This window comes from Aquarana catesbeiana, linkage group LG01 (assembly GCF_042186555.1).
Source record: "Aquarana catesbeiana isolate 2022-GZ linkage group LG01, ASM4218655v1, whole genome shotgun sequence".
Lineage (NCBI taxonomy): Eukaryota > Metazoa > Chordata > Amphibia > Anura > Ranidae > Aquarana > Aquarana catesbeiana.
The window spans coordinates 478,591,277-478,832,066 of record NC_133324.1 but is presented as its reverse complement, the minus strand read 5'-3'; the positions used below and the strand labels follow the sequence as shown (position 1 = coordinate 478,832,066).

Genomic DNA, 240,790 nt, shown 5'->3' with positions numbered 1-240,790 from the left:
AGATGGTATTTCTGGGGGCGGAACTAGACACCATCCAGAACAGAGTACAGCTCCCTCAGGAGAAAATCATGCCCCTAATCCAGAAAATTCAGAGGCTAATCTCAGCTACACACCTACCAGCCAGAGTATGTATGAGTATCCTGGGATCCATGTCTGCAACCCTGCCCATGATTCAGTGGTCCCAATGGCACACGAGAATCTTACAGAATTCCTTTCTGAGGCAGTGGAATGGAGTATCAATGCTTCAGACGATCTACATACACAGGTATGTGAAATAATCGATGTGGTGGTGGACACGATCCAGCAACCTCAAGAGGTACAAACCTATAGTTCCTCTACAGCCAGAGGTGGTCACTTCAGACGCCAGCCAGAAGGGATGGGGAGCTCATTACCAAAATCTAGCAGCCCAGGGGCAGTGGAAGTTTCAAGCTCATGGTATAGTATCAAATATACTGGAACTCAGAGCAGCCTTTCAGGCACTTCTGGCCTTCTCTCCATACCTGGCGGGGAAAAACGTTGTAATGCAAATGGACAGAGTCGCCGTAGCATATATTCAGAGGCAAGGAGGTACGAGGAGTCGCACATTAATGGAAGAAGTTCGTCCTATCATGGATTGGGCACAAGTCCATCTAATAGACCTGAGAGCGGTGTATGTCCCAGCAGCCCAGAACATGCTGGCCGATTATTTGAGCAGGAAACTTCTCTCAAACAACGAGTGGTCATTGAGCCATCAGGCCTTTTCCCTCCTGTCAAGAACTTGGGGAATACCGGAGATCGACCTAGCAGCTACTCCTGCGAACACCAAATGTCGCAGATTTCTGTCAAGAGCGGCTTTCCCGTCGGCCGAGGGGATGGATTGTCTGACCCATCCATGGAATTTCAAGCTGGGCTACATTTTTCCGCCAGTACCCTTAATCGCGAGGTTCCTATCCAGGCTTCGGAGATCGTTAGCCACAGTAATAGCAGTAATTCCTCTTTGGCCAAGGAGACCTTGGTTCACTACCCTACTACAGCTCAGGCTGCAACAACCACTGTCTCTCCCGGTAACATCAGACCTCCTATCTCAGGGTCAATTTCTACACCCAGCTCCAGAGAAATTACACTTGACAGCATGGAAATTGAAAGGACTCGGCTATTAGAGCAGTAGCTTTTACAGGCAAGAAAAAGCACCACCAACAAAACGTACTCACAAGTCTGGAATAGGTTTTGTTCACTAGCTCAACAAAAAAATTGGAACCCAGTATCACCTGAGCCACCGCAAGTTCTGGAATTCCTTCAGCTGGGTATTAACAAAGGATTAAGCTCAAGTACCCTTAAAGTCCAGATTTCTGCCCTATCGGCTAAAACAGGCATTAGATGGGCCCTACACCCTCTGGTGATCCAGTTCATGAAGGCTTGCCTAAAATCAGGCCTCCAAGAAAACCCACTTTTCCGGCATGGGATCTCTCTACAGTACTTGACGCATTATCAAAACCTCCTTTTTTTCCGGTTGAATCAATTTAACTTTGGAACCTGACTTTGAAGTTAACCTTCCTTATCGCCATTACATCTGCGAGAAGAGTTTCGGGAATTAAAAGCACTACTGATAACAGAACCGTACCTAGTTCTCTATCCCGATAGAGTGGTATTGAGGCCCTCGGAGCATTTCACTCCCAAATTAGCATCCTCTTTTCATTATAATCAGGATATCACCCTTCCATTCTTTACTAACGACCAAGGTGAGCCTCATGCATTGGATATCAAAACGGTCATTACCAACTATCTAGAAACCACAGCTTCCTTCAGAAAGACGGATACTCTTCTCATAATTCCACACGGGCCTAGGAAGGGTCATCCAGCAACTTCTCGAACGATCGCATCCTGGCTGGTTATCACCATCAAAAAGGCATACTCTACTCAGCAACTTATTATCCCGGAAGGTATCAAGGCACACTCAACCAGGGCAGTGGCAACTTCATGGGCAGCATACTGCAGAGTTTCACCAGAAACAATATGTAAAGCAGCGACCTGGTCATCTAGACATACATTTACTTCTCACTACAAAATTGACTTTGCTCAACTAACAACAGCAGACTTTGGCAGATCCATTATTAAAGCCAACTCCACAGCTCTTTAGAATAATAAAACCTTAATTTTTTGCACCCTCCCGACTGGCAAGTTATTTCCCAGTGTGTGCTGCCATGAAGGCGTCAGGAAAACGGAAAATTGTATACTCACCTTTCCGTAATTTTCCTTTCCTGACGCATCTTCATGGCAGCACACAGGTTCCCACCCTGTTCTTAGATGATATATACAGAGAATGGTGGGGGTCATCTCTCTTCAACTTTTATAGCTAGACCAATCCTGTCAGGTTGTGGAGGCGGGGTCACAACCCAGTGTGTGCTGCCATGAAGATGCGTCAGGAAAGGAAAATTACGGAAAGGTGAGTATACAATTTTCCGTTTTCTGCTACAGGTATCCCCTGACAGGTGCATAGTATGTCTTGATGACTTTTTAGGATCTGTCCACCTGGGGATATGCCATATTTTGGCTGACATGTTCCTGGAGATCGCTTTAGGCTTCTTGGTGCTGTAGCAACTACCAGCTGGAGAGCACAAACGCAAGTCAGAACATATCACCAGCACACCACGGATCTTCAAAATTGTGTCCAAAATTGTATTAAGGAGATCACATCACAGCAGTAAACCACACGCCTGATAAAGGGGCCCTGCCTGATCTTGAAAGATCACAATTAAAGACGCAGGATCCCAAAAGGTCACAATTTACTGCTGTGATTATTTTTTGGACGCAATCTTGAACATCCAAGCTGTGCTGGTGATATGATGTTCTGACCTGTTCTAGAGGTTGTCCCAACTTCTTTTTGATTAAATCAGGTTGTAGGTCTTTTTTCCACCTTACATGAATTTATTATGTTATCACCTGTTTTTGATTACCTTCTTGATGGTTCAGGTTTGCTGTTACATTCAGTGAAGTCATTCCCTCTAGGGTCAACCTTTCTCCCTCTGGTTGTGTTGGAAATTTTCACCATCTGGTGGGGACATTGGCTTTATCTGGGGACCTACAGGCATTTCTTCCACATCCCTTTTCCCGGGCCTATTAGCAGTTGTTGCTCACCCCTCAATTGGACTGTTTTGACATGCTCCAGAGTCTAAATTCCTGTGTGCCACAATGGACAAGAAAATGATTTTTGTACTTAAGTCCTTTTATTGAAGTCCAATAGGAGACATCTGTCCTACCCCATTGCATTTATCTTCATGCTCTTTGTACTGCTTTCTACACACAGCAGGCAGCAATACACAATCAGTATCTGAATTATTCCTCAATAGACAAGAAAGAAATTGAATTTTTATGTTTAAAATACTTTTCCTCTTATGTTTTGTACAATATCTTGATAGGTGAATATTTGCCGATTGTCCAGTCCGGCTCTGCCAGTTGTGTTCCATCTTGGTATGTTTATTACTAATTTAGAATGTTATATACTAAAATGTAAAACAATAGCCCTTTAAATGTGGGGCCCATATTGTGCCCAATGGTCTTTTTTGCTTAAAGAATATGTTGGTGACATCACATTTTTTGCTCTCAGTCTGGATCCGGAATTCTTTAAAGTTTCTCATGCTTTTCCTCTTGCTATGTCATCTAACAGTACAAGTTTACAGAGATTATTGTAAGCCAACAGTATCTGGACTTCTGTGTCTGTCAATGGACTTCAATAAAATGTACATTTAAAAATCAGTTTGTGCCCCCTTCACCCTGCTTTGCCAGCCCCCCTCCCCCACAGTTCAGGATGGATGGCGGGAGTTGTCCAAGTTAACTGGCAGGTGATTGGTTGCTAGGACACAGGGTGGTGTGTCAACCGATCATTAGGTTAATATGAAAGGTTAACTCTGGCAGCTCCCGCACTCTGTCCTGAGCTGTGCTGCCTTCCACATTTTCCTGTGTACACGTCTAGGTAGGACACTGCTTGTGCTTGTCTGGGAGGTTATGTGAAAGGGGGCAGAGGACACTGTTATGGAGGGAAGGAAGGGCGGGGACAGAGGACTCTGCTATGGAGGGAAGAGGGGGGGCGCGGAGGACATTGCTGAAAGGAGGTAGGTAGAGGACACTACTGTGTGTGGGGTGGAGGGGGTGATGAGCAGTAGAGGACTCTGCTATAGGGTAGCAAAGGGCACTACTGGGGGGGGGACACTGTTATGGGCAGGGCTGGTGCCAGCATAACGCTGCTTAGGCATAAACCTTAGGGCACCAGGATGGGAGTGGGGGTGAAATCTGAATCCCCAGCTACTTGCTGGGAATGCTGATTTCTAAAATACCTGTCTTCCAACGTTCCCCTGCATTTTCCTCCTGCTGAAAGCCAGCTTCTCCCCCCTCTCCCTCCCACCAGCATTCAGCCTCTGCAGGAGGGAAATCCAGGGGATTGGTACCAGTAAATGGCTCCCCCACTGCCCCACCTGTCCTTATTCCTCTTTTCTGCTGCCTGGCTCCCCTTTCACCAAAGCCAACAGGGCTCCTAAAAAAAAAAAAAAAAAAAAGTGCAAAAAATTGTAAAAAAGAATACAAAATAATATTGTAAAATATTGTAAAAATTAATAAAAATACTGACACCAGCCACGGCTCTACTGACCGACCCTGTCCACTTTCAAGGCAGGCGAAGTACTGAATATATGCCGAGGCACCTAATTTTACCACAAAAAAAAAAAAAAAACGGGAAAACTTAATGACTCTAGTATAAGCCTAGGGTGGGAAATGCAGCAGCTACTGGGTAAACAAATGTCCATCTGCTGTCTCACTGTACCCATTTGCAGCTGTACCTTTGATTACTAAAACAGCGGGTGTCTCCCGCTGTGTCATGCAGTCTTTTCGGCAGCCGTCCATTGTAACAAAGCCCCGCCTCCTCCTCGTCCGTAATAGATGGAACACTGATACAGTTTCCCAGCATTGTATCAGTGTTCTGTCTATCACTCGAGTATAAGCCGAGGGGGGGTTTCAGCCTAAAAAATGTGCTGAAAAATTTGGCTTATACTCGAGTATATACGGTATATATTTTTACAGTGACATTTGTTTTATTATATTTTTACTTACTATTTAGTTAGACCTTGCTAGTTAAATTCCTTAAGAAAAAAAGAAGGGCACTGAAACTCAGTGATCTTTGATCTCTTTCATGTTGTTCAGGTAGATCTCCACCTCTCCATGGTTTTCTACCCCTGCTCTAGGCAAAACCTGTTTTTGGCTATTGAGTAGGGAAGGGGTTAGACCCTTTGTCAAGTTTTTATTGTGGCCTGTGTTCTCACTGGGGAGATTCACCTTTCTGCTTGTACTTGTGACTATTGTTTTCTAGAATTAAAGTAAGACGAAATCCAAAATTTTAGTGTTTTCTCTAGAACAAGAGGTGAGGGAAATCTCTCTGTTCTGGGGACAAATTTCAAAAAGGGGATGGTCTTTTGCTTTAGCAGATTTCCTCTAATTTCCTGTGGTTTATCTGGCACAGGTAGTGAAGGGAACAAAAAGTAAACTGCCAGGGGTTTTAACCCTTCCCTACTTTAATTCAAAACTAAAAGGCTTGGACTAAATATACAATTTCACAACTATATTTTCCAAATGTGATGTGATGTCATATGTAAATGCAAATTAATCAGTGCACATTTCCTGCACAGAACACTCAAGAAACATATTGTAGATAGGCCTTCGGCAATTTATAAACGGTTATAGATGAAGATTAGAAAAATGTACAAGAAAATAATTCATGGACATTTATTGTAGGCATGGAATGATGCATGCTATAGAACATATGCAAACTTGGAAAGAACAGAATTCAAAATCCACAGCACATGAATTGCACAGTAATGTAGACAAATTGTTTTAGTTTAAGCTCTCTAATCGTTTCTTTAGTAATAATCCTTTGTCTTTCAGATCAGGCCTGCTATCTTGTTCCATTGTAGATAAAGAAATAATTAACAAGTGTCTGCTTTCTACTGTAAGACTTTCCCACTGTTTTGAATCTGGAAAACAAAATTAAGAGTATTTACTAAATAAAAAAAGAAAACTAAGCCAAGTTAGCAAGAGAAGTTGTACATATAAATATTATTTTAAATGGATTGGACAGATGTGGCTTAAATAGCACAATGCTTTTACTACACTTGATCTTAGCCAAGTAGGGTAAGAACCATGGGATTCAAATACACACATCTTAGTCTAAAACATGAAAATGATTAGATATGGATAACATGCAGTGTTTTACTTATCAAGCTAAATTTGTAAAAAGCACAGCTTTTTAACTGGCTTCATAAAACTCGGGCATTTACAGGTACTTTGGGCACTCCAACATTTTAATTTCAATGTTTTTTGATGAAGTCAAGTCCTGACCTACCCCCTCCCACACCTTACTGGCTTTTGAGGTTACTGATCTGAATTATAGGCCAATATGGTGAAACATGACATACTGCATGTTTATATGCATTTGTATTAGAGTGCTTTCCATTTTAGGGTTATGATGACTAAAATGCAAACCCCAAGTATCATGAGAGAGGGATTGGCTACCATAGTGTAACACTACAGCGAGCAGCTCCTGCACTACCATAGAAACATAGATCTTTTAAATTGACTCAGAAAGCTTCAACACAAGTCTATGTCTCCAGGAGGCCAGCCTTTAGGACCAGGAAGAGAATAGCGACCTTAGGTTGGGGATCTCTGAAAGTATGAAAACGACATACTGACGGATCTGGCATAATTACAACTCAATATTTGGGCTTGGCCATCACCTCATTCTGTAGCCTCCCTGGCGGTTTTCCTGAGTGTGGCTCGGGGTTAAAATTCAGTCCCATTAGCGGTAACCCCGAGCCAAACTTGGGATTGCATTGCAGGATCCTGGGGCGGCGTTACTTACCTTGTCCCTGGGATCCTGCGATGTCCCCCGCAGTGTCCGAGGGCTCCGTCCTCCTCCGAAGCCTCTCCGTGCCAGGCTCCGTTCCCTGTGAGCGGCGCGACGCACGGGGGCGGAGCCTGGCGGCAAATTAAAAAAAAAGTAAAAATAATAACACATACAGTACTGTAATCTTACAGATTACAGTACTGTATGAAATGATTTCACATCCCTTTTGTCCCCAGTGCTTTGTCCTATGCCCTGCATGCAGTTTTACATGATATACACTGTTCTTTCTGCCTGGAAACTGGAGATTGTCCATAGCAACCAAAAAGTGTCCCTTTACGTCAAAAGTGGCTTTAGACCAGCTAGAAAACAGCGATAGTAAATTAGAACACTTGCAGAATTGAGCGATAGTGAATTGTGGGGAATTTTATTTTATTACTATTTTTTTTTTTTTTATTATTTATTTTTATTTATTATATTATAATTTATGTTTTTGTGTTTCAAACTTTATCATACCCGGGATATCTACTAGACTCTGGTTTGGACAGATTTAAGTGTGTTATTGTTAAGATTTACAGACCTACAATATAAAACGCCAAATTTCCATGGAAAATAACTGTACCGCTTTCAGCACCTAAAATCCGAAATAATCATACCGCCAGGGAGGTTAAAACATTCCTGTCTTTTATTTAGTAATTTTTTAGCAAAGTATATTTTTACACTTCTAAACTACAGCTAAGGTCTGCTTTAAATACTTTTTAAGGGTTTGTGCACACCAACTAAATACTGCAGTCCCAACACAAAGACAATGCAAATGCAAGTCTGGTTTTCAAAGGTGCCAGTTCACATTGATGTGCACTGGAAGAGAATGAAAAATGCTGCATTTTAGCACAGCACAGATTGTTGCTGCACATTACAACTCTGTTACATTGTTTTTCTGACAAGAATTACAAGTACACCTCACTCATACAAATGACTCACCTTCGAGTTTCTTTATTAGTAGTTCCAATATAGAGAGAGCTTCTGTTCTTATTGATGAATAACTCTTATTTTCTAACAAAAGTAAAAGAAAAACATTGATGCTTGATAAAACATTATAATTATCTACATACATTTTACGATATAAAATATGAAACAAAACGCAGGGAACAAATCAAGCACTATTTACATCAAATGGACCAGATAACCCCGATGTAATCACAGGAGGACAGAAAAAAATACTAAGGAAAAATATATTACTAGCCTCAAACTCCAGCTGCTATATGCATGCTGATTTATTAAAAACATAGGAACCAGTGTGCGCCATTCCCCCTCCTTAGCGGTGTAACAGGTTAGTATTGAGGGGACCATGGAGGGAGAGTGGGGGAAGAAAAAAAAAAATAGAGATGCGAATGGTTCTGCTATTAGTGTATATAGAATATGTTTTTTGTTCAGACTAGGGGCCTTCTTTAACCACCTCAAGACAAGACAGTTTCACCCCCTTCCTGCCCAGGCCATTTTTTCAGCTTTCAGTGCTGTCACACTTTGAATGACAATTACTCAGCCATGCAACACAGTACCTAATGTAATTTTTATACTTTTTTTTTTTATAATGGCTTGAAACAGATGAAGCTATTTTTTGGTGGTATTTAATGCAGTTGTAAACCCTGCTTGGTAATTTTTACCTACAGCTAAGCCTATATAATAAGGCGTACCTGTAGGTAAAATGAATATCTTATAAATGTGCACCATTTAGGAGATATTCGCCCTGTATGCAGCCAGTGACATCACCAGTGCATGCACGCTGAAGTTCTGGCAGGGTATGCTGAACCTTTAAAGCTTTGTGCTGGAACCGAGAGCTACTACTCAGGAGTGACAACAGCGCAGCTCTGGCCAATCACAGCGCCGGAATCTTGCCAACCCGGAAGAAAGACAGGGGGAACAGGTCAGCCCTCTGAGCTGTGACTTTACAGCGCTGGAGGGTTTCGTTCCAAGAAGAGTATCTCATAATGTGCTAGTATGCAATACATACTAGTCCATTATGCCATTGATCATCAGGTTTTTTTTGAACATCCACAGTTTACAACCACTTTAATCTCCACTGATTGGTTTTACTATATAATCAAAAAGATACCAAAAACTTTGAAAATAAACCTCAACATTTTTCTTAGTTTCGGTTATAAAATTTAGCAAATAATCTTTCTTCATAGATTTGGCCAAAACGTATTGTTACATTTCTTTGGTAAACATAACCCGAATCCGTGTATATTTGATCTGTGTGAAAGTGATAGAGTCTACAAACTATGGTATTTTGATACCATGATATTTGAAAATTGATCAGTCCTGCTGTACTGACGGCCTATCTAATTTCTAAAGGCCCTAAAATGCCAGGACAGTACAAATATCCCCCAAATTACTCTTAGAAAGTAGACAGTCCAATGTATTTAAAGTGATTGTAAAAGCAGAAGGTTTTTTATCTTAACACATTCCATGCGTTAAGATAAAAAGCCTTCTGTGTGGAGCAGCCCCCCTAATAATTACCTGAGCCCCATCTCTATCCAGCGATGTCTAAGAGAGTGCTTCGGCCATCTGGGACTCTCCCTCCTGATTGGCTGAGACAGAGCAGCAACACCATTGGCTCCTGCTGCTGTCAAAGTCAGTTAGCCAATGAGGAGATAGAGGGAGTGGGGCAGAACCGCGGCCCTGTATCTGAATGGATACAGGGAACTGCGGCTCGGGTCCCCCCAGAGCAAGCTGCTTACTGTGGGGGCACTCAACCGGAGGAAGGGGCTAGGAGCACCGAAGAGGGACCTGAGAAGAGGAGGATGTGGGCTGCCCTGTGCAAAACCATTTCACAGAGCAGATACGTAGGTTTGTTATTTTTATAGAAAAAACAAGACTTTAGTATCACTTTAAGAGGAATGGTGAGTTTCTATGTAAGTTGTAATTATTTGGAAAATGCAGAAAGAAAACGAAGATTAAAATTTTTACACAAAGTTGTCAAATTAATAAGATATTTCTCACACACAGCATGTGCATACTTATAATTACCACCGAAAAAAACATTCTGCGATACCACGTGAGAGACTTTAATATTTGGACTGATTATGTTCTGGACATTGTATCTTGTGTATCACACAATTCAACTAATTGTATCAAAACCAATGTACTGTAATGGCTGCCTCTACACAAGTGGTCAGGGAATATAAGCCTAGTGTAGCATCACCTATAGCAGTTTCAGTTCCTATATGCCAATCAAGCCTAGCTTACTGGTAGATGGCTGCCCCAGGAACGTCATTGTTCACTGGCCAGGAAATACAGGGGGGGAAAATGCCACAATATCTTCTTTAGTTGAAGACAGCAAACCTGACTTTAGCATCTGAACAGGAGGCAGAGTGATGTTAGAAGCCGTATACCCTTAATTCAATAAAAGTAAACATCCACTTATATGCAACATTGGAAAATCCACATACAGCGATGAAAAAGCATCATCATATCCAAGACACCTCCACACTGAAAGATCCAGGATCCACACTGAAGTGTCTTCCGGATTCCCTTAGCTGATATCTCAGGACTTTATTACATAAGGCTGGTTAATAGTTTTTGGACTTTGACTTTTTACTTTTTTTACTTTACCTGACCCCCCTTATCCCACCTGTTTATCACACTTTTGTTTCACATTTAGCGCTTCAGTTTATTTGTTCTTTTTTGGATTTAGAATCTGCTTATATCATTTTTCAAATGTGGTTTCCTTATAACACTGAATGTATTCAGAGACTACTGGTTTCTTAACAATTGAATTATTCAGGATGTATTATACTTTCCCACACTATGATTTGAAATAGTGCCCTGAAACCAAAATGGATGTAAAAATAGAATGCAGTGGTATGTCTGCCAACGTGGGTCACTAACAGAAACAATGTAAATAATATCTGCAGACTACTGACAAATTTAGGCAAACAAACATTTAGAAACAGAAGTAAAATGTCACTTCCAAGTTTAAAACCAAACAACTGTTCAGCCAGGGTAAGTCACTGCAGTAGAAAAGGTTCTAATCTGTTAAGATGGACAAAGCTTTATGGCGACCACAATCTGGCACGTCTTGTGACAATGAGATCTGCCTATTATTGAGGTGTACTCCATGCACAATATACAGTTAGGTCCATATATAGATTTGGACACAGGCACAATTTTTGTTTTTTTTCCAGGTATTTACCAAAATATATTCAAGCTATAGTTATACAATGGATATGGGCTGAAAGGGCACACTCTCAGGTTTAATTTCAGGGTATGTGAATCCAAATCGGAAGAAGGGTTTAGGAATTACAGCTCTTAAGAATAGCCACCCACCCTTTTTTAAGGGACCAAAATTAATTGGACAATTGAATCAAAAGCTGTTTCATGGCCAGGTGTGGGCTACTCCATTATTTCTTCATCAATTAAGCAGGTAAAAGGTCTGGAGTTGATTCTCAGTGCGGTATTTGCATTTAGACTCTATTGCTGTGAACCTACATCATTTGTTCAAAGGAGCTGTCCATTAGGCTTGGCTACTGAATCGAATCAGTAAATCAACACGCTACAGAGTTTGAATGAATCGAATCATGAAAGTGAATCTGATTCAATTCATTGTCAAAGATCCTCCTCTTTCAGGATGAGTAGAGAGGGAGCTGAAAAAACAGTAGCCTCAGCTCATGATTTCTAAAATTAGCTATAACATGATTAAGTGTGAGCCACCAAGACTTCAAGTTTCTGAATAAATCACAGCAGGCAGCAGCTAGTCAAGTCCAGTCTGTGAATGACTCACTCAGAAAAAGCACACAAGAATCAACATTATTGTGTAACATAAGTTGTGTGAGCCAGCAGCATGACATCTGAATCTGTGAGTGACTCATCAGAGCACATTAGATTCATGAGCTGCTGTGAGAAGTCTCTGAACGAGGCTCAGTTCATATTGGTACGATCATGCATGAAACCCTGCAGTTCGCACATCGCACCTGACTCACTGGCAGTTCACACTGCCGTATGTAATTGCGAATACAGTGCCAATACAAAGTTAATGACACCCCCAGATCGGTTTGCATATCGCAGTGCTAACTGTCTATTCGGACAGGTATCGGATCGCATGGGTGTGTGAACATCCATGCGATCTGATTCTGGTGCGGACTAAAAAAAAGGTCCTGCACGACTTTGGTCTGAATGTGATGCGAATTCAGCCATACAAATCTGTATGGCTCAATTTGCATTGCACAGACATGTAATTTAGCTTGGAGGAGATGAGTCTTTAGTCGATTCAGTGATTCGAATCATTTCACTGAACTGATCCAAATGATTAGAATCACTAAAATGAATCAATCTGCCCAAGTCTACTGTCCATGCAAGTGAAATAGGGCATTGTAAGGCTTCAAAAACGAAAGAAACCCACCAGAGAGAGCAGCAACATTACGAGTGGCCAAATCAACAGTTTGGTACATTCGGAGGAAAAAAAGAACGCACTGGTGAGCTCAGCAACATAAAAAGGCCTGGACATCCACAGAAGACAACAGTGGTGGATGATCGCAGGATTCTCTTTATGGTAAAGAAAAACCCCATTCACAACATCCAGACAAGTGAGGGACAATCTCCAGGAGGTGGGCGTATCATTGTCAAAGTCTACAATCAATAGAAGACTTCACGAGAGAAAATACAGAGGGTTCACCACAAGGTGCAAACCTTTCATAAGCCTGAAGAATAGAAAAGCCAGATTAGACTTTGCCAAAAAACATCTAAAAAAAGCCAGACCAGTTCTGGAAAAGCATTCTTTGGACGGATGAAACCAAGATTAATCTGTACCAGAATGACGGGAAGAAAAAGTGTGGAGAAGGCTTAGAACAGCTCATGATCCAAAGCACACAATGGCATCTGTAAAACATGGTGGAGTGATGGCATGGGCATGCATGGCTTCCAGTGGCACTGGGTCATTGGTGTTCATTGATGATGTGGCAGAAGACAGAAGCAGCCCAATGAATTCTGCAGTGTTTAGAGATATACTGTCAGCCCAGATTCAGCCAAATGCAGTAAAGTTGATTAAACGGCGCTTCACAGTACAGATGGACAATGATCCAAAACACACTGCAAAAGCAACCCAGGAGCTTTTGAAGGAAAAGAAGTGGAATATTCTGCAATGGCCGAGTCAATCACCTGATCTCAACCCAATTGAGCATGCATTTTACTTGTTGAAGGCAAAACTAGAGGCAGAAAGACCCACAAACAAAGAACTGAAGATAGTTGCAGTTAGAGCCTGGCAAAGCATCAGAAAGGAGAAAACCCAGTATTTATTTATTTATTTCAGGTACTTATATAGCGCCATCAATTTACGTAGCGCTTTACATATACATTGTACATTCACATCAGTCCCTACCCTCAAGGAGCTTACAATCTAAGATCCCTAACTCACATTCATACATACTAGGGACAATTTAGACAGGATCCAATTAACCTACCAGCATGTCTTTGGAGTGTGGGATGAAACCGGAGTACCCGGAGGAAACCCACGCAGGCACACGGAGAACATGCAAACTCCAGGCAGGTAGTGTCATGGTTGGGATTCGAACCAGCGACCCTTCTTACTGCTAGGTGAGCGTGCTACCCACTACACCACTGTGCCGCCCAGTAATGTCTATGGGTTTCAGACTTCAGGCAGTCATTGCCAGTAAAGGATTTTCAACAAAATATACAAAAATGAACATTTTATTTATGATCATATTCATTTGACCAATTACATTTGAGCCCCTGAAAATGGGGACTGTGTATAAAAATGGTTGCAGTTCTTAAAATTTGTACTTGATATTTGTGTTCAACCTTTTGAATTAAAGCTGAAAGTCTGCACTTCAAATTCATTTTTATTGTTTCATTTTAATTTTTTTCTGGTGGCATACCGAGCCAAAAGTATGAAAATCGTGCCTCTGTCCAAATATAGGAGGACTGTTATAATTGTAGATACAGCAACCTTCAACTCATGAGATACATGTGGTACCTTTTTCCTAAAAAGGTATCAACTGAACATTGGTCACTGGAAAGGTTTTAGAATATGGAAACCTTTTGATAACCCTGTGTGAATTCAGAGAATGTCACTATCGTTTGACTTAAGATTGGGCAACAGCCACTAAGCGGTGATTTCTCAACCTTAAGGGGAACGATAATATTCACAGCAAAGTAAGAAAACAGCCAAATGGACAACATGAAGTGCTGAGAAGGACAAGAGACAACTGCACACAGAATAAAGATGCAATGAGAGGTAACTGGCTATACCTAGTGAATGCGCTATCGCTGGACAGGCTTCTGAGAGGATTTCTGTAAGGGCCACAATGTCTGAGTGCTCCTTTTCTAAAATCAATAACCTATTAAAGGAAGAAAAAAGCATGCAACGTTTTCATCAGTTCAATACATGTCACATGCTAAGTAATTAACGTAAATTAACGTAAAATTTTTCCTCATATGTTATTCATCATAGACAAATCTTTGAATAACTACTATGCTATTCTTGTAAGTGTAGGTTTGAAATATTTAAAGAAGCAAATTGTGGCAACAGCTGCTAACAGCTTCTTATTAAACCACAACACATCTGGTAGAACAGCTACTTCAAGGGGAAGTAGAGTGGTAGAGACCCCAGTAACATCCCCAAACCTTCTTTTGCATGCCAGCATTGCTTTCAACAGCAGGAAATGACGCAGTGGCTAACAGGCATAGAGAATAAAAATGAGGTAGGTTTTAATCCTTCCAGGTTTCTACTGCTGTATACGTATTTAGGAAGGCGGCACAATGCTCCCAGTCCTAATTTGAAAGCTAGGACTGCACCATAATGCAGGTGACAGGGGAACCAGATTGTTTACAGCCATGTGTGAGCACATGATCATGGGTGGGGGGAATTTTCCTACAGTAGTAAAACAGCCAGAGAGGAATTGCCTACTTCCCCCCCATTTAAAACCTTTGGGTGTAGTTCTATTTATGTAACTGTATATAAATAAATGTATTTATGTAAACTGTGTGAGCCACAGCACAGAGAACAAGACAGTTATAATATATTCCCCTAAAATTTACTGGGTGTGTTATTCATGCTGCAGTCAAACTTACCCCTGAAAGTAGGCAGTCATAGACTGAAGCACAACATGCTGGACCTTCCATGTGCTCAGTTTTAGTCTTTCACACATTAGCTTGCACACTTCGAACCGATAGCAGCCTATTAAAATGAAAAACAGGCAACACATAGTTCACTTACTTTTATACTTTTTGCCATTTATGAACTAAATTGTTTGTTGGCTGTTTCTATCCCTCAAAAGATTTTCAGTGTCAGATGTTCCCATGAGAGTCTGTGCCCCCTGAAGACAATACTAGGGTGTTACACTGTGGTAGGTGAAATTACCATTTATCCTATAGTTCGAATCAGGCAAGGCAGCAACGTACTATCAGTAATCCATAGGACAGAGTTGAGATCTCTAGCCACTACAGTCTCTGAAACACATCTACAAAAACCTTACGTTTTGCATGAAGTTTGATTTTATATTTCGGTCTTCGTACAAGCTGTAATATGATGTCTTCCTTTAATTAGACACCAAATTGCTTTGATTCCCAAATGTGCAAAGCTGCTGGTATACAGAAAAGGGCCTTACACTGAGTAGCAGGGTTCCTGGGCCAAGCCTTGCCTAGAGTTGAGAAGGCACACAATAGGAACTCTGTCTGCAACTCTTTTGCTTTCTCATCCGGATCGTCTTCCTCTTTTGGTGACTGCGCTCCCACAGTTTCTAGTGAAGTCTATATCAAACAGATAAGAAGAAGTTCACATTTTATCCAACATGAACATTGGTCTTCATACAGATAACAGTGTATTAAACCAAGACTGTTATGTTCACCTCTGTGTGTTTGATTCACAGGTCTTGCCAATAAGACCCATTACTATTAGTAGTACAAAACCGCTAACATAAGTAGAGATAAACACAATATTTACGTTTTAGCTATACTTTTTCACAGCAGCCAAAATCTGATTTAGAAGACAGTTTATAAATTTGCCACTGTAAGGTGTGCCAAAATCCTCCCTGTTTTGGCAAATGTCTTATTTATACTTTTTGTATCATGATTGGCACAAGATGTTATCTCCTGATGATGTAAACAAAGAAGAAGTATAGGATCACATGAGGCAATACACTGCAAGGACTAAGGCTGGTCCAACGTGCTGAACCGGCTGAGACTCGAACCATTAATGGACAGGCTGAATGTACCAAGTTGATCAATCTTGGGTCCAACCAGCTTGCCGGATTCTCTTGCGATTATCACTAACGGCTGCTATTGGACAGCAGCTAGCAATAATCACTGGGAGAAGACAATTGCCCTGCAGAAGGGATTCCCGCATTAACACGGTCTGAATTTCTTTCCTGCAACCACGAGAAACTTGCTGCTTGTATGGCCAGCCTAACAGTGTCAGGAGTTCTTAACACAATGCTAGATAATGTAAACAATATGAAATAAAGATAGATATTCACTGTACTTGGCAGCGATGGGTTAACATTGACTGAAATATCGCCATCCAGATAAAATAACTGGAAGCTTTAGAAGTCCAAAATCCAAGCCAATACAGCTGGTGTCCACATTTCTTTTTTTTAACTTTTTTTTTCTTGTTCCCAAACAACAACTAGACCGCAATAATTAATCTTAAAGTGAAATTAAAGGCAAGTATTTTTTCTTTTAAAAATAACACACATGTACATGCCATAACACTATGTGATTGGGTTATCTACTATTATTTATCCACCAGTCACTCTCTGTTCATTTCAGCCGCATACTTCATACAAAGTCCCAAACTGCCCTTCCCTCTTTTCAACATAACAGGGATGGAGGCATTCTATGGCAGATGCCCAAGCCTCATATAAAGTCCCAAACTCCCCCCCCCCCTCCTTTTATAAACAAACATGTTATACTTACCTGCTCTGTGCAGTGGTTTTGCACAGAGCAGTCCTGATCCTACTCTTTTCGTGTCCGCCGCCAGCCGTCCTGGCCCCTCCCTCCTGCTCCCATAGCAAACAGCTTGCTGTGGGGGCATGCAAGCAGGCTCACTCCCGAGCCACTGATCTGCATGTCCATTCAGACACAGAGCCACAGCTTGCCCCCCACCTCTTCTCATTGGCTCACTGGCTGTGATTGACAGCAGCAGAAGTCATGAGTAGGGAGAGTCCTCAGGGAGAGGACACTCTCGTGCACATTGCTGGATCATGATGGGGCTCAGGTAAGTATTAGGGGGGGAGCTGCACACACAAGTTTTTTTTACCTTCATGCATAGCATGCACAAAGTTTAAAAACACCTTTGGCCTTTAGAACCACTTTAACCCACATTTTGATATCAAATATTTAATCCATTCGAACAAAACACTGCACTGTGAATAACTCATACATGTTTTTTTCTCTGTTGGTTGAACTGGATGGACTTGTCTTTTATTCAACCAGATTAACTATGTGTAGGTATACAAGTAAATATACCTGTTTTATCAAGGGAAAGAGGATATCTGTCAGTTCCTGGAAGCGATCCTCCTTAGTAGATTCAAGTACATCAGCAGCACACTTGAGAGCAACTATCTTGTACTTGACATTTTCTTTCCGACATTCTTTTAGTACAGCCTGAATTATATCATCTATGGTGGGCTGTTCATGAGCACCTTCCTTCAACTGTTTGCTGTGGAGGGCAAGAGAGACAACAAACAGCCCATTTTAAATTTAGCAAAGCAAAACAAATGACAACAATCGTGTATCAAATATTACACACATTTATTTAGCATTTTCTTATGGGCCGCAATGGCAGCCTGCACATTACATTCATGACAAATTTACTTTATATTCATTTATGCTGCTTCCAGAGAAAGACTTTGCAGCAGGCAATATAACATAGCAGCAAGTTTTTTTTTTTTTTAGTAAACAGTGCTTACCTACAACTGGAAACCACAGTTCCAATAGCTTTTAGAAGTTCTTCCTGTAAAATAGAACACATTAAAAGTGTGACGTATTCTAAAAATACAGACACAGAAAAACGCTTAAAATATTAAAACAGCTTGGCTAAAAATCATGTATATAATAACACTTGGACATACTGTGTAAAATTATAACTAAATGTTAACACAAAATTTGTTTATTCTGCCTTCCCCGGAGAGAGATCTGCTAATCTGTCAAAGCTGTCCTCAAAGGTTAAACATTAAGGATGCGCCTTAATAATATTTTATTGTATGGTCTCAAAAAAGATAAATATACAGATTATGCACTTTTATAATTATATGCAAATTACTATAATTTTTTTATTCCAATACAAAGGAGATTATATATATAGGAGTAGGAAGACTTTGCACTGTTTCTTCGGCTTCTTCTACTGAGAAAGATGGATAGTTTTGCCACCAGTAGGATCCTTGATGATGGTGGTAACTCAGATATAAAAAATTTCCTGCAGCCGCCACTCTGATAAAAGTGATCCAGCGGCTGAGTAGAAGCGTCAGAAGGGGTTGACTCCTCACGCCACTTTCCAGTGGGGAAAGGAATAACAAGTGATAAACAAAATTAAAAGGGGCAGTGTAAAAATAAAGAAAAATGTAATAAACTAAAGCAAAAAAAAAAAAATCTTTAAAAGTGCCCCATCCTCCCATACAGTGGTGAACGCATAGGAAGGTCACTCCTACATATGTAAATGGTGTTTGCACCACACATGTAAGGTACTGCCACGAACGTCAGAGCGAGAGCAATAATTCTAGCACTAGACCTCCTCTGTTAACTGGTAACCTGTCAAAATTTTTAAAGCAAAAAAAAAAAAAAAAGGAATATTTTTAAAGCATCGCCTACGGATAATTTTAAGTACCGTAGTTTGGCGCCATTCCACGATCCTGCACAATTTTAAAGCACGACAGGTTAGGTATCTATTTACTCGGCGTAAATTCAAATTGAATTATATATTGTGTTTTTTTTTAATTCATTAAAGCACATTTTTTCCTGTGAAAACACTATGCGACATAAAAAAAATTCCAATTCCTCCATTTTATTCTCCAGGGCCCCTGCAAAAATTATATATATATATATATATATATATATATATATATATATATATATATATATATATATATATATCCATCTATCTAAAGCAGCAGTGAGCACGTCTTCAGCAATAACCCCTTCCATGGTAGAAGCTAGCAGACAGTGGGGATTTTAAAGGAGCCCAGTGATCAAACTGATAAGTTCACTCCCACTGCTCAGCCTACTTATGTCTTCAGAGACATTGCAATACATAAAAAACAAACCATTAGAAAGATGGATTCAGACCTTGCCAGCCCACGTCCTTCCTGGCAGACCCTGCAGAAGCGTGTCGAGAACCATTCCCAAGTGTGGAGGAACCAAGGAACCAGTTTGTTGTTTGGCTATGGAAGCCATGGCAGCAGCACCCTGTGCTTTCATCTTCCAAGATGGAGACTGCAAAGCTTTCTGAGTAATGTCAATAAGCTCCTTCATGTACAAACGAATACCACCACTGATACTTCCTGTAGGCATCACAAAACAAAAAAGTTAGCCAACCGTTAGTATGCTAGATGGATAATGTCAAAGAAGTGGTGACATTGCAGACTTTTTCCAAGCAAGTCCTATGTTATGTTAAGACGTTATGAAAATATTTTATTATGCTGATATGAACTACATAAGTGGAAGCTGTAGCTTTAAAGAACTATTCTATTTTTTATAATTTTACATTTACTTTGTATGCCCATTGAACATTGTAAATGCTGTGACCTTAAATTACATTTTGTTCGATAGGTAACTTCTCTTCCCCCGCTAAACATGCAAACATTGATTTATTTTTCAGCAAAACAATGCTGCTATGTTTATTTCCAAGAGCCTTTCTATAGGGAAAGGGATCTTGCGAAATATAGTTTTGAGTTTCCAATGTCTGCCTCTGCAAAAATTTTAAAAGCTGATGATGTCACAATAGATATTAACAAGGCCAAGGATAAATCCAAGGAAAAAACCAAGCTTACTTACCGACCAGCCCACAGACAGCCGAATCGACCTAACAGTATGCGTTAAACACAGGGGTTTATTTTGCACGCATTTGCAAATGCATGCGTAAGCTAGAGCCTCACCAAGGCACCCTGCGTGCAGACTAAACCCCTGTTTTTAACGCATACTGTTAGACAGGTTGATACGGTTGTCTATGGGCTGGTTGGTAAGTAAGCTTGTTTTTTTCCTTGGATTTATTCCTGGCCTTGTTTATATCTTATGTGCCCTCCAATGCTGCTTACTACAAAGGCCAGCTATAGCTGGGGGCAGTGGTCACTTTTTTGTATCACTGTGTGTTGGTCAGGCAACGCACTGACACTTTCGCAGCCATTGAGCTATATGCTAGATGCTGAGTGTGCTCCTGTACCTTTAAGAAGGGGTGGGGCTCCCCTTCAGTCCATCTGCCCTCCACCTAGCCATCAGAATGCATGTGCCTCCACTGTAGGGTCACTCATTAGGTAGTGATAAGAACTACAGATACCAGGGTGCCTTGGCGAAGTTCTGTAGCTTGCGCATGCATTTGCATATGCGTGCAGACTAAACCCCTGTTTTTAACGCACACTGTTAGACAGGTTGATTCGGCTGTCTGTGGGCTGTTCAGTAAGTAAGCTTGGTTTTTTCCTTGGATTTATCCTTGGCCTTGTTTATATCTTTTGTGCCCTACAATGTTGCTTACTGCAAAGGCCAGCTATAGGTGGGGCCAGTGGTCACCTTTTTTGTGATGATGTCACAGGGAGCAAAAAAACGGTTTCTCACTACAAGAACAAAGTAAAAGAAAAAAAATAATTCTGGGATGTGCTCTAGTGGGAGAGGGGAGGTTTGAGGGAACATTTGTTTAATACCTGGACATACACTTTAAAAACAGTGAAACATTAACCGAATGTATGTCAGTATATTATTATATCCACCAAATTATTGTGTTGCGTTATGTTTTAAAGGATATTATAAGGGCAAAGATGCCCATGGCACACAAGCATAAAATGGTATTCCTCCCTCTTCTTAGGGAAGCATTTAATTCACCCTTCATGCCATACAAATAGCAAAAGGAAACCTAACATTGCATGAAATGAGCTGTGGCCTTTTTACAGGAAGCACCCAACTGTGACCAATTCGTGAAGCATTGCTTGCTTCAGCCAGCATTTTGAGTGATATTGATCTACCTGCTCTATTAAGGCATAAACACAGACACTTGCATTCTGTGTCTGTGCTGTGAAAAAGTATTTGCCTCCTTCCTGATTTTTTTGCATATTTCTTACACTTAAATGATTCAGATCATTAAACAAATTTTAATATTACACAAAAATAACCAGAGTAAATCCAAGATGCAGTTTTTAAATTATTTCATTTATTAAGGGAAAAAAGCTGTTCAAACCTGCCTGGCCCTATGTGAAAAAGCAGTTGCCCCCTCCCATGCTGAATCATGAATGAACTGTGATTAACCAAAATTTTTTTGAAAACCGAGTTAAATTTCACTTGCCACACCCAGGCCTGATTACTGCCAGACCTGTCGAATCAAGAAATCATATAAATAGAAACTGTCTGTCAAAGTGAAGCATGCTAGCAGGTCACAAAAAGCCACACATCATGCCACAATCCAAAAAAAATTCAAGAACAGATTAGAAACAAAGTAATGTACATGTATCAGTCTAGGAAGGGTTTCAAAGCCATTTCTAAGGCTTTAGAACTCCAGTGAACCACGGGAAGAGCCATTATCCACAAATGGAGATAACTTGAAACAGTGGTGAACCTTCCCAGGAAAGGCCGGCCTGCAAAAATTACTCCAAGAGCAGGACGACGACTCATGCAGGAGGTCAAAAGAACCCAGAACATGTAAAGAACTGCAGGCCTCACTTGCCTCAGGTAAGATCAGTTTTCATTCAACAATAAGAAAGAGACTGGGCACAAATAGCATCCATGGGAAAGTTCCAAGTCCAAAGCCACTGCTGACCAAAAAGAATACAAAGGCTCATCTCACATTTACCAAAAAACATGGAGTGATGAGACAAAAATTTGACTTTTTGGAAGGTGTGCGTCCCGTTACGTCTGTCATAAAACCAATACAGCATTTCATAACAAGATCACACCAACAGTCAGACACGGTGGTGGTAGCGTGATGGTCTGGGGCTGCTTTGCAGCTTCAGGACCTGAACGACTTGTCATAATTGATGGAACCATGAATTCTGAGCTCTACCGGAAAATCCTAAAGGAGAATGTCTGGCCATCAGTTTGTGACCTCAAGCTCAAGTGCACTTGGGTTATGCAGCAGGACAATGATCTGAAACACAACAGCAAGTCCACCTTCAAATGGTTCAAACAAAGCAAAATGTAGGTTTTGGAGTGGCCTAGTCAAAACCTGGACTTAAATCCAATTGAGATGCTGTATCATGACCTTACACAGGCCATTCATGCTGGAAAGCCCTCGAATGTGGCTGAATTAAAACAATTCTGCAAAGAAGAGAGGGCCAAAATTGCTTCACTACAATGTGAAAGACTCATTGCCAGTTATCGCAAATGCTTGATTGCAGTTGTTGCCACCGAGGGTGGCACAACCAGTTATTAGGTTTAGGGGGCAATTACTTTTTCATATAAAGTCAGGCAGGTTTGGGCAGCTTTTTTGCCTTAATAAATGAAACCATCATTTAAAAACTGCATTTTGTATTTACTCGGGTTATCTTTGTGTAATGATACAATTTGTTTGATGATCTGAGTAATTTAAGTGTGACAAATATGCAAGAAAATAAAAAATCTGAAAGGGGGCAAATACTTTCACACAACTGTATAGTTCACCGTTTTGGAAATGGTAAACTTACCTGGCACATTCTCTTGCCACACTTCTTTCCAAAGATTTGCATCATCTTTGTCTCCCTTTTCTTCATCAGACGCCTCATGCATAGCAAGAAATGCCAGTGGTAACACAAAACCTGAGTGGTTCTTCAGCACATCAGGACTGTAGCGACTGATAGCATGAATGGTTAAAGTGCATCCACTTCTGTATACTGGTTCTGTGGAAACAAAGCAGAAGAGAATGTGATAAGATGTGTGAATACTACAATGCCACAGGCAAGTTTTGAAATTATTTGCAGCAGTTTTATTTCTATTTTTTTCAAGCAGTGTGTCTACTGCTAAAAAAAAAAAAAAGTCAACTTGATGGCTGTAAAACCTAGTGTTTTTTTGTTTTGTTTTTAACAATCCTTTGTTAGGCGACCAAACAGCAAGGAATCTACAAAAAGGGTGTAATTGGAAATGGCTATTTGAAATAAACAACAAGAAGAGGTTCTCAGGTCACCGGATTACAGACAAAAGACAGTGGAATAGATTGCTGCACTACCAAACCACATGGATAGAAATTTAAAGTATTAAGAAGCCAACTTCTAACTTCAAGAATTTTACAGCTCTATTTGCGAAAATGCCATCCACAATTCTGCCCCCAGCTACATCATTAACCTGGTCTCAAAATATCCAAATTGCTCTCTTCGTCTCTCGTAAGACCTCTTGCTCTCTAGCTCCCATGCCCCCTCTTCCAATACTCACCTCCAGGACTTCACCCAAGCTTCTCCCATACTTTGAAACTCCCTACCCCAATCTGTTTGACTATCTCCTAATCTATCCATCTTAACAGGTTGCAGACCAGCCGCCGCAGTTTTACTGCGGCAGGTTGGCTCCGCTGCGCGAAATCACGTTATTGTACGTGATCTCACGAGGCCCAGGTAGCAGGCGCGCTCTGAGTCTGACCGCGGGTCCCACCGGACTCGATGTCTGCGGGGATACCCGCGATCGTCTCACGGAGAGGAAGAACAGGGAAATGCTGATGTAAACAAGAATTTGCCCTGTAATCGGGAGTGGTGATCAGTGTCGTGTCACACATAGCCCCCCCCCCCCCAGTGTTAGAAAAACTCCCTAGAACACACTTAACCCCTGCAGCGCCCCTCCTGGTTAACCCCTTCACTGCCAGTCACATTTACACAGTAATCAGTGCATTTTTAATCGCATTGATCACTGTATAAATGTGAATGCTCCCAAAATAGCGCCAAAAGTGTTCGATGTGTCCGCCATAATGTCGCAGTCATGATAAAAAAAAAATCGCTGATTGCCGCCATTACCGGTAAAAAAAAAAAAAAAAAATAATAAAAATGCCATAAATCTATCCCCTATTTTGTAGACGCTATAACTCTTGCGCAAACCAAACGCTTATTGCGATTTTTTTTAACAAAAATATGTAGAAGAATACGTATCGGCCTAAACTGAGTAAAAAAAATGTTTTTTTATATATATATTTTTGGGGGATATTTATTATAGCAAAAAGTAAAAAAATTGTCGCTCTTTTTTTGTTTATAGCACAAAAAATTAAAACCGCAGAGGTGATCAAAAACCACCAAAAGAAAGCTCTATTTGTGGGAAAAAAAAGGACATTAATTCTGTTAGGGTACAATGTTGCACGACCGCGCAATTGTCAGTTAAAACGACGCAGTGCCGAATCGCAAAAAACACTCTGGTCAGGAAGGAGGTAAATTCTTCCGGGGCTAAAGCGGTTAAAGAAGCCGATCCTGCTTCTAACTAATACACTGTGTTTTTACTTTCTCCATCAGCTCATCACCATAGTGATTACCTTCTGTATCAATTGACCCTCCCTCTTAGATTTCAACCTCTAACGAGCAGGGCCCTCCGATTCCTCTCATACCAAAATTGTATTGTAACATCTGCCTTCATTTTGTAAAGTGCTGCTCAAACTACTGGCGCTATATAAATCCTGTATAATACTTTACAATCTTGACTGGGGTGTAACATTAAAGTAATAGTAAAGGTTAAAGAGAAACTTCAGTTTAACCACTTTAACAAAGGGCACTTTCACCTATTGCGCGATCATCCAATGTTGTACCCAAACAAAATTTTTACCTTTTTTTGAGACAGAGCTTTCTTTTGGCGGTATTTAATCACCACTTGTTTCTTTTTTGCTAAACAAATTAAAAAAGACCGAAATACTGCAAAAACTATAGCTGCTGACTTTTAATATACAGATATTACCAGTCCAGGGATCCAGCGCTGTCACCAAAAAAACAAAAACAAACCTCCAAAACAGGCGGGGGGGGGGGCAATCAGTGGAACATTCTTTTGCAAATGAAGTTCAACTTTGTTTTTTCAATTAAAATATAAATAAGATATTATACCTACCTGCGCTATGAAAAGATATTGCACAGAGTGGTCCCCTACCTTCTCTTTTTCAGTGCCCTGTCGGCAATGTGTGTTCCTCTCTTCCTCTGGGTTTCTCCTCAGCAGACCGGGTGCTAAGGGGGCTCCTGTACAGGCATGCTCCAGAGCCACCGACGTTACTGGTAAGCCATGCCCCCCCCCCCTTCTCACGGGAGTTTGACTGACAGCAGCAGCAGGAGTCATAAGTACAGTGTGACCAGGAAGATCGATGACTCAAGTCAGGCAAGTATTTAGGGATGGGGTTGGGTAGATTATAGAGTGGGAAGTTTTTTTTTTTTTTTTTTTAACCTTAATCCAGATATTGCATTAAGGGTAAAAAAACTGAGTTGAGAACCACTTTAATTTGTATTATTACAGTCACAGAACATGAGCATGATTAAAGAAGTATGTCCAGAGCGGTCTTAATTGCTTTATGGCTAGAGGTCATTAATACCTGATGCCTAGACCCAACTTAACACCATCAATATAGATCAGTTAATTTGATATGGATACTATGACTAACTTGCCCACTTAAATAATTTTTACATGTAAGGCTTTTACCTTGTACACTAATACCCTCTTGAGAATTTTTCTATTCTAGACTTAAAGGATAACTAAAGGTTCTTTTTAAAAAAACAAAACAAACAAACATGTCATGTTAACCCTCCTTCTGGGGTCCCTCAGCGGCACTCTTGGCTCCTCCTCTTCGAGTGCCCCGGAGAAGCGCTCTCCCTCAGGGCACTTGTGTCCTGCTGCTTCCACTGACACAGACAGCAGGACTCAGCTCTGCCCCCTGGCTCCCGCGTCATTGGATTTAATTGACAGCAGCGGGAGCCAATGGCTGTGCTGCTATCAATCAGGACCCGAGACACCAGCTGGAGCGGGTTTGCTCGTCCCCTGCGCAGGAACGATCGGGCTCAGGTAAGTAAAAGGGGGGCTCTGGGAGGCTGGTGCACTACAAGAGGTTTTTCACCTCAATGCATAGTATGCATTGAGGTGAAAAACTACAAGGGTTTACAACCCCTTTAAGAATGAAAGGGAAAAACATGTTTCATTTTACTTTTTTTTAAGATAGTACTTTTCTTTTTAAACTGTATTTCTTTCTGTGTGCTCAGCAAGTGCACAAAATGAAATAGCTTGACAGTTAGAGCCAGGAGATGCTTGTTTACTATCAAATTTTATCTGACCAACATGCAACAGCTATCATTGTGATCACATGACCAGGTAACATGCTAAAGGTTCCCAGTGGGTAATGGGGAATAGAGCTGTAAGTGACATCCTCATCTGGAAGCTAACCAGTAGCAGCTCTGCTGTAGTCATCAAATGTGAAACATCAATTACCATTCCCTTACCATGGGGAACCAATGCCTGGGAATGTCTCTCTACAGACTGAGGATGCTTAGCAGTTAAACATTTAACATATACGATGTACTGTATTTACCTACAGAATTGCCTGTCTGTACAAGAATAGTATGTTTCACCTACTTTTCTACACTTTTGCTCACCTTCTTTTTCCATGTACCAGGCACTTAACTTCTGGAGTAATTTTTCTGTGCTGGTATCCCGAGTAGTCTGTAAAAAGAGTTAAAATACAACATAAGTTTGAACTGGGATGCCATATAAAATGTTCCCTTTGCGTTGGATAGGATATTATAACCCTGAGCTTAATTAATGTGTTTGTTGGGGAGATTTTCCCTCACTTCCTGTCCTGCATACACCTCCTCTACTATTGTAGAGGAGGTGTATGCAGGGAAGAAACTGTTGGGTTTCTTCCCTTAGGTCTCTGTTATAACTGTCAGCAGAAATTGAATTTAGAGGAAATTCTATAAATTTGGATATGCAGCAAACATTCATGACAGAGGCCCCAACAGATGTATCAAGACAATTAAACTTTAAGTAGAAATACTGAAATATAAAAAAAACTTACCCGAACTAAATGCCCCAGGGCAAAGGCATAAGATTTCTGTACAACGCTGTTTCGATCACTTAGTCCACTTAATAAAGCACTCATAAGTTTGCCTGGTAAAAACAGTTTTAGTAAGCACCAGTATAACTGGAGAATTATCAAACAGATAAGCTAGCAAGTAGCACTCTGAAGTTACTGTGAAATATCAGCTTACCAGAATAAGGCATTAAGTCCTGGGGACATTGTGTTGTTAAAGAAACAACAACACTGGCACATCCACCCTTTAGCATAAAGAAAAAACAGGTTACACACTGGGGATTAAAGTTTTAATAATGAATCTCTAAAGCTCAAAAACACAATTATTCATAGAAAGCCACTGTAAAAAGGTAACTATGCTCTTTCACCCATGCCTGATAGTTTAACTATACGGCCATATTTTTTCTCCAGCGGCACAAATCCTAACGGATTGCTTGTTTATTATATGACTGATAGGTTACATTTGGTCAATAGCAAGGTTAAGAGATTTCTGGCAGAAATTTTACAGCAGGCTAACAGATACACTTCAGTTTGCTAGCAAACTATAAAAGTATTTGTTGGTCTAACAGAGTTGGCTTTTTCGCTTACCCTCACATAGTAAATAACCTTCATATACAAGGTTTGAATCTTTGTTGGCTATAACTTTGTTATAGCTATAGCCAGCGCAAATCTGCATGTTTTAATACCTGGTTACACATTATTTGTCAATACTTTCATATGCACATTTTAATTAATTGAAATTAATAGAAAAACAGAACACATTCCTGTAGCTTACCTTTGTACCTAGACCAAGTCCACTTTTAATCAATTCGCACAGCCTTGGGACAAGTTCAGCCAGGACTGGAACATCCAGGTGCTGAATACACTACAGAAACAAACAACTCCTGAGATAGTAGCCTTTACTTCTTCACAATTGTGAGACCATCATTACATGTGCTTTAGTGGCAGCAGTTTGCTATTACAATGGAAAACTGGGTAACAATACACACCAGTATCAAAAATTCTTAATGAATGTTTGCCAAATGAAAATGACTGCCAACGAAAATTTGACTGGAATACCAGATTCTAAAAAGTTATAACCTATTAAAGGCACAAAAAGGCAATGTACTTATTAGGGGTGCCAATAAAGAGCATTATAATTAAGTCAACCAAGCAAACCAGTAGTTCTAATCTGATTAGTGCAGTAAAGCAGACCATTCTTCCATTTTATATTTATGTCACTATATTGAAAAGCAGGCATAACAACTCCCTCCGTAAAATCTATCCCACTTACATACACACAATATTTAGTAGTAATATGAAAATTGTCTTCACCAAGTACCACAGTCACCTAAAATCTAACAGAAAAAAATGATCTTACCATATTTATAGTTTCCATCATTGGGGAAGATTTGGCAGCATTGAGTCTTGCACTATCCATAGCAGCCTCAAAAAAAAAAAAGCATGCAACATGTCACTATTGAGAGTTTTAGCTGTCTATTATTTTGATTATTCAGTGGAAGGCTGAAGTGGAATGTTGGAGCAAAGTTCAGCTGGTAAATAGGATTTATAGCTAATAAAAGGCTGTTGCCAGAAATGCATCTTTCAGTAAACAAGTTTTTGGGAACGCAAAAGCAACTTGAAGCAAGTCAAATGCACCTGTCAGTGAATTCTAAATCAACATAAAGAGGCTTGAATTTATGTCAAAAGCACACTGTATTTGCAGCCCAAAGCAACCACATCACTTCACCAACTGTCTAGCAACCTAATGCCCTACACTTTTTTCTGCAAAAACATGTGCATTTATTATTTTTTCCTGCAGGAGCCTGGAAAGCATTGCACCCCTGATCAGTGTATCAGGGGTGCAATGTCAGGCTTCGGCAGATAAGCAGAACTAGTGAATGAACTACAAAGGCTCATCAGGGCACTCGGAGGTAATTCGGAGGTACAAGCCGCCTGCCACTGCATGGCCAAGATTTCTTTTGAATTGTGACAGCGGGTGCAGGGAGAAGAACCCCCCCCCCCTGTCCCCCGCTGGGGGGGTTGTGAGAGATCAGGGGAAGAGGTAGCAGAAGCTGGAACAATGTTACATGTTCCACCCTAAATACGGGTGAAACATAGAACATATTCCAAAAGGTGAACTTCTCCTCTAACAACAGATTTATTAGTTTGTGATTTTTTTGAATGGCCTTACTAATAAAAACCTGAAAACATTTTTATCGTACTTACCTTCTCCTGATCTGTAGCTCTGAGACTCAAATAATTCAGCACTTGAGGTTCCAAAACACTTAGGGATTCTAACAAAGCAGGGATCAGCTTTGGGGTATGGGGCTTCAGCAATTCTCCTGCACTTTTACTTATTTTCACAAGTGTGTTAATGCTACAGAGAAGGGAAAAACAAAGAGAATAATATGGTGAAATATGTGGCTTGATTATCACTTTATCCTAGACCCCTCTTTGCCTATAACCCCTGGAATTTTAGATCCTTTTCCTCCCAACACCTCACTTGATTCACATAACCTTTTCCTCCCTATACCCCACATTTGCCTTTTCCAACGTATAGCCTCCTTGAGCCTTAAAGTGTTTAGGGCTCTCTATTTATTCTGGAGACGCTCCCATTCTGCATACCTTGAAGTTTTTGCAAGTTACCCCAACAAATCAAGTATATTGTTTTGGGACAGGATTTAACTTGGAAGCATATATGGATCCATATTTCTATTTTTTAGATTTTAATCTGGAAGAAATGGTAATTTTTTTGTTTTAATGCATTTTCCTGTGATTTTTTCCTGACGTAACTCTTATGCCCAGTACACACGATCGGACATTCCGACAACTAAATCCATGGATTTTTTCCAACGGATGTTGGCTCAAACTTGTCTTGCATACACACGGTCACACAAATCTTGTCGGAAATTCTGACATCAAGAACGCGGTGACGTACAACATGTACGACGAGCCGAGAAAAAATGAAGTTCAATAGCCAGTGCGGCTCTTCTGCTTGATTCGGAGCATGCGTGGAACTTTGTGCGTCGGAATTGTGTATACACAATCGGAATTTATGACAAATGATTTTGTTGTTGGAAAATTTGAGATCCAGATCTCAAATTTTGTGTGATGGAAAATGTCAGATGGAAAATGTCCGATGGAGTCGACACACGGTCGGAATTTCCGACAACAAGCTCACATCGAACATTTTCCGTTGGAAAATCCGTCCGTGTGTACGGGGCATTAGTGTACTTCATGCATCTCCCATTTAGCTTAAAATACATTTCAAATATTTTTTTTTGAGGTTTAGGAAAACACTCACAAAGGCAAGACATTAAGATAATGAAAATCACATCAGCAGATACCAGGGATACGAAGATCGTATTGGCCATCACAGATAAAGCAAGAGTATAAGACAAATTAAGTAACTAAGACAAATAAGAACTTCTCAGTGGGTGTGTCTACAAGCCAATAAAATGTTGCACTGTAACCCGACTTGAGTAAGGAGCCTACAAAACAATGTGAGACGTATGACGTCATGGGTTTGCCATATCAATTATATAATACTTTTGTGAAGGAGGGGCGTGAGGGGGAGGTGTAGGGGTAATCTCATGTGGGGAGGGGGGTTGAAAGGGCCTGGTGAGTGGTGTTCAGATCCCCTTAAGTTAAAGGGTAGTGAGTAATGTGTGGTTTTTACAAGGGTGTAGTGACTCAGGGTCTGAATGTAAGAGGTGGGGAGGTGAAATGTGTTGGACTGGGAAAAAGGGAGGTTGGGGAGATCTTTCCACTTTCCAAATCCAATCCCTTTTCCATTTTTCCCCTTGTTTCCATGAGTCAAGCTCTCATTGGCTAATATAATTTTGGTTGTTTAGTAACCTATAAAATTATGCCGAGCCTGTAAAGTTCAGCTATTTAGCCTAAAATATAATCAAATCTTCTGATCATACTATAACCTTCAAAAATATTTGAATCTTAATCTAGAAAAGCATTTCCACCTTTCAATGCTACACACAAAGGAATACAAAAAAGAAAAATACAATAACTTTGCTTTTTTTTAGTATAACAATAAAAAGTCAAGATAAAACAAATAGCACAACTAGCGCATTTTCACAGGTTTGCAATCACTAAACTTTCTGAATGACTTTTCTTTCAAGCAATAAAAGCAGAAGTCACCCCGCAGACCGAGTGATTAAGTTAAGGAGAAGTAACATATAATAAATATAGCAGGATTAATGTGGGTCAAGGCTGCGGATAACACCCTCTGTGTTTCTACCCCTGTACAACTTTGACACAGAAAGAATAATATAACAACATGGTACAATAGAAACAAATTTGTTGGGGAGTGATTGAGATGATTTCTGTCCCAATATAAAATCAACGTGTTTATAGAGCTGCTAGATTTTGTTTTTCTTTTTTTGTAATGGTGGGTTGCTCTGCATTTAGACCTGCTTACCTGAGTGCACGGACTTCAGTCACTGTGCTCATGATCCCTTTGTCCAGAAGGCAAGGCAGAAGTACAGCAATTGTTTTCTGCCCAGCTATTCCCTTGCTGGATTCACACATCCTTATACACACCTAACAAAGAAACACACAGACAGACATTAACTGAATTGCTTATATCACATTTAGACTAAATCTGTATATTCATATTGAACCCTAATTAAAAAAAAATGACTGAGAGTTTGCCAATGTGTTATAGTAGATATTTACTGAGATGACCCAAAATTCTCCTAAGCCATGTGCTGAGATGATTATCTATAAAAAAAATTATTTCCAGAATTGGGAACATGTGATGTTCCTGCTGCCTCCCACAATTCTGCGTCTGATACCCAAGTGGCCAATCGTCGGGCCAGAGCATGTTGGGAAGGTACTGCTTTCTTAGATTCTAGTATGAGTGAAGAACGGGTACCTGTTTTTTCATGACCTACAGAAAAGTCCCGATTCGAACAGGTAAGCTTAAAATCTTTAGAACAAACAATAAGGTACATATCGCTTGAAACATGACTACCCATATTCACCAAAACCAGATGGATTTTAAGTAGAACTAAAGGCGAAACTTTTTTAATTTTAGATAGAGCAAGAGAAGGTTTTAATGCTTGCAGGGCTTTTATTTTATTTTTGTCATCCGTGTCCCATTGGGGAGATTTCCCTTTGCTTCCTGCCCCAAAGCCAAAACGGCAAGTAAAAAGAAATCCCTCCCGCCCGCACTATAGCCGAAAGAAGGCTACAGTGCGGGCCTTGTACATCCTCCCAAGAATTTGGCGCCTGTGTGCTCTGTGATCAGTGAGTCAATTACCACGTGATCAGCTGTCAGCCAATGCAACTGATCACGTGATGTTAACAGAAGATCGTAATCGGCTTTGTTTTTTTCCTCAGACTGACAGCGCGAGTAGAAAAAAATAAAAAGCCAATTAGCGGCTTCTGTCAGAAGGACATTGGTCCCAATCACGGAGAGCCACTCATGCTATGCAGTGCTCACCAGTGCCACCTGCCAATGCATACAAGTGCTGCTTATCAGTGCCACCTATCAATGCCCACCAGTGCTGCCAATCAGTGCCCCTTACCAGTGCCACCTATCAGTGTCCATAAACTGTGAAACTTTTTTTCAAAATTTTTTGGGCTTAGCAAAAAAAAAAAAAAAAAAAAACCCAGCAGTGAACCCCTTTGAAAAAGTCAGAAGTGACGAAACGCATCCGGTCATGGCTACACAGCAACACTGAGACAGTGACTCCATGTGTGTGAAGGAAGCTATGAGGAGATCGCAACACTGAGTCACCTGGCACGTTTGGAATTTTAACAAGGCGATTTGAATCTTTTATGATGCAAGTGCATTACTTTTAATAAACCTTACGATGTTTTTACACTATTGAAGGCTCAGTCTCAACTTCTATCCCCACATGTGGAGCGTGTCTTTTTTGATCTGGATGGAGACTGACGTGTTTAAGCGGCTCTTCAATAACATTTAACAAAGCGATATTTGCCAGACACGAGAGTGAATCTGGTGAGTTTTATTCTTAAGGAGTGAAAGTGGCACACATCACTTTGGTGAAGGATTTTGGTGGATAAACAAGATTTTGTTTCACATTTTTTCATCATGTTAAGTTGAACTGTATTACCATATTGATTTGCATATGTTTGGATATGCTATATGGACACTTATTATGTATGGGCCTTATATGTGGATTTTATCACAATGTTAATATGTAGGAGATTTGTAGATTAAATAGTGTGATCCTGTGGAATTGTCTCTTTCACATTGACAGTTGTTTCACCTCATTTGTATGCAGAGTGATTAAATACCACCAAAAGAAAGCTCAATTTGTGTGAAAAAAAAATGATAATTTCATTTGGGTACAGTGTAGCATGACCGTGCAACCGTCATTCAAAGTGTGAGAGCACTGAAAGCTGAAAATTGGCCTGGGCAGGAAGGGGGTTCAAGTGCCAAGTAAGCAAGTGGTTAAACTGAGAACATTTAAAAGCATTTAAAGCAGGGGTCTCAAACTGGTGGCCCTCCAGCTGTTGCAAAACTACAAGTCCCATGAGGCATTGCAAGGCTGACAGTTACAAGCATGACTCCCACAGGCAGAGGCATGATGGGACTTGTAGTTTCGCAACAGCTGGAGGGCCACCAGTTTGAGACCCCTGATTTAAAGTTTTGGGTAGCGTTTTCAGCCATTTCATTTCATTTTCAGCCAATTCATTTTAAAGCTTGACATGTTGGGTACTTATTTAACCCCATCTTTTATAATTTACCGGAAACATTGGGTATTACATTGTGTTTGTGTGCAGTAAAATTCAATACAAAATTGCAACCGCCATCATTTTATTCTCCAGGGCCTTGTTCAGAAAATATATAAATATTTTGTGGGTTTCAAGCAGGGCAAAAGAAGAAATGGCCGCACTCTGTACTCGATCAAAATTCTTTTATTCAGAACATCCCAAAGTGTTGACAGAAAGCTGGTAGATGCATTTCACACATCCAAGTGCACTTAATCATTACACAGAAAGAGCAGCATAGATTTCCTTATAAAGCCCCACCTAGTTGCATAGCAGGTGACACTAATCATTGAATTGCATGCTTCCTGTCATATGATACACGTAGAAACCAAGGAAACAGAAAAACCTACAGCAACGCACACACGTAAATATGTATTGCATCACATATAGATTAATGTAAAGTAGAACAATCGTATTCAGTGGAAGATATTTCTAAAAATGCGTACATATATTAGTAAATAGAGATAAACATACTCAAGAACATACACCATAAAACCATTGTAATCACCATATTGGATTAAAACAAATCTGTGTAACCCATCATATACCATCTCTTAACAGAAGTATGCACACGCGCATCACAAACACACATATATATATATATACATACATACATATATATATATACACACACATACATACATACATACATACATACATACATGTATATATATATATACACATACATACATATATATATATATATATACACATACATACATTATATATATATATATATATACACATACATACATTATATATATATATATATATATATATATATATATATATATATATATATATATATATATATATGTGTAAACGCATAGACACCCACACATAGAACATCTCCCTCCATTATAAAAACATTAAACAACATATATCACTATATATGGTACAGTACTCTAGGGAGATAATTCAAGGAATATTTCTCCATAGCCCCCAAAAGGAACAAAGGAGAAAGGGTGGGCAATAGAGGGCCAAGTATAGAGAGAAAAACAGAAAGACAGAAAAGACAAAACAGGTTGAGCAGCAAGAGATATGAAACTGTATTAAAATTATCAATGAATATATATCGATCAATATAAAGTCAGTAAAAAAAGACATATCAACCCATAACTCTTTAAGTTCATATAACACCAAATATGGCAAGACACATCAAAAGAACTGTGCGGAGGGAAAGACCAGGGCAGTAAACATAAGGGCAAATTTTCAGCCCCCCTCCATCAACTCAATGTATATATATGTCTATATCTGAAGAATATGCAAATGCACACTCCTCTGTGTATGTAGTACATGTCTTAGATGGACCCCGAAAGTGAAAATAATAAGATAAAATAACAAAAAAAAAATGATTTTTTGAATATATATATATATATATATATATATATATATATAGTAATACTGAACAATGAAGGATGAATAGATCATTATGTGGTTATTTTTGAATGTTGATGTTAATACTTTGTCGGAGAGAGTGTATTCATCATGTTTAGTCATAATAATAGGTCACATCCCACTCAAAATTTAACCCATGTGGGATGTGGGTCTGGAGCTGGAATATCCAGAATACCTCTCTACGACAAAGTAATAGAAATATATCACCCCCTCTGAGTGGAGCCCTGACCTTCTCAATGATTTGCATATGTATGGCTCTAATATTGCCATTATGGCATAAATTAAAGTTTTTAGCCACATTTGTTGATGGATTTTTTTTGTTACACTATACAGGTGCTCATAAAAACGATCACGTAGACGTCTAGTTGTTCTACCAACATAATGAATGTGGCATAAATTGCAAGTCAACAATAGACAACATAGCTAGTATTACAATTATAAAAATTTGATATTTTATATTCCTTATGTGTCATTGATGAGACGAACTGGTCACCACCAGTGATATGGCCACAACAGGGACATCCCGTTGCACCGCACCTAAAGTTTCCCTTAAAATGCAGCCATGTGGCCGACTTAATAGTTTTCTTATTGAAGAAACTAGGGGACAAGGTGCGACTCAGGGAAGGGGCTCTGCGGGAACTATATTGATCCCCCCCCCCCCCCCCCCCGCAGAATATTGGCGCAAGTTTCCTCCGCATATAGAACAGGAAGAGGTTTAGGGAGTATACCTTTAATTGTGTGTCTGGGCTAACAGAAGAGAATTACCTGAAACAGATTTTCTATACAGGGACGTGCTGACTCATGTTCAGTCCCTTCAGGAGTACAACTAGAAAATGTATTTCATCATTATGAACTTCACCAGTAAAGGTGAGATTACTGTTATTACAGTTAAGGTACTCCAAAAAGGGAATGAACATGGATGTACCATCTTCCATGATGAACAAGAGGTCATCTATAAATCTCAGGTATAACCTAATAGAAGACCTAAAGGGGTTCTCTCCTCCAAAGATACGGGACCGCTCCCACCAACCCATGTACAGGCTGGCTAAGGAGGGCGAAAATTTAGCCCCCCATCGCTGCCCCGCACCTCTGTAGGTAGAACACAGATTTGTTTTAATACAACATGGTGATTACAATGGTTTTATGGTGTATGTTCTTGAGTATGTTTATCTCTATTTACTAATATATGTACAGATTTTTAGAAATATCTTTCCACTATATGCGATTGTTCTACTTTACATTAATCAATATGCGATACATATTTATATGTGATTTATATGTGTGTGCATTGCTACAGGTTGCTGTTTCCTTGGTTTTTACATGTATCATATAACAGGAAGCATGCAATTCAATGATTAGTGTCACCTGCTATGCAACTAGGTGGGGCTTTATAAGGAAATCTATGCTGCTCTGTGTAATGTAATGACCAGCTTTCTGTCAACACTTTGGGATGTTCTGAATAAAAAAATTTGGATTGAGTAGAGTGCGGCCATTTCTTCTTTTCATTATATGCAGAGGCGAGCCGAGGCAGGCACCTGTCCAGATCATCAGGCTTTCAAAACCTCACCTGGAGCAGCGGGTCTTCTTGTTTGGATATCTTTTAAGCAGAGCAGAACACAAGGTGCTGTAACGGCTACCTTATTGAAGAAACACCTTGAATAATGGTTTGACAAGGGAGATCAAGGCCAGAAGTTTTTCAAAAAGAAAGGAAAAGGCCAAAACCTGTCCTTTTCTGTGCACACTAGACAGCAGAAAAAATGTCAGAACTGCTGGCTGAAAAGAAGCAGCATTAATAAAAAAAAAAAAAAAAAAAAAAAAAAAAAAAGCTCTTATGGATCATACTGTACATGCTTTTAGGCGTGTTTACATTTATAGGCATTTTTCCCCAATATACTAGAAAATGTACACTTAAAGCTTGATGTGCCTAAACAGAGCATTCAGGTGTGTTTTTTCTGGCGGAAAGCTCCCCTCCAAAACACACTTGTGATGGGTTTCTTTTTCAGCCTGCAAACAGCCAAATGTGCATGGAAACATAGGCTAACAGAGTTACAGTGGGGACAGAAAGTATTCAGACCCCCTTACATTTTTCACTCTTTGTTGTATTGCAGCCATTTGCTAAAATCATTTAAGTTAATTTTTTTCCCTCACAGTGCATGTCAGAGCAAATGAGAATCATGAGGTCAAAAGGAACTGCCTGAAGAGCTCAGAGACAGAATTGTGGTAAGGCACAGATCTGGCCAAGGTTACAAAAAAATTTCTGCTGCACTTAAGGTTCCTAAGAGCACAGTGGCCTCCTTAATCCTTAAATGGAAGATGTTTGGGACGACCAGAACCCTTCCTAGAGCTGGCCGTCCTGCCAAACTGAGCTATTGGGGGAGAAGAGCCTTGGTGAGAGAGGTAAAGAAGGTCCCAAAGATCACTGTGGCTGAGCTCCAGAGATGCAGTCGGGAGATGGGAGGAGGTTGTAGAAAGTCAACCATCACTGCAGCCCTCCAGTTGGGGCTTTATGGCAGAGTGGCCCGACGGAAGCCTCTCCTCAGTGCAAGACACATGAAAGCCTGCATGGAGTTTGCTAAAAACACCTGAAGGACTCCAAGATGGTGAGAAATAAGATTCTTTGGTCTGATGAGACCAAGATAGAACTTTTTGGCCTTGTTTCTAAGCGGTATGTGTGGAGAAAACCAGGCACTGCTCGTCACCTGTCCAATACAGTCCCAACAGTGAAGCATGGTGGTGGCAGCATCATGCTGTGAGGGTGTTTTTCAGCTACAGGGACAGGACAACTGGTTGCAATCGAGGGAAAGATGAATGCGGCCAAGTACAGGGATATCCTGGACGAAAATCTTCTCCAGAGTGCTCAGGATCTCAGACTGGGCCGAAGGTTTACCTTCCAACAAGACAATGACCCTAAGCACACAGCTAAAATAACGAAGGAGTGGCTTCACAACAACTCAGTGACTGTTCTTGAATGGCCCAGCCAGAGCCCTGACTTAAACCCAATTGAGCATCTCTGGAGAGACCTAAAAATGGCTGTCCACCAACGTTTACCATCCAACCTGACAGAACTGGAGAGGATCTGCAAGGAGTAATGGCAGAGGATCCCCAAATCCTGGTGTGAAAAACTTGTTGCATCTTTCCCAAAAAGACTCATGGCTGTATTAGATCAAAAGGGTGCTTCGACTAAATACTGAGCAAAGGGTCTGAATACTTAGGACCATGTGATGTTTCAGTTTTTCATTTTTAATATATCTGCAAAAATGTCAACAATTCTGTGTTTTTCTGTCAATATGGGGTACTGTGTGTACATTAATGGGGAAAAAAATGAACTTAAATGATTTTAGCAAATGGCTGCAAAATAACAGAGTGAAAAATTTAAGGGGGTCTGAATACTTTCTGTCCCCTGTGTACTTCTACAAGCTAAAGTAAAAAATGCCAAACACCCGTATAAGCAGCATTTTTTATGCCCAGTGTGCATGAGTGCTTAAGACCAAGTCCTGATTGTAGGAAGACCAGAATATTAGGCATAGATTATTTTCTAGGATTGAAGTGCCTGTGTTCACACCAGGCACAGAAGGATTTCCTCATACGATAGTACTGTAGATCTTTCCTTGCTTTCAGCAAAAAATGACAGATCCAGAGACCTATTACATGTAGCCTGTAAGTTATTCACTTGGTAGGTTTCTGCAAAATAGCTGGTGATCCAGCCAGTTTCCTATGACTCCTGTTTTAACTTGACCCTGGCAAGCATGGAAGCAGATCCATGCTGGCATGGTCAGTTTGTGTCCCTGAGATCCCTGCTAGGATATACCGGATGCTTTGTAGACATACAGCGTGTCTGCATCTCTTGCAGTCAGCTTTGTGCCATGCCCATAGCCCCGCTAATAAGAGATACTGGATGTCATGCATTGCCCTGTATCTCCCATTACTCACAGCTGCCCACATCCCCTCCAACCCCACAGTGTTTAGTCACAGAGGCTAAGCAGGAGTTTCCCTGTCCAAAGTTCAGTGCACACAGGTGGAGAACATGCTTCTCCTCTGTTTATGACTGACCTGCTTACACAAACCACCCCCCACTCCCCAATGGGCAACCAGGATGCATACAGCCACAAACAGATAAGTTCTCCGTTTCTCTAATGCACAGTAAGACGCTATGATTGTTGTCCAGCCTGATGTCATCACGCAATGACACCGTCCACCACACCCCCATGCCCTGAGCTGGCGCGAGTCTTCTCTGGAGGTACCACATGACTTACTACCAGCGGCAGATAAGAATAAGGCGGCATGACTGCAGCATTCATCCACCATTCATCGAGTAATACCAAGTGACTGTTACAGTTTAAGTTTACAGTTTAAGCGGCACTTGGGAGTGGCTGATGTTGAGGAGCGGGCAGCAACCCACCTAGACACTGAAGTGAGGAAGTCTGTGTGTGAGCGGAGGTAGTGAGATCATTTAACCTGGTGGCTTGCCTGCTTCATGCTCTATACCTGTTGATTGGCTCCTTACTCCCACTACTACATGTGTTTGCGCTTTTCAACCTGCTGCTCTAATCTAGTGCTTGGCTGCTTACTGCTTTACGGTCTCACTTGCATAGTACAATGTTCTGCCGCCCTATCGGCAATCCTCTATGAGCTTGCCAATGTGAACAGCTGTGGAGATCTCATAAGCCAACTTGCAAATTACAGCCCACCATTTACTTGTCTGCATAACCACCGGACATTCAATCTAAAGTTACCATTGCATATTTTGGTGAACTATCATTATTCCATCAGTTCTGGAACACTGCATCTCGGTGCACTCTTTAATTTGTCATAACCATCCAATGCTTAAGGGGTGCTTTCAAAATTTGAATAAGACCAGATTACCACTTGACTTATTGTAACTTATTGGAGAACATTTTCATCTACACAGTATAGCATTTTATGATGCCAGTTGGCAATTTGATATCTCCTTCGGCTCAGTGAACTGTTTTATCCACTCCTTAGAACACGGAGTGCCTGAGTCATGAATTGATTCAGTACAGGCTTGTTGTGTTTTCATAGGAGGGTCCTTATTTATTTGGAGGGGCTATCCTCAGCAGGGTGTTTTTCATTAGGGTTCCTGTGTTTTTTGACGTTGGCTTATTTTAACTTTACAGGTGGGTGGGGGGTTATAATGTTTTTTGTAGTCAACATTTTAACATTAATACAGTTTATAAGAATTTTCATATCTGTAAGCCCCTTGTGTCCAATCAGGCAGCTACTTTTTATCTGTAATAAGAATCACAGTTTTTTTTTCTCTGGCTTTATTTTGTAGAGTAACTGAAATACAACATGCACTAGAGGCTAAAGTAGATTAGCACTTGGATCTGATGCCTTAACAATTCCCTGACCTCAGTTCGGGCTAGAGTATCCTTGGTCCTGTGGTCACAAACAGAAGTAGCTTCTTGTTGAATCTGGAGGCCAGGATTATCCACATCTGGGGTCACCCAACTCTAACATGCCAGGTTGAAGATGTCAGGCTTACTCTTTGCAGTCCAGGCGGTGATGGCTGAGGTAATCTGCCTTTTTTTTTTCTACTTCTGGGATGTGGGCAGCAGAGATCGTTAAACAGTGTTTCTCTGTCCACAAGAAGATCTGGCTTGCTTCCTTCAAGGCTATATGACTTCCTGGTACCCCCCCCCATTACACCCTGATGGGGTGTCCTTGCAGACAGTGGTTACAGTGTTGCAGAGCCATTCTTATTGCTCTGAACTTCAGGATGTTGATGGGAAGCATGGCTTTCACCAATGACCACGTTCCCTGTACTGTGAGGGGCTGAAACACTCTTCCCCAGCTTGACTGTTATTACTTCCAGTGAGAGTTAAGGCTTGGCTGGTAATCCACCAAGCTAGTGAATTCCTTGCTTAGCTGGACAAGAGCATGGGTAGATTGAGAGAAGGAGCTTGCTTGTTCCAAGCAACAAGATTTTGTGTCAGAGAGGCTTCAAGTGAAATTGTGTGAATGGGAGCAGCCTTGAAAGAGGCTACCATGGGACCCAGAACTCTCATGCAGAATCTCACAGAGGGACATCTCTAACCTAAAGTCCCATGAGCTCTAAGAGAAAGGAGTTTCTTTTCTCTGGAAGGAAGACCCTTGCTTGGTATGCATCTAGGAGAGGTTGAAAAGAAGGTTTGAGAGTATTTTTGGAAGCTGAGCTGTGATTTTGAAGCACCCAACTGAAAGCCTGAAAGATTTGAATTATTCTGTTGATGTTTTTCAGACAGCTGGGAGAGATGAGTCCTTCAGAAGAAGGTTGCCTAGATAACCTGTGATCTGGATGCCCTAAGTTCTTAGGAGGGCACACCTTTGTGAACACTTAGGGAGCAGCTAATAGCAAAATGGCAGTCCAACAAACTGGAAGTCTCCTACTGCAAAGCGTAGAACCTGCTGATGAGGTGGATAAATAGGAATATGCAGATAGACACCTTGGATGTCCATGGATGCCAAGTATTTCCCTTGTCTAAGAGTGGCAATATGAACCTTGCAGATTTCATGCAAATTTTTGGAATCTGAAGGTATCTACTGAGGAATTTTAGGCCCAGGATAGGAAGAATACACCCATTGGGCTTTGGAACCATGAACCGGTTTGAATAGAATCCTTTAAACTGGTCCCGCAGCGGTACTGCCTACAACTACCTGGGACAAGAGATGGTTCAGGGCATTCTGCAAATTAGGCAGACTTTGGCTGATTTGAGAGAAGAAAGTGGTGAGGGGGTAGAGTTTTGAACTCTATTCAGTACCCCTTTAAAACCAATATTGAACCCACAGGTCTGGGACCTCTGTGACAGAGGCTGAGGCAAACGGAAACAAACATCCCTCTACTTGGTAAGAGGGCTTTAAGAAAGACCTACTGGGCTTTGTAGCCCAAGTCTTACGTCAAAAGAAAGTGACTGAAGTTGAAAACTGGATGGGGCATGAAGGTTGAAGAGGTAGAAGCTCAAGAGGAGTGGCGTTTTGGAATTCTCCACTGTTGAAGAACCACCTTCCCTCCTGTGAGATCCTTAATGAATTTGTCAAGTGCCTCACTAAAAACAACCTCCTTCAAAGGGCATACCGTGAGGCATCTTTTATAGGCAGCTTCAGCTGACCAGGCTTTGAGCCACAAGATTTTTGGCATGTGAATAGAAATTAGAATCATTCTGTACATTTGTGTCATTACTTGTGGGCCAGTACACTGTTTTTCAAGCTTTAGGGAGGCCTGACTGTGGCCAGTGCAAGTAGAAAATGTTTCGGCATCAGTGGCACTACTATAAAAACACTGCCCCATCATTAGTTTTAGCAGGAGGAATAGTGCTCCATTAACTATGTTAGTGGGAGGAATAGTTCCCTATCATTGGTCTTAGCAGGAGGAATAGTGCCCCATTAAGGGTGTCAGTGGGAGGAATGGAGCTTCATCATTGGTGTCAGTGGGAGGAAAGGCGCTTCATCATTGGTGTCATTGGGAGGAATAGTGTCCCAGGGGCAGATAGAGGCAAGCAAAAGGCCGCAGGTTGGAGGTCACTGTTCTAGGGTATCCACACAAAAGAACAGGGCAAAAGGTAATTGCACTTTGGTGCTCAGAATTCTGGGATGTGTAGTTTTCAGCGTTGTAACGAAAACTACACATTCCAGAATTCGGAGCACCAAAAAGTGTGCATACAGAGTGACATCACAACCTCTGGCTCCACCCAGGGCTGGAACGCATGTGCACTTTAGTAGCACTGTTACTGCAACATCTATGTGGGTGTTTTTAACGATTTTCTTAAATCTAAAATGCCAGATTTCACACTATTGGAGCGTGGTGGCTTTTTTTTTCCTTTTCCTTTATATGCTTGGCATACTTGGAGCTGTATTGGAAAGGGGAGTTGTGGAACTTGTCCCGCAAAGTCCCTCGTAGTCTGCCTCCTTCGGTGCCTGGGCTGGTGACATCACTTCCCTCGGCGCAGGAAGGGAGATTGCCTCTCCACCCTCCCTCTTGTCAATCATCTGGGACACGTGACCAGTGACGGCTCGCGCATGCACAGTGGGTGCCTGTGTCCTGTATGATTAAGATATGCAGATTTAAATGTGTGCGATAAATTAAAAAATTGCTCTGGTAGAAAAGCTGGTTAATAAAAATAAAAAAAAGACATTCAGTGAATAACGACGTAGCCGAGAGAGCTACCCCGTGGGCAGTGAACAGTAGAGCAACCACTCAGCACAGGACCTGAAAGATCATGGAGATCACTGTAGCAGTGCTGACTAAACTACAGTGGGGATCGAAAGTTTGGGCACCCCAGGTAAAAATGTGTATTAATGTGCATAACGAAGCCAAGGAAAGATGGAAAAATCTCCAAATGGCATCAAATTACAGATTAGACATTCTTATAATATGTCAAAAAAATTTGATTTTATTTCCATCATTTACACTTACAAAATTGCAGAAAACAAAAAAATGGCGTTTGCAAAAGTTTGGGCACTCTGCAGAGTTAAATATCTTGTACTGCCCCCTTTGGCAAGTATCACAGCTTGTAAACAGCCAAGAGTCTTTCAATTCTTGTTTGAGGTATCTTTGCCCATTCTTCCTTACAAAAGTCTTCCAGTTCTTTGAGATTTCTGGGCTGTCTGTCACGCACTGCTCTTTTAAGGTCTATCCATAGATTTTCAATAATGTTGAGGTCAGGAGATTGTGAAGGCCATGGCAAAACCTTCAGTTTACGCCTCTTGATGTAATCCCCCGTGGATTTTGAGGTGTGTTTAGGATCATTATCCATTTGTAGAAGCCATCCTCTCTTTAACTTCAGCTTTTTCACAGATGGCATCAAGTTACCATCCAAAATTTGCTGAAATTTTATTGAATACATTTTTCCTTCTACTCGTGAAATGTTCCCTGTGCCACTGGCTGCAATACAACCCCAAAGCATGATTGATCCACACCCATGCTTAACAGTTGGACAAAGGTTCTTTTCATTAAATTCTGTGCCCTTTCTTCTCCAAACGTACCTTTGCTCATGTCGGCCAAAAAGTTCTATTTTAACCTCATCAGTCCACAGAACTTGTTTCCAAAATGCCTCAGGCTTGTCTATATGTTCATTTGCAAAGTTCAAACGCTGATTTTTGTGGTGAGGACGTAGAAGAGGTTTTCTTATGATGACTCTTCCATGAAGACGATATTTGTACAAGTATCTCTTTATAGTGGAATAGTGTGTCACAACTCCAGTGTCTGCCAGATCTTTCTGGAGGGATCGTGCAGTCAAACGTGGGTTTTGAATTGCTTTTCTCACAATCCTGCGAGCTGTTCTGTCTGATATTTTTCTTGGTCTTCCAGATCTTGCTTCAACTTCCACTGTTCTTGATGACTGCCATTTCTTAATTACATTCCGAACAGAGGATATTGACATCTTAAAATGCTTTGCTATCTTCTTATAGCCTTCTCCAGCTTTGTGACCGTCAACTATTTTCAGTTTCAGTTTTCTAGACAACTGCTTAGAAGAAACCATGGTGCTGATTGTTGGAGCAAGGTCAGATGAGTCTGGCCATTTAAAACCTTTGAGATTGACATCACCTGGTCTTCCCAGACGATGATTGAGAACAATCCATGACACTGGCAGGTCTCAGCTTTGCAAAGGGGGCAGTGCATGCTATAAATTCTGCAGGGTGCCCAAACTTTTGCAGACGCCATTTTTTTGTTTTCTGTAATTTTGAAAGTGTAAATGATGGAAATAAAATCTAACTTTTTTTGACATATTATAAGAATGTCTAATCTGTAATTTGATGCCATTTGGAGATTTTTCCATCTTTCCTTGGCTTCGTTATGCACATTAATACACATTTTTACCTGGGGAGCCCAAACTTTCGATCCCCACTGTAAATGCAGCATGATTTTTTTCCATGCACTGTGGTGCATAACAGCCCATTAACATTAAAATTGGCTGAATAACGTAGCATGCTGAAAAGTGCCTAGATGCAAGAAAACATGCGAGTTTCAGTGCACTGCATTCTGGCTTGAATGAGCTGCACTGCAATGTGCAGCACTTTCTTCAGCCTGAGTAAGTGTTTCATGCTTTATGCTTAATTTTCTAATTTCAAGTGTTATGTTGGTGTTAGTGTTGGTTATTTCAACTATTATGAGAGATTAGATAGATTTTTAAAATCAAAGCTGAAGATCATGTGTATAGGCTTGATCTACACAGTGCACATCTAAAATAACACCTCTTTTTTGCCTTTTTTTTTTTTCCTTCTTCGAGAAAGCATGCCCAAATGTAAAATAGAAATGCAATAGATAGCTTATGTATAAGCACAAAAAGGTATTATCTTCACCTTGCTCAGAGTTTTCAAAGCCAACTCTGCTGCTTTCCGGACAGACTCCTGTAAAGGGAAGGAGAAATAAGAAAACTGGTTTATATCATATTTATACCAAACCTTATTACACTACAAATTCAACAGTCCTAAAATGCATCTTAAATAATTTCCCTGTAGTGCCCAGCGCCTACTAAATACATAACGACATGCGTGTGAACATACCAATACACAGCCACGTACCTACCCTGTAAATCTAATTCCTCACTCTGTATTTGCAGAATGGTGCAAATTACAGCCTGGGGCAGAACAGACTCAGATAAATCTCAATGAAACCTTGAGAGAATGAACCTATGTACACTTCAGAAAAACATATGCTTTTAATAATAAAGATTACAGCTGGGGGAGTGGCTGAGCAGCAGATGTAGCTGGTCGCATCTGTCTCCTCCGCCAAGAATCTGTGCAATGATCCTGTTATCACCCGCTATCGTTCTTTCATGGACCCCAGCTTACCAGTGTTGGTTTCTCTGTGCTCGTGAGCTGCTTGCCCGTTACTCCACTCCCGCTGCTGACATGTCAAAATGACTCAAAGAAAACTTAGCCCTCGTGGAGGATCTTGGCCAAGATGGCACCTGGTCACAACGTTCTTCCAAGGAGAAATACAAAGAGGCGGCCCAGAAGTTTTTTAACCAGACTCCCAAAGAGCATCTGCCCTCTTCATGTAACCTGGGTGATACTTTAGGGGGTCCATCCGAGGCTAATGACACCATCCCTCTGGAGGATGCAGTCAGATCGCCCCCAGAGTGGAACACAGTACTCCTTGGGACACTTTTTCTGTGCCACACGCATCCTCCCTAAATGCAGAGGAGCCGAAGACCACTCTGCATGATATACTATCTGCTGTTACCTCCTGCAATATGTCCATCTCTGCCCTCACTTATGAGCTCAAGGGAGTTAAGGCAGAAATTGCATTTGTGCTGCAAGATATGCAAAAGCTGCAGGAATGCACTTCAGCCCTGGAAGGCAGAGTGAGCACCATGGAGGATGATATAGCTCCCATGCAGAGGGATCTCAAATACAACTGTCATCTTACAGCCTAGCATGCTGCCCACCTGGAAGAATTAGAAAGTAGAATGCGCCGCAATAATACGTGTGCCCTGGGTATTCCAGAGCAGGCCGAAGGCAAAAATCCTGTCACTTATTGAACAATGACTCATTTCTACCTTCGGCAAGCACACCTTCTCATACCTGTTTGCAGTTGAGAGGGCACATAGGGTCCCAACACGCCCTCTGCCACCGGGCCCATTCCCGTTCAAACTAATGAAATACAAGGACGCCATACTCTCCAAGGCTAGAACCATGAGTGGTGCTATGGCTATTGACAACTCCAAAGTATCTCTGCCGGAACTGCAAAAACAGCGCATAGACAGCGCAACTGAAAAAAGTTCATAGATGTGAAGAAGAGGCTTTGAGATCTTAATCTGTAATATGCCATGCTGTATCCTGCCCACCTTCGGGTGGTTGTGTTGGGAGAGGTCCATTTCTTTGATCGTCCTACTTCTGCGGGAAAACGGCTGGATCGGGAGGATAGAGCACTTCGAGCCGCTATGTCGCAACGGTCTGCATCTACTTAAATATGATCACCTCACAAAAGGTCTTCTTCTTTTGCCATTACCTGGTCCCAGATATGTTCTCGTATCCTTTCCACCTTCTTCTCAGTCAAGGCGGATACTGGAGAACATTGGATCTATTTGCACCCTGGTTTATACCACATACACGACTGAAGTTAAACCCAATCACCATCTTTTTTTTTTGGAGTGTCCACTGCCCCCCCTGGCTGTGAGCCCTGTTGGCTCTATGCATTATTTTTCTTGTGTTTGCAGTTACTCTTTTGACCTACCACAGTTCTAATTCTCTGTTTTTCTGATGATGACTGCTCATAAATATGGAATACGGTGCTACCCTGGAAAAGGTTTTACATTGTATACTGGTCTATTATGTTAGTTGTGACACTGGAGACATGCCTGGGCAACTGGCATGATTCCAATATCTGTGAATGTGTTCCCCTATGTCCTCAGTCTTGAAAATTATGTCCTGGAACGTCCGAGGACTCAATAGCCCTGTGAAGAGACTGGCAGTCCTTAGAACTAATAAATCCCTAGATACTGGTATTATATGCTTTCAGGAGGCCCACCTCTCCCGACTCCATACTAGCCAATTATTTGGTACCAATTCCACATATTCCAGGGCTGCAAACATCCTGGTATGTCAGAATGTTCGAATTTCCTGCTAACACAAGATCATAGGTCCAGGTGGGCGATATGTATTTCTGTTAGGGTTGTCCCGATACCACTTTTTTAAGACCGAGTACAAGTACCGATACTTTTTTTCAAGTACTCGCCGATACCGATACTTTTTTTTTTTTTTTTTTTATGTCATGCGACAGTTTTCAAAGCACAATACAGATTAGGTGGCACTGACATGCAGCACTGATAGGATTAGGTGGCACTGATGAGCACTGACAGATGGCACTGGCACTGACAGATGGCACTGGCAGGTGGCTGGCACTGATAGATGGCTGGCACTGTTAGATGGCATTGATATGTGGGTGGCATTGATAGGTGGAGCTGGCACTGATGAGAGGCACTTATGGACATTGGGCACTGATAGGTGGCATTCATGAGCACTGACGAGCAGGCACTGAAATTCTATGAAGAAAGGCTGCCTGCGACGGCCCATCTTGGTATTCCTTGCACTCGGCCACATAAAACCAGCAGCAGCCATCTTGTTACACCCAGCCTGAACTATATGGGCTGAGTGTAACAAGATGGCCGCTGCTGGCTTACTGCGGCCAAGTGCAGGGTGTACCAAGATGGGCGTCGGGATGTCCAACTGCCGACGTCAACACTGGGGGGTCAATTACCTGCCCCTGTCCTCGCCTCTTCGGTAAGAGGGGGACATATACCTTTTGCTCGTTTACTGGAGGTGCTCGGACTGATAGATGTATGGAGGCTTAGACAACCAGACATAAAAAAGTTCTTATGTTACTCAGCCACATATGGGGGATTGTCTAGGATAGACCTGGGTCTAGGTAATGACGCATTACTTCCACCGGTTATAGCCTCCAACTATGAAAGTAGGCATATATCAGATCACTCCCCATTTTGGGTGAATATTTCGCTGTCCAGTGCCTCTAAACATATTGGGTGGAAATTTAACCCTTTCTGGCGCTCCTTATACCCAGAACCAGACCCCATGCGTAGTTTACTAAAACCTTTTTTTTCATGATAACAAACACTGTTCAGTAAAGTGTCTGGGATACTGCTAAGGCCTATATGAGGGGTCAGTTTATCAAACTAATAACCCATATCAAATCCGATACCAAAGCCTGGGAATCAATGGTATGTAGGGAGGTTGAGGATAGATATATCACCAACCCTACTAGGGTTTGGTTGGAGGCACAATCCATATCCAGTCAACTAGCACTGCAGCTGGCTGAGAACAAATGTTTCTTTCTACAGCAAATTCACTTAGAGGAGGGGGAGGCTACTGGGCACATACACAGAGGTCATTCTCTCTTGTCTCGGCCAACTGCGATGATCAGGGTGCCCTCCAGACCCAGAACTCTGACATTATTAAGATCTTTAGGTCATTCTATGCTGATCTATATACTTCTAAAGTACAGCCTTCTGACATGGAAATTGGGGGATTTCTAGATGGAGGTGTGCTGCCTCGCTTCTCGGCGTCAGATGCTGTTGCTAATTGCCCCATTAACGGAAAAGGAACTCACATTAGCTCTAGCACAACCTCATAAAAATAAATCTCCGGGGGCGGACGGCCTTACATCCGAGGTTTACAAGCGATATGCAGGCACATTACTACCCATACTACTGAAAGTCTATAAGAAGGCATTTCAGACTGGAGCTTTGCTCGCTTCTATGAATGAGGCGATAATTATTGTGCTATTAAAACCAGGAAAAGACGCTACTTTACCTGCCTCATATCGACCTATTTCCCTGCTCACAACCGATGTCAAATTGGCCCGGGTGTTGGCAACCAGACTGGCTCAGGTGGTACATATATTGGTACACAAGGACCAATCTGGATTCATCCCCACTAGATCCATGGCCCAGAATCTTCGGAGGCTTTCCCTAAAACTACAATTGCCTGTGGATAATTCTGGTAACTGAGCCATTTTTTCGCTAGATGCAGCTAAGGCCTTCGACAGTGTTGAATGGCCTTACCTGTGGAAGGTGTTAGAACGTTTAGACCTGGGCACTAACTTTATCAAGTTACTGTATGCTGATCCCCTGTCTAGGATTAGGGTGAATGGAGAGCGCTCAGAACCTTTTGCATTATTTTGGGGCACTAGGCAGGGGTATCCTTTATCACCCTTGCTGTTTGCTCTGGCTTTGAAACCTCTTGTGTCACGAATACGCGAGGAGGCCAATATAAAATCGGGTTCAGACACAGTATGGGAACTGACGTGGTGTCAATGTACGCTGATGATATCCTACTTTACTTGGGAGATACGCAGGGTACTTTGAAAACCATCATGACCCTTACTGAGGCCTTTGGCGCATTATCAGTCTTTTCCATTAATTGGAACAAGTTGGTCCTGATGCCTTTGGACCCTGTAGCCACCCCCCTTCCTGAATGTGCGGAAATGGTGCAAGTGGTAACTTCCTTTCGCTATCTGGGCATTCAGGTTACCCCCGACCCATCTCAAAATATTGAATTTAATCTACTTCCCTTACGCCGTAAATTTTGTGAAAAATGTACTATCTGGTGTAAACTGCCATTAACCGTGGTGGGGAGAAGTAACCTCATCAAAATGGTCTGGGCACCACAATTGTTGTATGTATTCAACAACTCTCCAGTCTGGGTTCCTCAACAGTGGTTTGCTAGGATAGACTCCCAACTTAGGGAACTGATTTGGGGTAAAAAGATAGCTTAGATTAGTCGGTCAACATTACAGCATAGCAAAGATCAGGGTGGACTAGCGGTCCCTTGCTCTAGAGCCTACTACCTTGCTTCCCAGCTACAGCAGCTGGAGGGCTGGGGAATTGTGGAGTTAACGGACCCTATACGCAGACTTCTAATGCCACCAGGAGATGATGTCTCCGCCCTCGTGCATTTGGAGGCGGGATTCATGCACCTGGACCCTAGGGCTCCCACAGTAACCCTATTGAAGAGTTTATGGTCATATGTTAACCAGATGCTAGGGATACAGGACTTTCTAACATACTCCATTATGGTGCAACCTGAACTATAGGGAGATATTGAAACTCAAGGGGTTTAGAGATTGGGAAAGGGGCAGGACTTTGCTTTATATCCCAGCTATATAATGGACCAACCCTTAAATCCTTTATGGAGGTGCAGGCGGAGTTTGCCATCCCACATAGCCACTTCAAGTATTTACCTCTGAGTCACGCCCTACAGACACAATCAAGATGTACCCAACTTAAGTTGACTGACCATACCTTAATACAGGAGAGATACGTTGACAAAGCGTCTACCAAGATATACGATTTTTTTCCATGACCCCATTTATCGAAGTGCGCCCAGAAGTAATTTCCAAGAACTGGATGAACCAATTCCAACTAACTGCAATCATCTCTGTCAAATGTATAAGACATCAGTTCAGCCACTTAAACAGCCACTACAATTTAGACTACCTTCTCCATAATGTGATTGAAATGTGCTTTGGCCAACGTGTTTTTTTTTGTTTTTTTTTTTTTTTCAAATTGCCCTCTAAAAATACGTGTTTACTAGAGCAAAAATAAACCTGAGTGCCACTGAAGAATGAAAGATTTTTGTATATAATGCTGTAATAAAAACTATTAATTAGTTACCCGTTAACTAGTTCACCCCTTTGGTTAAGCATGGTACATCCAGAGAGTAAAATCTAACAAGCAGTAGCAGCTGCAAGCCTCTTATTTCTCCTATTTTTTTTTTTTTCATCAGCAGACTCTGGGCTTTCAGGAAAAAGTGATTTGAGCTGCCTGATCACTTTTACCTGACCGCCGAATGCTGCCCCCCCCCGCCCCCTGATTCCTGGGCTCTCCCACTCCTTCCAGGAGCCGGGGACCACAACAATTAATCTCCTTTGCAGTACTGTGAACTGGAAGTTCTGAGCAAAAAAACCTGGCTAAAAAGCCAGGTGTACAGCTAAACAAGTATAATCCTGTGCTTGGTTGGCTGAAACAGAGGGCAGAGGAAACTTTAGGGGTTTGATAGACCCTAATATCTCCATAAAGAGTACCCGTCAACCCGTCCAATGCCATCACGTAGGGACTTGTTAGGCCTATTGTGATTGCAATAAAGTTAGATTAAAAAAAAAAAAAAAAAAAAAAAAAAGAAAATAAGCAGCTCCGATACGCTGCTTAACATCCACGCAGCACAGGGTGGGAACGTGTATGTAAATTGCCAAAATATAAGAGTAATAATTCTAAGGCCATCATTTAGGGTTTACTCTGAATTGATGAGCTGTAAAGCCATTTAAAGTGTTACCTATTGATAATTTTGAGTACTGTAATTTTCTGCCATTTAACGGACACACACAGTTTTGAGGCCTGACACTATTTACTCTACGCTACTTTATTTTTATTTTGTACATAAAAATTAGGGATTAAATTGTGTTTGTGTGCAATAAAATACATTTTAGTGTTTTTTTAATTCATCAGACCAAGACACTTTTTTCCATTTCTCCATTGTGCAGTTTTGATGCTCACATGCTCTCTGCAGGTGCTTTTGGATGTGGACACGGGTCAGCATGGGTACCCTAATCGTTCAGCGACTTTGCAACCCCATATGCAACAAGCTGCGATGCACTGTGTGTTCTGACACCTTTCTATTGAAACCAGCATTAACTTTTTCTTCAATTTGAGCTACAGTAGCTCTTCGATTGGTTTAGACTACACAGGCCAGCCTTCACTTCCCATGTGCATCAATGAGCCTTGATTGTCCATGACGCTGTGGCTGGTTCACCAGTTTTCCTTCCTTTGACAACTTTTGGTAGGTCCTGGTCACTGCAGACCGGGAACATCCCACAACAGCTGCAGTTTTGGAATTGCTTTGACCCAGTTGTCTAGCCATTACAATTTGGCCCTAGTCAAAGTTGCTCAAATCCTTACGCTTGCACATTTTTTCTGCTATCAATAAATCAACTTTAGGGACAACATGTTCACTTGTTGCCTAGTATATCCCACCCACTTTCAGGTGCCACTGTAACAAGATAATCAATGTTATTCACTTTACTTGTCAGTGCACATAAAGTTATGGCTGATAAGTGTATATATAATGTTCTGGGGGAAGGGGGGGGGGGGGGGGTAAACCATTATATAGCCTAAAAAGCTAATTTTAACATATGTGTAAAAAAATGAAACGATTGTTCTAGAGGTGAAGTGGTTAATCAAGACGACATTTTGTAAAGACAAAACAAACATCATTGCATCATTTACCTTTATATCATCTTGTACTCTGAAGAGGGTTTCCCAGATCTCAGGAAGCTTATCAACAACATCATCAAGCTGACGACCACGCAGTAGGTCATTTACTGCTAAACAACTGCAATGAAAAAAATGTCACATTAAGAACTCATAATGGCCAACATAAAAAAAACAAAAAAACAAAGAGCTGTACCCAGTAGAGTAACCATAGCACGAGATAACCCACATCTAACTTCCACACGCTACCTTATTCCCCTTCCCAACCCCAAAAACCCAAGAAATCAAAGAAGAGTCCAGTGGAGGAAACATTTTTGCCCTTATGGTATAGATACCTTGAATACAAAATGATTAGCCATGAGATGTTTGAGTCAACTTCTAGCAATTACTAACGTATACTCAGTCTTTCAACATCTGAATACATCTTATCGTATCTATAAAAATCTTACTGTACCTTGCATATCTTTGATGAACATTTATATGCAAGTTAACCAGTGTACCATCCTTGGTGGTTTTAAAAAAAAACAAAAAACCTAAAGTCAGATGTCACACAGATTGGGCAATTACCTTCATGTCAACGAGTAGAGATCATATCCTCCACCACTTCCCATACTATTATGGTTCCCTAAAAACACATTTGGCGCCCTTCCCCTTTGCACTGATTCAATGACAGAATCATTTACTCTATAAATAATTAATTAACTGGAACATTCAGCGGCTCTATATGCCTACTATTCGATTGATCACATATAGCCTGACCCTTGCAAACAATGTATCTGCTTGTCTAAATTCAGCCTTTTTGTTGCCCATAGCTGTTGCGACTATATGAACCTATCCAGTTAACAATGGATGCACCAAAATCCAACCAGACTTACCTGGCTGGAAAAAAAAACATCTGGAAGAAGTGTCCACATTGTAGGTAATCATAAAGTTAACAATAAACAGCTAATGTGTATGGGTATTTGCCTTCTCTAGATTAAAATGGTCATCCGCTATTATTTCTATCAGTCAACGGTATGTTAAATAGTTGGTGAGGTTGAAAAAGTTTATCAAGTCCAACCTGTGTGTGTGAACTTTTATGTGAATATTATATTGTATATCCCTGTATGTTGTGGTCATTTAGGTGCTTATCTAATAGTTTTTTAAAAGTAAAGAACCCTCTATACTGTTTCTGGTTAAATCGCTTTTCCTCTAATTTTAGCGAATGGCCGTGAGTCTTTTTAAATGCCCTTTCACGGAAAAGTTTTTATCACCAGTACGGTATTAGTACATTGAAATCATATCCCCTCTCAAGTGTCTCTTCTCCAGAGAGAATAAGTTCAGTGCTTGTAACCTTTCGTCATAACTAAGATTCTCCAGTCCCTTTATTATCTTTGTTGCCCTTCTCTGTACTCTCTCCATTTCCAGCACATGCTTACTGAGGACTGGAGCCCTGGACTGGATGGCATACTCCATGTGCGGCCAGACCAGGGTCTTGTAGAGTGGGAGAATTATCGTTTTATCTCTAGAGTTAATTCCCTTTTTAACCACTTAAGGACCAGCCTCGTTTTGGAATTTAGGTGTTTACATGTTTAAAACAGTTTTTTTTGCTAGAAAATTACTTAGAACCCCCAAACATTATATATGTTTTTTTTCTAACACCCTAGAGAATAAAATGGCGGTCATTGCAATACTTTTTTTCACACCGTATTTGCGCAGCAGTCTTACAAGCGAGCTTTTTTTGAAAAAAATTCACTTTTTTGAATAAAAAAATAAGACGACAGTAAAGTTAGCCCATTTTTTTTATATTGTGAAAGATAATATTACGCCGAGTAAATTGATACCCAACATGTCACGCTTCAAAATTGCGCCCGCACGTGGAATGGTGTCAAACTTTTACCCTCAAAAATCTCCATAGGAGACGTTTAAAAAATTCTGCAGGTTGCATGCTTTGCGTTACAGAGGAGGTCTAGGGCTAGAATTATTGCTCTCGCTCTACCGATTGCGGCGATACCTCACTGTGTGGTTTGACCACCGTTTTCATATGTGGGTGCTACTCACGTATGCATTCGCTTCTGCGCGCAAGCTCATCGGGACAGGGGGGTTTTAAATTTTTTTTTTTTATTTTTATAATTTATTTTACATTATTTTATTTATTTTTACACTGTTTAAAAAAAAAAAAAAATTGTGTCACTTTTATCGATATTACAAGGAATGTAAACATCCCTTGTAATAGAAAAAAGCATGACAGGACCTCTTAAATATGAGATCTGGGGTCAAAAAGACCTCAGATCTCATATTTACACTAAAAATGCAATGAAAAAAAAATGACATTGAAAAAATGTGCTTTAAGACATATGGGCGGAAGTGACGTTTTGACGTCGCTTCCGCCCAGCCGCCCAGCAGTGTCATGGAGACGAGTGGGCGCCATCTTAGCCTCACTCGTCTCCAGGCACAGCACGGAGAAGGATGCGATCACCTCCGCCGCTACCGACAGCTCCGGTAAGCAGCGGAGGGCGGCCCCCTCTCCCGCCACCGATAAAAGTGATCTGGAGGCAAATCCGCTGCAGAGATCACTTTTATCTGAAAGCCGACCGTCGCACGAAAAGCTGGCTGCTGCCATAACAACGATATATGCTGGCAAACTCTGGACGTACATCGGCGTGCGGTGGTCGGCAAGTGGTTAATGCATGCCAATATTATATGCTTGGCACATAGGTCCTTTTCCATCCTAGATTCTTCCAGAGGTTCTCCCCCATGTTTTTGCCACCTACATGCATTATTTTACATTTTTCCACATTAAACCTCATTTGCCATGTAGTTGCCCACCCCATTAATTTTTTCAGATCTTCTTGCAAGGTTTCCACATCCTGCAGGGAAGCTACTGCCCTGCTTAGCTTAGTATTGTCCGCAAATACTGAGATTGAGCCGTTTACCCCATCCTCCAGGCTATTTATGAAAAAATTAAATAGGATTGGTCCCAACACAGAACCCTGAGGGACAGCACTTTCCACATTGGACCATTTTGAATACTCCCCATCACTAACCTTTGAACTTGCCCTTGTAGCCAGTTTTGAATCCAGGTACTCGCCCTATGGTCCATGCTGACAGACCTTAGCTTGTATAGTAAACATTTGCAGGGAACTGTATCAAATGCCTGTGCAAAATCCAGATAAACTACGTATACTGGCCTTCCTTCATCTGGATGGCAGCTCACCTCCTCATAGAAGGTTAATAGATTTGTTTGGCAAGAACGATGTTTCACGAATCCATGTTGATTACTGCTAATGATACCGTTTTCATTACTAAAATCTTGTATATAGTCCCTTATCATCCCATCCAAGAGCTTGCATACTATTGATGTTAGGCTAACTGGTCTTTAGTTCCCAGGGATATATCTTGGTCCTTTTTTAAAGATTGGTGCTACATTGGCTTTTCTTCAATCAGCTGGTTCCCATACCATTCGTAAAAATTAGGAACAACGGCCTGGCAATTACTTGACTGAATTCCTTAAAAGGGTTGTAAACCCTTGTGTTTTTTCACCTTAATGCATCCTATGCATTAAGGTGAAAATTTCTGGCAGTGACCACCCCCTCCCCCGTTTTACGTACCTGAGCCCGTTCATCCCCTCAGCGGAGACGCGCTTTCCCTCTCTGCACAAGGTCCCGGCTCTTGATTGGATAGATTGATAGCAGCGCAGCCATTGGCTCCCGCTGTCAAACAAATCCAATGATGCGGGCGCTGGGGGGGGGGGGGGGGGGGGTCCGAGTCCGGCATTCGTGTCTATGGACGTAAATGCTGGACGCGGAAGCGCGCCTGCAAGGTAACCCCCCAGGAGATCGCTTCTCCTAGGGGGTTATCTGTTACATGGAGGAGCTGCAAGAGCCGCCGAGGGACCCCAGATGAGGATGATCAGGACCACTCTGTGCAAAACGAGCTGCACAGTGGAGGGGAGTATGATATGTTTATTATTTTAATTAAAAAAAAAAAACGTGAAGCTTTATAATCACTTTAAGGACCCTTGGGTGCAAGCCATCTTGTCTTGACTTATTTATGTTACGTTTTTCAAGTCTGTTCCTGATTTTATCCTCCGTTAACCTCCCTAGCGGTATGATTATGCCAGATTTTTGATGCTGAAAGCGGTACATTGTTTTGCATGGAAATTTGGCGTTTTAGATTGTAGGCCTGTAATTCTTAGGAATAACTCACTTAAATCTGTCCAAACAAGAGTCTAGTAGACATCCCAGGTATGATAAAGTTTGAAACACAAAATCATAATATAATAAATAAGTATAAATAATTATCAAAAATAATATAATTAAATGTATTCAATAATGTAATCAAATCAAAAACACTGAAATATGCTCAGTTGCAGAATTGTCGCTGTCGTCACTTTCAGTGTCTGATGGCGAATTTCCCCACAAATCACTAGCACGCAAATCTGCAAGTGTTCCAATTTGCTATCGCGGTTTTCTAGCTGGTCTAAAACCGCTTTTGCCGTAAAGGGACACTTTTTGGTTGCTATGGATATTTTTCAGTTTCCAGACAGAAAGAACAGTATACTATAATATAAAACTGCATGCAGGGCACTGGACTAAGCATTAGGAACAAAAGGGAGGTGAAATAATTTGATACAGTAATGTAATCTGTAAGATTACAGTGTACTATATGTGTTCTGTGTTTTGCACTTTTTGAATTTCCCGCCGGGCTCCTTCCCTGTGCGTTGCGCCACTCACAGGGAACGGAGCCTGGAATACAGAGCATCGGGCGGAAAACAAAGCCGCTGCACACAGCAGGAGGGGGGGGGGACGTCGCAGGATCCTGGGGACAAGGTAAGTAACTTTCCCTGGATACTGCAATGCAGCCCCGAGCTTTGGGTTACTGCTCTTGGCATGGAAAATTCACCTCACCCTGAGCCACAATCGAGAATACTGCTAATTAGGTTAACCATGGTGGTGCTTCCTGTGACGTGTCATGGAGGATAAACATCACAGTTTTGGATACTAAAGCCTCCCCGTTTCCCTCGTGAAGAGAATACATTCAAATCCTTCGCCATCTCACCATCCTTTGTAACCAGAAATCCCTTCATCATTCTTTATGGTGCCAATATGATCTGTACTCCCTCTTTTACTATTTATGTACTTAAAAGAATGTCTTGGGATTTTTTTACTCTCCTGTGCCTTTCATGTTCTATCTTAGCCACCCTGATTACACCTTTATATTTCTTATTGCATTCTTTGTACAGTTAGAATGCTGATGATGTTCCCTCAGCCTTGCATTTTTTGAAGGCCTTCTCCTTTGTTTTTATATGAATTTTTACGTTGGCCTCAAGCCACTCAGGGCTTTTATAAGCGCGTTTAAATTTATTACCCTTTGGGATGCACTGGCTAATACCCTTCTTTAATATGCTCCTAAAGCAACCCATTTTTCCTCCGTGTTCTTTGTTCCTAAGATTTTATCCCATTTAGTATGTTCACATATATCCAATTAATCTACTGTGGTCATTTCCCAATACCTTTTATATTAAATTTCTACTGTATGAAATAACTCCAAGTCAAATACCTTGATTCACGGACTCTCCACATATTACTCGTCAGATTATTTATCAAATCTTGGAGAATTTCAGTTAAATATTTATCAACCTATAAAAGAAGAATGTTTAGACTATGAATTGCCATAAATGTATGGTGTTATTTGATAGCACAGCACTAACAGAAATCATATAAAGTACAACCTGAGAAATATGAAACCAGTGCTGATTAATTTGCCCCCTCTAAGCTGCAGTTCAGCAGAACACCACCTTTTCATTACTTCATGTATTGGTCCTTTTGTTGCCCACAAAAACTTTAATATTTTATTTCATCTGATTACGGAGATTTTAACTCCGATAGGTTATTATGGGTTACTAAACTCTGCCATAGTTATAGCAACACAAACTTTCATGTTTCACTTTGCAAGGTCTTAAATGCGTTTTGATCATATGTACTTAGAAACTGCCAATACACAAAGAATCTCAGTTTAGAAGGTCTTATCATAGTAATAAGCAACTAGTAGATCCCCTGCTTTCACAAAACTACCTCTAAAATGTACTGACAAACTATAAGAAATCAACTACAAAGCTGGCAAAGCATTTTGAGATTTCTAATATGACAGCAGGTAGCGTTAAACAGAGTTCTTGTCACTGGTTTATCATGTCTGAGGTGGATAGTGAATTTCAGCTAGAAATCCCAGGTAACCTTTATTAAGTTAGTAAACAGTGAATCACAACAACCACAAAAGCTGCATTTTAATGGTGTTATCTCAATTTAGTCATATTAAAGTTTATTTATATACCTACAGGTTAAAGCTGGCCTTGCACTGAAAAGCAAAGTCTGCTTATAACATCAGGACTGCCAATGTATACAGTAATTATGCAAGTCAAAAGAACTACGGTGGTAAAAAAAAAAGAAAAAAAAAAAAAACACAACACAAACACATTTTTAAAAAATTACTTTTAGGTGGTAAATATACATGGAGGAGGGAGTTGTTTAGTAATAAGTAAATAAGTAGACCATGCCTTTTAGTCCAAGATGCATTTTAAATAAGTGAACTGTTGGTACCTCTAAGTTAAATAAATGGGGTTTAAGAGGTGTAACAACATTCACACATCACACATAAGTCAAGCACTTACAGTAGCCTTGTCTGTGACCAGAGCATTCCAGATGCTTGTCATAGCTTGCCGAACTCCAGTGTTTGGGTCAAACTGATAACGATATAATCGTGGAACAAGTTGCGGCAAGAATGGTGCAAGCTGTTCCCCAGCCTTTGTAGCAATCACATTAAAGCCAAATGCTGCACCCTAATAAAGACAAACATGGATTTTTAAAATGAATGCACACAAAAAGTAGATATCCAACATACAATTATATTACTCCTGAACAAATTACAAAAACAAGACCTTACCTTACGTGATGTCCACATAGCATGATGGTTAGCAAGATTCATGAACTTGTATATTAGGTCTGGTTGACTAAGGTCACTGGCTAGTGCACAAAGTTCTTTATATGTAGACAGCCCCTGCCTTTGGAAATATGAAACAGAAAAGGCCAAGTATGAGGTATCGTGTCTCTATTTGCCAAAGTATATTAGCAAAATAAAGTTTTAAAGAGATTAAACATAGTGGAAAAATAAGTTTTAAAAGGGAATGATTAGTTTAGTTTAATGTTTTCTACATATACAAGAAAATGAAAATCAGATTGCTGTAAAAAGTCTTAAAAGTGTGTATTAAAGGATAGCTACAATGGAAGAAGTACACAAGATAGAATCTAATTAAAATAATAATAATAATGTAATGATGATGCTTTCAGGCAGTAGCAGCCATTTTAAAACTGGCTGACTTGTATGGGACTGTGTGCCTTGTGTACAAGGTATGGCTGGTGAAGTAATCACCACCAGCCATGTATATTCTTCAGAGGGTACATGGTTGATGTGAAAGACTGAACACTATTCACTGGTCCCAGAGACCACTTTCCCATCACCCAGGTGAAAAAAACAAGAGAAAGTAAATAGGTCACATCCTCACAAATCAAATTATTTAAAAACAGAAGACAAGCTCATATAAGTTATTTAGTCCAAAAGGCTGTTATTGCATGACAAGTGAAGCATCATTTCAGAATTCGATAAATTATTTTCTCAGTAATAAACCTGGAAAAAAAAATATTTTTGTCCTTACCATAAAATTAGTTTTTTGGAGTTCAGTAAGGGACAAGGGATTCAGTTATTCTGAGGCGATTTAGGTATACTACCATCCTATAGGAGGATTTGAGTACTGGCAAATAAATATGCCGTTGGCCACCCTGGTGCTGTATAAACCCTACCTTTCCCAGCATGCTTCAGTTTTTTAGAAAAGCTGTACATAAAAGAGTAGATAACAATACAGAGTGGTCCTGGAGTACCGTACCGCTTGCCGACCGGGTAACACTAATATACTTCGGCAGAATGGCACTCCTGCGCAAACTGACGCACGTGTATGTCAGTCTGCAAAAGCAGGACAGCGGGCGTGCCCCAGCCGCGTGCTCCAGGTCCCGTGGACTCCATGTCCACCAGCGGCCCGCGATCTCGGTGAGGAGAGGCAGAATGGGAAAATGCCTATGTGAACAAGGCATTTTCCTGTTCTGCCTAGTGACATAACAGGGATCTTCTGTTCACTGATCACCGCCATTACCAATTAAAAAAAAATTAAAAATGACATAAATTTACCCCCTATTTTGTAGACGCTATAACTTTTGCAAACCAATATAGACTTATTTTGATTTTTTTTTACCAAAAATATGTAGAAGAATACATATTGGCCTAAACAAAGGAAGAAATATGTTTTATTTTTTGGGGATATTTATTATAGCAAAAAGCAAAAAATATAGCTTCTCTTTCAAAATTGGTCTTTTTTTTGTTTATAGTGCAAAAAATAAAAACCGCAGAGGTGATCAAATAACACCAAAAGAAAGCCATTTGTGGGAAAAAAAAAAAGGATGTCAATTTTGTTTTAGTACGGCATCCCACGACCGCGCAATTGTCAGTTAAAGCGACGCAGTGCCGTATCACAAAAAATGCTCTGGTCATTAAGGGGGTAAAATCTTTCCGGGGCTGAAGTGGTTAAAGTAGAACTAAAGGGAAAACTTTTTTTATTTTGGATAGCGTAAGGGAGGGTTTTTTTTGTCATCTGTGCCCCAGTGGGGAGACTTCCCTTTATTTCCTATCCCACAGCCAAAACGGGAAGCGAGAGTAAATCCCTCCAAAGAGAAGAAATCCCTGACTGTCACCAGGGTTACCAGAACTAGTGTTCCCATTGGCGAATGTCCCTTCTATTCCTGTTCTGGTGACAACACAAAATTTGGGATTTTCTTTCATTTTCTCTATCAGTGATAACAGTAAACAAGACAAATAGATACAGTGAACCTCCCTGACAGGGAGATACAATCCTAACAGTGTTCTAATCCCTCTCCATTCTAAATGAATACAAAAAATGTTTTCCCTTTAGGTATACTTTCATGACAACAAGAAAGTGATTTAACAATAAGTTCAAATATCCTGTTTTCTTTATCATTGATTAACAACTTTTAGAGCTCTAGAGCAATTTTGAATTTTTTGCACACATGTCAAAATCAGAATTTTTGACCATAAAAGTACTTAAAACCCCCAGAACATTATATATTTTTTGAAAGCACAACCTCTGTAAAATAAGAGAGGGGAGAGAGTACCGGTCCTCACTTCCGGGAGACCACATCGCAGCGAGGTCCCCAGGAAATACGCCCCCCCCCCTCCTTCCCCCTCCGCCGGGCCATTTACAAAGCACAGCACGCTTTGCACATGCGCAGTAGGGAACCGGCTGTGAAGCCGAGAGGCTTTGATGGTTTACCTTAAAAGAAATGGCGGCAGCGGCACCCAAGAGCCAACAGAAAAATCGGCTGGGGTGCCGACACAGCGGGATTCCTGGACAGCTAAGTCAGCAGCTACAGTATTTGTAGCTGCTGACTTCATTTTTTCCTGGGGGAGGGGGCTTGACCTAGTCTTTAAACTGCGTGCACCCGTTTAAAAAAAAAAAAAAAGAAACAACGGTACCCAAAAACCTTCACAGTTGACACTTTAAAAAAGCCTTTGCGGCTCATTAAATTTTTGTTTATACCATGAGCTATGGTGCTAGAATTATTACTCTCTCTCCAACGTTCGCAGTAATATCTTACATGTGTGATGCAAACTTTGTGCTTAAGTTTGCATTTGCTGGTGTGTGCAGTGTTTTTTTTGTTTCTAAAATAATATACATTTTTTTCCTTTTTTTTTACATTTTTTTTTTGCTGTCACAAGGGGTTAAACTGTATCACCCAGGAAATATCAGCTCTGAAACCAGTGATGAAAACATTGTTGATTCCTTCAGAGCAAAGGAGATCGAGGAACGGATGATCAGGATTCTTCCCATGGAGTATTTCTTGGAATTAAATCTTTCTTTGTACCAGGCAAAGCCCTCAATGTGTAATGGTAGACCTTGTGAAAAGAAACTTCCTAGCTTAGCGTGGGAATTAGCAAATTAGAGACCTATGTCTCTCATACCTGGGTTTCAACAGCCATGCCATTAAAACTTGAGATTAGATAATCTGGCAGGGCCCATGGGGTCTCTATATGAAGTCTGATCAGGTCGGAGTACACATATGCCTGAGCCAGGTGAGAGCAATGAAAACCTTCAGAATACCCTCCCACCTTGATCCTTAAAGTGGTGCTAAAGTCAAAGTTTTTTTTGTTTACCTTAATACATTAGGGTAAAAAACATCCAGTTGCTGTAGCCTCTTCTAAATCCTTCTGTATTGATCCAGCAGTGTGTCCATCTGCAGTTCTTCTCTCCACTTTCTCTGCTCTCCAAACTTGGTTGAGAGCAGCGGGAGGCATTGGCTCTTGCTGCTGTCAGTTGAAACCTGTGAGGAGGGAGTGGAGGTAGGCCCGAGCCTCGCTGTGTTTGTCTATGGACACCCACACGCATGTGCACCCCAATAGGAACCTGCTTCCATCACTCCAAGAAATCTCATGTAAAATCCCAGTCAAGGAGCAGAGATTCTGAAATTTTTCTCTACGAAGAAAAACTTTGGCCTGGGCTGTCTCCAGGACACAGCCCAGATATTCCAATTAATGTGTCGGTCCAAGCACTGATTTTTGAAAGTTCAGGATCCAACTGAACCTTTTTAAGGTTTGGACTGCCCACATCACATTGGCAGACAGTATTTGAGCTAACTGTTCTCTCAACAAAAGGTCGTCTAGGTATCCCACAATGGTAATAGCTCTAGGACCAAAAATTTGGTGAACACTCAGGATGTGGACTGATAATGTTGACTGCTCGTAGCAAAAATTAAATAGTGCTTATGCGCTAGAAAGATGGAGAGATACAAGTACAAATCCTTGATGTCTACAGAGGCTAGGAAGTCTCCCTGTTGGAGGCTATGATAGACTTGGTAGATTTCATGCAAAACTTTTGGACTTGAATGAAGTCACTTAGTGTTCCTAAACCCACAACAGTAAAATCACAGCCACAGCGGCTGCCATGCAGTGCGGTCCAGCCAGACTGCCAAAGTGCCAATGCGCTGATCTTTACACTGTTGACCTTTTTTTTTATTGAAGTGTTACAGACACAATCAGCAGCCGCACACTGCGAGGCAATAGATTGCCTTGCAGTGTGTGGTGCTGGGAAAAAATACTGCGCGCAGTACTTTTTTCACCGCACATTGCCCGCACACCACCACAACACATGTGTCACAACACAAACAACTGCAGTTTATGTTCATTGCATGTCTTTAAGTTCTCACTTATAACTGGATAGGTTTTTAAGAAGCTTTCATAGTATCAAATTTCTTAAAATAAAATGGCAGATGTTTCTTAAAAACAACCAAGAAAATGTCACTCACACAAAAAAGAGATAAGCAAGTGAGTACCGGAATTCAGATTAAATTCAAGTTATGAAAATCACATTTGATAAACAGACATAAAAAGTGTGTTGTCTATCTAAAGTATATTTTCTGTCCAAATTTCCTGCTTTGTGTTTCCTGAATTCTCCCTTTTTCTTTGTTAGCAATATTTATATATGGTAAAACAAACTGCTGAGTTGCAGCTTACTGCTGACAAGGTCAGTGAATGATAAATGTGCATTGTGGTTAGGGGTATCATACACTGTTTAAGGGCCTTTGCCACTTCCAGCTTACCACTACATAAATGTGGTTGCTGCTTTCACTTTTTTTCAGTGTTTTTCTCTTCTATCCCAGGCTTATTTTTTCCAATAACAAAACTTCCAGCCCTAGAGTGTCAATGCTCAGTCACAATACAATATCTATGCATGAAGCAGCATTGTCATTCTAGGACAGGCAGCGTGCGTTAGGACTATTGCATTGCCTCAATTGTTTTCAACTCCTGCTGCACTTTATATGCCAACAAAGCTGTTCAAAATCCATCAGTTACCAGTTTGTACTGTAGCTTACCCATCAGGGGTTTTACCAATGGAGGAGCCCTGAAACACCTCTGTATCACCAGATATCTCATGCTTTGCTCTGGAAGAAAGGAGAGTTATGTAAAAAGTTAATATTTATCGATCATTACTTCTTGCTTCACATTCATCTAACATATTATTAATGATTATGCCAGTTTGTAATAGTGAGTACTTTTCCAATGTAATTTGCATCTCAAAACCAAGGTAAGAAAAAAGCTGCAGGATCCAATATTCTAATTTCCATTATAAACAAACTCCCCAATGAAAAGGTGAACACACACCATAACCCCTTCCCAGTCCCTCTTGTACTTCCCTCCATGGGTAATAAGCAGTCAGTGCCCAAGCAACGGTCTGCTTTTTTTTTTTTTTTTCAACGCATCTGGGCTAGAATAGAACAGATTCATTTAGATTGGTCAGCGCCAGCACAGAGCATCACTGATCTGTTCCAGAAGTGCTGCTGAAAGAAGAGTAGAGCGAGGATCTCAATACTCCGGACCACTACAACGGCTGAGTGGGTTCTGACAGCTCTTCACCCCCTGAGGTAAATATAGCAGGGACATGGAGAGGATAAAGGGTGTATGATGCTAGTAACTAAGCTGTCTACGTACCATAACCTTGGGGAAATCTCAGAACAATACGGGACACATCCCCCAATGATTTTAAAGCAGCTAAGCTTTGAACATGTTTTTGCTCTGTTTTTTTTTCTAATATGTACAGAAAAAAAAGTACCGGTAATCTGAATACTTATCTATAATGCAACAGACATTTTCTTTCCTTTATTTAAGAAAAAAAAAAGACAAAGTACAAAAGTATTTTCCCACTTTAGCATGCAAGGATTTCTTAAAGCTTAACACTGGAACGTAAACATAAATTGTTCCTTCAGCATCATTAAAAAATAATACTACCCCCTTCAGTTCCGAACGGTCTACCACAGTACATCTATTCCGCCACATGATGTCCTCAGCATTCTGGTTAAAAAATGTTCAGCATCGCCCAAACCAGAATGCAGAGGACACTGATATAAATGCAGGGCACCTCAGAGCCCTTTAAGTTCATCATGTGTATTAAGGGTAGGGAGCAGCGCTGATCTCATCTTTGCATCTTTTAGGATGGACAACCAATAGATAAGATTAGGAATGAAAGAGGACCAAGCACATGACATATCTAGCCAGAACTAAGTGGAAAAAGCTAAGTTAACTAAAATAAATAAATAAAAAATGTATAATCACGTGGGGGGGGGATGGCGGGGCTGATGGATGTGTTATGCTGAGCCAAAAGTTAGGATGTAACATTTACAGACAACAACTTCAAAAGTAATTGACAAGGATGGGATTTTTTTTTTTTAAAGATAGTACTTTAAGTGGTTGTAAAGACACAAGTTTTTTTACCTTCATGGATTCTATCCATGAAGGTAAAAAAAATAAAAACCTTCTGTGCAGCAGCCTCTCCTAATACTCACCAGAGCCCCCCTCTCGATTTAGCGATGTCCACAAGAGCCTTGGCTCTCACTCCTGACTGGCTTTTGGCAGCAGCGATAGCCACTGCCTCCCGGAGCCAACCAGGAGACAGAAGTGGTGGGGCCGAGCCACGGCTCCACGTGTGAATGAACATGCAGAGCCGCGGCTCAGTAGCACGCATGCTTGGGTGCCCCCAGAGCAAGCCGCACCCAGCAGGTGGAAGGGACCAGGAGCGCGGCGTAGGATCCGAGAAGAGGAGGATTCAGGCTGCTCTGTGCAAAACCATTACACAGAGCAGGTAAGTATAACAGGTTTGTCATTTAAAAAAAAAAGACTTTAATACCTCTTTAATTTTCAGAGTGTTCATTATATTATGTATATTAAGCAGAGTCAATAACAGTTTTTGTTATATACTTATTGAGGTATGCAAGGCCCAAACTTTCATTTTTTAGTTTAGGGTAAAGCAGTGAAAAGTTAAAACATTTAGAACCCCTGTCAAGTTTTTAATGTTGTTTGTGTCCCCTCTGTGATTACCCCTCACTATTGATTCAGATAACCATTATTTCTGGCACAGAAAGAAGTGGGAAGTCCAACAGAAGGTGAAGAAAAATGTTCCAATGGGGACATCTGTTCTGGAAGAACGTTCTAACAGAAGATCTCCCCAAAGGGACACAGACAGCCATAAAATAAACAAAAATATAGATTAAAAAAAAAATTAACAGGGGGCTTAACTGTTCCCTACGCTATCCAAAACTAGAAAACAATAAAAAGTTGGCTTCACAAGCTTTATATACTATAGACAAGACAAACATAGTACAAATATTTCAATGTAGTATCACTAGACTAGCCTCAACTAAATAATAAAGGTAATTACATAAATGCCACACAATATAGAAGTATTAACAGTACCTTTTCCCAGTCATAAGAGTGTCCACAAGTATGGACACGAGCTCCTGTTGGTCTTGTTCAGTGCCCAGTTCATATACCAACCCAAGACCTTTCGATGCAACATCTTGGCTAAGTTCTGCAACAGATTGTTTGCAATTATCAATGGACTCAAAGGGGTTAGGCTGATAAATGGACTGAGACATTAACTGCATAAAATTATGACAGGCGTCCCCCCTCCCTCTCTAGCAGTCACACACAATTGATAAAAAGTTTATGAAAAAGATTCCCCAGTTATCGCTTATGAGTTATCATATTCTACAGAACTGTAATATTGGTACATATACGGAAAACACATGGTAATGCAATCTATAAAACAGTGTTCTGAAAATCAGATAATATAAAAGTTCTTTCATACTATAGATACTTCATTATAGACCAACTATTATGCCAATACCATGCCATCATAAGTTAAACTAAACTACATACTGTAGTTCTAAAGATAATGCACACTCCCCTAGTATTCATTCACCCAAACATTGCCGTTATTTACACAGGCTACAAAAATCATAAGGTCTGATGTTTATATACCTTTAAAAAATTAGATCCCTGCTTAGAGAATAAGCACTGTCAAACAGAATAAGAGTTCTTTCAGTGCCTTGCATGTACTGATACTCCACGCATATACATCATCTAATACAACATGTGTAAGTACAACACAGGAACCCATTCACTCATTACGGCATCCTGCAGAAATACAGCACTTTATTCTTCTTACTACACTGGCTAGCAAAAATGCATAATTTAGTAAAGAACAGAAACCACCCATTTTCCCTGCTTTTTTATTACAGACGTAAATCTTGTATCAGTCTTTAGTCCTGGCACAGTCCTACAGATAATTAAAGCTAATAACTAGATGATGTTAAAGAGTTGGTCTGCCCACCGCTTTAAAAATTAAAACATACTGCAGCTGCTGACTTTTAATAATAGGACACTTACCTGTCCTGGAGTCCAGCGATGTCAGCACCCGCAGCTGATGTTTCCATCAGCTGTCGGGTGCTGCCGCCACCATTGCGGGTAAGGGAACCTGGCAGTGTAGCCCGGTGTGCTTCACACCGGGAACCCTACTGCGCATGCACGAGGCTCTGCTTCTCTCTCCTATTGGCCCGGCGGTGGGGGAAGGAGCAGGGAGCGAGCGGTGACGTCAAGGGCCGCGGCACAGGCTCCCAGAAGTGAGGATAGGATACCTGTGAAAGACAAGTATCCTCTCCCCCTTCCCCCCCAAAAGGTGCCAATTGTGGCACGGGGGGGGGGGGGGGGTATCAGATGAGCGGAAGTTCCACTTTTGGGTGGAACTCCGCTTTAAAGTTCAATTCAAGTCACTTTTTTTCTTTTGACAAAAATACTTAGAATTAACCCTACGTCCATTTCTGCATTCTGTGCGGGCTGCGTTTGCGCGGGCACAGCAGCCCATTCAAATGAATGGGCTGCCATGCCTGCATTTCTGCAAAAAAAGGTGCATGCACCTTTTCAAAAAAGCAGCCTCATCAAAACTGCATGGTCTTTTTGACCATGCGATTTCCCTTCAGTTCCCACAACACAATTTTACATGTGTGGGGGTGCCATTCCGAATGAATGGTGTTTCGTTAGAGCAGTGCATTTTCACTGCGGGTGGTTGCGGGTATCTTAGCCACATGCAGAAATGTGAACAAACATCTACTGGATTTTAATTGCGGTTTGTGTTCCCATTGAGGAGATTTACCTTCACTTCAGTCTGATACTCACTGTATGGACAAAAAGGAAGGTGAACACTCCCCCCAGACGGATTAGCAGAAATATAAACCTGACAGATTCTAATCAGTTTCTAAGCAAATGTTTTATAGTTGTCTGTGTGTCCATTTGGGACAATTTCCCTCACTTCCTACTTTTTTTTTACACCTGTCAATGGACAGGAAGTGAAATTCCACAAAGGGGCCAAACAATTGACAGACGTTCTAAACGTTTAACACTCGATCCAAAAATCAAAGAAATGTTTTGACACTTGGATGTTTTTTTACTATGCACCATCACCACTGCGTAACAAATATTATCCTGCATTAAACATTTCAAATTGATAAAAGGACTACATTTGCAAAGCATATACATACCGTCATTTTCAGATAGAACAGATATAAAGGCACTTTGAATTTCCTTAAGCTTTGTCTAAAAGAGTGATAAAATACAGAATTAGACTATCAATGTGCATCAAAGCGATCACTAGATTTAGAAATAATGTTTGCATTCACTGTGAGTTCTTTTTGTTTGCCGTTTTTTGGTGTATACAGCACAGACATCCTACCTCCTCAGCACAAAAAGCTAGACTGGGCTTACAGGGGTATGCACAATGGGTGTACCCAATAGAATAAATGGTACCTTTTGATGTGTTTAGTGACCAAACTCCTGAAGGCTGGGCCTATACACCCAGAGGTCTTCCTTGCCTCTCAAGGAATGCTGAAAGAAATACATTTTTTTTCTCTACCACAGGTATATAAGCCACCTTACGGCTATATGATGGATATTCCTAACAACTGGCTTGATGTTCAAACATCATTAGCAGGTCTACCATAACTATTTTACGTAACTATACTGTATCTCGTCTTATCTATCATATGTTACTTCTGTAGGAACTGCTTAGTCAAGTGCCTCTCTGCACAATATTAATGTCCTGCATCTTAGCCGGACTTAATATTATGGCTTCAGTACAATCCATTAAAAGATACCATTAATGTGATCAGAATCGGTAAATAAACTCAAGAACAAAAAAAAAAAAAAAAAAAAGCATTTGATAAGAAATAGCTATGGCTTGAACATTTAGCTTTTATGGTTATCAGATGTGCCAAACTGAATAAATGTACTACACTAATACAAATTAGAATAAAAAGTACTCCCCCTTCAGATACACTCTTTCACTGGGGATAAATCCATAATTCACTGAGAAAAATATACTTGCAATTTAATGTAAAAATAGTTCAAATTTTTAGTTGGGCTCAGTGGCTGGCCTACATGTACCAAAGTGTCAGAAGAACTTGGGTAGTCCAAGGGCACCCAAAATTCCACTGAGCCAGAATTTTTATAATGGTTGACCCTGCCTGGCAAACACACTGCCTGTCAGGTCATTCGCAACAAAAAGTGAGGCCATCTGATTTAACTTTGCAAGGAAGAAATATTACAAACAGAACAGAACTTAATTCATCTTAGCTTACTGTTAAAGCGGAATTTCACCCAAGAGAGGATCTTCTTCCTCCTCTTCCACCACTCCTGTCACATTTGGGATATATTTTTTTTTTAGGGGAGGGAGTGGGTACCTGGTTTTGACAGATACCTTCTCCCACTTCTGGTTGGATTGCCACAGCTGATCCACAGGAATTTCCCAATCCATCCCTCCCTGCCCACAACCTTCTGGGACACGTCAGAGTTCCCAGAAGGCTGCTGGACCATTCACAAAGCGCATACGGAGTGAGAAGGCAGTTATGAAGCTGCAAGGAATCACAGCTGGCTGTTCACAGTTAACATCCCACCGAAGGACTCAATACACTGATGAAAAACCAGCCTGGGTGAGGACAGCACTGGATCCTTGAGCAGGCCAGTGTCTGTTTATTAAATGTAAAGTTTTAAGGCAAACCATTTGACCATGTGATGAATTAGGCAAAAGACACAAGGACGACTAACCTTTATTTCTACATGTTCACTCAGTTTCTTCACTAGAGACAGCAGCCATATACATGCAGCCTGCCGGACATGTGGATTTACACTGACAACATACTTGTTGAGAATCTGGTTCAAAACCCATGAGACCAAATCATTGTCCTTTTCATCTATTTGAATGACAAAAGGCAAATAGATACAGTTGTTAGGTGCTTTTAGGCTATTGTGGCAAGCCACAGCAACACAAATTGTAACAGAAAAATAAAATAAGAACCAATTTCAAATTATTAAATTGAAATTATCCTTTTATGACGTGCAGGCCCTGATAGGTAAAATATGGTTGCACCATTATAATTGCATTTAAAGCAAACCATAAATCTAAGCTGTGTATGTAGTGACCATTGACACTTATCTATTTTCCATTTAAATTTTATGTAAACAATTCTGAATATTGCAAATTTTATTTGTGTGTGGATATTACATTCAGATAACTATCTCAACACCTTAAATGTTCTGTTTTTGGATATCTAAGCAAAGAAGACATGTGTCTGTACAGCATGCCACATGTAAAGGAGGAACTCCACTTACCTGCACGTGGGCAATAGTCGTCTTCAGCAACCATCCAAACATCTCTGGCTCCTGCAGATTTTTTACCAACAGCTGCATTAGTGATGGCTTCCCCAATTGTAAACTGAAGCTCAATTTGTTTAGCCTGAAGAAGGAGTAAATGTTATCTAGAATTCGAATTTAATTGTATGGCTGTGCAAAAAATAAATAAAGGTACAGAAGGGTATTCAAGTGGATTTAAAATCTAACAATTACCGTAATTTTTAAGTTTACCCCTTTGTCTGTTAAATATGCCATTGAAAGCAACTGGTTTGGTAGGCACACAAAAAAAAAAAAAATACACAAACACATTTTGATCCTGTCAGGGTAGAGTTCATAACTTCCCTCAGTGAGATGATAAAGTGTCTCTTTTTACCCTGAAATCTCATGTCGGTTATATTAACTATAAAACACATCCCCCATGATAAGGAGAGGGCAAGATGTTCTGTAGTAGAAGTCAGAAACAATCTGCCAAGGCCAGGGGTCAGCAACCTTTTTCCACTTAAGGGCCGGATTCAATGTATGTGAATGCACGGAGGGCCACATTCACCTGCTAATAAATGGAGAATAAAAATCTTAACAGTAATATTAACAGTACAGGCTTACCTCACTTTAAGGTTCTTAACAAATACAAAGCTAGTTCACCCTGAGGAAGTATGTAGCTGGGGATTCTGATTTTACTGCCCCCCTTCCCAATCCTGGCACCCAAGCCAGCATGGTCTGGAGATGGGGCTCCTGTCCCTAGGGAAGATGGGGTTCCTGCCCTTAGGGGTGATGGGGTCCCTAATAGTTGCAGCTGTTGCAGTCCTCTGTACTCCTATAGCAGTGTCCTCTGGCCCCTGCAACCCCCCACTGTAGGGTCCTCTGTAACCCCCCCCACTGCAGGGTCCTCTGTCCCCTGCACCCCTCTCCCCCCCTCACTGTAGCATCCTCTGTCCCCTGCACCCCCCCCCCACTGTAGCATCCTCTGCATCCCCCCACTGTAGGGTCCTCTGTCCCCTGCTCCCTCCCCCCACTGTAGGGTCCACTGTCCTCTGCCCCCCCCCCCCACTGTAGGGTCCTCTATCCCCTGCTCCCCCCTCCCCCCACTGTAGGGTCCTCTGTCCCCCGCTCCCCCCCAACTGTAGGGTCCTCTGTCCCTTGCTCCCCCCCGACTGTAGTATCCTGTCCCCTGCACCCTCCCCACACTGTAGTGTCCTCTGTCCCCCACAAACACACGCTGTGTAGGTAGAACTCTCCTACCTTGCAGATGTGTACAGCAAGCAGAGATTGATATCACAGGGCTGGATGGGGGCCGGAACTGCTGAATTTAACTTTTCACATTAACAGGCTGGTGATTGGTTGCTAGGATCACCCTGCAACCAATCACCTGCTGTTTAATGAAAGAGTAAACTCCAGCAGTTCCCGCCCCCATCCAGCCCTGTGATAACAGTCGCTCGCCGCTGTCCAATGAAGAGGACAACAGCAAAAATGTCCGCAGCCTGGGAATTAATCATGGGCACTGACGGGCCGGACATTCAGTGGTGGCTGGCCAGGTTCGGCCCGCGGGTTGCCGACCCCAGGCCTAGGCTAACAATGCTGCTCTCTTCCATTTAAAAAGGAAGTTATTTGCAAGATCAATAGGTGAAAATAAAAGGAACAAAGAACTAGGAAAAAGTAAACAAACACAGCCACCACAGCTAACATCACATTTTGTTTATGAATTTTGGGAAGAAAGGAGCCCCAACACTCTACCATGGATACCTATAGACACCCAAGCAGGAGCTTATTAATGTCCTTTCCTTACTGGCCCTTAATTTTAGTGTGGTATGCACAATGTAATTAGTTCTTCCACGGGGGAGATTGAGTTTATCCAATAAAGCCAATCTTGAAGAGTTGGGGAATAATGAGTTTTCCATTTTTGCAGAAGTAGGGGTTTAGCAAGTATGGTATTAACAAAAGTTTGTTTTGATGATAGTGTGGTATAGTAGGAATGGAGCAGGGTGAAAAGGCAGGAAGGGAAACCTAATTTTTTACCATAAAAGACCGAATCATTTAAATACTTCTCAAACTCCCCCCAAAAGATAGGGCTTAAGAAGATGCTAGATCTCATAAGTTTGAGGACTCCACAATAAGGAAGTCTTAGGGTGAGGAGTAATACTTTACAACACTCAGTTTACTTGCTTTCTCTTATATCCAGAAAGGAGTAACTGTCAAATCTCACTTAAAACAGAACTAAACCCTCCTATCCAACCAAGGAAGCTGTCATCTTTACCACTGTGTGATCTGCAGTTGTCATGGTGCTGCACATATGATCAGTAATTAAGTCATTTGATGGCTTGACCGTTCAGTTGAGAGCACAAGCAACTGTAACAGTTATCATTGACAGCATGCATTGAATGTAATGGTTTGGGGAAACAGGTAAATTGATGAGTTTAGTTTTTTATTTATTTATTTATTTATTTTTAGGAACCTTTAGCATAAATGGGAACCATCTCCATCCACTTTGTAGAATTTATTGAAAGTGTGCACCGACAACCAAGTGGCCGCCTTGCAAACCTGCGCCACTGATGCCTGATGACGGAAGGCCCAAGAAACACTAAACGCCCGAGTAGAGTGCGCCTTAACAGGGAAAGGAGGAACCTGATCCTTGATAGAATAGGCCTGAGTCACCGTCTGTCTGATCCATCTGGAAATGGTCACAGAAGAAGCGGACAGCCCTTTTCTTGGCCCGTCTGTGATCACAAACCGTGAGTCTGGCCTCCAAAAAAACAAAACAAAACAAAAAAAAAACAAAAAAAAAACAAAACAAAACCCTTGGGTGCCAGATATACCCGAATCGCTCGAACCACATCCAAGCCATGCAACCCAAATTCCTTGGGATGAGTGGGCCTGGGACACAGGGAAGGCAACACAATGTCTTCATTCAAATAAGAATCAGAGACCACCTTAGGTGAGACACCGTTAGCAGGGGGAATGTCCTGAATATTTTCAAAAGGAGGCTTTTGGAGAACAGAGCACCAAGTTCAAATCCCACAGCGGTAAAGAAGACAGCACCGGTGGAGTCAGGTGTCGAACCCCTTCAATAAAAGTACACACCTATGAATGTGTGGCCAGGGGTTGGTGAAAGAAGACTGCCAAGGCAGACACCTGGCCCTTGATGGTACTCAAGGCCAACTTCTGCCCAACACCTCGTTGAAGGTCAAAATTCAAGCTACCAACAAGGAACGAAGGTGAACACGATCGGCTCACACCACGAAATGTACGCTTTCCACATACGATGGTAAATCTTTCAAGGAGATAGACTTTCGAGCCTTCAGCAGCTTTAGGATAACAGACCCAGGCAAACCTCTACCCTTCAGCATCTGGCTTTCAACAGCCAGGCGGTTAAAGCCAGCTACCGTAAAGCAGGATGGAAGATCGGCCCTTGGTACAGCAGGTCTCTGCAGCCGTGCATCGGGACAATGCCTCACTGCTCGTGATTAGTGCTCCGCAGTGCCGACTTCCTGGCAGGCTCTGCATGTGCTGTTTGCGAACACACCTGAGCTCATCCTTAGTCTCCACGGGACGTCGGCGACCAATCGCACCATGCCGGGGTACCAAGCTCAGCGAGGCCAGTGAAGCCACCAGACCAGGTAACCCCTGGTTTCTCAGCTCAGCCGGATCTGATTGTCCAGAGACTTGGGACACTTGTCCCATTTTACCAGGATCTCCCTTTGGAGGGACCTCATATGGAACTGTACAAAATGGAACCGCCTCGAAGGTAGACACCATCAGGCCCAGTACCCGCATGCAAGTCCGGAGGGAGGACCACCTGCTGGACAGCAATAGAGGAACCGCAGCATGCTACTTCTGGAGTTTGTTCAGAGGAAGGAACAGTCTGGCTAAAGCTGAATCCAGAGTCAGACCCAGACAATCTAATTTCCTGGATGGAATCAGAGCAGACTTCTGGTAGTTTAGAAGCCAACCAAACTCCTTCAGGGACTGTATCGTCATCTCCACGTCATCCATGAAGTGAGAAGTAGACTCCGCTCGCAAGAGGAGGTCGTCCAGGTAGCCCAGTACCGCAATCCCCCTCGGACGTAGCAATGCCATAAACGAGGCCAACAGTTTTGTGAAGACCCGAGGCAAGGAACTGATAGTGTTCCTCTCCCACAGCAAAGCGGAGGAAACGCTGATGTCAGACACATATTGGAATGTGCAAGTAAACATCCTTGATGTCGACAGAGACTAGAAAATCCCCCTGATGTAGGGATGCCACTACCGTGAGAATGGACTCCATTCTGAATTTTTGTACCGGCACAAAGCGGTTCAGGGCCTCGAGGTCCAGAATTGGACGGACCTTGCCCTTTTTTTTTTTTTGGGATCGTAAACAGGTTTGAATAAAAACCTTGAAACCGTTCCAAGACTGGGACAATCGCTCCATGAAGCAACGGGTCCTGCACCGCCCTGAAGAGAGCTTGCAAGCAGTCCAGGGACAGGCGTACATTGGAAGAGAAGAACCTTTCCAGAGGGCAAGAACAAAATTATATCTTGTAACCAGAAAGAATCACTTTGTGGACCCACTCTAGAGAATCCTGCTCTTGGCTTGCCAGACCAGGGCCGCTTGGACGGTTTTGAACCCTTGTCAGTGGACCCGGAGGGATACGAATAAAGCATTCATTTTTTTGCTCCAAGCTTAAAATGGTTGAAGAAAAAACCTCCTTAGTAATATACACAGGGGCTGTAGTGTTAAGAGCAGCTGCAACACCCATCACTCCTGATGGCTCACTCTGACCAGCCATATTACTCTCAGGGGAGGATGCTATCTTTACTGGGATAGGTCTAGGCTTTCGTGTGACGGTAGAAGTCTTTCTAGAGCCCTTTTTTGAGGTGTTTTTCACCCCCCTACCAGAAGGAATGCAGCCACTGCTTGAGCAATAGTCCAGCTCTGTCACTGATATTAATACGCAGCCTGATGCAGTAGTAAATGTGTCAAAAGGAATGCCTGTGTCACCAAACCTCTCATATGCCACCTTTGCTCGTGTCCCTCCGCAGCTTGCAATAGCACAAATGGTGCCTTTTAAAACATACCTCCCGTGCTGGATGCTGGAGGATGCCAACGCCACGCTAAGCCCCCCTCTTTTTTTAAAAAAAAAAGAGCTTTTTCCCCGCGCGAGCGCGGCCTCCGATTCTATGGGATCCACAGAGAGGGAAGAAGGAAAGGTGAAGGGGGTCTGGAAGCCGCCGAGCAGCGTGCCGGTCGCGCCCTTTTTGTTTTTCTTTACCCTTCACAGTGGGTTCGGTTAAACCTTCAGGAGATGGGGATCCTCGGGGAAACCCACAATCCTGGACCTGTAATAGCACCACCGCCAGTAAAAACTTTATGGCCTTAATACCAAAAAGTACTGGATCCCGGGGTCCAGCACTCTAAAGAGAAGCTTTTACAGGCAAGACCTCGTTTCTTCGAATACGAGGCACGGGTACCATTCAATTCGACCCAAAAAGACACCTTGAATGGATCCGGCTGCATGGCTAGCCCCAGCAAGGATTGCTCCAGTGGAGCTCAGCACAGCACATCTTTACTCGTGACCAACACCTTAGACACTGGCGAAAAAAACTGAGGCACGCCCAGCATTGGCAGGGGTTATATAGGGAGTGCACTTTTTGTCTTAGGGCGTACCAGTGTCTATCAACTGAAGGTGGCCTATAACCCACATTGTACATTGTAGTGTACATATTGCGGTCCACAGACTCTGTCTTTCTGAATATAGAGCACTGTTGTCTGTCAATGAACGAAAGAGAAATAATATTTAAATAAAAATCAAAGCACCCCTATTCCCCCTGTGCTCAGGTACGTACAGTACTCTGCAAAAGTTTTAGGCAGGTGTGAAAAAATGCTGTAAAGCAAGAATGCTTTAAAAAATATATTTTAAATTGTTCATTGTTACCAATTCACAAAATGCAAAGTGAGCGAACAGAAGAAAAATCTAAATCATATCAATATCTGGAGTGACTACCTTTTGGCCTCAAACCAGCATCAATTCTTACATTCTTCTGCATAAGAGAACGGGAGTGGGCTGAGCCTGTGACTAACAGTTAATCCCTCAACTGCCAGACAGTTAAGTTAATCAGTGGGTGCTTTTAGTAGTACAAGGTAAATTTGTCTAGCAATTGGGGGGTTTTGAAAAAGCACTTCTATAGTGTGAAACGCATCAACCTACCTGCATTTCCCCTGCCTGTACCCACCCAGTGCTTTTAATATTTATGCTTCAATAAAGACTTTATACTTTACTTTCTGTGTGGGTGTGCTGCCGATCCGAAGATTCTCTGTTCCATGTTTTCTGCTGCAGTGGCAGGGCGTGCACCCCACCTCACAGAAGCAACATTGGAGTGTTACCAATTGTATCACCTGTGAGCAGCGATCTCTTTTTCAAATACCTCTATCCAGCTTGTAATGAAAAAGCCTAGCAGGCAGTAATTGCCCTGGAAGCCATAGTTTGGAGATCACTGTCTAAGGTCATGAGGCATATTTTTTTTCTAATGGCAAATGGGCCGATATTAGCAATTCGCTTTTAAATAAAGGTGCAAAAAACTGGGGAAGTTAACACAAATATAGAACTAAGCCACTTACTTCCACTGACTCCATGAGTCCCTGCAACAACATCTTCTGATGAGGGAACCTTCCATCACCAACAGGAAAGTAGCCCAGTGTCTTTATGGCTCGTTCTTTAGACTGAGTAAAAAATGAAAGGAAACAATGAAAAAATAAATAAGCAAAAGATGACACAGAGGAAGGGCTGGTTAATGAAAGATTCTGCAGGTGCTAACAAAAAGCTGAACAGTGTTATCTAAAGCTGCCCATAGATGGTGCGATTTTCTTTCCTGCAACCACAGACCCATTAGCTAGTTCACACCACTGCATTCCAGTGGTTTTTTCTGCATCCAAAACGCATAGAAAGTAGGTTACATGGTTTTCAATGGCATAGTTCACATCAAAAACACAAGAAAAAAAAAGCATCTGGAGAGCATCCGGAAACACGGTAAAAACACGCATGCAGAAACGCATCTGAAACGGATCTGGAGGATGTTTTTGTGGTGTGAACTAGCCTTAAAGTGGTTGTAAACTTTTTACAACCACTTTTGACTACAGGTAAGCCTAAAATAAAGCTTACCTGTAGCTACCACGGATATCGCCTAAACCTGCACGGTTTAGGAGATATCCCCCTGTATCTGCATGTGCCAACGTCATCGGCACATGCGCACTGAAGCAATGGCACGTCCATGCGTTACTTCAGCTAGTATGCCATTACTGGCGGCTCCGGGAGCGACGTCGCCGGCCGGAGCGGTGTACGAGAACCGCTGCGGGGGCTTCGATCTAGGGTAAGTAATTCATAATGAGCTAGTATGCTATGCATACTAGCTCATTATGCCTTTGTCTTGCAGGTTTTTTATTTTATTTTTTTGGGGGGGTTTACAACCACTTTAAACTTTGATTTTCATGCATTTTATCTACAATCACCCTAACTAAAGAGCCTTTTCACCACTTTTTTAATTACATACATTTTTTATTGTATATATTTTACACCATTTCGATTCAAATTTAAAATGTTTTGTTATAATTTTGATGTATTTTATCCAGTGCACTGTACACCTTTTCCTGATTAAGTGGCCACTAAAGTACCACGAAATGCATTGATGATATTTTACCCTGTTTTTATGATCAATAAATACCAACCTTACTGAAAAATGCACTTTGAAGTACCTTTTTGTTTAATGGGCTCCTCTGCTGACCACACATTGGTTCAATTTTGGGACCTCATTCTTTGTATCATATTAGAAATTAGAATCAGTGACAGAATAAAATTTCCACTAATTTCAACACTGTAGATATATCTCAGTAAACGATATCTATCAAAATTTAATTTGTGCCAATAAATATTGCCCTCCATCTTGCTATACAAAATGAGTAGAAGCTCATTGCACATTGACCTTATTAGTTTCTTTGCCAGATGTTATCCTGCCCAATAGATTTTCTACAAGCTGCTTCTTGGTGAAGCCAGGACCTTCATCAGGTATGGGAAGGGACGCATTCCGTCCAATCTCTCCTAAAGCTGTAGCTGCAGCAACTGATAACAAAGGAGATGAATTGTCCAAAAACATGCCTGTGCAAGGAGGGGAAAACAAACATACTTTTATGAGCATTTTCATTAAACAATTTGAAAGATCACTTACAGATGTAATAGCAAATGATATTGCATTGCATTGTATCCATTAATAACATATTTTGCCAAAATGTATACATCAAAATTCAGTTTGTCTCACCAATGGTTTCCACACAAGTCTGGATGATTTCATCCTCGTTATATATAGAGAGAGATCCAGAGGTCTCCATACTTTCCAGCTCCTCTTTACTCGTGTGACATTTATCTAAATATCTCCAAATCAGGTAGCCCAATGCCAAGATGGAGCCATGCTGAGCCTCTGGGTTCTGCAAACATCAGAAACGGTTTGGGAATTCTGTTAGGATGAAATTCTTTAAATTCACATTTTAGTACTAACTTTTTGGGAAATGGGGTGTGCATGTAGGTGCTGTATGGATAACAAATGAGCAATTTTTATGTACATCAATAAGCACTGCTATTTATGAAACATTAAGTCACATTTTTGGCATGGTTATCGGAAAATCCATATTTTATGATGCCACATTGCCACTTATGTACAAAAGATTGACCACAACAAATAAAGCAGGCCAAAAGGGTACAAGGTATTGCCTGAGGCCATTCGAAATGATTTTTCTAGCCTATAGTGAAATAATGCACCATACACATCCATCTATCCATGTCTCCATGATTTATTTTGCTCATAAATGATAAATCACTTTGAAAAACACCCCCTAGCATTTCTGGCTGTGGCCATCTTGGGTAAGGGCAGATGATTCATGTAGCATTTACTTCCTGGAATCCTTCCTGGGGAGAACAAATACACAGAAGGAGCTCAACCAAGTGAATCTCAGAGCATCTGCTATGGCATTGTATATTTACACCATGTGTAGACAGTGGCACAGTACAAATGGAAGGCCTAGCCAAAAATTTCTATGATATTGGTATTAATATTAATCTGTGTAAAAAGTAAACCATAGGTAGGCCGAACTGCTGTCAACTGCAGAAGGAGATTTCAGGTTCAGTGCTTGTTTAACCCTTTCATGCCTAAGCCTATTTCTGACATTTGTTGCTTGCAAGTTAAAATCCGTATTTTTTGCTAGAAAACTCCCAAACATTATATATATTTTTTAACATAGACCCTAGAGAATAAAACGTCGATCGTTGCAATATTTTATGTCACACTATTTGCGAAGCGGTCTTTCAAACGCAATTTGTTGGGGGAAAAAAAAAAAAAAAGACACTTTCATGAATAAAAAAAAAAAAAAAACTAAACAGTAAAAAGTTAGCCCATTTTTTATGTATAAATGTGAAAGATGATGTTACACCGAGTAAATAGATACCTTACATGTCATGCTTTGAAATTGCGCACACTCGTTGGAATGGTGACAAACTACGGTACCTAAAAATCTCCATAGGTGGCGCTTTAAAAAAATTAATGGTTACCAGGTTAGAGTTACAGAGGAGGTCTAGTATTATTTTTATCATTTTGTTCCTTTCTTTTGGTGGTATTTGATCACTTCTGCGATTTTTATTTTTTGCGCAACAAATAAAAAAAGACCGAAAATTTAGAAAAAAAAAAAAAGTTTTTCTTTGTTAACATTTTTTGTAAATAAGTACGTTTTCTTCTTCAATGACGGGCACTGATATGGTTGCACTGATGTGCACCGATAAGGTGGCACTGATGGGCATCACTAATTTTTAGTGTGCCATAGATGTGCCAGTCAGTGCCCATTTGTGGGCACTGATTGGCATATGTGGATCATTAATTTTCACATGTGGATGGCCATGGGAGATGTACCTGGCCATCCACATGTTAGGAGCTTCCCTGGTGGTCCTAGCGGCTTCCCTGGTGGTCTAGTGTGGGCATCCGAGGGGGGGGGTTTATCAGCGCAGACTGGAGGCTCTTTACCGAGATCGGTGCAGTGGTGTGTCTGACACACCGAACCACCGATCGCCGCTATCAGTACATTGTTTACACTGATAATCAGGGCACTGATCAGTGCGGCCCCATCAATGCACATCAGTGAAGAAGAAAAATGACTTCGCAAAATTTGGTACATTTTTTTAACCTCCCTGACGGTATGATTATTTTGGATTTTAGGTGCTGAAAGCGGTACAATTATTTTGCATGGAAATTTGGCATTTTATATTGTAGGCCTGTAATCCTTAACAATAACACACTTAAATCTGTCCAAACAAGAGTCTAGTAGATATCCCGGGTATGATGAAGTTTGAAACACAAAAACATAAATTATAATATAATAAATATAAATAATTAAAAAATAATAATAATATAATAATAATAAAATACATTTCCCCACTTTTGACGTAAAGGGACATTTTTGGTTGCTATGGACAATCTCAAGTTTCCAGGCAGAAAGAATAGTATATATAACATAAAACTGCATGCAGGGCATGGGCCAAAGCACTGGGGACAAAAAGGATGTGAAATAATTTCATACAGTACTGTAATCTGTACGATTACAGTACTAGATGTGTTATGGTTTGTACATTTTATTGAATTTGCCGCCAGGCTCCGCCCCCGTGTGTCGCGACACTCGCAGGGAACGGAGCCTGGCACGGAGAGGCTTCGGAGGAGACAGAGCCTGCAGACACAGCGGGGGACATCGCAGGATCCTGGGGACAAGGTAAGTAAAGCCGCACCAGGTTCCTGCAATGTAATCCCGAGTGTGGCTCGGGGTTACTGATAATGGTGCTGAAATTTAACCCCGAGCCACACTCGGGAATACCGTCGGGGAGGCTACGTTTTTTTTTGGCCTTTGTTTAGCAAAAAATAACAAAATACAAACCACAGTGGTGATTACATACCACTCAAAAAAACAGTTTTGCAAGACCACGCAAAAAAACATCCATATTGGTCGTCAAACATGCAAATTACAAAAAATAGGATTTTTATTACAGCTTACCTGTAAAATCCTTTTCTTTGGATACCTCATGGGACACAGAGCCTTAAGTAATTACTTAAGGGTTTATGGGCCACCTTCAGGTGTTGACCCTGGTATACCCAATCAAGGAAGTTTACTCCCTATATAACCCCTCCGCCTTCCAGGAGCACATCAGTTTTTGTAGCAAAGCAATACACTTAAATCCCAAAAGAGGGGAGGGACCTCTGTGTCCCATGAAGTATATCAAGAAAAGGATTTTACAGGTAAGCTGTAATAAAAATCCTATTTTCTTTATTGTATATCATGGGACACAGAGCCTTAAGTAATTACTTAATGGGACGTCCCATAGCAATGCTACTTGAGGGGAGAGAGAGACAACCCGCAGGGTACCCCCAGACTTGAGGACTTATACTGCTGCCTGCGATATCCTCATACTGCCTTACATCCACCTGATAACATTTTTGTGAATGTATGCACTAAAGACCAAGTTACGGCCTTACAGATCTGAGCCATGGAGGCCTGATGACACACTGCCCAAGAAGCACTAACCGCCCTGGTAGAGTGCGTCTTAACTTGAAACGGGGGAATCTTACCCCTTGAATCATAAGTTTTGAATTATAACTTGCCGAATCCACATAGAGACAGTGGATTTCGACACTGCCTGTCCTTTATTAGGACCCTCTGGCAGAATAAATAAGACATCAGTCTTAAGAATCTGAGCAGTTGTCTAAGTAGATTTTCACTGCTCTCACCACATCAAAACAATGTAGTGACCTTTCTTCCCTGGAACGTGGTTTTGGAAAAAACAATGGCAGGACAATATCTTGGTTCAGGTGAAAACCTGAAACTACTTTAGGCAAAAAGCCTAGACGAGGGTGTAACCACTCTGTCCTCATGAATAATCAAATATGGCTCTTTACAAGAAAGAGCAGCCAATTCCGAAACCCTCCTTGCTGAGGATATAGCAATCAAAAATACCAGCTTCCTTGTCAGAAGGACTAGGGGAATATGTTGTATCGGTTCAATTGGCTGTTTTTGTAACACAGACAAAACTAAGTTTAAGTCCCAATGGTTCAAGGGGCTTTGACGGGCGGATTAAGCTGCGTCACCCCTTGTATAAAGCCCCGGACTAAAGAATGAGTAGCAAGTGGTCTTTGAAATAAGACCGATAAAGCTGAGACTTGGCCTTTAATAGTACTTAAGACCAATTTCATTTCTACCCCTAATTGTAGAAAGGCAAGAATTCTGCCTATGATAGGGAATATGCTGTATCGGTTCAAATGGATGTTTTTGTAACACTGACAAAACTAAGTTCAAGTTCCAAGGGCTCAAAGGTGATTTAACTGGTGGATTAATCCGCATCACCCCTTGCATAAAACCCTGGACTAAGAATGCGTAGCAAGCAGTCTTTGAAATAAAATCGATAAGGCTGAGACTTGGCCCATAATCATACTCAGGGCCAACTTCATCTCTACGTCTAATTGTAGAAAGGCAAGAATTCTGCCTATGATATATCTCCGAGGGTGCCAACCCTTGGATTCACACCAGGAAACATAAACCTTCCAGACTCTATAATGTATAGTTCTGGAAGTTGGTTTCCTTGCATTAATCAAAGTAGAGCTAACTGACCCAGAAAGCCCACGTTTCCTCAGAATGGGGGTTTTAATAGCCAGGACGTTAAATTTAGCGTTCGTAAAGTAGGATGGAATATCGACCCCTGTGAGAGCAGGTCTGGCCTTAGTGGAAGGGACCATTGATCCTCCACTGCCATCTTTACGATCTCTGCATACCATGACCTTCTGGGCCATGCTGGTGCTGCCAGAATTACCGTTTTTCTTTCCAGCTTGATCCTGCAAAGAAGTCGTGGCAGCAACTGAATAGGGGGAAATGCATAGATCAGTGAGAACTGATCCCACGGTATTACCAACGCATCTGTTCTGCATGCGAATGGATTCTTTGTTCTGGACACAAAGTTAACTAACTTTGTTGAACTGGACGCTAGAAGATCTACATCCGGAGTCCCCCATCTTTGACAAAAAGCCCGAACATATGTCGGGGTGAGGAGACCATTCCACTGGGAATAATCTGCTGGGGGCGCAAGTAGTCCGCCTGCCAATTCTCTATTCCCGGAACAAAGACTGCCGATAGGCACGGAATATTTCTTTCTGCCCAAGTTAGAATATGGTTCACCTCTCTCTACGCTGAGAGACTCTTGGTGCCCCCTTGGTGATTGATATAGGCCACAGCTGTGGCAATGTCGGATTGGATCCTGACAGGACAATCCCTTAACCTGGAAGTCCAGGCTTTCAGAGCCAGACGCACTGCCCGAATTTCTAGGATGTTGATGGGCAAGGTTCTATCGGTTCTTGAACACTGTCCTTGGACAGTTATCTTTTCTAGTACTGCTCCCCAGCCTAAAAAGGCTGGCATCTGTCGTTACCACTTTCCAGATAACTGGTCTAAAGAATTTTTCTCTTAGCAGATTCTTTAGTAACTATCAATTGAGGCTTTGGGACACCTTTGGGGACAGCCACATTGGCAAGTCCAAAGCTTGGATCGTTTTGTTCCAAGCAGATAGAATACTGTTTTGCAACAGTCTCGAATGGAACTGGGCATAGGGAACTGCTTCGAATGAAGCCACCATCTTTCCTAACAACCTTAAAGGCGAACAAGGGATCTCCTTTTGACCTGACCCTCCGCACCAACTCTCTTATGGAGTTGTCTTTTGCTTGGGGCAAGAACACCCTTCTTCTGGGCTGTATCTATAATCAGACCCAAATCTTCCAGCTTTTTTAGCAGTTCTAAGGGAGACTTCTCTGGGTTGAGAAAGCAACCCAGACTTTTCCAGGTAACTGGTTGTAATGCGTACACCTTGCTCCAAACAACGATTGGTCTATTAGCAATAGATCGTCTAGGTATGCCAAGACTGTTTATGCTGTTCTACTTTGAACCGCAAAAACCTTTGGCGAGCAAGAAATATAGGGACATGTAGATATGCATCCCTGATGCCAAAAGACACCAGAAGTTCTCCTCCTTGTAGGATAGAAACTACTGACCTGATCGACTCCATAGAAAGGAGCGGCTCTTCAGGAACTGATTTAGATTCTTTAGATCTAGAATGGATCTGTTGAATTTCTGCGTGGATCTGTACATGTACAGGAAACGCATAAAAAATGCTGTGAAAGTTTTAAGGAACCTAAGAAGAAACAGAACTATCAGCTGACTCAGCTAGAGGTAGCTTGAAAGAGGCCCGAACCTTCTCTGTAAGAGATTTGTACCAGCAATCTCTCAGATTGCGAGGCTGAAAAAGGTTCAACTCCAATTGTCTTCTCTGTAGAGGAGTAATCGGTTTGCCTTTCTTCCTGATCACTTCAGGGTAACCCCTCATCCTCTACCCACTGTTCCCTTGATAAGGGGTTTACGGTGGGGGAGGGGGATAGGGGGATCTAACATGCTTCCTATCCTTTTGGATAGCATATGCGATTACAGTCGCTAATTTTCCTTCTAGGCCATGCAGGGCGGAGAAAAAAAAAAAAAAGCATTTTCAATCATGTATATAGTGGTTGAAATGTTTTCTGTGCCTGGGCCTGACCCTGAGCCTTTTTCCTCTAGAGTCTGACGGTGAAAGTCGTCGCCACTGCCTAGAGGCGGATGCCCTAGGTGCAGGAGAAAAAGCCAGTTTAAATGAAGGATGTTTATACTTTCTTTTGACTGGCAAAAGAGTACTCTTCCCACTAGACATTGTTCGGATATATTTATCCAAGTCATCCCCAAATAGTCGCTCCCCATGAAAAGGGAAACTAGTCAAAGCTTTTAACAAGGTGCTTCAGCTGACCAATCTTTTAACCACAGGGTCCTACGCATGTGTATTAACACAAGCGCAAGGCGGGACACCTGGTGAATAGAGTCTTTCATGGCGTCTATGGCAAAACATAGCGCCTTTGGTAGTTCGGCCAACTCACGGGCCTGTTGTGCAGGGACCTCCTCTTAAGGGCTATTTTGAACTGGTCCTTTAGGGACTGAGAGATGCCCATTGCAGTAAAAGCAGGCTGAGAAATGGCTCCTGCCAAGGAAAAAGAGGATTCTAACAGAACTTTTATCTGTTGGATCTTTAGGCACTTGTTCATTGTCTACTGGACAAGTTAGACTTTTATTGATGCTGGAAATCGCAGCGTCAACTGCTGGTATTTTCCATTTCTTTGTGAATTTCTCCTCCATGGGATAGAGAACTGAAAATCTTAATGAAGGGAGAAAATGCTTATCCGGGTGATCCCATTCAGCATAAATAAGCTTAGTAATGCATGGACCGGAAACGCATGAAAAGGTTGTAAGGGTTTTAAAGAACCCAAGGAGGTGATCGAACTTTCAACTGACTCTGTTAGGGGCAGCATGAAAGTAGAATGAACCATCTCCGTAAGATTTTGTACCATTAATCTTTCAGATTGCGAGGTTGTAAAAGGTTCATCCATTTCCTCTGCAGAGGAATAATCGGCTTGTTTTTCTACTTCATCGCTTGAGGGTAATACCTCATCCTGTGCCCACTGTTCCCATGGTAAAGGGTTTGAGGTGGGGGAAGGGGATCTAGCACGCTTTCTATCCACTTGAGTAGATGCGATTAAAGCCGCTGATCTTCCTTTTAAGCCTTGCAGGGCAGAAGAAAAATGCATCTTCAGTCACGTATACAAGGGCTGAAGTGTGAGAAGCAGTTGCCCCACCAATAGGTTCCAATGACTCACCCTGGCTTGCCATGTCTGGTATATCCAGAGAGGAAGACAGTGGAGGCATGACTGGAGTTCCCAGCACCTGGGGGTGGAATTTTTGGTACCTTTGTGGTAGATCTGGAAGTCATAATGCTAAGCACAAAAGCAGAGGAACTTTTAAGACAATATACTATTGCTTAGTAATAGTAGTAACTGTTTGGTAACCTGTTGTAAAGGCGAATTTCACAAACTCAACAGCTAAAGATGGGTATATTGAAGGCTGGTCACACATGTCTTCCAAAGCAATGCATGGGGAATTATGACTTACATATCTGAACCACAGAGACCCTCACTTTTCCAAACATCATATCCCACAATTGCAAGTAAAGTTTGCATATCTTCCTATTTCCAGGTTGAACTTCATTACTCACATGTACATCCTTGGCACACTTGATAAGGTTCTGCAGTTTTGACTTTATCTCAGAACTAGGTAGAGTAGAAACAACTACAGCATACAGCTGAGCTGCCAGCTCTCGCATCTCTTCCTTGTTAGAAATCATTAAACTCTATGAATTAAAAAAAATGGCATTAAAACAAAGGTAGCTGGAAACACTGAAGGAGATAGCAAGAAGAAACAAAGATGGAAAACCTAAATAAAATGGTAGTTTGCAGGGGTAGGAAGGAAACGTGACAATTTAAGCACACATTTAATAGTAACATATGACACAGACAATAGCTAGTTCTTACTTTTATCCAGTCTACTTTGTCCAACAGAGTGGTAGCTAACTTCTGTGGATACACTGACACTGCTTCCAAAAGGCAATACATAACTTGCAAGCCTGAAATTAGATGTATACAAAACATGTCTAAATGAATGCTATACTTGGGCTTCAAATTATAAAAAGACAACAGGAAAAAAAATAATAAAGTACTAGTAAGGATTAGTGGCTACCTCCAGCTGAAGATAACAGTTGCTGCATAAGGCTTATATACATTTCCACAGGGTTCATGTCTTCTATCTTAGAGTAGGTGGACTCCAGATCAGTGAAGCCATTAGTCATTAGTTCTCTCACATAACGTCCAATAGCTGGGGCTTGATCTTGCATGTCTGCCAATGACTGACATGTTGGGTCCAAACCAGCACTATGAGCCAGGCACATTCTTAAATAAAGGATTATCTGTGTAAAGAGGAATAAATGTAAAACAATAAATATTCCACGGAATACAGCGTAGATATTAATCAAAGAGAAAAACATGTGCCTAAATTGCACCTTTATAATTCCTTACATACAAAAACATCACTAAAGCTGGGTCACAGGAGTCGACTTACTTTTTCGCTCTTGTGACCCAGAGTAAGCTAATAGTGGGCTAAAGCCCAATGTCAGCTGACATAACCATATTATTGGGATTCATCCAGATGCCTGATTGACTGTTTGCTACGGCTCTCCGCACTCAGCTGAGAGCCAAAGCCAGCTGCGCCCACCCCATCACCAGCCAATGCTCTAGTGAGTGCTGGAGGGGCATGAGCAGAAACTGGTGACTGGCAGTCACTGCTCTCTGTTCAAAGCCAACTGAACTAAAAAATCAGTTGTCGCATGATCGCTTATGGACTTAGAGTCGGCAGGGGACAGATTTAGCATGAGACTGATGCTGCACTATGAAGGGGAGTACGTAGGTTTATTTTTTGAAAACCCAAAATTTCTCCTTTAACATTTTCATAATTTTAGGCACATTTACATATTCGCGTAAATTGTTCATTAACGCAAACAAACATTTGGAAAACCTCTGGCAAACTACATGCTCACTATAGACCCAAATGTGCTATTATTTATTGTTTACAAATACAGAAGCAATACCTATTTTGCTTACTTTATGAAAATGTGACTTAATATACTGAATATAACAGCCCACAAAAAAAAAACAAACTAGAAATTCTTATGGTTTAGTGAATTAATTCTGGGTCTCTTGGTTAAGGTAGGACCATAAAAATGTTTTGCAGTCAACACTGTACCTCTAAAAATGCTGCAGGATTAAATGGTAGCACAGATGTGGCTGTTACAAATTTTACAGGAGTCTTCATCCGACTGGAAGCCTATTAAAGATAAAGGATAAAATGGGGAATTTAAAATTTTTCTTTATAGAGACTGCCACTATAATAGGAAAAGTCTAGTAAAAACATTGATTCATTCCATAAAAAAGCAGCTTAATAGCCTCATTCATTGCTACAATCAATACATTTCAAGAAGCGTTCTCTTCTGTAATAAAGCATAGAATGGTTACATCCTCTTACTACCATAACTCCCACAATCACAGACCTCCAATCGGTATAAATTGGTATGAGTACTACTGTTAAAAATAGAACAATCTCACAAGATCAGAGGAGAAAGCCACTGGATAGCAAACTGATGTGGGATGTTGACTATTTAGCAGCTTTCTCTCTTGATCTTGTGAAATTTTTCTATTTACAGCAGTAACATGCTCATCTAGCATGCTTTGATGCTACTGTGCATCTGGAAAGTATTCACAGGGCTTCACTTTTTCCACATTTTGTTATGTTACAGCCCTATTCCAAAGTGGATTAAATTAATTATTTTCCTCAAAATTTTACAAACAATACCCAATAATGACAATGTTTAAGAAGTTTATTTGAAATCTTTGCAAATTTTTAAAAAATAAAAAACAAACAGATATACTTGGCTGATAGGTTACGAGAGATTGAGGATCCCTATGTTCTGGACCCTTCTGCCCTACATTATTAGCTATGAGGGGATGCGTGGCATATGATTTGGCTTTGGTGACTAAGGCACTGAAACGGCTTCTTTACCAACATCAAAGTCTTTGACTCAGGAGCTGAAAATGGGCAGCTCCTGGCTTTTTTGGCCAAACCATAACCAGACACGATTAACATTTCTAGAATTTTTGAAAGTTCTACTACTCTCCACGCATCCCAAGAAAAGATCGTAGATTCCTTTTTACTATTTTATTTAGAACTATACAGATCCCAAGCTCATTATACCCCACCAGAACTTTATGAGTATGTAGATTATCCCTTTTCGTAGGTTAATGCTGGAACAAATGTCCCTAGACGAACCCATTTCGGTAGAAGAAATAAAATCGAGCACTTAAGGCTTTTGCTAAACATAAAAATGCCTGGTCCAGACAGGTTTCCCATAGAATGGTATTTGGCCCATAGAGACACCTTGGTTCCCAGGTTATGCAACATCTAATTTTGCCATTTTTAAAAATGGATGATTCCCCTATCTATGCATGAAGCGCTAGTGGTTCTGATTCCTAAACCTAACAAAGATCCCCTCTATTGTTAATCATATCGACCGATATTCTTAATAAACATGGATCTCAAGATTACTTCCAAAATCGTAGCCATTCGTCTAAATTCAGTGGTCACAACATCAACTCGGATCAAACTGGTTTCATTCCTGGACGATCCACGCATATCAATATCTGTAGATTATTCACTATTCTCCAATCCCCTAATGTTTTAGATATACCTTGGACAGTTGTGACCCTCAATACAAATATAGTGTTTGACTCTGTTGAATGGCCTTATCTTTTGTATATAAAAGACAAATTTGGGTTTGGCCCGAATTTTCTTGAGTGGATCCGTATTTTGTATGATCAACCCTTAGCCAGACTTCGTATAAATGGTAACATTTCTAGACCCTTCACTGCCCACCGTGGCACTAGGCAAGATTGCCCACTTTCCCCGTTATTATTTCCCCCTGCCATAGAACCCCTGGCACAGCTTCTTAGGTCTTCCCCGGTATTGCAAGGGATGTGGATAGGGTCACTAGAAGAGCAGGTCTCCTTATATGCAGATGACATGCTGCTATATCTCTCTAATCCCCAAGTTACAATTCCCATAGTACTGCAAGTTATCACTGATTTTGAAGCTTTCTCCGGATTTTGGTAAACTGGACTAAGTCCAGTGCTTTCCCCGCAGACCCCTCCATTCCATTTTCTCTCCCTCCAAATTGCTTCCTCGATTAACTATCTAGAAATTACAGTGCAATTACCAGTCTCTACTTATATTGCAAATAACCGTTTACCTTGCAAAGCCTCCTTCAAAAATTAATCAACTAGCTGGGCTACTCTACTATTGACACTGATGGGACAAATTAGTCTCTAAGATGTTTTTTCTACCCAAATTCTTGTATATTTAATCCAATTTCCCAATCTACATAACTAAATGGATCTTTCAAGAGATTGACTGTCTCCTATCGGCCTTTCTGTGGTACCTCAAGCACCCCAGAATCTCCTTAGAAACACCACAGTTGCCTGTGTCTCAGGGTGGATTAACTCTACCGAACCCAAGATTATACTATGCCGCACAATTAGTCTATGCACATTGGTGGCTTTTTCCCCAATTGAATAACACCGCTACTGTGGATGAAGCAGCAGCATTGCTCTCTGACTAACCTAATTTAATGGAAAAGGGTACATGTTCCTGAAGGCACAGACATAATTAAAACGTTTCCCTGAAAATATATAAGCATTATTTAACCCTAGTGTCAGTTACTTCAAATGTCATTTCTCCTAACCATCCTCTTTGGTTCAGTTCAACCCTTCCACATTTTTCTAGTTTCCCTGAAGCTTATTTATGGTCAAGGAAGGGACTAAAATATGTGCACCAACTGTATGATCGGGGTCCAATTCAAAACTTTGGTCACACTGCAACAAGAATTCAGGATCCCCAATTCCTGACGTTTTAGATACCTCGCGTTAAAACGTGCAGCTGGAACTCAGCTAGGCTACAGAGAGGTCCATTTTCAAAATTCTAATCTTGAAAAAGCTTCACTACAACCGGAGCACATGGGATTGATCTCCACCTACTATGGTACAGCATGGGCCTACCCGATTGCAATCTTTGAGAAACCGCTGGTCGTCAGATATTCCAGACCTCTGATGAAAACTGAGGAGGAGCTTCTTGATACTTATTTTGTTACCATCTCAGCTAGAGATAGAATGATCCAATTAGGCATTTTTCATAGAATTTATTATATGCCATTTCGGCTCTTCCGGATGCGCAAGCAGGATAGTGCAGTGTGTCATAAGTGCCATGGGGGTGAAGGAATTTTTCTTCATATGCTATGGAATTGTGAAAAAATACGACCATTCTGGTCTAATGTTACTCACTTTATAACTACTAATTTTGATCTTCCTAATATGTGTAGACCAAAATGGTGCATTTTGATAGTGACGGAGATGGAGCGATTTAAGTTCATACATTCTACATTTCTTACTGTTTTATGCTAAGAAAACTGTGGTATTGCAATGCATATAATCAACAGTAGTGTCCCTTAATCAATGGAAGCCTCTCAAGGGTATTACCGACCTATAAGCTCACCTATGAGGCTAGAGCATGTCCTCGTAAATTTGATAAAATCTGGGGCCCCTGGATAAAACTTTTTGAAACATGTACATTGCCTGAAACTTAAGATTCAATCTTCACAGATAGAGAAGAGAATTACTTGTATGATGTGGATTATGAGTGACTCTTTCTCTGTGGTACTGAACAGTCATGCTCATCAAACCCAATTGCCTATTGTATAAATTCCTATGTATAGGTGTTTTGTTTATTTCAGTTCTGTTTTTTTTTTTTTTTGTTACTATAAGATAATATTAATTTTTTTTTTTCCCCAAATACAGTAAAACCTTGGATTGCGAGCATAATATGTTCCGGAAACATGCTTGTAATCCAAAGCACTTGTATATCAAAGTGCATTTCCCCATAAGAAATAATGGAAACTCAGATGATTTGTTCCACAACCATTTATTCATAGGTCTTTCAGTTTAACCACTTCAGCCCCGGAAGGATTTACCCCCTTTCTGACCAGAGCACTTTTTGCGATCCGTCACTGCGTCGTTTTAACTGACAAATGTGCAGTTGTGCGACGTTGGACCTAAAACAAAATTGACGTCCTTTTTTCCCCACAAATAGAGATTTCTTTTGGTGGTATTTGATCACCCCTGCGTTTTTTTATTTTTGCGCTATAAACAAAAAAAGAACGACAATTTTGAAAAAAAAAGCAATTTTTGTTACTTTTTGCTATAATAAATATCCCCCAAAAATAAATAATTTTTTTTTTTTCCTCAGTTTAGGCCTATATGTATTCTTCTACATATTTTTGTTAAAAAAATAAATAAAAATTGCAATAAGCATATATTGATTGGTTTTGCGCTAAAGTTATAGCGTCTACAAAATAGGGGATAGTTTTATGGCATTTTTATCATTTTTTTTTTCTTTTTTTAATATTAGTAATGGCGGCGAACTGCGATTTTTATCGTGACTATGATATTATGGTGGACACATTTGATGTTGGGACCATTGTCATTTATACAGCGATCAGTGCTATAAAAATGTTACTGTGTAAATGACACTGGCAAAGAAGGGGTTAAACACTAGGGGGCGATCAAGGGGTTAAGTGTGTCCTAGGGAGTGATTCTAACTGTGGGGGGGTGGGCTACTACTCACATGACAGCGATCACTGCTCCTGATGACGGAGCAGTGATCTCTGTCATGTCATTAGGCAGAACGGGGAAATGCCTTGTTTATATAGGCATCCCCCCTTGACACGATCGTGGGCACCCGGTGGACATAGAGTCCACGGGCCACAATGCCACATCTTAAAGGGGACGTACCTGTACTCCCAGCTGTGCCATTGTGCCGACGGGGTAAAGCTGTCCACATAAACTGCCCTCCGCACCGCCGGCTCTCACCGCTGTCAGTCTGCAATCGTGACTGGGAAGACTACACTGAAAGTGAGGCTTGAAGCGCTCATGGAAGAGATGACATTGATGGCGGTTCGGAGGACGGTATATGTGGACAGCTTTACCCCGAATGCCTGCTTACTTAGATGTGCCTGTTTTAATCATCAACCATGCGAGTTGATAAATGTTGCATCTTTATTAAATGTAACCATATTACTACACATAGAGGCGCCTCTCTTCTCTTTTATACTCATTTGTGACATGACGCTACTTGTGTATCAAGACATTGCTTGTATATCAAGACAAAATTTATTTAAAAATGTTGCTCGTCTTGCAAAACGCTCTCAAACCAAGTTACTCTCAAACCAACGTTTTACTGTATGTGGAACAATGATTGTAGGCTGATATTTCAGTTATCTGGAACTATCTCTGGAATTGTTCCTATTGTTTTGTTGTACAGCAGATGTTACTAAACAGTTAAAAAAAAAAAAAAAACCTGTAGAGAAGAGAGGGCTGTAGATAGACAAGTAAAAGCAGGATGTAGAAGGATTTGTTTTATCTTTGTGTACCACCTGAGGCTATTCACTTCACTGGGTATATGGGAGGGTTTACAACCACTAAGTATGAAACAATAGAGCACTATTGTAAGCTGCTAATTTACCAACTGTATCTATGCGGATAATAAAACTATCCTCAATTCACAAGCTTTAAAGAGAAAGTAAACTCCGGGGTTTTTACCCCTTTTTTTCTTCCCTGAAAAGTAAAGGCATAATGTGCTAGTATGCGTCACATACTAGCACATTATGTGACACTTGGTTGCAAACTAAGCTCGTGTCGTCCCCACTGCAGGCCGCATCCATCTTCACCCATCTTCCTTCCGGGGCCGTGGACTCCTGCTGTGTGACTGGCCAGAGCCACGTGATGTCGCTCCCGAATCGGAGCTGCCGGCCACGGGCGGCTGTTCCTTTAGAGCCTATGCGCCAACGACATCATCGGTGCAGTATACAGTAAATAGCCCCTAAACGGCGCAAGTTTAGGAGATATTTACAGTACAAATCATAAAAGAAAGGTATACAACCTCTTTAAAACCAGACTATAATTCCAAATGTAGTGCAACAAGCCATATACATTGTGCTACCCTAATATCCCAAGCAAAATATATACTGCTAAACTTGTGTGGAAAAAAAAAATATTTTCCATGTATTCATATAATGCATACACATCCAACTGTATTCATAAAGTCTTTTTGTGTTTTTACAACAAGGGTGTGTGCATCGTGCAGTCAATTTCACTGTGTTTCCAAACCACATTCCACCACTGGTGGAACACATCTTGTCAGCAGACCAGATGTGTTCTTTTCTTCATAATGACTACATTATAGGAGGTCATAAATAGTGTTTTTCCCCTTACTGAGGTCCTTAGGCTCCAAATAGTATCCACCGACACTTAAAATCGATTTACATAAATCCTGTCACATTCTATTGTGCACTAAATTCTCAGTGCACCAAAGTGAAAAAGCACAAAAGTAAAGTTAGTGGTATGACACCTGCTGCCAGTATAATACATACAGCCTCCAGCTACTTCCTCATTCGTGCTGTGCATGATGACGTCACCCAGACTCTGTTCAACGCATTTTGTCATGATCATGAGAGTTCTTCAGAGGAAGAGAATTGGGTGATGACAAGTAGCTTATATAGCACCAAAACTGGAGAAGGTTTCTGAGAAAATGGCATCAGGGTAAACTCCTGTGCACCATATCTTACATAAAAACAATTATATACAAAACTTGATCATTTTGATATTCTCTTCCACAAACCCAACCTGGTATTTGTAAACATTGCATAAAACCATACTCTCATGAGGCTGAGGGGTGGGTAACCCGTTTACGTCACCGAGTGGCCCCGCCCTCAGAGGTGGAGATGTTGCTTTTTTTTTTCTTGCTGTCTCGGTTCGTCGGGCGGAGTGATAGAAGATGAATGGACATCGCGGGACATTTTTTTTTTTTTTTTTTAATAAAGGACTTGTCCCAAAGTGTCTCCTGTCTTTTTTACCATGTTTGGTGAAATGGTAGGGGTACGATGTACCCGTTACCAGTTTACATGGGGGGGGGGGGGGCTGGGATCTGGGGGTCCCCTTGTTAAAGGGGGCTTCCAGATTCAGATAAGCCCCCCGCCCACATACCGTCCTAACCACTGGGCAAGGGTTGTGGGGATGAGCCACTTGAACCCATCAAAATGGGGACAAGGTGCTTTGGGGGGCTACTCCAAAGCACTCTCCCCATGTTGAGGGCATGTGGCCTGGTACGGTTCAGGAGGAGGCCGCTCTCTCGTCCCCCCCTTTTCCTGCAGCCTGCCAGGTTGTGTGCTCGGATAAGGGTCTGGCATGGTTTTTTGGGGGGACCCCTATGTCATTTTTTTTTTATTTTGGCACAGGGTTCCCCTTAATTTCCATAACAGACCTGAAGGGCCTGGTATGGATTTTAGGGGAACCCCCTCGCAATTTTTAAAAAAAACTTTTGGCTCCGGGTTCCCCTTAATATTCATACCAGACCCAAAGGGCCTGGTAATGGACTGGGGGGGAACCCATGCCATTTTTTTTCAATGAGTTTTATCTATATTGCCAAGACCCAACAATTCATTACAGCCGCTATCAGTTTAAAATTTTCCCTTTAGAAATGTCATTTTGCTGTGGTACTATTCTAAACATGAGAAAAATGCGCCACTTTACAGGTATACTATAGACACCCCCAGGCACAATATTTAACCAGTTACCAACCGGCCCATAGCCAAATGACGGCTGCAGGGCGGTTGGATAACTCTGGGAGGGCGTACAGTGACTTCCTCCCAGAATCCTGCTCTTGCACGCCCCCTGGGGTGCGCACTCGAGAACATCCGTGACCACGGATCACGGTAAACGGCCGCTAATCGCGGCCGTTTACCATGTGATTGCTCCGTCAAATGACGGAGCGATCACATGTAAACAAACCGGCATCATGTCATGACGCTGGTTCCTCCCTCCCCTCTGTGTACCGATCGGTACAGAGGGGGAAGGATGGGATGGCAGCAGCGCTGTGGGCTGGATGTGTAGTGCCCACAGCACTGCTCAGTGACAAATACAGTCACATCCATGGATCCATCCATCCATGCTCAGCCATCCCCCGCACTGCTCCGCAATACCCCGCAATGCCCTGCACTGCCCCGCAATGCCCTGCACTGCCCAGCCATACCCTGCAATACCCAGCCATACCCTGCAATACTCGGTGATACCCAGCCATACTTTGCCATACCCAGCCATACTTTGCCATACCCAGCCATGCTCGACCGTACTAGGCCTCTGCATGTGGCCAGGCTGTGGAAGTCTCACACATGTGGTATCGCCTTACTCAGGAGGAGTAGGAGAATCTATTTTGGGGTGTCATTTTTGGTAAGTACATGCTGTGTGTTAAAAATATTGTATAAATGGACAACTTTGTGTTAAAAAAAATGCGTTTTAACCACTTCCCGCCCGCCGTCCGTCATACGACATCCTTGACTTTGTGCGGGGATATCTGAATGATGCCTGCAGCTACAGGCATAAATTCAGATATCAGCTTTTTCAGCTGGCGATTCCCTACACCATAAGAATGATCATAGCAGCTGTTCCGCTGCTTGATCGTTCTTACGGGAGGCGAGAGGGGACGTCCCCCCCTCAGGTGCTTCTACCGACTCACCGCTACGATCAAAGCCAGGATCTTTTTTTTTTTTTTATTTTTCTATTTCAGGCTTCCCAGCCTAGAGGTGAGATGTGGGGTCTTATTGACCCCATATCTCACTGTAAAGAGGACCTGTCATGCCATATTCCTATTACAAGGGATGTTTACATTCCTTGTAATAGGAATAAAAGTGATCAAAATATGAATTTTTTGGAAATAAGCGTCAAACTAAAATAAAGTAAAATGAATAAAAAAAAAAAAATTACATTTATTTCCCTGTGTGCTCACATGCAGAAGCGAACGCATACGTAAGTCCCGCCCACATAGGAAAATGATGTTCAAACCACACATGTGAGGTATCGCTGCGAACGTTAGAGCGAGGGCAATAATTTTGGCCCTAGACCTCCTCTGTAACTCAGAACATGTAACCAGTAAAAATTTTTAAAGCATCGCCTATGGGGATTTTTAAGTAGCGAAGTTTGTCACCATTTCACAAGCGTGTGCAATTTTGAAGGGTGACATGTTGGGTATCTATTTACTCGGCATAACTTCATCTTTCACATTATGCAAAAACATTGGGCTAAGTTTACTGTTTTGTTTTTTTTTAAAGCACAAAACTTTTTTTTTCCAAAAAAAGCGTTCGAAAAATTGCTGCGCAAATACCGTGCGAGATAAAAAGTTGCAACGACCGGAATTGTATTCTCTAGGGTCTTTGATAAAAAAACATATATAATATTTTAGGGTTCTATGTAATTTTCTAGCAAATAAATGATGATTTTTACATGTAAGAGAGAAATGTCAGAATTGGCCTGGGTGCTCCAGACTGCCTGAAGGTGCTCCGTGCATGTTGGGCCTCTGTATGTGGCCACGCTGTGTAAAAGTCTCACATATGTGGTATCGCCACACTCGGGAGTAATAGCAGAATGTGTTTTGGGGTGTAATTTGTGGTATGCATATGCTGTGTGTGAGAAATAACCTGCTAATATGACAATTTTGTGGGAAAAAAAAAATCTTGATTTTGCAAAGAATTGTGGGAAAAAATGACAACTTCATAAAACTCATCATGCATCTTTCTAAATACTTTGGAATGTCTTCTTTCCAAAAAGGGGTCATTTGGGGGGTATTTGTACTTTTCTGGTATGTTAGGGTCTCAAGAAATGAGATGTCAGTAATTCAGGTGTGATCAATTTTCAGATATTGGCACCATAGCTTTTGGACTCTATAACTTTCACAAAGACCAAATAATATACACCAATTTGGGTTATTTTTACCAAAGATATGTAGCGGTATAAATTTTGAAGAAAAAATTACTAATTTGCAAAATTTTATAACAGAAACGAAGAAAAATGCATTTTTTTTTTTACAGAATTTTCGGTCTTTTTTCTTTTATAGCGCAAAAAATAAAGAACCCAGCGGTGAATAAATACCACCAAAAGAAAGCTCTATTTGTGTGAAAAAATGGACAAAAATTTCATTTGGGTACAGTGTTGCATGACTAATTGTCATTCAAAATGTGAGAGCACCGAAAGCTGAAAATTGGTCTGGTTATTAAGGGGGTTTAAGTGCCCAGTGGTCAAGTGGTTAAAGGAATATTTCATTTTTATTGCTTCACTTTAAGCATTATTAAAATCACTGCTCCCGAAAAAACTGCCATTTTTAAAACTTTTTTTTGCATTGATACATGTCCCCTGGGGCAGGACCCATGTCCCCAAACACTTTTTATGACAATAACTTGCATATAAGCCTTTAAAACGAGCACTTTTGATTTTTCATGTTCGTGTACCATAGACTTTAACGTTGTTCATCGGAATTTTTTGCCTGTTCGGATGTTCTTGGGCGAACCGAACCGGGGAGTGTTTGGCTCTTCCTTATCTAATATATGGGTTATGAACCAAAGATGAGAGCACATCTAGTCTGCTGAGCACAGTTGGTGGCAGAGTGTGGATTGAAAACACAGTGAAAGTGACTGCACATAATTGTTTTTATGTTATAAAAACACAGACTTTGTGAATACAGTTGAAAAAGTATAGGCAGGATATGGACACATGAGAAATGTTTTTTACTTCTTCTGTACAAGTTTTTACACAAATAATCTTAGCAATAAATATTTTGCTTGGGGTGTTAGGGTATCACAATATACAGTATATGGTTTGTTGCACTGAAGTAGCGATGCACTAAATATGGAACTATACATATTCTACATATACACCCCTGCGGGGTAACTCCAACCTTCCCCATATTTATACTATCCCAGATCCAGCTCTTTGGGCCAGACGCAGAATCACACTGCTAAAACATATAATGCCACGGGGCTCCTCATTACCCTTTAATATGCACCGAGATGCCTTCCGGCTTCTCAATACTATGTTTTTTTGGTTCCTACAGCTTCACTACGCAGCTACCTCATCTTATTACTCTGATATCTGACCCGGTAGAATCGCTACTATCCTGTGCTGACTTGCCTAAACCGTTATCTGCATTTTATTCTCAATTATCGCCCTTGACCTTACCTAAAGTACCAAATGGTTTGTTGATATTCCCACTTTGACAGATGACGATTAGGAAGACTACTTGCTCCAATTTCTGAAGATCATGATTTCCTCCAGGGATCGGTTTCTTCAACTGAAATTATTACACTGAGTATGTTACAACCCCCCAGCGTCTGCCTACCCATATAGCACAGGACTCCCGATACTTGCTTTAGATGTGGGCTTGATACTGGCTCCTACTATGTTTTCTGGCACTGCCCTAAGCTACAACGCTACTGGAAAGGAGTGGTAGACACTATTAACATGGGTGAGTAACCTTTCCCTTGATCCAGCTCTGTGGTTGTTGGGCCTTGTGGAGGTCGTAGTGCCCACTAAACATGAAAGACTCTGTTCTACTCTGCTTTCTACGCAAGAAGGGAAATTCTCCTGCAGTGGAAATCCCCTGTGCCCCCTACAGTAAGTGACTGGAAAGCTGCTATTAACAATACACTCCCCTTACATAAACTCACCTATTCTAGTAGGAATTGCCCCCAAAAGTTTGATAAAATCTGGGAGTTGTTGGGTTGATGCACAGGGTATTACTGTACAACAACTGTGTATGCTACAAGCTTAAAGAGACGGATTTGCTGTTTTTTTTTTCTTTATTATGTGTGTGTCTGTACACTCTGCAGTGTTTAATAAAAACTTTTACTGGTAAAAGAAAAAAACTTGGAATTATACGTTTCATGTGGCATAAAGTGTGAGCTGTTAGACAAATTGAAAATAGTATTTAAAGTATAGTATAGCAGCATGGGAGAGATTTTGAGATTTAACACCAGACTAAAAACTATTTTCAGCCACTTGTCTCTAATTTTCAAATTAAATTTTGTGCTGGCAGCACAGGGCCTGGAAGGTTGTGGTGATCACTGTGGTAGTGGCACAACCACAAGAGATGGTCGTTTTCCACAGCAGTTCCTCAGGTTTGAGATATGCACATACTTACATTGGTCTAAGCTGGACCAATGTAATTATGCAATAAAGGTCATACCCAGCATTCAGCTATAAAGGCAGTGCATATATTTTAGAAACACAAGGACACAAGGCCATCCTGGGCAATTTTGTCTACTTGCTTTAGGAGGTTTTGTTTACTTAATTTTTTTTTTCAAAATCATAATGTGTATTACAAATGAAAATACAAAATATCCGGCCTGAAGTCAAATGTGATATTCAAGATAAATCCCCAGAACATTCAGAAAAAAAATGTGCAGGGAGTGCTGTAATTCGTAGCAATCATTTTCCAGTCTTTAGTTTACTATTGTGGGCACTGCATACATAGCAGTACAAATTCTAGTCCATGTACCACCAATGCAGGCCAGTACAGTTACCTTTTCTACTATGTGGCTGACCATCACTGGAAAAGAGGGAAGTTTTGGTGAAGAAACATCTTTATCCCCAACAGAAAATGACCTGAGTGCTCTCTGTGCTTCTCCATAGACCTCTTCTCGTCTATAGAAAACAAAAAAGTAGAAATAGTACTAAATTTCACAATTTTATCATAATTGTTCTTTCAAAGTTATGACAGGCATCATAAACATCCAGGTTTCCCCAAGAACAACAATTAATGACGTAGTGACATTAAATTCAAAATACAATGCAAAATCTGATTGAAATGCGATGTTACCACATGAAAGCTTTAATAAAAGATCTACTAAAGAATACATCACTTAACCTGTCATAAACCCCAGCAAAATCATTGAAGCACAGAGGCAAAGACACATTGCTACTGCAGCACCTTCGTTCACCAGCTTATGCTTAAAGTGATTGTATGTAAAGTCTAGTTTTTTTTTTTCTTTAGAAATAACAAAACATGTCATACTTGCCTGCTCTGGGCAGTGAATTGGCACAGAGCAGCCCAGATCCTCCTCTACTAGAGTCCCTCTTTGGTGCTTCTGGCCCCTCCCTCCAGTCAAGTGCCCCTACAGCAAGCAGCTTGCTATGGGGGCACTCGAGCCGAGCCAAAGCTTCCTGTGTCCATTGAGACACGGAGCCTCGGTTTGGCACTGCCCCCTCTCTCCTGATTGACAGCAGCAGGAGCCAATGGCACCACTGCGGTGTCTCAGCCAATCAGGAGGCACTCATGCACATCACTGGAGAGAGATGGGGCTCAGGCAAGTATCAGGGGGCTGCTACACACAAAAGGTTTATCTTAATGCATACAATGCATTACGATAAAAAACCTTCTCCCTTTGCAACCACTTTAAAAATGTGTAAACTCCCACTAAGTGTTCGTTCACACTAGCAAGCCATGCAGAACACGTGGCCACTGGCCACTGGCCACTAGTGTGTACTGGGAGACTAAAGCCTAGTACACATGATCAGAAAATCGGATGAAAAATACTGCTTTTGAAGTGATCTACGATAATCTAGTTGTTACTACACAGCTTTGGAGAGCCGATCAGGACAGTTCATCCGACAAACACAATTTTTTCTCATACGATACCAGATCGTACGATTTTCATCCCCTCTTAGCCTCCTACTCACCAGAAAATAATGGACCCTCAGATTTTTAGTCTGGGGATCAGACAGGCTTGTATCTGGAGGTGGGAGTGCCACAAAGCTTTAAGGTATCCTTAGTTTTACCCTCCAGGTTGTTGCTAGGAATGAGCTTCATGTTTGGGTCGAACATGAGTTTGACTCAAACACTGGCTGTTCACCGAATAGCGAACAATTTAGGGTGTTCGCGGCAAATTTGAAAGCCGCGGAACACCCTTTAAAAGTCTATGGGAGAAATCAAAAGTGCTAATTTTAAAGGTTAATATGCATGTCATTGTCATAAAAATTGTTTGGGGACCTGGGTCCTGCCCCAGGTGACACGTATCAATGCAAAAAAAAGTTTTAAAAAACTGACGTTTTTTCGGTAGCAGCGATTTTAATAATGCTTAAAGTGAAACAATAAAAGTGTAATATTCCTTTAAATTTCGTACCTGAGGGGGGGGGCAAAGTATGCCTGTAAAGTGACGCATGCTTCCCGTGTTTAGAACAGTCTGACAGCAAAATTACATTTCTAAAGGAAAAAAAGTCATTTAAAAAGTACTCGCGGCTATAATGAATTGTTGGTCCGGCAATACACATAAAAGTTCATTGATAAAAACGGCATGGGATTCCCCCACAGGGGAACCCCGAACCAAAATTAAAAAAAAAAAAAAAAAAAAAAAAAACAACGTGTGGGGGTCCCCCCAAATTCCATACCAGGCCCTTTAGGTCTGGTATGGATATTAAGGGGAACCCCGCTGCAAAACGAAAAAAAAACAAACAAAAAAAAAATGGCGTGGGAGTCAACAAGGGGAACCCCAGATCCCGCCCCCCTCCCTGTGAAATGGTAATGGGGTACAAATGTACACCTACCATTTCACAAAAAAAGTGTCAAAAATGTTAAAAAAGACAAGAGACGGTTTTTGACAATTCCTTTATTAATGTCTTCTTCTTTCATCTTCATTCCGTTTTCTTCCTCCATCTTGTTCTTCCCCCGCTTCTTCCTCTGATCCTCTGCTTCTTCCTTCGGTCTTCTCGTCCGCATCTTCCTCCGGCTTCTTCTTCCCCGCTTCGTTCTTCAGACGATTTGCATCCACGGGAGGTTCCCGCTGTGTGACGCTTCTGTTCTTCTGACAGCCCCCTCTGACACCCGTGGTGTCAGAGGGGGCGAGGTCACCCGTTACATAACCGGGTGACCCCACCCCCTCTGACATCACAGGGAAAGCCATAGGGAAGTCCCCGTGCATCAGAGGGGGGCGGGGTCACTGGGTGGCCCTGCCCTCAGTTATATAAGAACTGTCAGGAGAACAGAAGTGTCACACTGAGGGAACCTCCCATGGATAGGGATCGTCCGGAGAACAAAGCGGGGAAGAAGAAGTCGGAGGATAAGCCGCCCACATGCCCCCGCAACCACCGGGCAAGGGTTGCAGGGATGAGGCCCTTCTCCCCATCAACATGGGGACATCCTCCCCATGTTGAGGGCATGTGGCCTGGTTGGGTTCAGGAGAGGGGGGGGCGCTCTCTCGTCCCCCCCTCTTTTCCTGCGGCTTGCCAGGTTGCGTGCTCGGATAAGGGTCTGTTATGGATTTTTAGGGGGACCCTCACGCCATTTTTTTTTTTTATTTTGGATCGGGGTTCCCCTTAAAATCCATACCAGACCTAAAGGGTCTGGTATGGATTTTGAGGGGGACCCCACGCCTTTTTTTTTTATATTTTGGCATAGGGGTCCCCTTAATATCCATACCAGACCTGAAGGGCCTGGTATTGAATTTGGGGGGACCCCCACGCATTTTTAAAAAAAAATTTGGTTTGGGGTTCCCCTTAATGTTCATACCAGACCCAAAAGGGCCTGGCAATGCACCGTGGGGGGAATGCCAGGCCGTTTTTTCCAATTACTTTTGTGAGTATTGCAGAGAAATTCATTATAGCAGCCGGCGCTACCGCTAGTACTTTTAAATGACTTTTTTTTTCCCTTTAGAAATGTCATTTTGCTCTCGGACTGTTGTAAACACGGGAAACATGCGCCACTTTACAGGCATACTATAGACACCCCCCAGGTACAAAATTTAAAGGAATATTTCACTTTTATTGTTTCACTTTAAGCATGATTAAAATCACTGCTCCCGAAAAAACAGCCGTTTTTAAAACTTATTTTGCATTGATACATGTCCCCTGGGGCAGGACCCGGGTCCCCAAACACTTTTTATGACAATAACTTGCATATTAACCCTTAAAATTAGCACTTTTGATTATTCATGTTCGTGTCCCATGGACGTTAACGGTGTTTGCGTGTTCGAACAAATTATTTGCGTGTTCGAACAAATTTTTTGCCTGTTCGCATGTTCTGCTGCCAACCGAACCGGGGGGGCGTTTGGCCCATCCTTAGTTGCTGCTTAATAAATCAGCTTGAATTCCACCAGGCTCAACAAAGAGAGAAGGTATACATAGTGAAGTACTATTTGAAAGGTTTATTAGTGGCATTAAAATCTGCTTACAAACTGCCAGGAACAAACAGGCGTGATGCCGCATATACACAAGCAGAATTTCCGACAGAAAGAGTCCGATGGGAGCTTTCCATCGTATATTCCGACCGTGTGTATGCCCCGTTGGACTTTTTCCTTTAAAAATTCAGATGGACTTACTATTGGAAAAATCGCTCGTCTGTAAGCTGTTCTGACGCACCAAAAACTACGCATGCTCTGAAGCAAGTACGAGACGGAAGCTATTGACTACTGGCTATTGAACTTCCATTTTCTAGTCCCGTCGTACGTGTTGTAGGACACCGCGTTCTGGACGGTCGGAATTTGGTGTGAACGTGTGTATGCAAGACAGCCTGAGCAGAATTCCATCGGAATAACCTTCAGAGTTTATTCCGACGGCAAAACTGGTTGTGTGTGTACAGGGCATTAGAAATAATAACAAATGGCTCTTCCGGGTTTGCTGCAGCTCAGAATGTTTTTTTTTTTTTTTTTTTTTACAGACTGTGGAGAGTTGGTTGGTTGCGGAGGATAAGAAGGGAGTGTGGCACACTACACGGCACATTTATTTGGAGCACCAAACACTGTATAAGAGTTAATGCATGGACTACTTTGTTTCAGTTCATGCCACAGCACTGTGGTGTGGACTGATAGTATAAGAAACAAGTCATTTTGCCTGGTCTGTGTGTTGAAGCTGCACTGGAAATAGCTGCCAGCGTAGCCTCGACGCATCTGGGGTGAAAGACCTCTTAAAAGAAAAGCTGCTAAAGGGTTTGGTAGATTTCTATTAAACAATTTTAAACAGAATTTTTTTAAAGGGCCCCCTGCAATTTTTTTTACAATTCAACTAGCTAATTTGCAGTAAAATAAATTTTATATACACACTATAATTGCTCGATTCCAAGCCACCTCTGTGTGCTCATATGATATACTAATATATATATATGCTAATATATATATATATATTAATATATATATATATATATATATATATATATATATATATATATATACACTAATATATATATATATATATATATATATATATATATATATATATATATATATATATATATATATATATATATATACACACACACACATACACACACATATACATACACACACAAACCTGCCCAAACAAAAATATAAGTTATTTGTAAAAAAAATAAAAAAAAATTAAAAAAAAGTGAATAAATCTTACGGGTCTCCTGCCGATAGCAACAGCAAGTATCTGGAAGGTATGTGGTCAGGGGCAAAAACACTGCTTGCAAATTTCACAGCTACTTGTCGAACTTGAACTTCTGGCTAAAAAAAAAAAAAAAAATACAAAATGGAGAATAAAGTAGTTTAAGTGCATTTCAAAGTCTGCTAAGAGCCAACGGGACATAAAATGGACTATATTGGAAATTCAGGGATAATTCACATTTCAAACTTTTTAAAGGAAACCTGTACCAAGAGGCGTGCACAGGGTGTGCCACTGCTGATCTTTTTCTAAGAATAGAAGTTGCTATACTGTTTGTGGCTTCAAAATTTTTGCTAGTCACTAACCCATAACAAGCATGCAGATTGCAAAGTCAAACTGAAATGACAACTTCTGATCTGCATACTTGTTCTGGGCCACTGCAGCAATAGTATTACCATGAGAGATAAACATCTATAATTTTCAGAAGGACAGGCCACTAACTGAATACTACATAGCTCTTTGGATGCATGGTTATCTTTAAAGGATTGGATTTTAAACATTGACTGTTTATTTGCATTTGTGTCATCCTCAAAATTACTGCCAGAACTTCACCAAAAGACAACTAGGTAACATATATAATGTTGTAGAAAGCGTGACAATGAGCCCTTACCTTCACCAAATATGATCCAACCAGTGCTTCCATTAGCGTTAGCTGAGCACCTTCCAAGTTTGTATAAGCTCCAACCATCATAGATAGGGCCTCCTGTATTGAAAGCCTCACATCCATTTCCTCCTACAAATTGTAAATGAAACTATTTGCAGTTTTGAAATACATTCATAAATAAGAGGACTTAAAACAATTTTAGGATAAATTCCAATCAAACAGGAAGGCAACTGACAGCGTCACAATCAATCATAACCAGTTAGTAAGTAGAACAACATGAAGAACTACAATAAAAATCGAATTTTGTTTTTAGACCAGTTCTGTTGAAAATCCATTCAAATTCCTTTTCCACTGCACGCAGAGATACATGCAATCAACACATGTGTGATAATGCAAAACAAATATTACAAACATACCTAAAAATACCACTGCGCTAAAAAATACTAATCCAATTGTAAAAATAGGTTTATTCCTCAATAGGGCAACACGTTTTATGTTCTAAAACAAAGCATTGATAAAATAGCATTACAAAATCAAGTACCCCTGTGGCAGGTCAGTCGGCCTTCATCTGGCCCTGTTTAAAATTGTGGATGGGAGATTATACTGTTAGGCCCCTTTAGTTTTTAAGGGCGGACATGATCGACCCATCTATTGTCTTCTATGGAGCTGCGGGTGTCAACGGACATAACCTGCTGACATCTCATCTGATCCTATCTGCTCAAAACAGGCAGACCCCATCCATTAATAAGATCGGGTGACCGTAGGGTGTAAATTGACAGGCTGCCTGTTTACATCCAACAGCCCATAGAGGTGAGCGGGCTGTATCTGTCTGCTCTGTATAAGCGGACATGGACAAGCCATCCACCTGCTCAGTAAGGATTAGCGGACAGATTCCCCGCAGAGTTGGGGAGTCCACTTCATTTGAAAGGGGCCTAAGCTTGTCTGAACTATTGTGTATAGATCTATGTATTTTGGTTAATGCAGAAAAAAGGGAATTTACACACATATTAACACAAAAAAAAAAACAGGTAAAATAAAATTTGAGTTACGTATAATCCCATCTACTCTGTAAGGTTCCAGTTTTTTTTAGATGAAGTGAAGAAATCGCAGAGAAAGGTGTGGGACCTGTGTCCTATACTGTTCTCCAGGAAAAGGAATTTACAGGTATTCTTAGATCATGGGACATCCTCAAACAATAAAAAGCGAGGGATGGGCAAAACCCCCCCCCAAAAAAAACAGCCAAATTGCAGCAACAGGTCTACCAGTAGAAAAAGACTGGTCAACTAACCTGAACACAGACAACAGCAGGGTGTTAATGACTCAGTGGATTTAACAATGCCTTTTGGGTTAGTCTCTAGATTAAGTGCTTTTGGAAAACTGTGGCCCACTGTACTACTGATCACTTGTTATCAAATGTTATTCCTTTAATTCTGACCTTGGCGATCCTTGGTGTTCTGAATGTGCATGGAGCCAAGATCACGGTGGGCAGTAGAAAGCCATTTTGTCTTTGGAGGAGAGAAAAGCGATTCTTCATAAATGAATGTATCCTGAACTGACTTTTCCTGAATATTATCCCACCAACTCTAACAAAGTAAAGATTATACAGAACTTTGCCTTGACCTCCTGGTTTACTATTAGAACCCTTTCTAATGACCCTCCCAAGCCCCCTAAAGCCTTCTCTGGAATGGTTCTCTTTGCATTCCTTTTGTGTGCTCCATACAGATGGTTGGCCACTGCTTTTTTTTTTGTGTGTGGTTTCCTGTGAAAAAGTGTCCCATTGTTCTTTACTAGATTCTTTCGTGTTTTCATACTGGAATGCTACTCATGCAATTTGCTTCTTAACTTCAAAATCAATTTTCAAGAAAAAAAACATCTGCCAACCACTGAGTAATATTAAAAGCTCCAAATACACAGTGGATTTCGACGTCGACTATATACTATTCAGCCTGCAGCTACTGGTCATTTACTACTGCTGGGCGGTAGTAAAACCCAATGCTATAAGCCCAGTGCTATACTTATAGTCACAATTCCTGATGTCACACTGCAGGAAGCAGGACAAGAAGAGTGGCTCAATGTAAAAGTTAAAGTATAACTAAAGGCAAAACCTTTTTTTTTTTGTTTTGAATAGAGGGGAGATGGATTAGAACACTTGTCAGATTTAATTGCTTTCTGTGTCCCCATTGGGGAGATTCACCCTCTCTACATGTCCTGTTTACCATTAGCATTGAAAGAGAAAGTAAAAGTAAAAGAAAATCCCATATTTTGGGTTGTCCCTGGAAAAGTAATAGAGGGGAAATCTTTCAAAGGGGACACCAGTTCTGGTGACTAGGGGGTCCCCAAGAAATTCCCTTAATTTGCAGATTTCCTCTTACTTCCCGTTTGGCTTTGGGACAGGATGTGAAGGGAAATCTCCCAACAGGAAAAAGAGGGCAGAAATAAACCTTACAGGGGTTATAACCCTCCCCTTACTCTAACCAAAATGAAAAAAAAAAAAAGTTTTGCCTATAGTTCTACTTTAAAGTTATTCCCTGCGCACTGATGCAAAGTTTTTCTCTGAGCAACAATGCAAAGTTTTTCCCTACGTACCAAAGTAACTTTTTACTGAGCACCAATGCAAAGTTAAAGGTTTGCACTAAACACCAACACAAGTAGTGTTTTTGTAACTGTCATGTTGATATTTAGTTTGCAACCCTGTTTTATATTTTATTAGCGTTTGTTATATTTACATTATTATTGCTATATCTAAAACTCTCTGTTGACACTAATGTTTCACAATCTGTAGATGAGAAAGTGATTTCAGATGTTCCCTGAGATCTTAACATGTTTCCAGGGGTTCTTTGAGGGTAAAATGGGTGAAAATTGCTGATCCAGACAGACAATTAGACATGCATACTTAAAAGTCATTTCACAATCAATTTCCATTCTCCCAAGTCCAGCCCATGCATATAGCTACCATGTTTGTGGAATAGTGAACACTACCATCCAGAATCTAGAGAATAAATATTATGTAAAATACATAATGCGAGACAGACCCCACATGTGACACCTTTAATAGCAAAGTACTGTAAAAAATTGCCAAAATTAATTTTTACCAAACATTTTGCATGTTCTGTGTTAACATTTTTACTGTATTTAGATAATATAGTTAGTTTTTGTTTGTTTGAAATTAAATCTAGGTATTTATCCACATTAACATTTCTTAAGGACCCAAAACACACTTTTGATATGCAGTGCATCATCACAATGCATGTTGCAGTGCCAATCATTTTAGTGGCACCCCAACGCGCTAAAGTAGTACAGCTCTGTTGTACATGCATTCTAGCCCACCACTGTGCACTGTAACTCACTACCATACTTTGTGGTGCACTAAAACTGAAAAATGCTGCAAGTCTGTACTTGTATATTCTGCAAAACACAATAAAAGCAAAGTATGAACTGGCCCTAAATCCGTTTTTTCCACTTCCAAATTATGCGGGACAAGAATGAACTTTATGCTGGCAAATGGCATTTTTGTCACCTATGAGCTCTTCCTTAGACCTCTTAATTTAAGACATAGGGATTGACCAGTCACACCTTTATAATAGTCTATTCATATATAACCGCACTGGGTGCATTTCCGATTGAAAAAGTAATTATGCCAGTATTGACCTTTAGCTACACTGTAGACGAGACCCAGGATGGCACCTGCAGGCAGAATGGTGGGCACCCTTTGTATTTGCAAGTGAAAATGTATCTATCTTATGTTAAGTTGAATAATCAAAATCTGAGACAATGCATAGGATTTCATAGAACAACCCTGAGAAACTTTTTCACTAACTCAAACATTAAAAGATTTTCATATTGCCTTTACTGGTGCCATACATCTTCCTCCTCGCTGACTAAGTAACACGTCTGTTACTTACCTTCCGCAAAGCTTCAAAAAACTGCTGCACTAAAGCAAGGTCCTTGGTGAAAAGCTGAGGCATTCGACTACAATAGAGAAAAAAGCAATAGTCAAATATATATGCTTTGCTATAAAATCTGGCAATATAAAATCACTTTATTTGAAGGAACATACCCAGAGAGTTTACCAACACCACTATAAGCCATTGACAGCAACTTTGGATCCTAAAAATAACAATAAAATGGTAATGTCAAGTCCAGTAAGAAAACAGAATTTCTGACCACAAAGTCCTGCAGCAGTTGAATGCCATTTTTGTCTAAAGACTGGGACTTTCAGTTCCAGGTTTATTTTGATCATAAAACCATGTACGGGGTTCTTTCACCTCTTGTTCCATCTACCATGCCCCCAGAGAGACCTCAAATACACTGTGCCAGGAAGTGTTCAAATCCACTTGACACGTCCCTCCTATTTAGCTCTATGAAATCTGTAGTGATATCTGCGCACTGCAACGCAAGTGCAAGAACCTATTATACAGGGTTTTATTATTTTTTGCAATTTTTCACTTACAGCTTTCAGGAGATACTAAAAGTCTATGCTCGTGATCTTGGCCCACTGGTACAGCAAGAGAAATGTAATCGCAGCTTAGTGTACATTGTTGAGGGGACTGTGAGCAGGAGAGACATTGCTATTAATACCTGCCTGCTTGTAATATTTATAAAGGCATTATATACCATCTTACCTGTTTACCTGTTTTTGACGATAAGATGTGCATTGATCATGTAACTGCATGGTGTCATTTGCAGCCCTGTACAGCTGATAGTACAGTAAATCTTCACATTAATTTATCAGTGATTTATGTGTGTAGAAATGCAGCACGAGGCATGCAGCATAGCACAGCACCGGATAATGTATGCCTTCTGTCTGCAGTGTGAGAACTGCATTTTCCTGTGAGGAAACTATATTCCCCACAATCCCTGGGTCTCTCAATCTAGTGCTCTGCAGCCGAGAGCTAGCTGCACCTTAATTAGATCTGCCAGCCGCAAACAGGCAAAGCAGTCACAGAATCACAGAGAGCTCACCGATATAGCTTAAAAGGAGAAGTATGGCTAAAGCTTTTTTGGCCATACTTCTATTATGGATCACAGGAGTGCAGTTCATTCTGCACGCCTGTAACCGTTTTTCAGTCAACAGCGGGCTGAAGCCCGGTGTAGGCTGACATCTCTTAGCCGGTTCAGGCTTGGGAAAAACCCTGACCATATGGTCGGTATCTACCCAGAAGCCTGGATCAGCACATGGCTCAGCCTCTCAGCGATCCACTGAGAGCCTGAGCCAGCCTCTCTCGCCCCCTCCACAGCCCAGCGCTCCTGTAAGCACTGGAGGGAGACGGGGGGGGGGGGGGGGGGGAACGACGACTAAGTAATTAGCGGTGTTTCAGATCTGGAAGGGGACAGATGCAGCATCGGATCAATGCTGCATTCACCTAGGCGAGTATAGAGTTTTGGGGTTTTTTTTTTTTTTTTTTTAAATCCCAAACTTCTCTTAAGATTTTTTTTTTTTTTTTTATTATTACATTAGCACTCCCACTTTGATGCGACACAGAGCAAATGACAATGCATGCACTGGATGTAATGTCCTGGAACAAGTTGTCTTGTTCCTTAGAGTAGCAAAACATGGACACAGGGAATTGATCAGCCATAACATCTGAACCCATCTTTACAAGGTAAAGCAAACAAACAGCACAGGGAATATAACTACACCATTACCTAAACCAGTGTACAATGTGTTTTCATTTGACTTACGTTCTGCTTTAACACAACAGAGTTGCTTGCAATGGTCAGCTTCTATTTGTAAAACCTTTATCCCAAATGGGGGGGAAACTGTTGCTATAACTGCTTAAAGCGGAGTTCCACACAAAAATGGAACTTCCGCTTTTCGGAACCCTCCCCCCCTCCGGTGTCACATTTGGCACCTTTCAGGGGGAGGGGGGTGCAGATACCTGTCTAAGACAGGTATTTGCACCCACTTCCGGCATAGACTCCCATGGGAGTCTACACCTCTTCCCGTCCCCACCGCGCTGTCTCCTGGGAAACACACAGCTCCCGGGAGAGAGCGGGGACCACTTGGGATGCGCAGCGCGACTCGCGCAGTAGGGAACCGGGAAGTGAAGCCGCAACGCTTCACTTCCTGATTCCCTCACCTAGGATGGCGGCGGCAACTTCCGAGAACTGAGCGGGTTCTCGGCGTCGCCTGCCGACATCGCTGGACCCTGGGACAGGTAAGTGGCCATGTATTAAAAGTCAGCAGCTGCAGTATTTGTAGCTGCTGGCTTTTAATAAATTTTTTTTTTGGCGGTGTGGGTGGACCCCCACTTTAAAAGAGAAGTATGAACAAAGCTTTTTTGGCCATACTTCTCTTCTGGGTCACAGGAGTACGCCAAGGCTTGCCATACAGGATTGATTTTCTTTCATTCAACCAGCAAGTTGAACGAAAAAAAAATTAATCGATTCTCCCATCCACACATTTAAGGTGGATGGGTCCCTCCCGCGGAGCCAGTGTTTTCTGACAGCAGGGAGACTTCGCCATCAGAATAGAGATGGTACTAAACTGTATGGTTATTCCTGCGCTACCATGTAGCACAGGAGTAGTTAAAGGAACAAAACACCAAATATGGGTCAAACCAAGCCCATAATAAATACCAGTAATAAAAGAAGGATAGGGTTGGTGCTGCGCTGTTCCAAAAAGAGTAGAAAAAAGAAAAAAAAAAAAAGTGCTGCTAAAAGGTAGTAGTACAAATGAAGATAAAATAAATGGATGGTATCAATACACCAAAATAAAGAAATATAGGACTACTGTGAACTTCTATAAAACAGTACGTGCAATGTGATATAACACAATATGCTGCTAAAGGTAGTAGTACAAAAGTAGGTGGAATAAATAAATGGATGGTGTCAATAAGCATAAAAATCCAAAATACAGAGATATAGGACTACTGTAATAAAACTCCTATAGTCTGTGCAATGTGATACAAGACAATATTGGGTGATAATGCCAAAGTGCAACGTGCAAAAGTAAACTGATATTAACACTAAGCTAAATATACATATATATGGCATATCCAAAAACTGAATAGACTGTGCAAGTAAGCAAGCAAAAAATGTGCAAAATCAGCAATAGCAATCTTCCTGTGCAAAAAACTTGTGCAAAGTACAAACAGTGTGCAGCATACATGAAATTGTGTCAACTGCAAAAAATAAACAAAAAAAAAAAAAATAAAGATATAAAAAAAAAGAAAAATAAAAACCGCCGCCTATAGCCTGCAACACTAATTGAGCAAAAGTTTTCCCAACAGGCTGGTTGTACAGAAGTCGATCGAGAGATTGATTTTTGTACAAGCGGCCTGCATATAGATGGGTCGAAAAGTGTCTTGTTTCTGCATTATCAAGCAAAATTTTGATCCATCTATGGCCAGCTTAACCTTTGCTCTCCTGTGACCCAGAATCAGTTGACAGCAGTCTAAACCCCACTAATCGGCTGACATCACAAAGCCGCTCCAGACTCTGGAAGGATCCCGACCACTCCCTAGCCAAGCACTTCAATGACCAATAACAGCTCTCAGCTCCCCGTTGTCAGAGAACCATGATCATGTGATCACTCGTTCTCAAGCTTTCAGCTCGTGGGGGAAAGCTGGAGCACCAGACTGATGCTACAGCATGAAGGCGAGTATGTGTATTTATTTTTTATTCCCATACTTCTTTAAAAAGGATTAGCTGGAGTTTAGAGTTTTTTTTAAGCGTAAAAATTTAAGTTACACCCAATCACTTAAAAAACCTCCCCCCGCCCAGAAAAAAAAAAAAAAAGAAGATTCTCACCCCCACATAAATGAACGTAAATGCCTACATCGGGGGCACTACGCAAAAAAGTAGATTGCTATACACGTTATATATCGCCGCGCACTTCAAAGTGAGATGAATAATTCTAGACCCATTATTCACAGTTACATAGTTGGTAAGCTTGACTAAAGACAACAGTCCATCCAGTTCAACCTGTGTAAAAATTCAAGTTAGACTTACCGGTAACTTGTTTTCCTTGAGTCTTTCAGGACAGCACTTGAGAGAGTGACTCCTCCCCTTGCCAACAGGAAACACCTCTTCCACCAAACTTTAAAAGGAGGCTCCTTTCCACACATTGTCAGTAGTAGTAGAGAACCTCCGGCCCCAAACTGGAACACATAATCGAGATATGATTAGTCACAGTATATATATATAAAAAAACAATAGGGCGGGATGCTGCTGTCCTGAAAGACTCAAGGAAAACAAGTTACCGGTAAGTCTAACTTGAATTTTCCCTTATCGTCTTTCAGGACAGCACTTGAGAGGATAATAGAGACTTACCCCCCTAGGGAGGGACCACAGCCTGCAGAACCTTTCTGCCAAAAGCCTGATCACCTGCTGATAGGAGATCCAGTCTGTAATGACGGACAAACGTTAAGTAGCTTGACCACATAGCCGCCTTACAAATCTGATCTGGGGTGGTACCAGCTCTTTCTGCCCATGTAGTGGCCTGGGCTCTTGTTGAATGAGCCCTAATTCCCAGCGGGGAAGATAAACCCATTTGAGAATAGGCTACAGAAATAGCTGTCTTAAGCCATCTAGCCAATGATGCTTTTGATGCTTGTTGGCCTTTCTTGTTTCCAGAAAAAAGAACAAATAATGAATCTGAAACTCTAAACCCTCCTGTTACTTCCAAATACTGTAATAGGATACGTCTTACGTCTAAATTGTGAAACTGCTCTTCCTTTGCACCCGAAGGGTTAGCAGAAAAGGTTGGTAGAGTAATCTCCTGAGACCTGTTACTAAAGCTTGCCACTTTTGGCAAAAACCCCGGATCTACTTTAAGGACAACTCTATCAGGAAAAACTGACAAAAAAGGCTCTTTTACTGATAGGGCGTGCAGTTTACTAATCCTTCTTGCTGAAGTAATTGCGAGCAGAAAAATAGTCTTCAAAGTTAAATTCTTTAGGGATATGGCCTGTAAAGGCTCAAATGGTTCTTTTGCCAGAGCCTGCAGAACCACTGAGAGATCCCAATTTGGGAAATGCTTCACCGGTACCGGTCTCGACCTGGAAAGTGCTTTGAAAAATCTCATGATCAGAGTTTCTGAAGATAAGGATCTCTCCAGATAAACTCCCAAGGCAGCCACCTGCACCTTAAGAGTGCTGACCGCCAGATTCTTGTCTGCACCTTTTTGCAAAAATTCCAGCACTGAAACTAGGTCTTTAACCCCCCTATGTTCTGAATGACAGAAAGAAACATAGACTTTCCATACTTTGGCGTAAATATCCCTGGTTACCTTTTTCCTACTGGAAAGCAACGTAGCAGTTAAACGTTCTGAAAAGCCTTTGCTTCTCATTAATTGCTCCTCAGATACCAGGCAGTGAGCTTTAACCTGCCTACCTCTGGATGAAGCACTGGCCCCTGAATCAACAGATCCTGACTGAGCGGGAGATGCCAACATGGTTTGATTGCCAACTGCAGAATCGTGGAAAACCAAGCTCTCTTTGGCCAATACAGAGTAATCAAAATGATTGATACTCTCTCTTTCAGTATTTTCCTCAACACTAGAGGGATTAATCGGAATGGAGGAAAAGCAAACCCTAGGTGAAAATCCCACGGATGTGCCAGAGCATCTATCCCGAGAGTAAATGTCTCTCTGAAGGGAGAAAAAATTCGGGAGCTGCGTGTTTTGTTTTGAAGCAAACAGATCTACCTGCGGAAGGCCCCAAACACTGGTGATTAATGCAAACACCTTCCTGTTCAGACTCCACTCTGATTCCTGAACTTTTTGTCGGCTCAGATAATCCGCTACTTCGTTCAATGTGCCTTTTAGATGGACTGCGGATAGAGATAGTAAGTGGTTCTCCGCCCACTCCAGAATCTCTACTGACAGTAAGTGAAGGGCCCTGCTTCTTGTGCCTCCCTGTATGTTCAGGTAGGCTATGGCCGTGCCATTGTCCGACAAAATCTGGACATGGCAACCTATGAGGTTTTAAGAGAAGAAAGCTAATGCTAGGGCAACTGCCTTCAGCTCTCTCCAATTTGAGGATCTTTGGGCCTCGAACTGGGACCATGTTCCCTGCGCTAAGGCCTGACCCATGTTGGCCCCCCATCCCTGCAAACTGGCGTCTATTGTGACCACTTTCCCGGTCGGAAAAGACCAAAGAAGACCTCTTTGCAGTACCACCTGACTTTTCTACCACCAAAGTGAACGTTTGACTCTGGTGGGAATCTTTACTTTTGTATCCAAACTCTCCGTCCTGTGGTTCCATGTCCTTAGAAGGAACCTCTGGAGAGTCCTGAAATGCAGCCTTGCCCATTGGATGGCTGGCATTGAAGAGGTTAATGTCCCCAGAGCCGACATAACCTTTCGGACTGAAATCAGTTGATTTGTTTGTAGTGCCGTTATTACCCTTTGGACCTTGATCTTTTTCTCTTCTGGGAGAAAAATCTTTTGCTCCACTGAATCTATCAAATAACCCAGAAACAGTACTTGCTGAGCTGGGATGAAATTTGATTTTTGAACATTCACTATCCACCCTAGTGACTCCAAATGACTGCGGGATTTGTTCAAATCCTCTTGCAACTTTTCCCTGGATGGGGCAAAAAAGAGGAGGTCGTCCAGATATGGAATTACCGCAATCCCCTGGAGTCGAAGAGGGGCGAGAGCTTCCGCCATTATCTTCGTAAAAATACGAGGAGCTGACGACAGGCCGAAGGGAAGGGCCCTGAACTGAAGATGTATAATCTCCTTGCCCATATTCACCGCAAACCTCAGGAACTTCTGGGACTGAGGTGCTACAGGAATATGAAGATAAGCATCCCTCAGATCGATTGATGCCATAAAACAATCTTTTGTCAGAATGTTTCTGACCGTGAAAATTGGGTCCATACAAAACTTTTTGTATAGGACTGACTTGTTCAGGGGTTTTAGGTTGAGGATAAGACGGAAGTTTCCGGATGGTTTTCTTATCAGAAAGATGTGTGAATAGAAACCCTGACCCTGTTCTTCTGGGGATACTGGTATCACTACCCTCTGGTGCCTCAGATCCTTTAAAAGGTTCTTCATGGCCAGAGCCTTTGTTAGATCCCTTGGTAGGTTTGTTACAAAGAATCTTTCTGGCGGGCGATCCGAAAACTCTATCCTGTAACCTTGGGACAGCATGTCCAAAATATATAGACTTTCTGTCATGCTGGCCCAAAGGGGAAGGAAACTTTGAAGCCTTCCCCCCACTGGTACGCACAAGTCATTGTGCTTTACCGGAGGCTGCAGGAGGATGGAAAAGGACATTTCCTTTGCCTTTACCCTTCTGCGATGCCCAATTTTTTCTTTTCTCCTGGGGTTTGGTTTGTTCTTGAGCTCTTTGGGAACGAAAAAACCGTTTAACTGGCTGCTTTTTCTTTTTGGTGGGAAAAGACTTCTTCTTATCAGCAGTTCTATCTAGAACCGCATCTAAATCAGGTCCAAAAAGCAAGTCACCCAGGAACGGTATCCCACACAGCTTGTTTTTGGATGCCGCGTCCCCCAGCCAAGTTTTCAACCACAGAGCCCTTCTGGCTGAGTTGGCTAGGGCAGCAGATCTAGCTGTCATTTTAATTGATTCCGCTGAAGCATCAGATATAAATGCGACAGCGGCAGACAGAGTTGAAAATGAATCCAAAATTTCTTGTTTTGGTGAGTCTGCTGAGATATGGGCCTTAAGTTGCTCTAACCAGAACTCCATATTTCTGGATACCATTGTAGTTGCCATAGTAGGTTTAAGATTTCCCATGATGGATTGCCAAGCCCTCTTTAGTAGCTGGTCCATCCTTTTATCCATGGGATCTCTCAACACCCCCATGTCCTCGAATGCCAAATCTGTAGACCTCGAGACCTGGGAAAACGCGGCATCTAGTTTGGGATTTTTGTTCCAAACCGCCGCTGGATCTTCATCAAAAGGGAAACGCCTTTTTAAGGCTTTGGGAAAGAAAGGTTTTCTCTCTGGCTCTGCCCACTCTTTCTTAATAGCTTCAGAAATCACAGAGTGTACTGGGAAATTGCGATTTTTGTGCTCGCTAAGCCCTGCATACATTTTATCATGCAGAGATAACTCCTTTCTTTCCTCCTCCAGACCCAGTGTGGTATAGATTGCTTTTAACAGGCCATCTACCTGTTCTAAAGACAATTTAAATCCTGAAGGTAAATTTTCTCCTTCCTCACCCTCATCAGAATCCTCAGATTGAGAGGGGGAATGTCCCTCTGGGGTAGGAGATGCCTCAGTCTCCATCGCCGGGACTATAAGTGAGCCTTGGGAGGACTGTGAGGTAGTAGGCTGACTCAGGGATGGGTTTGCTAGGGAAGAGCGAAATGACTGAATAGTCGCATCAAGTTCCTTTTTAACCGATGCAATCAAGTCGCTGCAAGCGGAAGAAGCTTCTTCTTTAACTAGCAAATCAATACAAGCTTGATATAACGTCTTCTTCCATCCTTCAGGTAGCTTGGATTTACATGAAGGACATTTTCTTTTTGCCACTGGATCAGAGCTCTTGGCCTGCCATGAGACAAAAGAAGAAACCATCCCAGTGAGACAACCTGTCCTATACCCAAGGATGCTCACCACAGGTGCACAGTAAGAGCTAACTGCTTTATGTGCCCAGACAGGCCCCTGCCACCGGGGGGGGGGGAGATAGAGAGAGAGAGAGAGACCCCACAGTACAAGGAAGACAGTATACAACTGCACCTTACCTGGGCCTTGCTGGTGCCTGTGCCTGTCCCACTCGCTGCCGCCATCGATTCCATCGAGGAGCGCTTGCTGTGTTTGTGTGGCTAAACGCCGGTTCCGGACTCCAATAGCGCCAGTGCGCCAGACCAGAACCGCTAAATAAGCACCAGCCCCGTTCCTCCCCTTTCCCTCTGCGATTTCCGGCGGAAATGACGCCGCACGCCTGTTCCGTGGGCGCCGCCCCCTCCGGATGCCTCACTTCCGGCGGATGGAGCCCCGCTGCCATCCCCAAGATGGCGGCGGTGCAATAAGCAACAGGCGGTGGACCTGAGAAAAAAATATAGTAAACGGCCACCGCCTGTCTTGCCGCCGCCTAGGAGCGATGCCCACGACAGTCGGACTCACCCTGAGCCCATATGAAGAGGGAGAGGGAGCCCAGCCAGCAGCACTTCACCTCAGCTGTGGAATGGGAGGAACAGCTCTCATGAGGTAAAAAAGTGTTTGATGGAAATCCAGGAAAACTGAGCTCCCAGGACAGCACCTGAGAGCCCTGACTTCCCACGAAGTGTTCCCTCCGGAGGAAACACAAAAACTGACAATGTGTGGAAAGGAGCCTCCTTTTAAAGTTTGGTGGAAGAGGTGTTTCCTGTTGGCAAGGGGAGGAGTCACTCTCTCAAGTGCTGTCCTGAAAGACGATAAGGGAAAAAAATCATTTCCCATACCCCCTTAAAGCGGAGGTCCGCTGAAAAAAAAAAAAAAAAAAAAATTAAAAGCCAGCAGCTACAAATACTGCAGCTGCTGACTTTTAATATATGGACACTTACCTGTCCAGGGTGCCCGCGATGTCGGCAGCCGAAGCCGATCCGTCCTTCGGCTCTCGGCTGCTGCCGCCGCCATCCTCGGTAAGAGAATAAGGAAGTGAAGCCGTGCGGCTTCACTTCCTGGTTCCCTACTGCGCATGCACGAGTCGCGCAGTGCGCCCTCTCAGGTCCCTGCTGTGTTCTGTCTCACACAGAATACAGCGGGGGAGGACGGGGTAGGCGCCGGAAGTGGCATAGGTCACCACAAGCACCGCGGTGATCTATGCCAGGAAGTGGGAGCAAATACCTGTATTAGATAGGTATCTGCTCCCTCCTCCCCCTGAAAGGTGCCAAATGTGACACCAGAGGGGGGGGAGGAATCCAAAAAGTGGAAGTTCCATTTTTGGGTGGAACTCCACTTTAAATTGTTTTCATTAAGATGCACGTCCAAGAGTCTTTTAAAACTATCCATACTTCCTGTCGACACCCATTATGGACGAGTTTACCACATCCTTACTGCCACGACAGTGAAAAACCCCCTATGCAGCTTAAGGTTAAACCGCTTCTCTTCCAGTCTCACCGTGTGGCCCAGTGTCCCCTTACACTCCCTGGGACTAAAACGTTTCATACTTATGCTGGGATCACCGTTTGAGATAATTGTATATTGCAATCATATCTCCTCTCAAGCGTCTCTTCGCCAGGGAGAATAAAATTTAGCACTTGTAGTCGTTACTCATTATTGAGGTCCTCCAGTCCGCATATTAATTTAGTTGCCCTTCTCTGGACTCTCTCCAAATCCAGCACATCATTTCTGGAGGATTGGTGACCAGAACTGGAAGGAATACTCCAGATGCAGAGAAACCAGAGTTTTATAAAGTGACAGCATAATCATCTTCTCTCTGAAGTAAATTCCCTTTTTAATACATGCCAATATTCTGCTGGCTTTGGTAGGCGCAGGTTGACACTGCATGCTATTGCTCAGTCTAGGACCCCTAGATCCTTTTCCAACCTGGAATCTCCTAGGGATTCTCCCCCTAAAGAGTAACTTGCTTTTATATTTCTACCCCCAAGTGCATTACCTTACATTTTTCAATGTTAAACTTCATTTGCCATGTATTGGCCCACTCCATTAATTTATTCAGGTCCTCTTGTAAAAGTTTCTATATCCTGCCGTGTTATTGCCCTTCTTATTTTTGTGTCGTAAGCAAACACAGAGATCAAGCTATTTATCTCATCCTCCATCATTTCTGAATAAATTAAATTAAACAGAATTGGTCCCAGGAGAGAGCCCTGGGGTACCCCACTACCACACTAGACCATTCGTTATTTATCACAACCCTTTGAACATGCCCCCATAGCCAGTTTTCTATCCAGGTAAATACCCTATGGTCCATGCTTACAGACCTCAGCTTGTAGATTAAGTGATTGTGGGGGACTATATCAAATGCCAGATATACCACATCCACCAGCCTACCTTTGTCCAGATGGCAGCTCACTTCCTTGTAGAATGTTAATAGGTTGACCTTTCTTAAAGCCATGCTGGTTACTGCTAATTATACTGTTCATCAGCAAATTCTTGGATATAGTCCCTTATCATCCTCTTAAATAGTTTACAAACTACCGACGTTAGACTGACAGGCCTATAGTTTCCAGGAACAGATCTCTGCCTTTTTTGAATATTGGTACCACGTGGGCTTTTCGACAATTTTTAAAAGTGACACAATTTTTTTTTTTTTTTTAAAGTGTAAAAATAAAATCATGTAGAATAAATAATAAAAATATATATATATTTTTTTTTAACCCCCCCCCCCCTCTCAACAAGCTTGCGCACAGAAGCGAACGCATACGCGAGTAGCGCCCACATATGTAAACGGTGGTCAAACCACACATGTGAGGTATCGCCGCAATCGTTAGAGCGAGAGCAATAATTCTAGCCCTTGACCTCCTCTGTAACGCAAAACATGCAACCTGTAGAATTTTTTAAATGTCGCCTATGGAGATTTTTGAGGGTAAAAGTTTGACGCCATTCCACGAGCGGGCGCAATTTTGAAGCGTGACATGTTGGGTATCAATTTACTCGGCGTAACATTATCTTTCACAATATAAAAAAAAATGTGCTAACTTTACTGTTGTCTTATTTTTTTTATTAAAAAAGTGAATTTTTAAAAAAAAAAGCACGCTTGTAAGACCGCTGCGCAAATACGGTGTGAAAAAAAGTATTGCAATGACCGCCATTTTATTCTCTAGAGTGTTATAAAAAAAATATATATAATGCTTGGGGGTTGTAAGTAATTTTCTAGCAAAAAAACCTGTTTTAAACATGTAAAACACCTGAATTCCAAAACGAGGCTGGTCCTTAAGTGGTTAATATATTCCTAAAACATTACCATTTTTCCTCGGTGTTCAATGTTCCAAGGATTTGGTCCCACTTAAATATCCAGCAGCATTAATCGCAGTTTAGAAAAGTTGGCTCTTTCGAAATTTTACTGTTTTTGTACTCCCCTCGTGCCTCCCTTTCCTATGATTTATGTGGAATGTAATAATCCTGTGGTCGCTAGTTCCCAAGTTGTCCCATATTTCCACATCTGCAATCAGATCTCTATCATTTGTAAATAAAATATCTACCGTTGCTCCTAGTTGGGGAATCTACCAATTGGGACATGAAGCTGTCCTGTGGAACATTTAAGAAATGGCGGGCCTTCAAAGAGTGGGCTGTCCCTTCCCCCCAGTCAATGTCGGGATAGTTGAAGGCCCCCATTATAATGACATTTCCCGGTCTTGCTGCCAATTTTAATTGTGAAAGGAGATCCAACTCCTCCTCTTTCCTCAGGTTAGGGGATCTGTAACATACCCCCACTAGTAATTACTCGCTTACTTACACCCATATGGACTCAACCTCCCCCTTTGCCCCATCACAGAGATATATATCTCTTTCTAACACCCCCCCCCTCCCCACCCACCCTCACTGTCCCTCTGATACAAGGAATACCCCCTGGATGTTTGCCAGCCAGTCATGTGAGCTGTCAAACCAAAGTTTCTGATATTCCCATGAAGTCCACATCCTCCTCGTGTAGTAGCAGCTCCAGTTCCTCCATTTTATTGACTAGGCTCCTGGCATTTGTGAACATTCCCCCGAGTTTTGTATTGGTGCATACTTTTTTTCCATATGATTTCTCAGGCTTCGTTTTTGATTTGGCAACTCATTTACCCCGAGATTAGATGTTATGGATATCATTAGTGTCTCCACTATTCCCCTCTGTCCTATTCTCACTGCCGGTTATCGCTTCCTCTAAATACCTAGTTTAAAAGCCCCTTCGAATTTGTGGCCATCTTTCTTCCCAATGGAGCCCTACCATCCCAATTAAGATGCTGCCCGTCCTTACTAAAGAGCTGGTAACCGACTGCGAACTCAGCCCAGTTCTCCAGGAACCCGAAACGTTCTTTCCTACACCAGTTCCTCAGCCACTTGTTAAATTCCCTAATCTCCTGCTGCCTCTCTAGGTGTGGCTCGAGGCACAGGTAGTTGTGACAGACCTAGCTGGGACAGGGGCTTTTGTAGATAACTGGGAGACCTTTGTTTTAGCCCCCATGTCCCTCTTATGTGTAAGTCACCCCGTGTCTATTAGGGGCACAGGGTGACCAAGCAAATGGGACAGTAATATTTATCCACAATATCTCCCAGGAAATATACAAAGAATATTCCTGGTTTATTTGATTCTGAACTATACGTGTTGTAAAGTGAAAGAGCTAATCACATTGGCCTCTGTACAATGCAGGAGATGGATAGTCTGCTACTGGGGGCTCCTGCTATTGTGTGAAGGAGTACTGTGTTTATACTGATAATGTGGATTGTGTCTTCTGAGCTAGAAGACAGCAAGTCTGACCTGAAAGGTCAGACTTCTGATTCATTTAGGCTGGTTAAATGATTAGTTAATTAACCAGAAACATAAATTAACATGAGCTACAGTTGTATTGTTACGGTAATATATTTAGAAGAGGGAATCTCCTTCTCAAGTGTATAAAAGATTGTATTCTTGTTCTAATAAACAGTTCTATTTCTGGTGAGCTCCAAAACTGGTGTTGCCTGGTTCTTGGGGTTACTATAGCCAGATCCATTGGTCTCGTGTTCCAGAACTTAGAAAGAGATATACTGACGGAAGCACTCAAGCGGAGTGTGGGACGTTCCATTTTCAGATAAAACTACCTTGGAGGTCGTCCCTCAATCTATTCCCTAAGATCATTTTTTAGGATTCTCCACCTTCCACTCACTTTGTCATTGGTGCCAAAGTGTACCATAACAGCTGGGTCCTCTCCAGCACCACCCAATAATCTGTCCACCCGATCCGCAATGTCCCGAACCCGAGTGCCCGGTAAACACTGTTCGGCCACCACGGTCTTTTTGAAAGATTGCCCTCTCTGTCCGCCTAATAACGGAGTCCCCTACTACCAGTACCTGTCTAACCTTTCCTGCATCTCTGCCCACCTCCTTACCAGAACAGTCACTCCCCTGGAAGCTAGGGGAGAGCGCCTGCTCCAGCACTGCCACCCCTGAGCTTAAATCCTCGGCATTATGTAACTTGGAATATATTTTGGGGTGTACCAACTCAGAACTAGCCTCCCTAGCGCTCTTCCCTCTACCCCTCCTAGCTGTCACCCAGCTACCTACCTCTGGCTCTTGTGCCTCCAACCTCCTCTACGCTGGCTCCTGCCAGTACCTGCTGGGTAATGTCCAAACTCCTTTCCAGGTTCTTGATGCTGCGCAGTGTTGCCTCCTTGTTTTCTAGATCCAGTTTAAATCTAAACAGATTACCTGTAGAGACTTTTAAACACTGGTAACTATTCAAACTATATTGGTCATTACTCCCATGCAGTTAAGCAAAATAACACTTGAGTACCGATTTTGTTTTTCAGCCTTACACTTCATAAATGTGCAGTCACACTGTAAGCCTACAATGTTAATCAATCCAGAGGATTGTCACATGGCCCAGAATCTCAATATAAAGCCTCATTACTTCCCACAATACCATATTAATTCATACTGCCCGTTATGCACGATTAGTGATTTTTGCTAAACTATAATCAAATCCATACATATTAATTGAATGTTACATAAAAAATACTTTACCTCTTTATATTCATTGATCAGCTTTGTGAGCCCATTCAGAAGCATGGGACCCAGAGGTTTTATTTTGTTATCAGGACATCTGTAGAAGACCAAAATGTCGCACATCATTAAAAAAAACATGCAGTCACTAAAATTGCCACAAATGAAAACTAATCTTTCAATTTTCAATATGCTTTACATAAAGTCATTCTTAACAATTGCGATCAGTATATTAAAGCTGTATACTGAAACAATGACATGCAACTTGCTGTTTATTGCAAGTCTTTTACAATCAAGGAATTTTGGTCCAGTTTTTGAAGACTGTACAGTTTCTAAAGCCACTTTCATTGTGCCAGGAACATACAGACCCTTTGTAGAGCATATGATAAAGTACACACTGTTAACATTTTATGTGACGACCCTTGAACTGTAATAATGGCATGTGATCTGCATGTTTTTGTAAGCTTTGTGCTTTAAAATAGTTTACAGCCAAATAGCAGGATACCTGCAGGTCCCTGTAGCTTGTTTGATGTGCTGGGAATATATAAGATTTGTGTGGATCTTACAGTTGCTAGTTGCATATTATACTCCATGAAGATTTGGTTATATGGGAGCATGTAACCCCAAACTGCATAGGAGATTTAGCAAAATGAACAGAAGGTACTATACATTTCCCTAAATAGCCTGGAGCGAGTTATTTGATTTGCATTAGATCTTGATTGGAACTGAAGAGCGACATAGAACAAGAGGGCTACAGGGACTTAAATGACAGATGTCTTTTTTTTAAAGTGCAAGCTGGGAAAAGGAGCTTGTTGGTACTCTTACTATAGCTATATTTTTACATACTTATGGTGTGTTTTTTTTCCCCCCAATTTTTTTATAAAGAATATCCATGGGTGCTAATAAAACGTAAATTCTGTCACTGTTTTTGTGAACATTTCAGTTTACTGTATAGTCAGATCAGTTACATAATTATTTCTGGCTGATTGCCATTGGTTGCTGCACTTATTTTATCAGCACGTGACTGACTGTTTTGTAGCGAGGAAAGGAAAAAAAGACCTGAATAAGTGTATTCCTTTTTCTGCTATTTAGAGAGACAATAGTAGCTGAAAAACATGTAAGTGACTAAAAAAAGGTACAGATCCCCCCCCCCCCCCATTTGCTACAGGTTGCTCTGAAATTTAAAAACAAAAAAAAATCCCAGTGGGAATATTTCCTTCAAAGGGTTTATACATCCTGATTTACAACGTGGGTCTGCCTCTTTTCCATCACTTACAGAAATCAAAAAATACTTCCATTCACACCTCTGAAAAACAAGCACTCATCTATCTTCTATATAGTTTTTGGCTAATCCTGATTATTTTGGATGGAGGTTTCGGGGTTAAATTTTGGCTCCCCAACTGAAAGCTGGGAACACATGTTAAAGTGGAATTCCAGGCTATCCCTAGCTGTACTTAAACCTGTTCCCACCCCCCTTCTAAATCCTATTCTAACTACCCTGTTAACGGGGTTGCTCTGGTCCGGTCACGTGATCTCCCCAACAGCCGGTTTCAGGGGAGAGGAGAGATTTCTAATGGCTGAAATGCCTGTGCGGTGACATCACCCATAGGCAAGCTATGGGGCATCTGTTGGCTGTCTGTATTCTCCCCTGAAGCTGCTGCTGGGAGCAGATCCCGTGACCAGACCGTGCCCTTAGAATAGGCATGTATAAGCATCCTCCTTTTCAAAGGTGGTTAGAATAGGATTTGGAAGGGGGTGGGAGCAGGTTTAATCTTAATAACTACAACAAATATTGCCAATAGATACCAACACGACAATGCATATAAGTGTCTTCATACTCCATATGCACATATACCGTAAGTTGTTCCACACTCCTGTAAGAAGTTTGTCACGTGTGTGTGTGTAGATACAGACACGCACCCTGGCGACCGTGGATGATGCATGTCCCTCAGACACAGCCCATCCCGATCATGGTAAACAGCCAATGAAATCGGCTGTTTACCACGTGATTGGCTGTGTCCAATCACAGCCGGTTACAATTGTAAACAGAAGCCCCGTTACCAGTAGATCCCGGTTTCTTCTCCTCCCACACCAATCATGCGAGGAGAGCCAGGATCTACGAGTGACCTGCTTTTCTACGGTTAGATTACACATTACTGTGCACCACACAGCCCCCCCCCAATATAGATAATCTGTCACAAGGGATCTGTCACACAGCCCATCAGTACCGCCATCAGTGACCTGTCACATAGGCTATCAGTACCAGCCACCATGTTCAAAAGATTTTTTAAACCTAGGAGGAGGCATATACAATCCTTAATAGAGCAGTGGGGAGCTCTCATCATCCGATTCTGGTTCGGAATTCAAGCCAGTAGAGTAGTGAATCGGGGACTGAATCAGAGGAGGAAACAGTCCCTCTTAAAAGAATAAGGAGAATAAGATTATAAGACCTACCTACCACCAGCAGTGTCATACACCCCAACGGCACCAACATAAAACGGAGCTAGACCCCCGTACCAGCACTGGCATAACACACCAAACCCGAAGAATCCACGCCCAAACCTACCTTCCCAATGCCCTGGCAGGTGTGGGCCCAACACTACAAATTTTTCTCAATTAGATTTTATTTGTTTTTCCCACAAGATTTGCTGCAGTACATCATGGACCAAACAAATCTCTTTGCAGAGCAAATTTATTGCCTCCAACCCCATTTCGTCCTACGCCGTATATTTTCTTCGGCAACGTTTCACACTAGACGAGTTAAAATGGTTTTTGACCTTACATTCAATATGGGGCTTACAAAGAAAAACAAAGAGCATGCCTACTGGTCCACCAACCCCATCCACCACATGCCAATTTAGTCTGCTGTCATGTCCCGGATACGCGATGACATGGATTATGCACTTCCTACGTTTTAACAACAACTCGCAGTGCCCTCCCCGAGATCATCCCAACCACGATAAATTGTATAAAATACACCCCCCTTTTCCAAGCGTTTTGCCGAAGTGTATGTCCCAGACCAAAATATTTCTGTGGACGAATCCCTTATCCACTTTACTGGCCGGCTGCACTTCAAAACAGTATATTCCCAGTAAGAGGGCCAGGTAGGGGTTGAAACTAAATAAACTTTGCGATACAGTTACAGGATATGTGTACACCTTGTGCGTGTATGGCAAAGACTTTCAGCTCAAGCCCCGAGTGCCCAACATACATCGGATCCAGTGCAAAAATTGTCTGGGACCTGGCATACCCCTTGCCCAAAAAAGGCCTTCATATACAGTATCTCACAAAAGTGAGTCCACGCGCACATTTTTTGTAAATATTTTATTATATCTTTTCAGGTGACAACACTGAAGAAATGACACTTTGCTACAATGTAAAGTAGTGAGTGTACAGCTTGTATAACAGTGTAAATTTGCTGTCCCCTCAAAATAACTCAACACACGACCATTAATGTCTAAACCACTGGCAAAAAAAGTGAGTACACCCCTAAGTGAAAATGTCCAAATTGGGCCCAATTAGCCATTTTCCCTCCCCGGTGTCATGTGACTCATTAGTGTTACAAGGTCTCAGGTGTGAATGGGGACCAGTTATGTTAAAGTTGGTGTTATCACTCTCATGCTCTCATACTGGTCACTGGAAGTTCAACACGGCACCTCATGGCAAAGAACTCTGAGGATTTGAAAAAAAGAATTGCTGCTCTACATAAAGATGACCTAGGCTATAAGAAGATTGCCAATACCCTGAAACTGAGCTGCAGTATGGTGACCAAGACCATACATCGGTTTAACAGGACAGGTTGCCACTGGAGTCCTCTTCCACTCCTGCATGACATCATGGAGCTAGTGGACGTTAGAGACCTTGCGCTCCTCCACCTTCCGTTTGAAGATGCCCCACAGATGCTCAATAGGGATTAGGTCTGGAGACATGCTTGGCCAGTCCATCAGCTTCTTTAGCAAGGCAGTGGTCGTCTTGGAGGTGTGTTTTGGGGTCGTTATCATTAGAGGTCGACCGATATGGGTTTTTCTTGGGCCGATGCCAATATTTATAAATCGGGGCGGCCGATGGCCAATATATGATGCTGACACTGGCAGGTGGCACTGGCAAGTTACATGACAGTTTTCATTCATGGCATGGCTTGAATGTAATTATTTTGGAAAACAGTTAAAGCAGTATTCAATCCAAAACCAAAAATGTAATGCATTGTAGCTTGCCAATCATTAGATGTGATGGCTGCATGAATTTTTTTTGTTAGGCCTTAACCCCACCCCCCCCCAACCCCCGTTTTCACTGGTGATCTGGCCAGTAACACACCTCCTGTATTAGGGTGCCTACACTATGGATGAAGGAGCACTGGGGGCACCTGGCAGTCTTTAACAGCAGCAGCATTGTCAGTCTTGGGAGGAGGGAAGTGTTTGATGTACTAGATGTATTATCAGATTTAAATACACTAACAAACAAAAGCCAAACTCCAGCTAACACTTTATAATCAGTTACATCAAACAGTTTTTTTCCCTTTTGGGATAAATGTTTTACATTAAGGCTGATCATTGTATGCAGCCTCTGTCAGTGGAAAATGGTTTGTCTAAACACTCCAACTGCTACATTTGCAGGAGAGCTTGTTCTGTTGAAAGACAGACTTACTGGCTAGATCGACAGATGAAAAACGAATGCAGCCATCACATCGAAGAAATTAGTGTTTTCTTTCTTTTTAAATCAATGGTTTTAGTTCCAATTTAAATGTTTTATTACACTGACCAATCATTCTGTAATGAAAATTGCTTACGTTGAACAGAGGTGGTGCACAAATTGCAGAGATAACATCCTTAACTTGGCATTCGTGTTTCCACCAAACAGCCCATCATATACCACCTATAAAATAAAGAAAAAGAGAGACTAAGATTAGTTATGCACATCAAGGCTCTGTCAGTCCACTGTACTTAATTTACAATCATATAGCTTCCATACAAACACGAGTTACTTAATCCAGTACAGAGAAAATGAGAATATGAATATATATATATATATATATATATATATATATATATATATATATATATATATATATACACACATATATACACACATACATACACACACACACACACACATACATACATACATACATATATATATATATATATATATACACTGGGGGGCTGTGCTAGAAAAGGCAACGGTCCAGGGACAGTGGTCAAGGACAGAAAGGACCTTGCCCATCAACATCCTAGAGATCCGGGCAGCAGGTGTGGCTCTAAAGGCCTGGGCATTCAGGTTACGGGGTTGTCCTGTCAGGATCCAATCCGACAATGCCAGAGCTGTGGCTAACATCAATCACCAAGGGGGCACCAAGAGTCTCGCAGTACACAGAGGGAGGTGAACCATATCCTAACTTGGGCAGAAAGAAATGTTCCGTGCCCATCAGCAGTTTTCATTCCGGGAGTAGAAAATTGGCAGGCGGACTTCTTGAGCCGCCAGCAGTTGCTCCTGGGGGAATGGTTTCTTCACCCTGACATTTTTCGGGCTGTTTGCCAGAAATGGGGGACTCCGGACGTAAATCTTCTGGCGTCCAGGTTCAACACGAAGTTGGTCAACTTTGTGTCCAGGATGAGGGATCCACTCGCGTGCGGAACAGATGCGTTGTTGACCCCGTGGGATCAGTTCTCACTAATTTATGCATTTTCTCCTATTCAGTTGCTGCCATGACTTCTTTGCAAGATCAAGCTGGAAAGAAAGCCGGCAATTCTGGTAGTCCCAAACGGTCCTGATATGCAGAAATCGCAAAGATGGCGGTGGAGGATCCATGGCCCCCTCCACTACGGCCAGACCTACTCTCACAGATCCATCCTACCTTGCGAACTCTAAATTTAACGGCTTGGCTATTGAAACCCACATTCTGAAGAAACGCGGCCTTTCCGGGTCAGTTATCACTATCTTGATTAATGCAAGGAAGCCAGCTTCCAGAACCATATATTATAGAGAGTCTGGAGAGCTTAATGTTTCCTGGTGTGAATCCAAGGGTTGGCACCCTCGGAGGTATATCATAGGCAGAATTCTTGCCTTTCTACAATTAGGGGTAGAGATGAAGTTGGCCTTGAGTACCACCTTTGAACCCTTGGGACTTGAACTTAGTTTTGTCAGCGTTACAAAAACAGCCATTTGAATCGATACAGCATATTTCCTTAGTCCTTCTGACAAGGAAGTTAGTGTTCTTGGTTGCTATATCCTCAGCAAGGAGCGTTTCGGAATTGGCTGCTCTTTCTTGTAAAGAGCCATACTTCATCATTCACAAGGACAGAGTGGTGTTGCGCCCTCATCCAGGTTTTCTGGCAAAAGTGGTTTCAGGTTTTCACCTGAACCAAGATATTGTCCTGTCATAGTTTTTTCCAAAACCATGTTCCAGGGAAGAGAAGTCACTACATCGTCTTGATGTGGTGAGAGCGGTCAAAGTCTATTTAAAGACGACTGCTCAGATCCGGAAGACTGATGTCTTATACTGCCAGAAGGTCCTAGGAAAGGACAGGCAGGGTCGAAATCCATTGTCGCCAAGTGGATTTGGCAAGTTATAATTCAGACTTATGATTTAAGGGGTAAGATTACACCTTTTCAAGTCAAAGCGCACTCTACCAGGGTGGTTAGTGCTTCTTGGGCAGTGCTTCACCAGGCCTCCATGGCTCAGATCTGTAAGGCCACAATTTTTTTTTTTAATTGGAAAACCAACTTTATTAAGAAAATATATGCTTGGTACATAAAAAATAATATAAGCCAACATGGCCAGAGCAGCAGTACATACATGAGCACATTGAGTTATCTACATGATATAGGGTGAGATATCCACCGGACATGAAGCCAGTACACAGTAAAGAAGGAGGAGGAAAGAAGAAAGAGAGAGAGGAACATATCAACATTTCAAGTACATGTTTCACCATCTTCCAGCCATCTGTTCCAGACCTGCTCGTATTTAAGTGGGCATCCTCTATGTACATAAATCAGCTTCTTATATGGGAGAGTGCCATTAATTTCTTTTTTCCAACACTGGATTGTAGGGGGTAGGGCCTGCATCCAATTACGGGCAATCGCTTTTCTCGCCGAGAATAGCGTTTCATGTAGAAAGGTACGGAGGGGTTTGTCAGCATCTAAGTCAGGTAGCAGACCAAGCAGACACATCTTTGGGTCTAGGGTAGCAGGAGAGCCCATCTGATCGTGGAGGAAGCGTATCACTTGTATCCAGTACGCTTGGATAATTGGACAGGACCATATGAGGTGATAGAAAGAGCCTGGGGTGTGGTCGCATAGGCGGCATCCTGGATTATGCATGGGTTTAAAACGCGCTATCCTCTGGGGAGTCAGATATGTTCTATGTATGATATATAATTGTGTTAGGCGGTCCGACAGTTTAGGGGAAACTTTTTTCATGCCTTCCAAAATCTCATCCCAATCCTCATCCTCAAGCATTCCAACCTCCACCTCCCATCTAGTCTTAGCACTATAAGCCAGGGCTGTGGAGTTAGGAAGACGGATGGCGGAATAAAGAGTGGAGATTAGTTTCGCTGGCTCAGCGCCTGTGATCGTGTCAATTATGGAGGGGACTGTCAGGGATGGGTTGGAGCCAGCAAACTGAGTTTGTATAGCATGGCGAAGTTGTAAGTACCTGAAAAATAGGTGATTGGGAAGTGAGAATTCGTCTTTTAGTGTTTGGAATGTTTTAAGTCCCGTAGTCGTCATGATCTGATGTATATAAAGACCCCGCAACGTATCCAAACCGCGGGGTCCGGAATAGACAACAGCTCAGGTAGGCGTGTGTTGAACCAAAGGGGGGTGTGGGAATGAACCTGTGGAATCCCGAGTTTTTGTAGTGCCAACTGCCACACCCTCCGGTGATGTGTCAACATGCCTGCTTTATGTTGGGGGGTATGTCCTGTCAATGGGGCCTTTAAGACTGATTGAAGTGGGGTATGAGCTGGGTTATCAGGGTGTTCACAGAGTAGTAGCTGGTATCTTGGTAGCTCGTTCTTGTCAAAATGATAGAAGTGGGACAGTTGGGAGGCCAGATAATAGTCCTGAAAGTCTGGAAGAGCAACTCCTCCTAATGTCACTGGGTTTTTAAGTATTTTCCAGGATAATTTGTGTCTGCTGGATCCCCATATAAACGAATTGAGAATAGATTCAATTGTTTTGAAAAATTTTTGTGGTATATACAGGGGAGCATGCCACACCAAATAAAGTATCTTTGGGAGAAGTATCATTTTGACTAGACTAATGCGTCCTATGACACCCAGGGGTAGTCGAGCCCAATTTTGTGTCTTAGTCTTGATCAGGGTGTACAGGGGTTCAATGTTCAAAAGTATGTAATCTGTAAGCGATCTAGTAACTTGCACGCCGAGGTACTTAATTACAGAGACCCTGGGGAGAGTCAGAGGGGGGGGACGTGAGTGAGGGAGGGAAATGGTCAAGCGGAAGGACCTGGGATTTAGACCAATTTATGCTTAGGCCCGAGTGGCTACCAATATGCTCTATGGAGTGGAGGGCTGCAACGAGGGAGGGACCCGAGTCGGCCAAGTAAAGGAGCGTATCATCTGCGTACATCCCAATCTTTTCTTCCAGATTCCCTACCCTGAGGCCTCGAATATTGGTGTCCGCATGAACCATGATGGCCAATGGCTCCACGGCCAATGCGTACAGCATAGGGGAAAGGGGGCAGCCTTGTCGGGTCCCTCTCTCCAGCGGGAATTGATCGGAGAGCCAACCATTTACGAACACCCTGGCCTTCGGGGATTGATAAAGGAGCTGAACCCAACGAATAAAGCTGGGGCCAAGTCCAAATCTCGAAAGGCATTCCCATAAATAATTCCATTCTACGGAATCGAAGGCCTTGGCGGCGTCAAGAGCCACCACAACCCTCGAGCCGACTTCATCGTGGGACCCCTGGATGTTCATAAATAGACGGCGAATATTCATAGCAGTGTTCTTCCCTGGCATAAAGCCTGTCTGATCGGGGTGGATCAGGGAAAGAATAACCTGGTTAAGGCGGTAGGCCAGAATCTTGGCAAGTATTTTAATGTCGACCTGTAGTAATGAAATGGGTCTATATGATTCTGGGTATTTGGGGTCCTTACCAGGCTTAGGGATTACCACAATTTGGGCTTCTCTCATAGAGGGGGGTAGGATTCCTGTATCAAAAATGGATTTGTATAGATCATGAAGTTTAGGGGTTAAAATTTCAGAGTAGGTGGCATAAAATTCAAGTGGTAAGCCATCTGATCCTGGGGCCTTAGATGTAGCCAGACAGGAAATAGCCTCAGAGATATCTTCCTTAGTAATGGGAGCTTCTAAGAGTTCACGTTGGGCATCAGTCAATCTAGGGAATTCAATTCTCGCCAAGTAATCTTTGGTGTCTTGGGGAGTGTGAGTGACCCGAGAGGTGTAGAGTGCGCGATAGAATCTTGCAAATTCCTCTGCTACTTGTTGCGGATCGGTGACGTCGTTCCCCTGGTGATCAGTCAACGACACTACCACAGGGGGACGTGAATCTAAGTGAGCGAGGTATGCAAGAAGTTTGCCCGATCTTTCTCCATACTCAAATACCCTTTGCTTACAGAAAAAGATGCGCTGCTTGGCCCTCTCAATATGTAACTGGGAAACCTGTCGCGTCTGAATCTTAAGATTGTTGGCCGCGCTGGGCGAGGGGTCTCGGTGAAACGCCTCCTCCAGCACCTGTAGGTGTTCTGTAGCCTGTTGGACAATAAGTTTCGATGATCGCTTAAGTCTGTTAATTCGTGTGGAGAGCAGGGAGCGGGCATGAAGCTTAAACGTCTCCCACACCCGTTGGCTGTAAAATAGTATTGCAGTTCTGTGGGGATGTCATCCTGGTCCTGCAGGGCAGTCAGCCAAAATGGGTTCAACCACCAAGGAGGAGCAGGAGAGGCCTTCAGGAGCCGAATCGTAACCCAATAAGGGGCGTGATCCGAGAGTATTCTTGGAGCAAAGCCCGCGTCTCCCAGTTTAGGTGTCAGGGTCTTTGAGATTATAATAAAGTCAATTTGTGACATTGTGTTGTGGCTGGCTGAGAAACATGAGAAGACTTTGGAATGTGGGTGCTTGTGGCGCCAAGTGTCTACAAGAGCAAAGTCAGTCAGTATTCGGTGTAGTCTAGTATGGGCTGGTGGGTCTAGAGGGAGGTCTGGTGCGCCCATTCGGTCTAGAGTGGGAATGAGGTTCATATTAAAGTCCCCCATCCACACCGCCGGTATAGAGGTGTGTTGTGCCATAAAGGCGAGGCCCTCCTTAATCACAAGTGAATTGTATGGGGGGGGGGGGGGGGGGATATAGCAGGCTAGTATCAGAATAGGGGATCCATTGATAGCGGCGTGTATAAACACGTATCTGCCCTGCCGGTCCGTCTGGAGCAGTATTAGGTCGAACGGAACCCTTTTAGCAATCAGGACCGATACACCCCTGGAGTACGAGGTGTGGGTGGCGTGGTATGCCCAACCAATCCAATGTTTTTTGAGAGAGGATTGTAATTGACCCGTGACGTGGGTCTCAACTAGGGTGATGATGTCAGCATGCTGGGATTTAAGGAATGTCAGAGCGGCTGTGCGTTTAATCTTATTGCGCAAGCCTCTAACATTCCACGTGAGGAACTTCAGAGAACTCATGGCGGGTAGAGGGCTCATATGATGAACCGTAACTGGATCAGGACCGGCAGAGCAGACACATCCACATCAGGTAGGATAAAACACAGTGATAACCAGTAATGACAGTGCATGTATGATAATAATATAGTACCATTAGCATAAGTAAACAGTTGCATACATAGTGGTGTGAGAAAAATAATAACCACAACATTTTCCCTCCCTCCCAGTCCAATGCCACCCGAACTTGGCACAGACATAGTATCCCATAACCAGGTATCAACAGGGGACATCCAACGTTTAGGACCCGTTGGAGGCAAGGAACTTAATTTCAGAGGAGAATAGATACCCATAAGAAAAAAAAAAACAAGGGGGAAAAGAAACCAGTCAAACAAAACGGGGTATGAAAAAATTCACATAGACACTAGGGAGGCGACTTCTTCTCTGAGAAGCGCATGGGGTGTAGGAGCCACAAAGGTGCAGAGCCATTACAGCCGTGCAGGGGGGGGGGGGGGGGGTTCCGCTTGCCATCAGGGTGATGAAGTAAAGTAACAGAGTTATTAGTAGCGTTCGATCTACTGTCCTCCACAGGCATCTCTCAGGTATAGAAAAAGTGGGGATCATGAGTCAGCGGGCCATCCCACCAGCTAATACAGGGTGCAGAGGCTCAGCAATAGCGGCCACAGGCGATCAGGGGGCCGAGGTAGGCAGCGATCAGTCTCGGGGGAGCTTGGTGTGCCCGGGAGATAGATAGGAGCCGCCGCCAGGTGAAGCAAGATGGCCGCCGCTCCGAGCACTAGGCCGAAGCCGGGGACTATCCTAGAGGCAAGCCCCAGGGCGGAACGATCCGGTGTTTGCGGCCTCCGGCAGCGCTCCAGACGGCCAAACAGCACCAAGGGCCAAGCAGGAGGCAGGATAAGCTTGCTGGGGTGTTGTTTTCTGTTAGGATTGGCAGGATTAAAGCAGGATGGTTATTACAGGAGTGTGGACAAGCGGAGCACTCACTGCAAACGTCCTACTCCATAGCTCTTCAGGCCACGCCCCTTTTGTAAGGCCACAATTTGGTCTTCAGTACATACATTCACCAAGTTCTATCAGGTGGATGTAAGAAGGCATGAGGATATTGCCTTTGGGCAAAGTGTGCTGCAGGCAGCAGTATAGGTCCTCAAGTCTGGGGGTGCCCTACGGGTTGTGTCTCCCTCCCCTCAAATAGCATTGCTATGGGACGTCCCACAGTGATTACTATGGTGCTCTGTGTCCCGTGATGAACGATACAGAAAATAGGATTTTTATAACGGCTTACCTGTAAAATCCTTTTCTTGGAATACATCAGGGGACACCAAGGTCCCTCCCCTCTTTTTGGGGTTTAGATATATTGCTTTGCTACAAAAACAGTACTCCTGGTAGGAGGAGGCTTTATATAGGGAGTGAACTTCCTGTATTGGGTATACCAGTGTCCATCACCTGAAGGTGTCTATATACCCACATAGTGATTACTATGGTGCTCTGTGTCACGTGATGTACTCCAAGAAAAGGATTTTACAGGTAAGCTGTTATAAAAATCCTATTTTTATGTCACACTGTATTTGCGCAGCAGTCTTTCAAAAAGCACGTTTTTTGGAAAATTAAAAAAAAAAAACAAAAAAACAAAAAAAAAAAAACAGTAAAGTTAGCCCAATTTTTTTCGTATAATGTGAAAAATGTTAATCATGAGAGAATCGTGATCTTTATTCTTAGCAAAAAAATTGTAATTCTCATTTTTGAGATACCCAGAATCGTGCAGCTCTTTTATATTATACACACACATACATACAGGGCTCAAAATGTCAAGTCCTGAGCTACTAGCAAGGTCTCAAGGGTTACTTGCCACCAGTTGCCCTACCCTGCACAGCCCCTAAACAAGCCCTCAAATTATCTCATGAAATGACACTTAAATGTTTTATGCAGAATTAAGTTACAAAAATAAATATTAAATAACTTTATCAGTGCCCCTCAGCAAAGCCTCACCTGTGCCCCTCAATGCAGCCTCACCTTTGCCCACCAGTGCAGCAACACTGTGCCCACCAATGCAGCCTCGCCTGGGCAGAGGAAGAGAGGGCGGCCGGATCATGACTGGAGGCAGAAGAAAGCAGCGGAATCACAGAGCGTGGATAGCATGCTGATACAGCTTACACTACAATTGCCTCCGCTCTGCTCGCCGTCACACACAGCCCCGCCTCCTCCTGACCCGAAGCCTGTGATAGACAGAACGCATCCCAGCATTGGACCCAGCACTGGGGCTGCTCGTTTGGGAACGTCCTCACGCTTCCCTGAGGACGTTCACAACGAAACGTACGTCGGAGCGGTACGTGGTCACGTGATTGTTTTCCTACTTCTGGTTATCTGGTTGTCTCTCACGCCGGGTGGAACTCACGCTGTCCATTGATGCAGTGCGATGGGTCTCTGACACCAACCATACCCTGACAAACGAGCAGCCCCAGTGCCGGGTAGGCACCTACAAATGTAAGCGGCCATTTGGCATTTTATTGTTATCTTAACATCTTAATAAATGTTTTTACACTATGGAGACTTTGTTTGTTTCCCATATATCCATTGCTTGAACGATTGGGATCGGAGGGGTTCATGCCTAAAACATCATCCAGGTGTCCAGCCGTCCATGTGAGCAGGCACAATCCTGCATAAGCGCTAGTGACTCTCTTTTTAACTAAAGGGGTCATTGGTATCTGGTAAGCAGATATCCATTACTTCAAGGTGTATTTTCTTCTTTCTGGTGACGGAACCTTTTTTTATCAACGGCAAGCAATTGGCACATTTTGGAAGATATCACTTCACTCTAGAACTTATTATTCACTGCTGTTGTGATAATTTATCATTGGCATTGTTATCAATGTACTGTTTTGGTTGGTTATGCAATAACTTCACTAATAATTTAATTTCCCTTATTAATTAAGGTATTCAATTAAGCATAATTTTGTTGCACTCCAATTATTATATCTTACTATCTAGCGCCCCCTGTCTACTTATCCACTATTGTTATAGGTCCTTTGTAACATTTTTGAAACTTTTTTGTGAAACATTTTTGTGGTTCACATCACTATTCACATGGGCGTTTTTTGGTATCGTTTTTTTTATTTCAAATAATTTTTTAATGGAACATATCACTGTTTTGCATACAGTTTATACTAACACATGCTATTTATGTGTTATATGTTCATATTTAGTTAAGCTCACTGTTTATGAATTAATTTGTGGTTGCACGCTTGTCTTTTTTAGAGTATATGGTTTTGAGCTTTTTTGTATTTAGGCTTACACAAGCAGCTGCACTTGATATCCTATATAGTTAGCGCAGAGATATTTTTCCTTTTAGCACAAATGTTTCTGTGCTATATTTTTGACTACTCCATGACTTATTTGCATTCTGCGATATGTTGGAGAACATTTTTAAAAACGTATGCTCGTTTCAGGTCACACACTAACAATATTGCAGAGTGTCATTTTTTACATTTTGAACACAAAGCATAGGATTTGTATTTGATGCATCAGTGTACCTGTATGTTGGCTGGAAATAACTCTGCTGCCAGTCTCGACCTCAAAAGGTGTGGCACAATCTTCAGTTTAACACGGGTACTGACAGGGTCTCTCTTCTGTTCTGGCTTCTGGACATTCCCCTAACATGAGAAATTTGATGTTTCTTTGTATTACAATGACTAAACAAATATAATTATGACAAAATGCAAAAGAACAAACAATTTTATGAAGAGTCATTTTCACAACATCTTTGCACTTTGTATTCTATGAGAGCTATCTTATGCAATTACAAAGACAGTTACAGGGTTTTAAACAAAGGAGCTGTTGAATTAACTAAAACACAACCAATTAAAGCTAAACTCAAGATCAGCATCTAAATACACTGCTAAAATACATAAGAAAATAGTAATACATGCCAAAGGATTAACTCTGCTCAGTTAGTCTTGTTATTTAGCCACTCTTTTGGTTTAGTCCCTGGATCATTGCATCGTCAGCACAAACTTCAAACAGAACACGCATTGGTCCTTAAGGCCGTAGGGAAAAGAAGAAAGGCAACAGCGATCTCTGCAGGGACAACTCAATCCATACACCAGGTCCACTCACAGGTGCCGAGGCTCGATGTGTCCCAACACACTCCAATGCAACAGTAATAAGGAGAGCCGTCAAAACTGTAATCCTTGAAGTGTCGTTTATTGGTAAATCCGAGTGACAATAAAATAAAGCTAAGCTTAGCTTTATTGTTTTATTGTCACTCTGATGTATCAATAAACGACACTTCAAGGATTACAGTTTTGCCGGCTCTCCTTATTACCTTAAGGCAGTAGCACATTGATCAGCACTTCGCTCACTCTACTTTCGCCTGTAAAAATGCAGCAAAGCCTGAGAGTTTTCTTCCCTCTCCCAGCCAGAGTGCTGCTGTGCAGGCGATTACAGAATTTTGATATTAAGACATTCTATTTATTATGCTAGCATTATTTCAGGAAACCTTTAGTGAGAGAGTATGGAGGCAATGGTTGCTAACCATCCCTTCGGAAAACGTTCGTTTTCTGGCTGCCAAGTAGATGCAATCGCTTTATTTTCAAAGTCTATGAGCTGAAACAAGTACATAGAGCAACAATAGTGAATATGCTCTAAATTCCAAAGTGTCGTCTCTCTCTCATGGTCCAAGCTACATGCAATCTCACAGTCATTCTAACGTTCCAGTTTGAATTTTTTGCTCAAGGTAACCCTGATTTTCCAAGCTGCACACTTGCTCGAGGCCACCAACTTTTTAAGCTACAAACTTTCCAAATCGCATGCTCTCAAGGTTACTCGCTCTTCAGTTTGCTTTCACTTTCCAAGCCATGTACTTGCTCCATGTCACTGCGACTTAAAGGAGTTGTAAAGGCAGAAGTTTTTTTTTTTTTTCTAATGCATTCTATGCATTAAGATAAAAAGCCTTCTGTGTGCAGCAGCCCCCTCCCAACACTTACCTGAGGTCCCTCTCTGTCGAGCGATGTCCATGAGTGTCTTAGTCGTCCAAGATTCTCCCTCCTGAGTGGCCGAAACACAGCAGCAGCGCCATTGTCTGCTGTCAAAGTCAGCTAGCCAATCGGGGGAGAGAGGGGGCGGGGCCGGGTAAGCTGGTAAGCTGCAATATAATGCGTTTCTTTTTGGGTTTAATGCAACTTTCCTTGCAACGGTAACACATTTATTAAAAGCAGTATTAAAAACGCAAAGCAAACATATTGCAGCTTACCAATTTTTTGATGTGATAGCTGCATTAGTTTTCTTTTTTATGCTTCCTTTCTTCTATTTTAATCTGGTGATCCAGCCAGCAAGTCTGTTTTTCAACAGAAAAAGCTCCCTTGCAGTTACAGGGATGAAATAAACCACTTAACACTGGCAGGGGTGATTAAAATGGTCAGCATTTGTTTATGTAAAACCTTTATCCAAAAAGGAAAAATTGTTGTTGTAACTGCCTATAAAGTATTAGCTGGCCTTCAGCTTCAGTTTGTTTGTGTATTTAAATCTGTTAGTACATCTAACACTCCCTTCTCCCCTGATTAACAATGCTGTTGTCCAAAGGTGCCCCCTTGTGTTCCTTTATCCAGAGTGGGGGCACTCTAATACAGGAGGTGCGTTACTGGCCAGATCACCAGGTGAAAACTGAGGGGGAAAAGAAAAAAAAATTAAAAAAAGACCTAAAAAAGAAAAAACAAAATACAGCCACCACATCTAATGATTGATATATTACAGTTCTGGGTTTAATACCGCATTAAATTGACCATCAATCGACAACCTTGCAAGCTATATACCAGCATATGAAAAAGAGGAAAGCAGCCATTAGACATTAGGGAGAAAAAAAAAGTGCAGTCACAGACAAAACAACATTTCAGACACAAGTGCATCTGTGCATTAGGAACTTTGGACCATTTTAGAATCAAGATGTACTTTGCATTCTTCAATATATGTCAGCCAACAAAATAAAAACCATTCTCACCTCCTTTGTTTTAAGAGGTATGTCTCCCAAATAAACTCTGAACATTTTACCAATTATTGTAGGATCATTCCAGTCAATTAAGCTTCAAAAAAGAAAAAAGGAATACAAGGTTACAAAAAAGCACACATAGCAGTAAGAACACATAAAAACAACTATCAGAAATGTAGTCAATGTATGTTTTGCTAATTATGTGAGAAATAGTAAAATGGTAAAAAAAAAAAAAAAAAAAAAGGAGGGGCACTTGAAGTGGTTGTAACCTCAGACATGAAATATGAACAAAGCACATATGAAAAATGGGGGGTGGGGACTTGGTGGGACTTTATATGAAAACGTATGTAAATACGTCTCCATCTCTGATTCAATAGAAACAAAAAGATAACTGGGGTGGGACTTTATATGGAGGTATGTGCGGCAACAGAAACAATCAAAATAAAAACACAATGTTTAATGCTAAATAATAATTGCACAACATGTAAGAAAATTCATTCATAGGTTTGTGTCCATAATGACAACATGTAACAAACATGGTATGTAAAAAACTGGCAACAACAATAAATGTTACATTGTATAACAAACATATGATTGCTGCATCAAGATAATACATTGTAGGGTAAATATATAACAGCCATCCTAGCTGACACTGACCACCTCCAAAACAGCATAAAGGATAAAATTTGTATATATAAAACTGGTCTAAACCATCCAATGAAGATGAGACGCATCCAATAAGCCCAACGCGTTTTGTGGATTTATTCCACTCTTCAGGGGGCAAATGCATTAAATATATCAGAAAAAACACAAATCTATAAAAGTAGAAAATAAAATTGTATAATGCAGTCTAGCCAGGGTGCTTGACAAAAAATACTAGCCAAAGAGCAGAATGCTTCTCCCCCTAGGGTACTTACATATAAGCTAAATATGAAGTGGTGAGATTGCAACAAAAGTGCCGCTCAAAAGGCATATATATTTACCCTACAATGTATTATCTTGATGCAGCAGTCATATGTTGATTATACAATGTAACATTTATTGTTGTTGCCAGTTTTCTACATACCATGTTTGTTACAGGTTGTCATTATGGACACAAACCCATGAATGAATTCTTACATGTTATGCAATTATTATTTAGCAATAAACATTGTGTTTTATATTAACTGCGTATTTGTTGCTGCACATACCTCATAAAGTCCCACCCAGGTTCTATTTTGTTTCTAACAAAGCACATACGTCTATAGTGTTTACTTGCCTCTCTTCAAAGCACTAATGCCGCGTACACAATATCGGAATTTCAGCCCGCAAAAGACCTCCATCTGACTTTTTCTGGCTGAATTCCAGCCAGCAAAAGATTGCGAGCATGTTCTCAATCTTTCGGTCGGGAAAAGTTCCTATCCGAAAATGCGATCGTCTGTGGCAATTCCGACGTGCAAAATTCCTACGCATGCTTGGAAACGATTCAACGCATGCTCAGAGGCATTGAACTTCATTTTCTCGGCTCGTCGTAGTGTTGTATGTCACCGCGTTCTTGACAGTCATAAGTTCAGCAAACTTTTGCATGACCGTGTGTATGCAAGGCAAACTTGAGCGGAATCCCGTCGGAAAAGCCATCATATCTTTTTCCGACGAGAAGTCCGATCGTGTGTACGCGGCTTAAAGCGGGGTTCCACCCAAATTTTGAACATTATCTCTATGCATTCTCTTCCTTGTCTAGATCCTGACATGCTGTGTAAAAAAATTTAAATCGCCGTAATTACCTTTTTTTTTTCTAATCTTCTTAGCACTTCCTGGTTTTCCTCCCATGGGAGTAGGCGTGTTTCTAGCCTCTCCCAGACCTCCCACAGTCCCCTGGGAGCTAGTCTCAGGCTTCCCAGCATGCATTGTGCAACAGCGTCATCACAACATCTCGGTGAATGCTGGGAGCACAGCATTCACCGCATCCAGAAAATACATGCTTGTGGGCTTCAAATGCCCACAATGAAGATGGAAACCGCCTTCAGTGAATTTTATAAGTTATTCTTTACAACTAAATCGGACACAGGCGGACTTATTATACAGAACATGCGAGTAGATAATCATGAGAAGAAAAGTTTGTGAATGAACTCCAAAAAAAAAAAAAAAAAAAAAAAAAAAAAAGATAGATAGGTGGACCCCCGCTTTAAGTGTAATTTCTCTTTGCTATCAGCATGAACCATTTCTGACTTTTCTAGATGCCAAAAGAAAAAAGGTGACAGGGGAGGGAGCGCCAGCTGATTGACAGCCTCAGCTCTGTTCCTGTATGAAGAAGGGTGTGTCCCTTCCCTCCAATGACCTCTCAGAGCTCTTATACAGTGTGTAACTGCAGTTCCCTGCCCCCTGCTTTGTGAGTCTGTGACAAATCCTTTTCATCTCTGAGTTTTAGATGGATGTATAGGACAAGTGGTTGCAAATAAAGGGGTACAAATTATGTAGGAGGATTTGTTTAATCTCCATGTTTCACCCGAGACCATGCACTTCACTGGGTATATGTCAAGGTTTACAACCACGTTAAGATATGCAAAATGGTCACTTACAGTCATACTGCTGGTTCAAGCATTGGAAAATAAAGAAAATGTAACAGACTAATAGACTGGAAAAAACAGAATAAACCCTTTCATTAATGTTTAACATAGCAGAAGTCAATTAAAAAAAATAAACTGAGATGTCTTGATTTAAAATTATTCAAGTACAGAAGCATTTAAAAGAGAACATCATACTGGATTATTATTACCTTAGCATGGAAGAACTGAAAACCAGATCCAATGTTTCAATCTGACTAGAGACTAGACTGCCAATATAAGCGCTGAGTATAAAGGACGACACTTTACACAACTGCTCATAATTCGGGTGTGCTTTAGTGCAGGGATGTGACACTTTGAAGAACTACAGAATTCTATTTTCCAGCACTGAGCGCTCTGCATTGGTGCCAGGCTCTTAGCCCCGAAAACGAACTTACTGGTCTGAAAGGTCCGACAAATCAATATGAATTCTGGAAGTTCAGCACTAAATGTAACCCCACAAATCAGCCCACTCAATGAATTACTTTAAAAGAAATGATAATCTCTCCATCAGGGACAACATATTACTCTTTACAGGCTCACCTCTGCTTGCTTTTCAGCTCCAGATCTGCTGCAGTAGCCACGCTATGTCTAGTGTCACTGGAGGCAACTACAAGATGAATAACGGCTTCCAGTTCAGGAACCTGCTCAGCTTCTATAAATTTCACTATTCCCAGTTTGCACTGCATGGCAAGAGAAATAATGTAAGTTTTGCAGTTAACAACAGTATGGCAGTGGGTCTATGTATTTTATCTGGGTGATGAAGGTTTATACAGCAAGTCAAACAATGCATAACTTGTTCAAGTAAACCTGTTTTTATTTACCACATTTAGGTAAACCAGGTATAAACAGTAATTACATTTTACTTTAAAGAATAAATAAATACACATCTAATAAAAATTTAAGTAAAACGTAATTACTGTTTACACCTGGTTTACCTAAATGTGGTAAATAAAAATAGGATTTTTTAAAACAGCTTACCTGTAAAATCCTTTTCTTTCGAAGGACATCACGGGACACAGAGCCACAGTAATTACTGATGGGTAATATAGGGTATCACTGGTGAATGGACACTGGCACACCCTATCAGGAAGTTCAACCCCCTATATAATTCCTCCCCTTGCAGGGATACCTTAGTTTTGTAGCCAAGCAATATAGTGTATTAGAAGAGGGGCGGGACCTCTGTGTCCCGTGATGTCCTTCGAAAGAAAAGGATTTTACAGGTAAGCTGTTTTAAAAAATCCTATTTTCTTTCTCGAACATCACGGGACACAGAGCCACAGTAATTACTGATGGGATGTCCCAGAGCAATGCTACCTGAGGGGGGGGGGACCACAACCAAGTAGGGTGCAATCAGACCTGAGGACCCTGTACCGCTGCCTGCAGCACACTACGCCCAAAGGCGATATCCTCATGCCTTCTCACATCCACATGATAAAATCTAGTGAATGTATGGACTGAAGACCAGGTTACGGCCTTGCAGATTTGAGCCATAGTGGCCCGGTGATGCACTGCCCAAGAAGCACCAATAGCCCTTGTGGAATGTGCCCTGATCTGAAACGGAGGAATCTTCTGTTTCAAACCGTAAGCTTGAATGATCAATTGTCGAATCCATTTAGAAATGGTAGCTTTTGACGCTGCCTGTCCTCTATTGGGATCCTCTGGCAGCACAAACAAAACATCCGTCTTGCGGATCTGAGCAGTTGCCCCGAGATAGGCCTTAACTGCTCTTGCTACATCCAACGAATGTAGAGATCTCTCTTCCGGAGAATAGGGATCTGGAAAAAAGGAAGGCAGAACAATGTCTTGGTTTAAATGAAAATCAGAAACCACCTTCGGTAAAAAACTAGGATGAGGGCGCAGTACCACTTTATCCTTGTGTATAATCAAATAAGGCTCCTTACAGGAAAGGGCTGCTAATTCTGAAACTCTTCTAGCAGAAGAGATGGCCACCAGAAAAATTAACTTCCTTGTCAACAAGACCAAAGGAATCTGACTTATTGGTTCAAAAGGCTGTTTCTGTAACACAGCCAGGACCAAGTTCAAGTCCCAGGGGTTTAGGGGCGCTTTAACCGGAGGATTAAGACGCATCACCCCCTGCATAAAGCTTCGGACCAAAGAATGCGAAGCAAGTGGCCGCTGAAATAATACTGATAAAGCAGAGACCTGGCCCTTGATGGTACTCAAGGCCAGCTTCATCTCTAATCCTAATTGTAGAAAATCAAGAATTCTACCTATGACATATTTCCTGGGATGCCAACCTCTGGATTCACACCAGGATACATAAGCTTTCCAGACTCTATGATAAATCATCCTGGAAGCTGGCTTCCTTGCATTAATCAAGGTAGATATGACAGGACCTGAAAGCCCACGACTCTTCAGAACGTGGGTCTCAATAGCCAAACCGTCAAATTTAGCGTTTGTAAGGCAGGATGGAACACTGGACCTTGAGATAACAGGTCTGGGCGTACCGGTAGGGTCCACGAGGAACCCACCGTCATCCTTACTATTTCTGCATACCAAGTCCTTCTGGGCCAAGCGGGGGCCACCAGAAGTACAAACTTCCTTTCCTGCTTGATCCTGCGAAGGAGTCGTGGCAGTAGCAGAATAGGCGGGAATGTGTAAATCAGTGAGAACTGATGCCACGGAATCACCAACGCATCCGTCCCGCATGCAAGAGGATCTTTTGTCCTTGCCACAAATCTGTCTATCTTTTTGTTGAATCGGGATGCAAAGAGATCTACATCTGGAATCCCCCATCTTTGGCATATGGCTCAAAACACATCGGGATGCAGAGACCATTCCCCTGGAAGTAACTGCTGGTGACTTAGGTAGTCCGCCTGCCAGTTCTCTATTCCCGGGCTGAAAACTGCCGATATGCATGGCACATGCATCTCTGCCCAGACTAAGATCTGGTTCACCTCCTTTTGAGCAGCTCGGTTCCGGGTGCCTCCCTGATGATTGACATAAGCCACTGCTGTGGCATTGTCGGACTGGATCCTGACCGGACAACCCTGTAGCCTGATAGTCCAGGCTTTTAGGGCTAGATATATCACCCGGATCTCCAGAATGTTGATGGGTAAGGTCCTCTCAGTCTTGGACCATATCTTCTGAACCGCAGACTGTTCCAGAACTGCTCCCCAACCTGACAGACTGGCATCTGTTGTTACCACCGTCCAGGTAACCGGTAGGAAGGATTTCCCCTTCTGTAGGTTTTCAGGTATGAGCCACCAATTGAGGCTCTCACACACCGCATGCGACAGGTGCATCGGAAAGTCTAATGCCTGAACCTTCTTGTTCCAGGTTGACAGAATACTGTGTTGCAGCATTCTTGAATGAAACTGAGCATAGGGAACTGCTTCGAATGAAGACACCATCTTCCCTAGTAGCCTCATACAAAGGCGGACAGAGGGACCCTTCTTGGTCCTGACTGCCAGAATCAGCTCCCTTAAAGCAGCGATCTTTGCCTGGGGTAGAAATATTTTCTCCTGGCTTGTATCTATAGTCAGACCTAAATACTCCAGTCTTCTTACTGGTTTTAGGAAAGACTTTTCTAGTTTGAGGATCCAACCCTGGTGTTCTAGATACCTGACTGTGGTCCTCAAGTTTCCATTTAAAGAGACTACCAACCGGTCTATCAAGAGCAGGTCGTCTAGGTATGCTATGACAGCTATACCCTGAGCCCTTAATCTGGCCAGAGGAGGAGCCAAGATCTTTGTGAACACTCGAGGTGCAGTGGCTAGCCCGAAAGGCAGAGCCACAAACTGGAAATGGCGCCCTCCTACCTCGAAGCGCAGAAACTTCTGATGAGCAGGAAAAATGGGCACATGCAGATATGCATCTCTGATGTCTATCGATGCCAGAAATTCTCCTCCCTGCAGGGTGGGAAGTACTGTCCGAATTGATTCCATGCGAAAGTATTGAATCCTTAAGAATCGGTCCAGATCCCTTAAATCCAGAATGGGTCTGACATCCCCATTTGGCTTTTGGACCGTAAAAAGGTTGGAATAGAAGCCTAATCCCTGGTCCTTTGCGGGAACCACCATAATGACCTCCTGCGACAAAATTTGCTATAACGCTAGAAGGAGCGACTGCTTCTTCTCTGGATCTCTGGGGACACTTGATCTGAGGAACCGAGGAGAGGGAAATTCCTGAAACTCCAGCTTGTACCCAAAGGTTACCGTGGAGATTACCCATCTGTCCTGGAAATCCTCCTGCCAGAGCCCTGAGAACTGTCGCAGTCTTCCCCCCACTCGAGTGAGCGGGGGCGCCCCCTCATGCAGAGGTCTTAGTGTTTTGCCTAGTAGGCTTCTTCCCCCAGGACTTATTTTGTCCCTGGGGTTGACTCTTGTCTCTTGACCCAGATGGAAGCGGCCGTCGAGACTGCCTGGAGGCTGAAGCCCCCGGCCCTGGGGAAAGAGTCCGTTTGAAAGAGGGACGCTTACTCTTCTTTTTGACAGGTAAGAGAGTGCTTTTCCCACAAGAGATTCTCTTAATATAGTTATCCAAGTCTTCTCCAAACAACCTTGCACCACGAAATGGAAACCCCGCCAGGAGCTTCTTACATGGTGCTTCGGCTGACCAATTTTTCAACCATAGGATTCTACGTATATGCACCAACCCCAGTGAAAGACGGGAGGTTTGCACGATAGAATCTCTAATGGCGTCAACCACAAAGCATAAGTCCGCTGGAAGGTTAGCAAACCCCTGGGCCTGCTGTTCAGGTAATACTTTGATGACCTGCTTAACATGGTCTCTTAAGTATTGACAGACTCCAATCGCTGCTACTGCAGGTTGAGCCACTGAACCTGCTAAGGAAAAAACATCCTTCAATAGGGATTCCATCTTTTTATCTGCAGGATCCCTGAGCATCTGAGCATTGTCTACAGGACAAGTCAGACTATTATTTACGGAGGAAATGGCGGCATCAATGGCCGGTATTCCCCACATTTTAATGAACTTTTCTTCCATCGGATAAAGTGTTGAAAACTTTCTCGGCGGAAAAAAACGTTCGTCTGGGTGATCCCACTCAGAATAAATGAGCTTTTCAAGTAAATTACGAACAGGAAAAGCCTGTGCTGCTTGGAAAGGTTTCAGTGACCCCAAAGCAGAAGAGGGTTCTTTAGCAGTTTCAGGTAGGGGCAACTTAAATGTGGAGCGGACCAATCCAGTAAGGATCTGCACTAAGACTTTCTCCTCTTGGGAAGTCGCAGAGGGTCCCTCTCCACCTGATTCCTCCGAAGAGGAATTATCTGTCCCATCCTGATCCTCTGAAAGGGACTCATCTCCTTTATCCCAGAACTCCTCTTCCTGAGGGTCTTGGGGAACAGAGGAAGGCCTAGTGCGTTTTCTTCTACTGAGTGAAGACGTAATCACGGCCATTAATCTTTCCTCTAGACCATTAATGGTTGAGGAAAAAAACCTCTTGAGTAATGTATACAGGGGCTGAAGAGCCAGAAGCAGGTGTAGCCCCTGACCCCAACGGCTCTCCCTGGCTAGCCGTCCCTGGCCCTTCAGGGGGGAGGATGCTGCTGACAGGGGGCCCTCAGAACCTGAACGAGATCCCCTAGTGTCTCTGGTGCTTGATCCTCTTCTACCCATAGTGCAAAGCAACAAATTGTGAGGTATACAAATGAACACTGCCTGCTGAGCGATGTAGTCTGGCTAAAAGCCTTGCTACCCAATGCTCAGTCTGGTGTTACTTCAGTAAATGCTGCCTAGGAGAATGCCTGTGTCCCACCTTACATGTGACTGTCAGCTCTGTGTCTCTCCAAAGGCTGTGTGCACCTGTACAGAGTGCCTTAATAGCCTGCAGCTGGCCTGAGTGGGAGTCTAAGCACCTGTGCTGAAGTCCCGCCCCCCTCTACCACACCCCCCCCTTCGAATTTCGAAAAAAACGAGCGCTTCCCGCGCTGGCCGACTCTCCTGAAATACTATGGAGGAAGGCTGGGGGAGGGGGAGGAGGGAGAGAAGCTGGTAGTGAAGACCTGCCTAAAAATGGCAATGGTCGGAAATGGCGGCCGAGGCAGCGGTGCCTGAGCGGTATAACCGATTTCTAGACCCCTGTGGCCTCTCTCTAGCCTGGGGGGAACATTCAAACATGAGAAATCCCCCCATCCATCCTACCGTGAGCCTGCCTGAGACACTGAAACATGTTCAGCATGAACACAGACAGACAATCCAGCTTGACAAGGTTTGCGCTCTTGGCAGCCCCCCGGTGGTCACAATAGGCATAGCATGCATTTACCTTAAAGGAGAAACCTACTAGAATTAGAAAATTCTGTGGAATCTCCTCTTACCTTATCCAGGCGCAGGGTTCAGTTTACACAGACCCAATCCTCACCTCTCACGGTGGGCTCCGTTTGAAAAAAACGTCAGAGACTAGGGCCCCCTACGAATAGGGGGATCCTGCAGTTCTGGGCCCGTAAAGCACCCGGCTCTAAAAAGAGAAGCATTACAGGCACCTAAGACACTGGCGTAAAAACTGAGGTATCCCTGCAAAGGGAGGGATTATATAGGGGGTTGAACTTCCTGGTAGGGTGTGCCAGTGTCCAATCACCAGTGATACCCTATATAACCCATCAGTAATTACTGTGAATCTGTGTCCCGTGATGTTCGAGAAAGAAAATTACGTTTTACAGCCCTGAAAGTTGACATTAGACATGTGCGATTTGTTTAGTTACGAAATTCAGACAAAATGTTCGTTATGCAGAGATTCTGATGTATATGAATCTCTAAATCACAATAGTAACATTTCAACAAACCCAAAAAACATTATAATGAAACAACGAAATTCATTAGTGTCATTTGGATGACATGGTGCAATAGTTTGGGCCTTCTGTTAATGTTTGAAGCATCAGAAATAACGTAATTACATAACAAATGAACATGAATATGAAAATTACATTTAGTTCCATTCGTTCTTTTGGATTTCGTTTTCATTTTGCATTAACATTTTTTATTATTATAAAAAAGAAAAAAAAGGCACTACATATGAAATGGAAACATACTGGATTAAATTAAAGATATAAAAGTGAAATAAGATGAGAATTCTAAATTCTAAACTTCCTACTTATTGTATTTAATCGGGATGGTGGTGGATCCATCAGAATATCTGAATCATAACGAATGAATACAAAATTAATTTAATTCCATTTGTTCTTTCGAATATCATCCAATGAGCTCATTCCATTTCTCTTGGTAATGAATGAACATAAAAGAATACGAAATTAATTTTGTTCCATTCGTTTTTCAGATATAGTCCAATCAGCTCATTCAACTCCTCCTGGGTTGAATTAGCCAAATTTGAATATACAAAACTAATCTGAAAACGATCCATTCTAACACAATATAATGAAACAAAATTATTACCTTAATGAATTACCGTATTTATCCACGTATAACACGCACCTTAAAGTGGATGTAAACCTGAATTTTTTATTTTTTTTTTTATATCATACTGTAGAGTATAAGATTTCCTATCAAATCCTCCCCCTTGCTGTGAGTGACAGGTGATTTACATCTCGTGCACTAGCCTAAGACACAGGCATTATTTTTTAATTCCCTCCCCCACTCCTTTCTTCAGCAGCTCTGCAAGGATTGGCTGTTCCACACCTCAGCATGATTTGGCATGCTGAAGTCATGTGGTTACTTTCCTGTCTTTTCACTGGATGTTAGAGATCATAGCAGAAGTTCAGTATAAGAAATACACAGGAGAAAATGCATATTGACAAGGAGTGTAGAGGTGGGCGGGGAGTCTACTGACATCACAACTCCACCCACCGAGCTCCAGACAACAGACCCACCCACAGAATCTGCAGTTTTTCGGGTCTAATAACAGACAGAGGGGAGACATTTGACAGGTAAAGATACATGCAGGAGGCATGTATATCCTTATAGATAACCCCTATGGCAGTAGTTTAGAAAGAATGACATTGGGTTTACATCCACTTTAACTTTAAGAGGGAAGTTTTAGGAAAAACTTTACACAGCCCCTGTACAACACAAACTGCCCCCTTTCATTATAAAGAACCCCCCCCCCCCCTGCACTCCCAGCGCTGGGACAGGGACAGTGCTGTGGGCATACTCTAGAGTTAGGAGAACTTCACACTGTCAGCCCCTTCTCCTACACCGCTCCTCCTGTGTCACTCACATACCTCCATTAACGCAGCCGCTCTCTCTCGTCCCGGTCATGTGACTGCTCTCCTCTCCTTCATTGATGGTAAGGTGACCACTCTCTTCCTCCAATCAAATGCTACACACGAGGAGGCGGCGGAGCGGGAGGAGGAGAGCAGCCACAGCGAGCAGATTCAGAAGCTTAGTTTTACATTGGGCTACGTAGGAGGATCGGTGTGTCACAGGGGGCTGGCAGTGGTTTATTGGCAGCGCTGTTCCACGGCCAAGAGGAGGCAGGGCAGCCGGCCTGACACCCTCCCAATAGGTGGCACCCGGGGAGGACCGCCCTATCCCCGCTCCCTGTTGGTGAAATTACAGATATCAGCGTATAACACGCAGGCACGATTTACCCTCTATTTTCAGGGTAAAAAAGTGCATGTTATACGCCGATAAATACGGTAATCTGAAACTAAAACAATTTTTTTTGTCATGCACATCTCTAGTTGGCATGCAATAATTGGTGGGGTCTAATAAACCTTTTCTCTTTAAGTTTATACAGAGGATTTTATCAGCATCCAAAGAGAAATGTGAACAGACAAGATCCCAGATGCTCCCATTACAGCTTTTAAAAGACAGTGATAGAAAGGAAAAATATTAAATTGTATGTTATATTTACAAACCTGCTATTCCCTGGTTATAGCAGAACTGTTATTCATTAAAAGAAAATCCAGACGCAAAGATACTTGATTACCTGTTCTAGCTGTTCTGCTGTCCATGGATTGTCTCCAACAACTCTCTTTGCTGCATAAAAACTCATGCCAGGAGGTGGTTGGGGAATGCCTACCCCACTTGTCCCTCCTGATGACGATCCCTGTCCAGGTGATGTACTTTGGCGATTCTGGGGTTCATTCAAGACAAACCTGAAAAATATAATGCATGCATATATTGCAAGATCAAAAAAGGATGTACAAAATTACACATGCAACACATTCTAACACTGCTCCAGCGGGCAATCACAATTGCGCCATGTTTTCTGGAAACATTCAGTAGGTAGCCAGATAGACTGAACAAATTAAATTGATAATTACCCATAAGGCATCAGAAGAACATCCAACATGAAATCCAGAAGTAGCTGCACAGTCTTTGGTTTTTCAGTAAGGTTAAAAACTGTTGTGGACTTGTTGGCCTCCTTGGAATATTTCATATGATATAGGGTTGGTATCAGAAGATGCATTAAGCTGTGAAAAAAATAAAGATGACCATGCTGAAAATTCACAAACACAACAATTAGTGCAAGACCAAAACTAAGTAAATAAGAAACTAAGAAAGTACCGTATTTATCGGCGTATAACACGCACAGGCATATAACACGCACATTAATTTTAAGAGGGAAGTTTCAGGAAAAAAACTTAAATTTTAAATAAGGTGGAACTTTGAAGCAAAATAAGGGTCAGTGCCCATCTGCAGCCTCACAAGTGCCATCAATGCAGCCTCATCAGTCCACATCAATGCAGGAGCCTCACCATTGCCATCAATGCAGGAGCCTCACCATTGCCATCAATGCAGGAGCCTCACCATTGCCATCAATGCAGGAGCCTCACCATTGCCATCAATGCAGGAGCCTCACCATTGCCATCAATGCAGGAGCCTCACCATTGCCATCAATGCAGGAGCCTCACCATTGCCATCAATGCAGGAGCCTCACCATTGCCATCAATGCAGGAGCCTCACCATTGCCATCAATGCAGGAGCCTCACCATTGCCATCAATGCAGGAGCCTCACCATTGCCATCAATGCAGGAGCCTCACCATTGCCATCAATGCAGGAGCCTCACCATTGCCATCAATGCAGGAGCCTCACCATTGCCATCAATGCAGGAGCCTCACCATTGCCATCAATGCAGGAGCCTCACCATTGCCATCAATGCAGGAGCCTCACCATTGCCATCAATGCAGGAGCCTCACCATTGCCATCAATGCAGGAGCCTCACCATTGCCATCAATGCAGGAGCCTCACCATTGCCTTCAATGCAGGAGCCTCACCATTGCCATCAATGCAGGAGCCTCACCATTGCCATCAATGCAGGAGCCTCACCATTGCCTTCAATGCAGGAGCCCCACCATTGCCTTCAATGCAGGAGCCCCACCATTGCCTTCAATGCAGGAGCCTCACCATTGCCTTCAATGCAGGAGCCTCACCATTGCCTTCAATGCAGGAGCCTCACCATTGCCTTCAATGCAGGAGCCTCACCATTGCCATCAATGCAGGAGCCTCACCATTGCCATCAATGCAGGAGCCTCACCATTGCCATCAATGCAGCCTGATGGATGCCCACCTGCAGCCTAGAGGGGACAGGGAGGGGGGCGGGACGAGCGCCGACAGATTACATACAGTGAGAATCTCCTATGATAGACAGAACAGTGGTCCAATGGCAGCCCAGGAGATGGGACTTCCTATTACAGAGGCCGCCAAGCAAACAGGAGATTCTCACTGTATGTAATCTGAAGGCGCTCGTCCCGCCCCCTCTCCCTGTCCCCTCCGAGGCAGCTAAAATTGAAGTATCGGCGTATAACACGCACGCGATATTTGCACCCGATTTTTCAGGGTGAAAAAGTGCGTGTTATACGCCAATAAATACAGTAAATAATGGAGAAATAATATAACATTTTTTACCCTAATGTATTCCTTGTATTAGGGTAAAAAAGGTTTAGGTGTCAGCATCCCTCCTCACCCCTCCTTTTACTTACCTGAGCTCTCATTCGATCCAGCGCCATACACATCTGCAGCTCTTCTCTCCCCTCACTTTTGGGTCTTCCTGGGTTTGCTGGAGCACAGGGAGTCATTGGCTCCCAGTGTTGTCAATCAAAGCCAGTGAAGAAGGAGCGTTGCAGAGTCCCGCTGTCTGTGTCAATGGATGCAGCAGCAGGGCTCGAGTGCGAGCACGCGCGAGTGCCGCTTCCCATGGGGACACTGGACAGAGGGGAGGGGCCAGGAGCACCAGCAGGGGACCCGAAAAGGGGTTCGTGGCCGTTTTGTGCTTCTCCATTGCACAGAGTAGGTAAGTATAGACATGTTTATTATTTTTAATTTTTTTCTTTTACCTTTACAATTTTTATTCTGCTTGTTAGGTGCAGATATTCCTTTATCTGTAGTACCTTCTTCCTTACATCATCAACTCCAACAGAGTAAACAGTGTACTATGAGAAACTAATTTCGAACATGGCTTGTCATTTGATTATCATCTGCCCTATGACCATCTGATACTGACACACAACATGTGATTTTATATGCATCTATCAATGGAGGAGAACTTGCTGTGGGACTGGATTATAAAAAAAAAAAAAAAAAAAAAAAAAAACCTGGACTTCCTAACTGTACAAGTTGCATTCCAAACATTTAGCATACCTTTAGCAAAAGATAAAATACATTTCATGCATCTGCACCAGTCAGTCACAAAAACGCTGGGTGATGTCAGTTCCCAGCAGGAAAAAGAAGCAGAATTCATTTCAGGCAGACCAACAGGTGTATTTCTGTACTTGCAGGGACTTTACAAGGATAAAATTTAGGGAAATGTGCATATCTTGCAGACATGTACTGCATATGTTTTTTTTATTTTGCAGTAACACACTAAAGCCTAAGTGCAGTCTAAATCACAAAAATCAGCACAAGGAACACTACTTAAAGTCAGTCCATTGTGCTGATGCCTGTTAGCTTAAATCCTCCACCATCGATGCTGTAATCTTTCAGTGCAGCGTGCGATACAGGCTCCCATCAAGAGTGCCCAACTATCCCACCTTTTCCACCCAGCTCCTCCAATCACGGAAGCTGGTATTACAGTTTCTAAGAAAGAAACACACTATGAATTGAACAGGCAGATGAGAACCCATGAAAGCAACCACAGTTCTACTATCCTCTGCCACACTAGATTACAACAAGTGTGGTGGGGGAATGATGGAAGAGGATCTCAGTTAACAGATGAGGCTTCAAACAAATCGTAATGGCTGTAAGTAAATGGCCATTGTGCGGACTTGTGGGGTTTTTTTTTGTTTTTTACTGCACTTAGACTTTAACTTGCCTCCTACGCTTTCCCAAACTCTGTGATTTATATCTAAAAATAGTTAACATCACATTAAACAAATCTGAATAGTTTAACTCCTCATGAAGGGCAATTTTGAAAAACATATTAAAGTACTACCCAACTATAACATTATAGCTTAGAGCTGAAATATAGGCTAAAAAAAATAAGTGAAAGACACCACAAATTCAAGCCAGAGACAGTTGAATTGGCAAGTAGAGAAAATCTGCTCACCTATCTTGCTGTGGTTGAGGTCGCCCTTCCATGGCCGTCAGGAGACTAGGTGCCAGCTCACGCTGTTTTTCTATTGGCAGACGAGGGTATCCCATTTTTATATAGATTATTGTAAAATTCTGTAAGCAAAAATTTAAATATAAATAGGTGGCTTAAGGTGTTAAAAAAAAAAAAAAAAAAAAAAACACACACACACAACACACACAATTTGTGTACATTTATTTGTACAGAGCTGCAAAATAACCATGCAGATATTACGTTGGGTGCCAATATATAATTATGTACAAGGATGTAATTTCCACATGTCTGTCGGGTGAAATCACCTGCAAACCTACCTAAAAGAATATAAAAGAAAAAAAAAACAAACAAAACAAAACAACAAAAAACAAAAACACACACATAGAAAATGAATTACCACCAAGAGCAGCTGTAATCAATAAAGCAATAGAGCTGAATTCCAGGTGTGGTTTGTATTGCATAGTTACATTGATCCAACTTGTACCAATTAGGTATGTAAATTCCATACCTGCGGGAGCCTTATTTAAGCTGGAAATCACTGTAGCGGTTATCCAGGTCCTTAGCCGTGGGGCTGTCCTGCTACATACTAACCACAGGAGGTCACTCACTGGGCATGGCCATGATTCAGAGACCTTGCATTTTTCTCAATAAATGCAAAGCATTCTCTGATTGGATGAGGTGGACATTGAGCTGTCACCACACCACCTTGAATAATGCAAGGTGTTCTCTGAGAGGCAGCTGAACCAACCCCTGTGGTTACTTTGCAACAAGACAGCTGCTTAGGATTGGACCTGGAAGACTGCAGCGATCACAGTAGTAGCAACAACTACTATAGGGATATCCAGCTTCCACAAAGATCCCACAGGTATGGAATATGCACACGGCTCACATTAACTCTGCTATAAAAACCATACCTGGAATATATTAAGTACTGTGCAAAAGTTACAGGTAGGTATGAAGAAATGCTGTGAAGCAAGAATGCTCTCAAATATATATATTTTGTTTATTTTTATCAAATTTACAAAATGCGTAGTGAGCGAACAGAAGAAAAATTGAAATCGAATCAATAGAAGGGTTGACTACCCTTTGGCTTCTAACCAGCATCAATTCTTCTAGGTACACTTGCACACAGTATTTGAAGGAAAATCGGTAGGTAGGTCGTCCCAATCATCTTGGAGAACTAACCACAGATCTTCTGTAGATGTAGGCTGCCCCAAATCCCTCAGTCTCTTCATGTAATCCCAGACAGACTCGATAAATTTTGAGATGAGGGTTCTGTGGGGGCCAAACCATCAGGACTCTTTGTTCCGCTTTACACTGGCAATAGTTCTTAAATGACATTGGCTGTATGTTTGGGGTCGTTGTCCTGCTGCAGAACCATAGACGCAGTGATCGGCCAAGGAAACTTAATGCAGCAGATGGGATATCATGCTTACTTCCCTTTGACATCAGATGTCCAACACAGAACTGGTGGAAACCAGTGGGACCCAGGTATACCCATCTACTGTCCGGAGAAGTCTGGCCAGAAGTGATCATCGTGGAAGAATTGCAGACAAAAAGCCATATCTCTGATGTGGAAACAAGGCTAAGCAACTCAACTATGCATAAAAACATAGAAACTAGGGTGCAGAAAAATGGCAGTAAGTACTCTGCACCGATGAGTCAAAATTGGAAACATTTCACTGTAGCAGGAGGCAGTTTGTTCCCTGAAGGTCTGGAGAGCAGTTTAATGAGTGTCTGCAAGCAACAGTGAAGCATGGTGGAGGTTCAAGTTTGGGGCTGCATTTCTGCAAATGGAGTCGGAGATTTTGTCAGCCAAAGTCATTAAGAACTGGGGATTACATGGGATTACATGAAGAAACAGAAGGATACGAGGTAGCCTACATCTACAGAAGATCTGCGGTTAGTTCTCCAAGATGTTTGGAACAATCTACGTGCCGATTTCCTTCACAAACTGCAAGTGTACCTAGAAGAATTGATGCGGTTTTGAAACCAAAGGGTAGTCACGCCAAATATTGATTTGATCTAGGTTTTGATTCTGCTCGCTCACTTTGGATTTTGTAAATTGATAAAAAAAAAAAAAAAAAAAAAAAAATATATTATTAAAAACATATCTATTATTTCCTGGAAGCATTCTTAATTTACAGCATTTTTTTTACAACTGCCTGTACTGTATCTCTTGCACAGTACTATGTATTATATACACACACAGCCATATTTACCATAAAAATGCAAGTATAGAAAAATATTGTTGATTCTGCCAGAAATCCAGCTACTAACGCTGGCTGCTCTGCATCAAAATCCTAAGCAGTGTCAGCCCTGCCCAGTGTTCCCTTGCTGGACTACAAAGCACACCCAGCCCCCCTTTGTTATGCAGAGGAGGTGGTGTTCTATAGTTCTTGGGATTTTAGAGCAGCAGAGGCAGCGTTGACTACAGAAGTCAGATGCTCACTTTTTTCCGGCAGTATCAGCAGGCATATTTATGTACTTGTAGTGCTTTTAATGTGTTAAAGGAACCAAAAATGTGACTGTACAGAAGAGATGTGCTGAATAGGTTTATTTTTTTTTTTACAGTAAGGATTCATCTGATGTGAGGTCTGTAATATTAAGTGGTGTAAATGTTGAGAAGGGCAATAGAGGGGCTTTACACGTTTTGGATATATCCAAATCTCAGTTCCAATTTAAAATTTGCCCCTGTATTGTTACTCTAGGGTTCATACCGTCACAAAGGAAACAGCAGCTGGGTCTTGGTATTGCACTAAAAGGGTCTCCACAGGTAACTGAATCTTCGGACGACTCTTTATTCTTTTGTTCAAGTGAACGAGTAATTCCATAACCTAGCGGATTGAACAGATAAACATTTCTTAGTATTACATACTACAAAAGACAGGTATATGGCTAAGAAGCAGCAATAATAAAGACATTGTGAGATGTGTATGTACATTTTTTTAAACCTCTCTTTAGGATCATAATTTTATGTTTAGTATATGAAATTTCAGCCTGGGGACTGTCTAGTTTTTAGATGACTTAACAGTGTATTGTATACAAATGAGCACATTTCTGAACTGCCTCAAAAAATATATCACCACACAAATACAATCACACTAGTCAGGGTTGAAATGATATGTTTTTTTGTGGCAACAAAGTTGCGGATGTGCTTGAGGAGTCAGGAATCTCTGTGGCAGTAAATCAAAGATTTATGTGCATGTGACCTAGAGATTAATAAAAAATAGGTTAGTAGACGCTATAACTTTTGCGTAAACCAATCAAAATACGCCCATTGGGATTTTTTTTTTAACCAAAAACATGTAGCAGAATACATATTGGCCTAAACTGATAAGGAAATTAGATTTTTTTCAAATTTTTTTAAAGCAGAAAGTAAAAAAAAAAAAAATAAATACATTTTTTTAAAAAATTGTCCGTCTTTTATTGTTTATAGCGCACAAAATAAAACAAATAAAAACGCAGAGGTGAACAAATACCACCAAATTTTATTTGAGTACAGTGTCGCACGACCACGCAATTGTCAGTAAAAGTAACGCAGTGCTGTATTGCAAAAAATGGCCTGGTCATGAAGGGGGGGGGGGTAAATCTTCTGGAGGTCAAGTTTAAAAGGTGAGTGACCACTGAAGACCAATATTGGAAACATACACAATTCTACGGACATCAATGATCAGGCACTATTCCTTTCTCTAACACCAATGAAGCACAATTCATCCCACTGACACCAATGGTGGGTCACTATTCCTTCCACTGAAAGTAACAATAGGGCAGAATTTCTCTCAGTGACACCAGCATTAGGGTAATATTCTTCCCACTTACACCAACAAAAGAGCAATTATTCCTCCCAATGACACCAGAGAAAGCATTAGTCCTCCCACTGAAAACCAGCAATAGGGCTTATTTCTCCCACTAAGGCTCCATGCACACTGGCTTAAAAATCACTGCTGGTGCGCACTCATGTTGGAACACATTGGACAATTTCATGCTCCCAGCTTTGTGGGAACAGTTTGGGGATGTTCCAACATGACTGTGCACCATTGCACAAAGCAAGGTGCATAAAGACATGAATGAGCAAGTTTGGGGTGGAGGAACTTGACTGGCCTGCACAGAGTCCTGACCTCAACCCGATAGAACACCTTTGGGATGAATTAGAGCAGAGATTGCGAGCCAGGCCTTCTCACCTACATCAGTGCCTGACCTCACAAATGTGCTTCTGGAAGAATGATCAAACATTCCCATAGACACACACCTAAACCTTGTGGACAGCCTTTGCAGTAGAGTTGAAGCTGTTATAGCTGCAAAGGATGGGTTAACGCAATGCTGAACCCTACGGACTAAGACTGGGATGCCAATACAGTTCATGTGCCCCAATACTTTTGACATATACAGACTGATTATATATATAAAAGAAAAAAAAAAAAAATATATCAATCAGAGGTTTGCCGCTTGGGGAATCCCCTCTTATAAATATCAGGAACCTGTATATTTAGATCAATTCCCTTTTTACTCAATACCACCGTGTAATCGCTCAGTACTTTCTAGCCGCATTTGTAGTCACCTTTACTCAATATGAGTTGGATCTCTAGATCATTGTCTCCAACATTATACACGTCCCCACATTCACCCCAGCACTTGTGTTCGGTGTCATCACACACCACCTGTGGTATATAGGTTTCTATGTGGAAATTTTTGTATTTTTTTTATACCTTCATTTGTGATACTTATAAGATAACATACGTATTTGTGTATTTTTATTGTACGTTTCTTATTCTCCCAGAAAGTACTTTCAAGCTTCTGAAGAAGTGATTATTCGTGAAACATGTAGAGCAGAATACCTTCAGGCTGCGCTGCCCCACGCCTCTGCCTTGGGTCTGGCATCTTCTATGCTTTAGTGTGACCTTTCCCTGGGGCTTGTGTGACCCACACTTACCAACTTACTACTTAGCCTGATGGTTTGAATTTTTATAGTATAATCTTTAATAATGTTTTAAGATGTAACCTAAAAAAATGTGATTCATTTTATATAATTGTTGCCTATCCATGTTTTTCTGTTGGCTATTGTTGGTTCTCATATACACTTAGGAACAGGGCACAGTAGACCAATTGATACACCCCCAGTACCACCCGGGAAGTTATGTATCATATATTATCTATTTATATTCTATCACGAGAGTCAAGAATTTTTATCCAAAGCTTGACAGTTGTTGCTCACTTTATTAAAAGGTTATTACATTTATTAATATTTGATAATTAAAAAGAGAAAAAAAAAAAGCAAATAAAAAAAATAAAATTGCATATATAATTTGTTCATAAGCCATATTGTAATTGAATCTTATGAAAAATGCATTTTCTTTTCAATTTGCAGCACTGTAAACTTTCTGTAAAATTCAATGCAATATGGCTACCTGGAGGTGTTCCATGTGGAACACCCCAGAAATGTAATTTCTTGCTTATGTGCCCAAAGCACTTTGCACATGGGCATGCAGTGGAACAATGCAAAATGAATGGCACTGTATCACAAAAAAAGAATTTAAGGTTCCATGCACACAGATTGCTGGCAGGAAACTGCTGCTTTGCTTTAAAAACACGCTTTTAACAGCATTTATCGCATTTTTTGCGCGTTTTTCAGCGTCAGCATTTTGGGGCATTTTTGTAGAATTACACCAGCTTACATTCAGCTCTACAATGTAAAAAAAAACACAGAACAAAAACGTGAGTTTATCAGCTGTATTGTGCATGAGGCCTAATGTGCATGATGATAGCAGCAACATGGTATGAATTAGCCCTAAACTTGGCAAAAAAAAAAAAAGATATAAATAATTACTTCCAAAAATGATACTATTCTTACAAGTGTCTTACATTTGCAATGCTGCCTGCAGGTGTAGAAATCACAGCAACACCAACACCGACACACTTTTGCTTGTAATAATATAAAACTGACTGGTCAGATACTTTCATATGCCCAGTTGCAGTGCGACTGTTTTTTGTGATGGCATTGATGAAAACATTTCACTTTGTTTAGAACTAATGAACACTTACCTTCTTCCGTACTCCCTCCTGTGCACTTGACAATTTGAGGAGAACTGGGGGCAAGAATTTGGAGATAATACTTTGCAGCTGCTCATCGGTTTCTGCATGGCCGAGGCGTAAAAACACACGTTCAAGCTGATCTGTTCACACAAAGAAGTTGAATGTTAAATCAAGCACTGCATTTGTTGTTTTTACCTGCTCAACAGAAACGTACACATTTTACCAAATTCTATAATCTCCACCTGAAAAACAGTTCATGTCCCTCTCTAATACACGAATATTGCATTTCTGCTAAGCCAGACAGTTACAGCCCTTTATAATGGTCTTTCAGGCTAATCATCAATTAAGCAGAGAAAATTAGTAAACCAGCGCAAGTATACAAGAAAAAAAAAAGGTCAGAGTGTCATCTATTTAACCACTTAAGCCCCAGAGTATTTGGCTGCTCAACGACCAGAGCACTTTTTACAATTTGGCACTGCCCTGCTTTAACTGGTAATTGCGCAGTCATGCAATGCTGTACTTAAACAAATAGAGCTTTCTTTTGATGGTATTTTATTGTTGTAAAAGTTATAGCAAACTAGGCTACCTATCTCATTTCTTGAGGTGCTAAAATGGCAGGGCAGTACAACCCCCCCCCCCCAAATGAACCCATTTTGGAACGTAGACACCCCAAGGAAATTGCTGAGAGGCATGTTGAGCCCATTGAATATTTTATTTTTTGTCACAAGTGATTGAAAAATGACAAAAAAAAAAAAAAAATGTACACAAAGTTTTTACTAAACGATATATTGCTCACACATGCCATGGTTATATGTGGAATTACACCCCAAAATACATTCTGCAGCTTCTCCTGAGTATGGGGATACCACATGTGTGAGACTTTTTGGGAGCCTAGCCAAGTACAGGACCCCGAAAACCAATCACCGCCTTCAGGCTAAGACGTAAAATGATGATTTCACTTCCTCACTACCTATTACAGTTTTGGAGGCCATGAAATGCCAAGATAGCACAACCCCTCCAAATGACCCCATTTTTGAAAGTAGACACCCCAAGCTATTTGCTGAGAGGCATTTTGAGTCCATGGAATATTTTATATTTTGCCACAAGTTGCGGGAAAATTACAAACCTAGCCATGTACAGGACCCCGAAAACCAATCACCGCCTTCAGGCTTTCTAACATGTAAAATGGTGATTTCACTTCCTCACTACCCATCACAGTTTCGGAGGCCACGAAATGTCAAGATAGCACAAACACCCCCCCAAATGGCCCCATTTTGGAAATTGGACACCCCAAGCTATTTGCTGAGAGGTGTGATAAGTATTTTGCAGATCCCACGTTTTGCAAAGTTTTGAAAATTGAAAAACAAAAACAAAAAAAAAAAAAAATTTTTCTTTTCTTTCTTCATTTTCAAAAACAAATGAGCTGCAAAATACTCACCATGCCTCTCAGCAAATACCTTGGGGTGTCTACTTTCCAAAATGGGGTCATTAGGGGGGGGGGGGGGGGTTGTGCTATCTGGACATTTCAGGGCCTCCGTAACTGTGATAGGTAGTGAGGAGCAAAATAAAAATGTTACGCCTTTAGAAGGCCTGAAGGTGGTGCTTGGTTTTCGGGATCCTGTACGTGGCTAGGCTCCCAAAAAGTCTCACATGTGGTATCCCCGTACTCAGGAAAAGCAGAATAATGTATTTTGGGGTAAAATTCCACATATGCCCATGGCAAATTTGAGCAATATATCATTTAGTGACAACTTTGTGCAAAAAAAAAAAATAAAAAGTTTGTAATTTTCCCGAAATCTGTGGCAATATAATATAATATATAAAAAAAATATTCCATGGACTCAACATGCCTACCAGCAAATAGCTTGGGGTGTCTACTTTCCAAAAAGGGGTCGGGGGGGTTGTGCCATCTAGCATTTTATGCACAACATTTAGAAGCTTATGTCACACATCACCCACTCTTCTAACCACTTGAAGACAAAGCCCTTTCTGACACTTTTTGTTTACATGAAAAAATATTTATTTTTTTGCTAGAAAATTACTTTGAACCCCCAAACATTATATATTTTTTTAAAGCTAAGGTCCTACAGATTAAAATGGTGTGTGTTGTAATTTTTTTTTACCCACACAGTATTTGCGCAGCGATTTTTCAAACGCAATTTTTTTGGAAAAAAAAAAAAACCACACACTTTCATTTTAATGCACTAAAACACACTATATTGTCCAAATGTTTCATGAAATAAAAAAAAGATGATCTTATGCTGAGTACATGAATACCAAACACGACATGCTTTAAAATTGCGCACAAACGTGCAGTGGCGACAAACTACATACTTTTTTAAAAGCCTTTAAAATCATTTACAGGTTACCACTTTAGATTTACAGAGGAGGTCTACTGCTAAAATTACTGCCCTCGATCTGACCTTCGCAGTGATACCTCACATGCATGGTGCAATTGCTGTTTACATATGACACCAGATCGACGCTTGCGTTCGCCTTTACACGTGAGTACGGGGGGGGGGGGGGGGGACAGGGGTGTTTGTTTTTTTTATTATTTATTTTGATTTTTTTTCAATTTTTAAACTGTTCCTTTCATTTATTTTTTATTAATCATTTTTTCATTGTTATCTCAGGGAATGTAAATATCCCCTATGATAGCAATAGGTAGTGACAGGTACTCTTTTTTAAAAGAAATTGGGGTCTATTAGACCCTAGATCTCTCCCCTGCCCTCAAAGCATCTGACCACGCCAAGATCGGTGTGATAAAATGCTTTCCCAATTGCGTTGTTTATAGTCATGAAATGCTCGTAGCTTTCGGTTTCTTAGGCCATAGAGATGATTGGAGCCGTTCTGGTCTCCGATCAGCTCCATGGTCACCATTCTCAGGTTCCCTGTTGAGAAAGGAGAGCCTGAGAAAACCATGGAAGACACTAGACAGTTCCCTCCCGCTGCTTGTAAAAGCAGTCTAGAGGCTAATTAGCCACTAGGAATGCTTTTACATGAAAGCCGACTGCTGGCTGAAAAGAAGGATACCAAGATGATACCTAAACCTGCAAGCATCATTCTGGTATAACCACTCAAACTCCAGCGATTAATGGACCAGCATACAAATTGCTTTGGTCCACAACAGATCTATAGAAATCTTATGTGAAAAACAGCGAATAAAAATCAAGTGACGTAAAATCAACTGTTTCCACCTGAATTCCGGGTTGGCCAGAAAATGGGGGAAGTACGGTTGCTGCAGAAGTGGTGGGCTCCCAATTCGGATTGGCAAATGCAGCAGGAAGGGCAACGGCCAACACATATATAGACCCAAGTAGGAAATATAAGTGTAAAAGTGTAGCGCTATAAACCCAAGTCAAAGTGTCCTTTATAAGCGGTGAAGTGGGGGGGGTCCACACCCCAGATGACGGCTCTTTAGCAGAAACCTGTTGGGTGGACCCTTCACAATTACCGCTACCTGTTCTTTGTACTTTTGATGATCTACAAATATGTGAGTCTATTTCTTGTCATTTTAATAAGTTATTGTTTACGGCATCACGCTATGTGAGTTTTTTCCATCCATTTCTCGCATGGCATATGAACATTCGTTTGTGACCTATTGGGATATTACTTTTTGTGTCTTTGCGGGCGCCTGTGAATGCCGAGCTGCCGCCTTGATTTGGGATCTATTGAGGATATCTAAGGAGATGCAACCTTCTGACCAGTTGGTCTCAAAGCCTTTGTGACTTGGATGGCATAAGTCTCCCCAAGTCAACAACATCTGGTAAGCCCTCTAACACAGGGCTTGACAAAACCCAGGCGCCAGGTCGCAATGGCGACTGGAAATTGCATCCTGGCGCCTGGGCTACACCACAGCAGCGGTCTGGATTCCTGCAAAGTGCCTCCCCCACCCCCCCCCGCAGGTGCGTGGACTTAGGTCGGGCTGGCCAAAATTGAGGCCACGGCTTTGCGGCCTGCTGGAGCGGGATACACGCTCCTTTCTGCGAACCAGCGCCCTTCTCTGGTGGGCGGTGCTGTGATGAGCATGGCGTGCTCTCACTGCCAGCCTACCTCCGACATCATCTTCTCAGTTTGACAGCTGAGGATGAGGTTGCTGGCATGATCAGTCGCCGTTCCTTACCGCCGTTGTGGACGGGGAGTGCCACCTCAGTGCCCTCAGTCAGTGCCATCTCAGTTCTGCCTGTCAGTGTCACCTGTCAGTGCTGCCTATCAATTCCATTCAGTGCCACCTCCGTGCCCTCTGTCAGTGCCATCTCAGTTCTGCCTGTCAGTGCTGCCTATCAATTCCATTCAGTGCCATCTGTCAGTGCCACCTGTCAGTGCTGCTCATCATTGCCACCTCAATGCTGCTCATCAGTGCCACCTGTCAGTACCACCTCAGTGCTGCCCATCAGTGCCATCTCAATGCTCATTGGTGCTGCCCATCAGTGCCACCTCAGTGCTGCCCATCAGTGCCACCTGTCAGTACCACCCATTAGTGCCATCTCAGTGCTCATTTGTGCTGCCCATCAGTGTCACCTGTCAGTGCACAATAGTGCTACCTGTCAGTGCCACCTCAGTGCTGATTATCAGTACATCCTGTCAGTTCCCATCAGTGGCACCTCAGTGCTGCCTATTGTTGCCCATCAGTTCCAACCTCAATGCCACCTCATCAGTGCAGCCCATCAGTGCCGCCTATCAGAGCACATCAGTGAAGGAGGAAAAAAAAAACTCATTTGCAAAATCTTATAACAAACAAAACAAAAGTTGATTTTTTTTTTTTATATAATATTTTGGGGGTTTTTTTTCGCTTGGCATCAGGCATGAGCAATTCTTATTGCCCGATGCCCCAGACATGCAGTTCTGGGCGCTGGGCAGAGGATTTCAAAAACTGGCTCCTAACTTTTTCAGCTGGCTCCTAGATTCTAAGCAAATTTGTCAAGCCCTGCTCTAACACCCTTGGTGGCGGCCTCTTCACCATTGATATCTTCCCTGCAAACGTTGGTGGTCTCTAACTTCTATACAGATTACTGTGGCTTCATTTTTATATCTTACTACTTCAACCTACGATTTAATATGGCTGTTTAAGGAGATGTACCCTTGTGACCAGTTGGTCTCATAGCCTTTGTGACTTGGATGGCATAAGTCTTCCCAAGCCATTTGCTTCTGGTAAGCCCCCTAAGACCCTTGGTGGTGGCTTTTTCACTATTTCTTACCTTCTCAACAACGTTGGTGGATTCTGACATCTTACAGATTCCTGTGGTGTTAATTTTATTTAGGAGTGTTTGGACTTTATTATTCATTGGTTCTTACCGATTGTGTTTTGACCATTGTTCACATAATTTCAGTTGTTCTTTTCTATTGTTGTTTCATTAGCTCTGCACATTATATATGCACTTTACATTAATTTTCACATTATGATATGATTATATTGTATCTCATATATTATACACTTAATTCAGGTTTAAGACACTGTTTTTTTCTCTCAATCTTTGACTTGGGTTTATAGCACTACACTTTTACACTAATATTTTATGTCACACTGTACTTGCCCAGCGGTTTTTCAAACGCAATTTTTTGGGAAAAAAAAAACACTTCAATGAATAAAAAAAATAAAAATAATATGAAACAGTAAGTTTGCCCAACTTTTTTAGTTTTAATGTGGAAGATGATGTTACGCTGCGAGAATCGTGATCTATCTTCTAAGCAAAAAAAAAAAAAGTTGTGATTCTCATTTTAGCCAGAATCGTGCAGCTCTACATCACATCTTAACCACTTGCCGACCGCCTAACGCCGATATACGTCGGCAGAATGGCACGGGCAGGCAGAATCACGTACCCGTACGTGATCTGCCTCCCGCGGGCGGGGGGTCCAATCGGACCCCCCCCGGTGCCAGCGGCGGTCGGCATCTCACTGGGAGCGTTGGGAGGCGAGGGGGAGACCATCCGATCGTGGCCCCCCCCTCGCGATCGCTCCCAGCCAATGGGAATCCTCCTCTGCCTGTGTGTAGTTTCACACAGGCAGAGGATGTGATGTCATCTCTCCTCGGCTTTGGCAGTTTCTGTTCCAGCGCCGAGGAGAGAAGACATGTAAGTGCACAACACGCACAACACACACACACACACACACACACACACACACACACAGTAGAACATGCCAGGCATACTTTACAACCCCGATCCCCCCCCCCCCCCCCCCCCGTCACAAACTGACACCAAGCAGTATTTTTTTTTTTTTTTTCTGATTACTGCAGGGTGTCAGTTTGTGACAGTTACAGTGTTAGGGCAGTGAGTGTTAACCCCCTTTAGGTCTAGGGTACCCCCCTAATAAAGTTTTAACCCCTTGATTACCCCCTGTCACCAGTGTCACTAAGCGATCATTTTTCTGATCGCTGTATTAGTGTCGCTGGTGACGCTAGTTAGGGAGGTAAATATATAGGTTCGCTGTCAGCGTTTTATAGCGTCAGGGACCCCCATATACTATCTAATAAATGTTTTAACCCCTTGATTGCCCCCTAGTTAACCCTTTCACCACTGATCACCGTATAAGTGTTACGGGTGACGCTGGTTAGTTCGTTTATTTTTTATAGTGTCAGGGCACCCGCCGTTTATTACCGAATAAAGGTTTAGCCCCCTGATCGCCCGGTGGTGATATGCGTCGCCCCAGGCAGCGTCAGATTAGCGCCAGTACCGCTAACACCCACGCACGCAGCATACGCCTCCCTTAGTGGTATAGTATCTAAACGGATCAATATCTGATCCGATCAGATCTATACTAGCGTCTCCAGCAGTTTAGGGTTCCCAAAAACGCAGTGTTAGCGGGATCAGCCCAGATACCCGCTAGCACCTGCGTTTTTCCCCTCCGCCCGGCCCAGCCCAGCCCACCCAAGTGCAGTATCGATCGATCACTGTCACTTACAAAACACTAAACGCATAACTGCAGCGTTCGCAGAGCCAGGCCTGATCCCTGCGATCGCTAACAGTTTTCTTGGTAGCGTTTTGGTGAACTGGCAAGCACCAGCCCCAGGCAGCGTCAGGTTAGCGCCAGTACCGCTAACACCCACGCACGCAGCATACGCCTCTCTTAGTGGTATAGTATCTGAACGGATCAATATCTGATCCGATCAGATCTATACTAGCGTCCCCAGCAGTTTACGGTTCCCAAAAACGCAGTGTTAGCGGGATCAGCCCAGATACCTGTTAGCACCTGCGTTTTGCCCCTCCGCCCGGCCCAGCCCACCCAAGTGCAGTATCAATCGATCACTGTCACTTACAAAACACTAAACGCATAACTGCAGCGTTCGCAGAGTCAGGCCTGATCCCTGCGATCGCTAACAGTTTTTTTGGTAGCGTTTTGGTGAACTGGCAAGCACCAGCCCCAGGCAGCATCAGGTTAGCGCCAGTACCGCTAACACCCACGCACGCACCGTACACCTCCCTTAGTGGTATAGTATCTGAACGGATCAATATCTGATCAGATCTATACTAGCGTCCCCAGCAGTTTAGGGTTCCCAAAAACGCAGTGTTAGCGGGATCAGCCCAGATACCTGCTAGCATCTGCGTTTTGCCCCTCCGCCCGGCCCAGCCCAGCCCACCCAAGTGCAGTATCGATCGATCACTGTCACTTAGAAAACACTAAAACGCATAACTGCAGCGTTCGCAGAGTCAGGCCTGATCCCTGCAATCGCTAACAGTTTTTTTTGTAGCGTTTTGGTGAACTGGCAAGCACCAGCGGCCTAGTACACCCCGGTCGTAGTCAAACCAGCACTGCAGTAACACTTGTTGACGTGGTGAGTCCCATAAGTGCAGCTCAAGCTGGTGAGGTGGCAAGCACAAGTAGTGTCCCGCTGCCACCAAGAAGACAAACACAGGCCCGTCGTGCCCATAGTGCCCTTCCTGCTGCATTCGCCAATCCTAATTGGGAACCCACCGCTTCTGCAGCGCCCGTACTTCCCCCATTCACATCCCCAACCAAATGCAGTCGGCTGCATGAGAGGCATTTTTATGTCCTCCCGAGTACCCCTACCCAACGAACCCCCCCAAAAAAGATGTCGTGTCTGCAGCAAGCGCGGATATAGGCGTGACACCCGCTATTATTGTCCCTCCTGTCCTGACAATCCTGGTCTTTGCATTGGTGAATGTTTTGAACGCTACCATGCACTAGTTGAGTATTAGCGTAGGGTACAGCACTGCACAGACTAGGCACACTAAACACAGGGTCTCCCAAGATGCCATCGCATTTTGAGAGACCCGAACCTGGAACCGGTTACAGTTATAAAAGTTAGTTACAAAAAAAAGTGTAAAAAAAAAAAAAAAAAAAAAAACCACATACAAATATATAAAATAAAAAAAAATAGTTGTCGTTTTATTGTTCTCTCTCGCTCTATTCTCTCTCTATTGTTCTGCTCTTTTTTACTGTATTCTATTCTGCAATGTTTTATTGTTATTATGTTTTATCATGTTTGCTTTTCAGGTATGCAATTTTTTATACTTTACCGTTTACTGTGCTTTATTGTTAACCATTTTTTTGTCTTCAGGTACGCCATTCACGACTTTGAGTGGTTATACCAGAATGATGCCTGCAAGTTTAGGTATCATCTTGGTATCATTCTTTTCAGCCAGCGGTCGGCTTTCATGTAAAAGCAATCCTAGCGGCTAATTAGCCTCTAGACTGCTTTTACAAGCAGTGGGAGGGAATGCCCCCCCCCCCCCCAACGTCTTCCGTGTTTTTCTCTGGCTCTCCTGTCTCAACAGGGAACCTGAGAATGCAGCCGGTGATTCAGCCAGCTGACCATAGAGCTGATCAGAGACCAGAGTGGCTCCAAACATCTCTATGGCCTAAGAAACCGGAAAGTAACGAGCATTTTATGACTTAGGGGCAGTAATTTTAGCAGTAGACCTCCTCTGTAAATCTAAAGTGGTAACCTGTAAAGGCTTTTAAAAATGTATTTAGTTTGTCGCCACTGCACGTTTGTGCGCAATTTTAAAGCATGTCATGTTTGGTATCCATGTACTCGGCCTAAGATCATCTTTTTTATTTCATCAAACATTTGGGCAATATAGTGTGTTTTAGTGCATTAAAATTTAAAAAAGTGTGTTTTTTCCCCAAAAAATGCGTTTGAAAAATCGCTGTGCAAATACCGTGTGAAAAAAAAAAAATGAAACACCCACCATTTTAATCTGTAGGGCATGTGCTTTAAAAAAATATATAATGTTTGGGGGTTCAAAGTAATTTTCTTGCAAAAAAAAATTATTTTTTTATGTAATCAAAAAGTGTCAGAAGGGGCTTTGTCTTCAAGTGGTTAGAAGAGTGGGTAATGTGTGACATAAGCTTCTAAATGTTGTACATAAAATGCCAGGACAGTTCAAACCCCCCCCCCAAATGACCCTATTTTGGAAAGTAGACACCCCAAGCTATTTGCTGAGAGGCATGTCGAGTCCATGGAATATTTTATATTGTGACACAAGTTGCGGGAAAGAGACAATTTTTTATTTTTTTTATTTTTTTTTGCGCAAAGTTGTCACTAAATGATATATTGCTCAAACATGCCATGGGGATATGTGAAATTACACCCCAAAATACATTCTGTTGCTTCTCCTGAGTACGGGGATACCACATGTGTGAGACTTTTTGGGAGCCTAGCCGCGTACGGGACCCCGAAAACCAAGCACCGCCTTCAGGCTTTCTAAGGGCGTAAATTTTTGATTTCACTCTTCACTGCCTATCACAGTTTCGGAGGCCATGGAATGCCCAGGTGGCAAAAAAACCCCCCAAATGACCCCATTTTGGAAAGTAGACACCCAAAGCTATTTGATGAGAGGTATAGTGAGTATTTTGCAGACCTCACTTTTTGTCACAAAGTTTTGAAAATTGAAAAAAGATAAAAAAAAATTTTTTTCTCGTCTTTCTTTATTTTCAAAAACAAATGAGAGCTGCAAAATACTCACCATGCCTCTCAGCAAATAGCTTGGGGTGTCTACTTTCCAAAATGGGGTCATTTGGGGGGGGGTTTGGGCATTCCATGGCCTCCGAAACTGTGATAGGCAGTGAAGAGTGAAATCAAAAATTTACACCCTTAGAAATCCTGAAGGCGGTGATTGGTTTTCGGGGCCCCGTACGCGGCTAGGCTCCCAAAAAGTCCCACACATGTGGTATCCCCATACTCAGGAGAAGTAGCTAAATGTATTTTGGGGTGCAATTCCACATATGCCCATGGCCTGTGTGAGCAATATATCATTTAGGCTAGGTTCACACTGCTGCAATGCGAATTTAGCGCGGTTTTGTTCCGATTGCGTTGCGAATTTGCATTGCGAATTCTATATGTGTTCTTGCGATTCTACTGCAAATTTTGCAGTCTATAGAGCTGAATTCGCATCGCACACGGATCAAACTCGCACAGGACCTTTTTTTCACGCAGGTTATATTCGCAACGCATCGATGTGAACGGCACTAATGTTAATCTATGAAATTTAAATGACTTGCGAATTCGAGCGATCGCAACGGCTCAAATTCGCAATAGAATTCGCAGCAGTGTGAACCTAGCCTTAGTGACAACTTTGTGCAAAAAAAAAAAAAAAAAAAAAAGTGTCACTTTCCCGCAACTTGTGTCAAAATATAAAACATTCCATGGACTCAACATGCCTCAAAGCAAATAGCTTGGGGTGTCTACTTTCCAAAATGGGGTCATTTGGGGGGGTTTTATGCCATCTGGGCATTTTATGGCCTTCAAAACTGTGATAGGTAGTGAGGAGTAAAATCAAAAATGTACGCCCTTAGAAATCCTGAAGGCAGTGATTGGTTTTCGGGGCCCCGTACGCGGCTAGGCTCCCAAAAAGTCCCACACATGTGGTATCCCCGTACTCAGGAGAAGCAGCTAAATGTATTTTGGGGTGCAATTCCACATATGCCCATGGCCTGTGTGAGCAATATATCATTTAGTGACAACTTTTTGTAATTTTTTTTTTTTTTTGTCATTATTCAATCACTTGGGACAAAAAAAATGAATATTCAATGGGCTCAACATGCCTCTCAGCAATTTTCTTGGGGTGTCTACTTTCCAAAATGGGGTCACTTGTGGGGGTTTTGTACTGCCCTGCCATTTTAGCACCTCAAGAAACGACATAGGCAGTCATAAAATTAAAGGCTGTGTAAATTCCAGAAAATGTACCCTAGTTTGTAGGCGCTATAACTTTTGCTCAAACCAATAAATATACACTTATTGACATTTTTTTTACCAAAGACATGTGGCCGAATACATTTTGGCCTAAATGTATGACTAAAATTGAGTTTATTGGATTTTTTTTATAACAAAAAGTAGAAAATATCATTTTTTTTTCAAAATTTTCGGTCTTTTTCCGTGTATAGCGCAAAAAATAAAAACGGCAGAGGTGATCAAATACCATCAAAAGAAAGCTCTATTTGTGGGAAGAAAAGGACGCAAATTTCGTTTGGGTACAGCATTGCATGACCGCGCAATTAGCAGTTAAAACGACGCAGTGCCGAATTGTAAAAAGTGCTCTGGTCAGGAAGGGGGTAAAACCTTCCGGGGCTGAAGAGGTTAAGAATTGGTAAGCTGCAATCGAGTAAATGTTTGCTCTTGAGTAAGGATGAGCTCTGGCGTGTTTGCACACTCCACGTGCCGAGCCCGCCAAAAAGTCGGCACTGCGCGGCGCTAATCACAAGCGGTGAGACATTTCCCGATCTCTGCAGCCGCACATCGGGATAATGTCTCACTGCTTGTGATTAGCGCCGTCCCGATTTCCTGGCGGGCTCTGCACGTGGTGTGTGCGAACACGCCGGAGCTCATCCTTAGGCCCCTTTCACACTGGGGCGGTAGGGGGCGTCGGCGGAAAAACAGCGCTATTTTTAGCGATGTTTTGCCGCGGTATTCGGCCGCTAGCGGTGCAGTTTTAACCCCCCGCTGGGGGGTTAAAACCCCTCGTATAGCGCGGCTATAGCCGCCTTATTACCGCGGTATAGCCGCGTCGTCCCATTGATTTCAATGGGCAGGAGCGGTGAAGGAGCGGTGAATACACCGCTCCAAAGATGCGGCTGACAGGAGATTTTTTCTTCTCCTGCCAGCGCACCCCTTCAGTGTGAAAGCCCTCGGGCTTTCACACTGAACAAACAGCGGAGGCTGTTTAGGGGCGGTTTGCAGGCGCTATTTTTAGCGCAATAACGCCTGCAAACCGCCCCAGTGTGAAAGGGGCCTAACTCTTGAGTTTAATACTGCTTTAAAATGTGTAAATACATAGGAAAGAGCTATCCTCATGAATTCGAAATGTTGCTGATTTGTTTTCAAACACAAACTTAGGAACTTGCTACACTGTCTTGATAGGCTCCTGTGGAGTTATTCTCCATGTAATCTGAGTTCAGAAAATCACAGAGCAGCAGAGATACAGATAGATCAATCTCTATATAGATGTGTGGAGATTATATATATATATATATATATATATATATATATATATATACACATATACACACACACACACATACATACACACACCTATATAGAGATCTAACACACAAGGCCCAGTGACAAGAGTGTATTGTGCACTGAGCCTAGCTGGGAATTTTGGTTTCACTTCACAAGCCTATGACTGTGCAAAGTGGTGCAGAGAGGCCTGAGGATGCCATGGAACCACCCAGGGCTCTGGCTTTCCAGCAGCCTCAGTCATGCCCAGCACTGGCCGTGCCAGTAGGGCTCTTGCTGCCTCCTCCTGTAAGAACATATAGCGGGGGGATGAGGTGGGCTCTCCCTCTCCTGCCTCTGACACAGCACATACTACATATTCAGTGACCCGACACACAGCCTTCAATGGCTGCCCGCCCCCAGCATGCCCCCCGAAACATACAAGCTTCTTGGTTATCTTACTCAGCTCGTCCTGGGCAGCGGCAGCAGCAGAGGCGGCAGAGGAGGGCACGGCAGCAGCCATGTTCACCGGTAGTGCGAGCAGAGGGCGGAGGCAGTGGGCGGGGCCTGCTCTGGGTGCTGCTTTCTTTTTCTTCTTCTTCTTCTCTCTCAGTCACAGTGCACACTGGCTTCTGATAGCACTGAGCAGGCGCGCTGCTTGAATGAGCCTTGTGCAGGGCTATGAGCTAGAGTTGTCCTCTACATCTCTGCACATGTGCACAGCACGGTGTTCTTGTATTTCGTAGTAGTATATATTTAGAAAGAGCTCGTCCGTCCTGTCAGTACAGCCCCTCCGCCTACTCCAACCTTTTTAGTCAATGGGGTTGGCAAGATGTAATCTACAGAATGCTCTCAGGTTTTGGTCAGGCAGCTGTTGAAGTCTATGTCAACTCTGACAATATATTTCTTTTATTTGCTCCTGTTTGGTTTGTCAAAGTAGAACTAAAGGAAAAACTTTTTTTTTTTTTTCATTTTGGATAAGGAAAGAGAGGCTTATAACTCCTGTCAGGTTTGTATTTGCCATCTTTGTCCCATTGGGGAAAATTCCCTTCACTTCCTGTCTCATAGCCAAACAGGAAGCAAGAGGAAATCTCTGGTTGTCACTAGAACTAGTTTCCTTATTGGATGGTTTCCCCTCTGGCTTTGTTTAGACTTGCAGTTGGGGGTTTTCTGGTATCCATTGATACCGGGCATATCATGCATGTCTTTTGGTCATATTACAAGATTGGCAGATTATTGTTCCCCTTGGAATATATAAATATAGATACAGTGGGTATTGGAATATATATATATATACTACAGGGCTTTTTTTCAGCAGGAACGCGGGGGGAATGCAGTTCCGGCCCCTCCAGCACTAAATATATGTAATAGCATGGGGTGTGCTGGAGGGTCTATTGATGTTGGCTGCTGGGGGATCTATTGTCACTGGTGGGGATCTGATTTTGTGTGAGGGTCTATTGTTGCTGATGGGGAATCTATTGTTGCTGGAGGGGTCTACTGTTGAAGGAGAGGTCTATTTTTACTGGCTGTTGGAGGGTCTATTGATGCTGGCTGCTGGGAGATCTGTTGTTGCTGCTGGGGGTCTAATGTTGCTTGGGTGGATATTTTGTTACTGGGTGTGATATTTTGCTCTGTGTGGTTCGCTGTTGCTGTAGGGAATCTATTGTTGTTGGGGTGGAGTAGATTGTTGCTGGGGAAGTCTATTGTTGTGTGGGGATCTATTGCTGGGATTCTATTGTTCCTGGCTGCAGGGGATCTATTTTACTGCTTTTCTTTTTATCATTAACATGTTCCATACAAATGATTTAGCACCAAAAAATTATACTTGGTTCTGCATTCTCTAAAAGGGGCAGTACTGGTAGGTGGGTAGGGGGTGGAATCAAGGGACAGTGGTCAGAGGTGACGAGTTTGTGCGCCTATTCTTCAAGAAAAAAAGCCCTGTATAAATTTACACAGTATCTAAGAAAAGTGAGTACACCCCTCACATTTTTGTAAATATTTTCTTCTATCTTTTCATGTGACAACACTGAAGAAATGACACTTTGCTACAATGTAAAGTAGTGAGTGTACAGCTTGTATAACAGTGTAAATTTGCTGTCCCCTCAAAATAACTCAACACACAGCCATTAATGTCTAAACCGCTGACAACAAAAGTGAGTACACCTCTAAGTGAAAATGTCCAAATTGGACCCAAAGTGTCAATATGTTATGTGGCCACCATTATTTTCCAGCACTGCCTAAACCCCCTTGGGCATGGAGTTCTTTGCAATCTTTTTTTCAGATCTTTAGAGAGTTCTTTGCCATGAGGTGCCATGTTGAACTTTCAGTGACCAGTATGAGAGAGTGAGAATGATAACACCAAATTTAACACACCTGCTCCCCATTCACATCTGAGAGACCCTGTAACACTAACGGTCACATGACACTGGGGAGAGAAAATGGCTAATTGGGCCCAATTTGGACATTTTCACTTAGGGGTGTACTCACTTTTGTTGCCAGCGGTTTAGACATTAATGGGTGTGTGTTGAGTTATTTTGGGGGGACAGCAAATTTACACTGTTATACAAGCTGTACACTCACTACTTTACATTGTAGCAAAGTGTCATTTCTTCAGTGTTGTCACATGAAAAGATATAATAAAATATTTACAAAAATGTGAGGGGTGTACTCACTTTTGTGAGATACTGTATATGATGGTCTTTTTTGAGCAAGGGGTATGCCAGGTCCCAGACAATTTTTGCACTGGTTCCGATATATGTTGGGCACTCGGGGCTGGAGCTGGAAGTCTTTGCCTTTATACACACAGAAGGCGTACACATATCCTGTAGCTGTATCTCAAAGTTTATTTAGTTTCAACCCGTAGGAATCTTCAACAAAGTTTGTTAAAATCCCAGCAATGTACATTGATCACCCAAAGGGGAATGTTTTTCCTCAACAAAAGCAAACCTCCCAACTTTCAAACTTGTGAATGAGGCACACTTAAGGGAGGGAGAACCCGGCGGCACGCTCAGCGCGCCGTAACACAAATATTTGTGGCCAAACTTTTCAGTGTGAGGGTCTTAAGGGGCACAGTTAAACAAAACCCAGGCTTCGGGTATGTGCTGGGGGGTCCCTTTGGGAGGTAGAGGACTTGTGCTAGAATGTGGGGTAGAGTTGGAGACAAATATATACTGGGTGATGGGTACTTTGGGAGGGACTTGTGCTAGAGCAAGCACTACTCTCCCCCAGTTTACCCTTTCAGCAAAAATATGCACCCCCGCCCGCAAAATCCAGCACTAATCTGCTCACTCATCCTTCCTCATCCTCACAAATCCCCCCTCACAGCACAAAACCCCCTCCCCCTCCCATATTCCCCCTCTCAGCAAAAATCCTCAGCCCCATTTACCCCCTTCCAGCACAAATCCCCCATCTCTGCACAAACTTTCCCCTAATCTCCCCATCTCAGCACAAATTGTCACCCTCTTATACCCCCTTATAGCACAAATCCCCCCTCTCAGCACAAAATGCCCCCCCATATCAGTCTTTCTAGCATAAATCCTCCAAATTCCTCCTTCTTATACAAATTCTCTTACCCCCCCAAATCCTCCTCTCAGCACACATCTCCCCCTTTCCAGCACAAATACCCCCTCTCGGCACAATCATCCCCCACATATTCCCCCTCACAGCACAGATACCCCCTCTCTGTGTGGGGCGGCACAGTGGTGTAGTGGATAGCACTTTCACCTAGCAGTAAGAAGGGTTGCTGGTTCAAATCCCAACCACGACACTACCTGCCTGGGGTTTGCATGTTCTCTCTGTGCCTGTGTGGGTTTCCTCCGGGTACTCTGGTTTCCTCCCACACTCCAAAGACATGCTGGTAGGTTAATTGGATCCTGTCTAAATTGTCTCTAGTATGTATGAATGTGAGTTAGGGACCTTAGAGTGTAAGCTCCTTGAGGGTAGGGACTGATGTGAATGTACAATGTATATGTAAAGCGCTGCGTACATTGACGGTGCTATATAAGTACCTGAAATAAATAAATAAATAAATGTTGCTGGAACTTGTTCCGCCACTTGGCTCCACTCCGGGACTCAGTCTTGATTCGCCGGGACTTACATCAAATCCCGGGACAGTCCCAGCAAATTCTGGATAGTTGAGAGGTATGCAAAAGTGGAGTTACTCTTTAAAGTGTCATTACACCCACACTATGAAAAACTCTCAATACATGCTATATAACAGGGTATTCATATTCACAAAGCCACTACAGCATTTGGTTTGTGTGGAGTGAATTATATCTGGTTCATCCTGCCTTCAGCTGTTCCTCCCATGTTCTCTGTGGCCCCACTGCAGGTTGGGATTGTGCAGACCAGCACAATCTGGGCAGACTACAGAGTCACACATGTGGGTGTATACACAGTGGTAAATGATACTCCGCTTCCTCCCTTATGCTGTGTACACAAGACCGGACTTTCGACGGACTGAATCACGTCGGACTTTTCAACGGACTTCCGAATCGGACTTATCTACACACAATCACACCAAAGTCCGACGGATTAGACCATGATGACGTACGACCAAACTAAAATAAGGAAGTTCATAGCCAGTAGCCAATAGCTGCCCTAGCATTGTTTTTCATCCGTCGGACTAGCATACAGACGAACAGATTTTTCAACTGGACTCGAGTCCATCTGAAAGATTTGAAACATGTTCTAAATCTAAAGTCCGTCACATTTTCGACAGAAAATGTCCGCTGCAGGTCCGATGAAGCCCACACACGTTCGAATTGTCTGACGGATTCGTTCCGTCGGACAAGTTTGGTCGAAAAGTCCAACCGTGAGTACACGGCATTAGTCTTCCTCCACGCCCTCCTATTGCCTCCTTAGGGGGCAAGATATAATATGCTGATTTATTACATTCATTAAGAAACTCACAAAAAAAAAAAATCTTAGTTTTAATATACAGTAAAACCTTGGATTGCGTGCATAATTTGTTCCGGAAACATGCTTGTAATCCAAAGTACTCATATATCAAAGCGAATTTCCCCATAAGAAATAATGAAAACGAATGTATTCGTTCCACAACCATTTATTCATAAGTCCTTTAGTCTATAGTCCATATAAAAAGATTATAGCAATGTAACTTCGAGGCAACTTCAGGGAAAGCCTGGGTAATCTCTCTGTAATATCGGATCCAAATCACATCAATTAAGATGAGGATCAGACTTGGAGGCAACTTCCATTAAAGTCTATGGGCACAAGTCGGATAGAAGTCGCCTTGTAGTAGTACAGAAACCTTTTCTAAAGTTGGAGCGACTTCAGTAGTGCTAAATAAGACAGCTCTCATTGACTAAAATGGGATTTCACATGTCATACCATTTGGGGTCTCACAAGTCAGGTCCAAAGTTGCAGCAGTGTGAATCGAGCCTAATGCCGCGTACACACGAGCGGACTTTCTATCCTACTTGGTCCGGCACACTTTCCGACGGACTTTGTCCGTCAGGTGCGCCGGACTTTAAAACGGACGGACTTGCCCACACACGCCGGGACTTTCCGGCGGGCTAAGTCCGCCCGTCTTTCCGACGGACTTTCGCCGGAGTTCCGGCGGACTTTCAGAATGAACGGACTTGCCCACACACGGACAAGTCCGTTCATTTTGAACGTGACTCAGGTGCGACGGGACTAGAAAAGGATGTCAATCTTGCCGCTTTTATCGGCGAGATTGACACCTTACTAGCCCCGTCGCGGGGCATACCAGGCCCTTAGGTCTGGTATGGATTATAAAGGGGAACCCCGCTACGCCGAAAAAACGGCGTGGGGTCCCCCTAAAATCCATACCAGACCCCGATCCGAGCACGCAGCCTGGCCGGTCAGGAAAGGGGGTGGGGACGAGCGAGCGCCCCCCCCCTCCTGAACCGTACCAGGCCGCATGCCCTCAACATGGGGGTGGGTGCTTTGGGGGAGGGGAGCGCCCTGCGCCCCCCCCCCAAAGCACCTTGTCCCCATGTTGATGAGGACAAGGGCCTCTTCCCGACAACCCTGGCCGTTGGTTGTCGGGGTCTGCGGGCGGGGGGCTTATCGGAATCTGGGAGCCCCCTTTAATAAGGGGGCCCCCAGATCCCGGCCCCCCACCCTATGTAAATGAGTATGGGGTACATGGTACCCCTACCCATTTACCTAGGAAAAAAGTGTAAGTAATAAAACACACTACACAGGTTTTTAAAATATTTTATTAAACAGCTCCGGGGGGGGGATCTTCCTCCGGCTTCGGGGGTCTTCTTCCGGCTTCGGGGGTCCCTCCGCTTCATCTTCTCCCGGCGTCCGGTTGGTTCTTCTCCGCTCTCTTCTCCCGGTGTTCCTGTTCTTCGGCCGGCTCCTCTGCTGTCTTCAAGTAGCTCTCTTGCCAGCAGAGGTCCGGACTTCTGGGCTTCTGGGCTTCTCTTCCCCAGATGTTGACACGACGCTCTCTCCTGCTGGACTGCTCTCCGAGGGCTGCGTTGTGACTTATATAGGTGGAGACCCCGCCCCCTTTTGATGTCACAGTCCCTGGGCATGCTGGGACTGTGACGTTTTAGGGGGCGTGGTCACTGGGTGATGTTGACCACGCCCCCTAAAACGTCACAGTCCCAGCATGCCCAGGGACTGTGACATCAAAAGGGGGCGGGGTCTCCGCCTATATAAGTCACAACGCAGCCCTCGGAGAGCAGTCCAGCCGGAGAGAGCGTCGTGTCAACATCTGGAGAAGAGAAGAGAAGAAGCCCAGAAGCCCAGAAGTCCAGAAGTCCAGAAGTCCGGACCTCTGCTGGCAAGAGAGCTACCTGAAGACAGCAGAGGAGCCGGCCGAAGAACTGGAACACCGGGAGAAGAACCAACCGGACGCCGGGAGAAGATGAAGCGGAGGGACCCCCGAAGCCGGAAGAAGACCCCCGAAGCCGGAGGAAGATTCCCCCCCCCCGGAGCTGTTTAATAAAATATTTTAAAAACCTGTGTAGTGTGTTTTATTACTTACACTTTTTTCCTAGGTAAATGGGTAGGGGTACCATGTACCCCATACTCATTTACATAGGGTGGGGGGCCGGGATCTGGGGGCCCCCTTATTAAAGGGGGCTCCCAGATTCCGATAAGCCCCCGCCCGCAGACCCCGACAACCAACGGCCAGGGTTGTCGGGAAGAGGCCCTTGTCCTCATCAACATGGGGACAAGGTGCTTTGGGGGGGGGGGCGCAGGGCGCCCCCCTCCCCCAAAGCACCCACCCCCATGTTGAGGGCATGCGGCCTGGTACGGTTCAGGAGGGGGGGGCGCTCGCTCGTCCCCACCCCCTTTCCTGACCGGCCAGGCTGCGTGCTCGGATCGGGGTCTGGTATGGATTTTAGGGGGGACCCCACGCCGTTTTTTTCGGCGTAGGGGCTTCCCTTTATAATCCATACCAGACCTAAGGGCCTGGTATGCCCCGCGCTCGCCGCAATAGGAAAATGTGTTTTTCCTATTGCAGCGAGCGTGAGATGCAATACCCTGCCCTCGTGTTGTATCTGGTCCGTCGGACCAGCATACACACGAGCGGGCTTTCCGTCGGACCAGCACACACATGAGCGGACTTTCCGCCCGAAACTGAGTCCGGCGGAAAGATTTAGAACTTTCTTCAAATCTAGGTCCGGCGGGCTTTTGGGAAAAAGTCCGCCGGAAAAGTCCGCCGGTGCCTACACACGGGCGGATTGTCCGGCACACTCTGGTCCGCCGGACCAAGTATGCCGGAAAGTCCGACCGTGTGTACGCGGCATTAATGTTGTACCTTCACTAAATGTAACCATATTGCTACACTTACAGGCTGGGCCTGATTTCCCACAAGGCTACCGAGGCCAGGCCTCGGGGCGGCAGTGATGCAGGGGCGGCGCCGCTCCTGCGGCGACTTCTCAGCCGCCAGGGGCGGGCTGGGTCGGGGGGGAGGGTGGCAATTTCCCCCCAGGCCATCCCAACTTATATGCAAAACGGCCGGCGGCCGCCCACTGACTATTTTTTTTTTTTTTTTAAATTTCTAAGAGGAAGTCGGGCGGGGTGTTTTATCAGAAAGCCGCTACGCTGTGGCATTCTGGGAGCTGTAGTCCATGCGAGCACCCAATGATTGGCCGAACAGGGTCATGTGCGGGCGACCGACATGGGCACCTTTGATTGGCCCGGCGGAGCTGGTCACTGTGGAGGCGGGGCTGGTCTGTGGGTGATCGCGACCACTTGCTGCAGGAATCCTGCCTCTCTGCCTGGCATGCTGTGTGTCTTCTGAGGTCTCTCTCTCTCTCATCTACCCCCTCACAGTCAGTGTACCCCCTCTGTTAGCGCCTGCCCTTGCTATCAACCCGCCCCTCTCTCTATGCCCCCCCTCTATCAGCGCACCCATCTCTATCAGTGCCGCCCCTCTCTATCAGCCCCCCCTCTCTGTCCACCCCCTCTCTATCAGCCCCCCCTCTCTGTCAACCAACCTCTCTATTAGCCCGCCCCTCTCTGTCAGCCCGCCCCTCTCTGTCAACCCACCCCTCTCTGTCAGTGCCCCCCTCTCTGTCAGTGCCCCCCTCTCTGTCAGAGCCCGCCCCTCTCTGTCAGTGCCCGCCCCTCTCTGTCAGTGCCCGCCCCTCTCTGTCAGTGCCTGCCCCTCTCTGTCAGTGCCTGCCCCTCTCTGTCAGTGCCCCCCCTCCCTGTCAGTGCCCCCCCTCTCTGCCTCTCTGTCAACGCCCCCCTCTCTGTCAGTGCCCCCCTCTCTGTCAGTGCCCCCCTCTCTGTCAGTGCCCCCCTCTCTATCAGCCCCCACTCTCTGTCAACCCCCCTCTCTATCAGCCCCCCCTCTCTGTCAACCCCCCTCTCTATCAGCCCCCCCTCTCTGTCAACCCCCCTCTCTATCAGCCCCCCTCTCTGTCAACCCCCCTCTCTATCAGCCTGTCCCTCTCTGTCAACCCACCCCTCTCTGTCAGTGCCCCCCTCTCTGTCAGTGCCCCCCTCTCTGTCAATGCCCCCCCCTCTGTCAATGCCCCCCCTCTCTGTCAATGCCCCCCCTCTCTGTCAGTGCCCCCCCTCTGTCAGTGCCCCCTCTCTGTCAGTGCCCCCTCTCTGTCAGTGCCCCCCTCTCTGTCAGTGCCCCCCCTCTGTCAGTGCCCCCCTCTCTGTCAACCCGCCCCTCTCTGTCAGTGCCCCCCCCTCTCTGTCAGTGCCCCCTCTCTGTCAGTGCCACCCCTCTCTGTCAGTGCCACCCCTCTCTGTCAGCCGCAGCAGAGTGCACCATGCCAGCCAGCCACTCACTGACCCACAGCAGGGAGCCAGGCCAGCCTTCCCGCAGCAGTGTGCACCTTGCCAGCCACCCACCCACCAACCAACAGCAGGAAACCAGCCAGCCACACCAGGAACCAGCCATGGTGACCCACCCACAGCAGGGAGCCAGCCACAGCAGCGTGCCAGCCAGCCACCCACAGGAGCCAACCAGCCACTGTGACCATCCACAGCAGGATGCCAGCCAGCCACCCACGGTGACCCACCCACACCAGGGAGCCAGCCAGCCACAGCAGGATGCTGACCAGCCACCCACAGGAGCCAGCCACAGAGGACGTGGGAGCCAGCCAGCCACCCACAGGAGCCAGCCAGCCACCCACAGGAACCAGCCGCAGAGGACGTGGGAGCCAGCCAGCCACAAAGGACGCAGGAGCCAGCCAGCCACCAACAGTAGCCAGCCACAGAGGATGCGGGAGCCAGCCAGTCACAAAGGACGCGGGAGCCAGCCAGCCACCAACAGTGAAGGACCCGGCCTTGGGGCGGCAAAGGGAGTAAATCCGGGTCTGCTTACAGGCGCCTCTCTTCTCTTTTATACTCAGTGATGTGACGCTACTCATATTGCAAGATCTCGCTTGTTTATCAAGTTAAAATTTATAAAAAAATTGCTCATTTTGTAAAACACTCGCAGACCAAGTTACTCACAATCCAAGGTTTTACTGTTCTTTGTAACGTCAGTTACTATCTGTCAAGTTGAATTGTTCAGGAGAGGTTTTAAAACGTCCCATGTACATTAAGCTCAAATCAGTACTAAATATATCTAATATAATTGCTAATACCTGTAAAGTGAAAAAAGAGCCTTGGGTGCAGACAGTGGCGTAGCGTGGGGGGTGCAGGGGGTGCCGTGGCCCCGGGCGCGACATTTAGGGGGGCGCCAGTATGTGTCACTGGCTGCCTCCTCCTAATTTCTAATCCCTGTGTCCCCGGGCTCCGGCCACCATGTTAAGTGTCCGGCACCCTGTGATTGGGCGTATGGGGGTCATGTGAGGCGTAGGGCTGGCCTGTCCTCGATCGCTCCTGAAGTCCCGCCTCCGCACATGACCCCCCCATACGCCCAATCACAGGGCGCTGGACACTGAACATGGCAGCAGCAAGCAGAGCGCAGGGGAGAGAAGCATGTGAGCCACTGCTGTGTTCTCCTCCTCATCCGGATCGACGCAGGCCAGGATGAGAAGGTTAGTGAGACTCCCTCGTGAGAGTCTTGTTACTGGCCGGGGGGGGGGGGCGAGAGAGAGACTGTAGGCAGGACAGTGTAGTGTAGTGGTTAGTATAGTGGTCATTATAGTGTAGTTTAGTATGGAGGTCAGTGTAGTGTAGTGGTCAGTATGGGGGGCAGTGTAGTGGACAGTGTACTGTAGTATAGTGGACAGTGTAGTATGGTGGTCAGTATAGCGTAGTATAGTGGACAGTATAGTGGTTAGTGTAGTCTAGTATAGTGGTTTGCATAGTGCTCAGTATAGTGTAATATAGTGGTTAGTATGGTTGTTAGTGTAATGGACAGTATAGTGTAGTGTAGTATGGTGGTCAGTGTAGTGTAGTATAGTGGTCAGTATAGTGTAGTGTAGTATGGTGGTTAGTGTAGTATAGTGGTCAGTGTAGTGTAGTATAGTGGTCAGTATGGTGGTCAGTGTAGTGTAGTATAGTGGTCAGTATAGTGGTCAGTGTAGTTTAGTATAGTGGTCAGTATAGTATAGTGGTCAGTGTAGTGTAGTATGGTGGTCAGTATAGTGTAGTATACTGGTCAGTATAGTGGTTAGTGTAGTATAGTATAGTGGTCAGTATAGTGTAGTTTAGTATGGAGGTCAGTGTAGTGTAGTGGACAGTGTAGTATGGTGGTCAGTGTAATGTAGTATAGTGGACAGTGTAGTATGGTGGTCAGTATAGTGTAGTATGGTGGTCAGTGTAATGTAGTATAGTGGACAGTGTAGTATGGTGGTCAGTATAGTGTAGTATAGTGGTCAGTATAATGTAGTATGGTGGACAGTGTAGTATAGTGGTCAGTGTAGTGTAGTATAGTGGTCAGTATAGTGGTTAGTATAGTGTAGTTTAGTATGGAGGTCAGTGTAGTGTAGTGGACAGTGTAGTATATGGTCAGTATAGTGGTCAGTGTAGTGTAGTGTGGTGGTCAGTATAGTGTAGTATAGTGGACAGTGTAGTATAGTGGTCAGTGTAGTGTAGTATAGTGGACAGTGTAGTATGGTGGTCAGTATAGTGTAGTATAGTGGATAGTGTAGTATGGTGGTCAGTATAGTGTAATATAGTGGACAGTGTAGTATGGTGGTCAGTATAGTGAAGCATAGTGGACAGTGTAGTATGGTGGTCAGTATAGTGTAGCATAGTGGACAGTGTAGTATGGTGGTCAGTATAGTGTAGTATAGTGGTCAGTGTAGTATAGTGGACAGTATAGTGGTCAGTGTAGTGTAGTATAGTGGTCAGTATAGTGTAGTATAGTGGACAGTGTAGTATGGTGGTCAGTATAGGGTAGTATAGTGGTCAGTGTAGTATGGTGGACAGTGTAGTATGGTGGTCAGTATAGTGGTCAGTGTAGTATAGTGGACAGTGTAGTATGGTGGTCAGTGTAGTGTAGTATAGTGGACAGTGTAGTATGGTGGTCAGTATAGTGTAGTATAGTGGTCAGTGTAGTATAGTGGACAGTATAGTGGTCAGTGTAGTGTAGTATAGTGGTCAGTATAATGTAGTATAGTGGACAGTGTAGTATGGTGGTCAGTATAGTGTAGTATAGTGGTCAGTGTAGTATAGTGGACAGTATAGTGGTCAGTGTAGTGTAGTATAGTGGTCAGTATAGTGTAGTATAGTGGATAGTGTAGTATAGTGGTCAGTGTGGTATAGTGGTCAGTGTAGTGTAGTATAGTGGTCAGTGTAGTGTAGTATAGTGGACAGTGTAGTATGGTGGTCAGTATAGTGGACAGTGTAGTGTAGTATAGTGGACAGTGTAGTATGGTGGTCAGTATAGTGTAGTATAGTGGTCAGTGTAGTATAGTGGACAGTGTAGTGGACAGTATAGTGGTCAGTGTAATATAGTGGACAGTATAGTATAGTGGTCAGTGTAGTATAGTGGACAGTATAGTATAGTGGTCCGTGTAGTGGACAATGTAGTGTAGTGGACAGTGTAGTTCTCAGTGTAGTGGTCAGTATAGGAATCAGGTAGGTCAGTACTATTGTATTTGAAGGGACTCAGGGATAGCTAAAAGTCCGCAGGTTAGGGGGCGCAAATTACTTGCCTTGCCCCGGGTGCTGACAACCCACGCTACGCCACTGGGTGCAGATGCCATCTGAACAAAATGAACACTAGTCTCAATCATCTTTGACTCTGCCTACACCAGATTAATGCACAAAAAAATACACATCTGATGCTCAATAAAGGTTTATTGGGAGCTGTAAAAAAGTTATTTGATATTTATAATCTAATTTTAATTGCTCTTTTGATTTTTTTTTGTCATGTGACTGGCACAGCACCAATCAGGACTGGTCAGACAGACTCACGCTGTAGAGAGCTACATCAGCAGAGTAATAGTAAGCAAATGAACAAACTACAAGTCCCATCATCCACCGCAGCAGATGTCTTGTAGTTCTCAATGAATTGCAAGGGCGCTGATCAGCACCCTCGTAGCTCAACTCTTCCTGCACTTCAGTAATTGTCTGTCACCTAAGGAATAAAAAAAATATTTTTTTATCACCATATTTAAAATAAACATTTAAAATCACATGTAAAAGAACAATGATCTTCAGTTACAGAATAGCTTGTGTAGCATCTGGTATTTAGAAACAACGCGTTTCGTGAAGGACTCACTTCCTGATCCACAGCCAATGAGTTATACAAGAAAGCAAATCATACATGATATCACGGGTTGGAGGAAAGAAATGTGCTTGATTCCCCTATCAACACAGACAGTGCTGACAGAGGAACCCTTCATGCCGAGTCATTGTATTCTCCCGGCGGGGGGAAGCCATCCCCATCAGGAGAAGGCAGTGATTATTGCTAGCGACTATATCAGCCACTAGCGATAATCGCATTTAAGATTCGGCAGGCTGGTTGTACCCAAGTTGATCAACTGATCCTGCTGAAACAGCCAAGATTCAAATCATCTGTGGCCGGCCTTACTCAGTAACTCTCTATAGGTAACTTGTGTCCATATATTAGAAATTCCTCCAATACTCAAATCAGGTTTTTTAGAAAATGGTGCCACTAAATACCTTTTTTTGGAGCGCTGCTGTGTGGTCACATGACCTCCCGCCACTCTTTTTCCTGGATCTAAGGACTACAGCAGGAGGGGCTGAGCAGACAGCACAGTGGTCACGTGCAGGGCCGGACTTACCATAGGGCTTGAGTGGGCTCAAGCCCATGGGCCCCGCCCAATAGGGGGCCCCACGGGCCCTAGCCGAGTGTACTTCGGCTATACTCAGCTAGTTCCGCTCACAGTCACGCCTAGTCCCGCCCTATGATGGACATAACACAGGGACTGGGCGTGACTGTGAGATTTCTTTCCGGCAAGGTCTGGCATCTGCCGGGCCTTCAGCCGAGAATCCCCTGTGCGCATGCGCCGCTGCAGTCAGGGGCACTTTGCAAGGGGAATATCTCCTAAACCGTACAGGTTTAGGAGATATTTTTTTTACCTACAGGTAAGCCTTATTATAGGCTTACCTGTAGGTAAAAGTAAAAAAACTGACTATACAACCACTTTAAGATAAAAGTGGTCTCTGCGGCGGATTCGTCGCAAGATCACTTTTATTGGCCCGGGAGAGGAGCCCCACCCCGGCCGTGCTCCGCTGCTTACCGGAGCCGTCGGCAGCAGTGGAGGCGATCGCGTCTGTCCCCTGCCTGGGTATGGAGACGAGTGAGGGGAAGATGGCGCCCACACGTCTCCATATCACTGCAGGGCGGAAGCAACGTCAAAACGTTACTTCCGCCCATAGCTCTTAAGGGGCCATTTTTTAACATTTTTTTTTAAATGACAAAATGTTTTTTTTTTCTATTGCATTTTAGTGTAAATATGAGATCTGAGGTCTTTTTGACCCCAGAACTCATATTTAAGAGGTCCTGTCATGCTTTTAATATTACAAGGGATGTTTACATTCCTTGTAATAGGAATAAAAGTGACGCATTTAAAAAAAAAAAAAATGTAAAAAAAAAAAAAAAGGTAAAATAAATAAGAAAAAAAAAAAAAGTTAAATGTGACCTGTCCCGACGAGCTCGCGTGCAGAAGTGAACGCATACGTGAGTAGCGCCTGCTTATGAAACCGATGTTCAAACCACACATGTGAGGTATCACCATGATCGGTAGAGCCAGAGCAATAATTCTAGCCCTAGACCTCCTCTGTAACTCAAAACACACAACCTGTAGAGTAGGTGAAGCGTGACATGTTGGGTATCAAACTACTCGGCGTAACAAAAAAATTGGGCTAACTTTACTGTTGTCTTATTTTTTAATTCAAAAAAGTGTATTTTTTCCAAAAAAAGTGCTCTTGTAAGACCGCTGCGCAAATACGATGTGACAGAAAGTATTGCAACAACCGCCATTTTATTCTCTAGGGTGTTAGAAAAAAATGTATAATGTTTGAGGGTTCTAAGTAATTTTCTAGCAAAAAAAACAAAAAAAACCCCCTGTTTTTAACTTGTAAACAACAAATCTCAGAAAGAGGCTCGGTCCTTAAGTATATTTTTTGTTATATGGTGATAATAAAAAGATTGATATTTTATTCCTTATGTGTGATTTCTGGGTGGCCTCAGTCAAAAGTCCCAATCATTCCCCCGTGCCTGCTTTTTCTTTTGGGTAGTCAAGGGTCCTTATGCTTATTAATCAGCAATCTGCCCAATCTGTGAATCTTGCATTGTACAGTTGTCCATTTCCCAGCAGTAGAGAAGCTTTGTGGCCCAGTGTGGCATTCAGCGTTGCTCGTTGTGCGCATACTAATAAAGTTATTGCGATGTACAGATGCTGCCGAGGCTCCTCCCCGGTGTCACGTTGCAGTTTGATGGCTGCTGACATGGCGGTCCCGGGGAAGGCGGAGGGGGAAGCGGCTGGATGCGGCAGCCCTCTCCTCTTTCCCGGGCCCTCCATGTCCCCGAGACTGTTCCTTCTGCTTCTGAGCCTGGCGTGCCTGGCCGGCCGGGTGGGCGCCCTCATAGAAGGGCTGTACTGCGGACAAGAAGTGTGCTATGATGTACTGGGGGTGGGCAGAGAGTCCAGCAAGGCGGACATTGGCCGGGCATACCGGCAGCTGGCCAGAAAGTACCACCCGGACCGGTACCGGTCTAATGAGGAGAAGGAGAACGCACACAACAACTTCCTGCTGGTGGCCACAGCCTACGAGACTCTGAAGGTGAGGACACTCCATGCTACACAATAACTCATTGGGTGCCAAGTGTGGGTCACATAGGAGGCTTACCCTCAGGTGGGTTCTTTGGGCTACGCCAGGCAATGACCGGGGTCACTTGTCCTATACATGAGTTACACCTTACTAATGATGGGCTCAGGAGTGTTCACAGTTCCACATGCCCGAGTCCGCCAGGAAGCTGACACTCCGCGGCGCTAATCACAGGCAGAGAGACATTTCCCGATCTGTGTAGCCCAAGGCGTGTTCAACCAATACAAGGTGGGGGCGGGCGCGCCACTGTCATGTGAAAAGTCAAAGGTCAACTGCTTGCCGACCAGTCGCCGTTGTTATATGGCGACAGGTTGGATCTCCTGGGCAAATCACCGTAGATGTACGTCGGCCGCTTTAAGAGCTCTAGAGGGCACGCGACGCCAGCGACCTACGATCGCACCTCAGAGTAGCAGAACGGCGATCTGTCAATGTAAACAAACAGATCCCCATTCTGTCAGGGGAGTAGAGGGAGAGATCGTCTGTTCCTAGTGATCATGAACAGCGATCTCTCTCTACTCTCCCCCCAGGGAACACTTAAAGGGGTTGTAAAGGTAATTTTTTTTTTTTTACTTTAAAAATAACAAACATGTTATACTTACCTTCACTGTGCAGCTCGTTCTGCACAGAGTGGCCCTGAACCTGCTCTTCTGGGGTCCCTCGGCGGCTGTCTCAGCTCCTCCCCGCAATAACTAACCACCTTAATGCAAGCTCCCTCGCATGGTGGTTCGTTATTGCGGGCGCGCTCCCGTGATACAGCCGGCGGTTATAGCCGCTCGCTGTATCACTCGGCCCCGCCCCCCGGCGCGCCGTGTCATTGCATATGATTGACAGCAGCGCGAGCCAATGGCTGCGCTGCTTTCAATCCATCCACTATAGCCAATCAGCGCCCAGGCTGATCGGCTGAATGGAGGTCGGGAACGAGCAGGCGAGTTTTTGAGGTGTCAGGTAAGTAAAACGGGGGGGCTGGGGGCGGCGGTATTATCAAAAGTTTTTTCACCTTAATGCATAGAATGCATTAAGGTGAAAAAATGTATACCTTTACAACCCCTTTAACCCCTTGATTGCCCCCTAGTGTTAACCCCTTCCCTTCAGGTGACATTTATACAGTAATCATTGGCTATTTTTAGCTCCGATCACTGTATAAATATCAATGGTCCCAAAAAAAGTGTCCAATCTGTCTGCTGCTATACTTTGCAGTGCGATTTGTGGCCATTAATTTTGTATTGATGCAAATCGCACCACAAAGTATCGGTATCGAGAGCATTTGGGTGAGTACCGATACTCGCGCAAATGTATCTTTACTCCGTACCTAGTGATCAGGCCATAGGTCTCTGTAACGCCCATCCTCTCCCAGTGATCGATGGAGATGGACTGATAGGGTGGGAGCCAGAACACCAGAGCCCCTCGTTACCAGAGGACCTGTCACCTAACTAGGTAACGCACCAAGGACTGGTTGCAGTTCTTTTTGCTGTTTACTCTTGAGAACTCCCTTCTCAGGCACCTTTCAGATAGGCGGACTACAGCAGCAGATCCGCCTACTCTGACCAGGCATATGACAGGTCTGTGTCCATTCCGCTTAGAGGACACAGAGACAGTCTGCTTTCCTGTATGGAGGGTCAGATGGAAACAGACTGCCTGTCCGTTTCCATCTGACTGTCATCAGATGCGGATGTATTTTATGGGATGTAGGTGGGTGTCAACTGACAGATGGGCAGTGGGTGGTCTGATCTGGCCTGCCTAAAAAACTGACAGGCAGACCCAATCGGTCTGCCTGCGTGAAAGGGGCTTTAGTGTTTGCAGGTGAACCTTTTGTTGTAGTGTTGCAAGACCCCTACTGTGCTATTGTAGACTCAGACCTCTTAAGAAGTGCCAGGCCCCACATGCACCCCTTTAGTAACTTCTTCAAACCAGGCGTTGTGCGGTTAAACAACTTTTACTCAAAGTCCAGCATGGCATGCATAACAAGGCAGAATGTCCTTTCCCTAACTAACTTTAGCAGCGGCTGCCCTAGCGTACGTGCAGAGTTAGGGCTCATGCACACAGAACGTTTAAAAAAACGCCAGCGCTGCTGCCAAGAAAAAGCAGCTGTAAAAATGTGCTGCTTGCCCAGGGGCGGATCCAGAGTCTAGTCTCGGGAGGAACACTGCCAGAAAATAAGGTGTTGCTTACAGAATGGTATTTACCGTATCATACAGTCCTAAGTGTTACATGCATCCCATTTATTTCTACTGAGACACACAGCTGCTATATCCCAATATGACATGCTGGTGCGGGTCCCTGAACGCACCCTGCATGCATTCTGGAACCCACACGCATGACATATTGGGACAGAGTGGCTGTGTGTCTCAGTAGAAATAAATGGGATGCCGGCATTGGGATGCATGTAACACTTTATGCATCCCCAAGCCAGTAAAAGACAGCCCTGAACATTAGACGCATGTCTGAAGCACGCCCTGTGTGAATGAAGCCTAAAGATGAATTTTTCCGTCATTCTATATCGTCATTATTATTATGATAATCACACAATACAGGTGCTGTGGCTCAATGCATCTGTACTGTGTGATTATCATGATGATTGGTAATTGTAATATGGCACAAGGGAGGGGGTACTCACTGATGTATTAGTGAACAGTGTTAATTAATGAACCCCTTTGTGCTGCATTAGTGGCAGTGTTTATAAACCCCTTCATGCTGTAGCATAAAAGGGGTTAATTAACACTGGTGCCACTGTCATTAACCACTTCAGCCCCAGAAGATTTGGCTGCTTAATGACCAGGCCATTTTTTGCGATACGGCACTGCAATAATTGAAATCTAAGAGGGAGGGTCAATTGTTACAGAAGGTAATAACTATGGCGATGAGCTGATGGAGAAAGTAAAAACACAGTGTATTAGTTAGAAGTAGGATCGGCTTCTTTAATCTATTCAGCCCAGGAAGAATTTACCCCCTTCCTGACCAGAGCGTTTTTTGCGATTTGGCACTGCGTCGTTTTAACTGACAATTGTGCAGTCGTGCGACGCTGTACCCAAACAAAGTTGACGTCCTTTTTTCCCCACAAATAGAGCTTTCTGGTATTTGATCACCTCTGCTGTTTTTATTTTTTGCGCTATAAACAAAAAAAAGTGACAATTTTGAAAGAAACACTATTTTTTACTTTTTGCTATAATAAATATCCCCAATTGTTTTTAAAAAAGCAAATTTTTTCCTCAGTTTAGGCCGATATATATTCTTCTACATATTTTTGGTAAGAAAAATAGCAATAAGCGTATATTGATTGGTTTGCGCAAAAGTTATAGCATCTACAAAATAGGGGAAAGATTTATGGCACTTTTATGATTATTTTTTTTTTTTACTAGTAATGGCGGCGATCTGCGATTTTTTTTTTTTTTTTTTTTTTTTTTTGCGACATTATGGCAGACAGATTGGACACTTTTCACACGTTTTTGGGACCATTGACAATTATACAGCGATCAGTGCTATAAAAATGCACTGATTACTTTGTAAATGTCGCTGGCAGGGAAGAGGTTATTACTAGGGGTTAACTGTCTTCCCTAGTGTGTGTTCTAACTGTAGGGGGATGGGAGTGACTGGAGGAAATGACAGATCGTTGTTCCTAGCTAGTAGGAACACGCGGTTTGTCTGTCCTCTCCTCACAGAACAGGTGATTTGTGTGTTTACACATACACGTCCCTGTTCTGGCTCTCGTGGCCGGTGGTCATCATGACTGCCAGTCACACGCATCAGCATCCCTGCAGTGCAGCAGGCGCGCACACGGTTAATGCAGCACAAAGGAATTAATTGCTACTGGTCACTAATATGTCAATGAGTACATTAACCCCCTCCATGTGCCATAATACAATTACCATTGTAAATTGTTTAACCCCCCCCAAAGCGCTAACCACTTCACACAGCTAAGACAAGGTGTTAGTTAAGGCATTGTTGTGTTAAAGAGTTAGGTGATCACTCATTTGCAGTGCACGTGAGCTCTGGCTACACGTCCTATCGGCAGCATCTTGTCTTCAATCCCACGCTCCTGGCCTCTGAATCGTGACGTCACACCAGCCGGGACTAGGAAGCTCTTGTTTGGTACAGATCACTCCTCCTGACAGGGAAGTGGAGTGACATGCACCGCTCTGCTGCAACTCCAGTAATGTTACAGTGTGTAGTGGCGGCCCCAGTGTCGCCACAATCCACACCCCCCATAGTGACACCACTGGGCCCCTCTAAATGAACTGATGGGGCTCAGGGAATATATTTTAGGCCACCTGGGAGCCGGGGGAAGCAGAAATGAAGTCCCTGCAGCTGCATTTAGATGATGCCTCGTATCTCAAATCTGGCGCAGTGGCCGAGGGAGAAAGCCTTGGAGTCAGTATTATTTTTTGGGGGGGGGGGGGGGGGGGCGGGGGTTGGCATTTGCCCCGTTGACTCCCCCCCCCCCCCCTCCTGGATCCACCCCTGTGTTAGTCGTGTTTTTGACTAGTATTTATGGGCGTTTTGACAATAGGGCTAGATCTTACTTTTTTATAAGTGATCAAATTCCTTCTATTTCCTCTGTTCTCAGCTGCATAAGAGCTGGGGAGGAAAAGCAGCAGCACACTGAACTTCCTAGTGAAATGCTGGGGGGGGGGGGGGGGTTGGTTTGTCAGGACAAGTCTGATCATTGGAGGAGAGCAGGCTAAGTTGAGCAGGCTAAGTTCCCAGCACAGTTAGAGAATTGACTACGCTGTGCTCTCATGGGTAGTGTGGTCAGCTTATAATAGAAATGCAGAGGGACTGGCAAGAATACCAGAGATTTTACACAAAGGAAGCAAAAGAAAAGAGAACAGGATATGTTTTCATACAAGTATATGGCACAGTAGGCACACATCAGCAATATGAAATGTTGGGTTTACGTACTCTATGAATCCTATATTGGGGATAATGTTAAACCCCCTCTAACTGATGGCTGGACAAAAAAAATAATCGAAATGCTTGTTTTACTAAAAGCACAGTTATATGACGCTGCAATCCCAAGCCGTCTCTTTTGTTTACATCTGGCAGGGTCCTTCTTTGGGTGTATGTCACTGCTTTTGTGATATGGATACTTCCTATTGGCTGTTTAGCAACTGGGTCCTTTTAGGATCACGAAGAGGAATGATGTCAGCCATGAGGGATTGTAGGGGACTGGCTGACGAGGGACCATCTGCAACACTGGGTTACCAGTAACCAAGAAACTGCCTAGATGAGGGACCTTGACTTAGGTGAGTATAACTTGCTTCAGCAGATGAGAACAGCAAAACATTTTGCAGGTGTCGAAAGGAGGTTCATATTTTGCCCAGAACTATGGTTTAATATGGCCTATTCATTTTGTCTAAATTCCTGGAGCTGGGAAGGCTGCTAATTAGCCAAACTCTGAACTAATTAAACACAGAAACGTGCAGAACATGCATTCTGGGCCGATGTCTACCTGGCTTTGAAACACTTCCCAGTGGGTAAATAATGGCCACTTAAAGTGATTGCAGGCGGCCCTCTGATCCCTCCTGTATTGAATTGTTTTGTAATTGTCCTGTCTTCCCCGATGTTGTAAAGTGCTGCACAAACTGGTGGCGCCATATAAATCCTGTATAATAATAATTATAAAGTCATGTTTGTTATTTCAAAAAAAAAAAAAAAGTTATACTTACCTGCTCTGTTGCAGTGGATTAGCTATGCTATAGGGGCACCTGAGCCGAGCCGAGCTGCAGCTCCGTGTGCCCGCCCCCTTTCTCTCCTGATTGGCTAACTGACTTTGACAGCCGCGGCAGCCAATGGCACCGCTGCTGTGTCTCAGCCAATCAGGAGGAGAGTCCCAGAGGGCCCAGGGAATCGTGGACAGAAAGGGGGCTCGGGTAAATATTAGGGGGTGCTGGGGTGGCTATTGCACACAGAAGTTTTTTTATCTTAATGCATAGAATGCATTAAGATCTAAAACCTTTTGTCTTTTACAACTCCTTTAAGTATCAGGCCTAGCTTAGTGCAGGTAAAACTCCTTCATCTGTTAAGTGCCTATGTGTATTGAAACATATGATGATAAAATGGCTGATTGGCAGCGGCCATCCCAATTGGAACCCCTGCCAGAGGCAATTGGGCATGCAGACAGATTTTCCACTTTGTCAAGCTTACACAGCTGACTTTTTAACAACGGCATGTTCATTATAGAAAAAAATCTGGTAGCTTTATTCTCATTTGACGTTCTGTACTCACTAGTAAACTGTGAGTATGGCGTGTGTTTGTTTATATTGCAGTGAGAACTCTGATCTTTTGTAGGAATGACTCATTCTTTGATTCCCGTTTGGCAGTGTTTTTTTTTTTTACTTGAGTGCTGTAAGATTTTTATTGGCCCACGTGTGTGAATCTCAGGTGTCAGTCCCAAGTTGATTTGAAATATATTTAAACAACCTAAAAAATGTGAGTTTTAAACAGATGTAAAAAAATATATAGAAACAGGTCTAGGATTATAGAGAGAGATATATACATATTGAGCAGGGCCCTCTGATTCCTCCTGTATTGTAACTGTACTGTCTGCCCTCATGTTGTAAAGCGCTGCGCAAACTGTTGGCTCTATATAAATCCTGTATAATAATTCTATCTCCTCCTGGTTTTGCAATAGCTGCAGACACAGGCAACTAGTCAATGCAGTGTACAGGCTTGGTGGCTACTGTTCCCAGCATCTGGAATCAGTAGGATCCTGCTGCTGGGATTCACAGCATGGCACAAACGGTGCCCAAAACATATTACCTTGGTTCAGTCTCTGTGTTTTAATTGTTATGCTTTTAAAATGCATTTTTAATCGTTTTATATTGTACATTTTGTCTGTTAGGATGAGGAAACGCGGAAGGATTATGATTACATGTTGGATCACCCTGAGGAATACTACAGACACTACTATCATTACTATAGTAGGAGGTTGGCGCCGAAGGTGGATGTGAGAATTGTCATCTTGGTTACAGTGTGTGTCATCTCAATTTTTCAGGTAACTTGTAGCCTTTTAATAACTACATGCTTAAAGTAGAACTGCAGCCACAAAAAAACAAAACAAAACTATTCTTCAAAGGCAGTAGTCTGAATAAAGAAACTATTCCTTTTAACCACTTCAATACAGGGCATTTTCACCCCCTTCCTGTCCATGCCAATTTTCAGTTTTCAGCGCTGTAACATTTTCGGTCATGCAACACTGTACCCATATAACATTTTTATCATTTTTTTTCCCCACAAATAGAGCTTTCTTTTGGTGGTATTTGATCACCTCTGTGGTTTTTATTTTTTGCCCCATAAACAAAAGAAGAGCGACAAGTTTGGAAAAAAAACAAACAATTTTTTAAATTTTTTGCGATAATTTCCCATTTATTTATTTTTTAAAAACAATTTTTTTTTCTCAGTTTAGGCCGATATGTATTCTACATATTTTTGGTAAAAAAAAATTGCAATAAGCATATATTGACTGGTTTGCGCAAAAGTTATAGTGCCTACAAAATAGGGGATAGATTTATGGCACTTTTATTATATATATATATATATATATATATATATATATATATATATATATATATATTTATTTTTACTAGTAATGGTGGCGATTATTTGCGTTTTTATTTTTTATTTTTTTTCTTTATTGTGACTTTGACATTGTGGTGGACACATCGGACACTTTTGACACTATTTTGGAACCATTCACTTTTACACAGCAATCAGTGCTATAAAAATGGGGGGCGATCAAGGGGTTAAATGTGTTACCTAGGGAGTGCTTATAACTGGGGGGGGGGGGGGACTGAGTTGGGGAGGAGACCGATCGATGTCCCTTTATACAAGGAACACACGATCAGTCTCCTCTCCCCTGACAGGACGTGGATCTGTGTGTCTACACACGCACACATCCACAGTCCTGTTCTGTAATGAGCGATCGCGAGTGTCCGGCGGTCATCACGGACGTCGGGCATGCGCAACAGCTCCTAGGTGACGCGGCAGCGCGCCCCCAATGCTGCCAGGAAGCCGAGGACGTCATATGACACCCGCACAGGATGGAAGATCCCATCATATGTCTATGAACGGGTAGGGAAGTGGTTAAACTTTAACCTTGTCTCTCCTTTTAACCTCTCGACTATAGCTTTGGATTTCTTTTATTAAAAAAAAAAAAAAAGCCAGGGAGGGATTGAGCTGGACACTTCATTCTCGTCTAGGCGACAATGGTGGCGGGGTGCATAAAGTGAAAATAAAATAAAATTGGAAAAGTACCATATGATGCAGTTGCAGTGAGTTTCCTAAAGTAGTGCACTACTTTTGGTGCTGTGGCGGCTGATGCTCAATTGTTTCGGGGGACGGCAAACAAACCTCCCAGCCCCCCCGCACAGCCCCTTACACCCCTATGATCAGTCGATCGTCCCGCAATACTTACCCCATCCAGGTCACGGGCGGCTTCTCCTTGGTGGCTTCGGCTTCTTCCCAGCTGCTTCCCGGTCGGCTTCCCCACTGCTTCTCCTATCGGCCAATCCGGTCGCTTCTTCCAGGGAAATCGGGTCTTAAGACCCGCTTCCTGGTTGGCTGGGAGGAGAGGCAGGAAGACAATAGCGAATATTAATTTTCTAATAATTAGTCACACAAGTGGTTGGGCTCAGGATGCAGTGCTCTGCACCCAAAGCCCACCCATTTTGAAGCCAATTGGCGCCTCAGGCTCTAATCACACGCTTTAAAAAAAAAAAAAAAAAAACCCATAGTAATCATTGCATTCTGTGCCCTGTATGAGCAGCCGCCACTGGTGCGGTGTGATTTCAGCCCATTCAGAATGAACACAGAACTGCATGTGAACTGCCCCTTATATTTTGGTGAAAAAAAAAATTGGGTGGTGTTTTTTTATTATGTAAGTGTAGGTGTTGGCATGGGCAGGGGTTTGGTTAATGTTCTCCCTCCTTTTCAGGAAACTAGTGGTGCAAACAAACTTGGTGTTTGCCAGCACTGGGTTGGTGTTTTCAGGAAACTAATTTATGCCAAGGGCCACTTCATTTTTTCCAGATGAGAACACTGGGCATGCTAAGAATGCCCCAAAGTACTTCCTTGGAGTACATATGACATGTAGTATGCCCAGTCCTTCTGCCCTACTACCAATCTCCCCTAGCACTTGCAAGCAATTCCTGGCTCTCAAAGAGTCGGTTGATGCTGTGTAAATACAGCGGCTGTAGAAGAAGCAAGGTACCACCTGACACAATGGGGTTGATTTACTAAAACTGGAGAGTGCAAAATGTGGTGCAGCTCTGCATGGTAGCCATTCAACTTCTAACTTCAGCTTGTTTGATTCAGCTTTGACAAGAAAACCTGGAAGCTGATTGGTTTCTGTGCAGAGCTGCACCAGATTTTGCACTCTCATGTTTTAGTAAATCAACCTCAATGTTTATCAACCCTGTTCAGGTGGTATCAAAATTACCTTTGTTTCATTCATCTGCAGTGAGGTGAGGTTTGATCTGCATATGATGTCCGTTATTCTAACCTGACAAGTAAAAATAGTTTTTTTGGGGGTTTTTTTTATGTTTTTTTGGTTTGACCATTTTATTAACCATTAATGCACATTTTTTTTAAATTGATTCAGTATATCTAGACAGGAATTGTCTGTCAGATATGTGGTGTATTCCACAATCCAATCCCAACTGGACATACGTGAACTCTAACCCTGGCCATCTTTCTCAATATACACAGAGACCCAAGATCATTTGATCTTTTGTGTCTTGCTTAGGTGCAGTAGCAGAGTGTCTCCCTGGCTAATCACAACAGCTGGATTTTAGGAAGAATGGGATGCATGGCTATTCAAACCGAAATATTTGATGTACTTTGTTAACCTAAAAAAGCTGCTTTTTTTTTTTTTTTTTTTTTTTTTTTTTTAGCTGAGGTAAGAACTTGTCCAAAGCTTGATGGCTCTCATGTTACTAACGCAGCATGCATGCTTTCATTTTGGCATTATCTTAATTTTTTTTTCTTGTATTTCTTTCCCAGTTTTACAGTTGGAGAAGTAGCTACAATGAAGCCATTAAATACTTATCAACAGTGCCAAAATACAGAATCCAGGCCACTGAAATAGCAAAACAGCAAGGTTTATTGAACCGTGCAAAAGAGAAGGGGAAAAACAGGAGGTCTAAAGAAGAAATCAAGGAGGAAGATGAGGAGAGAATAAGGGACATTATAAAGAACAAAATAGACATCAAAGGAGGATATCAAAAACCACAAATATATGACATCCTACTATTCCAGATAGTCTTGTTCCCCTATTATTTGTTCAAGTACATCACCTGGTACATTCACTGGGTGTATAGATTCAACATTAAACGGGAGGAGTATGGTGAAGAGGAAAAACTCTACCTCATCCGGAGAAACATGAAAATGTCACAGACCCAGTTTGATAGTTTAGAAGATGATCGGAAAAAATTGTTTCTTGAGGAGGAGTTGTGGAAACGAGAAAATTATGAAGTAAGTAGAGGGTAAAACCAGTTGTTTGCACGTATTAACATTGAAGGAATGGACGTTTGTATGAGCTAAAATTGTCATTTTTGGAATGTGTGCTACTGCTATTAGCAACCCACACTCGCTGTCATTTTTGTATGCAATAGAGATCTATACTGTATATGAACATAACGAGGTAAATAATTTTAATATTCAAAATCATTGAAATGTACTTAAAGTAGATGTTCACTCAAAAGCTAACTAACTCTAACTCTAAACCTACTCACAGCCACACTTTAATACTAATCTATCTAACTCTGTAAAGAAGAAATCGCTATACATACATACCTTTTCTGAAAGCGATCAGAAGATTTCCTCTCTTACTGTTCCAGTGTCAACCCAAAATTTGAGATTTTCTTTTACTTTCATTTTTAATAACAGTAAAATGGACAAATAGGGATGGTGAGTCTCCCTATAAGACCCCACTCACACTAGGGCGGGCGGGCGTTGACAGTAAAACGCCGCTAGTTTTAGGGCCGAATAGAGCCGCTAAAATGATGGTAAAGCGCCGCTATTCGTCCACTAGCGGGTCGCTTTTAACCCCTGCTAGTGGCCAAATAAAGGGTTAAATGCGCCCGTGTAACGCCACTGCCAAGGCGCTTTGCAGGCGCTTCGGCAGCGGTGCCCATTCATTTTAATGGGAAGGAGCGGTGTTCACTGCCCCAAAGATGCTGCTTGCAGGACATTTTTTTTTCTTTTTTTAACAAAAAAAGGTGCTTTATTGTCATAAAAGGGTAATTTACAGTATACCAGTAGACACAGTACATAACACTACATATGAAGTAGACATTATCACCTACAGAAATCAGACTGGTGCAGGCAGGGTACAGATCACAGTGCAATGAGTACTAATGCATAGTAAGGAGGATAAATCATCACATCTGTATTCCCCTTCCATCCCCCCAGTAATCTTATAGTTACGTTATTGGCGGGTATTAGGAGGATATCCATGGAGCCCAAACTTTCTCAAATTTCCATGGACAGCCCCTGTTCACATAGATAATCTTATACATGGGGATGGCAGCCTCAATCTGTGCTTCCCAGGTGGGGAGTGATGGGGGAGAGGAGTCAATCCATTTTAGGAGGACTTCCTTGGCATAAAAGAGAAGATAGGAGATGAGTAGCTTTAGATGGTGAGATCGTTGCTCATCATCATGAACCCCCAATAGGGCAAGTTTAGGAGAGGCTGGAATGGACATCTGCAGCCTAGAATTGATTTCACTAAACACTGCTACCCAGTAGGTCGCTATGAATGAATGATTTGTATAGCGCTGCAGTTGCGAACTGAATCGCCTCAAGGCGCTGGCTCCGTCCTGTGTTGTCAAGCTTCTTAGAAGAGGTAGGTCTTGAGTTTCTTTCTGAAGGCCTGATGGTTTTCTTCCATGCGAATGTGAGTAGGTAGAGCGTTCCATATGATGGGACAGTCCCAGAACATGTGAAAGAAAGTATCAATTTGAGTTTTGCATTTGGGGCACATGGGGTCCCTATCTGTAAAGATACGATGGAGTCTCTGAGGAGTAGAAAAGATCCTGTGGAGGAATTTAACCTGAATTAATTTATCTTTAGATGCTATGATTAGTTTAGGACCATAGTCAAGACCGTTCTCCCAACCTTCTTTATCTAATGATGGTATATCTCCATGCCACATTTCCCATAGTTTCTCTATCTTGGGGGAGTCCTTACCTAGGAGTGCACTATACAGGGTAGAAAGGGGTTTAGTAAGGTCTCCAGGAATCAGTAGTTCCTCGATGGGATCAGCTTGAAGGAGGGGTTTTTGAGGGAACTGGGCCCTAGCTGTATGCCTGAGTTGTAAGTATCTAAATCACATCCATTGGGGTAGTTGGTAAGTAGTTATTATCTCTGAGAGAGGCATCAACTTGCCCCGGGGCATTACGTGCCTCAGAGTTGTGATACCATAGCGGGGCCAAACCTGCGGGTCTGGGATGGTGCGGAAATGTGTCAACGCTGGGTTTCCCCAAAGTGGATGTTCAGGGGACCATTATCCCAGTTTCAAGTAGCATCGCCTGGCAGCCACCCAGACCCTCCACGTTGCCAGTGTAGGTCCTGGGATCTCTTGGTACGCCCCTGGGCCTCTGTAGGGTAGGTTGCGAAGGTCAGCCAGCGAGCCCAAACAGTTAGCCTCAAGGCAGACTGCAGCATTGGACCTGGAGCTCTGAAACCACCAGTGGGCCGAGACGTGCATCTCAGCCCAGAAGTAAAGTTGAAAATTTGGGAGGCCAGGCCCCCCAGATGGGCAGGCAGCCAAAGGGTGGAGTGTGCCAACCTAGGAGTCCCGCCACCCCAGATGACGGAACCCACACAGAGGTCAATCTCCCCAAAGAATGAGACTGGGACCCATACAGGGCAGTTTCTAAATAGGTAGTTGAATTTTGGGCAGTATCATCATCTTAAGGTGGTTGATACGTCCCAGAAGATTTAGTGGAAGGTTTGCCCATGCAGAGAATTTTGTACGTAAGGTATTCATGAACGGCGTTAAATTCTTTTCTATATAGTCGGAGGGATTTTTTGTGATCAAGACCCCGAGGTATCTGAATTCCTCCACCCACTGTAACGGTGAGGAAGGGACTCCCGACGCAGCACCATCATCAATGGCGAACAGTACCGATTTAGTCCAGTTCATTTTAATACCTGAGAGTCCCCCAAATTCGTCAAAGAGTCTTAGAGCAGCTAGTGGAGAGGGACCAGCGTTGTTCAGATATAGGAGCGCGTTGGCAGCGTACAGGGACAGCCGCTCTTCCAACATACCCACCCGCATGCCCAGGACATCCGGAGCACTCCTGATTGAAATTGCCAGGGGCTCCAATGCCAGGGCAAACAGGCTGGGGGAGAGCGGGCACCCCTGACTCGTGCCCCGAAACAAATCAAATGGATCTGATATCCAATTATTTGTACGGACTCGGGCTCTGGGTGCATGGTATAGTAGCCGAATGCCGTGGATGAACTTGGGGCCAAACCCAAATTTGTGTAATACCTCCCACAGGTAGGTCCATTCAACCGAGTCAAATGCCTTCTCTGCATCAAGGGAGGCAATGACTCTGGTACCCGGGTTGTCATGTGGTACAGTAAGATTCAAGAAAAGGTGCCGGATATTTATGTCGGTTCCTTTGCCTGGCATAAACCCAGTCTGATCTATTCCGATCAGGTCTTCTATAACATGGGACAGGCGGATGGCCAAGACCTTAGCAAAGATCTTGGCATCAACATTAAGTAAGGATATGGGCCTGTATGATGCACAATCCAGGGGATCCTTGCCAGGCTTGGGAACCAACATTATTACTGCCTCATTCATTGAATCGGGTAGAGCCTCCAGTGTTGAAAACTTAGTCAGGAGTGAAGTTAACTTAAGGCCAGAAGTTCAGTAAAGTTTGAGTAAAACTCGGATGGTAGGCCGTCCGCCCCAAGAGCCTTCCCCCCACGGAGGTGTCCCATAGCTACTTGTTATCTCCTCAAGTGTAATATCTGCCTCAAGGCCCCCTCTAGCCTCCTCAGACAGTACAGGGATAGATAGCGTTTCAAGGAAGGGAGAGAGGGCAGATTCAGTAATATCGGCCCGGGAAGAATACACTTCTTCGAAATATTCCCTAAAACTGTTGTGGATACTATTGGGCGCAGTGAGTAATAGGCCTGAGCTGTCCCTGATGGAGCCTATGGGAGTGGATGGTATGCTACCCTTAGCCAGACATGCCAGAAGTTTCCCATTCTTCCCACCATGCTCAAAGACACTTTGGGCCGAATATAGGAGAGCCTTATCTGTCTGAGCTACCCTAGCAGTGGAGAGACTTTGCAATGCCTGTTTCCATGCCCTGTACCTCTCATCCCCTGGGGCTGAGACAAACTCAGCCTCTAGTGCAGTAGCCCTTGTTTCAAGTTCCTCTACGGCACAAGTGGACTCTCGCTTAAGGTGAGCGATACTAGTCAAGAATTCCCCCCTAACCCAGGCCTTGAAGGAGTCCCAAAGAATAGGTGGGGTGGTAGATTCAGAGTTGTCTGTCCAAAAGTTACAAATTGAGGCTGTAAGAGGTTCCTGCAGCCTCTCATCATATGACTCTGGGAAGCACAGTCAAGTCCTGGACATACTGTAGAGCAGGGCTAGAGGCGTATACTAGGTCAATTCTAGAGGGTTTTGTGTGATGAGGAATGACAAGTGTATTCCTTTTGCGTCAGGTGCATGTGTCTCCATACGTCAGTGAGGACGAAAGTATCCACCCGTTGTCTGAGGTCTGGAGTGTCACGAGCCGAAGAGTGTAGCCTGTCTAGTTCCACCGAGGGGACCATATTGAAGTCACCCAGGAGGAAGACTAAGGCTGTGTCAAACTGTACTACAATTTGCATGATCTTGTAAAGGATCTGGCCTGAGGCTGTTGGTGGTGGTATATAGATCCCCACCAACACCACATCTTTATGTATATATTAGTATGAACTATAATAAATCTTCCCTCCCTGTCAGTTCTGACTTCAAGGAGCCGAAACGGTAAAGTCTTGCGAACTAGGATGCTGACCCTGCGAGCATACATAGAGTAAGTGGAGTGGTAATTTTGGCCTGCCCAAGCCTTTGTAAGGCAGACAGTTTTGTTTCCCTGCAGATGTGTCTCCTGCAGGATGCAAATCTGTGGGTTATGTTTTTGTAAAAAATGGAATACCAGGGATCGCTTCACCGCTGAGTTAAGGCCCCGTACATTCCATGAAATGATTGTGAACTCAGCCAATCGGGGGTCAAGGGCGGGATAAGTATAGGGATGATCTGCTCGCGGGGCCAGCCGTCTGTCCCAGTCAACACATATAGCATAACATACAACTCCATGTCACTGGACTTTAAGTATAGACAAAGCAAAGCACCTGTAAAAAAAAAAAAAAATTTAACACACAAACCAACAACCCCACCCCGCATCCCCCACCCCAACCAAGGAATGCATATTTTTCCAAACATCAAACACCCAATGTCAGGGGACTTGTACCAGTGGGTGTAGTCACTTAGTGGATTTGGTCTGTCCACTTATAGCGGTGAGAGACTCTGCTGCCAAAAGGAAACAGGAGAGAACACCAAAAGGAGTTTTACAGGCTCTTTCTAAACATTACCAGAAAAAAAAAGAAAAAGGTTTTCTTCCGTAGCAAACCCAGGTGCAATTAAATGCAAAGAAACTTAGTCCAGCAACACAGGAGAGTTTACTGGTGCAGGAGGCACCCGTACGTCTGTGGAGTGGCTAGGGGTATTGTTCCTAGATGAACACAGTTTATAAGTGAGTTATTGAAAATGAGGTGTGTTCTTGCAGTACAGGAAATTGCCACTAGAGTCCGCTGCTGGATAGACAATAGTGCACTTGGAACTACAGTGAATAGGATTCTGCATAGAATAGAAATTGTGGTCTTGTAGTGCTGTGTATAAGTGCAGCCACACTTATGTAGCTTTACTCAGGGAATCCATCAATTGCTGGTATCCTTGTTTAAGGCACAGTTAATCCTAATGTATGGATTGGCAGGCTTACAGTCAAACATCACCAGACTTACCAGGGGCACAGAACTTTAACGTTACAAAATGTCAGTCAGCTAAAGAAGAAAAAAAAAACAAGGGGCACAACAGGTGCAAATAGGGGCTCACTTGCAAGTGAGATGTAGCCATCCTGCAGCATGTAGAGAAGGTGATCCTCAGGATTTTTATACCATTCTTCAGCGATATGGAGGGAGCGACTCCAGCCATGCGGATGCATCCTAGGGGGAGGTGAAAAATCTGGTTGTCTCCCCGTCCTGAACCTTTAGTCGTGCAGGAAACCATATACTGTAACGGATACCCTTGAGCAACATGGCTGCTTTTACATGATCGAAGGATCGCCTCAATTTTTGAGTTTCCACTGAGTAGTCAGGAAATATGAGGATTTTGTTGTTTTGGTACAGCAATTCGCCCTTCACTCTGGTCGCTCTGAGCACCTCATCTCTATCCCTAAAGTTCAGGAACTTGAGGATGAATGTGCGTGGAGGCGCACCCGGGGGACCCTGCTTGGGTGGAATGCGGTGGGCCCTCTCAACAGCATAAAAGGGCGAAAACTGGGCCTCTGGCAGGAGGGAACGGAGAAATTCCTCCACAAACTCAGTCGGACGCTGATCCTCAGCCCGCTCCGCCATGCCAGCAATGCGGAGGTTGTTCCTTCTGTTGCGATTTTCCACATCCTCAGATTTGTATTCAAGGGCCCTTATTTTAGTGTGTAGGGCACGGAGGTCAGCTCCATGGTTCTCCACAGTGTCCTCTACATGTCCTAGGCGCTGCTCAGCGGAGGTCAATCTGGAGCGCATTTTATCCATATCTTGCCTAATAAGCCCTACATCTAATTGCACAGCATCAACCTTAGTAGTTAGGGGGGTGATGGAGGCTTGGCAGTTTGCAATAGCTGCCAGAACATCAGCCAGACCCGGTTGGGAAGGAGAGGATTGTCCTGCCTGCTCCGTCTGAGACGCCATATTGGTATAGGAGCGCGTCCCGGCCTCCACGTGGTCTGCACAGGTCGGCTCCGGTTCCACAGCCACAGGGGGAAATTTGAGCTTCTTACCCCTTTCTTGTGGAGCCCGGGCTGAGCGGCGGTGCATGTAGATGCTTTGTGCCTGGAATCTGGGTCTTGTCTTGCTGCCGTGAGGGAGCGAGAACCTGGGATCTCAGCGGAGCTCTCATTTCAGACATCCTCTTGCAGCGCCATCTTGGCCACGACCCCCCAGGACATTTTTTTAACATCCTGCCAGCACACTGCCCCTGTGTGAAAGCACTCGGGCTCTCACACTGGGACTGCAGGGAAGGTGTTTTTCAGGTGCTATTTTTAGCCCAAAAGCTCCTGAAAAACGCTCCAGTGTGAAAGGGGTCTAAGGGGGCACAGACAGCAGTAACAGCCTGACAAATGTTCTAATTCACCTCCACTCTATCCTAAACTAAAATTTTAAGTTTTAGTTACACTTTTAGGTGAGTCCGGTTTGAATGCAGTTGGCTACACCTTTTTGTTCTCATTTTCATTCCACTAGTTTTAATGAATCAGCTCCATTATGTTAATGTGTGTGACTGTATATCAAAATAAAAAAAGTAACTGAAAGACACATCTGTTAGATTAACGCTTAGGGATCCATCTGTTCCCTGCATACGTTGGATCTTGACTTTAATTTGACTGTGGCAATTAGTTTGTGGCAATGGTAGATCCAGCATAGATTATGCTCTTTGGGCTTGATAGTTGTGTATGTTTTGGCAAAGGAAAACTGGGAAAGCAAAATCAAGCAATTCTGTTTTGTGTTTTCTACAGATATACAAAAATCAGGAAGAAGAAAAAATGAAGCTGAAGATGGCTTCAGACCCTCGGTGGAAGAGATACAGAAGGTGGATGAAAAACGAGGGACCAGGAAGACTGACATTTGCAGATGATTGATTGACAGGCTTGTTCCTTGACAGATTATTTTCTTAAAATAAATTAGGAGATTTTTGTACTCGCTGCAACAATATGTCATCTTAAACTGCATCGTTTCTTTTACCCTTGTTTTACAGCAATACATGTTTATTGAAGTTGCCATCATATCCACAAACTATTTTCAGAAAATTGCTGCTTCATTTATTACAATTCAAAATCTTATTGTACCATTCTGAGTCTACATACTAGGAGAGTATCGGAAAATTAAAAATGTATTTTTAATAATATTGATGGTAGAGGTCTGCTGCACTGCTTTGCTGTTGTAGTTTTTATTTTTTTTGGGCTTACAAGTACCATATCTTGTAAAGAGAGACATTTTCATTAAGTCACTGGTACTGCAAGAGACACTACAGCTTTAGGACATAATCTTTATGCCAATCTAGCTCCTTCTCAACCAGCTTATTATCCAAAACTGAAGAATGATCACATGTTCACTATTTTCTGTATTAAACAATTTCACATACTGTAAAACACAGAGACAGAAGCTCCCATGCAATTTAGGTTGCCTATAGCAATTATGTTTTAAGCTTCCATTCACACCTTTATTGAAATGAATATGCATAAAAATATGCAAAAAATGGGGTTAAGAGAAACAAATATATTTTGTTTGTGTTCTATGCCAAATTGTTTAAGAAGACAACTGAGCACTTAATTGTGTGTGTGTGTGTGTGTGTGTGTGTGTGTGTGTGTGTGTGTGTGTGTGTGTGTGTGTGTACTGGGCCCTCAGTTTCTGGCACTGGTGATTTTTATTGGGATCAAATATCAAATGTAAATGCAAGTCTGAATAGATGGGTGGAACACGTTACAGCTGCCTTTACTTGTCCAGTGTAATCTCAACCTTCTTTCATGGTTGCTACCATCATCATAGGAGTGCATCTGTGCACACAGAGGCCAAGATAGATTCACTTTAACCACTTGCTGGCCGCTTCACGCCGATTTCCATCAACAGAATGGCATGGGCAGGCAAAAGGGTGTACCTGTATGTCTCTTTTGAATTTGCCGCCTAGCGGGCGTGGGAGCGTGCCCGCGGGTCCTGTGTGAACTTGATGTTCGCCGGCGGCCCGCAATTGCGGCGAGGAGAGGCAGAACAGGGAGATGCAAACAAGGCATTTCCCTGTTCTGCCTAGCAGCATGACAGGGATCTACTGCTCCCTGTCATCAGGAGCAGTGATCTGTAGTTAGAACACATCCAGGGAACATACTTAACCCCTTGATTGCCCCCTAGTTTTTAACCCCTTCCCTGCCAGTGTCATTTATACAGTAATCGGTGGTTATTTGTAGCTCTGATCGCTGTATAATAGTCAATGGTCCCAAAATAGTGTCAAAAGTGTCCGATCTGTCCGCCATAATGTCACAGTCCCGATAATCACAGATCGCCGCCATTACTAGTAAAAAAAAAAAAATATAAATAACTATAAAAATGCCGTAAATCTATCCCCTATTTTGTAGACGCTATAACTTTTGAGCAAACCAGTCAATATACACTTATTGCGATTTTTTTTTTTTTTAACCAAAAAATATGTTGAATACATATCGGCCTAAACTGTGGAAGGAATTTTTATATATATATATATATATATATATATATATATATATATATATATATATATATATATATAATTTTTTTTTTTTTTTTTTGGGGGGGGGGGGGGGGGGATATTTATTATAGCAAAAAGTAAAAAATATTGCTTTTTCAAAATTGTTGCTCTTTTTTTGTTTATAGAGCAAAAAATAAAAAACGCAGAGGTGATCAAATACCACCAAAAGAAAGCTGTATTTGTGGGGAAAAAAAGGACGTCAATTTTGTTTGGGTACAACGTCGCATGATCGAGCAATTGTCAACTAAAACAACACAGTGCGGAATCGCAAAAAATGCTCTGGTCAGGAAGGGAGTAAATCTTTCTGGGGCTGAAGTGGTTAACCTGGCTCTCCTTGCCTTCCTTTTATTCTCCCACTACCCCAGTCAGTAGCTAGGATCAAAAGAAAGGCCAGTGCGACAGTGCTGATTGGCTCAGTTGGTCCCAACCTCAGGTGTTTTCTTTGGCTCCTGGTGCTGAATGGAATGGTAAGGTAGCAAACAGAAGAAAAGTAAGTGCCATGTAAGGCTGGGTACATGCAGGCTGAATATCGGCTGGTTCAACAGGAACCAGCCAACATTTTGTCAATGTGTACAGTAGTCTGTCTGACAGAAGCTGGTCCGTTGACACCTGCCGACATCCGATCCTGTCCGCTAAAAACAGACGGATTGGATGGTAGTTTGTTGTAGACAGGCGGTCCTTTTACTTCCAACCGTCCACAGAGGAGAGTGGGCTTTGTCTGCTCTGCATAAGCGGAGCCAACACAGGCCAGCCATCTGCCTACTCAGTGTACATATTCTCTGCTGAGTAGGCAGACTCCAAAGGAGCCTGTTCCCTGTGTAGGGGGCCTTAGGCTGAATACATAATACACTGACTTTACATTTTTTTTTTTTTTTTTTTTTTTTAACTTAAAGTGCATTCCCTTGTGGTTTGTTAAATATATAATTGAAAGTGTTTTATTATACCTGTTGATAGGTGCAAATGAAATGGTTGATTCTGCTAGAAATCATGCAATACCCACATTGAGGCTCACAGCTTGAAATAAACAAGTGTCATGTGTCTACGATCAGGTATATTGAGCAAGAGGATTGCTTGACAGCAACATTAAATAGGAGGACTAACAGTTCACTATCAGGGGATGTCAAGGATCAATAAGTGAGTGGACTGTTTAAACAGTTTGACCCTTAAGCTGGGTACACACTATTCGTTTATTTTTTTGTGCAACCCAGCTGGTTGCACAAAAAAAAACTCAGATCTGGTCAGAGACACTGTACTAACTATGCAAGGTTAGTACAACGATCTCCCCCTCTGAGTTGTTGGGTCTGACAAGGGGATATTTCTATTATTACCATTGCACATGTCCTTAGAGAGCCATGAAGCAAATGGGTATCAATACAAGGCAAACATAAATCCTTCCGGTGCTGAAGTGGTTAAAGATCCATGGTGTCCTGGTGTTATGTGTTTTGGCCTGTCAATGGGGGAAGAGCAGATGAATGGCAGGATCACTACCGTTTATTTACAGAACGTGATGCATTATGGGATAATAGCAGTACGATGAGTCTAAATAGTGGAGTGGACAAAAAGTTTCAGGTGAGCGGCACGACTTCACACTAGCAGTGACTGCAGTTAACTATCACAGCACTGGAAGACAACTCAGGACTAGGGATGAGCTGAACACCCCCCAGTTCATGGCGGAACATGCGAACGGACAAAAAATTTGTGCGAACACCGTTGTTCTATGGGACTCAAACATGAAAAATCAAAAGTGCTAATTTTAAAGGCTAATATGCAAGTTATTGTCATAAAAAATGTTTGGGGGCCCGGGTCCTGCCCCAAGAGACATGTATCAATACAAAAAAATGTTATATAAACGGCCATTTTTTCGGGAGCAGTGATTATAATAATGCTTAAAGTGAAACAATAAAAATGAAATATTCCTTTAAATATCAGGCCTGGGGGGTGATTATAGTATGCCTGTAAAGTGGCACATTTTTCCCGTGTTTAGAACAGTCCCTGCACAAAATGACATTTCTAAAGGAATAAAAGTCATTTAAAACTGCTTTCGGCTGTAATGTAATGTTGCCCCCTCCCCCCAGCCCATTACCAGGCCCTTTGGGTCTGGTATGGATATTAAGAGATATTATGGAAAAAAAGGCATGGGGCCCCCAGGCCCTATATACTATGAACAGCAGCAGTATACAGGCGGTAAAAAATGGGGGGTAAAAGGTCCTTGAATCCACACTCACCAAAGTAGCAAACAGCAAATAGAGTACCAGCCGATTCGTCAATATGTGACGGGATACCTGCCCTAAAAGCAATGGCACTATATCAACAACAGAAAGAGGAGACAAGGGAGTCCCCAGAAAGCAAAAAAGGGGAATGGTCAACTACGGCTTATGGTACAAAAATGCAAAAAGGCTTTATTAAGGGTAGGGGGGGTGGGGGTATTTACATATACAAAAAATTCCAAATATATGTAAGATAAACAATGTATCTAAATAACACAGTCCGTCTCACTACACTAAACCAAAATTAAAAACCATGCTGCAACATTGATGAATAAAACTGCAGAGCGTGCCTGCAGGCCAAAAACGCATGCAGTGTCCATTTGAATCCAAAGAAAAAAGTATTGCACCAAACATTACATGGAGTAAGCTACTGATGGGATATCAAGTCTTATGTGGTCTAGTATTAACTGTGCATCAGATTGAGCAGTACTGAGAAAAAAAAAAAAAAAAAAAAAAAAAAAAAAAAACCCCACATATATCCACATAGACAGGACCTTACATAGCTGAATTAGGTGGGGTTTTTTAAAAAAAAAACCTCTGTTAGAAGGAAATCCTCCACAAGCAGCTTCCAACCTCAGTGCACTAAATGTGTGTTTACACCAGTTGTTTTAGAAATGGAAAGACCAGCGTTCCTGTTACTAGGTATGTCCAGTGCACAAACACTATTTCCTCAATGTAGCATAAAAGGAGCAAAGGACAAACCACTCCAAAGAAAGGGCTTAGTCTCTTTTCCAATCTAGACCAGGATGATATTTTCACAGTTCATCAGTTTCAAGTGTGTCAATCCATGCAGGAGGGTGAATGGCAAACAGATGCAAAGACTATTGATAAGCAGGTAAGGAGGGAAAGAGAAACTGCCCATTGGGCTCTCACCTCTTTCAAGTACTAGGGATGTCCTCAGACTCTGCTGTCTTGCTGTTTGGCATGGAGCGGCTCACAGTCAGTTCAGAGCAACATTCAGTGTGTAGTCACAGCACACCATTCTCCTCAAAAGTAGACACTGCAGACTGTGTAATCACATGACCGGTCACATGGTTAGGAAGAGACCAGGAACCAGGAACTTTGCATTCAATTGCTGATGCGGAATTAGCTTGTGAAGTATGGTGCTGTATGCAAATCACAGGGAAACCCCTTTACATTGCTGGAAAAGGAAGCATGTTGAAGGCCTGCTGACAAGCCCTGCAGGGGCTGCGTTGACGTTTCGTACGCCTCCGCGTACTTCTTCAGAACAATTTGGCATTGAATTAGGGTTGATTTAAATAGGGAACACTGTCCAATCAGATCAAACCATGCCAAATAGCTATTTTCTGCCATCTTGTGGTCACATCAGGTAATGCAGTGGAAGAAAGGTGCCAGTCAGTTGCTCAAACAAAAAAGTACTTATTTGCAAGGGGGGAGAAAGAAACACAATCTCACATATCACCAGGCATCAAGTAAAGAGCGCAATAGACATTGTAATAAATTTCCTCATAAGGTGGAATGGCCCTCATGGTCAGAAATAAATTCTATCAAAAACAACCAAAACAAGAGATCAGCCGGGGAGCCTTTATAAAACACTTCAAACCTAATGTTTATGGTTCAAGAAAGACACTCAGGCTTAGTTCGTGGTTCAAGCCATTAGGTTGAAGAGTACCAAGCCTGAATATCCATTTTTTCTCTTTGCGTAGGAGTACCCTGTCAAAGTCACCCCTACGGTCTGTCAGAGAAAGGGCATAAAAGCCCTTTACCCTCAGACCTGTGGTTTTGCCCTGATGAAAATCCAAAAAGTGTTGAGCCACTGAAGTTTCTTCCTTTAGCCTGATACTCTTCAGGTGTTCCCCGAATCTAACACGCAGCTGTCTCTTAGTTTTGCCTACATACAATTTATGACATGGGCATTCGAGAACATAGAGTATTCTAGTTGTGGCACAGTTAATGAAAGACCGAATCTCAAATTGTTGACTACCATCCGAATTTCTAAAGGTTTTTGAGCGGTCCACATACTTACATGTGCCACAGTGGCCACACGGAAACATGCCGTTGACCCGAGGCATATCAGTGAGCCAACTTCTATTTGAGGGCCGTACAAACTCAGATTGCACCAGCATGTCATTGAGGTTTTGGGCTCGTTTAGCAACCATTGACGGTCTCTCACCGATAATTTGCCTCGACCCAACAGCCCGCAACAGTATGTGCCAATGTTTTGAGAGGATTGTATTAACCTGGTGCCACTGGGACCCATAGGGGGTGATAAATCTCACCAGTCCCTCAGTCTCCTGTTGTGTCTTTTTCTGGGGTAAGAGGAGGTCAGCTCTCCTCTTATGTCCTGCGATGCTCATTGCTCGCTTGAGGGTACGGTGGGGGTATCCCCTTTCCCTGAATCTCTGGTAGAGTTGTTTAGATTCGGAAAAGTAGTCCTCCTCAGTAGAGCAATTTCTGCGGATTCTCATGAACTGTCCAACCGGGATCCCACGTATCAGAGACTTGGGGTGGTGGCTATCCGCCTGTAGTAATGTATTTGCGGCTGTTTCCTTTCGGAAAGTACTAGTAATCAACCTACCACCCTCAAGTCGGATAGATAGGTCCAGGAAGGAGAGTTGATGGGGATCCGCAGTATAAGTTAGATGTATATTTCTAGTGTTGTTTTCTAGCTCTGCCATAAACACCTCCAGTTCATCTGAAGTCCCTGCCCATACCATCAGGACATCATCGATGTACCTCAGCCAGCAGCATGCATGGCCGAGGTACATCGATGAGGCATAAACTTTCTCCTCCTCCCACCAGCCCAGGTGCAGACACGCATAGGCCGGGGCCCATGGGGCTCCCATAGAGGTGCCACGCAGCTGCTGATAGTTAGACCCAGAGAACTGGAAAAAGTTGTGCTTGAGTGCAAGCTCTAGGAGATCAATGATGAATTCATTTTGGGCTCCCATTTCTGGGAAGTGTTTCTCTAGGAAGTGATATACCGCCAAAATGCCCCACTCGTGGGGAATAGATGTGTAAAGCGACTCCACATCGATCCCCACGAGTAGGGCACCCTCCGGGAATTCTAATGCACTAATCTTATTCAATACGTCCCCTGTGTCACGTACGTACGAAGTCAAAGACAAGACCATGTCTTTGATTAAGGAATCTATATATTTCCCCAGTCTCTCGAGGGGACCACGAATGGCGGAGACAATAGGTCTTCCTGGAGGGACCTTTCTATTTTTATGGACCTTAGGGATTATATAAAATGTTGGTTTATTGAAGTCCACCACTCTCAAGAATTCCAATTCCTTTTTAGAAATTAAATTGGCCTCAAATGCCCATTGTAATTTCTCATTAATAAGTTCCACCAGGTCCTGGAATGGATCATGGTGTAGTCTTTTATAGGTAGATTCATCATTTAGGAGTCGTCGTACCTCCCCCTCGTAAAAATCCACCGAGAGGAGGACGACATTACCTCCTTTATCACTCTTTTTGATAATCACTTGGTCCGCTTCCCTAAGCTCTTTTAATGCCTTCCTTTCCTCATATGTGAGGTTATCACCCATGATGGTTTCCCAATTTAATTTTTTGAGGTCCTCCTCAACAAGGTCGAGGAACACCCCAAGCCATTTGTTCTTCCGAAATAAAGGCATTTTGGTTGAACGGATCTTTAATTTGGGATCTCTTTTCCACCCCGACATCTCTGGAGCTTCCTCCTCACCAGAGGACTGGCCTCCTTCTTCCATCAATATCATTAATGATTCTAGGGCCTCAGTTTCTCTGGTATCTAGCTGTAGATCATTTGGGGGAGTTTTGTCAGAATAGATCTCCTTGAGGTATACTTTCCTCAAAAAAAGGCAGAGGTCCTTATATACCCCAAAGTGGTCCATACTCGTAGTAGGGGAAAAGGATAGACCCTTGCTTAATAAATCAATATGTCGTTTCTCCAATTGAAAATCAGAGAGATTAATGATTTTAAAATCTTCTACTGGGTCATTCAAGGGGCGTTTTTGGCTCCGAGTCGTTGTCCGCTCTGTTCCTATTGGGTCCCCCCTTCCTTCCTTCCTTCCTTGTCTTCCTTTTCCTCGATTCCCTCCTCCTCCTGTTGTCCCTTGTTTGCCTCCCTTTAGTATACCCCTGGACGGGGGAGATTTCTGCTGGTCCAGTAGGTCTTTGTCTAAAAAAGACACGGTATGGCGTGTTTCGTCTTCACTACCAGAAGACTGGGCACCTGTCTCTGTATCAGAGCAAGAGGGGAATCTACGATTCCGCGATCTACTTCTGCTTCCCCTTACTGACAGGTCAAAAATTTCCCCTTTTGCCCAGTCATCTAAATCCCTCTTAAATTTGTTGTGTTTGGTAATTTTAAGATTTTTTTGAGTTCTATCGACTTCCTTCTTGAGGAAATCGTTGAGTCTCTCAAAATCAGGATTATCCTTCAATGGCTCAAGCTTTTCACTAGTCTCTTGAATCTGGATCTGTAACGAGGTCAATTGATCTTTCTCCTCCTCTACAATCAACCGCATTACTTCCAGGCCATGTTTAATACATTGTTCTTTCCACTTAGTTAGGAATTTCTCAGTATGAAGGTGGGTAGCCGGCACTACCCTCTCCCTTAGTCCCCGTGGGACAATACCCCTTTCTATATAAGACTCAAGTGACAAAATGTCCCATTTTCTATTCAGGGATTTAATAATTAATTTTTTGTGTTCCTTGAATAAGGGTTTTAGGTCGTCTTGCACTGGCGGCTCCACCCCCACTGAACTCCCATCAAAAGTGGCCCTTATTTCAGCATCAAAATCATCCCCGGGTATAAAGGCCATTCCACCACAAAGAGAAAAAATATAAATCAAAAAGACATGACAATTACAAAGAGGCACCAGTACGGTATTAGTGGAGAGAGATATAACACCGCCACCCCCTACACTTGGAGCCAAAAACAAGGGAGGGGATCCAGACTCAAGGAAGACCGTAGAATGGTCAAAATAGTAAAGCAAAAAATGGGGGGTAAAAGGTCCTTGAATCCACACTCACCAAAGTAGCAAACAGCAAATAGAGTACCAGCCGATTCGTCAATATGTGACGGGATACCTGCCCTAAAAGCAATGGCACTATATCAACAACAGAAAGAGGAGACAAGGGAGTCCCCAGAAAGCAAAAAAGGGGAATGGTCAACTACGGCTTATGGTACAAAAATGCAAAAAGGCTTTATTAAGGGTAGGGGGGGTGGGGGTATTTACATATACAAAAAATTCCAAATATATGTAAGATAAACAATGTATCTAAATAACACAGTCCGTCTCACTACACTAAACCAAAATTAAAAACCATGCTGCAACATTGATGAATAAAACTGCAGAGCGTGCCTGCAGGCCAAAAACGCATGCAGTGTCCATTTGAATCCAAAGAAAAAAGTATTGCACCAAACATTACATGGAGTAAGCTACTGATGGGATATCAAGTCTTATGTGGTCTAGTATTAACTGTGCATCAGATTGAGCAGTACTGAGAAAAAAAAACAAAAAAAAAACAAAAAAAAAAAAAAACCCCACATATATCCACATAGACAGGACCTTACATAGCTGAATTAGGTGGGGTTTTTTAAAAAAAAAACCTCTGTTAGAAGGAAATCCTCCACAAGCAGCTTCCAACCTCAGTGCACTAAATGTGTGTTTACACCAGTTGTTTTAGAAATGGAAAGACCAGCGTTCCTGTTACTAGGTATGTCCAGTGCACAAACACTATTTCCTCAATGTAGCATAAAAGGAGCAAAGGACAAACCACTCCAAAGAAAGGGCTTAGTCTCTTTTCCAATCTAGACCAGGATGATATTTTCACAGTTCATCAGTTTCAAGTGTGTCAATCCATGCAGGAGGGTGAATGGCAAACAGATGCAAAGACTATTGATAAGCAGGTAAGGAGGGAAAGAGAAACTGCCCATTGGGCTCTCACCTCTTTCAAGTACTAGGGATGTCCTCAGACTCTGCTGTCTTGCTGTTTGGCATGGAGCGGCTCACAGTCAGTTCAGAGCAACATTCAGTGTGTAGTCACAGCACACCATTCTCCTCAAAAGTAGACACTGCAGACTGTGTAATCACATGACCGGTCACATGGTTAGGAAGAGACCAGGAACCAGGAACTTTGCATTCAATTGCTGATGCGGAATTAGCTTGTGAAGTATGGTGCTGTATGCAAATCACAGGGAAACCCCTTTACATTGCTGGAAAAGGAAGCATGTTGAAGGCCTGCTGACAAGCCCTGCAGGGGCTGCGTTGACGTTTCGTACGCCTCCGCGTACTTCTTCAGAACAATTTGGCATTGAATTAGGGTTGATTTAAATAGGGAACACTGTCCAATCAGATCAAACCATGCCAAATAGCTATTTTCTGCCATCTTGTGGTCACATCAGGTAATGCAGTGGAAGAAAGGTGCCAGTCAGTTGCTCAAACAGAAAAGTACTTATTTGCAAGGGGGGAGAAAGAAATACAATCTCACATATCACCAGGCATCAAGTAAAGAGCGCAATAGACATTGTAATAAATTTCCTCATAAGGTGGAATGGCCCTCATGGTCAGAAATAAATTCTATCAAAAACAACCAAAACAAGAGATCAGCCGGGGAGCCTTTATAAAACACTTCAAACCTAATGTTTATGGTTCAAGAAAGACACTCAGGCTTAGTTCGTGGTTCAAGCCATTAGGTTGAAGAGTACCAAGCCTGAATATCCATTTTTTCTCTTTGCGTAGGAGTACCCTGTCAAAGTCACCCCTACGGTCTGTCAGAGAAAGGGCATAAAAGCCCTTTACCCTCAGACCTGTGGTTTTGCCCTGATGAAAATCCAAAAAGTGTTGAGCCACTGAAGTTTCTTCCTTTAGCCTGATACTCTTCAGGTGTTCCCCGAATCTAACACGCAGCTGTCTCTTAGTTTTGCCTACATACAATTTATGACATGGGCATTCGAGAACATAGAGTATTCTAGTTGTGGCACAGTTAATGAAAGACCGAATCTCAAATTGTTGACTACCATCCGAATTTCTAAAGGTTTTTGAGCGGTCCACATACTTACATGTGCCACAGTGGCCACACGGAAACATGCCGTTGACCCGAGGCATATCAGTGAGCCAACTTCTATTTGAGGGCCGTACAAACTCAGATTGCACCAGCATGTCATTGAGGTTTTGGGCTCGTTTAGCAACCATTGACGGTCTCTCACCGATAATTTGCCTCGACCCAACAGCCCGCAACAGTATGTGCCAATGTTTTGAGAGGATTGTATTAACCTGGTGCCACTGGGACCCATAGGGGGTGATAAATCTCACCAGTCCCTCAGTCTCCTGTTGTGTCTTTTTCTGGGGTAAGAGGAGGTCAGCTCTCCTCTTATGTCCTGCGATGCTCATTGCTCGCTTGAGGGTACGGTGGGGGTATCCCCTTTCCCTGAATCTCTGGTAGAGTTGTTTAGATTCGGAAAAGTAGTCCTCCTCAGTAGAGCAATTTCTGCGGATTCTCATGAACTCATCTCATGAATTTAGATACATTGTTTATCTTACATATATTTGGAATTTTTTGTATATGTAAATACCCCCACCCCCCCTACCCTTAATAAAGCCTTTTTGCATTTTTGTACCATAAGCCGTAGTTGACCATTCCCCTTTTTTGCTTTCTGGGGACTCCCTTGTCTCCTCTTTCTGTTGTTGATATAGTATACAGGCGGTCCCCGGGTTACAAACAAGATAAGGGACTGTAGGTTTATTCTTAAGTTGAATCTGTTTGTAATTTGGAACAGGTACATTTTGTAAGTGTAGCTCCAGCCAAAAAATCTATTTTTAAGCTTTTTAGATAACATAGGGAAGGCTTATCATCACCCCTGTAACATTTGTTTTGCTGCCTGTGCCCCTGTTCAGAAGATTTCACCTCACTTTCTGTCCCAATGACAATTGGATTTAGAAAATTTTAGGTTATTAGGGAAACAAGGATTGGTGATAAAGCATCAGTGGAGACACCTTTTTCCCATATTAACTCTTACAGGAGAGAATTTCGCTTCCTAGGGGTAGATTTTCTCTCACTTCCTGTTGCCTCCCTCCGTTTCTAAGTAGGAGTCGTTGTAAGTCGGATGTTTGAAAAGAGGGGACCACCTGTATATACTGTACGGCCTGCCCTATGCACTCTGCGGAAAATTGGGCCTTAGGTGTTGGTGGTACCAAAACACTGTAAGCCCTCACAGTTACTCTTGGTGGGCACTGGAATGGGCCCTGCAGTGAAATATTAGATAAAAAATTGTATTTACGTGCCCCTGTTAAAAATTGGGCCTTAGGTGGTGGTGGTGGCACAACACTGTAAAGCCTCACAAATACTTTTGTTGAGCGCAGGAACAGGCCCTGCTGTGAAATATTAGATCAAAAATTGTAATTACGCACCCCTGTTAAATAGGGGCATAAAAATTGGGCCTTAGGCGGTGGTGGTGGCACAAAACTGTAAAGCCTCACAGATACTTTTGAGCGCAGGAACAGGCCCTGCTGTGAAATATTAGATCAAAAATTGTAATTACGCGCCTCTGTTAAACAGGGGCATAAAAATAGGGCCTTAGGTGGTGGTGGCACAACACTGTAAAGCCTCACAGATACTTTTGTTGAGCGCTGGAACAGGCCCTGCTGTGAAATATTAGAACAAAAATTGTAATTATGCGCCCCTGTTAAACGGGCAGAAAAATTGGGCCTTAGGCAGTGGTGGTGGCACAACACTATAAAGCCTCACGGATATTTTTGTTGAGCTCAGGAACAGGCCCTGCTGTGAAATATTAGATCAAAAATTGTAATTACATGATGAGGAGCAAGGAGAGGTCCGTCTTGTTCTTTGATGTGGGTCTTTTAAGTGCTGTTGCCAATGGACTGCATGGGAGGTTGTCATATGTCTGGTCAAGCATGCGGTGCCCATGCGGCTGCTGTTTTGGCCATGATTGATATGCTTCAGACATATGTTGCAAACAGCAACGGTGCCATCTGATGCACACGTGTCAAAAAAGGCCCACACTAAAGAACTTTTCAAATATGTGGGGAGTCAACATCGCCCTGCACCTGCTTAGTTCTGCGGTGTGATGCAATAGGGTGGCTGCCCTTAAGCTGCCCCCTGGAGGGCATCCTGCCTCGTTGGAGACGTGCCTCCTCCTCCTCCTCTCTTCTATCAGGCACCCAACTAAAGTCAATGACCCCATCATTCAATCCTCATCACTGGAGCAAACTTGGCAGTATGTTGCAGCTCAGGGAACATGACTGCCAGCTTCTTGACCTTCTTGGGCACCCCCTCTCTCTAGGCTCACGTTACCCCCTTCCTCAACCTGGGTACCATCATCGGAGCCTTCAAATCGCTGCGCATCCTCCTGCAGCATGTACCCGACACTGTGGTCGAATAGTTCGGTGGACTCCGTGCGTGATGGTGGGGCTAGGGAAGGAGCGACTGTTGACATGGAGCCGATGGAATAGGCTGCTTTGACAGCTGCATTGGCAGGCAAACTACTTTGAGCCTGGGTGACAGAGGATGAGGAGAGCTTTGTTATCCATTCCAACAACTCTTCTGCATGTGGTGGCTCAATAACATGGCCATCTGCAGAAAAAAAGGACAAGCGTGCCCCACAGCCATGTGCTGAGGATGCACCGTGTCCACGACCAGCACTGTCGATTGTAGACACAGAGCCTGCTTGCCCTCTTTTAGTGGCCTGTGAACGTCTGCCTCTCCTTGGTGGCCTTCCGGACATGCTGTAAATTTTGTTTAGCAAAACCACACTACACTGTTTTGTGTACTGTATACACCACCAGAAAAGTAGTAGCAAGTGCAATAGGGGTGCACGGTACTGTGTATACCAACAGAAGTGTAATAACAACGTGTACTGTATGTGTGTGTGTGTGTGTGTGTGTGTGTATGTATGTGTGTGTATATATATATATATATATATAGTGGGGACGGAAAGTATTCAGACCCCCTTAAATTTTTCACTCTTTGTTATATTGCAGCCATTTGCTAAAATCAGTCTGAGGTCCTGAGAAGGTTTTCGTCCAGGATATCCCTGTACTTGGCCGCATTCATCTTTCCCTCGATAGCTGAATAACCTGCCTGCCTGCTAAATCTAAATGACACTCTCTATCCGTCCATGCCAACAACACACTACACGGGGCCGACATGCAGGCAGCCTAATATAGTGTGGGGCGTAGACTTAGTCCCCCCTGAGCCATGATTGGCCAAAGGCACCCTGCCTTTGGCCAATTATGGCTCTTAGCTGAGGGCGCTGGGATTGGCCAAAGCATGCAGGTCATGGTGCATGCTTTGGCCAATCATCATACAGCAATGCACTGCGCTCCCGCAGTGCATTATGGGCCGTTACACGCCGCTTGAATTTGGCGCGAACGGCCCATAATGTTCAGTTTTCAGCGAACAGCCAATGTTTGAGTCAAACTCATGTTCGACCCTAACAGAAAACTCATTCCTACTCAGGACAATATCTGGTAGCTATAAAGGCAGCATGATGATCGGATCCTGTAGGACATAGGATGCAGAATATTACATACAACGAATGTGTTTGGTGCTGTATCCAAAAAAATAACTTTCAGCTTTAGGCCCCTTTCACACAGGCAGACCGATCTGGTCCACCTGTCAGGTTTTTTTTAGGCAGATCCGATCGTACCATACATTTACTTCTATGGAGTGGTGGGAGTCAACGGACATCCTCTAAAAACAGACGAATGGGGATCAGTTCCCTATCCATCTGGTGGATACGATGGCAGTCAGGTGTAAACAGAGAGGTGGTCCATTTACAGTCAGGTCCATAAATATTGGGACATCGACAATTCTAATCTTTTTGGCTCTATACACCACCACAATGGATTTGAAATGAAACGAACAAGATATGCTTTAACTGCAGACTTTCAGCTTTAATTTGAGGGTATTTACATCCAAATCAGGTGAACGATGTAGTAATTACAACGATTTGTATATGTGCCTCCCACTTTTTAAGGGACCAAAAGTAATGGGACAGATTAACAATCGTCCATCAAACTTTCACTTTTTAATACTTGGTTGCAAATCCTTTGCAGTCAATTACAGCCTGAAGTTTGGAACACATAGACATCACCAGACGCTGGGTTTTATACCTGGTGATGCTCTGCCAGGCCTCTACTGCAACTGTCTTCAGTTCCTGCTTGTTCTTGGGGCATTTTCCCTTCAGTTTTGTCTTCAGCAAGTGAAATGCATGCTCAATCAGATTCAGGTCAGGTGATTGACTTGGCCATTGCATAACATTCCACTTCTTACCCTTAAAAAACTATTTGGTTGCTTTCTCAGTATGCTTCGGGTCATTGTCCATCTGCACTGTGAAGCGCCGTCCAATGAGTTCTGAAGCATTTTGCTGAATATGAGCAGATAATATTGCCCGAAACACTTCAGAATTCATCCTGCTGCTTTTGTCAGTAGTCATCAATAAATACAAGAGAACCAGTTCCATTGGCAGCCATACATGCCCATGCCATGACACTACCACCACCATGCTTCACTGATGAGGTGGTATGCTTTGGATCATGAGCAGTTCCTTTCCTTCTCCATACTCTTCTCTTCTCATCACTCTGGTACAAGTTGATCTTGGTTTCATCTGTCCATAGGATGTTGTTCCAGAACTACGAAGGCTTTTTTAGATGTTGTTTGGCAAACGCTAATCTGGCCTTCCTGTTTTTGAGGCTCACCAATGGTTTACATCTTGTGGTGAACCCTCTGTATTCACTCTGGTGAAGTCTTCTCTTGATTGTTGACTTTGACACACATACACCTACCTCCTGGAGAGTGTTCTTAATCTGGCCAACTGTTGTGAAGGGTGTTTTCTTCACCAGGGAAAGAATTCTTCGGTCATCCACCACAGTTGTTTTCCACGGTCTTCCAGGTCTTTTGGTGTTGTTGAGCTCACTGGTGCGTTCTTTCTTTTTAAGGATGTTCCAAACAGTTGATTTGGCGACACCTAATGTTTTTGCTGTCTCTTTGATGGGTTTGTTTTGTTTTTTGAGCCTAATTATGGCTTGCTTCACTGATAGTGACAGCTCTTTGGATCTCATATTGAGAGTTGACAGCAACAGATTCCAAATGCAAATAGCACACTTGAAATTAACTCTGGACCTTTTATCTGCTCCTTGTAAATGGGATAATGAGGGAATAACACACCTAGCCATGGAACAGCTGAGCAGCCAATTGTCCCATTACTTTTGGTCCCTTTAAAAAGTGGGAGGCACATATACAAACTGTTGTAATTCCTACACCGTTCACCTGATTTGGGTGTAAATACCCTCCAATTAAAGCTGAAAGTCTGCAGTTTAAGCACATCTTGTTCGTTTCATTTCAAATTCATTGTGGTGGTGTATAGAGCCAAAAAGATTAGAATTGTGTTGATGTCCCAATATTTATGGACCTGACTGTACATCCGACCGCCCATAGAGAAGAGTGGGCTGTGACTGCTCTGCATGAGTGGACAAGGATCAGCCATCCGCCTGCGCAGTGGGGATCAGCAGACATATTTTCCATTGAGCAGATGGACTCCAACTGAGCCCGCCCCGTTCATATTGGGCCGATTCTACATGTCAAATTGCATGCCAAATCGGAGCCTATTACACCCCTTTCACACTGGGGCAGTTGGCAGGCGCTACATTGCTAAAAAAAGCGCCCTGAAAGAGCCGCTCCTGTTTCTCCAATATGAAATCTGAGGGCTTTCACACTGGAGCGGTGCGCTGGCAGGACGCTAAAAAAAGTCCTGCTAGCAGCAGCTTTGGAGCGGTGAAAGAGCTGAATGTATACCGCTCCTGCCATTAAAATCAATGGGTAGTGCGGCTATACCGCCTGCAAAGCGCTGCTGCAGCAGCGCTTTGCGGCCGTTTTTCACCCTTTCTCGGCTGGTTTTAAAGCACCCGGCTAGTGGCCGAATAGCAAAATTGACTGTAAAGTGCCGCTAAAAATAGCGGTGCTTTACTGCTGAAACACCCACCGCCCCAGTGTGAAAGGGGCCTTAACGGCACTGTCCGAATCGGTGCGGCACCGCACCGATTCCCAAAAGTAGTTCCTGCACTACTTTTGGCGATTTCAATAGACATCTATGCATGAACCTGCACAGATGTCTCTCAAATCTCCCCTGAAGTCGGACTAAAATGCTGGTTTGAAATCGTGCGAGTTCAAACCCGCATTTAGGTGTCCGTTTATGAAGCAGTGGAAAATATCCACTGCTCCATTCACAGAGGAGATCTCTATCCTCTGAGTGCCTGTTTATGAAGCAGTGTACATCGTTTCTCCTTTTGTGAAGTGAAGCAATCTACAAACGCTTCAAACAGTGGAGAACGCCCCCTGGTACTGGAATCTCATGAGACGGAACGAGATTACAGTACCAGAAATTCACTGAAACAGAGATGTCCATTTATTAAGCAGTGATAAATTATCACTGCTCAGTACACGGACAGACGGCCACATGTTAATAAAATAAATAGTCCCTCTACATAAAATACACACACACTCTCACCCTCTTGCCCTCTCTCTCCCTGGGTTACAAACATCTGACAAACAGAGGGAGGACAACAGGAAGTGAGAGGAAATCTACCCCTAGGAAGGGAAATTTACTTCTGTAAGAGTTATGGGAAAAAGGTGTCTCCACTGAAGCTTTTTACAGAGAGCAAGGTTCCTTCCCCCTTGTGGGATTTTAAAGACCCTGGTGGTGATATAACACCAAAAAAAATGTATGAATGATAAATATAATAATAGAAATGTATTGTAGTATATACAGTTTGCAATTTTGACTCAAAAATAAATAAACAATGAAGAATTGATAAGAGAAACGTGGCTGATACAATTACACATCAATGTGATACACTTTGTTAGATGCTGTAGGGGGTCAGAAGACACCACATGGAGTGCAGACTCCACACCAAACGCATTTCAGAAATTCCTTCCTTAGGGGTGTATTAATGGATCAAAGCATGAATACTATAAATGCAAATAGATAAAATTTAGACAAATACAACATAACAAGATGTTAACAGTATAGCCTTTGTCTATTATAGTGCCAAGCCAAAGACAAACTTACATGTTAATGACAGAGAATCGCATATTAGCCACATAAAGTATATTATTATTTATTATTATTATACAGGATTTATATAGCGCCAACAGTTTACACAACGCTTTACAATATAAAAGGGAGACAATACAGTTATAATACAATAAGATACAAGAGGATTAAGAGGGCCCTGCTCAGAAGAGCTTACAATCTAATAGGGTGGGGCAGGTGGTACAAAAGGTTGTAACTGTGGGGAATGAGCTTATGGAAGTGGTAAAAGATTAGTTAGAGACGTTATAGGCTTTCCTGAAGAGATGAGTTTTCAGGGATCGCCTGAAGGTAGCAAGAGTAGAGGATAGCCGGACAGGTGGAGGTAGCGAGTTCCAGAGGATGGGAGAGGCTCTGGAGAAATCCTGGAGACGAGCATGAGAGGAGGAGATGAGAGGACTTGAGAGTAGGAGGTCTTGAGAAGAGCGGAGAGGACGATTTGGGTGATATTTGGAGATAAGATTGGTGGTGTAGCTCGGAGCAGAGTTGTGAATGGCTTTGTATGTTGTGGTTAGTATTTTGAATCTAATTCGCTGGGTGATTGGGAGCCAGTGTAGGGATTGGAGGAGAGGGTTGGCAGACACTGAGCGGTTGGTAAGGTGGATAAGTCTGGCAGCAGCATTCATGATAGACTGGAGAGGGGATAGCCTATGGAGAGGCAGGTCAATGAGAAGGGAGTTGCAATAGTCAAGGCGAGAGATAACAAGGGAGTGAATGAGGAGCTTGGTGGTTTCATTTGTTAAAAAGAGGCAAATTTTAGAGATGTTACGGAGGTGAATACTACAAACTTTTGACAACGATTGGATTTGAAATGACAAGTCAGAGTCTAGGATTACACCTAGTACCCTGGCGTAAGGGGAGGGACTGATGGTTGCATTGTTGATTTTGATGGAAAAGTCGTGGAGGGGGGCACGAGTAGCTCAGTTATTAATTAATAGCTCAGTTTTAGAGAGATTTTGTTTAAGGAAGTGGTGCGACATCCACGCTGATATGTCAGTTAGTAAGTTAGTAATGCGAGAGGAGACTGAAGGAGTGAGGTGAGGAGTAGACAGATAAATTTGGGTGTCATCGGCGTATAAGTGGTACTGGAAGCCGTGGGCGGTTATCAAGTGACCAAGGGAGGAGGTGTAGATAGAGAAGAGAAGGGGTCCAAGAACCAAGCCTTGGGGGACCCCCACAGAAAGGGGCAATGGAGAGGAGGAGACAGAGTTGTAGGTGACACTGAAGGAGCGCTGTGATAAATAGGCAAAGAACCAGGACAGAGCAGAATCTCAGAGGCCAAGGGAATATAGTTTATTGAGAAGGAGCGGGTGGTCAACAGTATCAAAGGCCGCAGAGAGGTCAAGTAGTAGGAGTATGGAGTACTGGCTGTTGGTTTTAGCAGTTAGTAAATCGTTAGTGAGTTTTAGTAAGGCAGTTTCTGTGGAGTGCTGCGAGTGAAAGCCAGACTGTAAAGGGTCAAGGAGGTTATTTTCACTGAGGTAGGAGCTAAGACGGTTGTAGACTAAGCGTTCTAGAAGTTTAGAGGTAAATGGGAGCAATGAGATGGGTCTTAAGTTGTTCAGGTTGGTAGGGTCCAGTGAGGGCTTTTTAAGTATGGGAGTGATCTGTGCATGTTTTAGAGGGGAGGGGAAGGTGCCACTAGAGAGGTAGCATAGGATAGAAGAAGAGGGTGACCGTAGTAGTTGTGAGGGAACAGGATCCAGGGGACAATTGGTTAAGTGAGTAAAGTTTTGTAACCTCTTCAGTAGTAGCCAATTCAAAAGAGGAGAGTGTTGAATGTATCCTCACGAATTGCATCAATCTTGTCTTTGAAGTGATTGGCAATCTCTTGGGCAGTGAGTGAGTTAGTGGGTAGAGGTGGTGGGGGACGAAGCAGAGAGTTAAAGGTTGAGTAGAGCCGACGGGGACTGGATGACAAGTAATTAAAAAGAGAGACAAAGTAGGCTTGTTTGGCAGCATGGAGGCATGAATTGTATTTTAGAAGGGCAGATTTATAAAGGGTGAAGTCTTGCGGGCATTTGGTTTTACGCCACAGTCGTTCAAGAGCATGGCAATGTCTTTTGAGATTTCTAGTGTTGTCAGTTTGCCAGGGTTGTATGGGCGGGGCCTGATTCTGCATGTGGTTAGAGGAGCAAGTGCATCTAGTGATGATGAGAGTGAACTGTTGTAGACAGAGGTGGCCAGAACAGGACAGGACAGGGGAGAGATTATGTCATATAGGTGGTCAGTAGCAGAACATTGGGTTAGGTCAAAAGATCAGGTTAAGTCAAGAAGTTTAGCTGTAGTTGGGCTGTTAACATTGACAGGAATGTTGAAGTCACCAAGAATGATAGTGAGTATTTCAGAGGAGAGAAAGTAGGGTAGCCAGGCAGCAAAGTCATCAAGAAAGCACGATACCAGCCCAGGAGGCCGATAAATTGCTGCAATCCTCAGTGAAATGGGAGAAAACAGACGAATACAGTGCATCTCGAAAGAAGAGAGAGATAGAGAGGGAGGGACAGGAAGGACTTGGAAGTTGCTTTGTGGGGATAGAAGGAAGCAAACTCCACCTCCTTTCTGTCTGTTGGGTCTGGGGGAGTGAGTCCAATGGAGACCACCATGGGAGAGGGCAGCAGGAGAAAATTTTGAAGCCAGGTTTCTGTTATGGCGAGTATGTTAAAGCAATGAGAGATGAAGAGGTCATGTACAGATGTTAGCTTGTTACAGATGGAGCGGGCGTTCCAAAGGGCGCATGAGATTGGTGGGCTGCTTTGAGGAAGCAGGGGGATAGAAATTAAACTGAGTGGATTGTGGTGGTTGCCAGAGGGGGAGGGGTATTGGATATGTGGCTTGCAGTTGGAAAATGGCGGACCAGGATTAGGAGAAATGTCACCTGAGACTAGGAGAAGGAGGAGGGCAAGTATACAGGTTTAAAAACAGCCAAATCTAGCCAGGGGTAACCCATGCGCCAAAGCCCCTCACCACCACCGGGGCTCAACAAAAGGATACCCAGCGTGGTCAGACAGCGGAAGTAGCCTAACAGGGCTCATGTGCAGCAAAAAGGTCCTTAGTTTCTGAGTGGTGTGACTGCTGAGCAAGAAAAACTAGTATGTATAAAAGTAATATGAAACCACACTTAAGCTGTAAATCACAGCAAAAATGCTGCTTGCAACAATCACAGATAAACAGCAGGGGAAAAAGGTTTAATACTGGTCTGCGCGGTGTAAACGACCTAGTCACCAAGTAGGTAAGGTGGGGACAATAATTACAGCCCCCGCGGGGGGCTTGACCGGATGTGATTGAGGCAGGACGTATCTTCCCAGAGCTCGGGGGCGTGTCTGGACGAGCACCGAGGAGGACGCAAGGTGACTGAGCTCCTCAAAGGCAATTGTAATCTGCCACCATCCGGATGCTAAACCACCTTTTGAGGCTCCGTCACCCCTACACAGCCTTCTGGACCCCTTCTGCTATACTCCAAGAGGGGTCTTTCCTAGCTCCAGCCGTGCATCTTGGTCCGGGCCTACGGTTCGCGCTGCGCCGGGGTCCCGGTCGCCATCTTGGGGCCTACTGCCTGCACGGGGCCTCCGGCCTGGCGTCCCTGTGACCCGGGCACTGTACGGGCATCTACCTTGGATCGGTGACCTCCCGTCCCTCCGGAGATTGCCAGGGACCAACGGAGGTGATTCTCCTGCGAATCCACAGCTTCTCTTCCCTGGGGCCGGTCGCCATCTTGCGGCCTGTGACTCGATCGGAGCCTCTGGCCTGGGATACTCAGGCTCTGGACACCAATCAGCAGCTGGGACACAGTGAGTAACAACACCCATCCCTTACCCACGCACCGAGCGGACACTAGACTATTCTATTAGAAGCGGCGCCCACCCGTCCGGGCGAAGCCGTTAGGAAAGTCCGCGGCTCCGGCCTACCCCTGGAGGCCGGCGGCCATCTTGGTGCTCCCTATACACCCTTTCAGACTTTTTTGCCTCACCGAACCTCACTGACTTCCCTCACTGTCCCCCGCAGCAGGGTTCCTCCCCTCAAAGAGCGGTGCTACACATCATATGCTGGGACTTTGACTACAGATTTCAGCTGTCTTTTTTGAGCCCCAAATAACATTGCAGCTCCTGACTGACCCCTGCCGCTGTGAAGATTTGTGGCTCTGGCCTGCATCTGGAGACCAGAAGCCACCTTTGCGTCCCTAATGAGAATCCCTCTGTATGCTGATAGTACCTTGATGTAACTTTGTTCAGATGTGAGGGGGGTGCTCTTTACAGCTTTCGGCCATATAGTTCCAATTATGCCTGCAAAACCATCCAAACGCCGGTCTGCCCCTGCTAAACGTCCAAATAAGAGATCTTTACTCAATCCAGCCGCTACTGGCTCTATTCAGCAATATTTAGCCAACGCACGTGGTAACCAAGCCAGGGCCTCGAGAACAAGTGCTTCTCCATCATCCCGCGCCGCATCGGTGAGAGAGAGCTCCCCGGCATCCTCTTACTGCTCGGATCTCATGGATGATCCCGGATCCCCCGCGGGTTCCGAAATGTCTGTACTTATGAGCGGTCTCAAAAAAGAACTTGCAGGCATGTTTCACGGTTTGGAGAAAACCATTAAAAAAGAAATAACCGCAGTTAGATCTGACATGTCACATATCTTGGTCAGAGTGGAGGAAACAGAGCAGCGACAAGACACGCAAGCAGTAGCTATTAAAGAACTACAAGACACTGTTACCCAGTTGGCGTTCGCCCACCGTGCATCTCTATACAAGCTTGAAGACCTCGAGAACCGTAACCGTAGAAATAATATACGTGTTAGAGGTCTGCTGGAAGCCACTGGAGACTCTGATCTTGAACCTTCTATAAGGGGCATTTTCAACACTATTCTGGGTAACCCTGCCACTGCACCGTTACGCTTTGACCGTGTGCATCGTGCCCTACGACCCCGTAATGCCAACTCAGACCTACCCAGGGATGTTATATGTCGCCTGCATTACTTTGAAGATAAAAATGCCATCATGGTGAAGATGCGGGGACTCCCTAGCATTGACTTTGACGGTGCAACTATTACCATCTATCCAGATCTTTCCAAGGACACTCTAGATCGTCGTAGAGCCTTAAAACCGCTCCTTGACCGGCTACGCTCTGATGGGATCACATACAGATGGGGCTTTCCTGCCTGCCTGATTGCCACAAAAAATGGTCGCTCCCATACGCTGAGATTTCCTGAGGAACTTTCATCTTTCCTGCAGGAGTTACATCTCCCGCCCATGGAACTCCCAGTCTGGCAGGATCCAATCCCTAAATTCCCTTGCCCGATTGACGCTCCTTGGAAAAAAACCCCCTCAAAGAAGAAGAGCACTTCTCTCCCGGGTTCTGCACAAAAACATGGCTGAACTACTTACTTCTTCACCCATACTTTTGTCATTAGTGTGGACGTTGTCTCTCCTACAGGGTCTCTCCCTTTTTTTTTTTTTTTTTTTTTTTTTTTTTATAGAGTCCGACTTTGGCCGCTATGTTCTTCCTACTTCTACCTGCCTACTTTTGACTAAAGCGGACTCGACACTACTTTGACCAGTGTTTGATCTTTCCTTTTTTTTCTTTTCCTTTGGATTATATGGATCAGACCCTAAAATGGTTTACATTTTTGATACCCTGTAGGATGTACACTGTTTATATTGATTTTGGTTTTATTTGCACTATTTGTACGGTTTTTCATATTTCTAAATGGAACTTATTGATTTCTTGCTAGCTGCAAGTTACCTGTTAATTTGTTTTTTTTTACAGGCCGTGCGCTGTCAGAGCGCACACCCCTTACGACCTCCCTCCTATAGCATAACCTCGCCCCCATCTCCTTCTGGGGTAGGCGAGTGCGAATGGCCCTGAAGTTGTCCCATTCCACCCCTGCTCAGGGATCGGGATGGCCCTTCGCTCTCTCTTTCCCCAACGGGACCACTGCAGATTTCTGCGTGACATTCATTCATCTCCCACAGGTTTTCTGATTTACATGTATATCTTCTATATATGTTTATCCTTTTCCTTCTCTCCTCATCTCTCTCTTTACTTACTCTCTCTTCCCTTTCTTCCTTCACTTCCCTCTCCCTGCTGGCATGCCTGGCTAACTTGTTTGAAGGATTACACCTTATTTCTGAATGGCTAAGGTAAAGCTAATATCCTATAACGTTAGGGGTCTTAATGTTGCTGCTAAATGACACCAAGTATACCGGGAACTGAAACAAGCTACATGCTCCATTGCCTTTCTGCAGGAAACCCACTTAACTCACACGACACCCGTTAAACTGACGTCACCCGACTTTCTACAGTGGTATTATAGCTTATCGGACACTAATAAAGCGAAGGGGGTAGCTATTGGTTTTTGCAGAAACATGCCTTTTAGGTTATCTGAAATGCTCGCTTTCTTTTTCTTAGGGGTTTTATTGGAAATACTCAATGCACTCTTGCGAACATATATTGCCCGAATCATAATCAACCAACCTTCTTCTCCCAAATACTGACTAAATTGTCACATTTTGCTAAAGGACTTACTATCCTAGCAGGGGACATAAACATGCCATTAGACCCCTCTATTGATACGTCACAATCTCGTTCTAATATTTCTTTCAAACGCCTGAAATTTGTGAAAAAACGTCTCCTTGATCTCCAATTAATGGACGTATGGCGCCTTCTTCACCCCAAGGAGAAGGATTTCTCACACTACTCCTCAACGCATCAATCATACTCTAGAATTGACAATATTTTCTTAGATCACTTTCATCTTCCTCTCTTGCACTCTACTCTACTCATATAGGCACCGCGTCTATCTCAGACCATGCACCTGTGTCGATGACATTGACCATGCCTTCCCTTCCCCGACGCACCACCAATTGGAAGCTGAATGACTCCCTTCTCTCTGATGAAGTGGAGGTTTCCATGTTGGCCTCTCACCTATCGCAGTATTTCAAGGAAAACAAACCTTCTGATACCTCCCCCTCTATTGTGTGGGAGGCTCACAAGGCCACTATTAGAGGCCGACTCATTGAGCTTGGTGCTCGGAGGAAAAGGGAGCATGGTCGACAAATTGACCAAGTTTTACAACAGATAGCGGCTCTTGACAAACAACATAAACTTTCTTTACATACTACACATCTCCAATCCCTCACACTTAAACGAGAGGAACTGAAATCCCTCCTTAATTTAGACACCAAGCGAAAGTTCCAACGCCTGTCACAGAAAGTTTACGAATGGGGGAATAAACCTAGCAGATTGTTAGCTAGATCATTAAAGACTAAGCAATCGCAATCATTTATTCCCAAAATCAAACTCCCGTCAGGTTCACTAGCTTATGCAACTCCAGATATCGCTAAAGCCTTCAGAGATTACTACTCAGACCTGTATAACGTCAAAAATGACTTGTCCTCTCTTCCTCATAAAGAGAGACGGAATCGTATGCTTTCCTATTTGACAGAGGCTAACCTTCCTAAATTGCCCGTATCCGTCCTTAAAGAATTAGAAGCAGACTTCTCGGTAGAGGAGTTTCAAGCTGCATTAAAGTCCTCCCCCTCCGGTAAAGCCCCTGGACCAGACGGGTTCACTATTCTTTACTATAAAACATTTAGTGACATTTTACTTCCTCGCCTCTCTGCATATGCCAACTCTATTTCTCACTCTTCAGGTCTACGCCCGGAATCACTTTCATCCCACATCACTGTCATTCCCAAATCAGATAAGGACCCTACCCATTGTAACAGTTATAGACCAATATCATTAATTAACGTTGACACTAAATTATTCGCCAAAGTCATGGCAAACCGCTTACTTCCCCTTATACCCAAATGGATCTCGGCCGACCAATCAGGTTTCATACCCTCTAGAGAAGCAAAAGATAATTCCCTTCGGGCAATCTCCTTAATTCAATATGTTCGGCGCTACTCCCAGCCCACCCTACTCCTCTCTACAGATGCGGAGAAGGCTTTTGATAGGGTGGACTGGGAGTACCTTAAAATGACCCTACGCCACTTTGGCCTGGGACCTAAAATGTTCCACCGTATCTCATCCCTATACTCTGATCCCTCAGCTCAAATTGGAATCAATGGGACGCTAAGTGACCCCTTTGCTCTACACAATGGAACCAGGCAGGGGTGTCCCCTCTCCCCTCTCCTGTTTGCTATTACCTTAGAACCCTTCTTGGCTACTATTAGAAACAATGCTAATATCAAAGGCATACAAATAGGCAACAAATCCCACAAATATGCAGCATATGCAGATGATGTTCTATTCTTCATTCAACAACCACGTACTTCGATCCCCAACTTGATGTCTGAATTTTCCTTGTTTCATTCCATTTCCAACTTCAAAATAAATCTAAATCGGAAATTTTAAACATTAACATCCCTAAGTCTGAGGCTCTCTCGCTTAAACCCCTCTTTCCATTTAAATGGGAACAAAAATGTATAAAATACTTGGGCATTTATCTTACTCCCAATCTCCACTCTCTTTTTCGCTATAATTATATTCCCATGCTAAACAAGATTAGAAATGATTTACGAAACTGGTCCAACATGTCTCACACCTGGTTAGGAAAAGTAAATATAATTAAAATGAATATTTTACCTCGCATTCTCTTCCTTTTTCAAATGCTGCCATTGAGTGTTCCAGTGGGGTTTTTTACTATCTTGCAGTCCATGGTTTCCCGCTTTGTCTGGAAGGACAGACATCCTAGAATATCCAGGGAGTCATTGTTTCGTTCCAAATGTTCAGGTGGCCTGGCACTTCCCAATTTCAAAGCATATTATCAAGCGACTGTATTGGCCAGACTCGCTGAGTGGAAATATGCTCTTAACTCGAAGCTATGGGTACAAATTGAGTATTTCTTGAGTGGCATGGATCTTTCAATGGCTCCCTGGATACCCAAATCTCACAGAAACCTTGCTCATAATACCTCGACTCTCACCATATCCTCTCTAGATGTTTGGGATGCCTTACATAAAAAACTCTCCTGGGCATATGACTCCCCCCTATTACCTCTCCTCAATCATACATACTTTTTGCCGGGTCTTCTAGATTCAGGTTTTAAGACATGGAGACTCGAAGAACCTCTTTTGCTCCATCATATTCTAAATGGCAAGGTACTAAAACCACTATCCGCGATCCTCGCCCCTAAACCTGTCACGTACCTAGATAAATGGAGATACCACCAGATACAACACTTCCTAACCTCTCTCGCTACTCCACTTAGGGGCGTTAATGATTTAAACGCTATAGAAGCTATATTCTATCCTAAAGACCCCCCCCTACATAGCATTTCGTTATTCTATAAAGCCTTTATCGCTCTCCAAAATCCCGGATTCCCACATTACTTGACTAAATGGGAAGCTGAATTTGACCTTTCCCTAACTGATATTCAAAAGGATAGGATCCTACAACTAGCCCACACCTCGTCCCTAGCCTCAAAGATGTTCGGAGGTCAACTATAAATTGCTTACTAGATGGCATTACACCCCAGTTAGAATGCATCAAATGTTCCCCGCCAGCTCCCCTTTGTGCTGGAGGAACTGTGGGAACAAAGCTACCCATGCACACATATGGTGGTTTTGTCCACTTATCCGTCCATACTGGGATGTCATTCGTGATCTGATTTTTCAGATTGCTGATGTTCACATACCAAACGACCCGTGGGCTGTCCTCTTTCATGTTACAAAAACTCCCATAAGGTTGTACAAACGCTCAATCGTTCCTCATCTATTGAACACTGCCAAGGCCTTGATTCCCACCCTATGGGGTCAACCAGTAATTCCTTCTATTAAAAGCTGGCTACAAATGATTGACAACGTATACCTCATGGAGAGTATTACCCACGATCTCAGAGGGACCTCTCAAAAACATTCTCTCATATGGGACCCTTGGAAAAAATTTCAGACCAATTCCTCATATATAAATCTCATTACCGAAACCCCTTAAACCAATCAATCAGACTTAGCCACCTAGCAATATTTCTCACCTCGCTAATGCAACCCTCTTTTTAATACGTGGCCCTGCATGCTGGCAACCTTTAACCTTTAACCTCCCTCCTCTTCCCTTCACACCCTTCTTCCTTCATTTCTTCCTCTTATATTCCTTCTTTAATTTTTTTTTTCTTTTTTTTCTTTTCTTTTTTCTTTCTCCTCTTTCTTCTATTCTCTCCTTCTCTACACTTTCCCCAATATTACCTCTTAAGTGTTTACTTTCAATAAACCAATGTATTATGTTCTTACTCAATTACGTTCAATACATGGTACTCACATAGTATATATTTTTGCCTAGTCGGTTAGTACGCTGACTCTATGTATCTACCTAGAGGCCATTACGGAATTTTCCTAACTGGTACGGTATGTGTGTACTGTCTTTCATTCTATATGCTATTGTTAAAATGGAAATGTTTTCTATTTTGAGATATAATTGTATCTTTGTTATATTTTTCTTTAATAATAAAAATTTATTAAACAAAAAAATCTTCCCAGAGCTCCGGTTATCCTCCTGAATATTACACCGATTTAAGCCGGTCTAACCAATTTCTACCCAGATCTGTACCCCTACAGCTCTAGCGGAGACCACAGTGAGCAAGATGATGCCATCCTCAACATCCAAAAAGCTGAAAGAGCCACTCTCATAGCCTCAGTTGGATCAGAGACAGCTCCGCTCCCATCACAGCATGGCGGCTAGCTCCGTCCACGCCATCTTGGCTCCTGTGTCCGGTACACAGTGCGCCAGACTGCAGACCACGAGGATGGAGCAGTCGGCATATAATGTATCCCAGAAATCTGGGATCTCCTCACCGATACCACAAGAGATTGAGGTGGACACAGAGGCCATTACCAGAGTGATCCTGGAGGCAATTGCGGCATCCAAGTCAGCTTGTGGCTCGCATAGATTATCTGGCATCCGAGTGCAACCTCATCAGGCATGACTCAGACAAGATTAGAGGCCGACTTAATACAGTGGAGGATCGCATATCTGAAGTGGAAGATGTCCTCCATTCCCAAGGCTCGCAGCTGGGGGAGCTCAGAGATATGGTAAGATCGACTCCAACACAGAGCAGATGAAGCTGAAGACAGACAACGAAGGAACAATGTGAGGGTGGTGGGGTTGCCAGAAGGGGCTGAGGGGTCTGCCACAACTACATTTGCTAAAAAATGCTTTAAAAACCTGCGTTCTCTGGGAGATCTCCCACCCACATATGTTATAGAGAAGGCGCACAGAGTTCCTACTGGAATGAGGCCCTCAGGCTCCCCACCACGGCCATTCCTGGTCAGGTTTCTTAATTACAGAGACCATGATATGCTACTAGCTGAATCCAGAAAGCATCAGGATTTGAAGTTTGAGAATGCACGCATCATGCTATTCCCAGATTTCTCTGCTGATACACAAAGAAAACATCGCTCTTTTACTGATGTCAGCAGAAGGCTCAGAGAAAGAGAATTAAAATACAGCATGCTCTACCCTAGCCGAGTTCGGGTGCAGTACAAGGGTGCTGTGCAAATTTTTTGATACTCCACAAAATGCCTGTGATTGGCTAGATCAAAACCCATGATGTCTTTCTGCACATGTTTTCTTTCCATGGCACCTGATGTTTTCTCTGCCTGTTTTTTCTTTTATTGATCTCTCCTTCTCATGAGGGCACCAAATCGGGGCTCTTCACCTGTGTTCTTTTCTTTTTCTTTTGCCCGGGACACTCACTGAGCGCAGATCACTGCAGAGCTGCAAATCTTACTACAACACCCTTGTCTATGGCGCACACATCTGCCCTGTGGTAAGAAGGCCACACCGGTTAATCCCTTGTTCAAGCAAAGAGTCTCGTGTTTGAAGATGCAAGTTTTCATCTAGAACTGCCGAACTTTAGACACTTAAGGTTGGATACTTCCAGGTTTTTTAGTTTCTGGGATCAAGCTGCATACCGGACGATTTTTTGTTTTTTTTTTAGTTTAGCAGTTAGTAGTTTGTGGTATAACAGTGGGGGGGGGGGGGCTTACCGAGCAGCCACATTTTTCCTACACTAATGTTGCACAAATCTTAATTATGCATTGAATGTCTTTATATGAGTTTTCTCAATCTATTTTCTGGCCACTAGCTGATCCTCTTTGGTTCTCGTGCACTTTAAATTTTTCCAAAGGATAGTAGGTTTAAGGTAGTATCTTGGAACGTGAGGGGTCTAAACAACAAATTTAGGAGGGCGGCGGTGTTCCAGTACCTCAAACAGGTCAAGCCACATATCGTCCTCCTGCAATAGACTTATTTGGAGGGGAGTTCTATCCCTAAGCAGACCTTGGATTCAAAAGGCATTTCATTACATATCTTCCCCCTTACTTGCTATGTCAATCATGTTTTTCTCTATATGTATCCCCACCGTAGCTACTTGGTGACTAGGTCGTTTACCCGCCCAGACCAGTATTAAACCTTTTTTCCCCTGCTGTTTATCTATGTTTGTTGCAAGCAGCATTTTTGCTGTGATTTACAGCTTAAGTGTGGTTTCATATTACTTATATACATACTCGTTTTTCTTACTCAGCAGCCACACCTCTCAGAAACTAAGGACCTTTTTTGCTGCACATGAGCCCTGTTGGGCTCCTTCCACTGTCTGACCTCGCTGGGTATCCTTCTGTTGAGCCCTGGTGGTGGTGAGTTGTTTTGGCGCATGGGTTACCCCTGGCTGGATTTGGCTGTTTTTAAACCTGTATACTTTATGTGGCTAATATGTGATTCTCCATCATTAACATGTAAGTTTATCTTTGGCTTGGCACTATAATAGACAAAGGCTATACTGTTTACATCTTGTTATGTTGTATTTGTCTAAATTGTATCTATTTGCATTTATAGCATGAATGCTTTGATCCATTGATACACCCCTGAGGAAGGAAGTAATTTCTGAAACGAGTTGGGTGTGGAGTCTGCACTCCATGTGGTGTCTTCTGACCCCCTATGGCATCTAACTAAGTCTATCATATTGATGTGTAATTGTATCAGCCATGTTTCTCTTATCAATTCTTCATTGTTTGTTATTTATTTTTGAGTCAAAATTGCATACTGTATATACTACAATACATTTCTATTTTTATATTTATCATTTATACTGTTTTTTGGTGTTATATCACCATCAGGGCCTTTTAAAATCCCACAAGGGGGGAACCTTTCTCTCTGTATATTGTACACAGGGATGTTGACCCAGCCCCAAGTCCTCTCTATCTCAACTTCTTTCTGTATTCCACTGAAGCTTTATCACCAATCCTTGTTTCCACAACAACCTGAAATTTTCTAAATCCAATTGTCATTGGGACAGAAAGTGAGGTGAAATCTTCTGAACAGGGACACAGACAGCAAATTAATCATTACAGGGGTGTTAAAAAGTATTTTTTTTGGCTGAAGCTACACTTAGAAATTGTAACTGTTCTGACTTACAATCAAATGCAACTTAGGAAAAAACCTACAGACCCAATCTTGTTTGTAACCTGGGGACTACCTGTACACATAAATATGGCAGGGGGGTTACTGTCTTGGGGGTCTGATCGAGGTAGAAGGCAGTTAATATTCTTCCTCCTTCCTTCTTAGTTCCCGCGGATTCTCTCTCCACTCCCCGATTCACCAGCTCTGAGCTGGTGAATCGGGGAGTGTGAATTCTGACACAGATCGCCAGTGAAGTGCTCAG

General features: G+C 43.0%; 2 protein-coding genes across 3 annotated transcripts; one reads left to right on the top strand and one right to left on the bottom strand.

Moving 5' to 3' along the window:
- Positions 1-5,734: 5,734 nt before the first annotated feature.
- On the bottom strand, positions 5,735-190,801 carry ECPAS (Ecm29 proteasome adaptor and scaffold). 2 transcript variants are annotated; one of them, XM_073591496.1, is made up of 49 exons: positions 190,649-190,801; positions 163,203-163,333; positions 159,881-159,997; positions 157,143-157,261; positions 153,921-154,070; positions 153,584-153,752; positions 145,261-145,400; positions 142,148-142,229; positions 139,686-139,805; positions 130,290-130,375; positions 125,525-125,603; positions 111,019-111,068; positions 110,864-110,930; positions 106,968-107,090; positions 106,316-106,419; positions 101,488-101,608; positions 89,226-89,306; positions 88,167-88,392; positions 87,962-88,053; positions 87,646-87,780; positions 79,769-79,934; positions 79,436-79,608; positions 78,078-78,179; positions 71,468-71,591; positions 70,904-71,049; positions 69,343-69,397; positions 67,220-67,334; positions 64,846-64,914; positions 59,798-59,915; positions 59,526-59,693; positions 58,418-58,497; positions 52,892-52,997; positions 45,450-45,497; positions 31,432-31,553; positions 29,223-29,373; positions 28,375-28,440; positions 27,790-27,879; positions 27,193-27,259; positions 27,000-27,091; positions 26,578-26,644; positions 22,696-22,887; positions 19,160-19,374; positions 17,788-17,831; positions 17,345-17,537; positions 15,487-15,628; positions 14,951-15,056; positions 14,129-14,217; positions 7,844-7,915; positions 5,735-5,996 (listed from the first exon to the last, which is right to left on the bottom strand). In XM_073591496.1, the coding sequence occupies exons 3-49, from the start codon at positions 159,992-159,994 to the stop codon at positions 5,857-5,859; spliced, it is 5,376 nt and encodes a 1,791-aa protein (XP_073447597.1). In that variant the 5' UTR covers positions 159,995-159,997; positions 163,203-163,333; positions 190,649-190,801; the 3' UTR covers positions 5,735-5,856. The 2 variants fall into 2 exon arrangements, with proteins under 2 accessions (XP_073447597.1, XP_073447591.1); XM_073591490.1 differs by lacking the exon at positions 190,649-190,801 and adding an exon at positions 176,053-176,226.
- Positions 190,788-209,438, top strand: DNAJC25 (DnaJ heat shock protein family (Hsp40) member C25). Its single transcript, XM_073591505.1, has 4 exons — positions 190,788-191,214; positions 198,098-198,250; positions 201,256-201,726; positions 209,052-209,438. The coding sequence occupies exons 1-4, from the start codon at positions 190,819-190,821 to the stop codon at positions 209,172-209,174; spliced, it is 1,143 nt and encodes a 380-aa protein (XP_073447606.1). The 5' UTR covers positions 190,788-190,818; the 3' UTR covers positions 209,175-209,438.
- The last annotated feature ends 31,352 nt before the right edge of the window (positions 209,439-240,790 follow it).

Excerpts from the sequence above, each read along its gene's own strand:
- ECPAS (XM_073591490.1), bottom strand. The coding sequence starts at position 176,113 with ATGGCTGCTGCCGTGCCCTCCTCTGCCGCCTCTGCTGCTGCCGCTGCC. Across the intron at positions 27,092-27,192 it reads GGACTTAATGCCTTATTCTG|GCAAACTTATGAGTGCTTTA; the intron begins GTAAGCTGATAT and ends TGTTTTTACCAG. Across the intron at positions 26,645-26,999 it reads CCCTGGGGCATTTAGTTCGG|ACTACTCGGGATACCAGCAC; the intron begins GTAAGTTTTTTT and ends CTCTTTTTACAG.
- DNAJC25 (XM_073591505.1), top strand. The coding sequence starts at position 190,819 with ATGTACAGATGCTGCCGAGGCTCCTCCCCGGTGTCACGTTGCAGTTTG. Across the intron at positions 198,251-201,255 it reads GTGTCATCTCAATTTTTCAG|TTTTACAGTTGGAGAAGTAG; the intron begins GTAACTTGTAGC and ends TTTCTTTCCCAG. Across the intron at positions 201,727-209,051 it reads GGAAACGAGAAAATTATGAA|ATATACAAAAATCAGGAAGA; the intron begins GTAAGTAGAGGG and ends TGTTTTCTACAG.